The sequence below is a fragment of the Rhinopithecus roxellana genome, chromosome 13 (genome assembly GCF_007565055.1).
Source record: "Rhinopithecus roxellana isolate Shanxi Qingling chromosome 13, ASM756505v1, whole genome shotgun sequence".
NCBI lineage: Eukaryota > Metazoa > Chordata > Mammalia > Primates > Cercopithecidae > Rhinopithecus > Rhinopithecus roxellana.
This window is the reverse complement of record NC_044561.1, coordinates 131,891,460-132,171,096: the sequence shown is the minus strand read 5'-3', so window position 1 is coordinate 132,171,096 and position 279,637 is coordinate 131,891,460. Positions and strand designations below refer to the sequence as shown.

Sequence of the window (279,637 nt, the reverse complement as noted above, 5' to 3'; positions counted from 1 at the left end):
GGGGCACCTGAGCCCGAAGGGAGCAGCCAGGGGTCGGGAAGCCGATGTGTCTGCATGGGATATGCCTGCCACTGACCCAAGTCTGTTCCTGTGGGTTACCCATTTCCCATGTGGACTTCATCAGGATGGCAGCCTGGGCAACGCCCTTGTCTCTGTCCCCAGCCCACACTTGGAACTGATGGGCGATGCATCTGTAGTGAAAGGAGGAGAAAGAGAAGAGCCTCAGCAACTCTTGGAGGGCTGAGCCTGGGAGCCCAGGGAGGTGAAAGCAGATGGAGGCCCCAGCCCTGGGGAAGTGAAGGCAAGGGCAGAGGGGCCTTGATGGTCGGGGGACGTTGTAGAAACAGCAGCCAGGCCAGTGACTCTGGGGACCCTCCCTTTCAGGGAGGGGGAGGCCCCTGCTAAGGGCCAAGGCTGCCCTGCACCCAGCGAGCTGTGCAAACAGCCAGCAGAAGGCCAGCCGGCCCTCTGGGGACAGAACCGAACTCACCCTGGGCTCTGTAGCACCACCAGGGGCAGCCTGCTGCTGCAGGGCGGGCTCACACCTGGGGGAGCCATGGGCAAGCAGGCCCTACCTTGGGGGCTGGTACTGCTGTGGGTCCCCTGGCTTTCACAGACCGGCCACTCATGCCACTGATACCAAGTGGACCTGGGATCTACATGCCCTCGGCTCATCTGAGGGTGATACTGGTGGGCTATGTGAGGTCCCCAAATGCTTATGGGACCTCGACCCCAGCCAGCGTCAGGGCTCTTGACACCATCGCGAGAAGGAATTCAAGGACAACTTCGAAAATAGTGAAAGTACGGAGATTTATTGCAAAGCGTAAAGTCTCCACTCGAGGGGAGTTTGCGTGGACTCCCAGGACAGAGTTGCGCAGCAAGGTTTGGGGCTGCTACCTTCATGGGTTTCTTTAACCAAGGGGCAGAGTTCAAGAAGATTCCTGGAAAAAGGTGGAGATTTCTCAGAACTGTGGTCCCACCAGTTTTTACTCCGAACATGGGTGTTCCCAGAACTGTCCTGGCGCCCGTGTGTGGGATTTAGGATTTTTTTATTTTTTGAGACAGAGTCTTACTCTGTCGCCCAGGCTGGAATGCAGTGGTGCGATCTCAGCTCACTGCAACCTCTGTCTCCCGGGTTCAAGCAATTCTCCTGCCTCAGCCTCTCAAGTAGCTGAGATTACAGGCGCCACCACCACGCCCGGCTGATTTTTGTATTTTTGTAGAGACAGCATTCCACCATGTTGGCCAGGCTGGTCTTGAATTCATGACCTCGGGTGATCCACCCACCTCGGCCTCCCAAAGTGCTGGGATTACAGGAGTGAGCCACCACACCCGGCCCGGGATTTAGGATGTTAATGAGCGTATCATGAGGTCCTAGGTGAAACCCGGGTCAAATCCAGCACCAGGGTGGGTCCAGTTGGTCTTAGGCAGCTTGGCCCACACTCTGATTGTCAGGGTCTTATGGCTGACAACAGACAAAGAAATCTATTTCAGCAGTTCCCTTTTGCTGGTCATGGGAAACTGCTGCCTGGAATTTTCTATCCTCCTGCAACCACCCTGTATGATTCCTGTCTCAGGGGATCTGCACTTCTGTTCCCGGGGGAAGACAGCAGGAAGCCAATACACACACACTGTGGGCAGCAGAGAGAAACGAAGTGGCAGACGGGAGCGAGACGGGAGGGGCGGCCCTCACTGAGCAGGGCCTGGTTGGGGGAGGAGCCACTTGGGGCCCTGGGCAGAGACAGAAGGGGCAGCAGGTGCAAAGCTGGCATGTTCGGCCAGGGCCAGGGGAGCTGAGGGAGGTGCAGCGAGGAGCAGGGAGGCAGGAAACAGTGTGCCAGGTCCCTGGACCTTGAGAGGAGTTAGGGTTGAACTCTGAGTGTAACAAGAGGCCCAGGAAGATTCCAGAAAGGAGGCAGACAGGACCTAGTGTGACAACAAGGCTCCCATAGTGCCGTGCACCGGGCAGCATTATAAGGACTTTGCATCTATTAACTATTCTTATTTCACTGTATGGAAAAGGCTGAAGCCAGACGTGCAGGCAGCTGCCTCAGGTTGGGACTCCCCACTGGCAGCCCCCATGGGGGCTCTGGAAGCCCCTCCAGTACTGAGTGGAGATCCCTGGGATCTTCTTTGCTCATCTCAATCTTTGTCAATTCTTCCGACACCCCTCACAAATGTGAGTGGTTGGTCTAAGCTGGTCACAGTGGGAGAACCCGTGGCTTTGGGGATTGGTTCAGGGTGGTCCAATCAGCACAAAGCCCTGTTGCGGCCACAGCCACCCCAAGATGGGAGGGGCAGCGTGGGCAGAGGGTGGAAATGGTCCCCCATCTCGACCATCCCACAGCCCTGGATCAGCCATGCCTGAGGTCCCCCGTGCCCTGAGCTGCCCAGCTCTGGGAGCAGTGAAGGTTCTGGAAGCCAGTGAAGGTTTGGGGGGTGGGCAGTGTGAGAAGAGGCTCCTGTTAGTTGCACCTGGAGCATCCTGAAGGCAGCAGGAGGGTTGTAGAACCTGCCTTGTAGAACTGGCCACAAGGCAGGAGGACAGGAAAAGCAGGGTAGGGGAGGGACGGGGAGAGGGGGCCATGGAGGTGCTCAGGGGGCATCAGGAGCAGAATCCAGCACCTTGTCACCCCACAGCGCCCACCTCTGCAGACCTCCAAGGCTTGGGGAGCCCCTCACACTCACTGAATGAGCCCTGAGGACCCCTGACGGGGCCTCCAGACTCAGAGTCCTATTTGTAGGGCCACAGCCCAGCCTGCCCTTGCCAAGTAACTCTGAACTCAATTTAGACACTGGGGAAGGATTCTGAATTCAGTCCGGTGTGAATGCAGCCATGAGGCCAGGGTGAGGCGGCCCTCACAGTGGTGATCACCTAGAAGTTTCTGATGAAGCAGCACACACATAGTGTGACTGTCTATATGGGACTCAAACAGGCAGAGACACCCGTGGAGACAGAGGTTAGAGCCGCAGCCACAGGGCCAGATGGCGTGGACCGGTTTCTGGATCCGCCACTTTAAAGGGTGTGCTCGGTTCGTGAACACTTGCTGGGGGTCCACTTACGCTTTGTGAAGCTGGGCTGGGAGCCCCACCTTGCGGAAGCTGCTGGCAGCAGAACACAGCATCCCTATGAGGGGTCTGCAACTTTGGGGGACTGTGTCCCACAGCACAATGGGTAACTCATTTGTTTGAAAGTTCTAAGGCAAAACACATTTTTTTCTTTGCCTTTTTGTTGGTAGCTGCATAAACTCAGCTGTCTACTAGAAGTCAGCAAATAGCCATCCGTTTCCCTCCATGATGCCAAGAGGCCAGATGTTCGGGGAATTGCCCAGTGGACTTGCTTGTACCCCTCTGAGAGCCAGCCCAACCCAGCTCTGGCCTCGGTGGCTCCTGGTGGAAAAGTCCCTGCCCCCAAGCGTCCCCTTGGTCCAGGAGAAAGGTGGCAGCAGCCTGGACAGAGGCAGCTGCAGCCCAGCTGCTCATGCCAGCACAGCCTCCATCAAATTAAACATTCTATCCATTTACTTGATGGATGTTTGACCAGAGGAATCCAAAATTTAAATGTAAGCAGTGAGCCCGCTTTCACGTGAATGGCGCATTAGGAAACAAAGCATCCCATGAGATCAATACTTGGCTTCTGAGCTCTGCTTTTCTGAAGGGATCACTAAACGCCAGCAGGCAGGAGCAGCCAGGAGCTCCGAGACCTGGGAGGGGGCGTTGAGCAGGCACCTGCACCAGCTAGGTTTTGGGGTGACTGCACCCCTTGAGTTGTGTGGCTGGGTATCTTCTGGTGAGGGACAAGCATGCGTCTCACTGTGGGAGCTGTCACCATCGCACACGCCAGGCCCTGTTCAGACGTCAGGGCAGTCACAGGGAAGCTTCCTCAGGCTCAGAAGGAACAGATGGGCCCTGTCGGGGAGTTGGGGAGTCAGGGAGCCGAGGGCAGCCATGGAAGTCTTCCGCCAGGGAGGGTCCAGGTCTGGGGGAATCATGGCCCCGGGTGTGAGGACCTGGGCTGAACAGCAGCAGAGACAGGATGACCCAGGGGTGGTCTGCAGGTCCTGGCCCTCGTCCCCTGCTGGGAGGATGCCTGGTTAGGCCTGGAACAGTGCCAGGCCGTCCACCGCAGCCAGTGGGGGCTGCTGACGAGGATGCCTCCGATGTGTTTATCCATGGTGTCGCTTCCTTTTTATTATCAAAGGAATGTGTTCCTTTTGGGAACTTGAGAAAATGCAGATTGGCAAAATGAGGACAATGCAAATCGATCGTATTCCAGTCACATCGTATTCCAGTCACTCAGATACAATGACTGTTGGTGTTTATTCCACCGCACGACATTTCATCCGGACACGGGGCCTCGCTGTTGGTGTCTGTCACTGTGCAGACATTTCATCCGGACATGGGCCCACGATGTTGGTGTCCGTCACTGTTCAGACGTTTCATCCAGACATGGGGCCCCGCTGTTTGTGTCCGTCACTGTGCACCATCCTTGTGACCGGATGCTCCACATTCCCTGTGTGCACACACTACAAAATCCAGCTGCTTTGTAGACATTTGGTTATTTCCAGATTCTCACTATTGTGAATAACACAGTAATGAGTATTGTGGTGGCCTTAGGTCATTCATCTGCCTGATGTCTATTTGGGGACCCTCCCCCAACTCTTAGACCCTGTGGCTTGGTTGGGGCTGGTCCCACTCCCAGTTCCAGGTGCGGGTGAGTCAGGCTGGGCTAGTCAGAGCCTCTCACCCTCGCAATCACAGAGACAGGGTTGGGGATGGTTGCGTGGCCTGAGCCAAGCCAGTCAGAGCCCTCCCAGGGCTTCTGCTGAAACGCAGGGAAGGAGTCACCCTCTGTTATTGGAGCTTGCAGGCCCTGGAGGGGGTCACCTCTGACCCACCATGGGGGAGAGTCCAAGCTGGAAAGTAGCAGAGCTCTAAGGGACTTGAGTGGACAGGACTTGAGTGAACAGGACCTGAGTGGACAAGACTTGAGTTGACAGGACCTGAGTGGACAGGTCTTGAGTGGGCAGCTCTCCAGGGAGATGTGGAGATGGCCAGTCGGCACATGTAAAGATGCTCTAATCACCAGGGGAGTGCAGGGAAGAGTTATACCCATTAGGATGGCTACTATTAATAAAATGACAAGTGTGAGGATGTGGGGAGACTGAAACCCTTAGACTTTGCTGGCAGGTGTAAAATCGTGCAGCCATTATGGAAACCAGTATGGTGGTTCCTCAAAAAATTAAAAATAGAATTACCATAGGATCCAGCAACACCCTTGTGGGTCTATACCCAGAACTGGGGGTCTAGAAAAGATCTTTGTACCCCATGTTCACAGCAGCATTATTCACACTGGCTAAACGCAGGTGCAGCGGCGCCTCCAGGGAGGGTGAATGGGTGAACACGATGTGGTCCCCGCGACAGCAGGACCACTTCAGCTTTCGAAGGAAGGGAACTGGGGCACAGCTGCCAGGGGTGAGCGTCGGGCCACGATGGCCACTGGCCTGGGCCTCGCGTGGGGCCTTCCTTGGGAGAAGCGGCGAAGAGGCCACCCCCGCCCTCAGCCGTGGGTGCGCTTGGCCCAGGCGGGACCCTGCAGGACCCCAGCAGCCCCGGGAAGCGCCGGGACGACGGCACGGGGGCCCCAGGGCGCCACGAAGGAAGCCCCCCGAGGGCATCCGCGCTGGGCCGGGTGAGGCCAGGGGGCCGGGGCCGGAGGCCGTGGCGGGGGGCCCTGGAGCAGGAGCAGCCGCGGGAAATGAAGACACGCGCTTCTTCCTACTGGGGATGGCTGGGAAGGAAAACCAGCCAAGCCGCCAAGCCTGCTGCGAGGGGCTTCGCATGGCGGCCGCACCTGAGCCCGAGTGCGCCCTTGAGAGGCGGCGCCCACCGGGGCAGAGACCCACGGTCCACGCGCAGACCCGGAGAACCCGCGATGTCGCCGCGCGCAGCGTCGCTGTGCAGGACGGAGGCGGGTGGGGCCCTGGGACCGGGACAGGGAGCGGGCGGGGGCAGGGGGCGCGGGGTCGGGGTCGGGGCGGCGCGGGAAGCCCCGGGTTGGCCTTGGTGCTCTGTGATGCTCACGCTGGGTGCGAACGTTGCTTTGGCAAAAATAACAACGAAAGGAAAAGCCGGGCCAGCCCCACCCGCAGGGCCCCGGCCCCGGCCCCGCCCTTGGGCCCCCGCCACGGGGCGAGCGAGCCCGGCTTGTGCAGGGAGGGGCGGGGCGGGGCCCGGAGGGGCGAGGAGGGGCCGGGGCCTCCCGCGCGGGGTCCTGGCGGCCGCGGCGCGCGCTCCCTGCAGGCGACCCGGGGGCCCGTCTGTCCCAGGCCCGGGCAGGGCCCCCGCCCGCTGGTCGTCTGCGCGCTTGCCCCGGGCCCGCCGCCCCCGGCCGCTGTCGCGCGTTCCCAGACATTCTTTGGGCCCCAGGCTCCGGGCGTTCTGGCGGCGGCGCTGGGAAGAGGCCGGGCGCCGGCTCCCACACCCGGGCCCTGTCCCGCTGGGCGCGGGCGATACCATTCGTCACGCTCTGTTATTGTAGGCAGCGCACCCCGGGGCTGGGTTCCCACACTGCGCCTGAGGCTTGGAGCCTGAGCGTGGGCTGCACCCGCCAACCAGGGGGGCCCTGGAGGGAGCAGCTCGGAGGGGCCCCAGTGCCCGGGCAGGTGGAGCTGGGAAAGACGCCACCGTTCCTGCCACGTGGCACTGCTGGCTGCAGGGTCCTGAGGTGGGCAGTGGTCGGTGGTCTGTGTCAGCTGTCAGTGCCGGCTGCACGGAGTGGACAGGCCAAGGGACCCACCCCGACCTTATGATTAGAGTGTTGGGCCAAGGATGTCTGGTTAAAAACTTGAAGATCTGCCCATTCACAGCCATGGCCCAGCCAAGACCACACTGTGCATCACCCCCGGGCACACACCCCGTTCTCAGGACTCAACATATGAGAGCTAATGTGGCAGGCGCTATTTCCAGCCACCCTCGGGGTCGGAGTCCAGACTTGGTTTCCTCATCTGGGAGACCGCATGGTAGCACCTTCTCCAGAGGTGTCTGCATGGTGCTGGGAGAGGGGCCTGGCACCCGTGTCTATGGAAGCATGTTTAAATTCTCCCACCAACACACAGAATGCAGCTGCTTCTGCTGCCACAGTCGCATGACACAAACCGCAATTACAGGACCTGGACTCTGGAGAAACGCAGAGAACCCATGGGGTCTGGCCCTCCGCCCTAATCAGCTCCACAAGGACTCGGAGGTGACCTGTGTGAGCGAGAGTGTGCGGTCCCAGGGAGAAGCATCGGGACAAAGGGAGCCATGTGGTCCACTCTTGGGCTGGAAGACAGGAAAGTAGAACTGTTTTCCCCCAAAAGTGAGCAGTGCGGCCACCTGCCTGGCCACACGGGTTCCACACACTGGGAAAACTGAGGTCAATCAGACTACAGAAGCCACTGGACTTTGCGGCAGCTACCATCTCTGCAGACCCACAGGACTGACCTGAACACTAGGAACAGGCCTGCGCCCTGCTCCCCAGTGGAGGCGTCTGCTTGTGCCCGTGCACACGCAGGGTCAGTTGTCATGGGGGCCATCTGATCGCTGCTGCCCCTTAGCAGTCAGGACAAGCCCAGGGACGTTGCACACAGCCCAGCCCACTTCATGAAAGTCCTGGCCGGAAGTCCATGTGGCTCATGCAGAATTATGTCCCCGCCCCCACCCCTCCAGCCGCCTCCGCAGAGCCTGACCTGAGCTGTGGGCAGTCACTGAGGAGCAGTGACCAGAAGGCACATACCCAGTGAGACCCCAGCCACTGCCTTCCTTCTCTTTCCAGCGGGTCCTGGGACCACCTCCCAGATGACTTACACTCAAATCCTGGACTTGAGATCTAGTTCTGAAGAAACCAAACCAAGATGGGCAAAACGTCCACAAAAAGAGAAACACAAGTAGCCACAATGACATGAAAAATGTTTAGGAATCTGAGAGAGACAAATTCTAAGGGAAGATCGTATTTCAGCCTCCAGACTGGCGACCTTTAGTGGCATGGTAAGAAAGTCAGGCATGGTGAGGTCAGCAGCACAGGATGTCCGAGCCTGACCCTCCCACGAGCCTCGGGAGGTCTTCTGGGCAATATGAACTGAGGTCGTCAGAAACATGTGTTTCTGCATCTCAGCAACTTCACTGCGATGATGTGCCCCAAGGAACTAATTGGATAATCGTGCAAAGAGATTCAGGTGTGTACAAGATACTCAATGCTGGGCCAGGGCCAGGGATGGATCTATCAGTGATGGGGGAAGCGGGCCAGGCTGAGGGAACATCGGGAGGCCAGTGCCAGAGGAAACCCGTGTCCCTGTGCCTCACAGCCCCTCCCCAGGCCAGCCAGCCCGGGAATCTCCCAGTCCCTCTTGATCCGGGCCACACCCCCCTGGGAGTAGCAGGAAGGTGGCTGAAAAACAGAAAGCCACAGCCAACCCCGGCACCAGCTGAGGCCCAGTGACCTCGGGCACACAGGGCACTGAGAACGTGGGCTGGATGGACACGTGGCCAGCTAGGCCCAGGACAGCCTGGACACGCCACTCTCGGGTTTGATTCTTCTCCCTGGGACTTCAGGGTAAACAAGAAGCCAGAGGCCCTCTCTCCACTGGGATCACCCGGCAGCGGGGCCACGGCCCTGGGGCTGGCCGGGCCACAAGTGAGGCTGGCAGGGAGCCTGTAAAGTGAGCAGGAGGAGGAATCCTCTCCACAGAACGACAATGGGCGATGAGGATGCTAATGTGGCAAAAGCTCTCCATAAACAGTAAGCCCTGAGTGTGCAGAAATAGTTATTTTTATCATCGCGTGTCCTGCTGTGCTGATCACCTGACTGCACGCAGAGACTGTGCTTTTCCAATCTCTCAGGTAGGGCGACCCTGCCCGGATCACTAAACCATGGGCAGGGCAGGTGTGCAAGAGACCCCCTGCTCATTCCAGTCCCTGCTCAGAGAACCACGGCTCCAGCAGCGTGCACGTGCCCGCCCTTTGGTCTCGTTGTCTTGGCCGATGACACAAGGTTGTCGTTCCTCAGCACTGGGTTGCCCAGGGAACAGAGAGGCCAAGGCCAGGCGAACGTCCGTCCTGCCGAGTGGGATCCTTGCAGCGACCGGTGGAGCCTGTCGGAGACCTGGGGCCAGTCCACCCAAATGCTGTGAGGTGGGAACAATGACAGAAGTTCTGGCACAGCACTCACTAACAGACAATTGCAGTTCATACATTTATAAAGCAAAGCCGGCCTCACACTGTGCACATACCACGTGACGAGACGCTTTTTCGTTTTTGTCATGTAGCCATCATGCAGAGCGTTTCTCCCGGGGCCTCCGGATGGAGCATCGTGGATTTCACCAGAGCCCCCACACCCCGTGTCAGGGGGCAGAAGGCCATGTGTAAGCAGCCAGAGGCCTTTTCCCACCTCCACGTGCCACACCCCAGGTCCCAGTGGGGGCCCTCCCAGCACCAGGGGTCTCACACACACAGAGGACTTCTATTTTTAGCAGATCAGGGAACTTGGTTCCCTTCCTGTCACTCCCACTGGAAGCTGAAAGTGCTGAGTAAAACACAAACACACACAGTATTTTCTCAGACACACGAGTGAGCTGGCAGGTGAGAAATGAACTCAGACGCTGCAGCTGGGGCGTGGGCGGGAACCTGTAGGGCTGAGGGGAGCTCTGGGCTGGCTGGGCCTGGGAGGGCATTTACTGGATTACAAACGTGAACTTGAGCTTGGCCTGGAAGCCGGGTGGAAGAGGGCACAGCTCAGGGCCGACTGAAGGGCAGTCTGGTGGAAGACGCTGCCCGCATAAAGAACCACATGAAACCGGGCTAGAACAGCATTCTCTGGTCCCCGCCCCTGGGGCAGTATCCCTGATTTGGGCACTGAGTGGAGGAGAAACCCTCTCCCTAAAGATTTGTGACCACAAGCTGAGACTCATGAGGTCGGCCCCCAAAAGTCACACAAACCTTCTCCCTAAAGATTTGTGACCACAAGCTGGCACTCATGAGACTGGCCCCCAAAAGTCACACAACCTGGGGGTCCAAAGCCCAGGATTTAGTGTGAGTTGGTTTCAGACTGGTCGGGATTGCAGCAAACACAAGTCCTCCGTGGGAGAAACTAGGTCAACCCAGACCTCAAGGCATTGCCGCACACATGCGGACCCATCGCGGAAACTCACAAAGCACACCAGGACTCAAGGCACACCCGCGGCTGGAAGAACACAGGCAGCAGAGCATGGCTCACGGATCCTGCAGCTGTAGGATTTCCAGGGCAGAGGATATAACTTAGATGTGCTTAAGTAAGTAAAAAAGGGATTTAAAATAATGAATATAGAGCATGTGAATATAAAAAGATGATAAAGCCAAATTGAAAAAGGCCAAATAGAATTTCTAGAAATGAAAACTCAATAGGTCAGGCACAATGGCTCACAACTGTCATCCCAGCATTTTGGGAGACTGAGGTAGGAGGATCACTTGCGACCAGGAGTTCAAGAGCAGCCTGGCCAACATGGTGAAACCCCATCTCTACAAAGATACAAAAATAAGCTGGTCATGGTGGTACACACCTGTAGTCCCAGCTACTCAGGAGGCTGAGGTGGGAGGATTGATTGAGCCCAGGAGTTTGAGGCTGCAGTGAGCTGAGATGACACCAATGCACTCCAGCTTGGGTGACAGAGTGAGACACTGTCTCAAAATACATAAATAAAATAAAAAATAAAAGAAATGAAAACTAAGTGGATTAAAAATAGACAAATGAAATTGAAAAAAAATTCAGTAATAGTAACACTTTAAAAAACCCTTAATGGATAGATTTAACTGCAGTTAGATATAGTTAAAGAAAAAGCTAGTGAAATGGAAGATTAATCTGAAGAAATAATCTCTAATCCAACACAGAGAAACATGAAGAGCACATGGTTCATAGAAAAGAAAGTGGCAAATATGTACAGTGAAGCTGTATAAAGCAGACAATATAAAACAACACACAGACTGTCTAATGAAGCTAAGACAATAAAGCAATAAAGATAAAACAAAATACAACACACAAGAGCACATGGAGCAGGGGAGGCTGGCTTTAGACTGGAAGGGTCAGTAAGCAGTAAAATGACCAAGAAGACAGGAAGGGCAGGACACGTAACTTTCATACTCATTCAGGGGAAGGAAGGAGGGAAGTGTGATTTATTCAAAGAAAGCAAGAAAGGAGAGAAAAAAGGAAAAAAGAAGGTGAAATGAACATACAGTATAAAACAGACAGCTGGGCTCAGTGGCTCGTGCCTGTAATTCCAGCACTTTGGGAGGCCAAGGCGAGCAGATTACCTGAGATCGGGAGCTTGAGACCAGCCTGACCAACATGGAGAAACCCTGTCTCTACTAAAAATACAAAAAAAGTAGCCGGGCATAGTGGCTCACACCTGTAGTCCCAGCTACTTGGGAGGCTGAGGTAGGAGAATTGCTTGAACCTGGGAGGCAGAGGTTGCAGTGAGCCGAGATTGTACCACTGCCCTCCAGCCTGGGCAATAGAGCAAGACTCCATTTCAATAAATAAATAATAAATAAATAAATAAAAATAAAACCTGTATCATATGTCATATCTTAGTGGTAAAGTCTTGGAAGCATTCCCCCCTTTTTAATTCTCATTTGATTACTTTTCTTTTTTTTTCTTCAACTTTTATTTTAAGTTCCGGGGTACATTTGCAGGATGTACAGGTTTGTTACATAGGTAAATGTGTGCCATGGTGGTTTACTGCACCTGTCAATCCATCACCTAGATATGAAGCCCAGCATGCATCAGCTATTCTTCCTGATGCTCTTTCTCCCCTCATCCTGCCGCAACAGGACCCCGTGTGTGTTGTTCCCCTGATGTGTCCATGTGTCCTCATCATTCAGCTCCCACGTATAGATGAGAACATGTCGTGTTTGGCTTTCTGTTCCTGCATTAGTTTGCTGAGGATAATGGCTTCCAGCTCCATCCATGTGCCTGCAAAGGACATGATTTCTTTCCTTTTTACCGCTGCATAGTATTCCATGGTGTATATGGATGACATTTTCCTTATCCAGTCTCTCATGGATGGGCATTTAAGTTAATTCCATGTCTTTGCTATTGTGAATAGTGCTGGGTCTATTGGTATTTCTGCCTCTAGGTCTTCAAGGAATCACCACACTCGCTTCCACAATGGTTGAACTAATTGACACCCCAACAACAGTGTAAAAGCGTTCCTATTTCTCCACAATCTCATCAGCATCTGTTGTTTTTTGACTTTTCAGTAGTGACCATTCTGACTGGTGTGAGATGGTATCTCATTGTGGTTTTGATTTCTCTAATGATCAGTGATGTTGAGCTTTTTTTTTTTATGTTTGTCGGCCACATGAATGTCTTCTTTTGAGACGTGTCTGTTCATGTCCTTTGCCCACTTTTTAATGGGATTGTTTGTTTTTTTCTCATAAATTTGTGTAAGTTCCTTTTAGACTCTGGATATTAGACATTTGTCAGATGGATAGATTGCAAAGTTTTCTCCCCTTCTGTAGGTTGTCTTTTCACTCTGATGATAGTTTCTTTTGTTGTGCAGAAGCTCTTTAGTTTAGATCCCATTTGTCAATTTTTTAAAATTTTGTTGCAATTGCTTTAGGCATTTTCATCATGAAATCTTTGTCTGTGCCTATGTCCTGAATGGCATTGCCTAGATTTTCTTCTAGGGTTTTTATAGTTTTGGGTTTTACATGTAAGTCTTTAATCCATCTTAAGTTAATTTTTGTGTATGGTGTAAGGAAGGGATCCAGTTTCAATTTTCTGCTTATGGCTAGCCAGTTCTCCCAGCACCATTTGTTAAATAGGGACTCTTTTCCCCATTGGACGCATTCTCCTTAAGATCAGGAGCAAGGCAGGGTGCCCACTGTCATCATTCTAGTCCACACGGTACAAGGCCTAGGAAACAGTCACAGGAAAGATGAGAAAAAGAAATGAAAGAGGCTTAAAAAGATGGAATGTCCATTTCCTCTTGCAAACGTCAACACACCAGGGCTGGAATCAGGGGCTCCACCCTCTTTATCCTGCTGTGCAGTCGTCCTCAATATGTGGTTGCTAACTCCTAGTCTAGGATAGCTGCCCATGTGCCAGCCATCATGCCTGTCTTCTAGCCAACTGTAGAGAGGTAAATGAAAAGGAAGTATACCTCCTTCTCCCTGTTAGGACATTACTGGAGAGGCCTAGACCACTTTTACTTCCATCCCACTAGCCAGAGTATAATCATATTGTTGGACTTAGAATCCATCATTTCTGGATGGCCACAAGTCCTCAACAAATGAAGGATGGGACCGGGGACCATTAGCTCAGTCTGGGGACAAACACTCAGAACTGAGGGGAGAGACCAGGCAGGGGGCAGACTGGTGGCCAAGCCGAGACCTGAGGTCCTCCCTCCCTGTGGGGAGCTGTGCTGGGCCACCATTGTCTGCCACCATCCACAGCCTGCGCAGGCCTCCAGCCCCTCGGAGGCAAGTTAAGGAGGCTGGGGACAGCCTCGCTCCTTGATGGCACCTGGAGCAACATGAGGGGTGCATGAGCACTGGCCCGGATGTAGGACACTGAGTGAGTTTGTGCCCCAGCGTCACTGGGAGAGATGCTGGAGCATCCGTTTTGCCTCGCGGAGCTGTGTATTGGCAGGGAGGGCTTTTAGAAAATGTGCAGAGCACAGTTGGATTTTGTTATAAATTTCAGCAGGGATATTTTTAGCTCAAGGACTCAGGAGAAACCTGACTGTGCAGCCCCAAAGTCCCGAAGGTGCCGTCATAGCCTGGACACCAGCTGCACAGGCCCCACTCGGTCCAGGCAGCCTCTTTCGGGAGGGCCAAGCTCTAGGTCTTGAGGGGAGTTGAGGCCGCACAGCTCCTGTTAGGGGCTTCGTGCATCCTGGAAGGTTTTCCCTGCTGGGCACAGGGACCGCTGGGCCACAGCGAGGAACTGGCTCTGCATTTAAGCCATGAGGATGTTGGAGCTACGCCTGCTGCAGAGAGAAACAGACATGGCACAGGGGACTGGAGTCCGGCCTCACTGTGGCTGGGTGACAGAGCACAGGTCATCAGCACAGGGGACGGGGCACTGGATTCTGGCCTCGCTGTGACTGACCGGGTGACAGCGCACAGGTCATCAGGGTCTCAGCAGTGGATATGATTTTTCCTGCAGGGGACAGTACAGCGTGAGCCATGCCCACGGGAGGCACCCGTATTTCAGTGAACGCCTGTCAGACAGTCTCAGAGAGATGGAAGAGCAGACAGCTTCTTCCAGAGGGAGCGGGGAGGGGGTGGCCATCTGGCGGCCACACCGGGCCTGGCTTTCTTCCAGTTTCCGTAGAAGAATCCTCTGACTCCCCGACAGGTCCAGCCCAGGCAGGGCCTCTGTGGTGATGGAGCCAGGAGGCCATGGCCTTGCAAATTTCTCCTCAAGGTCATTTGTAAGGAGGGAGTGTCCAGAGGACTGGAGGATGTTTTGCCAAGATTGGGGCCTGCACAATAAATAGGCAGCTCTCAGAGGAAACGTCGGGTTTCGTCCACCAGACCATCCCAAGCCACTGCATCTAACGTCTGTCCTGCAACTGGGGGAGGGGTGGTGAACACTCATCCTGTCACAACGCAGGGACCAGGCAGTGAGTGGTGCTCCGGGTTGGGTGCCGAGAGAACGGGTCCTTTTGGAAGGGGCCGTGGACACAGCAGGGTGGTTGGGCATTCAGGTCAAAGTCAAACCAGACCAGATGTGCAGAGACTCTCAGGACAGATGAAAGGTCAGACAGACACAGGGGCAGGAGGACAGAGCTGGGCCCCCTCACCAGGCAGGGTCCCGGGCCGAGGGATCAGTCCCAGTGATGGAGCAGGTGGGGAGAGTGCCCCCTCCCTGCACACACGGGTCCTGAGTCCACAGGAACCACGAGATCCCCAGGCAGCGTGGCCCTGGCTTTCAGGACCCCGGGCCTCCCCAGGCATGTACACCAGAATCCCCTCGGCACCGCCAACAGGTCCTCCACCCCCAGGAGGGTGCGGATAAGGAGAGGGGCTCAGGCAGGGCCTTTGCTGAAACCCCCAGGGGTTAAGATTTGCTTGTAGATAAAAAATCCCTATTCTAGGAACTTACTGGGATCCCTATCCATTAAGATATGTGCCCCCAATACTGTGTCAACACCTCACCTCATTTCTGTGGAGGGTCCTTGCCCCCTGAGGAGAGGGGAAGAGTTGGGCTGGGTGGGCCAGAGCCCCCTGCACTCCTGGGTGCTCCCCAGCCTACACTCAGCTCTCGGTCCTGACCCTGTCTCCCTGGGCAGCCGGTTGCATCCCCTCTGTGCAGGATGTGAACCCCCAAGCAAGGCCCTGCTCCCCCTGGGCCCCAGAAGTCCCCCTGTGCTGGGGCTGTGCGTGTTCCAGGTTTAGGCTGACGTGAGTGGGGGCTTCCTGTGGCTGTTGCAACAGAGTGCCACAAGCCGGGTGGCCGGAAGGCAGATGTGCCCTTCCAGAGGCCTGGGGGCCACAGAGTCCTGAGGAGGAACCGTCTGTCTTGGGGTCACAGGGTCCTGCGGAGGGGTCGCCTGCCTCTTCTGGCTTCTGGAGGTGCCTGGGGCTCCTTGACTTGTGGCCACGCCATCCCCATTCCTGCCTCTTAGTCTCTCATAAGACTTGTCATTGGATCTAGGGCACCCTCATCCCAAGATCCTTAACAGGCTGGCATGGTGGCTCATGCCTGTAATCCCAGCACTTTGGGAGGCTGAGGCAGGTGGATCACCTGAGGTCAGGAGTTGGAGACCAGCCTGGCCAACATGGCGAAATCCCATCTCTACTAAAAATACAAAAATTAGCTGGGCGTGGTGGCGGGCGCCTGTGGTCCCAGCTACCCAGGAGGCTGAGGCAGGAGAATCGCTTGAACCCGGGAGGCAGAAGTTGCAGTGAGCCGAGATCACGCCACTGCACTCCAGCCTGGGCGACAAGAGTGAAACTCCATCTCAAAATACAAAAAGAAAAGATCCTTAACATAGTTGCATCTGCAAAGACCCTATTTCCAAATAAGCCACATTCACAGGTTCCAGGGTTCCAGTGTGGGCATCTTGAGGGGTCTCCATTCAACCCACTCCAGACGGGTCTGTTGAGCTGGGTCCTCTGCGGGACTGTGGCCTGTACCGGGTGGAGACAGTCCTGTGGTGATGGAGGCAGTGGGGACTTCCCTCAGGGCTGTACCTGGCTTCCCCCCAATCCCAACAGAAGTTCAACAAGCCTGGAGCTCCCTCAGGGGGCGCAGTGGCCCCTCAGACCTCCCATCTTCCTTTTCCCCCAGAGCTGGCCATGCCTGGGGACTCTGACCATGGGCCTCAGACAGCGCGGCTCCCCTTTGGCCGGTGACTGGGTGGCCAGGCCCAGGATCTGGAGGGAGAGAGCTGCTGGCCTTCTCCGAGATGCAGCCTGGAGCCTCCCTGCCCTTCAGCAGCTGTGCTCAGCTATGCTCCGGGGCTGCGCTGATTTCCAGTGTCAGTGACTAAAGCCAGCGTTCACGGCTGATCAGCACAGCACTTCTGCCTGCCGGGTTCAGACCAGGCTGGGTCTGGTCCCTGTCGGAGAATGCAGTTCTCATCCTTCAAGAACAAGCCTGCAGGCCGCCCCTTGTCACCCAGCATGACCCTGCCTCAAGGCCTCCTCCTCCCTCTCCTGAGGAGCGGAGCAGAGCTGGCCGTGGCCTCCCTGCCTCTGCTGAGCCCACCACCAGTGGGTTTTGTTCGGGTCTAATGAGGCGCTGGGGAAGGCGGAAGGTGCCGGCATGACAGCTCAGAAGATGGAACTAATGAGACCTTGTTGCTGGACAAAGGTGGCATTCAGGACGTCCTCTCGGCCTCGGCCCCCAACTCCCCCACGGGCCCCTCTGACCACAGTTGGTTCCCAGACCTGTCCCAGACAAGGGTCCTGAAGCCCCAGCTTCACTGTGCAGAGACCCCTCCCAACCTGGATTTAGCCAGGTGCCTCCTCGCCTGTCCCACCCCCCGCATCTGGTCACCTCACCCCCTCAGGCGCAGTTTTGACTGAGAAAACCAGACACTCCGGGAGCCCAGGCTGGCATCTTAAGTCCAAGGTTCCAGGGGCCACAGAGCCCCAGCCTGGCCTCACACAGGCACCTCCCTCACTGCACGTCGGCCTCTTGGGTCTTTGTCTTCCTCATAAATTGGCAATAGCTAATCAGTGGTGGATTTCTGTGGGTTTGGCAGCTGCTGCTCCATTTGAAACAGCTTAAATGAGCTAAGAGCCAACTCAGCGGGTAAAATTATAATCAGTGTACAAACAAATCGCACTTTCATTTAGTACATAAAGCATGGTAATGTTATGCGTGGATCAGAACTCACACGATTCAAGTTTATGTTCAGAAGCCAGCAAAGCCACGTTAGAATTACAAAGGGCAGCTCCCAAGAGGTCTTGCTGAAATCTCAGCCTCTTCCCAAATGTTCATTTCCCACTTCCAACAACTCTAGCATTTTGATGTGTGAATTGCAGAAACTTTTTAGGGCATTGCTTCTCCAGCGAGTGTGAGTCACTGAGTCCTGCGAAAGTGCAGAATCAGATTCTGGCCTGGGGGGGACCCTACGTTTCTGAGGGTCTCGCAGGGGTGCTGGTGCCGCCACACCATGCCCAGGGTAGGCGCTCTGATCCTGGAAACCCCTCGTGTCCTGGAAGCCCCTCCTGTTCGTTAAGCTTTGGAGAGAGGAGGAGGAAATCCTGTGTTGTGGGGTGGCGGGGGGAGCTGCAGATGAGGGGCAGCTGCGAGGGTCTTGGGGTGCAGAGCCATTCCCGGGGATGTGCAGACCTCACCGATGCGGCCTGGCCTGCAGGGAGGTCCCAGGGGAGGTGACTGTGCAGGGCCAGGAAACCGTCGTCTCCTTTAGGGAAACACAATCCACGCTCACGGCGGGAAACACGGGAAATCCATAAAGACACACAAGGAAGTCACGAACACTCTCATTTATTTAAAACTGGACGACTTACTTGAAATTGTCTATAAGGCAGACGTATCTGAGACGCCAGATGGGGGCTGAGTGTACCTGAGTGAAGAGGGGCTGATCCCAGACTTCTCATAGACAGAAAAATAGCTGTTCCCCTAAACCCCTGGGACCCAGGCCCTGACACACAGGCTCCTCAGTACCCTCTAAAGTTTGCCAGGAGCTCACTTGAGCACCAGGGGCAAGAACCCAAGAATCTGGGGCTCCTGGCACCTGAGACCCTGAAGGTTGGGGTGCGTGAGATCAGGCTTTTCCCATCTCAAACCAAACGGCATCAGAGGAGGAGGTCAGAGGCCGGGGGCCGGGGTCTCTGTGGAACCTGAATGAATGGAGACAGGGAAGGAGAGAAGCACCTGGGCCCTTCCCAGCAGTCAGGGCTCCAGCCCTGTGACCCACCCGTGCCCTCAGCTCCAGCCAGGGCGGGGACTCATCAGCCCCTCCCCGGAGCTCCCCGACAATTTACAGGGCACACAATTACCGTCCCCACCCAGCAGGAGCCAGAGCAGAGAAGCAGAAAACCTCTCTTTGTTAATCAGTTTCCATCAGAACTTTTTGGCTTGGAAAGTAGGCCACGGCCAGGCTGCAGGGGGTGGGGGGCCCTGGACCCCCATGTGGCCACTCCGAGCTCGGAAGGGTCAGCCGCCCGGTTGGAAGCATTTTATTTTCTGACTCAAATACGTATTTATAGCAGAAGAGAGATGCTCCAAGGACAGGCTCCCTCCCGCCAGGAGCTGGAGCAACCCGGCCACTGTGCACACAGCTCTGGGGGAACGTCGCGTCGCTGCCTGTCCTTGCCCCAGGCTCCTGCAATGACAGACGGGGGCTGGGTTTTCCCCGAGTGAAAGTTATCAGAACCAAAATGGAGACACTCGTGCTAAAACCCTGGCAACGGAGCCGGAGGTGGCCGTGAAGGGGTTTCTCACACACGCATGCCTGATAACAAGAACGGAAAGACTGTGAAATCCACAACCTCACACAGAAAGTGCTCTGGAGGACCTCGAGGTGCTTGGCACTGCTGTCCAATCACACCTGGAGCCTCCCTTGCTGCTGGTCCTGGGAAGGTGGGCTCCAGCCCGAAAGGAGGCAAAACTGCTGGGAAACCGGCCAGGCAGGCGGGATGGGGCCGGGCGGGTGAGGACAGGGTTCCTGTGCTCATGGCCCAGCGGGATGGCTGGTGTGGACCCCTAACTTTGGAACATATGGGGCCTGGCCGAGGGGGTCCCGCCACGTGTCCTGGGCAAAGCACGAGGTCTCAGCTCCTCCCCACCCTGGGTTCTGAGCCAGTTGCAGACAGAGAACAGAGCGGGTGCCTGTCTTGAGCCAGCCATTATCTTCCCCGTGTCTGAGCCCAAGACCCCAGACACAGACCTCACTGAGACTGGGGGTGGCTCTGGGCACCAATTTCGTGTGTGGGGACCCCCCACTGCCCACCCCCGCCCAATCTCCAGGCATTGTCTGGGGCACTTTGCCCTCCCCAAGGCCCCCCCATGCCCATTCCTCTTTGAACCTCGTGCCCGAGTGTGCTGGGCAGTCTCTGGGGGCCCTGTGGTGATGCAGCCACACCTCCCGGCCCTGCTGAGTCAGGGGTGCCCTTCAGGATGGGCTAGCCCCCGCCTCTGGACCCTGCCTCCTGGAGGGCCACCCCCCAACACGCTTCAGCACTGCTGCGCCCTACCCCAGGAGCAGCTTTCAGGACTGTTAGTCACCAAGGCCAGTGGTTGCAAAACAAGTGGGGCCTGAATGTATAGGAACTTAGAATTTCCCCAGGGCAGAAGGCTTACTAAATACAGGGAACGTCAGGGGCAGACGAGGGGAACCTCAGTGGCAGAGCTGATGTGGTTCCCTCCCTCCCTTCTGGTGGTAGACCCTTGCTTACAGAGAGGGGCCGGCCTGCCCACCCCTGGCTTCCAAAGGTCATCTCCGGTGACTTATTCTCGTCTGCGCAGCAGCCAATGCTGAGTTCAGGGCAGGAGCCCTGGATGGCCCCTCAGATCCCTACAGGCGTCCCTCTAGTCTGCCGGCCGGCCTTGTCTGCCAGAGCAGCTGGGCTTTGCTCTTAGCAGATAAAGCTCCTGGCGCCCATTCCACGCTTCTCGGGTTTGTTCTTTATTTTAAATCCTTTAAAGTAAAAATCTCTGTCTCTCTCCCTCCGTCTCTCTCTCTCTCTCATTATCAACTTTTCTGCTCTCAGAAGCCCTTTTGATCTGGAGCCTTGAGACGCTCTGTCACTTAGAGACAAGCCCCTCCCCACTGCTTCTCTTTTTCACTTTTCTTCTTCCCTGTCTGTCCTCTTCCATGTGGCCCCCTGTGGCCCCGCTAACCTGGCCCTGGCCCCGGCTTCCCAGTCTCTTGGCTGGTCTCCCACATTCACATTTACATTTTCCCATTTTGAGTCCCAGGAAGATTTATCACCTTCTCAAATTCCTGAGTTCACCACCAGAAACCAAAGTTTCCGTTTAGTTTCCAGGCTGTCGCCACGAAACCTGCAGGCTCCAGCACCCGCGAGGCCCACGGCCACTGGGAGGGACATTCGTGTTCCCAGGGTGTGAGGGGCACCTTGGCCGGCATGGCGCGGACGTGGGGTCATGCCCACCATGCTGGTTCTGCTGATGTCACGGGGCTCTGAGGACTCACTGCCCTGGTTGTGCTGGGCTCGGTGTGGGGAAGAGGAGAGTTTAGCACCAGCGATCGGGACAGCCAAGAGCCCGGCGTGCACAGCCCTGTACGGGAGCAGGGTCTGTTTTCCTCTCTAAGCAGTGCTTTGCAGTGGGATTTGCGGCCGCGAAAGTTCTTGGCTAAGATGCTTGTGTCTTAGGGAATGTTGGGTTGCACATTTATTTTTAGCTTTAGGAATGTGATGCTTGATATTATTTGGGTTTTTAAGAGGGCCAGTCCTGGAACACTCTTGCCTAAAAGCGAAGGTGATAGCTCCACACTGGAAGATGCAAGCTGTCCTGCTCTGTCCTGCTCTGTCCTGCCAGGGTGGGAGTCACAGTCGCACATCCTCTCACTCTCAGGGCCTGAGCGGCTGGGAGGCAGGGAAGGGGCCAGCGAGGAGGTGCTGCAGGGGTCCTGGCGAGGGGGCAGACGGTGAGGAGGATGTGTGTTCTGGGGTGTGGGGAAGGTGGAGGTGGGAGGACTTATTGGGGATTAGTGGAGGCACAAGATAAAGACGGGTCGGGAAGGGCTTCAGACCCCGGCCTGAGCCACTGGAGGCCGGGGAGCATCAGCTGAGCCCCGAGCCCATGGGAGACAGCCCTGACATATGGGTCAGGAGGCTCAAGGTGCCTCTAACAGTCCAACAGCACCACAGTGGCTCCAAGGAGGTGGGCATCTGAGTGGTTGCTCCACGCTGCTGGACAGCCCTGCTCCTCTTACCTCAGGGCCAGGCCTCCTCTGCCTTGATGTCCTCCCTAGAAACCCCAGGACCACATCCAAAGAGCAGAGCTTAGGGAAAGAGGAAAGAGAGCATGGAGGGGTCAACTCAACCCCAGGGTCCTCGGGGGCCCTCCTGGTCACGATCCTCATCCTGGGAGCAGCCCTGCCCCGCCCTCCACAGGCAGGTGACCCGGAGGGGTTTGCTGTTCCATGGAAGAGCCCTGGGCTCGTGCATCTGAAGTTCAAGGGTGAGCCTGGGCTGCAGGGGGATCTGTGGGCATCCATGCTGGGAGGGAGGCGTGGAGACAGGGGCCTTGGGACATCTTTCTGGACTTCAGAGGGAAAAGCCTCCCCAAGCTACTACTGCCGTTACTGTGGGAAGGAGAATTTACCTGTGTCCTGTGACCATCAGGGACTTCTTGTGAGGTCTGTGGAGTTGCTGGGCCACACCCTGGTCGTTGCAACCTTGGCACCCAAGGCAGCTCTTCCCTGGGAGGCCTCCTGAGCCCTTCAGCCCTGGCACATTTTGCACGTTCTTAAAACGCCTTATCTGTGGCATGTGGGTCCTACACTCCCCCAACCCTGTCGTCCATCTTTTTTTTTTTTTTTTTTTTTTTTTTTTTTGAGACGGAGTCTCGCTCTGTCGCCCAGGCTGGAGTGCAGTGGCCGGATCTCAGCTCACTGCAAGCTCCGCCTCCCAGATTTATGCCATTCTCCTGCCTCAGCCTCCCAAGTAGCTGGGACTACATTAGCTGGGACTACAGGCACCCGCCACCTCGCCTGGCTAGTTTTTGTTTCGTATTTTTTAGTAGAGATGGGGTTTCACCGTGTTAGCCAGGATGGTCTCAATCTCCTGACCTCGTGATCCGCCCGTCTCAGCCTCCCAAAGTGCTGGGATTACAGGCTTGAGCCACCGCGCCCGGCCCATCAGTCACACATCTACCCCTTTGATTGATGTCCTCAGCCCTGGGCCTTCCCCTCTGTGAGTTCAGCGTCTTCATGTCCCAGCAGCCAGCCCTGGGGCAGATGCATGAGAGGCCCTTGGTACATGCTTGTGTGGTTGAATTTTTAAAAATAAGTGTAGCCCCCTCAGAAGTTTATGGAATAAAACTAATATCTGGGGGTGGGGGCGATTTGTTTGAGGCTCTTTAGTGGCAGAGTCAGAATTTAAACCATGATTTTTCTACTAAACTATGCTAAATTGCCTCTCAGGCACTGTTGGGAATGGGGACTGGGTTCTTCTAGATACTTAAAACTTTAGAGCTGGAAGAATTTTCAAAAATTATAGTTAACTGAATTTTGAAGAGGTCCAAGGAGATATCAGATTTGTGTCACAAGAATGGGGTTTTCCAAAGAAAAGGAGCGACTGGAGAGCAAGAAAGAGTCTGAGATTTGAAATGTGATTTTCAAATTCAGTGGGAAGCCTGGAATTCAATGGGAACCCTGGAAGATAAAGGGGAAGAAATTTCCTAAAATGCAGAGAAAATAGACAAATACATGGGCATATGCAAGATAACTTAAGAAGTACAGTGGCTTAATCCAGGCACTCCAGACACCACCTAATACAAGTTCCAGAATGATAAAATAGAAAATTTGAGTGAGAAAGTACTAAAATAATTAGTAGAAGGCCAGGCACAGTGGCTCATGTCTGTAGTCCCACCACTTTGGGAGTCTAATGTGGGAGGTTCACTTGAGCCTGGGAGTTCGAGGTTGCAGTGAGCTATGATTGCATCACTGCACTCCAACCTGGGTGACAGACCCAGGCCCAGTCTCTAAACAACAACGACAACAACAACAACAACAACAACAACAACAGGAGAAAATACCCCAGGGTTGAAGAATTGCAGTCAGTCTGAAAGATCCAAAGTGTCCTAAACAGGATGAAAGACAGGGCACCACACCTGACACACCTGCTAAAATGTCAGAATATCAAGCACCAAGAGAAAATCCTGAAAGCCCAGCAGGAGAAAGAACGAGCTACTACAGAGGCATGAGGATCGCAGTGGTGTTTGGCTTCTTGTTGGTGTTGCTGATGTTGGAAGAACGAGCTACTACAGAGGCAAGAGAATCATATTGGCATTCGGCTTCTCATTGGTGTTGCTGACGTTAGGTGTCTATGAAAGGGGCCTGTAAGCTTCTGAAAAGCAATGATTTAGAGTTGAGAATTCTATACCCAGCTAAACAGTCCGTCAAAACTGACAGTGAAGTTGAAACAGATCCAGACGTGCAAGAACTCAGAACATGCACTTCCTGGGTTTAAAAAAAATTGTTTTGAGATAGGGTCTTGCCCTGTTTCCCAGGCTGGAATTTGGAAATTGGCTTGGATGTCGTTGCAGATGGGCCAGGGCTGCTTGAGTCAGCATTGCCCTTTTGTCTTTCTGGAAAGCACCCGCCAGCAGCATGGAAGAGAAACGCATATACAGACTCCTTTATCCAGAAACCGAGAAGCTGGGAATTGCCCAGGCCTCCAGGTGGTGGGGAGGAAGGGCAGGAGAGAGAGACTAAGAGAGAGAGAGGGTCCCGTAAGGGTGTTTCTCAAGGGTGGGGCCATTGAGGGGGAAGAGTAGGGAGGCTGCCAACAAGGACCCACATGCAGTGGCCATGGCTCTGAGTCAGGGAAGAAAGGTCAGAGGAGAAATGGACACACAGGAGTGGTCAGGATCGTTTTTTAAGGAGGTGCATTGGAAACACGTTATGAAGCCTCCATATGGTTGGGGCAACAGAGCAGATGGTACAGAGGCTGCCCAGATCCACAGAGGCCTGTCTGTGCTCCAGGGGGAATGAGTGCTGGGCTGGGCACCCGGAGAAAACCGTTGGTTGACTTTATCCATTGTCGTACAGCGAGGTGGATTCCAATGATTCACGCAGGTAATAGTTAAAAGATAGGCACATGGATGCAGCTGGAAACCATCATTCTCAGCAAACTATCACAAGAACAGAGAACCAGACACCACATGTTCTCACTCATAGGTGGGAATAGAACAATGAGATCACTTGGACACAGGGTGGGGAACATCACACACCGGGGCCCATTGTGGGGTGGGGGAGGAGGGAGGGATGGCATTAGGAGATATACCTAATGTAAATGACGAGTTAATGGGTGCACCACACCAACATGGCACATGTACACATATGTAACAAACCTGCATGTTGTGCACATGTATCCTAGAACTTAAAGTATAATAAAAAATTAAAAAAAAAAAAAAGATAACACCTCAAAGGCGTTTTCTAAGAATGGGAGTGTTCTTTAAAACTTTAGCTGGGAAAAAGTCTTTTCATTTTTTATTTTTTTAATTTTTAAATTTAAAATTAGAAATGGCAGGCCGGTGGCAGGGGAGTCTCATCATCTTGCCCAGGCTGGTCTTGAGCTCCTGGGCTCAAGCGATTCTCCCACCTCTAACTCCTAAAGTGCTGGGCTTACAGGCGTGAGCCACCGTGCCTGGCCAGAAAAGATCTTTTTAAACAATGATTTGAAATGCAGAAGCTCTGAGGCGCTAACACATTTGACTACAGAAAAATAAAACAGTTTCTGCAAAAGCTGTTGGTACTGTATTCAGGAGACAAACTGAGGTGTGCACCTCATCTCACAGGCAAGGGCCTGGCTCCCCTCATGTAGAAAGAGCTCCTGGAACTCAAGAAGGAAAAGCGACCCATGGGAAGAGGGAGAAGGACAATGACAGGGACACGTCTGCCCCGTGGAAGACACTGACATCCCCCAACACAGACGCCTGGAGCTTGAGCCTTCTAAGGGTTTTTGCTGCAGAGCCCACCAGATATGCCTGTGAGGCTGAGCTGGAAACCACCAAACGCCCAGGGCCAGCATCCAAGAAAACAGGGAAGAGACGCGTGCACACAGTTCCCCTGGGAAGACGGACAAAACCCCGAAACTATGATGGCCTGCAGCGTGTAGGTGCTGGTGGCGGGAGGGAGGGAAACCCCTAAACTTTTTGTTTGTGAACCTGTGTAAAGGTATTATCTACTTTAAAATTCATTTCTTAAAAAGAAATAGACTGGATGTGGTGGCTCACACCTATAATCCCAGCACTTTGGGAGGCCAAGGTGGGCAAATCACGAGGTCAGGAGATGGAGACCATCCTGGCTAGTATGGTGAAACCCCGTCTCCACTAAAAATACAAAAAAATTAGCTGGGCGTGGTGGCGGACACCTGTAGTCCCAGCTACTCGGGAGGCTGAGGCAGGAGAATGGTGTGAACCCGGGAGGCAGAGCTTGCAGTGAGCTAAGATCTGGCCACTGCACTCCAGCCTGGGTGACAGAGTGAGACGTTGCCTCAAAAAAAAAAAAAAAAAAAAAAAAAAGAAAGAAAGAAAGAGAGGTCTAAAGCGCTCATTTAGAGGGAGTCCTGGGCACCGCCCGGGAAGTGGAACTGAGGTGGATGGGACACAAGATGAGGACTGCTTTCAATTTTCTGTAATTTAAAAAAGTAAATGGGGTAGAACTAAATGAAGTGGAAATAAAGTTGCATTCGAGAACAGAGACTTAAGATTAGGGTCGGGGGCTGGGCATGGTGGCTCACACCGGTAATCCCAGCACTCTGAGCACTCTGGGAGAGCCAGGCGGGAGGATTAACTGAGGTCAGGAGTTTGAGACCACCCTGGCCAACATGGTGAAACCCGTCTCTACTAAAAGTTCAAAAATTAGCTGGGCATGGTGGCGGGCGCCTGTAATCCCAGCTACTCAGGAGGCTGAGACCGGAGAACACCTTGAGCCTGGCAGGCAGAGGTTGCAGTGAGCCAAGATTGTGCCTCCAGTTTGGGGGACAGAGTGAGACCCTGTCTCAAAAAAAGAAAAAGAATAGGGGCCAGGCGCGGTGGTTCACGCCTGTAATCCCACCTCTTTGGGAGGCTGAGATGGGAGGCTTGCTTGAATCAGGAGGCTGAGGCTGCAGTGAGCTGTGATTACACCACTGCACTCCAGCCTGGGCAGCAGAGCAAGACCTTGTCTCAAAAAAAGAAAACCAGAAAAAAAGAATAGTATCTGAAGTACATTTTTGATTAATAGAGGAACTGAATTTAAGGGCTGACATTTAAAAACTCCTGAGACTGAGGAGGGGAAGGAGGAGTGAGTGGTGTAAAAATGCCAACATTTTATCATTCACAGTGGAGAGGCCAAAGTGAGGGGGAAAGCATTTACAATTTACCAAAAGGAAAAAAAGAAAGAAAATGAATACCTGCTTATTTTTAAATTATTGCTACTGTTTAAACTCAGAGGCAATTTTTTTAAAAAAATTTAAAAAAGAATAAAATAAAAAAGGGAGACCAGGCCCATGTGGGGGCCTCCCAGGCAGGCTCTTCCCAGCAACACAACTCGTGCCCTGCACTGCAGCCATCTGGGGCGCCTGGCAAGCTTCGGGGCATCCCTAGGGCTGGTGGGCGGGCAGAGGGTCCGTTGTCAGGGGCTGGGGAAGCCCCCATGGGATGCCTGTGCCCCTGAAGGGTTCACGGGGCCTTGGTGACTGGGAAGGGACCTTCCGTGCCCCAGGATGGCCCACCTCACGCAGGAGCCCTGCAGCCCTGGGTGTGCTGGGGGCAGTGTCCTGGGGACCTGGGGGGTCCCTGGGCGATGCTGGGCTCCACACAGGGAAGGCCACGAGTGGGAGATGCTCTTGGAGGATGATGGGAGGAAACTCTGCAGGGTTCTCTTGAGGGAGGTGCTCCCAGGGAGGCTCCTGGAGGCATCTGGAGGTTGCTCCCCCTGGGAGTTCCTGGGGCACCGTTGAGGGTCCCCCTAGGCCGGGGTCAGGCACAGGCATGGGGCGATGGCTACAGGCAGGAGCGAGGGTGGTGGTGGGGCCACCGGTCCTCTGTGGAGCCTTCAGTACCAGCCATGCTGTTGCTGCTGCTGCTGCTGCTGTGAGGTGAGGCCTGCCAGGTTGGCAGCAGAGCAGTGAGTCCCCTCCAGGCAATGCACATCCTGACCTTCAGCTCACTGCTCTGTTTGCCGGGCAGGTCACCTGTCGACCTCTCTGGCTGCAGGCCCGCCTATCCCTGGGCACTGTCCCCTCTGTGTGGAGTTCCCCTAGCCCCCTGTCCTGGGCTCATGGCCCCTACCTGGTGCCTGTGAGGGCACTTGATAGGCCGGGGCCCAGGGACTTCTCCCCTCCACCCCCACAGCATCAGGACTGGGAGCCTTCTGTCCTTCCCAGAAGGAGCCCAAGGTCCATGTGCTGCTGGGGACAGGCCTCCCGGGGGCCCTTCAATGTGGTGGGGGAGGCTGGCTTGGAGGACCCACCCCAGCAGCTCCAGTTTTACCAGATTTACATGTTGGGGTAAGATTTTGTTTGAAAAAAAAAAAAAGAGTTTCTGTGGCTGAATGTTAAAAGGGTGAACATGCCGAAGCCGGAGGGGTGGAGAGCAGGACACGGGCTGGCCTCGGGGTGGGAGGCCGGTGCTTCCAGGAACCGCCTGAACTATGGGGGCGCACAGGCAGGCTGAGGGCCGGGTGAGCCATCTGGGCACCAGTGGCCAGGCCTGGGTGCTGAGGAGTCCCCTGCTTCTGCTTCACAGGGCGCTTGAAAGTGCATCTGAGGCCGGCATCCCACCCCAGCACAGGGGTCTCTCTCCTCCTGGATGTCTGCGTGGTGATGAAGCTAGAAACAGCCCCCACGGCAGTTCCTGTTATTTTAAGGCTCTACACATGTTCATTTGCAGCCTGAGGTTTTCTGTCTAAATTCCCATTTTGCAGTTTCACTGAATTACTTTCATTCATTTTTAAATTTACATACGGCGGTGATCTCCACGCCTGCCACTTTCAAGGCCTCTCCAAGGGCTTTGTTATTTTGCTTACAGAGAAATCAAAAACAGCAGAGACACAAATGTTGAAAATTTTCATTTTCTGGTCTTCTCTGAGTACCGCCCCCACCCCTGCCACCGACCCCCCAGTGTTTCTGGGAAGAAGAAGAAAAAAATGACAAAATTATTCGTGATTAGGAAATCACTTGGCTGCGGCGGGTGTGGAAGCTCCCCAGTGTCTGGAGTCCCTGTGTGGAAAGTTTTGTGGTGTGTGTGCCATGTTCTTTCTGGAGAGTTACACAACCCGGGATGGACGCGGTGGGGGCACGGCGGGAGTGGCACTCCCTCCCCAAACGCTCGGAAGACAGAAGACAGGAGCCAGTGCAGCCCAGGCTCCCCGCCCTGCCGAGACCTGACCGTGCCTGGCCAGCCCCTGCCCTAGCCCTGAGGGACTCTCACGAGGAGCCCTGCAGTGCCCCTGTGGAGGGGCCTGAGGCTGGAGGAGGCCTGGAGATCCTGGCTTTGCCCCACCATTCCGATGTTTTGTTCAATGTGGATGTTTTGCATTCACTTTGATTCTGCAAAATGTTGCATTAAAATATTACTTATCTTGATTCCTGAATTTTTTCATGCCTTTTGTGCCTGAGGGGACTGTCACACTAACCTAAGCCCGATCCAGGCCCTAGTGGGTCCGAAGGTGGGAGTACAGTATCTGTGTGTGTGTATATGTGTAGTGTGTGGTGTGCTTGTGTGTGTTTATGTGGCAAGTTGTGTATATGTGTGGTGTGCATGTGTCTGTGGGTGTGTGTGTGTCACATGGGTGTGTACGTGGTATGTGTGTGTGTGTGCTGTGAGGATGTATGGTATGTGTGTGATACGTGTGGTTTATATCTGTATGATTTACATATGTGTGTATGTGTGGAGTGTTTGGTTTATATGTGTGTGTATGATGTGTGTAGTTTATACATGTGAGTATGTGTGTGATGTGTGTGGTTTATATATGTGTGTATATGTGTGATGTGTGTGATTTATATATGTGTGTATGTGTAAGGTGTATGCACTGGCATGTTTGCATGTGTTTGTGTATGTGCCATGCATGTTTGTGTATATGTAATGTGTGTGTGGCATGTTTGTGGTGTGTGTGTGGGGTGGGATGTGCATGTGGTGTGTGTGGCATGTGTGTTTGTGTATGTAATGTGTGTGTTGTGTGTGCATATGTGAGTGTGTATGTGCATGTGCGTGTGTGGTGTGTGTGTGTAGTGTGTGTGGTGTGTGGTGTGTGTGTAGTGTGCGTAGTGTGTGTGGTGTGTGTGTGGTGTGTGTGTGTGGTGTGCATGTGATGTGTGTGTAGTGAATGTGTGTGTTGTGTGTGTTGTGTGTGTTGTGTGTGTAGTATGTGTGGTGTATGTGGTATGTGTGTGGTGTGTAGTGTATGTGGTGTGTATGTGTGTGGTGTGTGTGGGGTGTGTATGTAGTGTGTGTGTGTGATGTGTGTGTAGTGTGTGTGTGATGTGTGTGTAGTGTGTGCATGTGTGGGGTATGTATAGTGTGTGTGGTGTGTGTGTGGTGTGCACGTGGTGTGTGTGCATGTGTGGCATGTGTAGTGTGTGTGGTGTGTGTGTGGTGTGTGTGGAGTGTGGAGTGTGGTATCTGGTGTGTGTGTGGTATATGTGTGTAGTGTGTGTGTGTAGTGTGTGTGGTATGTATATGTAGTGTGTGTGAGATGTGTGTGTAGTGTGTGTGCATGTGTGGTGTGTGGTGTGTATGTGTGGTGTGTGGTGTGTGGTATATGTGTGGTGTGTGTGGTGTGTATGTGTGGAATGTGTGTATGGTGTGTGTGATGTGTGTATGTAGTGTGTGTGAGATGTATGTGTAGTGTGTGTGTGGGGTGTGTGTAGTGTGTGTGTGGTGTGTGGAGTGTGTGTGGAGTGTGGTGTGTGTGGTGTGTATGTGTGTAGCGTGTGTGGTGTGTGTGGTGTGTGTGTGGAGTGTGGTGTGTGTGGTGTGTATGTGTGTAGTGTGTGTGTGGTGTGTGTGTGTGGTGTGTGTGGGGGTGTGTGGTGTGTGTGTGGTGTGTGTGTGGTATATGTGTGGTGTGTGTGTGGTGTGTGTATGTAGTGTGTGTGAGATGTGTATGTAGTGTGTGTGAGGTGTGTAGTGTGTGTGTAGTGTGTGTGTGGGTGTATGTGTAGTGTGTGTGGGTGGTGTGTGTGTGTATGGAGTGTGGTGTGTGGTGTGTGTGTGATGTGTATGTGTGTAGTGTGTGTGTGGTGTGTGTGTGGTGTGTGTGTGTAGTGTGTGTGAGATGTATGTGTAGTGTGTGTGTGGGGGGGTGTGTGGTGTGTGTGTGTGGGGTGTGTGTGGTGTGTGTGTGTGGAGTGTGGTGTGTGGTGTGTGTGTGGTATATGTGTGGTGTGTGTGGTGTGTGTGTGGGTGTGTGTGGTGTGTTTGTGTGTGGAGTGTGGTGTGTGGTGTGTGTGTGGTATGTGTGTAGTGTGTGTATGTAGTGTGTGTGAGATGTGTGTGTAGTGTGTGTAGTGTGTGTGTGTGGGGGTGTGTGGTGTGTGTGTGGGGTGTGTGTGGTGTGTGTGTGGAGTGTGGTGTGTGGTGTGTGTGTGGTATGTGTGTGGTGTGTGTTGGTGTGTGTGGTGTGTGTATGTAGTGTGTGTGAGATGTGTATGTAGTGTGTGAGATGTGTGTGGTGTGCGTGTATGGTGTGTGTGTGGGGGGGGGGCGGGTGACTGCAGCCTGGCTGAAGGCTGAAGTGTGAGAGGGCAGTGTACGAGAAGCCATGTGAATTCTGCCTGCTTTTGCGTTGCCCTCAGCGCAGGGCCCTGGCCTTGGGAATCCCAGCACAGTTCCCCTGGTGTGGAGACAAACGGTGGGCTTGCTCGGCCCCAGGCACCTGCCAGCCCTCCCCATTCCACCCCCCAGGGCTACGGAGTGGGGACAACCTGTGGGTGCTCCCTGAGGCTGCCTTCATCCGGGTCACACAGAGGGCAGCCTGGAGGAGGGGAAGGTCCTGCTCCAGGTGGCCTCGAACGCAGGTCTGAGGCTCTTGCACAACCCCCACAGCACACACAGGTAACACACGCACAGCACGCACGAGTCACACACACACGGCCACAGTGGTGGGCACTGCAGGGTGGGGGATGCCGATGGGGCTGCACTGGGTGGGTGTGAAGCGTCAGGCCTGGGCGGGCAGCTGCGGCTGTGCTGTGGGACGTTGCTTTATTGGGGGACGCACATCGAGAGTGTGAGAGGGAGTGTCCTGATGTCTGCACCTTACTTTAAGTGGCTTGACAAAAAACCCAAAAGCGCATGTGTGTGTGTATTTGTAGACAGACAGCAAAATATGCAAAGGCGTTTAAAATGGGTGAATCTGGATGCAGGGCACGCAGCTGTTCATTGTACTATTCGCTCAACTTTCCTGTGAGCTTGAAATTTTTCAAAATAGAAAATTTAGTTTTAAGAAATCCATAAATTAGGCTATATTTTTATTTATGTGATTCTAATACCCTAATTTTAAAAAAGAAAAGAAAGTTTCCATTCCTGACTGAAAAATACCTGTGGATGAAGAGGCACGAAGACACCCCCTTCTTCCAGGGCCCGACGTGAGTGGAGCGGGCAGGATGTCCTCTCCCTCCAAGGCCTGGGGGCCCAGCCCCACCGCTTCCTAGCTGCGCTTTCTGTCTGGGACCCAGGCAACTTTGTGTTTCCTCCAAAAGAGCACTTTGGACTGGCAAGGAGTCTGGGAGGCCGGTCTCCAACAGCGGGGACAACATGGACTTCAGCAAAGTCCAGCAGCCCCCAGGCGGCATCAATACCCAACCCCCCACACCCAAGCACATCCGTCAATGCTCGAAAAACCAAAAGACAAGCAGAAACCAGGAGGGCCGCCTGAAGAACAGGGTGCCCTGGGCCACCACGCAAATAACCAGCTACAAGGAACGGAGGCCCAGAGATGGTGCAAAACATCTCGAAGAGACTGCAAGAACAAAAACAACCTGCCATCCCATAATTCTATGCCTATCCTTCCAGAAATAAAGCTATTTTCAGATCAAAGAAAATTGACAGAATTTGTTCACAGCAGAGCTTCACAACATAAAATGCTAGGGAGACCGCAGGCTGAAAGGAGAAGATGCGGAACAGGAGATGGGCCTTCTGGGAGGATGGAAGAGCAGTGAAAGCACCAAGGGGTTGGGGAGGTTAGTATAAAAGACAATTTTCCTCCTCTTCCCAAGCCTTTTGAAAATAAAAATGATAACATTGCACTGAAGTGCTGTTTACACGGGTCGATACAGTACGCACAGCTCAGTAGGTGGAGGGGTGAATTGGCTTAGAGGCAGGTCAAGGTGTCACGTTTTCCAAAAGTGGCACGATATTGGCTCTGTGTAGACCGTGGGGTGAAGTGTGCGTGCAGCGAAACCTGGAGTGACCCTGACCGCTGACACAAGCAATGGCATGGAGGCCGCTCGCAGACAGGCTGAGCACCCAAGAGTGCATTTGGGGTGATTCCATTTATATGATGGTTCAAACAAGAAACGTTCATCTAAGGTGAAATATTCAGAACAGTGGTTTCTTCTGGGCATGGGATTGACTGGGGAGTGATGTGAGGGAACTTTCTAGGGAGATAAAAATGTCCCATGTCATGAAAGGTTTGTGAGTTCTAGTATGTGTCCATTTGTCAAAATGGTACAGCTAATTGAGAAGAATGGACTTGAAGACTGACACTCCCCGGCTTCAAGGCTGACTATAAAGCTACAGTAATCAAGACAGTGTGGTACCGGAGGAAGAAGAGACACACGGGTGAACGGAACAGAACAGAGAGCCCAGAAATAGACTCGCATATGTGTAGCCGACTGATGTTTGCTGAAGGAGCAAAGGCAACACAATGGGGCAAAGACAGAGGGTGCTGGAACACCTGGACATCCACAGGCAGAAAAGTGAGTGCAGACACACACCCTGCACCTTCACAAAAATTAACCCAAAATGGATCACAGACCCACACATAAAATGCAAAACTGTAAAACTCCTATAAGGTAACACAGGAAAAAAATCAAGATCACCCAGGATTTGGTGGTGATTTGTAAAAATACAACACCAAAGGCTGGCCCACGAAATAAATCATAGATCAACAGGACATTAAAGTTAAAAACTTTTGTTCTCTGAAGACACTGTTGAGAGAAAGAGAAGACAAGCCACAGACTAGGACCAGATAACCACAAAAGGGATATCTGTTAAAGGACTGTTATCCAAAACACACAAAGAACTCTCCAAACCCTGCAGTAAGAAAACGAACAATGCAGTTACAGAAACAGGCAAAAGACCTGAAAGATGCCTCACCAAAGATACACAGATGGCAAATAAGCCATGAAAGATGCTCATCCTTATACATCATTAGGGAAATGCAAATTAAACAACAATAGATACCACTACACACCTATTAGAATGGCCAAAACGCAGACTCAACACCACCAAATGCTGGCCAGGGTGTGGAGCAACAGGAACGCTTCTCATTGCTGCTGGAAATGGTGCAGCCACTTTGAAAGACAGTTTGGCAGCTTCTTAGGAAACTAAACACTCTCTTACCATAGGATCCAGCAATCACACTCCTTGGCATTTACCCAGATGAGCTGAACACATATGTCCACACTAACATTTATAGCAGCTTTATTAATAGCTGCTAAAACTTGGAAGCAAGCAAGATGTTCTTCAGTGGGTGACTGGGCAAACTGGGGCACATCCAGACTACGGAACATTATTCAGCACTAAAAAGAAATGAGCTCTCAAGCCATGCGTCTTATTCTGTTCAGGCTGCTATAACAAAACAAAATAAACCACATAGCTTATAAACACCCAAACTCTACTTCTCACAGTTCCAGGGGCTGGGAAGTCCAAGACCAAGGTCCTGGCAGATTCGGTGTCTGTCAAGGGCCCATCTCTTGGTTGGCAGACAGGACCTTCTTGCTGTGTCCTAACATAGTGGGAGAAGCAAGGGAGCTCTCTGGGGTGGCTTTTATAAGCACACTGCTCTCATGCATGAGGGTGTAGTCCTCATGATCTCATCATGTCTCCAAAGACTCCACCTCCTAATACTACCACCTTAGGGGTTAAGATTTCAACATATGGATTTTGGGGGTACACAAACTTTCAGTCTCTAGCACCGTGAAAAGACAGAAAAACCTGAAATGCATATTAATAAGTAAAAGAAGCCAATCAGAAAAGGCTTCATATCATGTGATTCCAACTATATGACATTCTGGAAAAGGCAAAATGATGGAAACGGTAGAAAGATCAGTGGTTTCCAGGGGCTGAGGGGAGGGAGGGATGAACCGGCAGAGCAGAGCGTCTTTAGGGCTGTGAAACTCTTCCGTGCGATACTATCATTGTGGGCCCATGCCACCGCACATCTGTCAACACGTATGAAATATGCAACACAAAGAGTGAACTGCGAACCCTCATGTAAACTGTGCCGTCTGGGTGATAGTGACATGTCAATATAGGCTCATCAATTGCAACAAATGTCCCCTTCTGCGGGGGGTGTTGATAGTGGGGAAGGCTATGTGTGTGGGGTCAGGGAATGCATGGGAACTCTGTACCTTCTGCTCAATTTTGCTGCAAAACTAAAATTGCTCTAAAAAATACAGTATATTTTCAAAATTGTACTGCTAAGATTTGTGAATGTCAATGTATATAAATTTGCAAAAAAGATTAAAGTAATATTTGAGTGAGGGGTGAGGAGTAAGTGGAGGCATAGATTTTGCAACAGTGCCTGGGCAAGGTGGCTCACACTTGTAATCCCAGCACTTTGCGGGGCTGAGACGGACAGATTGCCTGAGGTCAGGAGTTCAAGACCAGCCTGGCCAACATGGTGAAACCCTATCTCTACCAAAAATACAAAAATTAGCCAGGCGTGGTGACATGCGCCAGTAATCCCAGCTACTCGGGAGGCTGAGGCAGCAGAATTGCTTGAACCCGGGAGGCGGAGGTTGTGGTGAGCCAAGATCCTGCCACTGCACTCCAGGCTGGGCGACACAGGACACTCCGTCTCAAAAAACAACAACAACAACAACAACAACAACAACAAAACAAAAAAAAACAAAAAAAAATAGCAAGAGTGGAGGAATGTGACTAAGCATAGTGGCTGGGTGGTGGATACATGCAAGTGTCATGTGTATTTCTGTGCACTTGTATATTTTGATATCTTTCATAATAAAAACCTTTCTTTACAAAAGCAATTGAAGAGAAAATGCTCAAAAGGGAAGACCATCAAAAGAGATTAAACATGTGCATGACTGAATATCATGTCAGTTGTAAAGAGAAAAGCCAGTCTGGCTCAGACTTCTTTACAATGTCAATGGTACTAGAGGGTCGTGGAGAATCCTAGGAGATCCTTAGCAAAATTTTGACAGTGTGAGTACCAGTATTATAACCAGCTAAACTGTCATAGACATAGAAGGAAACTGACAAACATTTCAGACATGCAAAATTCGGCAACATTATTCCTATGGGATGGAGGATAAACAGCCAACTAAGAAATGAATTTTAAAACATTATTGGAAGCACCAGCAGTAAGTTTTGAATCTAACTATAGGACTAAAGCTAGAATAAATGTGTCTGGAAGAAATTTATAAGAATGTAAAGTGATAAATTTCTGAGCATAGAGAAATCATAAAGCTAACTATGGTTTGGAGTGAAAGACAGAAAGTAGGTGGGGAGAGGCTGGGCACAGTGCCACATGACTGTAATCCCAGCACTTCAGGAGGCTGAGGCGAGCAGATTACCTGAGGTCAGGAGTTCAAGACCAGCCTGGCCAACACGGCAAAACCATGGCTCTACTAAAAAGTACAAAAATTAGCTGGGCATGGTGATGGGCACCTGTTATCCCAGCTACTCGGGAGGCTGAGGCAGGAGAATCTCTTGAACCTAGGAGGCAGAGGATGCGGTGAGCCAAGACAGTGCCACTGCGCTCCAGCCTGGGGAACAAGAGCAAAACTGTCTCAAAAAGAAAGAAAGCAGGTGGGGAGTAGGTGGGGAGGAAAACTGTGCTAACTTCCTCATCTTTACAGCCAGGGTTAAGAGATATTATTCAAAATTGGTGAAGCAGGTGACTTCACAGTGACAGGTAAGAACTAAGAAGGGTGAGGTTGACTGAGGAGCGGCGGAGGCTGTGTTCCAGTATCACTCCCCCAGCCCCGCTCATGGTGGGGCTCAGTAAATAGGAGAATAAAACAGCCTCAAACTCAGAGAAAGATCGTTTAAATTTTATAACCAAAATAAACATATCCAAAGTTGTTCTCAAAATAGTAGGTATTTGTTTTACACAAAACGTGATGACAGTAAGAAATATTGCCAGTGTAGACATCATCCCTTCCAGGCTGGTCTTTTCAGTTTTGTGTCCAAAAGCTACAGTGGTGAGACAGGGTAGCCAGAAACCACAGCAAAAAGCCACTTCCATTTAGTGATTGCATAATCATATTCTCAGAAAAGCACAGTAAAACAGAATTTTAGAGTTGCTTTTATGCCTTCACTCAAAATGTTTCTTAGGCCAATGTGAGGTTGAGTGGTTAACTTTTAAGATTTTTCTGTGGAATACATTTCAACATTTTTAAGTCCTAAGTCTGAGAAACTGGCTGTCTGCTACACTAAAACCAAGATGCAATGTTCTCAGATCTGGTTGTGGTCTCCAGGCACTCCACTATCTAAAGAAAGTAACCCCCTAAAATAGAGTCCCATCTCTAGGCCATATATTCATTTGCTGAGAAGTCATTTGCAAGGGAAATTCCATATTCAATAGCCGCAGTTTAAAAACTTATTGTGGGTTTTCCATACTAAACATATATTGGGTGAAAAGTATTATCAACTAATAAAGTAATTATTATGCTTGCAAGCTAAATTTACCACCTTCTGATGAGGATTTCCCATCTAACGTCCTTCAACTTGAAAGCAATGCAGATAAGAGGGATGCTTTCTTCTTCCTTCGAATCCTCTCCAGTTCTAGATGTTAAGGACCATGAGGCAGATGGTCACCCTACCTCGCCCCCACCCAGTCCATTTCTAGGAAGTATCATGAACAACCGGGTAGGACTTGGACGCGTTCTGCAGAGAATGCCAGACACCAGCCCATCTGGTGAACATTAGTCTACAGGCTTCTTGGTCAAGGTAATGTTCACATTGTTTGGGTACAAAATGAAAACACAGTGTTTGATTCCACAAGAATTTAGAAAAATAAGTGTGGTCGGAGCAAGTTGTACGAGGATCAAAAAATTTTAAAAATAGAAAAAACACATTGGAAGAAAAAGAGGAAATTTTGTTTAAAAAATTAAAAGCCATCCAAAGATACACAATGTCTGCTACAAAAGTTCTTTTTGGAAAATAAATCTTTAAATCAATTTTTTTGTTATTTATATTAATTTTGGTTGAAAAGAACCACGTAGATCAATACTTTCCAGTCATTTGTGAGTCTAAAGTTGTTATGTTTCTCTATGCTCATAAAATAATTGTACTATCTACATTTATCAATGAAAGAAAAAATCGTTGACAAATGCCAGATTTGTGGGTCTCGGAATCTCCTTGTTTCCAGATTTCCAAGGCAGTTAAAGTGAGCTGCTGTGTTTATAGGAGAGTACCTCTCATGAATGTATGTCTTACGTCTTTGCCAAATTCAACCTTTTCTTACTCATTTTTATTCTAGAAAACATTCTCAAGTGTCAAAATAGTCAGCTGTTAACTATGAATGAAGGCCAATGCTGCTCTCCACTTTGAACACTTGTCCCTCCTCTTGTTCCTGGGCACACCTTGATCCATCCAGGCTCCCCTGCAGCCGGGTGGGCCCTGGCTGGGCTCCAGCCAGTGGACCGTGAGCAGGAGGGATGCTCCCCCCGCTTTCAGAGAGGCTCACAGCCTGTCCCGGCTGGGCCAGGGATCAGCCCCAGTGACCTCAAAGTCACCTGTGAAGCAAGATGACGAAGCCTTCCTCAGCCTGGGCCCGTGGGCGCCACATGGGGAAAGACTTCCTCAGCCTGGGCCCGTGGGCGCCACATGGGGAAAGACTTCCTCAGCCTGGGCCCGTGGGCGCCACATGGGGAAAGACTTCCTCAGCCTGGGCCCGTGGGCGCCACATGGGGAAAGACTTCCTCAGCCTGGGCCCGTGGGCGCCACATGGGGAAAGACTTCCTCAGCCTGGGCCCGTGGGCGCCACATGGGGAAAGACTTCCTCAGCCTGGGCCCGTGGGCGCCACATGGGGAAAGACTTCCTCAGCCTGGGCCCGTGGGCGCCACATGGGGAAAGACTTCCTCAGCCTGGGCCCGTGGGCGCCACATGGGGAAAGACTTCCTCAGCCTGGGCCCGTGGGCGCCACATGGGGAAAGACTTCCTCAGCCTGGGCCCGTGGGCGCCACATGGGGAAAGACTTCCTCAGCCTGGGCCCGTGGGCGCCACATGGGGAAAGACTTCCTCAGCCTGGGCCCGTGGGTGCCACATGGGGAAAGACTTCCCCACCCAACCCTCCCATGTCCCCAAGCTCCGCTCCACCGCTCAGGTCCTGCTTGTCCTGCTCTCACCAGGAATGAACACGCTTCTCTTACACTTGGGCCGTGACACACGTTCATGTCTATCTGTCATAACGGTGACCTCCCTAAAGCACTCGGTAAGTTACAGGACTTCCTTTCATTCCTGCATCCTGAAATTTCACTAACATTTCTGCCTTTTCTGTTCACCTCACGATACTCGCTTCTGTTCTGTAACCAGAACTGCTTTAGAAATGCCCTTCCCAGACGCGGAATTCTTGTATGGTTTTTGTTCCCAACACCATGTCATTCGAGTTGTTTTCGCAGCAGCGATGGATTTATGCGGCTTTGCTAAGCCTCAGCTCATACTTGCCATGTTTTGTATCCATCTTGGGATCTGGACAAGAATCCGGAGAGGGGGCGTCTGTGCCAGAGTTCCTGTCTGACCTACTGCTGCGGTTCCAGAACATTCCGTCCCAGGATGTGCCGGCCCATGGCAGGTGCTCAGCGGGGGCTTGTGTGACCAGCTCAGACTCTAGTTCGATGTGCTCGGAGGCTCCTCCAGGGCAGGAGCTGGCGAGGCCCCTTCCTCAGGGACATTCTGCTTTGCCCTGCAGCAGAGCTCGGCAGGGGACAGGGCGGGAGCCAGGCTGCAGATCTAGCTCCCAGAGGGCAAGGGTCTAGGAAATGGCACAGACTCTGCTCACACTGTTTTACACTTTGCTATATGTTATTCATATTCATTGTAGAAAAATATAAACAAGAAAAATAAGCAAAAAGAAGAAAAAGCCACTCGTAGCCCCATCACATAGGTGATGACTCATGCCTGTACCTACGTGGACAGACCAAACTACGCATGCATGTCGTGCTGTGCACGTCTGACCCCGTGACACGTGAGGCACTGTGCATGTTTTTTCATGTAACAGTTATATCATTAGCAGTTCTTAAGGTCAATAAATGAAGAGCTGGATCATTTTAATACTGCATAGAATGCGATGGTTTGAATAAACACATCACTGAGTAATACTGTAGTGTTCGCCATTTAGGTGGCCCAGATCTTAGCTATTATAAAAAGGCTGTGAAGCTATCTGGGGGCATACCCCTTATTGTCTCCACAGGATAAATTTTAAGACGTTGCACACGTTTTTAAGATTTCTGACAGGCATTGTCAGGGCATCCTGCAGGAATGAGTGACCGGCCCACGTCCTCCAGCATCCCCCACCCCAGGCATAGCTTTCTTTTTAGTATTTGCTAATCCAATAATGAAACACAGCATCTTGTTATCTTTTTTAATTTGCAGTTTTATTCGTGACATTAATCTCTGGCTCTTGAACCAGTCAAGGCATTAACCCTTTGTGTGCTGCATATGCCTTTGGTTCGTAGCTTGCTTGTTGTTACTGTTTCATTTCTGTTGGTTTTTCTCCTTGTTCTGATTCCTGCCTGTACCCTCAGGAATGGCGTGAGAGTACATGGAACTCTGACTGTGACATGCTTTCCACACTCATCTCTTTAAATGTTGGGTCCTTACTCTGGGCATTGTGTGAGATGAAGCCCCCATGGTAGGGCCAGAGGGAGCACGAGAGCGTTCGTCAGAAGCCAAGCCGACTTTGGGGAGACCAGCTACCTTCTGCATGTGAGGGGCAGCGGGCCTGTGGCTCGACAGTGCCTGCTGGTGTGGCAGGGACAGGCTGGAACCTGCGTGGCCCCTGACCGCTGCGTGGCCGTGGGAGAGGCTCCACCTCTTGGCACACAGACCTGCTCACCCATGAGTGCAGCTGTGACCATGCCAGCTTCCTGGGGTTGCTGAGGATCAAATGAGAACATACAGGTAGGGTGCTTACAGCGGCGCCCGGCATGCAGCGAGCCCGATTCAAATGCTTCTGTGGTAGAATTTGATCTGAATTTTATAAAGCCCCCTCTGGTTGTTTCATTACCTACAATCACAGGTTAATAATTTATAAGCGCTTCTCAAAATTTTCCAAGTCGTGGGGTCCACGTGACTTGACACTAGACACAGCTGGCACCTGAGAGCGTCACTGGGGTTTACGTTCTGAGAAGCCGCTGCTCCTGGGTGAGGCTTGCACTGGGGATTGTGAGTAGAGCGGGAGCCGGGCATTCACAGAGGCCCTGCGGACTTGGCCGCCACTAGCCGTGGCAGGAAACAGTTGGCAAGGACAGTGTCCTGAGAAAGGAAAACCTAGAAGGAAAATTGGACCCTCTAGAGACTGCCCATTCAATGGAGAAATGTCCTTCAGACGCCAGCTTGGCCCCGCAGCCAGCACAGGAACAGACCGAAGCCTGAAGGAGCCGCCATGTAACCAGATAGGGCTGTCTCCAGGAACTCCAGCACAACCACAGCCCTTGGAAGAGGTAAGCACAGGCATCTTTAGAAGTCATTAGGTTGCACTGGGCACAGTGGCTCACATCTGTAATCCCAGTACTTTGGGAGGCCGAGGTGGGAGGATCACTTGAGCCTGGGAGTTTGAGATCAGCCTGGGCAACATATCGAGGTCTCATCTCTACAAAAAAAAAAAAAAAAGCTGGGCGTGGTAGCATGTGCCTGTAGTCCTAGCTACTCAGGAGGCTGAGGTGCGAGGATCATTTGAGCCCAGGAGGTGGAGGCTGCAGTGAGCCATGATGGCACCATTGCACTCCAGCCTGGGTTACAGAGCGAGACCCTGTCTCTTAAAAATAAACATGAGCTCCTCTCACACAGAGCTGGCAGGAATTAGTTCCACTGTCATCAGGGTCCTCAGGGGACCCTCAGTTGAATTCAGGTCCTCAACTGGATGTGGCCCACCACAATAGGGAGGGTCATCTTGCTTTCCTCAGTCTGCCAATTTGAATGCTAATCGCTTCCAAAAACACCCTCACAGAAATACTCAAAGTGATGTTTGACCAAATATCTGGGCACCCTCTGGCCCTGTCCAGTTGATACATGAAAAGTAACTATCATGACATCCAGCTGCCTACAGGACTCCTCCACCTCGCTGGCGAATGAGCACCCAAATGTAGTCAGAAACAGACGTCTGCTCTCCCTCCCAAGCTCATCAGAGGACAGGACAGACCTGACATCACACAGGCAGGTCCTTGGACCATCTGTGGGCCTTTCTCCCATGCCCCCATGCCAGTCTAGCATTATGTTTTGCTGGTTCTACCTGCGTGAACGTGCTATGTGCTGAAAAATTCAAGGTGAGGATCAGTGGGTATCAACTTGTTACCACTTTCCAAAAATAGAAGGTTGTGCACAGCTGCAGTTTTGCACGCAGGTTTACATGAGAAAGTAACCAGGGAGGAGGGGCCTGGTGGAGGGACGCTGGACACTGTATGTCTCTTTATACTTTTTGATGTTTGAGCCAACTATAACCTATTCAGAATTTCTAAAAAGATGAGCCCGCAATCCAAATGTTTGGAGTAGGCATTTCCTAAGAAATGCCCCCCATTCTCTAAGGAGTTTCTGCACTGAAAACTGCCAGCGGGCACCCTGGGGCCTGAGGGAGGTGCTGAGAAGGTATCCATGGGGACATAGGGAGGCCAAGGAGAGCCCCTATCCTCAGTTTTTGGAAATTGCTGGGTCTGAGAAGATTGTTCACAATAGAGAATAAGGAACTAAGACAATCTGAACAGGAGACTGGCTTCCAGCCGAGGTGGAGTAACAGGAACCATGTTTACCTTCTGCTTGAAAAACCAAACAAATCAAGAGAGAAAAACCACATGAAACAAGAGACGTCAAGATGCCAGCATCAGACAGCGAGGGACAGCCCTCCCTGAGCCACAGGAGACAGACGAGGCACCCTGAGATGCCCCGGTCGACCGTCTAGAGTGGCGAAGGCTGCGGAGCACGGAGGGAAAACCCTGGACCCCCGTGCACAGGCCAACCTCGAGTTCCTCAGAAACGATCTTCTGGAATACAGGGCCGCACACCCGCTGGGAGGGAAACAGCCATGGCCCCAGGATTTTGCCCCCACTACGTTGCCTTTTATGAGCAGAACATCACACGCTCTAGGAATGACCGTGTGCGCCTCCCGCACACACCGGCTGGCACAGCGCCCGCAGGCTGAGTGCTTGGCAGAAACTTGGCCCTGGGGTGCCGGAGCTCGGGGTGGCCCTCCAGGAGGCTCTGAGACCTCCTGCAACGTGGCCAGGGGAGAGCCGGAGCCCACCTTCCCGCGGAGCAAAGACTGTGCCAGCCCACAGTGGGGCACCGCGAGCCTGGGGGCTGGAGCGGAGCGAGCCTGGACGCCGCGCCCACAGCGTGCGGGTTCCACTGAGTGCAGTTCACGCAGGAGGCTTCGGGAAGGACAATTCCAAGAACAGACTTGCCAGGGAGTCCGGCAGGGAAGCACCAGCCTCCAACGGCCACCACCGGCCTCCCTTTCACACCCACGCAGTCAGCTGGCGCCGGGGAGGGCACGGAAGGACCACGCTGGCAAGGAAAGCGCAGCTCTGAGCCCCCGCGTCTTCAGGCCCGCCGGGGAACTCTCAGAAACTCTCAGGTCTGCTCCTGAGAATGCCCCTCCCGGCCACAGCAGGTGACTGTCATGGGCGTCCCAGGAGGAGGCGTGGTGTGGAGGGACCGGAAAAGGCAGCTGCCGCAGAGTTGAAGAGCTCATCTTAAGAAGAGTCCCAGAGCAGAGAAGCCTGACTTCTGGTTACAAGCACAGGGATGGGGCCAGAGACTGCCACGCTCCCCAGGCGCAGCCAGCAACCAGTGCTGTGGCTGCAGTGGTCACCACGCGGCAGCCGTTCAGGTCCCTCCCTCCCTTAACCAGATGCTGTCAGCCTGTGGCTTCTATTGGTTTTATTGAACAAGAGCCACGGTGGGAGGGAAGAGGAGTTTGTTTAGCCTCCACTTTCTGCCGAGCGACTCGAAGTCTGAGTACATCAGGGTAGCCAGGCGTGATGAGCTTGCATGGTACACGGTCATGTTGGTCTGTGCTCCCACAAACTGAGAGGTCTTTTAAGGAAATCCCTCCCCAATCCGGAGTTGAGTCATCTGGCTTCCATCTCTGGGCTCTTTAAATAACCAGAATCTCAAATTAGCCATGAGAAAGAAACACACAAAAACACCTCTTTATGATAAAAAGGGAGACAACCGCAAAGCTGCCACGTGGGACAGAGACTGCTCTGTTCATCACCGTTCCTCTCTCTTCCCGCATCTTCCAGCCTCCTGTATTCATGGAAGGCGAGAATGAGCTGGAACAGAAGCAGGAGATGTAGGCCATTCGCCGGCAGTGCCGCCACCACTCCAGAGATCCCGAAATAAAGACGGTTTTTCCGCAAAACATTTGCTCGTAGGAGATGCAAATGAGAGATATTTTTAGGAAATATTAATGCACTGAGCTCTAATTTGTAGACTGCGATTTATTTCGTCCCCTCCCCCACCTGGAGCCATCTGAGCGCTTGGCTCCTTCCTGGAAAAATTCTGCTCTGGAATAATGACTTGGTTTCCTCACAGGAAGAATGCATGCATATTGTCAAGAGGCAAACAATACCGAAAGTTACAAAAAAAGAAAGCAACAACAAACCACAAATGTCACTGCCAGACCCCTTGCCCAGAAACGCCCCTCATTCATGTCAGATGAGGCCAGGCCCTGTGCAAGACGTGGACAGAACACGCAAGCTGATTGTTGAGTAGATGGGAAAGTTAAGGATTTTCCTTGAATTTAATAGAAGAAAAAGAAATGGAGTAAAACTGAAGGACTGCTGAACTTCACATAAATGAATCTTATCCCAAGAAATACTTATCCCTCAAAGACAGCCAGGAACCCCTGAAAAAGAAAGTCTAGTTCCGCCACCTGCACCCCTTCCCTGACAGCCTCAGCCCTGCTGACAGCACAGCGTCCTCCAGCGGGTTGTGCTGGACAGACAGACACAGGGTGGACGAGAAGCCCTGAAGGAGGCCCATGCACCTGGGAGGTCAGCATGAGATAAAGGGGGTGCCTCAAACCTCTGGAGCACAAGTGGACTCTGAATAACAGGGTAGGGGTGCACACCAGATAGGCTTGGAGAAAAGATGAGAGGTCTGCCTCACCCCACACACAAAAATACACTTCAGCGGCTCGGGAACCCACGTACGAAACGGGAGCTCAGACAAGTCCTGGAAGAGGACATGAGTGCCTTCTTCCGTCACCTGGGTGCAGGGGTAGACTATGACTCAAAGAAAAGAAAAGATTGCTAAATATGGGTATAAAAAAGGAAAAATATTTTGCACAGCCAAAAGAAAACACCATAAACAAAGACCACTGAAGAACTAGGAGAAAATATTTGCAACGTAAGCCACAGATGAAGGACCAAAGTCCTTTTTTCTTTCTTTTTTTTGGAGACAAAGTCTCACTCCATCACCCAGGCCGGAGGGCAGTGGCGCCATCTCAGCTCACTACAACCTCCACCTCCCAGGTTCAAGCAATTCTCCTGCCTCAGCCTCCTGAGTAGGCGGGATTACAGGTGTGCGCCACCACGTCTGGCTAATTGTTTTGTATTTTTAGTAGAGACGGAGTTTCACCATGTTGGTCAGGCTGGTCTCGAACTCCTGACCTCAAGCGATCCGCCTATCTCGGCCTCCCAAAGTGCTGAGATTACAGGCATGAGCCACCGTGCCCAGCCCCAACATCCTTAATAAATGAAGAACTCGTACAAATTGATGACAAAGGACCAGAAATCAGACAGACAAACAGGAAAAGGACATAAAGAGACAGTTCCCCAAAAAGATTAAAATGAGCCTTAAACGCTTTAAACCTGTCCACTCACTCATCCTTAGAGAATGCAAACTTCAACCACAGCCAGGTGCTGCCTCTCATCCACGAAACCCGGCATCCGTCTGCCGGGCTGTGGGAAGCAGGTCCCAGTCCCGGACTGGGGAGATTCTCCCTCAGGGTGGACAGCATCATCCAGTTATTGGGGGCCTAGAGAGAACAGAGACAGAGAAAAGGTGAATGTGTGGAGCTCCCGGCTGGAGCTGGGATGCACTGGTCCTCTCCTGCCCTTGGACAATGCCAGCCTCTCCAGCCTTTGGCTCCAGGGCTTTCATCCTCTGCCTCTGGGTTCCCAGGCCTTTGACCTTGAACTGAGACTTCTACCATCAGCTTGCCTGGCTCTGGGGCTTTTGACTTGGACCGAGTCACACTCCCAGCACCCTAGGGTCTCTAGCTTTCAGACGGCCTGCAGTGGGACTCCTCAGACCCCACAATCATATGAATCAATTCCCCTAATAAATCCCCTCTCAACTATCTATCTACCTGTCTGCCTGTCTGTCTCTCTCTCTCCCTCTCTCCATCTACCCATCTATCCACCCATACTACTGGTTCTGTTTCTCTGGAGAAACCTAACAGAGATGTGCAGGACCTTTACCCTGAAAACTGCAAAACACAGCTGGTAGAATTTAAAGACAATGTAAACACATTGTGAGTGTTATGGTCTAAATATTTCTGTCCCCCTAAAACTCATATGTTGAAATTCTGACCCCCAAGGTGACGGTTCTTTGAGGTGAGGCCTTTTGGAAGGTGGTTTGGTCATAAGGGTGGAGTCGTTGTGATGGGATTAGTTTCCTTATAAAAGACACTGTCAAGGCCAGGCGCAGTGGCTCACACCTATCAGCCTAGCACTTTGGGAGGCCGAGGCAGGCAGATCATGAGGTCAGGAGTTTGAGACCAACCTGGCCAACATAGTGAAACCCTGTCTCTACTAAAAATACAAAAAATTAGCTGGGTGTGTTGGTGGGCACCTGTAATCCCAGCTACTTGGGAAGCTGAGGCAAGAGAATGGCTTGAACCTTGGAGGCAGAGGTTGCAGTGAGCCGAGGTTGCACCACTGCACTCCAGCCCAGGTAACAGAGCGAGACTCCGTCTTGGAAAAAAAAAAAAGGCACTGCAGAGGGCTATCTAGTACCTTCTGTTACGTGAGGCCATAGCAAGAAGGCACTGTCAATTGTGGAGCCTGAGGAGTCCCACTACAAGTCATCCACAAGCTGGAGAGCCAGGGATGCTGGCTGTGTTGCTCAGTCCAAGTCCAAAAGCCCCAGAACCAGGGAAGCTGATGGTAAAACCCTCAGTCCAAACCAAAGGCCTGAGAACACCAGGCAAAGGGTATAAGTTCTGGAGCCAGAGGCTGGGGAGCCTGAGCCTTCACCAGACACCTTGATCTTGAACTTCTCAACCTCCAGAACTGCCAGAAATAGATTTCTGTTGTTTGTAAGCCATCCAGTCAAAGATGCTTTGTTATAGCTGCCGGAATGTACTGAGACAGAGGGATATACCATGATCATGGATTGGAAGATTCAGTATTATAAAGCTGTCCATCCTTCCTGAAAGATCAATATTATTTTAGTAAAAATTCCAGCAGGCTTTATTGTAGAAATTGACCAGCTGATCCTAAAAGTTTAATGGAAAGGCAAAGAACTTGGAACAGGGCAAACAATCCTGCACAGAGTCTGCAAGAATGACACCAGTGTCTTTTTCTTAAGCTATAGGATTCAAGACAATGTGGTGTCTGTGGGAAGCAAAACAAACAGATCAATGGAACAGAATAAAGAGTCAAGAAATAGACCCACTAAGCCCTGGTGCAGTGGCCCACACCTGTAATCCCAATACCTTGGGAGGCCAAGATGGGAGGATCACTTAAACCCAGGAGTTTGACACCAACCTGGGCAATATAAGGAGACCTTGTCTCTACAAAAAATAAAAATGAAAAAATTAGCTGGGTGTGGTGGTGTGCACCTGTGGTCTCAAGCTACTGCAGAGACTGGGGTGGGAGGATTGGTTGAGTGGGCAGGTGGAGGCTCCAGTGAGCCATGGTTGTGCCACTGCACTCCAGCCTGGGCAACGGAGTGAAACCCTGTTGCAAAATACCAAAAGAATTAGTGGTTGTAATGGAGGCTAATATGCTGGTGGGGGTGAGCTCAGGTAGGTGTATTCCTTCCATAGTCACCATGTGTCCACCGCACACATCCTCAAGGCAGTGGAAGGGGTGGAAGTGCCCCTCCCCTTCCTCCTACCCTCCCACCCGTCTTCTTCCTCTCCCTCACCCTCCTCCTCTTCTATTTTAGAGATACATGAGGGGTGGGGCCTGGGACCTAAGCACTGGAATCCTCATGGAGAGGCTTCTCTACAGTCCTTAGCTGCAGAGTGGTGGGCACATCTGATGCCCTTATTCAGATCTACCCACTAGGATATGTGTGAAGTGCTGAAGCTTTAATAAATAAAATGCAGGAGAGCTTGAGAAAGGATCTGTGTGTGGTGCACACAGCCAGCTCGTGCTCAGGGGATCGGGAAGGGGCTTCACTGAGCACCCATGCAGACCGAATGCATTTATTTAATGAGCAACAAAGATATTACCAGACAGTCAAGGAAAAATATGTGTTTTTCCACTTTGGGAAATAGTCAAAGCTTTCATATTCCACCAAAAATAGAAGTGGAATTCTAGAAAGCAAAAATAGGTGGGCTTATATTGTATGCCATTCAAGCAAACCCGCATAGACTATGACTGCTCTCATCTCTCTGGAATGTGTGCTGTGTTCCCAGGAGGTCTGGGAAGGAGCTGGGACAAGAGGGAGCCTGGGACCTGTTCCTGGGCCTGAACTCCTGCTGCCACCAGGGCCCCTCCTGGTTCTCGTGGGGCCATCTGGGGTTGTACCCCTCCAGATGTGCCCTCCCTCCCCTCCGTCCCCTGAGGCATTGATGACAGTCGGGAGACCCTTCCCCCTGAAAAGAGACTGGCCGAAGAACTGATGAGTAGCTCCATCACAAGTCCCCGTGGTGGTCAGCATAGGATGACAGAGAGACTTTTCCCCTTGAAGACCTTAGGCTGCTGGCAAACACTGAGCGCCGCACCCCACAGTGGATGGTGCTGGGGAAGGGCGAGTCTCTGAACCTCAGTGCAGGCGGGAACGGTGCCTCACATTTCTGTGGCTGATGGGATATTTAATGTTTAGTTTATACTTTCTTTTTACACAGTTTGCCTGAGGGACATTTTGTTGACTCATGACTTTACAGTAGCCTCTCTGATGAGGAGACTGAAGCCCAAGGAAGGGACCCATGTCCAGTAAGTGACCTGGTCTCACATCAACCAGAGCTGTCTCCATGCACTCAACAGAAAATGAGGCCTGGAGCCTCTCATCTGCTAGGCAGGGCCAGGCCACAGCAGCCCCCCACGGCCAGGATGCAGCTGGGGAGGGGGACCAGGCCACAGTAGTCAGCAATGGCCCCGTACCCAGGCCACAGACTCCCCACCACCTAGGCCACAGCAGCCCCTCACCACCCCCAGCCAAGTCACAAAAGTCCCCCCTGCCACATGCCTTAGGCCACAGCATGGCCAGGTGGAGCCCTGAGACCTGGCCTTCTTCACCATTTTCCTTATTTCTTCCACTCCTTGTCCTTGAAGCAAGGTGGGTGGGCAAGCAGAGAGGGGGATTTGCTAGAAGGATCCTGGGGTATCTCCTCGGCTCTTTCCAAGTTGGGCTTTTTCCAGAAATGCAATTTGGTATAACATTTAAACTTTAATCAACTTAATTCACTGTATTAACATAATGAAGCAGAAAAATCATACTATCATCTCAATAAATGCAGAAGAAAGAATGTGATACAACTCAGCATGCATTCAGGAAAAGAAACTCTTAGTAAAGAAGAGATAGAAGGGAGCTTCCTTGATCTCATTGCGGGGATCTATATTTAAAAATCCTACCACAGATCTCACACTTACTGGTGAAATATTGAAAGTGTCCCCCCTGAGGTCAGGAAAAAAATAAGGATGCTCACCACTAACACTTCTTTTCAGCAGCAACCGGTGAGGTAAGCCAAGAAGAAAGCAATAAAGGATAAAATGACTGGAAAGGAAAAAATGAAAAAGTGATTATTCACAAACAAAATGATATGTATGTAAGAAACCCAATATAATCTACAGATAACTATTGAAATTATTAAGTGAATCTCGAAAGACTACTGGTACAAGGTCAATATACAAAGATCAATTGCATTCTAAATAAACCAGAAACCAGTGGTTACAAAATACAAATAGGGAACATTTTAAATTGATCATCCAATGCACCAAAAGTCTGGGAATAAATCTAATGGACTAAGTGTGTAATATCTACACAGAAGACTAGAATATAATGAGAACAATTGGAGAATATTTAAATCAATGTATGGCTAAACATGAATTGGAGCACTCAATATTGTGAGAATATCTATTCTCACCAAATGATCTATAGCTTCAATGCAAGTCTAATAAAAATTCTAGCAGAATATTTTGAGGAAACTGATAAGCTAATTGAAAGATTTAAATGAAAACGCGAAATACCAAGTATAACCAAGAAAATTTTGAAAAACAAAAAAACTGCATAGAACTGTGATTCTATGGTGTCAAAAGAAGACTCTTAAGAAAGTTTCAGTAATTAGGACAGGAAATAGCAGTTCAAGGCCAGTCCTCAGCACCTAACAAAATAGTTCAGAAAAAAACAACAACCCATGCCTATATGGATGCTTAATTTACAACAAAGCTACTGCAGCAGAGCAGCAGGGAGAAGGGAAATCATGTCAGTAAACGGTGCTAGGTCAACTGGACATCAAACACAGACAACACTGATGGACTGACTCTGAACCCCTACCTCACACTGCACAGAAAAACAATTCTTGGTGAATTGTCCTTTAAATTTGAAAATTGAAACAATAAACCTTCCAAAAGATAACAAGCATTCCTTCATGACCATGGAGTAGCTGAGTTTTCTAAACTGGACACAAAAAAACCCTAACCATAGAAAAAAGGTAGATAAATTGGATCACATTGAAATTAAGAACTCCTGTATAACAAAAGACTCCATTGTGATTATGGAAATGCAAGACACAGAGTGAGAGAAGGTATTTGCAACACATATATCTGCCAAGAGTTTGGGTCTGGAATATATAAATAACTTCTACAAATAAATAATAAAGAAAACTTGTGGCTTCTTCACCAGAAAGGATGTGTATGTGGAAAAATAAGAACATATAAAGATGCTCAACCTCACTGGTCATTAGTGAACTACAGATTAAAGCCACCGTGAGAAACCACCACCACCCTCCAGGGTGGCCAAAGTGTCAACATCAACTGTTGATGTGGACAGGAAGCAGCTGGAAAGCTCCTCGCTTGCTGGTAGGAGTATAAAGTGGCTCAACACTTTGGTAAATCAGTGTGCCCTCTAGAGTGGGACCTATGTGTCTCCTGTGACCTGGTACACAACCCAACAGAAACATATACACACGTGCACTGAGAGAGGAGTATGAGAAGGTTCACAGAGGCACAGGTTGATGGAACTCATGAACATACCATCAAGTGAAAGAATCAAGACACAAAAGAATACATGCTGTGTGATGTCACTTATGCGAAGCAAAAACAGGCGTAACCAATCTGCGGAGGTAGGAGTCAGGGTAGAGGTTATCTTCAAGGCCCAGAGGCAGCTGTGGCTGCGGAGGGGCATGCCGGACACTCCGAGGTGGTCACGTTCCGCTGCTTGCCCTGGTGGAGGTTTCACAGCTGTGTCCACGTTGGGCTAACGTGTTGAGATGTACACTTACGACACGGATACTTTTCGGTGTATGCATTATACTTTAAAAAAGCTTGAAAATACGCAGTGATGGTCACTTTTCACACCACCGCTCACAGCTGCTGTATCCCTGAGCGACTTGTATAGGTAACAGTCAACCCGAGTCCCTGAGATTCCAGTTTAAAACTATCAACTGCAAGATCTTGAATATATGGTAGTTGAAAGTTCCCTAGAGAGACGGCTTTAAATAACCACATGAGCCATCTAATTTGTCACTAACCCAACTGCACTTAGGCTCAGCCTCCAGCCTCCATCCCCACCAGAACAGCTCCTGGAGATACAGCAGAGAGCACAGCCTGCCCACGCCCTCCCTCCTCCGCCTCTTGCCTGGCTTCAGTTGCTAATTACCTTTTAGCTTCTCAGGAAAGACTGCTAACATAATAAATAAGACATAACTCAGCAAAATAGAAAAAAAAATCTCCTTTTCCTAGCTCTAGTTCATTATTTTAGAGTAATATGTTACCAGGAGCCATACTGTTTTTGCATCTGATTTATTTTAAAAATCTGGTATCATTCAAAAGAAGTTGGTGAAGCTGCTAATTTTGTTTGATTTATGTATTTATACTCATCCCACAAAGAATTTGAGGTGTTTGGTGTGTCTATATTTGCCCGCTCTTTTAGTAATTTTTAAATATGAATTTCTCCTTAAGGATCATGTACTTCTTTTTGATTTATTTTTAGTTCATACTTTTGTTACTGTTGTAAACAGCATCATCTTCCAAATTACATGTTGTTTGCTGCTGATATATAGAAATCATTTTGGGGGTGTGTGCATGTGTGTCAATTTTATACTCAGTAATCTTGCTGAATTTTAATTAGATCTAAGACTTCGGCTGTATGTAACCATATTTATGTCTCCCTTTCCACTCTTTATCCATGATTAAGTGAAAGAATCGAGACATAAAAGAATACAAGCTGTGTGAGGTATTAGCTCACTGAAGCCTCCAACTCCTGGCCTCAAGCAGTCTCCCTGCCTCGGCCTCCAGAGAAACACGCTTCTGCCTTTTCTCTCCTGCCTCGCTGGACCTTCCTGCCTCCCACGCTCCCTTCTCTTTCTATGCTCACCTCTAATGCCAGGCTGAGGCTCTTCAGGTCTGGTGCCAGGTTCCCTTCTTTCCTTTCTCCACCCTCTCTTTAGGGGATCGGTGACATCTTCTATTTTCAAGGGTTTCAAGTGTCCATCTCCAGCACGGCTCTCCTCTCCGGACATCAGTCTTTCGTACGTAGCTGTCTTCCTAACACAGCCACTCAGACATCCTGTAGGCACTGCAAACTTAAGGCACCCAAAAGGAATGCCTGGTTTCTTCTCCCCATCCCCCGTGTCATCCCAGAGCACCATCACCCACTGATATGTGCAAGCCAGGATCCTGGGTAAGCCCTGATGCTTCCCCTCCCCAGACCCCTCTAGTGACTCCATCACTAAGTCCTGTTGAGTCTAATTCCAAAAGCCTCTTAACTCGTTCCAATTCCACTGTCAACACCTGATGGAAGTCTTCTGCACGGAAGCTACAAGCATGCCTGAGCTCTAGGCAGACACCACCGGGTACGTCAGAGCCCCCATCCCTTCACCCGCGGTGCTGATTGGGTTGTGTTTCTCCCACTCCCAGACAGTCTATGCACTTCAATGGCAGCTGCTCTAACTCCCAGTTCCAGAGCTAGGCCCTCTTTGGCTAAACCAGGGATTGCCTTTCTCTGTAAAGGGCCAGATGGCAAAGATCTACAGCTCTGCCGGCCACAGAAGCCCACTGCATGTATTCTTCATAACCCCCCACCCACCCCAACACTTTACATGTTTAATATTCATTCTTAGCTGCTGACCGGACACCATTGGGCCCAGGCTTAGCCTGCCCACCTCTGATTTAACCACGCAGCACATTCCCTTTGCCTGTTCTCTACAGAGTGCAAAGTGGCCCAATCAGGAGGACTCTTCTGACCAAGGGTGGCAGAAACCTCCTCTCTTCTCCAACTTCACGTGTCATGGAAGTGCTTTTTCCTCTGCCACGGGCACTCCTGCCACCAGTGCCTTCTCATCCTCCAAGGCTCAGTGCAGCTTCCTGCAGCTTGCTCCGACACACCTGAGCAGTACAGCTGCAGCGCCCTGGACTCCTGCAACCGTTCACATGCCTCTCCATTAGGAGCCTGCATTTGTCCATCACCACTGGAGCCTTTCCACCCATCGTCTCCCTCTTCTGGATGTAGAACAGGCTCAGACAGGCCAAACAACTTGGCCGGTGCTGCATGGCACAGCCAGGTCCGCACTGACTGTCACACCTCTCTTCCTGCCCTGGATGGTGTCCCAATTAACACATTGCGCTGCTCCCTGATGCCATCTCCCCACTAGAACGTGAATGCCCCTGAAGCAAAGACATCTTCCTGGCCACATGTTGACCCATGCACAGGAGACTGCCTGTGGCGCTGAAAGGCCATCAGATTGTCCTGTCTCGCCTGCCCCTGTGTGTCTAACCGTTTTCTCTCTTTAGGCTGGCAAGTGACGGAGACCATCCTAACTGTGCTGGATTTAAACCTTTCAGGCCTAGGCACAAAGAGAGACTCACAATTGTCTCAATGACAGCTCTAAGTGCTCAGGGCCATCCTGGGAGTCAGAATTCCACTTGAGGTCCTGGAGTCCGGGGGTGGGGTGGGGGGGCTGTGTGCCTGTCACAGACAGACCGCTCCTGCTGCATCACTGTGGAAGATGGGAGTTGTCCCAGAGACGGTGGTACATTGTGAGCTGGTCGGGCCTCACACACGGTTTCCACCACCATGGCAGCTGTTGACCGAACGGTTTGGCACCATCTGGTTTTTGCTCCTCCAGTCTCATGTCTTTTTATTTTATTTTTAAAATATAGGGCAAAATTAATATGTCTGAAATCATGGTATCACCAAATATTGGTCACCTCTTATTAGCAGTTTTATGCTCCTCCTGATGTTTGAGAAACAAGGAAATCAATAATCCACTTTAGGCTACAATCTAAAAAGTACCTGTGAGTGTCCTTTCTCAAATAGATTGGACAGAATTAAATAAAACAAAGCAAGATTGTTCAAAGCTACATTTTTAGTTGTACACAAGGACTATAGTCAAATGGGCTTCAAAAGCACAAAGGCTGTGGTCAGTCATCAGCCCTAGGACACCAGGACCAAGACCAGGCCAATCTCAACACAGCAGGTTGGCAGCACGCTCTGTAATTGGGGAGACAGAAATCCACACGGATTGCCCTGTGTGGCTGGAAAGGGAAAGGGAGGCTGTCCTGGCCACCAAGGCCCAGGGAGGCCAGCACACCCGTGCGCAGGTCACGTGACCCACCCCTCTGGTCCCACCCTTCTAGCCACAGTCTGCCAGTCCCTGGGCATGACAGGAAGGGGGTTCACAGATCAGTGGTATTTACATGTGTAAGCTTTGAACACTCTCTTCAACTGAAAGCCCAGTGTGTGAAGAGGCTGGGCAGCTGGGCCACTGTGAGGCTGGCGCCTTCCCCTCCTTTTGGAAAGCCCAGTGTGTGAACAGGCTGGGCAGCTGGGCCACTCGGCACCTTCCCCTCCTTTCTGGCAGTTCCCAGAAGGCTTGAGATCACAGTTTGAAATCCACTTAATCTGTCGAGTCAGTCTGGGTCTATATCCTAAGATCATGGAAATCCTTTTGTGCCACTGTGTCCTGTAGGCTTTGGCAGGGCCGGTGTAACTTTTAATTCTTCTCGTGGGGGCAGTCACAAGGTCATGCCATTTAACTGCACTGAAGGGAAAATGTGGTGAAATGGATTTTTTGATGCTGTGTAGACCACATTTCATAGTGGTTGATGTCTCACATGCTTCTGCAAAGCCTAACTCCTGGGGCAGACAGAGGGAGCCCAGCGGGATTCCTACACTCAAGCCCTCCAGCATCAGGTTTATTTTCCAGGACACCAAAATGATCGTTTATTCCATAATTCCCACAAAGGAGACGGTAAACAACAGAACAGAGGTGGGGCGGGCACGGAAGGCCGGGAAGTAGATGGTTGCCAGCAGTTCTGTGGAGACCCAGGGTCCCCCTCCAGAAACCTTGGTGTTCGACCTCCACAGTGAACAGGGGATGGATGGCTGAGATGTCCTCGAAATTTCTTTGGGCCTCCTCAGTCGACCACAGGATTCCTTCTCAAAGAGCCTGATCTCAACAGCCACCCAAATGGGCATCCTGGTGCTTCATGCTCCACAACAGCTGGGAATGCCGTGTCCTGGCCCCCGGCGACTGGAAACTGCTTTCGTCCCTGACATCAGCACCAAGAGGAGTGTTCGGAGTGCCATTCCTCCAAGTCAGGGAGAGTGTCACGACAGAAACTGTCTCTGTGGAAAGGATGGCATCTGAGGCCGTGGAATAGGAAGGGAGAATCAGAGGCTGCTGGCTGGTCCTGCAGAGCCGCCTGAGAGGCCCGTGGGAGCAGCAGAGGGTCCCGGCCTTGGCCGCCATCTGCTCTCCGCTGCTCTGGAGGGAGAAAAAGAACAAGCTGAAACTTGCATAAGCAGCCTCCATTCTGGGGAGTTCCCCTGTGTTCCCTATACCAATCCGCACCTCAGCGAAGGCCTGTGGAAGACTGTTGGAGTGCCCGTCCTGATGAACCATGCTTCCTGTGCCCGTCTCCTACACAGTCCCTCACATCCACTCAGGCCCTGGCCATCTCACCTGCTTCTCCTGGGGAGATGGAGGGAAGCACCATGGGGATTTGCTTTCTCTTGCTGCCGATGGAGCCCAGCCACCATGGGAGGGAGGCCCGACCAGCCTGCGGTGGGTGGGTGACACGTGGCCCGGATCTGCCAGAGGGCCCCTGCCCATAAGTGGGTCCAGCAGACACCCCATGGAGCCGAGGCAAGCTGTCCCAGTTGAACTGGTTCAAGCTGCAGGCCCACAGGGTCATGAGCAGTGAAGAGAGGTTTTCGCCCTCTGAGGTTTGGGGTGGCCTGTTACACAGAAATACACACAACGTCCTCATCCACGTATCTCTTTACTAAGAATGTGTCCTCAGAAGGCGTCCCAGGAGTCTTGATTTTTATTTAGTCGCCCATGGTTGCCCCTTTGGGTGCTTTGCCTTCAGATGGGGTGAAGGGCTCACTTGTTAGCTGGTGGGCCCCAAAGACAGGCTTGTTTTCCACCAGGCAGTGATGGAAGCCGGCAGCCTGTCGCAGACTGCAGGCCTCCCCCTGACCTGTCCTGGACTGAAGGCTGGCGGCTGACACCTGTGGAGTGCTTACTACATACCAGGCTCCCATATTTCATCTGTGTTCATCTTTTAAGTTTTGTTGTTTTTCAGAGCCAGGGTCTCAGTGTTGCCCAGGCCGGAGTGCAGTGGCCATTTACAGGTGCGGGCCTTGCACACCACAGCTCCAGCTCTGAGACACAAGTGACCCCTCCACTCCCCGACCCAGCCTCCAGAGTGGCTGAGATCACAGTTTGTGCCACCCCATCCCTGGCTTGTGATGGTCTCTTACTCCCCACTTTACAAGAGAGGAAACAGGCGAGGGCAGAGTGGGCCGCCTGAGGTCTGGAGGCCAGGGCTAGCACAACCTCAACTTGACCCTGGAGCCTGCTGCTTTCCCCACCCAGGTGCAGGACCCACCCGCTTGTCCACACCCGGCTCTGCCCATCGCCCCCGGCTGCTCCTCTGGGCTCAGGTCACCGCAGTCAGGAGTCTGCCCAACAAACTTTATCTTTGTGTAGAGAACTGCAGCCTGGAGCTGGTTATTCTGGTCTGTGAAAACGTTGCATCTCTACATATGCTTATCATCATCTGTGTAAACATTTCTTGGTATAACTGTGGCACAGTCAGTAAATATAGACAAATCGAGGAGTAAGTCTATTGCATATGCCGTAAAAAAAAAAAAAAAAAAAAAAAAAAAAAGCTTTAAATGCTTTTACTATCAACCTAAAACAAACAAAAAAAATCAAACAAAACCACCATCACCTAAACATTGGTAATTGGGAGCAGCTGCTGGTGTCAGTACGGAGGGAGCCGTGTCCGGGGTCCTGGGCCGCGCACGACCCGGTTCTCCCCGAGTCTACAGTGAGGATGACGGGCGGGGAGAGGGAGCCAGCGGGACAGACGCGACCCCCGCCGGCCCCCAGCCCTGATCCAATGCGGGGCGGGCCCCGCGCGTCCCAGACAACTCCGGGAGCGGGGGAAGCAGGGGCGGCTCGGCGGGGGCCTGGCGGGGCGGCGCCCGCTGCAGGGAGGAGCGCGTGGGCCCGGGAGCCGGGAGCCTGGGCAACACCGCGAGACGCCACCTCCGCAAAACGCAAACGCCAATCGCCTGGCGCGGGGCGCCTGCGGTCCCAGCTAGCAGGGAGGCTGAGGCGGCAGGATCGCGTGAGCTCGGGAGGCCGAGGCTGCAGTGAGCCAAGATCGGGCCACCGCGCTCCAGCCTGGGCGACAGTGAGACCCCGTCCCCAAAACGCAGCAGCCGCGCACCCAGAGGAGGACACGAAGGCGGGCAGGGTCTCCTCAGCCGTGCTCGGGCGGGCGGCGCCGCGACGCCAGGCCAGTCCCGCTCCCCCGCCCCACGCTCCGGTGCCGCCTAGCTGCGGTCTCTCAGCTCCGGCCGCGCTCCAGCCTCACCGGCCAGCGCCCGTCCGCCGCAGGTGGTCGCGAGGGCAGACGCCACAGCCGCGACTGCCTACCACAGACAGGGACGCGCGAGCGCGCGCACGTCCGGCGTCGCTGCGCCGGCCCCGCCCCTCGGCGTGCGCGCGCCCTGGCGGGCGGGCGGGGGCGGGGAGGGGGCGGAGCCGCCGGCGGCCGGGCTGAGGCGCTGAGGCGGCCGTGGCGGCGGCGGCATCGGCTGCCAAGCGGCCAGGTCGGCGGCCGGGGCTCCGGACCGCGCGAGGCTACGGCGACGCCGCGCCGCTGCGCACAGCCGACGAGGCAGAACGCCGCCCGGCGCGGGACTGCGGCCGGAGCCTGGGGCGCGCGTGCGGAGGACCAAGCGCGGCGCGGCTGCGGCTGAGGTGAGGGCGGCGCGGGGCCGCGGCGGCTCGGGCGGGCGCGGGCTCCGGACCCCGCGGCGGCGGCGTTTATGTAAGCGCCGGGCAGGGGCTGGCGGCGGGGACGGGGCTGCGGGCCGTCCCGGGAGCGGAGGGCGCCTGTGGGGAGGCGAGGCTGCCCCGGCACCGCCTCGCATCCACCCTCCCGGGGCGCCCGTCTGCTCCGGCGCTCGGCCCCCAGAGGAGGCTGCGCCCCGGGCGGCCCCGCGTCCCCTCCCGAGGGCGCCGAGTCCGCGTGGGATGCGCCGCGCCGCGGGGAGGGCAGGTGCGTCCGGACGAGGCTGCGCCCTGGGGACCGAGGCTGCGTTTTGGGGAGGGGACGGTGTGCCCCGGAGATCGGAGGCTGCGCTGGGGACGAGGCTGCGCCCGGGGACGGGAGGCTGCCCCGGGTACAAGGCTGCGCTGGGGGCGGGAGGCGATTTCCCTGGGGAGACGTTGCGCCCGGCATGGGACGCTGCGCGGGGGGGCGGCAGGCTGCCCCCGGGATGAGGCTGGGCCCGGGCCGTGGAGGCTGCCTTGTGAGGAGGGGACGCTGTGCCCCGGGAGTGGAGACTGCGTTGGGGACGAGGCTGCGCCCTGGACGGTCCTGCGTCTCCTCCCGAGGGCGCAGTGTCCGCGCGGGATGCTCTGAGCCGCGGGCGGCCCGGGGCGGGGAAGTTCCTGCGGGTGCCGGGCGTCTGCAGCGACCGGGAGCAATCTAGGGCAGTTGGGGGCCCGAGGTGACTTTTGACATGTTCACATGAGGAGAAGGAAAATTACTGCGTGGTGGATGGGTGCGAGGGAAGGTGTCATATTGGACTGTGGACGCTGAAACGTGTTGGAGTCCCAATTTACACGCTGGAGAACCTAACCTGAAGTGTGTTCCTGTCCAGATTTCTGTGTCGGAGATATGCACCATGGTGTTTAGTTCGCACTTAATATTTTTGGGCAGCAGGTTTGGGCTGTTACTTCTGATATAGGCGTTTTATTTCCTTCTTACACTAACCGTTATTGCATTCCATTCTCGAAGTGTAACGAAAAGTGGCGTGATATCAAACTTGTTTCTTTACGTTTAGTTCCGTGATTAAGATGATAGAACCGTAGTTTTTTTTATTGAGAATACAAATATGTATTTAATCCTCTTTGTTGCCTCTTAAATTTAGCCGTATGTTTTATTGCTTCGAAAGGTGACACCCAGAGCTGCATTTTCCAAAACACTACGCTGTCTTAAGAGCAGTTGTTCCTAGGAGATAGAAAAACTAATTGTCTTTTGATGACCATCTTTTCCTTGGGATTGAGATGCTGTATCCTTTTTGCCTGCTGAGGGTTTCCCAGAGGGGAAAGGGAGAAGGAAGAAAGGATAAAAGATTGGCTGATACAGTTCGTTCTTGGATAAGAGAATTAACTGTCTCTCATTGCGCGGTTCCTCCAGAGGGCAGGGTCCACTATGCATGGACAGCCGCAACAGGGGCTTGATAAATATTTGATGAGACAGGCTGAGCTGGGTGCCTATATCTTGCCTGTGGTGGAGAGGATGAACTCACACAAGCTTTGAAAGGAGTGCATTGTCTGTGAGTGATGCCCTGTTAGATGTCTGAGGGTTCCTAAGACTGGGTATATCCCACTACATCTACGTCAAATTTGAAGCTATAGTTGAAAAGGAAAAAAGGAGGCCTTCCTGTAGGGGCAGGGGCTTAAAGAGAATCCATCCAGCTCTGAGAAATTGATGACACGTGTCTCTGGTGTGACGTGTTCATGCAGGGAGGCCAAGGGGGAAGGATTAGCTATGAAGTGATAACATCATCCACAAAAAACATCGTGGCTCAGAGGCTAATTTCACTTCTTTGTGAATTTATGTGTTGTAAAGTATTTGAATTCTTTTAGATTTTTGGAATAAGAATTTTTTTTAACTTCTATTTGTCCAGTGAATGCATAAAACAAACTTAATTCATTTGACAAATACTTGTCTGTGGCTTGTTATGTGCTAGGCCCTCCCTGTTTTTAGGCCCTAGGAGATGCAGTACTTAACAAGATAGGTAGAGATAAAAAATGCTTCTGGCATAAAGCAGTAGATTTGTATTGATAGGTTTAAAAAGATCAGCATGCACGCAATACCTACAGAAAGGTAAAACCTCATTCCACTCCATCCCTGGGCACTTGGTTCAAAGGCTGCACCCAGTTGTGTATTGTCCCAGCAGGAGTCAAAGTATGTACGCAGTTGTATATGTTTTAACATATGACAAACATTGCTACAGTGGATATTCTTACACGTGGGTACGAGCAAAGCCTACTAATTATTTATTATCAAAATTTATTAGCTGTACGTTTTACTTAAGAACTGGGTTTTATTCCTTTGAATGCTGTGATTAGCTCTGTGATCAAGTAATATAATTTAAATAGATAGGAGGTAGTTAACTTTGGAGAGTAATAGATGAAGTTAAACACATTTACCAGCCTATAAAAAAGTTAAGCAAAGTTATCAAGCTTAGTTTGAAACCAAAAAGCTCAGAGAGGTCTAATTTTATTAGAAAACTCAATGGTTTTCTGTGTCAACTTTCTAAAATAGGAATTTCCAAATCTGTAGTTTGTTGTGCTGGAAATGGTAGTGTAAAAAAACCCATATTATATTGTATGTTCATAATATGCGAGGTAGGAAAAGCAAATAGGAAAATTAAAAATTGTCTGGTGAAATCATTAAGATTTCTTCCTTATTCCTTGAGTGACTTGTCTTTCCAAGGTGACAACTTTTTATCTCGGGTGTGGACAGGGACAGCGCGGTAGCCCACAGAGATCTTCGTGGCAGGGTCTTACTGTACCTTCCATTTGCAGAGTTTTGCTTCATCCATAGCTTGACAGCTGTTGGGCTAGGACCATTAATATCAAATTATCACTTTTTTTTTTTTTTTGTGGTTTGATTAGTACTGCTTGCTGCACTTCTCCACCTGTATACCTATAAGATGTCCTAGGCATATGCAAAGAAAAGTGACTTTGGTTTTAGGTTTAACGTCTTTGTGATGGAACAGGAAGGGGAGTGAAAGTAACTCTGAGATACCTTGTATTTTTATTGGAAGTACAGTGAAATGGAAGCTGTACTTGCTTCTAGTTTGGTGATTTTGAACCTGGTTCTATTTCATTTGCTTATTGATCCAACAGGCATTCACCCATGCATCCTGGCCCAGGTACTATTCTAGGTATTGGAGATTCAGATGAGGAGAGTTCCTGCCCTCGAGCAGTTTATTTTCTTGGGAAGGAGGAGAGCAGTAAACAAGCATCTGGTGTCCTGACTGCTTGGAAGGGCAAATGAGGCAGGGTAGGTGAGAGAAGGTCAAATAGGTGACGAGGATGGAGCGAGCTGGGCTGAGGTCGCGGCAGCAGCAGCCTCTCAGGCACAGGGACCTCTTAGGTGAAAGCCTTGGTTCCTGAGCCTCCTTGTAGTATGCTGGTCACCTCAGGGAGGCCATTGCTGCCAGATAGCTGGGCGAGTGGCAGGAAATGAGACGTGAGTGGAGGAGAGCTGCCTCTTGGAGCACACAGGCTGTGGTAAGGAATTTAGATTTTAAGTGTGATGGGAAGCCTTAAGAGACCCTTTCTTCCTTCCTTGGGAATGACATGATCTGATTTATCTTTAAAAAGTACCACTCTGGCTGTTGGGCTTATGATATGCCAGGCTGTTTTAAGAGCTTTACATATATTAATTCACTTATTCTCATGATAGTCCAAAAAGTAGGCATTATTATCATTATTCCCATGTTATAGGGGAGAATACCTAGGCACAGAGTGGTTAAGTGATTTACCCAAGGTCACACAGGAAGTGGCAATGGCAGGATGTACCCTTACCTCCTTACTGCAGCTTGCTTTTTTCACCTCCACTACCGCAGACTGGAGGAGAATATCAGCAAGGAGATCATTTAGACTTTTGTGAAAGCTGGGTGACTGTACCGGCACCTCAGACCAGGGCGGAAGTGGTGAGATCAGATTCAGCTTACTGAATTTCAGCATTTGTAAGATGCCATAATTTTTAAGTTGCATTATCATTTTTTATGCTGCTAACAAAGGGAAAATGTAGCCAGCTAGATTGTGACACAATGCTTTCTTGTTACCCAGCATTCATTTATACTCATCGAAAGAGCTTAGACTAAGCATTGACTTTTAAAATCATATCATTCATGCACTTTCACAAAAAAGGAAAATACAAGTGAAATAAAGTAATTCTGAAATTTCTTCACATCTAGAATCTGATTCTTCCAACTCAGCTTTTGACTTGGCGTTGGTGCCAGGTATGAGATAGGGAAGTCTGGGAAGAGCCAGTGTTAGGATTTGAACATGTGGAGCTTGTGACTCTGGAAGGCAGCCCAACTCAGCAGCTCTACTCAAGGGCCAGATCTGGAGGACGAGGGTTGGGTCATTGTGCAGCTATTTCCTAGATGATCTTGAGCAAGCAGTCTAATCTTTCTGTGCTTCAGTTTTCTCATCTATAAATTAGGAAGAATAAAAGCAACTTGTCAGAGTTGTTGAGTTGCTAATGTAAAGTGCCTAAAATAGTACCTGACTGACAGTATTTAACGAGGCTTACTTTGCTTATTATTTTTATGATTAGTCATCTGAGTAGAGAAAGGTGAATATGGATGGAAATTCAAGGTCAGGTTCAAGAAGAGGTTGGGGCCAAGTATGTAAATTTGGGAGTCATTTGCATATTGCTGATCTTTGAGGCATACAGTATGGACACGGAAGAGCAGGAGATGAGGAATGACCTGGGAGCTTTTGGCAAGTCATTCACATTGGGAGGGAGGGTCTAGCAATGCCATTGAAAAGGGCTCTGTTTGAAGAAAGAAGAATCTAGTGAGAGTCTAGTGGCCTGGAAACCAAGATACCAAGGGGTTCTTCTTCTTCGTTGGCTGGAGAGTTTCCTGCTGGCTTTGATAAGAGGTGGTTGTCAGTGACCTGGATAGGTTTGGAGTGGTGGGGAGAGGAAACAGAGAGAGTAGAAGTGGGAACATCAGTGTAGACGACTATCTAGAGGAGTTCTGTTAAAAGGAAAGAGTCATGGGATGGTGGCTGGAGGGGACATGGGCACAGGAAGTTTTTATTGTATTTTTAAATGAGAGGAATGATAGCATGTTTATGAGCTAATAGGAATGATCCAGTAGAGGGAAACATTTACAATATGCCAGGAAAGAGGATAATATTGGAGCCAAGTCCTTGAGAAGGTGAGAGGGAGGCAGGAAGAGCAGGGATGCTCAGCTCCAGAAGGGAGGCAGGACTTTAGGAGGGAGGTAGGACTTCTGCATGTGGTAGCCTGGACTAAGAAATATTCCTCAAGACATGCTGCCCTTTTGAAAGGAGGATAGAGAATAAATCATGGTGTTGTCCTGAGTCCTGAGAAGTTGGGAATCTCACTCTAGGACTCAGGATCCAGATTCTTACCAGCTTGTGCTGAACATGCCGTGGGGCGTACTTACAGAAAGATACATGTGGAAATGGAGTTTTTTATTTATTTAAAAAATTCACTTTTCTCTAAAAGTATTGTTACCTGGAGGTTGTCACCTTTATTCCCCAAATTCAGTACTCAGAGGACTAGAAGACTTGGTGCCTGATTTGTTCTTGATTTGCCTAGCTGGGAATTTCAGTTTTGCATTTAAGATGACTCCCTCACCAATCCTACCCCCAGAGGAAAGCAGGTATTGTTGCTTTGGGCCTGTTGCATGTATATGTTTATGTTCCACTGGGTCAGCAGCATTCAGTGAAATAAAGTTGCCTGTTAACTTGGTAAAATACCTTAACTACATGAGTTTTGATTTGTTTTTGTGATTATTTGATTTTTTCAGGTTTGGAGTTTCAGAACACCCATCTTCTTAGTAGTTCAGCCAATGCGATGAAAGGCAGAGAAGCCTTTCCCAGCTTCCTTGCATTCTCTCCGTCATCTGTGCAGTGGAGAGTAGTTCCCATTGCTGTGGAAACATTTTCCCTTCGCTCTCTTCTCTCAGGGGCAGGCTTTCCTGAGTGCCTGCTCTGTGTGAGTCATCGTGGGAGGATGCGGTGGAGAAGGACAGAGAGGAGGTCTGTGCCTCTTTGAGCTGACGTTCTGGTGGGGAAACTAAACAGATCACAGAGGCAGACACCGTGTCTCACAACTACACACAGACCTGGCTTATCATGGTTCCAGTAATAATTTTTGACTTGACCGTGGTACCCATACAGTCATTCTGTTTTTCACTTTCAGCATAGCATTCAATAAATTGTCTGTGATATTAAGTACCTTATTATAAAATAGGCTTTGTATTAGATGATTTTGTCCAACTGTAGGCTAATGTGAGTGTTCTGAGCACCTTTTAGGTAGGCTAGGCTAAGCTTTGATGTTTGGTAGGGTAGGTGTATTGAATGCTTTTTCAGGTTAGGATGTTTTCAACTTGTAATGAGTTCATGGGATTGGAACTCCACCATCAGTCAAGGAGCCCCTGTGCTATCTTTATCATCATGACCGAGGAGATGTGGCTGAGATAGATGGCATCAGAGGGTGGCTCCTGGTGGAGGCATGATGTTCTGGGAAGGCCTCTCTGAGTGCGATGTGGTATGCTGAGGCCCAGAAGGTGAGAATGAGCTCATGTCAGGAGTGGGGACGGCAGCCTTCTGGGTAGAAGGATAGCCTGCCAGAAGGCTTGCTTATTAGAGTGGCCAGGATAGGACCAGAACCATTGTCCAGTCAGAGGCTGGGAGGTGAGGCTGGAGAGACACATGGGCTAGGTGCTGCAGACTCAGAGTGCTTTCAGCCAGGGGGTGAAGAAGTGCAAGAGAAAGAATGGAGGCCTGGGTTGGCGCTTTTGCCATGATTTCATGGGGCAGAGGTGGCAGAGCTGGAGAAAAGAGAGCAGTTGTGAATTCTTGGTTGTGGGCAATAGATTGGGTCTTAGAGACAAGGGAAGTGGAGGGACCAAGAAGTGCTCTTAGAACTCTTTGGATGGTAATGATGAGATGCTGCCGCGTTCCAGAGGATCTCAGGTGAGGAGTCTTCAACTATAGACCTCATTTTGTATTGGGTTCTGTTTGATTCTGCAAAGCAGTTGTCGCCTCATATGTGACTTGCAGAATATTTGTTTGTGTAGATATTCCTCAACTTACGATGAGGTTCATAACTTGAATATATTGTAAGGTGAAAATACATTTAATACACCTAATGTTCAAAATTCAGTGTACACTTTCTAGTAAATGTGTATCACTTTCACACCATCATAAAGTAAAAAAAAATGTAAGTCAGACTGTTGTAAGCCAGGGTCTGTCTGTACCTTCCCACGGCCTACAAAATTTGTAATACATTGTTTGTAAAACACAGACACATGCATTTAAACTTTTATTAGGTAGAACTGGCTCTTCTTCAGGGTCCTTGTAATTAAGTTATTCCTCACGACAGTCTTGTAGGAGGTCTCATTACCCCTATTTATCAGATCAGGAAACTGATGCTAAGAGGCTCAGTGACGTCTAGGAAAGCTGGATAATATTTAACATTTATTAAGCTCTTACTATGTGTCAGACATGGTAAAGTGGGTTTAATCTAGTTTAATCCTCATGATGATCTTAGGATGTTGCTATTAAGGGTCACTGTCATCATCCCTTTTTACTGATAACACTGGCCTGGCTTACCTTAGTAGCCTCCTAACAGATCTCTTCTTCCACTCCTGGTCTCCTTCAGTCTGTTCTTGACCAGCAGTCAGATCTGAGTCTGTACAAGGAAGACATCGTGTCATTCTCCTGCTCAGAGTCCCCCTGCAGCCTTCTTTCCTGCTGTCCCTTCCTGCCACTCAGAGCCATGGCTCCAGCTGTCTTGGGGCCTATAACTAGCCCTCACTTCAGTGTTCATGCACCGTTGTGTGCTGTGTGCCCTGCTCACCATTCTGTTTATTTCTGCCATCTGTACCCACCACTCCCTTCCTCCCTACACAGCCTGCCTGGCCAGAATGGAAGCCTCAGGAAGGCAGGGCTATTGCTCTGAATCTATCCTGAGGGCTCAGAGCAATGCCTGGCAGACAGACACTTGTAAGCCTTTGCTGAAGGAGAGAATAACTTTAACTTACTTTTTCTGTAGGTAGTAAGTAGTAGAACCAGCATTAAGTTTATCTGCTTCTGAAAACATATGCTTTTGCTGCCTTCCTACACTGCCCCCCATCCTATTGTACTTGGTGAATCAGTCATATATTTATGCCCCATATGTCTGTGTTATCTCCAGATTTCCACGCTTTTTATGTAGAATATAAACATTTCCAAAACATTCAAAATTATTATAAAACCATAAAATATGACATAGTAAATTATCTGTTGAAAACAGGGAGGCCACATCCTGAAAAAGTAGCTCTCTCCTGCCAGCATCATTTTAACCCCTTTTGGACAAGATACAGTTGAAATGCATTCTCTGAAGTAATAGTTATAACTACATCTTGACAGAAACAAGAATATTTCGAATAATTCTGGGAGGATTCAGGAAAAAGCAACCAAATAAAATGAAAAAATACGTTTGATTCAACTGTGGAGGCTTAAAGGAATTACATATCTTTTTTGTATTTTTGTGACAGCGTCTTGCTTTGTTGCTCAGGCTAGAGTACAGTGGTACAATCATAGCTTACTGTAGCCACAACCTCCCGGGTTCAAGCGATCCTCCTGCCTCAGTCTCAGCCTCCCAGGTAGCTGGGTCTACAGGTGGATGCCACCACACCCAGCTAATTTTTGTATTTTTTGTAGAGACAGGGTTTTACCGTGTTGCTTAGGCTGGTCTCGAGCCCCTGGACTCAAGGGATCCAATTGCCTTGGCCTCGCAAATTGCTGGGATTACAGGCGGAGCCATTGTACCTGGCCAAGAAAGCATCTCTTATAAGCTGTTTTTGGTCAAGGAGCAAATAGGAAAGCGTCCCAGAATTTGGGAGACCAGGAATATAATCCCAGCCCTGCTTCTGAACAGGATGGTGCATTCTCTTCATGGCTGTGCCACAGGCTCCTTGGATGTGGAATGAGGGCAGTTGAATTGCTTGTTGCCGAGGTTCTCTCCATTTCTAAAAGACTATTGTAAGTCAGAGTCAAATAATCATTCATTCAGTTATCTGACCAATATTCATCGTAGAACCTATGTGTAGTCCTGTCTAATGTAGGTGGTGCTACGCCACTTCCTGCCATGGCTGCCGAGGCTCACGCGAGGCTGGCACTTGGCACAGAGTCATGTCCCTTCTCTTGACTCAGTAACTCTGTGGAGAAAGGTGAGGTATAGGAAGGGAGGGCATAGGCCTTAGGGGTTAAGCAGGCTTAGGAGGTAGGATCTAGAGGGTTGGAATGATGGATTCAGAGTCCAATAGAAAACATGAAACTCAAGGGGATTAGAATTGATCCCTGTCTCTGTTTCCTCAGTCTTGGGGGGACTAGACTGTGTTAGTTGTCTTGAATTAAATAGAGCAAGGATTTTTTTCACTTCTGTAAGTCCAGAGCTTATCATAAGCAACCAGAGGTAATTCAATAGTAGTTAATATTTCATTAACCCTCACTTCTAAAATTATAAAGCTAGAAGTGGAGGTCTTTAACATATATATCCGTCAGGCTGGAGAGTAAGTTGGAAAGCTGCATTTTATTCCTGTGTGTTTACGTATGGCGGTGCACATAAACCCAGTTTTGTTTCTTTTTCTTTGATTAGTAACAATTGGGCACAACGTGTCCAACCCACCCGGTGTCAAGTCACTTAGAGTGAGTTGATTTCCTTGAAAAAAGGAATCTTTTCAAGGATGTCAGGTGGCTTCTCATGGTCTTCCTGAGGCTCTGGAGTCAGACACAATATCTGGTTACCCTGGGACCATGTGCAGTGAGCCTGGGCTGCCGGATGCTGCTGGCGGGCCCTCTGCCCGCTGCTGCATCCCCAAGCCCTCTCTTGTCTCATTGTTTTCCCTTTTCAGGAATAGATGCCACTAGGGACCTGCTCCCTCAAATTTCTGTCATTTGAGGTGAAGTTTTGTGTGGGTTCATCTGACTGGCTGAGTGCACCCTGGCTGTGAGAACAGGAAATAGAATTCTGGCTTTTGTCTTAGGGATGTCCCCAGGTAGAGAGAGGGGATTCAAAAGATGCTGGGGAGCTACAGACGTGACCTCTGACCTTTACATGAAGAATGGTGGGAAACAGTGTTAATCTACACATTTCACTTGGTTTAGACCTAAGCGTAAATAGCATGAAGTCAATCTAAACAGAGGTTAGAGTTTCCAGAGACTTCAGCACCCCGGCTGCAGTTAAACAGCAATTATTTGACTCTTTACGTCCCCTCTATTCTAGATATGAATGAAAGTAGTCACATCAAATGCATATTTATTAGTCTTGGTCATTTTGAATTTGAATCCTTTCATACTATGTATTTATGTACCCAGGAGCAGAGCAGGTTAAAAGTGACATCTTCTGACTTCTACTCTGGAATTTTTTCCCTCCGCACTTTTTGGTGTCACGTAGTAGATGTTTTCACCCACATGCAGGTGAATGAGTGACATATTTATCTCGTTCACAGTGAAGCTTTCTATTCTTTAATTTTATCCCTCTAATGAAACTGTGAGGAATTGATTGTATTTACACAGAAAGGGCTGGTGTCACATGAACCTACAGGAAGTCATTGAGCACATGCCTGTCCCGCAGGACTGACATATAGCATCCTGTGCAGCTCACCTTGAATTCTCCATGCACGAATTAGCCATAGGCATGTGTTATGTGTGGCACAGGCAAGAAGTGCCTGATAGATTTTAGTTCTGTTTATCGCTGGAAGCACTTGCTGTAGGAAGAGTAAGGTTTTTTCCCTTTATTTGACAATGATTTTGAGCTATGCTGTAGACTGGAAAAGGCAGGCTTTGATTCGCCGGACACTGCTTGCTATGTGTGAAGCCGGGATAGGGCGATGCTGTTGGACAGAAGACCTACCTGCCCTGTGTGCCTTTTCACACTGCATCGAGAATTTATCTAGATAATTTCCTGGGCTTATTGATTGTTGAAGGAAACAATGCAAATTGCAAGTTGTGATCAAATAATGCTTTGAGTGTTCACCTTTTTAGAATGCTCTGGGAAAATATGGGCGGAAAATAAACCGTAGGAAAGGCATTCTAAGGCGGTTTTGTTTTGTTTTAAACAGCTACCATGAAATGCACCCTCTGTAAGAGGACAATTCAGTGATTTTCTGAATGTCTGAGTTGTGCGGACATCGCCACTGTCTAGTTCTTGAACACTCCCATTACCCCAAATGTTCCCTGTGCTTGTCTACAGTTGATTCGCGCTCCCAGCCCAGCCACAGGCAACCACTCAGGCAGCCCGCCTGCTCTTTCCACATGTGCCTTGCAGACGTTTCACAGGAAGCAACTCATGTCCTGTGTAGTTGTTTGCATCAGGCTTTCACTTAACATGTTTTTCAGGTACATCTGTGTTGTAGCACGTGTCAGTCGTTTGTTCCTTTTACTAGTATTGGCATAACATGTTCGTTTATTCCGCTCCAGTGATGGACTTTGGGTTGTTTCCGTGTTTTGGCCATTATGAACCATGTGACTTTGAACATTAGCAAGCACGTCTGCGTGTGGATGTGTATTTTCATTTCTCATAGGTAGATTCCTAGGCGTTCATAGGAGCTTCGAAATGGAGTTTAAGACAGAAGTCTTTGTTTGATATTGATAATGCTAGCAAGGGCCATTTATTTGGTTTCAGATGGCTCGCTCTTCAAGTCTGTCTCTGTGATGTGCACTGTGCTTCTTGAATTGTATGAACCTATTTCTTCTAGGATGAAATATGGTTATAATGTCGAGCAGAGGCTATTAGCATTTCTTAAGATGACCACCCTTTGTTGGTGCACACTATTAGGTTCTCAACGGATGAGTTCTTCCCTGGTGTTTGATGTTTTCCCCCAACTTACCAGAAGAGGAAGTCAATGAAGTACTGTTGGGCGTATTAAAACCACATTCAACCTACAACACCACATAAACACTTACCCTTTGACCCAGCAATTCTACTTCTAGGAATCCTTCCAGAAGATAGACCTCCAACAATATGAAAATACATTTGGAATAACCTAAATATCCATATGCAGGAGAAGGTTGAGTAAACTCTGGTATAGCCACACAACCACATCCACTGTTGAGGATGACCTCTGTGAATTGGTTTGAGGTGGTTTTCAGGGCACGCGGATGTGAACGAGGCAAATGCCAAAGAACATCTAAATGCTGTCCTTGACGTGAGAAGAAGGGGATGCAGGAAAACACATGCTCCCTGCACACTTGTGCAGAGGAGATACGGGAGGGCAGAGCCGGAAACAAAAGAGATGGCGGCTGGAGAGGGCGAGGGGACGGTGGAGGAGTGGGTGCCGGGTCGTAGGTGGGGTGCAGGGGGCGAGGGGGTGGGAAAGTGGAGTGGGTGCTGGGTCGTAGGTGGGGGGCAGTGCTGCTCTCAGTACACCTTTCAGTGTGGCCCAGCTCTTGAAACCGCAGCAGTACTTCATGCACTCCAAAGTAAAATAGATGGTTAGTATCAGCAAGGATGTGGGGGACCCAAAATGAAATATAAGCTGAAAACACACATCTCACTGTAGTATAAAGCAGCAGAGCCACAGCGAAAGGGGTGGAAAGGCAAGTGTTAACCTTATTTGGGAAAATGATATGTTGACTGGATTCTGTGAGGCTGAAGAGAACTGTACAAAATAGAAGTAAATTTTTTTCTCAGTGTTAATGTTGAGCAGTGTGAAACGACTTCATGTGTATGTGGGGATTGAACAAGTAAGCAGACTCATAGTAGATAATGAAAGCCAGGTTTCTCACTATCCCAGGAAGAAGTTACAAATAAGGAAAGGAAGATGGCAGAGGGAGCCCATGCTGTTGGATTGGATTCAGGTGTCAGTGTGACCCTGTGGTCTTTAATATGTGCACGTACCACACAGAAGTAAATATAGGTGTACACGTTACATGCATGGGTTGGTGATATATCTACACATGCATCTCCTAGCTTTTTCCGTTGGGAAGACCTAGAAGCGATGACCTCTGGCCACAGGTAGCACACCTAAGTATCGGTTGCTGATAAAAATAAGCAGGGCTCCTTGCAGAAGATGAGTCTGGAACCTCTGATGATACTGGAAATAAGGAAGTGCCCAAAAAGGATGTGGTGTGTCAGAGGCACATAAGCAACGTGGAGGAGCCCCATGGCCAAAGTGGGGTCAGTTTGAGCAAGGAAATGTGTAATGATGGTATAGGTGTATAATCTATAGAACAAAGTCAGTATCACTACCTATTGATAGAAGACATTGAAAAAATAAGGGAGAAGGGACATCTCTTCCTGACAGAAACATTCCAATTAATTGGTGTAGGAGCAGTGAGAAAGTAGAAAATCGCCTTCAGGCAGCCAGCACTACAGAAATAGTTAACTTCAGGCGAGTTCCACGGGAGAATGCTGATTAGTGGGCCAGAGTTTGGAGAGAAACAGGATATTTGCCTAGTCTCGAAGTATCTCTTCCTCAAGTTGTTTATTTATTAAAAAGGGAAAAATAGTAACTTTAGAATGGAGGAAGCCAGCAGACACCACATCACCCAGGCGATCAAGATCAGCATCACCTGACGAGACAAGTTGCCGTCATATGCGGCCCCACGCCACAAGGCGTGTGCTCTCTCAGGGACTCCTGCCACAAATGCACAATCACAGTCTAGTCATGGGGGAGTATCAGACGGTCCCGTAGAGGGACATCCTGCAAAATACCTCATCAGTGTTCTTCAGAAGTGTCCAGGTCATGAACACTGGAAACACTGAGGATTGGTCTCAGCTTAGAGACCCGATGACTAACTGTGGCCTGTGATTCTGGGCAGAATCCTGGAACAGAAGCTGGTATTGGTGGAGAAACCACCGAAATTCAGATGAGGTCTGTGGTGTAGCCAATCGTATTGTGCCAGTGTTTATTTTCTGATTTCGGTATGTCCTTCTCTCAGCTCACAACGTATGGATCTGTGATTGATACATACTTCTCCACATACTCACAACTTATAAATCTAAGATTTTAGAGGAAGCTGGGAGAAGGACATAGGGGAACTCTCTGTACTATTTTTCAGCCTTCCCATAAGCCTAAAATTTCAACATAAAACATTGAAAAAGAAAGCACATAGCCGAATATGATGGGAGAATGGCAGAAATAGCACGACCAGCCACTACCTCGGTTTCTTCCCATGTGAAAGTGTTTACCTGGTTTATCTTGGTCTTTGGATTTGGTCGATTTTTTTTTTCTAAAAGAAATTTTAAATATAGTCAAATTTATCAGTTTTTTTCCTTTATTGCTTTTCTGTTTTGAATCCTAAGAATACTTTCCCTACTTCAATAATCATATTTTTCTTTAATTTGTTCTAATAGGTTTATATTTTGTTTTTCACATTTAGCATGTTGATCTATATGAAATTTGTTTTTGTGCAGTTTGAAGTTGGGATATTTTTTCAATTGGCTAATCATTTGCCTTAGTCATTGAGTAGTCTGCCCTTTGCCCAATTATCAGAAATATCACCTTTATCCCTACTAAATGTTTTCTTTCAATGACATTTCAAATGGCTTATGATTCTTGTGTGGAAAAATGATTGGTTTTTGTATGTTGTGTCCACAGCTCGTCATTTGTGTCTCACGTTTTCTAGATAGAGGATCCTTTTGGGAACATGCATCTTCCTAAGCTTTGTACTTCCCCTGTATTAACTGGCTAGGACTTCTGGTACTGTGCTGAGTGTAGTGTTTGGATCATAGTGATGGCTAGCAGGCTGCCTCTCGCTCTTGTCTTTGATGTGGATCCTTCTAGTATTTCATCCTTAAGTGTGATATGACTCTAGTTGTTTTGTATATACCCTTTATCTTGTTTAGCATGTTACCTTCTCTTCCTGGTTTGCCTGAGAGTTCTTTTAAAAATAATCTTTATCATGAGTGGCAGTAGAATTTTACCATATGTGCATCTGTTGAGATGATCACATGGTTTTCCCTCCAGTCTGTTAATAGAGCAAATTTCATTAATAGATTTCCAGATATTATACATTCCTGCATTCTGGGGAAAATCCTGCTTTTAACACAGCGCAAAATTAAAATTGCTATTCATTTTAATACCTTCAATTTTTTTGAAATGAGTCTCTCCCCAGCCCTACCCCTAGCCTTTTCATTTTTTTATGTGGTTTACATATTGTAGTAGCTACATAGTGGTATAAGTGCTTCACACCTGGCTTTTGGTGGCAAGGAGGGGTGGGAATGTGTGGAAAGCCCTGATTTGTAGCATTTGCCAATGTCCAAGGTATAAATGTCCCTACCATGCCCTATTTGAAGCTACCAATGAGCTGTCAACTGGTTTACAAAATGCCTGAAAATGTGACAGTCTTCTCTCATGAATGGGTGTAAGCACACCAGTGGGGCCTGAGTGTGCAGCCTGGTGACTTCTCGTGTCTGTGAGCACTCGTGCAGCCATCCCTGGGATCAACCTGGAGGCTTCCTGGCACCTGTGCCGTTCAGCCTCCTACCCTCCCCAGGAGGACCCCGGTTCTGACCTTTCTCCACCTTTGTTCTCACTTGGGGATTTAATACCTTGTTTATTTTCACGTCATCCTGGTTTTCTCTTCTGTGCACATACAGCTCTTCGGTTTCCCGCCAAGAACTGCCTTGGCCACCTCATTTATAGATAGCAAAATACAGGGTTTGTAATGATTTTTATTGAAAAATTGAGCATCTGATTATTATTGTGGCACTGGCTTTATTAAACAATGTAGGTTCTGTGATAACTTTTTTTAAATGTGGGGCATTGCTGCCATCTTATATTCATGAAGTTCATCAACTTCGTTCATCTAAACTGACGTTTTTCATTCATGTGTTTATGCAATCATTGAATAAATATTTTTTGAGCACTTTGGATACCAAAGGTATAGCAGTGAATGAAATAACTCAGTCCCTTTCTTCACAGAGCATATGTTCTGCTATGTCTTTAAGTCACGTGTTTTTTCTATTTGACCGTCCTTGCCAATTTTCCCCTAACTCAGACATCCACTTGCCTTTGCTCCTGGTATTATCTTAAATCAACTCTAAATCAATCCGATTTCTTCCACTGCTTCAGTACTAGTTGACATTTGGCTTAACTACTTCTATAATTATTTCTGCTTTTATTGAATTCTTACGAAGAAAAGACAAGAGACTTGAATCTGGTGATTTTTGCTTTAGAAAGGTTGATGAGGAAAGGGTTGTAATAGCACAGTTTGGTGAAATGGCACTCTTGTGTTGCGTGAACTGTCATCACTTAGTGAGGAGCAGGAGACCAGCTTACAGTTTTCTACTATAGTTCTGGACATCATGAGACCTTATTCCCCACCAGCATGATCTCTGTCTGTGGCTCAGAGGGAGAGCAGTAGGGATATGGGGTGCTATTCACAGCCTTGCCTGGGTGACTGTGTATCTGGCAGCTTAGTGGCTCCCAGAGGCAGGATCCTGGTCACCAGCATCCTACAGCATTGCCACACGTTTGCTGATGTTCTGGTGTCCTGTGGAGTAGAGCTCCTTGTTCTCCTGTGGGCCACAGTCCAGGGAGAGCAGGGGTTTCCCTGTAGGAGGAGGAGCTGGAAAACTCCAGATCGAGTTTAACCGTGGGCGAGGCTGGGAAATTTGGATGCAGGCCAGTGGACCTCAGAAATCCATCTGTTCATCTTTCTGCTAAACTGATTTGGATTTCTGCTTTTTAAATCCTTTGCACAATTAATTTGTCTTTAGTATGAAAATCAGTGTTTTAGTTTTAGTAAGGGAAAATAATTCTATTTTATTTATTTGGAACAATTTAAAAGACCCTAGAGATCAATATCCTTCCTCTTTCATTTCCTAGAGGAGGGTGTAGAGGAGCAGAGTGTGTGACAGGCACAGTGGGACTGACCTTTGCTTCTGGGCCTGGATCACCATGTCTGGAGAGTGATGCTTTGGAGGAAGTGTGGGTCACTTTGCTCCTGGGCCGTCGGTTCAGAAGGTGCAACCTTGCCCGGAGCTGAGCTCCAGTGCTAGCAGCACACACTCTGTCCTTGCCCTGAGCCTGCATGGCAGCCTTCTTCATCAACTGGAATCTCTGTTGAGGATGGAGAAAAATCTGTGGTCCTTTTGTTTACTGGGTGACTTTCTGACCTCTCTCTTTCCTCATTCTCTCTACTGCATTACAACTGGTTGATGAGAGAGATTTAAAAAAATGAACATAAACAATTTTTATGGAAATATCAGTTATCTGTTATTTTTTGATATAGTTATACCCTTGGAATTTACTCTTACCTTCGGGTAACAGTTGTGAGGACCAAATCTTAATCCTAGTAGGTGACCTTTAAATCTTAGAATCAGGAATTCAGCTTTAGTCAAAAGTTAACTTTTTCCCTATTATTGTGCTCCTGTTGGATTTTTAAAAATGGATACATTCTATTTATTGGTATTTACAAGTCATTTGACTAGACTTATACTAATAGTATGACACAGGAAAAACAAAAACATCTTTCTGTAAAGATTGAAGTAATGAACAATATTAGCGATTATTCCAAAACAGAGAAGACAACGCAGAGGAAAATCAGTCAAGCTCTTTATAGCTTAAATCTAACTCTTTACCTGAATAATAATTTAAAAAACTGTTTTATAAATCAAGCCTCCCATTCCTGTAAAATAGGAGTAATTCATTATCACACATTTGTACTTTAAATTTTTTTTTTCTTGATGGAGCCCAAGTCTTAAAGATGTCAAAACTAGTTTCATGTTCCATTTTCTAAAGTCGAGGCTATCTCAGTCCCATTTCTGTAGCCAACAGGGTAATCTGTTACTGGGCCCTGAAACCCTTCTGATGAGTCTCAGCTTGTACCCCACCCCACCCCCTGAATATTCACACAATAGGCACAGTGAAAACCAGGAAATTCGTCTCTGAAATAAGCAGCCTCCAGAGGAAGGAAGCAGCTCGGCTGCTGCCCATACTGCGCCTGGACCTCGGCCCCCGGCACTTGGCTTCAGGAACCACCTACCAAGGAAGGAAGCAGCTCGGCCGCTGCCCATACTGCGCCTGGACCTCACCCCCCGGTACTTGCTTCAGGAACCTGGACGGATCTCAGGCAGTTTGGGGTGTGCTTTGGCTTTCCTCACCAGTTCTCAGGGCAGCCTCGAGTCTCGGGGAGGAGAATGTTGCAGGCCCTAGATCTGGGGCTACAGGGACTTTTCTCACAACTCCAGGCGAGGGCGCACCGGGCTTAGCTCTTCTAGGTCTGGCCATTGCTCCTGTTGGCAGGTGTCCACAGGCATCTGCCTGATGTCCTTGACAAGAGGAAGAGAGGAGCTGGCTTTCTGTGGGTGCCGAGCCCTCTGGGCCACACAGCTGCTGTTCTCAGACTTGTGGGGTTTTCTGCCGCCTCTCGTGTTTCATGCCGTGACTCTGAAACTAGGTCTTAACCTGCTTGGAGCAAAGGTTTGGGGTGTTGGGAAGTTCTGTCCTCTTCTTTCAGGAAGAGGCCCTTTGACTGCGTGCCCAGAGGAGGCATGAGTGCGTCTTTTCTCCAGGGGTCTCAGGGGTATGGGGTGACTGTGCTGCAGCCCCAGGAATGTCAGGGTGAAGAGGCCCTGGAGGCTGATGCTTCCGGTCAAGGGCTTCTCCTGGATTTTCAAATAAAGTCCCAGAACAGAATTACTTTGTGTTTTAATTTCGGGCAAATGTCTCTCATCTGCCCTTTTAAGTACATTAGAATTGGGTTTTTTGACCCTGTACAGCACAAGGGGGCTCCTCAGAAAAGTGTCTGATAAGATAAAATTAAATAACTCGCTTTTTAGCACTTGGTTTTGACTGGTGATTTGTTAGTCATTGATTGAGGCGATTGTGACTGATCAAATTATTTGTCTGCCTATCCTGATTGTTACTTTATTTACAGAATTTTAAAAGGTAGTTTCTTGATCTTAATGTTATATTTAATGTTCTCTTTCATAAGATGGTTTTTTGGTGATTTTGTGTTTAAAAAGTGAGGGTCTTTTGAGAAATAGAATATATCAAATTATTTGTTCAGAAACATTCCAAAGCATTTTTTCTAACTCTGCAAGCAGTTTTCTGTTAAAGCAGTTAGCGTGTACCTGATTAGAGCTCTGTTCAAGATCCCTCACTGGTAACCTCTGTGAGGCTGTTGGTCCGTGTCTTTATCGAGCAGTGGTGTGGCTTCCCAGGTACTGTCAGCTCATTTTAGACCCAATACTAGTTTATTGCCTGAAATTACCTTTAAACTGGAAAATCTTCAAGTAAAATTTTTGAGAGTTTTTGATTTATTCCCTGGGATACTTTTGAATGGCAGGTTTCGGGGAGATATATTTGGTTGTTTTGGCACCACTACCATCAGCCACATTCATGTGCTTCCAGGTGTCCCGCCAGATCAGGGAGCATCCTCTGTACACGGAAGCAGCCCCAAGCACTATGTCTGCTTGTGTTTCTGTTCTCAAGGTTTCTGCAGCCCTGCGTGTGGGCCCTGCTGAGGCCCCAGACATGCATGGACTCACTTCTTCCTCACAGAGCTGACCTGGTGGGCTTCCTGTCCACACAGCTCCCCTTCCTGTCCTCCCATCCAGCCCCTCACATCATGTTGAGAGCAGAGAGAGGGGCAAATGAGACATGGTCCTTGCTTTCATGGAAATGTCTAGTGATGCAGATCTCTGTGTATCAAGTAATCACACAAACAGATGTAAAGTGGTAGCTGTGATGAAGGAAGACAAATTGAAGACCTCCATCAGCGGAGGGGCCTGGACGCTCACTGAGAGGCGAGGTTTGCACTTGGTCTCCTTACTGAAAGCTGGCAGCCTCATTCTGCTGCCCATGTGCTAGGCACCTTCTCCACTATCACGACTTCCTCGACATTTCTCCTCAGTCTGTTCTGTTCAAGTTTTGGCCTTCTATCCCTCTGAAATGGCTCTTGCTAGTCACTAATGATCTGTCTCTTGTTAAGGTCAGTGGCCTGTATTTTGTCCTGGTCTTAATCAGTGTCTCAGCAAGACTGTACAGAACTGACTAACTGCTTGGATTCTGTGGGCTGTGTCAGCCTGACATCCTTCTGGCTCAGTCTTCTGTGCAGGTTCCCCTGTCACCAGGAGCCCTGCAGGTGCAGCCTACCTGCCCCCAGCCCAGGCTGCGCTCCCTGCCTGCTATGCGTGTGATGCCCCAGCCTTTGCCCTGAGCTCTGACACAGTGCAACACAGACTTGCTTGAGCTCTGGATCCCTTCCCTGGGCTCCTGTCCATCATGCCCCCTTTCAGTTTCGCACAGTGACCATTGACTCGGACCCAACCCACAGGTTTTTCTCTGCCCCCTTTTTCTGTTAGCTCTTCCTCAGTGGCATGGGGCTGGGACAGGGGTCTCACACTGCCATCCGCATTTCCTGAGGCTTCTGTCTCTCCATCCTGCTGTTTCAGAGTGCACGTTTCCTTCTCGTGCTTGGCTCCTTGGGTCATGTCTCCAGCCTGATGTTCCAGCTGAGAGGTGGTGAGGCAGGAAGGGATGGTCTCTGCATCAGGAAAGCGATAAGGAGGTCAGGAAACTCGGTGTCTCTCATTGGCTGGAAGAGTATTACACGACTACCTCTGGTTGCCCGGATGCCTGGGGCAGGGTCTGTACTCAAGAACATCAGGCTCTGTGAGTTAGGGTCTCCTACGGCCAGATCAACAAGGAGCTCTAGGCTGTAAGTCCTGGTTCCTGACTGAGGGAGGCTTAAAAAGTGGGGTTGTTGGGGCTTTATATTTGCACCCATTTTTTACCCCTTCAAGTTCCGGACCAGTTGAGAGAGCCGCACACACTGTAGATAGGCAAGTGGAGATCAGATACAGGCTCTGTTTTAGATAAAATCAACTAGAGAAAGTGGCTGACTGGCCAAGTGGGTTTGCCAATCCTTTATCTCAAATTAGACAAACTTCCCACCTAGTAACGAGCGTGGCTGGGGGCAAGCCCCTTGCACGTGGCAGGAGAAGAAACCCTAGCACTTTGGTGTGGGTGCGCCTAGCCCAAGAGGAGAAGAGGACTGGCTGGGCTAAGCAACCCATTTCCTCCTTCTAGATGCCTCCTTCTGCAGGAAAGAGTGGTGAGCTGGATTCTGTCCACAGGGAACAGAAGGGAAAGGGACAAGTGCCCCCTCTGCTCTGAGGAAGAGTTTTGTATATCTCCTGTTGGAAGTCTGGAAGCTGGGCAGTCTCAACCCCTGCACCAGCTATGCCAGCCCTGCCTGTCTTCCTGCAGGTCTGGGCTGGCTGCTGTGGGCCTGTGTCCTCACACTGCCCTGCCCTGAGGCTGTTGGAGGGGCAGCCCCAATTCTTCCCCTCATCATCTACTCTCCTTTCCCTTTAGGGACAGTGGTTTCTGTCTCTGAAACTGCTTCTGGTGAGCCACCCCTCCAGAAAGAACTGCTATTGTCCCCACGAACTTCCTTGAGGCCTCCCTGGTCGCTCCTGGGGTGATCATACTATAGAAAGACCCCATCATTATCACCCAGAAGAGCTCCTGAGAGATGAGGGAACCTCTGGGGAAGCCAGCTTGGGCTTTGGGAGGAATTTTCTCCTCTTTTTAAATGTTCCCAAGTAGCTTCCTCTTCAAGTCTGGTTTCTTTTTCCTGTTTTCTGCTGGGAACTAGATGTAATTCCCCTCCTTCCTCAGCATCACCCTTTAGGTACGAGGCGGGTGGGGTTGGCCCTTTCCATTCTTTAAGGAGAGTGTTTTCCACGGTGAGATGGTCACATACCTTCCCTTTGGTAACAGGACAAAAGAGCAAATGCTGAAAAAACTAAGCTTATGAGCTTTGGGGAAGCCTGATGTGTAAATGAGGGAGGCCCACATGATTTTCGGGCTGATGGATTGGTGCCCCCTCCCAATTTGAAAACTGGTCAGGAGATATCGAGTCCCTGTGTGATGTGGTACAAAGTATAAGGCATTGGCCATGGTAGAGAGTTGTGATTTTTTTTTTCTTTCTGGAGGTGGGAAGCCACTGTGTTGGGGGCATGAACTCAGAGTTGTGCCATGGGAGGGTCCCTGTGGCAGGAGAACACGTGGAGCGCAGATGCCGAGGGGCCGCTGTACAGGCAAGGGTGATGGAGCATGGCTGATGGGGATTTCAGACACATGTGCGAGGTTCTGAGGATGCCTGGGTGCTGACCATGTGGCAAGATGGAAGGCAGTGCCTACGACTGGACAGCTGGGAGGGAGCCCACTGTGGAGGGTGGGGAGGGTAGACTAGCAAGTCTGTTTGGGTGCCTGACTTGGGGGCACTCAAGGGGAGCTGTCAGGGAGGCCACTGGGTGGAAGTAATTCCAGAGACAAACCACTGCTCCCTAAAGGAAAAGGAGAGTGCCTTTGCCTTTCGGCCTAAGCTCCGTGTGGTCCTCTGCCCCAGCCCTCTAGGCAGCCTCCCCTGCTCCCCACTGATGTCACACAGGTGTCACAAAATGAGCATCTGAAACCAGAACTTCATTTTCCTAAATTTCCTAGCCTTTCTCCTTACAGTGAACGTCAACAACACCCACCCAGCTGCTGGAAACCTGGCAGTCGTCCTAGCCACCTCGCTTTCCCTCACCGTCACACCCAGTCCCCTCGAACATTTGTGCCTGCTGTCCCTGCGTTCACTCCCTACCTAGGTGCCTGCCTTTCCATGTCTCCCTGCTGTCCAGCAGCTGGCAGGTCATTCCTGCCCTGTACTTCCAGCCCTACAGACCCACCAGGGCATCTGGAATACAACTGTGACTTCCTCCTCACCCCAAGGCTGTGCTTGACCCGGCTCCCATCTGTCTCTAGACCCCCTTGGAGCACTCTCCCAGGCCTGCTGCAGGCCCATGGCCTCCTCCTTTGGACCACTTGCCCCATCTCTGTCCGGGGCTGCTCACAGCTTTCTGGAAGTTTCTTGCCTGGGCTTTGCTTATTCCCAGCTAGTGGCTTTCCATGTGTGCTCTTCCTCTGCTGACGGCCCCTCCTGCCCCAGCTGATCGTACGACCGTTGTCTCCCATCCCGTCCTGACCTGCCTGTTTATGGAGGCATCTTCTAGGTTTTCAGTGGAGAGGCAGCCAAGGAGTGGTTGGGTGCCTGGCCCCTGGAACCAAACTGTTGAGTCTGAATCATCCCCACCCTGCCTCTTCCTAGTTGCGTGATCTTGGCATGTGGTCTAACCTGCTGGGCCTCAGTTTCCCCATGTGCAAAATGGGGACACTCAAACCTGCCTCATTCTCATAAGGATTACATGATTAGGTAAAGTGTGGCAGTGTGGGGGATGGCGAGTGCTAGGTGGGAGCTGGAGGCTGTTCTCATTGGGCGGTTTGCACACATATGCTCTTAGCCTCCTTTCGAGCACTTACCTTGGCCTTCAATCTTGTGTATATTTGTTTGTGTTTCTCTTTTAGGGCAGAAACTTCTCTGGCATTTAGTGGACAACTGTCAGAGCTTATCCTTGACCTGAGCTCACTGCCTCTGCCTCGGAATTGGAGGTCAGGTTATTCGTAGTATTCTAGGTTTGTAAGGTCAGACAGAGTCCTTCTTCCCTGCAGAGCAGAGGTGACCCCTAACATAGGAGCGTATTGTTTTCCCTCAGGGAAACAAATGCGTCAGTAGTAGTGTTACCAGCAGATAGGTGGCACTTTAGAGGTGACATGTAGATGCTTGGGACTGAAATTTAGCCGTGGATCATAGCCTGATTGGGATTTTCACACATCTTCCCTCTCAGGATTTCTCTTAAGGGTTGTTGATTCCACATTTGTCCTTGAGGAGGGGGTGGTAGGGCTGGTGACCGGGGAACTGTAATTTCCTGTGGGAGAGCAGCAATTTCATTATTCCTTTAATAAAGCTATCGTTGATCATCCTTCAGTGCCTAGTGTACAGCCTGTTAAATTAGGGTCTTCAGATAGTTACGCGAGCCTTTTTTAAAAAATAATTTATAGGCTGGGTGTGGTGGGTGGCTCACACCTGTAATCCCAGCACTTTGGGAGGCCGAGGTGGGTGGATCACTTGAGATCAGGAGTTTGAGACCAGCCTGGCCAACATGGTAAAACCCTATCTCTACTAAAAATACAAAAAAATTAGCTGAGTGTGGTGGCACAAACCTGTAATCCCAGCGAGCAGGAGGCTGAGACATGAGAATCACTTGAACCTTGCGGGGGGACCACTCCAGCCTGGGTGACAGAGCGAGACTCTGTCTCAAAAAAAAAAAAAAATACCATTTATGTTAAAATATATCATTTTAAGCTATGTAAATCCAGGCATAATTACTGAACACAAGGCACAATCCAAAACATGCGCAGTAGGCCCGTGTGAAGTGTGAAGTGTTCACATGCTGTTCTGAGGCCGGCTGGATCTGGAGTTCCTGGGAATGTTCTCTCGGGCTGGCACGTCTCGGGCTGTGGAGGCCCTGAAGCCCTCCTGGATGCTGGACGTTGGTGTGTGTGCACCTTGATGGTGGTATTGGGGTTATTTTCCAGAAGCTACTCAAGGCTTAGTCTTAGGTTCTATCTAAAAATGTTTATATAGGAAGTATTCCAAATGTGGATTTATAAAGATAACACATGTATAGAAATAGTGTAAAATTTGTGTGAACTGAAGCAGGCAAGCTTCTAGTCTTCCCTTTCCAAAAACTTTCCTTTTCCTTCCCCTCATGTTAAAGATTTAAAAATATATGTTTAAAAAGGTCACTTTTAACTTATAAAAATTATTCAACAAATACAGAAATTTAAAAAGCAGCATTGCAGATTATATGAGATTATATGTCTGCTCTTTGGAACTAGGTTGAAATGATAGTTACAAGGTTCTTTGGATGAATGGGGATGTGTGGGGGACAGTGGAGTAGACAGGCTGGGCTTACTAACTAGGTTTGCACTGGATCCCATCAGTCACTGTTCCTAAGTCAAATGCTGGGTTGCAGTGAACACCAGAGCAACAGTGCATTTCCTAGAGAACTCTAAAAGGCTGCAGGTGACAGACTTAGGGAGCGCTTGCCAGCCCCGCCCTTCCCAGCTCTACCCAGAACAAGGAGGCCTTGCACACTACCTGGTCGTATTTTGACTTTATACATTTAATGAACCAAACTAAAGGTAAAGATTTTCTTTTGATTCCCAAGGCAGAGTTGTGGGTACCCAAGTTCCTCAGCCCAACTTTAACTCAGTAGGATGTGGCATCTCCATTGAGGCTCTTCATGGAATCCCAAGAGGTGAAACCTTGGTCTCCGGATGCTCCAAACCAGTCCTGGTGGGATTCTGTTTTCTGGACCCATTTCTGAGTGAAGTCAAGGAATGGAGGCGGGCAGCTCTCAGGTGTCTCTGTTGCTGGATGGGGCAGGCCTAGACGTGGCTAGCTGGGCGCCCCTATAGGAGGATGGGCCACAGGGCCAGCGGGGCCAGCAGGATGAGCAGGCCTGGCTTGGGGTACGGGCTGCAGGCGTGGAGCTCGATGCTGGGTAGGAACCTGCTCACTGACGAGTTGCCACCCGGGGTTGGGGTGGGGGTGGGCGCGGTGGCTTCGGGCTCTGAGCGGCTCTGCACCGGCAGAAGCAGGACCGGCAGCAGCAGCAGCAGCGCCAGCGCGGATCGGGCCGCCATGACCGAGCGCTCCGCTCGACTCGTCCCCTAGCTAGTGCCGCGGCTGCGGTCGCTGCTGGGAGTGTCTGTTCCGCGGGGTCCTCTCCGGTCCTGTCCAGTGAGATCCTGACAGCTGTAACCTGGCCTAACCCCTGCCCACAACTGTTAACGGTCATCCACGGGGAGCAGGTGTGCCGCCACGCGCGCCCTAGCGCTCCGGAGCTGTCTCTGAGCTCACGTGCTCCCTGTGCCCTGCGCGCGGGTGGCGGTGTCTCCGCAGCCCCGCACCTGACGCTGCCGAGCTGCCCAGCGGACTTTAGCAGGTGCGGAAACGCCCGCTGCCAGTCGCCGAGTGCTGGGTGCAGAGGATCTCTGCAGACACCCATGCTCCGTTCTTTCGCGGCACATGGGAAAAACTCCTGAAGTGCGTGCACAGAGTTTTTATTTTAGAGGCTTTGACATTGTGATTAAGTATACCTGTGATGTAACGAAAACCTTTTTTAATGCTTCTCAAAAGTTTTGCTAGTGTGTAACATTTACCTCCTGTACTGGAGTTTAAAGGAAGCATTACTTCCTAAGTAATCAGTGATCCTTTGTAATGAACATCACCGTCTGTAGAGCTTTGACATTTCTTTCCCCAAGCAGAAATTTTCTGGATAGTGTGTACTTGCTACGCAAGCTTTTGGAGTTTCTGAATGCTGGGTACGCTAGCACACCAGTCTTGCTGACTGTTACGTGAGAGATGAGTGGTGCTTCAAATTGTGTAAGGGATCAGTAGTAACAGTGGTGGACATACTTTTGCCAGGCATGGTTTATTTTAAAGTGAACATATTTTGTGCTTATTTATGTATTTGGGACAGGGTCTCACTCTGTTACTCAGGCTGGAGTGCAGTGATCATCATGGCTCACTGCAGCCTCAACTTCCAGACTCAAGTGATCCTCCCACCTCAGCCTCCTGAGTAGCTGGGACTATGGGGCTGTGCGCCCACTACCGCACCCAGCTAACTTTTTTTATTTTTTGTAGAGACAGAGTCTCGCTATGTTGCCCAGGCTAGTCTTGAACTCCTGGGGTCAAGCAATCCTCCCTCTTTGGCCTCCCAAGGTGCTGGGATTACAGGTGTGAGCCACCATGCCTGGCCAGTGTACTTATTTTAATTCTAAATCAGAATTTCTATAATTAACTTCCTTACCTTGGTGTCTGTCTGTTATCAGCACAAGAGTTTAAAATAATTTTTGATTTCTTGGAAGTAATTCTGCAGGCAGTTCAATGGGAGAAGACAGTTTCCTCAGCACATTTGGGTTGCTGTTATCAGAAAGAAGGGGATGGATTCAAGGCAGCAAAACCAGCTGGTACCAAAACTATATTTTTTAAACATGTAACTGCATGTTCCATAAAAGAGCATATAAAAAATAGAGTGAGGATTCTTTATTGGAGAAATAACTGATTCTAGGACTGTGCAGGAAATACACAAGTGCCAGAAATTCTAAGGAAATGGCAAGGAAATGCTGAGAAACATGACCACACCCGCATCAATGGGTGGTGTCAAAGGGACCCAGGAGCCTACTGAAATAGCTCCCAGTGGCCAAAGCTGGAACAGTTTCTACAACAAAACAAAGTAGTATTGGATTATAGCCCAGAGATAAATAAATATCCATGAGTCCAGACTGACATAAATAAATGACTGATAAATGGGGAGAAGAGGCCGGGCGCGGTGGCTCAAGCCTGTAATCCCAGCGCTTTGGGAGGCCGAGACGGGCGGATCACGAGGTCAGGAGATCGAGACCATCCTGGCTAACACCGTGAAACCCCGTCTCTACTAAAAATACAAAAAACTAGCCGGGCGAGGTGGCGGGCGCCTGTAGTCCCAGCTACTCGGGAGGCTGAGGCAGGAGAATGGCGTAAACCCGGGAGGCGGAGCTTGCAGTGAGCTGAGATCCGGCCACTGCACTCCAGTCCGGGCGACAGAGCGAGACTCCGTCTCAAAAAAAAAAAAAAAAAAAAAAATCGGGAGAAGAGACAAAGCTCCTTTCCAGCAGAATTCCAAATCATCTCTGTGTCTGCTGTACCTGCTGTATCTGCTGTGTCTGCTGTGTCTGCTGTGTCTGCTGTATCTGCTGTATCTGCTGTGTCTGCTGTGTCTGCTGTGTCTGCTGTATCTGCTGTGTCTGCTGTATCTGCTGTGTCTGCTGTATCTGCTGTGTCTGCTGTACCTGCTGTATCTGCTGTGTCTGCTGTGTCTGCTGTGTCTGCTGTATCTGCTGTATCTGCTGTGTCTGCTGTGTCTGCTGTGTCTGCTGTGTCTGCTGTGTCTGCTGTGTCTGCTGTATCTGCTGTGTCTGCTGTACCTGCTGTATCTGCTGTACCTGCTGTGTCTGCTGTGTCTGCTGTACCTGCTGTGTCTGCTGTATCTGCTGTGTCTGCTGTGTCTGCTGTGTCTGCTGTGTCTGCTGTATCTGCTGTGTCTGCTGTATCTGCTGTATCTGCTGTACCTGCTGTGTCTGCTGTATCTGCTGTATCTGCTGTATCTGCTGTGTCTGCTGTGTCTGCTGTGTCTGCTGTATCTGCTGTGTCTGCTGTATCTGCTGTGTCTGCTGTGTCTGCTGTGTCTGCTGTATCTGCTGTGTCTGCTGTATCTGCTGTGTCTGCTGTGTCTGCTGTGTCTGCTGTATCTGCTGTATCTGCTGTGTCTGCTGTGTCTGCTGTGTCTGCTGTGTCTGCTGTGTCTGCTGTATCTGCTGTATCTGCTGTATCTGCTGTGTCTGCTGTATCTGCTGTGTCTGCTGTGTCTGCTGTGTCTGCTGTGTCTGCTGTATCTGCTGTGTCTGCTGTGTCTGCTGTATCTGCTGTATCTGCTGTGTCTGCTGTATCTGCTGTATCTGCTGTGTCTGCTGTATCTGCTGTGTCTGCTGTGTCTGCTGTATCTGCTGTATCTGCTGTATCTGCTGTGTCTGCTGTGTCTGCTGTGTCTGCTGTATCTGCTGTGTCTGCTGTGTCTGCTGTGTCTGCTGTGTCTGCTGTGTCTGCTGTATCTGCTGTATCTGCTGTGTCTGCTGTGTCTGCTGTGTCTGCTGTGTCTGCTGTATCTGCTGTATCTGCTGTGTCTGCTGTGTCTGCTGTATCTGCTGTGTCTGCTGTGTCTGCTGTATCTGCTGTATCTGCTGTGTCTGCTGTGTCTGCTGTGTCTGCTGTGTCTGCTGTATCTGCTGTATCTGCTGTATCTGCTGTGTCTGCTGTGTCTGCTGTATCTGCTGTGTCTGCTGTGTCTGCTGTGTCTGCTGTGTCTGCTGTGTCTGCTGTGTCTGCTGTGTCTGCTGTGTCTGCTGTGTCTGCTGTATCTGCTGTGTCTGCTGTATCTGCTGTATCTGCTGTATCTGCTGTGTCTGCTGTGTCTGCTGTGTCTGCTGTGTCTGCTGTGTCTGCTGTATCTGCTGTATCTGCTGTGTCTGCTGTGTCTGCTGTATCTGCTGTGTCTGCTGTGTCTGCTGTATCTGCTGTGTCTGCTGTGTCTGCTGTGTCTGCTGTATCTGCTGTGTCTGCTGTGTCTGCTGTATCTGCTGTATCTGCTGTGTCTGCTGTGTCTGCTGTATCTGCTGTGTCTGCTGTGTCTGCTGTGTCTGCTGTACCTGCTGTATCTGCTGTGTCTGCTGTGTCTGCTGTACCTGCTGTGTCTGCTGTGTCTGCTGTATCTGCTGTGTCTGCTGTGTCTGCTGTGTCTGCTGTGTCTGCTGTGTCTGCTGTATCTGCTGTGTCTGCTGTGTCTGCTGTGTCTGCTGTGTCTGCTGTGTCTGCTGTACCTGCTGTACCTGCTGTATCTGCTGTGTCTGCTGTGTCTGCTGTGTCTGCTGTATCTGCTGTGTCTGCTGTGTCTGCTGTGTCTGCTGTGTCTGCTGTGTCTGCTGTATCTGCTGTGTCTGCTGTGTCTGCTGTGTCTGCTGTGTCTGCTGTACCTGCTGTATCTGCTGTATCTGCTGTGTCTGCTGTGTCTGCTGTGTCTGCTGTATCTGCTGTGTCTGCTGTGTCTGCTGTGTCTGCTGTGTCTGCTGTATCTGCTGTGTCTGCTGTATCTGCTGTGTCTGCTGTGTCTGCTGTGTCTGCTGTGTCTGCTGTGTCTGCTGTGTCTGCTGTGTCTGCTGTGTCTGCTGTGTCTGCTGTGTCTGCTGTGTCTGCTGTGTCTGCTCTGTCTTCCAGGAGGTGGAGCACAACCCCCACCCCAAGCCAGGGCTGCAGAGTGACTTCCTTCCAAAGGGGACAGCATGGAGGGGGGGCCTCAACCCAGCAGGGGTCAGCTCAGCCTCACAGTGGTCAGTCACGGTGACAGGGTGTGCCCGATACAGTGGAGTGACAGTGGGCCTCCACCCCCACACTCATCCCTTCCTGTACCATGAGAGAAACATCAGACAGATCCCAGCTGAGGGACAACTTCCTCAGAACAGTCAAGGTCGCCAAAACCAAGAAGAGTCTGAGAAACTCACAGCCAAGAGGGGCCTAGGAGCCGTGACGTCTGGCTGTCACCTGGGACGACTGAATCTGACTAAAGTGTGGATTTCAGTTAATAACAATGTGTTAATTAATACTGGTCCATTACACCAGCAGTCCCCAACCTTTTTGGCACCAGGGACTGGTGACAATTTTTCCATGGACTAAGGTGGGGGCTGCGAGAATGGTTTGGGGGTGATTCAAACACATTACATTTATTGTGCACTTTGTTTCCATTATTACATTGTAATATATAATGAAATAATTATACAACTCACCATCGTGTCCAATCAGTGGGAGCCTGAGCTTGTTTTCCTGCAATTAGATAGTCCCATCAAGGGGTGAGGGGAGACAGTGGCAGATCATCAGACATTAGATTCTCATAAGGAATGTGCAACCTAGACCCCTCACATGCACAGTTCACAATTGGGTTCCAGTCCTATGAGAATCTAATGCTGCCGCTGATCTGACAGAATCAGTGCAGGAGCTGATTCTGTGCAACCCAGTTCCTAACAGGTCACAGACTGTTACTTGTCCATGGCCCAGGGTTTGGGGACTCCTGTATTAAACCATACTAATGTAAGAGGTTAATGATAGAAAATGGGTGTGGGGTTTGTGGGAACTTTCTGTCGCATCTACTCAATTTTTCTTCAAATCTAAAATTGTTCTAAAAATAATTTTTACTTTAAAAATAAGTGTTTTTTAAAAAACACTTTTTTGTGTCCTTACCTTCTGCTCCAAATAAATAATTATCCTGACTTTTGTGTAAGTGGTTTCACTAGTTTTCTTTGATTTCTTAACTCTGTCTGTTACCCTTAAACAGTATATCCTTTGGTTTCGAAAATTGAGTAGTCAGGGCACACTTGTTGAACCAGGCCCCACGGGTCAGTAATGGTTGATCTCCAAGGAGTTCACTTGTCAGCGGTGGGGGGTCCCTCCTGGAGCAGTGCATGTTCAGCTATCTCGTGTACTTTCTCACAAGTGCGTTCTGTTCCCTTCAGCGAGGTACACCTGCCGCCCTCTCCTTCTACTGGGGCTTCCCCTTTCTTGTCTGTCTTCTTGTGCTTGGCAGCCTTGGGTATCTGTGATATGGCTGTTGTTTGTTTTGGTGCAGTGGGATATATTTATGTGCTACAGTCACTTCTGTGAAGAGTTAGATGCTGTCCGGGTGCTGTCAGCTTGGAGTCTGGAGTTGTCTTGTGCAGTGGAACCTGTAAAGGAGCATTGTCAGGGGAGAGAGGCTGTTGCTACTGTACCCATTTGGGGACTCCTGGGATAGAGTGAGTTCCAAGAAAGCAGGGAAGAATTGGGTCAGTGGAGACACAGTGGGAGTCAGGGCAGGGACAGGCCTTCCTGCAGCTTGGAGATACAAGGAATGAGGGATGGACCCAGAACTGGAGGTGTTTCTCAAGAAGAAAATCTTCAAAGGTTGAGATGAAACTCCCATCATACTTACTAGCAATAACCTCTAGCAAAGTTGAGATGGTCTGTTTTGGCTAAATAAAACGGACATGGCATTGCAGGGCCCCCTGTGAAGAGCTGGAAGCAGGGAGATGTCAGCAGTGGCAAGCATGTGTTCTGGGGAGTAGGGACTTTGCCTGGCGCTGGTAGGCAGCCCATGCTGCCGTAGATGCCTCCTACTGTCCTGGGTGGCCTCACACAGAGGAGCTCCACACCTGCTCTTTGAAGTTTTTTTGGGGTGCCTGCTGGCTACAAGGGGTCTATGACATTGATATAAAGTCTCTATGTTTCCCTTGGAGAAGTGCTCCCAAATATGAAGCACCCAGGTTCTGATAATAGAGTTGGATAATAAGGTTGAGTTGGAGAAACTTACCTAATAGGATTGAAGTGGAGACAAGGATGGCATGTGAAGCTTTGACTTTACTTCCCAGGTGATTTTTTTTTGTTATGCTTTAGATGGATCATTGCTTCGTTTTTGTTTTGTTTTGTTTTTTGAGATGGAGTCTGGCACTGTCAACCAAACTAGAGAGCAGTGGCACGATCTTGGCTCACCACAACCTCCACCTTCTGGGGTCAAGCAATTCTCCTGCCTCAGCCTCCCAAGTAGTTAGGATTACAGGTGTCTGCCACCACACCTGGCTAATTTTTGTATTTTCAGTAGAGGTGGGGTTTCGCCTTGTTGGCTAGGCTGGTCTCAAACTCCTGACCCTCAAGTGGTGTGCCTGCCTTGGCCTCCCGAAGTGCTGAGATTATAGGCATGAGCCACTGCACCCAGCCTGCTTCTTTGTATTTTAATATTTGTGTAATTTACGATTTTCTAGAGGAGCTTTGGTTTCATTTTGGCCTAAGTATGATACAAGAGGTGGAAGGCCTGGTTTCTCTGTTTCCTTCAGCTGTTCCTGACTGGTCCTCTTCTGTTCCTTCTCAGATCACAGTTAATTGAATATATTTTAAAAGAGAAAACTCATAGGAGCCCTGAGGAAATAAGGAATGATTTTGAACACTAAAGCTAAAAGCATTCTCACATTGTGTTACTTTTATGTTCTTTACTAAATTTGCTTCATGCGCACACACACACGTGAGTATATTTCTCAGTATGCAGATGATTTCAAGGACTGGCTTCCTTCGTGAAAACGTATTGTTGGTTGCAAGAAGATAGGGGGCTGGAAACATGATTCATCTGTCTGTGGAGGTGAAGTTTCAAGAAACTCACCACCGTCCAGTCTTTATGATTATGAACTTGTTGAGTGAGTTCTCTTTTTATAGTATACCCATGTCTAGGAATTTTGGCGGAAATCAGCCTCTTTGCTTTTTTAGACTTTTGGCTAGTGATAGTTGTCTTTGTTCTGTAAAACGACTGTAAAGGAATCCCGAGGTTCTAGTGGAGACATTCTTTTGTAAGAACAAGCTGCCCTGATGTCATGTCATGTTTTTGGATTGTTTGCTCCTCAACCTGATGAAGTTGTTCTTAGCTGTTTGCTTTCTTTTCTCATCTACAGTGGTATTCCTTTCTTTGCCTTTATTGCAATTGTATCTTGTAGCAGGCTTGTTAAATCCCATGGGAGGCGGTTTTTTTTTGTTTGTTTGTTTTTTTATTGTTGTTGTTTTTTGTTTTAATAGGTCCTTTCTCTATTTGGCTATGTTGCCTGCTGAGTTTAAAGCCTTTTTATGATATTTAACAAAGCCCTCTGTATTCAGCGTGGTCATGGTTGTGTTTAATGTTGCAATCTAGACTCGTGTATTAAGTACAGCTATCATCTGTCGCTTAACTTAGCCTTGCTCTCAGTGTGTTTATCATCATGTCTCTAAGGCCATCCTGAGGACGTGACCTGGAGACAGAGGGGGTGCCTAGGCAAAGTACTGGGATGCCTGCACTCCGTTTCTCAGCTGTGAGTGTGCACTTGGAAACCCACGAGAACTCTGGGGAGCCACAGGCCTTGGGGTTTTTGCTGTCCCCCTTTTCCCTTATTCTCTGGATAATGAGTGACTTGGGAACTTACAAACAACTTAAAATATTTAGCTCACTTTACTTTTACAAACCATTTTTAATGCTATCAATGATAGGGTCCTTCCAGTGGGAGGTACACAAATATAATTAATTTTAGTTAAACAAGAGCCAAGAAAGGTAAAGAAGGTATTGTTGAGAATAAATACGGCCGGATACGCTTTTGGGATGCAAATTTGTCTCTTCTCTGTGTCAGTTGTATCTCCCCAAAGCAAGGAATAGGTGCTGGAGTTGAGTGCGTTGGGGCAGGGCTTGTGGCAAGGCAGGAAGAGGCTGCACAAAGCACAGATGTGCAGTTTCATTTAGTCAATATGAAGGAATCCTAATGTACCCACCGGCTAGGTTGAGTAAAGCAAAGAAAAAACAGGCATAAAATGTGGAAAAGAAGAAATAAAACTACCTCTTTTGGGAGTACCTGGAAAACCCTAGAGCAGTCCTGTCCGGTAGAAATATAAAATTAATATGCAAACATCAATGTTACTCATATATACAAAAATAATCAGAAGATATTATGGAAAACACAAGCCCATTAACAATAGTGACAACAGGCCGGGCGCGGTGGCTCACGCCTGGAATCCCAGCACTTTGGGAGGCCGAGGCGGGCAGATCATGAGGTCAGGAGATCGAGACCACTGTGAAACCCCGTCTCTACTAAAAATACAAAAAATTAGCCTGGTGAGGTGGCGGGCACCTGTAGTCCCAGCTACTCGGGAGGCTGAGGCAGGAGAATGGCGGGAACCCGGGAGGCGGAGCTTGCAGTGAGCCGAGATCGCGCCACTGCACTCCAGCCTGGGCGACAGAGCGAGACTCCGTCTCAAAAAAAACAAAAACAGCAACAACAACAACAACAACAAAAAATAGCAACAATAATGAGAAAGTACTTAGGAATAAATGTAATGAGAACTGTTCAAAAGCTAAGTGAAGAAAACAGTAAGTTGAGAAAGACAAATAAGTCGCTTTGAGTAGGTGAAAAGACACCTTGTTCTTGGTTACAATGGCTTGGCTCATTAAGATGTCGGTTGTAAGTTAATTTACAAATTTAATGTGATGCTAATAAATACATGAAAGCAAAAAGACTCAGTTTTTTTTTTTTCCCTTGGACTGGACATGTCGATTCTAAAATTGAAAAAGCATTAATACCTAGAAAACTTAGAAAAGAAAGAGCCAAGAAAAGGAGAATAGCTCTACTAGATATTAAAACATACTACAAAGACTCTATATGGAATATAGTGTGGCAGGGTTGCATGAAGAGCCAGACAGACCCATGGAGGAAATAAGCCCATATGTAGATGGACATCTAGTATATGATAAGGGTAGTATCTCAGATTGTTGGGTCAAAGATAGATTGTTAGAGTAAATGTTCTTGGGACAATTGGACTCCATTTTGTAAAATACATCATTAGGATTTATACCTTACACCACATACAAAAATAGGCTGCAAGTGGGTCAGAGAACTCAGTGTGAAAAAGGCAGCTGTTCCAGTGTTAGACACAAACATGGGTGAATATTACCTATGTGTTGGGAAACGCTTTTTTAAAGGTGTAACTCAAAATTCATCTTCAACAAAAGAAAAGATGGATGAATTTGACTACATTCCAAAATACTGCGACCAGCCTGGGCAACATGGCAAAACCTATTTCTAGAAAAAATACAAAAATTGTTTGGGCGTGGTGGCACACACCTGTAGTCCCAGCTACTTGGGAGGCTGAGGTGGGAGGATCACTTGAAACCAGGAGGTTGAGGCTGCAGTGAGCCATGATGGTGCCACTCCAGCCTCAGTGACAGAGCGAGACCCTGACTCAAAAAGAAAAGTAACAACTTTTGGCTGGGCGCAGTGGCTCACGCCTGTAATCCCAGCACTTTGGGAAGCCAAGGCGGGCAGATCACAAGGTCAGGAGATCAAGACCATCCTGGCTAACATGGTGAAATCCCATCTGTACTAAAAATACAAAAAAAATTAACCGGGCGCAGTGGCGGGCAGCTGTAGTCCCAGCTACTCGGGAGGCTGAGGCAGGAGAATGGTGTGAACCCGGGAGGTAGAGCTTGCAGTGAGCCGAGATAGCGCCACTGCAGTCCTGCCTGGACGACAAAGTAAGACTCCGTCTCAAAAAAAAAAAAAAAAAGAAAAGAAAAGTAACAACCTTTGCCTGACCAAAAACAAAACAGAAAAATACAGTAAGGTCGAAAGACAAAAATACCAATTGTGAGAAAGCCTTCGTAGCATATCATAAATATTTTAAAAGTTGAGGGGGAAGAAACCCGAAATCCTAGGAAAATGGGAAAAAGTATGAACAGACATATATGCACATATACACGTGCATAAAAATGGTCTGCAAACTTTACTAAGATACCGTTTCTTACAGATTTGCAAATAATCAAAAGTCTCACTTGATAGCTATTTGTAATCATGGTGCAATGTCTCATGTACATACTTAATTGGAAATGATGTATTAAATAAAGGTGAAGAGCCAGTTGTCTTTTCAGCTTAAAAGAGCATTAAAGTTCATGATTGTTCACTTCTAAATTTATTCTCAGTGTGCTCTGAAATAGACTTTGTAACAAAAGCAGCAGTAACTTTCCCTAGATTTCCTAGGAAGCAGGTATTGAATTCTCACGCACCTGCATGCACAGGCTGCCAGGATACCCCCGCTCTACTGTGGATTACTCTGGGCTGTTTCTCCTTCCCTCCAACCACCACACCCACGTCCCCAAACCTAGGGGTTGTTAAATTTAGGTAGTTTCCACACTTCTACCTTTTTTCTTAGGATGGCTCTGCATTCATTATGGATTTCATAAGACACATGGCTGGAAGGTACCTGATACAGATTAAATACAGAGTTTAGTTAGAAGGATAGTATTCCGTCTTTGAAGGCTGTGTGATTGCAGCCCAGGCCAAACCAGCCAGAAGTTGGGTCACTTGAGCAGGGCCCTGCAAACACACCTGAAGGAGGTGGCATTGCTAGGACTCTACTTTTGGGGCTGAATCAACAGAGGCAAAAAAGGACTTGGTACAAGTCCTTGCGAGGATGGCGCAGCTCTCAGCTGCAGAGCTAGGACCAGACCAGGCTCTGGGGTTCATGCGGGAATCACCAGTCTGCGCTGCTGCCTCCTCCTGTACGTGTGTGTGTGCACGCGTGTGTGCGTGTGTCTGCGCGTGTGTGCACGTGTGTGTATGCGCGTGTGTGCGTGTGTGTGCGCGCGCGCGCGTGCCCGCGAGTCCTGTGGCACCACCGCATTGTCATGAATGCTTTCATTTCACGAGTCAGGAGCAGTTTCCCATTTTGTAGGCTGTTTCTCTGTGACCTGGATTTTAATGGCGTGGTCAAAAGCTGGAAAAGTATCCACCTTTCCCTCTCAGCTTGGAGGCTGGTTTGTTTTTCTGCGCCGCGTGCGTCACCACCTCCTGATGCTGCAGGGTCAGCTTGTGCACTCTGCGCCCCCAGGAGTGGAGGCTCCGTGTAGGCGGAGACTTTTGTTTTGTCCCATCCTCCTGGCATGTAGAAGGCACTCAAATACTTGTTGAAGGATAAATGGATGGGCTATGGTATTTTTAACCTAGCAATGCACCTTTTGGTTGTTTCCAGGTTTACTATTAAAACAAACGTCTTGATGTCCCTCTTTTTGGATGCTTTTGGTGATAGAGAAGCCAAAGCATGCTGGTTTTAAGCAAAAATCATTTATTTGCTCCTGAAATTTTCCTTTGAAAACTTTCTGTATGAGGTTATACGTCAGTATGTAGTTTTCATCCATGTTGTGAGGAGTTCTCTCTCTCTTTTTGTCGTTATAGACATTAGTGGAAAGCCACAAGTAGCGTGGGGGCTACCTCTAGTCACGCTTCAGCTGGAAGTGCGGTGTGAGCATCTATTTTTACCTCACAGTCCTCGCTCTGAAAAATTCTGACCACTTTTATTTTTAATGTTCTGCTCTATTAGCTGGGTGCAGGGAGGAAAGAAGCTCAAATTAGTCAGTTTGCTTTGTATTTATTTTTACTTGACCTTTTCACTTACATATTTTGAGAAGAAAATGTGAGAGTCTTTCCTCTGCATAATTTTCTTCCTTGATGAGAAACTGTTTTCAGTCATATACTCGGAAAGTGGTGGAATTAACCTCAGGGTAGCATGTTTAGTGTTTTCCATTCTTGAAACAAACCTTCAAATGTTCATCTGTTTATTCTATGAAATAATTATTTTCTTATTTCCAGCTGATTTGAAAACCAGTACATTTCTGTGCCAAGTAATAGCTGTGTTTTCTGGACCCTCCAGCAAGTCTCTGCATGGCTGTGGTGCCTTGGGGACCGAGTTGTGGAAGAGCCGGCGAGGCAGGGTGTGGAGAACCTGTTTACCCTTTGTTTTTCACTTACCTTTTTCTTCAGGAGTTGAACTAAACAATTGTTACTGACAATAATGGATTTTAATTCCTAGGAGATTAAACTCCTCACCTGTAACAGTTTGATTAATAAACCTAATATATTTAAGCATGTATCAGTCCTTTTGGAAATTGTAATATTCAAGGAGTTGTTAGCATTTGTGGCTTTTTAAATATTTCTAGTTATAGTTGCTGTCAGGATTCATTCATTTCGATTAGGTAATTTACCATTATTTTAAAAAGTAATAAACATTTACATTTCATGGACAGGAAGCCAAGATTTTTGTGCTGCTTCCTAAATGCAGTGGGTACATCTCTGTCAGTTTTTACCTTCTGGAAGGTACTCCTGAGTGCCGTGCTGAGCTCTGCCCCTCTGTCCATCCTCTTTGGACACTCATCCCTTTCCCCTACTCTGCTCTGTGAGGGGATGGTGCTAGTGAGAGCTCAGGTCGAGAGGGCTGGGGCACTCCTGCGTCTCTCAGCTCATCAGCAGTTACTTGTAAGACAATCAGGGTTTACCTGTGTTGTTGAGAAGCATTACGCAGGCAAGAAAGCACACGAGAGGAAGGCGCAGCTGAGTGAAGCATCACAGAGCCCGCTGGGCTGTGCCTTCCACCCGGGCCAGCACACAGAGTGCTGCAGTCCCTGAAGGCTTCCTCAGGCTCCTCCTGTTAGTATGGGCGCCTGCCACTGACCTCTGTGGGTGACAGGTTTGTCACTTGAGCTTGTATCCTGCAACCTGTTTGTTTAGGTGTGCCTATTTGTTTTTAACTGTTTAATAGACTTTATTTTTTAGAGCAGTTTTATATTTACAGCAAAATTGAGGGACAGGTACAAAGATTTCCCATATGCCCCCTGCCCCCACACAGGCACAGCCTCCCCCATTATCAACATCCATATCCAGAGCCATGTATTTGTTGCAGTTGATGACGCCACATTGACACCTCATTACCCAGAGTTCATAGTTTCATGAAGGTGCACTCTTGGTGTTGGATGTTCTGTGGGTTTGTACACATTTATGACGATATGGATCCATCCTTCCAGTATGCAGAATTATTTCATTGCCCTAAAAGTCCTATGCTTCGCTTATTTATTAACTATATAAATGCAATCAAAAGATGCGTTTTTGTGTGTTTTCTTTTGTTCAGTATTACATGTGTGAGACTTGCCTGTGTTGTTGCTTGTTCATTTTTATTGCTGTACATAGTAGTCTGCTGTTTGACCATATCATATATTCATTCTGCTGATGATGGATAGTTAGACGGTTTCCAGTTTGGGGCAATTATAAGCATAACTGCTTTGACCATACTGATACATGTGTTTTGGTAAAGAAACACAGGTGTTGCTGGGGTGGATGGGCTGGCTGTGAGCACACACACTTCAGCGTGAGCGGGTGATGCTGGCATGGTGCCTGGTTGGGCACTCAACTGCCTGCTCTCACCACACTCCTCACGTGGCATCGACTGCTTTGGAAGTTTCTGTCTTCTTAATTTTTACCATTCTGGCAGGTGTGTGTGGTACTTTTTTGTAGTTTTGATTCTCATGGACCTGCATGCTAGTGAGATTGAGCTTTTGTTAAATTTCATGGTCATCTGGACTCTTTGAGGTGCCTCCCAAAGTGCCCAGCTACAGCTTCTGTCATCAAAGAAGGAGTAGGTATGGGAATGGTGTCTCTGCACACCTCATGTCATGCCTACATCCCTTCTTCAAGAAAATACTGGTGTTCCCTCTGAAAATGATAGAAATTGGCTCATCATTTTTGAGTCTAGCTCAGGTGTCTTTTCTAGAATTGCCTTTTTAATTCAGTGTAAAGAGGCACAGGGACTTCATATCTGCCGAGATGAGTGCAGGTTGCCTAGACATGCACACAAGGCCCTTAGTGGACTTCCCCCATCCCTGGGGCTCCTCATAACCCTTCATTCTTCTTTTCCCTGGCCTTTCTGGGCTGGAGCCAGGTCTTGGGGTTGGGGGCGAGCCTTTCTCTCGGTGTGTATCTCTGTATAGAGTTGCGTGGTGAGATTCGGATTCTGTTCTAAATGCAGTTGGGTGGAAATAAAGGGGGATAGTCCTGAGTCACCCACATTCCTTTGGTCAGTCTGCCCTGGTGTGAGGAGCCAGCAACCTCTGCAGACCTTTGGTTCCACCTCCAGTTTGGGGGATGCGGGCTTGTGTTGTAAATAGGTGACCATGTGATTTACTGCTTGAACAGGGACGCTTTGAGAGTGAAAGGGCCTGCGATTATTAATGACCCCAAGATGACATGTGAGAACCAGGAAGTCCTGGGGAGATCAGGTCATGATCCCCACAGTTATGATCTCAAAGATGGAGCGCGTCACAGGGAGGATGCCCTCTGAGTTGTGAGGGGCCACGTGTGTCCTTTGTACACAGGCCCTAAGGGGCGCTGGGGCCATGTGGGTAGCCATAGGAAGATGGCTGGAGTTGGAGGCAGAATGTATAAGTATTTCACTCATTGACTAAACTCAGTTGAGTTTTATTTGTCTGTGGAAAGGGAAATCTACTTGCCTTACTTGCATGCCTTTCCTAGGGATATTTTGGGGACTAAAATATGATAGTGAATTCTAAAATATTGGTTGAAATGGCGGGACGTGGTGGCTCACGCCTGTAATCCCAGCACTTTGGGAAGTCGAGGCGGGGGATTACGAGGTCAGGAGTTCGAGACCAGTCTGGCCAACATGGCGAAACCCCATCTCTACTAATAATACAAAAGTTAGCCGGGCGTGGTGGTGCATGCCTGTAGTCCCAGCTACTCGGGAGACTGATGCGGGAGAATCGCTTGAACCTGGGAGGTGGAGGTAGCAGTGAGCTGAGATTGGGCCATTGCACTCCAGCCTGGGTGACAGAGCAAGACTCTGTCTCAAAAAAAAAAAAAAAAAAAAAAAAAAAAAAAAAAAAAAACTTGTTGAGGTTGTCATTGTCACCTTAACATTGTCATCGTCACCTCCAGTAATAGCTAACATTTATTGAGTTCTTCCTCCATGCAGGAACTGTGCTGAGTTCTTTGCCTGCATTATTTTATTCAGCCTTTGCTGCGGCCATCTGCACCTGCTCCTGCCAGAGGGAATGCTTGAGACACTGCAGGGTGATAGTAGCCTCAGAGTCGGGGGCTGCATTGCTGGATCTTCAAGCAGGCACGCTTCCAACTCTGTGCTCATAGTCCTGGTCATGGGGTTGCACTGACCTGTGGAGAGCTGGACATGGGGAATGGGTTGGAGAGCTTTTATTTGAAACAATAGCAAAGTGGCATGATCTTTTGGGAAGTACGCTTCTTCAAGTCATGCATCCACTCACAGACAGGCTTTATGAGCCTCTTGCTTTGTAAGGGCCCAGGGAAGATTTAAGGCGACCAAACTTCCAGTGACAAACAATATTTGAAAGTAGTCTGTTCCTTTACCCCAGAAATGCAGAAGTACATGGTTTTGGATATTTGACCTCCTTGATTGGTGGGCACGAGGAGGTGGTCTGCTGTGGTGCCAGTGACCGTCTGTGAGTCACAGAGTGAGTGAATGCTGGGCCTGCTGTGATAGGAGAGCTCTCTGCTGAATTGGTTCCGCAGCGCACCAGCTTCCTCACGGGGCACTAGCCGGTCAGGGTGATGTCTCTGGATCACTCAACTTGTCCCTGACAGAGCAAGAAATAAGAAACCCAGTTAGAACGTCTGTATCATCAGATGCCATTTACATCCCAGTCAAATTAGCAATCAAATCACTGACTTCTTATAGGTATACATCTTCTGACTTCAGCATATTCTCTTCCGCTTCTTCTGCATCCTTGGGTTTTGAAGGATGTTTGCTATGTAAATGTTTAACATGTTTACATGTTTACTATTTAAACTTAATAGATGAGATAGCTTTTAAAATTTGTGTCCATTAAACCCAAGGACTCTTGCAGAAGTCGTATGCTTTTTCTTCTTTCGTCTATAATGCATGTAAGGAATTATTCACTTGCTCTAAAGTTCAAATATGTGAGTTTCTGGTGCTGTTACATAAGATGTGGTATTGTGGGTCAAGGGGATTTAGTGTCTCACCTAAAATCTGGGGCCGGGATGTCACCACTTTAAGTAATAGGGATGTTTGCTTGTCTTTTTTTTCCTGCTGCAAAGCAAAATGCTGAAGAGATACTTATTTGTTAATTAACTGATTTCACCCTTGTCATCCATCCCCTTTCCATAAGGAACTGTGTGTTGCATTCTTGCTGAGTGGAGACTAAGTCCTTTGTGCAAGGTTGGGGCACCCTGGGGTGAAAAGGTAAGTGCTTTCCGGGATGCTGATTAAGATGGTATCTACTATGATCTCTCAGTGTCCCCAGGGTGAAATTCCTCAGGTTACAGTGGCAGGAACAGCTGCTTGAGCTCATTTTGTCTTCTGAACAGGATCAGTCTTAGAACTGGCCTTCTCTCCATCTTCAGCCCCAGGGTGGGCTGGCCTGAACAGGGCCTGTGCTTGCTACACAGCACCCTTGCCTGCCTTCCCTTGCCTTGGCTGCTAAGTCTTTGGAGAAAACTCTGCGTTTCTGAGCTTCTTCTGAAAGATTTAATTTTTTATTTAGAAACAAAATATGCTTATTACGGACTGTACATACTTTGCAGAAATGCAAAATTAGGAAGAGACGTGATTAGTCCCATTGCGTAGAAGCAACTTTTGTTATCATTTTGTATATTTCTTTTGTGTCTGTATTAGTCTGTTCTCATGCTGCTAATAAAGGCATACCAAAGACTGGGTAATTTATAAAGGAAAAAGGTTGAATGGACTCACAGTTCAGCATGAGTGAGAAGGCCTCAGGAAACTTGCAATCATGGCAGAAGGGGAAGCAAACACATCATTCTTCACGTGGCAGCAGCAAGGAGAAATGCCCAGCAAGATGGGGAAAAGCCCCTTACAAAACTATCGGATCCTGTGAGAACTCCCTCACTGTCATGAGAACAGCATGAGGGTAACTGCCCCCATGATACAATTACCTCCCACCGGGTCCCTGCCACAACACGTGGAGATTATGGGAACTACAATTGAAGATGAGATTTGGGTGGGGACACAGCCAAACAATATCTGTGTCTTTTTATGTGTATGTATTTTTTTCTTTTCTAAGCACAGTGGATAAACTGTGGTTACTCTACCTATTTGTGTAGGCCTCTCAGATCATCGAAACAAGATGTGCAAATTAGCAGATGACACTGGCACATGGAGTAATGGTTTCTATTTTAATTTTCACTGTGTAACATTTTAGTAAAGCTTTTACTGGAAATGTTTTCTACCCATATTCTCAGGAAACCACGTGAAGTGGACAGCCTTGCATTTCGTGGCTTGCTCCCTTGAAGGATGAAGGGAGCAGTGCTGTCGGATGCTCTTCCCAGCCTCCCTCTCCAGGGAGACTTAACCACTGCCGTTTTGAGTTTCCTGGGAGGACATCCCCCAAGGACTCTCTGGCTTGTCCTTGTGAAGTTGGTTTGCTTTTTGTGCCAGCTTTTTAGGCTTACAAAATGTTGTGTGTGTGTACATAGGGAAATTATGGAAGGGTATAACTACTAGTTTGTGTCAGCACTGGATTCTGGTATATATGATAAATGAGGAGTTTCTGTTACGTATATGGGATTGCTGAGATACACAGCGGTTTTCTGCGCACATCACTCTGTAACGCAGCTATCCCGTCACATCCTGCATGTCAGTACAGGTAGTGCCATTCTCTTCATAGGACTATGACACTATCTTTTTTCTTTCACAGTTAAAAAAAAGGGTTTTTAAAAATTCTAACTTTATGTAAGTAATGCAATGCTCATGCTACCTCAATTGTTAGAAGAACATATTATTCCGTCCTGTAGATGTACTGCAGTTATTTAATGGATCGGCTATTGATAAGGGGCCCTGTTAATGTGACTGTTTTAAAAAATGGAAGTGATACCAGCACATGGTAAAAAACACATTGTAACTCATGAATGGGTATAAATTAAGTTGGAGGTTTCCTTTTTTCTCTTTCTCCCTCCCCGCCCCCCGCCCTGTTTCCAGAGGTAAACAAAGTACAGTTTATGTTTTCTTCTCTTGTTTTAAGTTCTTCTTGTAGTCACCATTATAGCTTTAACTTTTCTGTTTGTGAGTTCATGTGGGAATCAGCGGACAGTGCCTTCACACCCTGAGTTTTGATGAGATTTGTATTGACAAGGCTTAAAACATTTGTAGTGTTTCCCATCTATCATTAGGCTCCCTGTGCTTTTCCTGCAAGTGTAGTCTAAACATTTTAATATAAGAAAAGCAACATTTATAGTATTATGATAGTATATTTTGCCATAGAACCAAGTGGTGTGAAATGTAATTCTGCCTCGCCAAACCTTTGCCAATAAAAGGAGAATATTCAGATGGAACTCCCAGTTTCTCTTTGGATGTCTGCTGTTTCTAGCTGCCTCAGTTGCCATAATTTCTCCTATCCCATAGTGTTCATTTCTTGGATTCTATTTTTGTTTTGCTAGAGCACCTCCTTAATCCACTTCCTTACAGAATGGATGGCTGACAGACTTCTTGGGTATTTGCACATAAAGTTCAAACATGCAATTACTTTGTTCTCATACTTATTGATAATTTGGTGGTGTCTGGAATTCTAGGATCGTATAATTTTCCTTTTGAAATCAGAAAATATTCTCTATTGTTTTCCAGAGTCTAGTATTGTTAATGAGGAGTTGGATATCCGTTTGATCCTTGTTCTATTGCAGGTAAACGTCTTCTACTCTCTCCTTCTCTCCCTCCCTGGGCCTCATGTCCTGACGGTTTGATTTTTCGTTACCCTAAACCCTGATCTGATTCTCTTCCAGTCTGCGTGCCCATATTGGGATCACCCCTTAGAAAACCTCAGGCTTTCTTTGGAGAGTGATTCTCAGGTCTTAGCCCAGGAATAAAAGCATTCTCTGTGGCTCCTCCTTCTGGGGAAGACCCCTCACCTCTGTTGTCTTGCGCTGCAGTTTCCTCTGCTCGTTCGCATCAACCTGCTTTTGTCTGCCTTATGCCCTAAAAGCCCTGGCAGGCTTTCTTGTATTCTGCTAAATCCCTCTGTAAATTTTTAGCACCATGCACTACTATTCACCGTATTATTTTGGTGGTTCTTTCACCACCAAAAAGTACCTTTTCTGACATTTCAACAGAGTTCTGGGAAGAATGGAGAGAAGGTACAGTGTACTTTATCACCGTTTTTAATTAAAAGCCCTTTTAATTAATTAATTTGGAGGCAGGGTCTTGCTCTGTTGCCCAGGATGGAGTGCAGTAGTGTGATCATGGCTCACTGCAGCCTCCACCTTCTGGGCACAAGCCATACTCCTGTATCAGCTTCCTGAGTAGCTTGGACCACAGTCATGTGCCACGTTGACTGACTAATTTTTAAATTTTTTGTAGAGATGGGGTCTTGCCGTGTTGCCGAGACTGGTTTCAAACTCCTAGGCTCAAGGCAGCCTCCCACCTTGGCTTCCCAAAGTGCTGAGCACACCATTGTGCCTAGCCTAAAAGCCTTTTTAGATCACTCTCAGTGCCAAAATTAGTGCCTTGGTCACCTTTACCAATGGCTGTTCTTGCTCTCCAGTGGAAATATCACTCAACATTATCAAAGAATTGGGATGAAATTAAATGAACCAGTTTAGGTACTTTTGATACATAAGTTCTTATGAGACATGTTGTTCTGTATTTTTTAAGAGTGTGGCCATAGACTTAAAAATAGCTGGGTAACTTTGTTACACTTGCCTTGATGGTGTGTTGCAAGTTAGTTAAATTTCATATACTCTTAATCAGCACATCACCAATAAATAAAATGTTACTACTGCCTCAAAATTTAGGGGAGGTTCTATACATCTGTTTTGAAATGAAGATGGAGATGACTTAGGATAATTATAAGTTGTAGAAAAATGATGGCTCCTAAAACTATGAATTTTCATCATTGTATACCCAAATAACCCACATTAAACTGGTGTGAAAATGAGAAAAAACTGACATTGAAATTATAAAAGCAGGAATATTGGCAATTGAAATCCATTATAAATAAAACTGTCATTGATAATGAACGAAATGCTGTTTCTGAGGATGAGGACTTTGTGGCCCTCACGCGGGCACGTTACTGAGCTTTGCAGCTTTGCACCGGAGCCCCATTTCTTGGTACTGAATTAGACCTCTATACAGTCTAGTAACACCCCAGGTTTAGGTTATAAATTATAAATCTTAGTGCCCCGTAATAATTCACTGCGTAGGTTACCATGGACTAGCCCTTAGTTGTACTGAGAAAAGAAAGGCTATGAAATTTTGTTGGTTAAGTGCCAAAGAAAGGATTGGGTTTTGGGTCATCTTATAGCCCATGGTGAGGACTGTCTTTGGCCTCTACCGCACAGATAAGTTTGCATGTCAGATGTTGGCACTCTTGTGGGGTATTGGGTTCTTTTGAGTATCTGATTAAATCCATTTACGTTTTTGCTGGAGAAATGCATCTGTGCATGTGAACGTACCATTTCGTATATGATTTCACACTTCTCATGGGCTTCCTGAAGCCCATTCGTGAACCCTCGATTAAGAATGCCTGCTCTAGAGAGGAGCGTGAAGCGGCACTTCTTCCGTCTCCTCCTGGCATTCACTCAGGATCCTCACAGGTGTGGAAAACACACTAAGGAGGCCTGTGAAGGCCAGATGTCTCCCTTTTGCCTTCTTTGGTTCTGTCCATGATGGCCTTATCATGGACGCATTAGGACCCTCTGAGGACACCACTCCTACGACCACATTGCTCTGGGGCAACTCCCAAGCTTATTGTCCTCCCCCAGCAAGGGCAGGAACGTGGAGAAGCTGTGTGCTGGGCCTTTACTTTCATTATTGGTAACAATGTTTTCATTTTATTAGCTTTATCCTCTAATTTTTTATCTTCCACAGGTCGTGTATGTTTTGAGAACAGTGTGAGGTTTATTCTGCTAATGGAAATTTACAGAAGTACCAGTTTGAATGATTGAGAAATCTAAGTTAAAGAACTCTTGAATAGAAATGTCGCTGTTCAGCACATTGATCGATTCTCACATCTGAAGCCAGCTGTGTATTCTTGGTGTGTGTGTATTCAACTCAGGTGTGACCTACTGTCTTTTATATGTCCCTGGATTTAAATGTGCTAATTTTGTTATGATTTTTGTGTCTACGTTTATTAAAGCCACTAATAGTTCATTTCTGGCACATCCTTGACAGATCTTACTACCAAGATTATACTGGTCTCATAAAACTAGTGGGGAATGTTCCCTGTTTTTTGTTCGCTGGAACGCTGTGTGTAAGATTTGTGCTTTTCCTTTATTCAGCCAGTGCTTTCACATGCTGCTTCCTTTTATAGCCACTCTTTTTTGCTACATATTCTTTCTCTACAAGAGCACAGTTCTTCTGGAATGTGTCCCTTAGGATTAACTGTCTCAGGTATGATTTGTGTGAAAACGTCTTTATTCTTATTGTGGAAAGACTGTTGTTAGGTGGGGAGTTTGTTTTCCTGTCTGCACGTTGAAGATCTTGTCCTGCTCCACTACCTGGTTTCTTCCCTGGACCCTGAGCATCTGCTCTCAGCCTGACTTTCCCCCTGTGCTCCCACGTCATTTCTCTGTGCTATGTCTGGGTTCATGCTTATTTGTATTTAGTCTGCTGCAGGTTAGTCGGCCGAATCTGTTTCTGTGAGAGCTCCCATGCTTTTGGTATTTTCTGTCTCTTGTGTATCTCTGCGCTGCTTGCTGGGTTATTGCTTCAGTTCTGCTGCCCAGTTTGGCCATTTTCTCTTTAGCTGTGTCTAATATGCTGCTAAAACCTGTCCACTGAGCTTTTAACGTTAGTCATTATAGCTATTATTTCTGGAGCGTCTCTCTGCTTCCCTGCCCTGCCAAGTCCAGTTGGTCATTCTTAGTTTACCTGTTTCCCAACTGTTTGTATCTCCTTAAGCAGTTGTTTGCTGTTCGTAAATGGTGTGTTTGACTTTTCCAGCATGCTCGAGGCTGTTTTCCGAGCTGTATCCCCTTCTCTCAGGCCATCGGCTTTTCATCCCCCCTTGTTCCTACTAATTCTTAGGACTAATAAAGCACTTCAAATGGCAGCTACTGGCAAAAATTAGGAAGAAGGCTTCTTTGCTGTAGCACCCTCCAGTTGATCACTTTCTCCTGACCTGTACTTTACTTGCCGTGAGCATATCATGCCTCTGTACTTCCTGAAATAATTACTGTCTCGAAACAGTGAAATCTCATCAGTTGACCATAGTTGTAACTGCACACCTATGTAATAGTATTGGCTTTATGCCCCTGCAAGGTAGAGAAGGAGAGTACTTAGTTTTTGGCAGAGCAGAGCCCCAATTTCCAGTCTAATTAAATTATAATGATAAATATCACTTTAAAAGGAAACACAATTGCTTCATTTAATCAATATGATTATTACTGGCAAAGCAAATCCATCAAGTACTGTGAATGATAAATGTGTTTTAATACAACTTGCAGTGTACTTGCTGTTGGTACAAGGCGTGTTAAATCCTCAGTGGTCCCTCTTTTCATAGCATTGCTGTGGCACTGGAATTTCCCTTTGTTGGGAGATGGTGAGATATAAACCCATTGTGGAAACCCCTTCAGCTTGACGAATTTGGAGTCATGCTGTTTTCAGAAGAGGATTTCTTGCAACTAGAAGCAGTCACCCAGAGAAAGCTCTGGAAAGGTGGTGGTGCTGGGGTTGAAGCTGAGCTGCCAGCCCCTGGCATGTCAGTGGGCGGAGGTGGGAGACGTGCAGAGCTGCCTCTCCCACAGTACTTCCCTTTCCCCATCCACCCTTTCGGGTGGCTCATTCCCGACCAGTTTCACAGGATGGCTCAAGGCAAATGGAGAAAATGGCGCAGGTTGGAACTCTTGGCCCTAGCTTGTGCGCTTGCTTCTTAGCACATTCCAACCACGATCTCCTTGAACATAGTCTCCTCGGTCTCTCTTTTTTTGTGTGAGGAATATAAAGTTTCTAGTTGCCTTTTTGCATAATCTCGTAACTCTTCTGCACCTGTGGTTCCTTAGCTCTTATCTGAGACCGTGGCAGACAGTTAGCTGGTTGCAATGGTTGGTTAGTTGTTTCATGTGGTTGATCATACGGCAGCTACTTGGTCCCATTGTTATTGATAGTGCTGTGTAAATCAGTTGTCATTGCTGGCATTTTTTTGTTTGTTTGTTTCATTGTCTAATTGTTTTCTAACACATTTGTATTATGAGATAACTTTCATAAAGATGGACACATATATAAGAGAATAATTTTAATTGTATGCCCTTGTAACTCTCACCCAGGTTAAATAGACATTGTGTACCTCACAGTTTCCTTCATGCTCCTCCCTGATGATAACTCCCCCTCCTCCATATGACACATCTAATATATACTATGTGTGTGTATATATATATAATAATTATTATTATGAGACAGTATTTTGCTCTGTGGCCCAGGCTGGAATGCAGTGGTGTGATCACAGCTCTCTGCAGCCTCAACTTCCCAGGCATAGGTGATCCTCCCACCACAGCTTTCAGAGCAGTTGGGATTACAGACATAAGCCACCACTCCTGGCTAATTTTTTTTACTTTTTGTAGAGATAATGTCTCCCTGTGTTGCCCAGGCTGTTCTTGAACTCCTGGGCTCAAGCGATCCTCCCACCTCTGTCTCCCAAAGTGCTGGCTGGGCTTACAGGTGTGAGCCATCGTGCTGGCCTTTTTGTTTGTTTTTGAGACAGGGTCTCACTCTGTCACTCAGGCTGGAGTGCAGTGGCAGGATTGTGGCTTACTGCAGCCTTGAACTCCCAGGCTCAAGCAGTCCTTACGCCTTAGCCTGCTGAGTAGCTGGGACCACAGGCACACACCACCATGCCTCGTTAATTTTTTATTTTTTGTAGAGATGGGGTCTCCATGTGTTGCCTAGGCTGATCTTGAACTCCTGGCCTCAAGTGATCCTCCTGCCTTGGTCTCCCAGAGTGCTGGGATTGTAAGTGTGAGCCACTGTGTTTGGTGATATCCTATATTTTGAAATAATACTGTCCTTTTCTTTTTAATTTTACCGTGTAAGAATACATCCCCAATCAATGTAGTTCAGTTTTGCCTGTGATGGAACTTTATCCAAGGGGAGTCATCAATATATTCTTTTGTGTTTCTCTTGATTTATTAATGAGGTAGATTACCTAAATTGATTTTCATACATTAAATCATGTTTGCATTCCCATAATAAATTCAATTTAATCATGATTGATCACTTTAAAAAATATTATTGGATTGAGTGTGATCACATTTTGTATAGGATGTTTACATCTGTATTTGTAAGATTGACTTACCGCTTCCTTCTCATCTTCCTCACGGAAGTATCTTGTTGAATGTTGGATTCACTTTCTAGAGAAGCCATCTAGGCGTGGAGTGTTCTTTCTAGGATGATTTTTGTTTACTGACTATAATCCATCCCTCCCTCCCTCGCTTCCTTCCTTCCTTCCCTCCCTCTTCTTCTCTTTTCTTTTTCTTGAGACAGGGTCTCACTCTGTCTCCCAGGCTGTAGAGTGTGATGGTGCAATTTCGGCTCACTGCAGCCTCTGCCTCCTGGGCTCAAATGATCCTCCTGCCTCAGCCTTCTGAGTAGCTGTGACTACAGGTGCGTGCCACCACACCTGGCTAATTTTCTTTATTTTTTTGTGGAGACAGGTGTCACTATGTTGCCAGGACTGATCTTGAATTTCTGGGCTCAAGCAGTCTGCCTGCCTCGGCCTCCCAAAGTGCTAGGATTCCACGCATGAGCCACTGCACCTGGCTTCTAATTCTTTAATGTTTGTGGTTTTGTCAGATTTTCTATTTCCTCCTCAGTCCGTGTTAATAAGTTGTATTTCTTTTCTTTTTAAATGGTGATTTTTGTGTGTGTGACAGGATCTCACTCTGGTTGCCCAGGCTGGAGTGCAGTGGTGCAATCTCAGCTCACTGAAGCCTCGACCACTCAGGCTCAGGTGATTTCTCACACCTCAGCCTCTGAAGTAGCTGGGACGACAGGTGCGTGTTACCACGCCTGGCTTATCTTTGTATTTTTAGGACAGATGGTTTTGCTATGTAGCTCAGGCTTGTCTTGAGCTCCTGGGCTCAAGTGATCCACCTGCCTCAGCCTCCCAGAGTGCTGGGATTACAGGCGTGAGCCACCGCACCCAGCCTAATAAGTTGTATTTCTCTTGGAGTTTCTTTATTTAACCTAAGCTTACGAGCTTTTTGGAATAAAATTTATAAAGCCTCTTATTACATTTTTAGTGTTGTCAGAGTTTAAGTGATAATTCCATTTTGGTTTCTCTTGCCGCCTGATGACTCACTCCCAACTTAGTGGCGTGAAACAACAATCACTTTATAATGCGCAGCCAGGTAGCCTGAGTGTCTAGAGCTCTGGTTCTGGCTGTTGGCTGGCTTTCTTGGTTCTTCTCAATGTCCTGTCTGAGAAGGCTTCTTCAGTGTCCTCACTGACTAGACATCTTTCTCTGACTAGACATCTTTCTCTGCCTGTGGCCCCTGTGATCTCTTCAGAGCCTGACTAGACATCTTTCTCTGCCTGTGGCCCCTGTGATCTCTTCAGAGCATCTGAGCTGGCTCCCCAGAGACAGTATTCCAAGAAACAGGAAGTGGAAGCAGACATTCTCTTCAGGTGCAGGTCTGGACCTGGCAGTACCACATCCACTGCATTCGATGGGCCAGAGCAGTCACCCGCTTGCTCGGACTCACTGGGGGCAAGTGAGGTCTTCCCACACAAGGACAAGAGAGTCACAGCATTGTGGCCATCAGGCCTTCCCGCCCTCTGATTCAATTCCAAGGCTGGTTAATTTGGGGCTTTTCCTCTGTGTTCCCTCTCTGTGTTTCCACGAGTCTTGCCAGACGATCACTGGTTCACTGCATTGTCTTTTCAAAGAACCAATGTTTATCTTTGTGTACCTGCCATTATATGTAATTAATACAGGTTGAATTTCTTACTAGTTCCCTTTTTTTCTTTTCTTTGAGCTTACTTTGTTCTTCTTTCCCTGACTTGTTCAGGTAGGCACTCTTTAATTTTTTTTACTTCTATTCTAGTTTGAGCACCGAGCTATAAGTGTCCCTCTGATGTACTGCTTTATCTGTGTGCCACACAGTTCCGTACATAATCTTTTCTAGTTTTAAGTTCTAAATATTTTCTGTTTTCTGCTGTGATTATTTTCTTTCGTAGAAGTGTATTGCTTAACTCTCAAACATATGGGGACTTTCTAGTTATACTTGGGTTATTAATTTCTAGGCTCATTGTATTATGATCAGAGGATGAGCTCTGTCTGATTTCAGCCACTTGAAATATGTTGAGATTTTCTTTATGACTGGGATATGGTCTATTTTTAGAAGTGGCTCATGTGTCCTTGAGGAACTGATGTATGATGCACGTTAGGAGCAATGTCTTGCTTGTGACCGCCATGCAGCTTGTTAATTGTGTTGTGCAGATCTTCCGTCTCTCCTCTGTTTTGTTTTTTCAGCTGCTGTCTCTGTCACCTGCTCCTCTCCACTCCCTCCATGACGAAGAGACCCCGGTGTTTTTGACCATCTTTTGTTGCGCCCCTACTGTGATCTTAGTCACGGGGCCAAGCACTCTACATCTGTTCCTCCATTTAATCCTTATGGCACCATCTGCGGTGGGTGTTCCTTGTGTCCTCATCCTGTCCTCATAGGAGCAAGCCTGGAAGGGGCTGAGTCACTGTTCAAGTCACACGGCTGCAAGGCTGCGGTCTAGGGTGGTGGCCTGGACCCCTCTTTCCTGGAAGCCATGCTTTTCCTGAAACCCCTTGCAATACCCCTGGCAAGTATGGCAGTTTTACCTCAGTTGGTATGAGTATGCTCAAATTAGAGGCAACCATTCTCGCAGTTGACGTTTATACTTTGCAGCTTCCAGAACCTGCCCTGCATATCACCTGCTCCCTCCCCAGAGTGGTTGGGCTTCCCATGCAGTTTCGCATCCTGCAGATGGCCCAGGGAGGTCAGATTTCTTGGCCAGGCTTGCAGAGTTGGTGGGACGTGATGTGGGCACTAGAAGAACCCAGTTCTGTAAATCTTGGTTTCATGTCCTTTCTGCTGTGTTTTTCTTTCTCTGTTTAGGCGGTGGACTTTTTGGTGTGTAAAGCTTCTGGAATGGATTTTACTTCTTTGTGGCTCTTTGGATTGAGAGAGGGGCTAGGTGCCATCTCCAGAGAAGCTTGCTTGGCTCATGATCACTGGGGGGCCTTGTTCTCTGCCCACTGGGGAGGGGCTGTGGTGGAGCTTGATTTGGATTGAGTGGAGGCAGCACTAAAGGTCAGAGGCCAACGTCCTTGAGCTTCTTGACACTCTCCACGCAGGCATGCTGATTGGGACCACTGTGGAGGGTGATTTGGGAGCTGGAATCTGGTGTGGTGATGATGGGGGCCATTGACAGTGGGGACAGTTCGGGACATGTGGTCCTCATTCTCTGTGCTGGACAAGATGACTCTGCGACCTATAATTCCAGGCTGACAGAGCATTTTCAGTGACAGCCCATTTGCCTTCGTGGTGCTAGTGCAGGACGCAGGTGAGCCTGTCTCTGTGTCTTAGGTCTGTCCCAGCAGACGAGCTGACGTGTGTTCTAGATGAACATCAGCTGGCCACCGCTGGGAGGTTTGGAAGGTAGCCTCCAATCTCCTCTGAGGACTGCAGCAGCCACCGGGGCAACAGGAACGCATTGTGATGGCCTGGCCAAGTCTGCATAGCGAGAGCCGAGCCACTTTCACGTGCACCTCATCCTCCACACGTCACCTCCTTCCTCCAGGTTCCCACTCAGAATCCCACTCACCCCTGGACACAGCTCCCAGAAACTTCTCTTTGGAATTTCTGCAGTGGAGAAACCCATTGCAGACTTCCCCTTCTTTTGGATATCAGTTTGCTTTTCAAGAAGAAAATTTTAATACTCCATAGTGAGGTTTTGTAAGTATATTAGCATGTTGAGATATTTTCTCTAATGGCTTACTGGTTGAAAACGCTTTCACACAGAGCAGAAATGAGATGGAGATACTGTTTCACAGCCTCTGCTTCAGAAGCAGACGGTGGCCTGTAGCTTCCAAACCTGGGCAGAGCAAGTGCGGGGATGGTGCGTCTCTGTACCTGGACTCACATTCACATGCGTGCATTGTAGGGGTGTTTGCATATTTAATTGTAAAAAAGGATGAGTACATGTGAGATTCTGCCTGAGGCTCCACTCCTCAGTGTGTGGCCTGGTGCCACCTGATGCCGAGATGTTGGACCAGCAATGATCTGGCTCCGTCTGTCGTGTGTGCCTCTCCCTGCTGCAGGCAGATGGAAGGAGACGTGATGGATTGCGCGTATCCCCTTTACAGATTCAGAAGAATACATTTAAAATAACTTTAATTTGTATTTAGGAGACTTTTAATGGAGAGTATTTATTGTTATAGAGTTCACTTCTGAAATGGTGACAAAGCTTTTGATACTGAATCAAACAAGTGTGAAGTAATTGAATCTCTCTGTTATGCAGAGTGGAGTCTTTCAAGCTATCATGGAGAGCTTAAGGGGCGACTGAAGGAGATTGATGCTGGCCAAGTGCAGAGTTCTAGTTACTTCAGTCCTGCTGAGATAGCCTCTCAGTCCACTCGCACTGAAGGAAGCTGCCTTGGGATCAGAGCAGACATAAAGCTAGACAAATTTCAAGGTGGGTAAAAACCTGTAAAGATCTGATCAAATCTGACTGGTAGAAATGCCTTTTTCTTGATATAAACTGCTTAATTAAGCCTTTTGGCTTGCCTTTGAAAGATGCCTTATCGAGTACTTCCCAGCACAGATGATCCGTTACTGTTGGTTCATTTCTAATTTTACTGCAGCCTTAGCTCACCCATAAGTTGCTCCTGCTGTCTGGGGTGTCGCCTGCTGCCCTCCGGTGGCGTGTGCAGCACCTGCTGCCCTCTTCAGGATCAGTTCACCATTTATTGAGTCAGTGCTTCATGCCAGGCACTAGACTTGGTGAAAGCCTTTTACCATCAATTATTATTTTCTTAGGAGCAATTAAAAGAAAATTTTCCTGTAATCCCAGCACGTTGGGAGACTGAGGCAGGCAGATTACTTGAGGCCAGGAGTTCGAGACCAGCCTGGCCAACATGATAAAACCCTGTCTCTACCAAAAATACAAAAATTAGCCGGGTGTGATGGTGCACGCCTGTAGTCCCAACCTCGGGAGACTGAGGCAGGAGAATTGCTTGAACCCGGGAGGTGGAGGCTGCAGTGAGCTGAGATCACGCCATTGCATTCCAGCCTGGGTGACAGAGCAAGACTCTTTCTCAAAAATAAAATAAAAGCAAAAAAGAAAATTTCTTTAGTACTTGTTTTTGGTGACTATCCCATGATTCAGCATTTGCTTTTGAGAGAAGCTGTGACAAATACTAAAATCCCAGTAAAATTAGTATGGTGTCAGATTAATTTATTTATGAGCAGTTGAGTGACTAACTCAGGAAGTCCAGTTGTACATTTCCAAGGAAGCTTGTTCACGGATTCAGATGCGATGAGGGGAAGGAGAAAGTGTCAGAGGGCTGCTGCTGGCTTGAAGAACGCAGGTGTGCTCCTGTGTTCATTTGCTCTGTGGATATTGACGAGCGCCCACTGGGCCTCAGGTGCCCTCTGGGCATGGCAGGGACCAGGAGCTCGCTTGGCAGCTCTCATGTGAGCCACTCACTAGACATGGAGGGAGGGGACAGACGTGTTCCCACCTGGGAGTTCTGGACGGCATGCAGAGCTGTGGGGAGGGAGCGGTCACCGGGGCGTGAGTGTGGACAGATGGGAGTGACTGGGAGCCTACAGGGGACACTCTCTTTGGGGAGTAGAGACATGCTCATGTCTGACTACTGGGTTTTGAGTTTGTGCCAGCAAAGATCCTGCTTGCCATTTCTGTCTGTAAGTGTCAGGAATTTCAGGTAACTGGTTCCCTAGTGAGACCTCTAAAGGAGGTTTTATCTTCAACCGATGCTTTTTTTGGGGGGTACACAGGCAGTCCAAGTATGGGAAGGTCAAAATCAGGTCACCTTTGTTGTGGCTTGTGCCAGTGGGATGGAATTTCATTTCCAGCCGTAGCGCTTCTTGTAGCTTAATTAGTGATAGGAAATCAGCTTCTCTGTAACCAGAGGTTATGGAAAGAATGAGGATTCCGGAGTTGGAATGAGTCTGAAAGAGACATTGTGGTTTAATATTGCTAAGTTAAGTGTTGATTTGTGATTACCTATTTTTAACATGCCACAGAAGTAAAGCATTGCATTAATTATGCCATATATGTGAAATAGCAAGTATTTTTATATAATGTAACTGTGATTGGAGAAATGAATTATTTATAATCCTTTGCACCAATAAATTGTTCTTAAAAGCATAGAAAAAATAATCAGGCCAGAAGGAGATATCTAAAGCATGTGCTGAGAAAGCAAAACTGCAGAGCTGGAATTTATAAAATATTACGACATGATGAGTCACATCTCCTCCTCCTGATTCTGTGTTACTAAATGTTAGCTGCGAATAGAAATCGTGTATTTCCTTTTTTTCATAAAATAAGAGCTAATTTCGGCAGCAAACAGTTTGATGTGTTATTCTTTTCCCTTTTCAGGGTGGTTTAAATAAAAATAAATAAACATGAAAGATTTTGGCTGGAAAATCTTTGGAAGCACGGCCATCCTCAGCCTCACTGCACTGTCTGGTTTCCCTCTGCTCCTCCCTCCCTGGTCCTGCCTTAGTGCTGTCTGTGCAGTGTAGCCACAGGTCGCACTGTAGGTAGGTGTGGGGTGTTATTTTTAGTTTCAGGCAAACTCACTGTTTTTGCCTTTCTTTTTGCTTGGAAAGACTGAAGTTATTTCTTGTGTTTTTATACATGAGATTATCTTCTGAGGCTGGAACACCTTGGGGGGATACACTAGGTAGAATTTGTGTATCTACCTTGACTTCAGGAAACCTTGACTCTTGTTTAAACTTGGAAAGCTTTCTTAGTCTCTTTCTCATTGCCACCACACGCCACATCATCTTTTTCTAACAAATATTTATTAACTCATCTTTTTATTTTAAAATGAAGTTCATAGAAGATATTACCTTATATAATTATAGCCATATAATGTTAAAAAGCCATGTCATGCCCAAATGTAATATAAAGATAAATTGAAGATACATAATAAAATACTTTTCTATGCCACTGAGTGAACATTTAGGCACTGCTGCTTTCCCTTGGACCACTGAGTGGAGTGGGCCTGTCAGTGCAGGCAGATACGGGGTACCGAGCTGGTGACCTGAAAACCATAAGCAATAGAGCTGAGTGGCGTTACTTTCTGAAATGGTGAACCCTGAAGGAAGCAGTGTTCGGCCTTTCCTGTCTCTAGATAGTCTCTGTGTTTCTGGAACATTGAGTATATGTTAAAAGTGTAGAAAAACACATTGTGTGAATGCAAAACTCAGCTGGGCCTGGGTTTAGAGAATTATGAACAGCCTTTCCACCTGCATGGAAGTCCTTTTGTGCAGGACCATTCTTTGTTTCCGGGATGGCCCTGCTCCCTCCTGGAGGTTTAGGAGTGCCCATATCACTGTGATGCCTAAGCCACTTCTCGTGTTGCTACCTGTTGCTACCACCGGGCATCGCTGCTGCCTCCTGCTCTGTGCACAGTGTGGTGTGGCCGCCTGACCGACTGGTCAGGAACTAGAGTTCTCTTGAAGCCTTGACTGAAAGGAGAAGTGAGGAGGGGCATGGAGCCCAGTGCCAAGAGGCAGCTGCATCTTTAGGGGCTGGCGCTTTTCACGGGGGCTCTTGGGGCCAGAAGGAGGGAGCCGTCATTCAAGGCTTACACAGTGTGGAGGTGCCCTCCCTGGGGTGTCCTGTGTGCTGACTTCTGTCCTGGTGCCTGGCGGCGTCTTGGTGCAGAGCTCCGTGAGCCTCTGCAGGGCTCTTCTCTGCGTGGAGGTTCTGGAGATGGGCAGTCCGGGTGGATGGTCAGGCCAATAAGGGCCTTTGAATGAAGCACATTATTGTGAGGACACTAATTCTGGGTCCTCAGATATTGTGACAAAAACTTGACATTTTTCTTCCTTCAAAGTAATTTCTTGACTGAAACAACCAACTGAGCAAAGGTGATGTTTTAGTATCTAAATATTTCAAAAGATTACTGACATAGAGTAAAAATTTGGCTGAGAACGAGAAGTCTCTCTGAATGTGCTTTTCTGGTGTGACCCCTGTCACCAGGAAGCTGTCTGTGTGGTGTTGGGCCTGATTGATTTGCATCCGCTCAGAGGCACTCAGGCACGTGGCGTCCTATTGGAAGGTCAGCAGAGGGGCAGGGGGAGAGCAGCTGGCCAGGTCAGAGGATTCATTTCTGTCTGAAGCTTTGTGAGGAACTAAGATGGCTTTTCCAGTAGCCTCTGTTATTCCAGAGAGTTTTAAGATTGCTTTTATTTGTTCTTCTACCCTGGAACTAGGAAGCCAGACCCAAGAAATGTATGCACACCAGGTTTTGCCCATAGTCTTTAAAAATGTTGAACTTCTTTAACTTGAGGCCCTCACAATTTTCTGGGCCCCCATGAAGTGTAGAACAGGGACCAGGCCTGCTCCCTTGTGGGGCTGGGTGGGCATTGGCTCCACAGGGCACAGATGCTTCCTGTGGATGAGCTTAGGGGATGTGAAGTTCACTTTCAGATGTGACACTCCAAATGTGGGATTGGTGGCACTTTTTTTTTGTCCAGTTACATCCAGTTATAAAGGAGGACACATTCTTACTGAACCTATGCAATAAACTCCATTGTCAGGAAGAGTAAAGTGTCTTAGCATGAGTATTCCTGAATTCTGAAAGTTCAGGAGAGTAAGATGTCGCCTAAACAGTGTTTTATTTCAGCTTTGAAAGCAGAGAGCAGAGTCTACTGGATTTAGGGCTAGAGATAGACGAAGAAGAAAGAAAAGGGGCTTCCTTGTGCGCACATTAGAAAATACACCGTTAAAGAGAGTACTAACAATATTCCAAAGCCACATTCAGCGTTTCCGTGCCAGCTCCTCCAGTCCTACTTCCTGTCTGCTGGTTGGTGGCTCATCTGTCAAGTTTTCATAGTCATGTGCTTCTGGGTGCAAAGCCATGGTGAGCCCAGCTCATTTCCCTGGTGGAATCAGACAGTTGTCGAAGGGGTGTCAGCCTCTGTTCAGAAGCCTGAGCCCCTGATTCTGTTCCTTGAAGTGTCAGTAGTTAAGGTGCCTGTATTGAGCAGGGTCTGCCGTTGCATCTGACTGAGGGTGCTCTTCAAGCCCACTGGCTCTTGGCAGAGCTCAGTTCCTCATGGCCATAGGCCTGTGGCGCTTGGCTCCTGGAGACTGCTCATAGCCCCTGCCCGGTGGCCCTCTTCCCAGCATGGCAGTTTGCCTCCCAAGGCGTCTACGCAAGGGTCTCCCCTCTTCCTTTCCTTTCTGACTTCTCCCATCCTTCAGGGGATTACCTGATCAGGCCAGGCCCACCCAGGAAAATCTCCCTTTTGATGAACTCAGTCAGCTGATGAGATGCCTTAATCGCATCTGTAAAATCACTTCACCTTTGCCTTATGCAACACTATATCCCATCATGTTCACAGTTCCTCCCACCTGCAAGGCAAGGGAGTGTACAAGGTGTGTACCCCAGGGGCAGGATGCTAACACTACACTGACTGAGAAAAGAATTTGTCATACCTGTGCCTGACAGGTGTGTACCTGAAAGAGGTGTGTGCCCAACGGTGTGTGCGCCTGATGGGTGTATGCCTGACAGTGGTGTATGCGCCTGACAGGAGTGAGTGTGTCTGACATGGGTGTGTGAGCGCCCGGCAGGGGTGTGTGCACTCGGGGTGTGTGCGCCTGGCATGGGTGTGTGCACCTGGCAGAGGTATGTGTGCCCAGCAGAGGCATATGCCTGACAGAGGCCTGGCTTAGTGTTCAGGGTCCACAGTACATGAAGAATCCTACAGATCCCCATGGACAAGGCAGTACAGTGGAATTTGGGGCAAAAGACTTGCACAGATATATATATATATATATATATATTTTTTTTTTTTTTTTTTTTTACAAAAGATGAAGTTGAAATGGCCAGTGAGCACACGCTCATTCATCCAGCGAGCATTGAGGACCCCCTAGAGGCCAGGCCCATGAGTGGTGAAGATCCCAAGGATGAAGACGCCTTGCCATCTAGGTCAGTGGGTGACGGCAGTTGTGGTCAGGCGCAGCCAGCACCACATCCCTGGCTGCTGCTGACAGCTGGGTGAGTCCTGCCAGTCAGCAGGACCACCGTGTGACACCCGCCTGTCAGCAGGACCACCGTGTGACGCCCACCTGTCAGTGCACACAGATGCAGGGTCCTGAGTGGGTGACCTCAAAACCGTAAGCGGTAGATGGACAGAGTAGCCCCTAATGAAGCGGAAAGACTGGAAGAGACAGGACCTAATTTAGGTCGAAAAGCAAAGTGAGGCCTCAGAAGATGAAGGCAGAGTGCGAGAAAGCCTTTCCAGAACTGACAAGCCTGCTATCCACATTTCAAAATGTATTAGAGAAATTGGAAAAAAACATGCCGAGTGTGGAATGTCAGCAGAAAGGTGTGGCCACAGTCAGGAGGGCCCTCCGTGCGTCCTGTGGTCCTGGACTGCAGGTGGGCCCGGTGGAGACTTGCTGTCCCTCCCCCTCCCTGGTGGGTCCTCTGTGATGGGGTGGGTGAAGCTGAATGTTGTCCTGAAAATCTGACCCTGCACAGCCCCTTCCAAAGACCCTTCTAATTTTGGAGGCCACCAGCAGCCACGGGACTAGGCAGCATCAGAGCAGGGACACAGTGCGAGTCATACGCGCCTGTGTTCATCCTGTGATGGCCCCGGGCCCATGGGAGTAGGAGGGATCAGAGGGATCAGAGGGAGGGGAGTAAAACCAGGGGAAGGAGTGGAGGACCATGCACTCCCTCCCCTGCTTGGTGGCTGGCTGCCATGAGGACTCGCTCTCTTAGGACAAGTCCACTGGTCTCTGAGCTCTGGTTCTGGCCTCCTGTCAGGTGCCCTGCTTTCCAGTCTTCCAGCAAGCTCTACATAGTGGGCAGGGAGACCTTGCTCTTAAAAACAGGGGGGCCCTTAGCACTCTTCCTCAGACCTGGGGCCTCAGCCTAAGCTGAGATGACAGGGAAAAACTACAGATACACCAGATTTAGGGAAAATAACATGAAGTGGTGCAATTAAGTGGAACTGCTGCTTGTGAAGTGAGCTGTGGAGTCATGGTGTTTGCTATACCCGGCATCACGTTTCAGAACCTGTAGCAGTGCTCAAGAGACAGTCATTCCTTTAACAACAGACATGTACTGAGCCCCTGTGGGGAGGCACTGACCAAGGCCTGGGGACAAATGTGGGGACAGACCAGTCCTGTGGTGACAGCTAGTAGGGGGTAGAAAACAGTAGAGCTGCCCCGCCAGCCAGCAACTGCTGGGAGAGCAGGAGTGTTCCTGAACCCAGAGGAGGTACCCGGCTGCTCTCCCCCAGGTCGCTTGGTGGGTGCACTGCAGGGAGAAGCCCGCCCCAGCTGGTGTCCACAGGGCCCAGGGACACTGGTAGGTGTGGAACAAGGGAGTTTGTGACTGGGATTGTTTTCCACTTAAAACATAAGAAATAATCTGTGTAAAGCTTGGTTTAAACAGCATCCAGTTAAATAAATTCCTAAGAAGTGGTTGGATTCCCAGTTTATATGTGACTTTTAAGGTTCTGAAGAAGTACACAATTAACCACAGAAGTATGACTTGAATAGATAAGAATTTAACAAAATATACACTGTTGAGTGTAAAATCACAAAGATCTGAAGTTCTTAGAAATTGGTAATTTTCTTTTAGCTTTGTTGTGCTCTGAGCATGACTGAACTAAAAGTAATGAATCCAGATACCTTGAAGACTGGTGTGTGTGAGAGGAAAGAAGTGAGAAGATTCATGTGTACATCCAGTACAATCTGAATTTACTTCTGTTCAGTGTTTCCCAAAGGCTTTTTCTACGTGGAGGGACTCGGAGTGACACAGCAGCTCCCTCTTGTGGACAGATTCCCCCGTGTAAGGCGCTGGAGGCCGAGGTTCCAGCCTGCAGCCCCTTGTGATCCTGGTATGTGGAGAGTTCTGAAAGACTGATGACTCCTCCTAACCCCCTTCTTAACTTATGCCTACCCATGCTGGTGGTGGGGGTGGGGCTCTTGGCCATTCCTGCCCCCTGGCTGCCCTTCCTTGGTCTGAGGGTACATGAGTGGCACTTTGGGTGTGGCAGGAGCTTTATGCTTTAGTGACCCTAATGAGTGAAGGCCCATCAATCCAATTTAAAATAAAACATTTGAAGTCTCCGCAGAGGGTGGCGTGAGGATGTCTGCGTTCAGTGACAGAGGTCGGCTTCTGCCTTGCCTCTGATTGAGGCACTGAGGGTTCAGATGCAGTCTCTGCCTGCTGCGTGTGAACGGCCTGGTGGGTGTGCAGGGGAGGAATCCTGTGATGATGGTGGCACTGTGAGGAAAGTGGGGATGGAAGGAGGTGTGCCCAGGAGGCAGGGCAGGAGAGTTCATGGATGTAGGGTTGCAGCAAGTCTGGAAACCCAGGTGTGTTTTCCAGGCAGATGGCATGGGAGGTGGGCGCCCTACGCGGGAGGGGCTCAGGATATGACTCCAGAAGCCTGGTGAGCCGGAGAGTGGGGAGAGGCTGGGCCTGCTGGTGCCAGGGAAAGAGCAGACCTGTGCTTAATTTCAATTTCTATGGAAGTGATCTCCTCAAACTTCGAAGGGCTTTTGGTGAGAAGCAATAGAGTATAGCTCTTGCCCTCCTCAGAGGCATCACTGATTTTTTAAAATGCATTTTAGATATTTGTATTTCTGTATTAATTAGTATTAGGATTGGCTGTAAGTGACAGAGATGCACCATAGTAGGAGCTTAACCAAGAGAAAGGGCTGCATCCTGCACTTGCTATGGTTTGATTTATGAACTTGAGACATTATCTGTGCACTGCTAGTTCACGTGGAGGAGGATTTAGCTCCCTGACATTTCTCCAACCTTCTTTTCCTGTATCATTTAGATTGATTCTGGGTGAAAGTCACAGCATGACTCACAGTATCTTACACACCTTGGACGTATACACACACTTACTATGTCATTGGTAATCCAGAGGGAGGAGTTTGCTAGAGCTAGTTCCAAGTTCAGCCGTGTTAGGGCTCTGGGTCAGTATCATTGCAGTACAGCAGCAGCAGCTTTAGACATCACATCTATGTTTAAGGCAGGAACAGCTGAGAAGGAGCAGGCAGTGGAGCTCTTGTCTGTTCGTTTTGTCAGAGGCATTGCCCCCAGCATATTTTCACTTGGCCAGAACTGTGTCTTTCTCCTTGGCCAGAATTGTTTTGTAGCCAGCTTTAGTCACAAAAGAGACTGAGAAAATGAGCCTTTCATTCTTGTGGCACCCTTGGTAGAAGGGCATGGGAAAAGGGCTCGAGGATGAGCGTTGGGTCAGTTTACCAAGCTTGAAGCTGTGCCCCTCTGCTGGTCATCCTAGAGACTGAGTGACCCATGTGCTTGTGGCCTGTGGGCGCTGGGCGGCCTCTCAGTTTCCTGCGTGGAAGGCAGCAGAAGCACTTATCCGGCCCTCACCTCCTCGGTGGTGTCAGTTTGTCTGAGCTTTGTCCGTTGTCTTCTTTTTTTTCTCTCTTTTTTTAAAGACAGAATCTCGCTCTGTTGCCAGGCTGGAGTGCAGTGGCACAATCTCAGCTCACTGCAACCTCCACCTCTCGGGTTCAAGCAATTCTCCTGTCTCAGCCTCCTGAGTAGCTGAGACTACAGGCGTCCACCACCACGCCTGGCTAATTTTTGTAGTTTTTGTAGAGACGGGATTTTGCTGTGTTGCTCGGGCTGATCTTGAACTCCTGGGCTCAGGTGATCCTCCCACCTCAGCCTCCCACTGTGCTGGGATTACAGGCGTGAGTCACTGTGCCCAGTCTTGTTTGTTTTCTGTGTTACCAAAGTAGAAAACTTTTTCTGTTCTGTAACCTTGGTTCAATCAAAGTTCCAAATTCATACGTGGCACTGACATTATTATGACGATTGCTGAAAGTCATGCCACAGTTTAATTTGCTTTATACTTGGATTTGGTGTACTTGATTTTTTGGTTCCGTTTTCTCTTTTCCCATATTCTTGCCTGGCATGGAGTGGTAGAGCGGAGTGGGGAATGGAGTTGAGTTTGGATCGAGCAAGTGCCTCGATCCCCGCTCCACTTCCTCCTCTGTCGTGTGGGGCAGGGAAGGTGCCCGTCGGGCGCGGCGAGCGCGGTGAGTGATAGTGTGGGGCCCTATGCGCCTGTGGGCCCTGAGCATCAGCACTTCTGCCTCTCCGTGTCTTCTTGTTGAGAGGGACCACTGCCTTTCTTATGCTGTCTCCAGCCTTTTCCAGCTTATTCATTCTGTTTCTTGGAACCCATTTAATTCATTCTTCTTGAAATACATGTATTTTCTTTTATTTCAAATTGAGACTTACCTTTCTTACAGAATTTGTTTTCTTCTGGAATTTCTGATTTTTTTTAAAACTGTGTTTACTGAGGTAAAATGTACAGACAATAAAAGTCTTTTTTTTTTTTTTTTTTTTCTTCACAGAGTTTCACCCTTGATGCCCAGGCTGGATTGCAATGGTATGATCTCTGCTCATTGCAGCCTCTGCCTTTTGGGCTCAAGCGATTCTCCTGCCTCAACCTCCTGAGTAGCTGGGATTACAGGCACCTGCCACCACCACGCCCAGCTAGTTTTTGTATTTTTAGTAGAGACAGGGTGTCACCATGTTGGCAAGGCTGGTCTCGAACTCCTGACCTCAGGTGATCCACCCGCCTCGACCCAGCCAAAAGTCATTCTTCTAAAGTGTGCACTCTGATATATTCTGACAAATGTATGCCAGTGCCACACCACCAAGCAGTCGGGGTAGAGAACATTCTTCTTACCCCAAAAAGTTTCCTCTCACCCCATGCAGGTGTCCTACCCATCAGGGCCCAGGGCGGCCTTTTCTGATGTTGCTGTCCTGTCAGATGGTTTGTATTCAGCAGAGCACCCGGACCAAGCTGTGAGGTACAGGTCGGCCCCTGGCAGCCCATGCCTGGTAGCTTCCGGGTGGCTCCTGGCTTGGTTGCTCTGGCATGGAGCGTTGAGTGGCCTCTGCAAAACAGCAGATGGCGCTGTAGGGCCGCTTCTAAGACTCAGTGGCGGAGGCTCAGTGGCATTCTGAGTGGTGTTCTGAGCGGTGGCCACTAGGACAAACCTCCTGTCTTTACACCGTCTGTGCATGCGTGCGCGCGTGTGTGTGTGTGTTTGCTTGCATTCCCAATGTGCGTCCAGAAGCCCGTTTCCTTCAGAGAACTTTCTGGTCCCTGTTTATTTTCACCATTTAGAGGATCCATGAGGCAGTGAGATGGAATACTTACAGCTGGTTTAATTCAGTGAGTGATCTGAATTGTAAATAAAATTTTATCAAGTAATTTATAAATTTGATAAATTAAGTCTGTGGAAGGGGCTTATTGTGTTATGGAATGAGAAGCTTTGCACGTCTTTTGCAGTTCAGAAAACTGTGGCCGGCTGTGGTGGCTCAAGCCTACAATCCCAGAACTTTGGGAGGCTGAGACAGGAGGATTGCTGAAGCCCAGGAGTTTGAGACCAGCCTGGGTAACATGGTGAAACCCTGTCTGTACAAACAATAAAAGTAAAAATAAATTTTTTTATTTATTTTTAAAATATGTAAATTTTTACATATTTTACACCACTATAGGTGTGGTGGCGCATGCCTATAGTCCCAGCTACTCGGGAGGCTGAGGTGGGAGAATTGCCTGATCCCAGGAGACGGGTGGCAATGAGCCGAGATTACGCCACTGCACTCCAGCCTGGGCGGCAGAGTGAGACCCTGTCTCAAAAAAAAAAAAAAAAAAAAAGAAAAAAAGTTGTTACTTTGCTTGTGTAGTATTTGTGTAACATAATTTTATGATTCTATTGTTTTAAGTTTAATATTCCAAATAGGTAATAATTATGTTAAAATCCAAAAAATTAGCCTATACTCTCTTGATCTAAATATGTAGTAACAGTTTTACAGAATATATTTCAAAGGATTGGCATTCTGTTTTATTTTTAATAGCCAATTATAGAAAACATTGTTTTTAAATAATGCCTAAGAATCTTTAAAGAAATACCTGTCAATGTATATCCTAAGCCACCCTGGGCCACCTTGGCCACTCCGGGTCACCTTACCTACCCCTGGGTTACCTGAGCCACCCTTGGTCACTGTCTGTGGCTGCTTGCTTGCTTTAAGCCACGTTGTGCTACCGCAGCTAATTAAGGTCCCTCAAGTCAAGTGTCTCCTTTTTTTGGCTCCTGCCTTTTTGTTGTTTTTCAAATCGAACACCTGCTATACTAATTTGAGAAGTGTAGACTTTGATTTTTAACCCTAAGTTGCCTGGTAAAGTCACCTTTAAAGCCAATGGAAAAAGCTTAATTGAATTCATTTGTGTGAAGAAGTGGAGGAATGTTGCAAGGAGACTGCAAGTTGTACTTAGTCTGTTCTGTTTGAAACCATCCTCTTTCAGAAAACAGAAATGTGTTATTGTGAAGAAATACGTGTATGTTATTTGACTTAATTAATATTGTAAGGAATCTTGATAAAATAAACTCAAGTCGTTTTGTTTTTTCTTTTTTGTTTCTGAGATGGAGTCTCGCTCTGTCGCCCAGGCTGGAGTGCAGCGGTGCTATCTCGGCTCACTGCAAGCTCCGCCTCCCGGGTTCACCCCATTCTCCTGCCTCAGCCTCCCGAGTAGCTGGGACTACGGGCACCCGCCACCACGCCCAAATAATTTTCTGTATTTTTTTTTCAGTAGAGACGGGGTTTCACCGTGTTAACCAGGATGGTCTCGATCTCCTGACCCCGTGATCTGCCTGCCTCGGCCTTCCAGAGTGCTGGGATTACAGGCGTGAGCCACCGCTCCCGGCTGTGTTTTTTTCTTTAATTAGGCAGCATTGTAGCAGGGTGGAGTGTGGGTCCCCAGGTTGGAGAGCTCTGGGTTTGGAGTGGGTCCTAGTACATGGCTAGCATGTGACCTTGGTCAGCGACTCAGCCCAGCTGGCTGCCAGGCTCCTCCCCATGAGGTGGTGGGAGCCATGTGGGATCTGCCTACTGGGGGTGCAGCGTCCTCACTTGGTACCCCATGAACTCAGGGGTGTGTCCTGGCTCTGTCATGTGTTTTGCAGAGGGAGCATCTGAGGAGCCCAGAAGGTAAGAAATTGCCTAAGGCCCTTGGCTAGTAGAAGAGGGAGCAGGGCTTTGACCAGGGGGACCAGCTCGTGACTCTGTGCTGGTTACTGCTTTGTCGAAACCATGGCCATGCTGCACAGCTGTGCAGGCTCCACCCACAAAAGCCAAAGCTCAAATGGCATCTATGATGCTTGTAAAACAGATAGCAGCCATGTCCAGGCCACTGCTCTGAAACCTCAGTCTCCTTTACTGAGATTTGATGACGTTTAAATGAGCAAATGCATGTGTAGTGATTGGCAGGTGGCCATCACTCAACCGACTTTTCCTGTGCCCTCTGCTTTGGCAGGTGCCCTTCCTGGCTCCCTGCTTCTTCCTCTCCTAACCTCCTGGCACTATGCTCCTCACTCAGGAATTGCACCCAGCCTCACCTCTATGGGTGAGTCCCACACCTGTGTCTCCGGCCCACACCTTCCCCCTGCTTTCCAGACTCAGACCCCAAGGCCAGCAGCATCTTCTGTCAGGCGTCTGTAGACCTCCACAACTTAAGACATCCAAATTCTCATTCCCTTACTCTTGCCATAATCTTCCCATCTCAGCAGCTCTTTCCTTCCAGGCGCTCAGGCTGAAGGCAGCCTATCCGTTCTCTTCTATTCCACATGGCCGCCAGGAGGCCTGTGGGCAGTGCCTTCAGAACATGCCTCCTGTGCCCCTGTCCCCAACTCTGGCTTGAGTGTTCCTTTTAAAACTAGGTCAGAGCTAGATTAAAGCCCTTGTTCAAGATGCTGCCACAGTCTCTTGCCACCATGTGACTGCCCTGTCCTCACTGTGGCCCAGGAGGTCCCATGTGGAGAGTGGCCTCCATCTCCTCTCAAACTCTCTCGTAACTGTGCTGCTGTCAGTCTGGCTGCCTGGCTGTTCCTGGGCGGTTTCAGGTGCTGCAGCTACCTAGAACCTTCCATCTTCCCTTCCAGAACACTCTTGCCAGCTGTCTTATGGCCACCTTCCTCACCACCTTGAAGTTTGTTGTGGTCTTTTCCAAAATGGCATAGCCACTACTGCCTTCCCACATCCAGCCATCTTCCTAGAATAACAGTCACTGTTGTCCATTGACACTTGATGGCATTTAATCTTTTATGACACCCATTGTCAGTTGTCTTTTTTTTCCTTATTAGAACATAAGCTCCAGGAAAGCAGATGTTAACGTCTTTTTGTTCGCTGATGTATCTCAGGCATTTAGGATAGTACTGGCACATAGCAGATGCTCAGTAAATAGGTAGATGAGTGAATATTTGCTACTTTTCTTATTAACATACATTTCTGAGGTACTTTAATATTACGTTAAGTCATGTTACAATTTCCCATGTGTTGATTTTATGTAAATAATGAATAAATTGCTCTCAAAGAGATTTTAGAATTCTAATAAACTCATTTTTTTCCCTTCTTGTAAAAGTAGAAAAATGCTTTTAAGAGTTTTCCTAAATTAATATTCTGGGAACATTAAATTTGAGAACTTTACTCTGAGGACATAGATAAAAATAACATTAATTAGATACCAGGAATGTCAGATGCTAAATGGTGTATGGCTATTTGTGACATTCTCCTAGAATTAAACAGTTATTAACTTGCAAAGACATGGCAGCTGAAGTCAGAAGTTGATGAACTTTTAAAGTTGGGAAAAAAGAGCTTTAAGGTATCTTATTAAAATTGTAAGCTGTCAGTTTAATCATCATAGAAACCATACGTGATACAGTGAATCATTGCTATTCTGCTGTGAGTTTCTGGATTCTCATGAATCGGACATTCTATTTTTATGTTTCTCTTAAATAATCCTAAAGGTAGAAAAAAGAAATGGGAAGAAAAAGGAAGAGAACCATAGATACGTTGTGAGGACATTACTTCAACTCTCATAACTTCATGTGAAGTGACTGCAAGATGAATTAATAAGCAGTAAGAGAGCCAGTGCCCCACTAGGGCACCTTTCCACTTGCTGGCACACAGATTTACCACAGTTAGGGCACGGCTTGTCTTGTGCCGGGAGAGTCTAAATTACTCTGACTTTCAAGAAACCAAAAAATATGCATTTTTGATGGTAGGAAGATTTACTCTGCATTGGGCTGTGTCATTTGATGAAGAAAAAGCCAAATGATCTCTTTATGAAAATGAAGGCAAAATATATGTAAATACCATTTTAATCTAACTTTTTATATGAATGCAGAACAAATATCAAATAGGATTATGCAGTGTGATAGTCAGAAACTAGCATGCTTTTGTGTTTCATAGACGAGTCTAAAAGGATGTATTGTTAAACCAAGAAGGTCTTGAGAACTGTTCTGTCTCCTTTGTGCCCACAGAATTGTAGCATGTGGAGGTGACCAAGGAACCAGAACTCAAGAGGCCTCTGCCACTGAAAGGAGACTTTTATTACTTGCGTTTCCTAGAGGAGGGGCACTCGCTCCAAGCAGGCCCATGGACACAGTGTTGTCAGTCAAGGGGCAGAAAGGAGCCACAGGAAAGCCCAGGACAGAGCCTGAGTGGGGTTTCTGTGGGAAAGGCAGGGCAGGGCACCGGTGTAGGGCTGGCTAGTGTGAACAGTTCCAGTGGGCCTTAGGCTGTAGGAAAGATCACTAGCTGCCCGCTACCAGGCCCTTGGGTGATTTAGGGCAGGCAGGAAGTTAGCTAAGGGAGGTGGGTAGAGCCGACCACCCTCCTGGAACCCTGTGCTGCTCTAAGCCCTGGGAGGGCCAGTCTCTCCCTGTGTCTGTAAGGCCCACAAATGCCAGAGCATTAGGAATAAGAAAACGTACTTAATAGAATTGGTCCTGTGAGGACTGAATGCCTAACTGACAAATACAGAATCTGAGAAAGCACAGAACAACTGCCTTCATTGACAAGGTGGCGCGCAGAGCCCAAGATGGGCGCACAGCGGGAGGATGCCGGCAGGATCTCTCAACAAGCTTACCATGGTATCTTTCACAATGTTAACTGTAATCCCAGATTAATTTTTAATGACAGCATATCTCTTGAGATTGTGCTTTTAGCATATTTTCACTTAAAGTCATATCTCATTTAGTAGACCTGCCAGATTCCTGAAAAGTTACACACAAACCAGGTGACAGGACTTTTGCCAGGCATGTTCACCACATTCTCACTGAGCCGTGGACTCCTCACTAGGAGCCTTTACCTATGGCCAGATAGCTGTTGTCACTGCCCGTGATGGGATTATGGTTTCAGACTTACCTGATCCATTCTGCTGGGATTTTAAAGTATGGGTGTTGAGGTATACTTTGCAAGTTGTTTCTTGAATATACTTTTCTGAATTGTGGCTTACCGTAAGTTTTGGTCTTTTAAGGTAAGGGTTACAATGGAGATGGGGAAATTACACTTTTCCCATTTCAAGGAAAACAATAATCACGCGTTATGTATCAGTTGGGAAACGGGATGATAGGAAGTTGCAAGGCAACCTGGTTTCCTCTGGACTGGGACTCTCCCAGGGCTGTGTCCTAGTAGAGCCGGCAGGACACAGAATACCACCAGCCTCCGTGGGAGTGGCCTGGCCTCTTGGCCACCTATGTCCATGAATGTGGTTGGTGTCGGGGTAAACTAGAGAGACTAAAGCCCGCTATTGAGCTCAGCTTCCTGTAGAAACCAAATCAGATGAAAACCCTGACCCAGAGGGAGAAGGCAGAGAGTTGGACTTTTGAAAACGTGAGTGTGTCCAGCAACCAGGCAGCAACAGTCCTTGTTTTTACCCAACTTCTATAAGCACTTTATTTCTCCAGAATAATTTCATCATAAAGAATCCAGAGTTCAGACAGCTCTTTACCATCTGTCTTTTCCTTTTTTCTTACCCTATGATTGGCTTGATCTGGACTGCCTAAAACCATGACAATATTAAGTGCTTTCTCCTGGATAAAAATTCTGGCTTCTTCTCTAGAAGTTCTGGCTCTTCTCAAATTGTTTCTTCTTTGGTTCTGTCCCTGTTAGGAGACCCCTGGGGCCTCGGCTGGAGACACAATGCAGCTAGTCCAAGCAGCCACTGTGCTTGGGCCTGGCCAGCCCCTCCTCAGGGGCCATGGCACTGCTCACCTGGTGACTAGGTCTTCTTAGCCAGGTCTGTTCATGGCTCTGGTGTTTTTGAGCTTCTGGCTAGTCCTCAGTTTCTCAGACCTGGCTAATCACAGTGTGGAGTCATTTTTCATGACTGTGCACCTCACTCGTTTGATGCATGGCAAGGGAATAATTAAATTAATAAACCTACAGAAACTCCCCCTTACAGTTTTCAAATACAGTAAGTGAATTTCTACTATAAAATAGGTCAAAAGAGGTTTCATTGTTTCTTATTTGAAATAATTAAAGAACATTTATGTTTCCCTTTTGTGGTTTCTTGGTTCTAATCCTGTGGGTTGCTTTTGACTTCCTCTGTTGGAGATACACTGTGCATCCGTATTTAACAGAAGATCCCGAACTCCCAGCAGGGAGCTAAGCACAGATGTGTGCACAGATGCGTGCTTAGGTAAGGATTTTGTGCAAGGCGACTTATAATGTGAAACTGTGAAACGTGCTACCTTAGACTGCAGAGGGAAGGGGATGATTTGATGTTTTCCACACGCCTCTTTTACCAAAATGGGTCGTCTTATCTGTCTCAGACCAGGCCTCCTAGGGGCACAGAACAACACAGCTGCAGTGAAGGAGGGGCTCCTGCAGCTGGACTGGCCCTAGAGCTATGAGTCGTGCCCTGCGTGTTGCTCAGCGCGTTCTGCAGTTGCCCTGGCCTTAGTCCCCCATCTCACTGTGATAGCCATGCAGGTCAGCAACTGTGAACCTTCCTGGCTCCCACGCTGCCCCCGGCACCTGTCTCTGTTTCTGCTCCCAGCATCCTCTCAGCTTCTCTTCTGAGCCCCACGCAGCGGTTCCTGCTCTACCATCACCACTTCTCCTCTGTCACCAAGAGAGGGCAAGAGTCTGTAGAGCCTGTGCCAACTGTCTGGTGAGGCTTCCTCAAGTGATGGGCAGGGCCTTGCGGTACAGCCCTCCTGAACTCACCACAACAGAGGCCTATCGGCGTCACTGTCAGAAATAAATGTCCTCCCCTCCCAGCCCCTGTCACAAGCTAAGCGTCTGTGAGAACGGAGGCTCTGCTTCCCGGAAGAGCCTGCCCCAGACGTGGGGGCAGCCTTTGCAGACAGCTTCTGTCCCACCCACCTCCTCCTTGGTTTTCACTCCTTTATGCCCTCAGGGACCTGCCTGTCGTTTCCTAAGCCCTCAGGACCATGACAGCCTCTGTGAGGGTACGAGCTGGGTAAAAGGAATTAAGGTGGAGTCACAGCTACCAGTGGCTGATTGCCGGTGGGTATCAGGCCGACCCTAAGTGCCCCACTGTAGTTCATTGTCCCATGACAGCCCCAGTATTGTAAGCATTGAAGGAAAGAATCCGGACAGGCGGGGGAGGCTCCCACCTGATGACACCAAGGCTTCTGCCTTAGCACCAGGGCCTGGACTCCCCTTTGCTGTAATGCCATAAAGTATGTCAGGAAGGTTTGCCCATGACCTGATGGAGAGAGGAGAGGTGTGACAAAGTGACTCTGGCCTGTGTGTCCTGCTCACAGGGGAAGGTTGGAGGAATCGGTTTGTGAAAAATCAGGGCTCTGAGAGCACTGGAGCTGGTGCTGAGTTCTGCGGCAGTCGAGAAGTAGAGCAGATCTGAGCTCCCGGCTCCTCATGGGCATCACAGATGCATTCGCCAGCAGCTGGGCTCGGCTTTGCTCTAACATCCATCCGTCCTCTGGAAGCGTTGTTTGTCTCTCCCTGGCTGTCCAGCCCAGCTCCCTGGCCTGGTGAGATCTCTGCATCATGTCTCCTCCCCAGCTTCTCTCTCCACCCATGCCACCATGGGAGAGTTTAGGCCGTCTCATCCCTTACTGGCCTGAGGTAGGGCTGTGACTGTCCCCTGTTCCCTCTCTCCTATCTTCCTCACCTGTCCCCACATAATCAGTCCACCTTCCTTACTGCTGGATGCAAACCTGCAGACTCTCCATGGCTTTCCGGATGGAGTTCAAAGACATCACCTCAGCTTGAAAGGCCCTTTCAGGTCTGGCCCTGCACAACTCAGACACCCGCATGTTCCTGGGTGCAACAGCATGGGCCCCCGGGCAGCTTGCCATGATGCGTCGGCCTCTGCTGGCTCCTGATGTGGCCTCTGTTCCTGTCTTAGGCCCCTGTTCCTCTCGGCAGGCTCCCCACTTGCCTTACTCTATCTCAGAAGCTCATCCTGACACTAGCTCTGTCCTTTGGAGCAGAAATCCATCGCAGCTGCACCATGCATGCTGATGAGTTGCTGGCCGTCTCCTTGTACGCAGCATCTGGGGGCACTCGGGTGGCCCTGCTGTCCCTGGGCCTGTCCCTGACACTGGCAGTGGTTAGGGCACCAGAGTTCAAATGGGGGCCACATATCATGTCTAAATCTTTCAGAGTTTTAAGTCAAGCCAGCGCACTATTGATACAATACGTTGTGTCGTCTTCGGCAAATACATCTTCAAGATGGAAAAAATATGTGGAGAGCTATGGTTTTTATATGAATTAATGTTGGCAAAATATCAAAGACCACTGAATTTAACTGTTACTGTGCATATCTGGGTGTTCTGTTCAGATGCCACTCATGTTTGAATGAGTAACAGATCAAGACATGATTGATGAATAGGTGCATATGTCTCCCATAATATTGATTGTTTTGTTTTTATTTCTGCAAATCACTAATTATGTTTTGTATTAAGCATATATATCAGATAATGCTTGTTGTATTAGTGTTCATGGCTTAATGCAGGGCCAGCACACGGCAGCCTACAGCCTGTTTTTGTGCAGCATTTACATTTTTTAAAGAGTTGTTAAAAAATAAAATAGTGCAACAGAGACATGTGGCCATGAAGTCTAAAGTACCTACTCTCTGGCCCTTTACAGAATATGTTTGCCACCACTTGATCTAAAGGATTAAAAAATAAAGCATGTCATTGGGCCAGGTGTGGTGACTCACGCCTGTAATCCCAGCACTTTGGGAGGCCAAGGAGGGCGGATTACCTGAGGTCGGGAGTTCGAGACCAGCCTGACCAACATGGTGAAACCCCGTCTCTGCTAAAAATACAAAATAAATTAGCTAGACATGGTGGCGCACACTACTTGGGAGGCCAAGGCAGAAGAATCGCTTGAATCCAGGAGGTGGAGGCTGCAGTGAGCTGAGATCCCAGCACTGCACTCCAGCCTGGGCAACAGAGCAAAACTCTGTCTCAAACAAGCAAAAAACCAAAAATATCATTGAATTTGAAGTATACAAAATTTGAATATGTTTCTATCAAAAATTTGAATTTAAGTAAATAACAAACAAAAATTATAATTTTTTGTTTTCAGAATATTATTTTTTCTAAATTACTAAAAGTTATATAAAGTAGTTAATGTGAAATGTTTAAATCAAAATTGTTTAAAGCTGTTTTAAATTTAAAAATTTGAAAATTTAGTTAAATCATATTAATAATTTTTTAAGAAATGAAACTATTGATAATTCTGATGTCTGACATCTCTCTGATTGCTGACGTGGAGCCTGAGTTTTACGGTGTTTTGAGGGCCTCCAGCTAAATTGGGCTTCCAGTGCCAGAGTGGCTGGCAGCCCCGCCCTAGTGATGAGTGAAGGGGCTGGGCGTGCTGTTTCCAGTGCTTTCATGAGATGCTGCTTTGCCTGGCGGACGGCCTGATGTCTCGTTTTTCCACCTGTGACCAGGGGGTCCCTCTTGAAATGTGTGTGTACTGACAGATGCCCTGGTGGCTCTTGTCTGATCCATGTCCAGGTTATTCCTGCCTGATTGTCACTGGTGCCAGGAGCCCAACACAAATTCAGGCACAAATCCAGCACACCACACAATGGGAAGCGTGTTCAAAGATTTTTACTTACAGGTCTTGAGCAGGGAGGGTGCCATGAGTCACGAGGGCAGTCCTCTGTCCCTGGGTCATGTAAGGCAGGAACAAAGAGTCAGGCAGAGAGAGAGAGCACTGCAGCCAACCAGCAGAACAAATAAGGGAGTAGAGTGGGGTCACTTGAAGTGTGTGGGCAGGTGCCTGAGTGAAAGATGCCTCTCAGTTCTCATCTCTGGTACTGGCTTGAGCCACTTGGGTGTGGTGTAGAACTAGAAAGTGTCAAGGTTGGCTGAGCTCTGCTGCTAGCAGGAGAAAGTGCAGCTCATATTCCAGATAGATGCTGAGACAATAGAAAATGAAAAGAATTCACTATGCTTAAGCAGAGTATGTCTGGACACACACAAGTTTAAAAGTAATTTTAAAGAATTGCTTAATATGGCATAATTTCCTCAGGTGCCATGTGCAGTTGTCACAAACATTGCACTAATTCATGTGTACCTTTGGAATAATGAATTAGAAAGTGGATGCCGGTCATTATTGGGAAAAGGTACTTTGTTACACGAGACAGTAATTGCATTGTGCCAAGAGAAAGAATCTGACTAGTTAATTAATTTGTCTTTTTTTTTATTTTGCCTGTGAGTGCTTCTTCTGCTTGCCTCCTCCCCATAATCGGACTCCTCCCAAGACAGCCTAATCTTCAGGGCATTTGGATGCAGCTGCCTTTTGTTCCAGAGACACAGGCCATCTCAGGGGAAGCATCTCCCTGGGGCCTGAACAGCATTTTTCTGGACAAGAAGGGGCTGAAGGCTGTGGGTTCTGCTGTGCCAGCCCTAAATGCTGGCTCCCGAGCGGCAGAGGCACCAAGTGCTGTATGATGTGTGTGTGTGATGCGTGTGCACGTACGTGTGTGTGACGTGTGTCCCTGCTCGCCCCAGGCTGGTTATGGTGCTGTGCTAGTCACAGGCTGGCAGTGCTGATCAAACCAGGCACAGCAGAAAATGGGAAGCTGTTGGTGTTGGCCCCTCTCTTGGCTGTGCGTCATTCACCTGGGCCATGAGCCGTGCCCCTGCTCTGCAGTAGTGAACAAGGCAGGTCAGTGTTGGTGGGAGACAAAGTTAAGAGAGGAGAAAGAGCGCTCTCTGGGGGCAGGGGGATCCGTTTGTGAGTGGCCTGCAGTTTCCTGTCCCAGGGATTTCACTGGTGACATCCTGACCACTCAGCTGCACTTTCTGTGGAGCTGTTTTCATCAGCTGGCGTCTGCTGAGCCCCTGCATTGCGTTGTGTGGTAGCCTGTTACTTTTTGCAGTTTTATTTTCTACACTGTACTCTCTCTTTATTGATAGATTTTTTGTATTAGGATTTCCATTTAAACAGGACTTTGGTGTGTTTGCTGTGGGAGATTCATGCTATCATTCTCTCCCCTCTGCTCGTGGTGTTTTGTCCGTGACTGCACTAAAGGGTTAACTGTCACATGTCATCCTCTGGGTGGTGTGCTCTGAAGTCATTATGGTGTTTGGGCCCCTTCAGCCTAGTTCTGCCTAACTGCAGCGTGATGAATGGGCCCGAGGCAGAGGAGGAGGCTCCCTGGTCGGCAGGGGCTGCTGTTGTCGCAGCTGCCAGCACACTTAATTGAGTCGCTGTGCTGCTGCCCCGAGTGACTGAGGGACAGAATGAGGCTGGGGCTGGCTTGCGCTGGCATTGGCGTGTCTGCATGGCATCGTCCACCACTGGGCCTTTGCACATGGGGACCTTTTTCAGCGTCATGGGGCGTCGGTATAAAAGGAGGCGCAAGAAGCGCTCTGAGAGGAAAGGTAATTCATTTAGTTTTTATTCTTCAATGTGAAGCATTAGTCTTTAATGCAGTACAGAAGTGTTTTCTGGGATAGATGACTTTGTGAATTAATCTTGCTGATGCCAGTTACTTTCTATTTTCCCTTTTTAAGTGCCTTTTTTGTTGTTGGCATTTTATAGAATTTTAGATAGGGGCACTTAAAAAGGAAGATTCAAAAACATGTCTGTAAACATGAATAGAAATCATTTAGCTTCAGAGTCTGGAGTATGTCTTTGGAAAGATATTTATAAAACCCTAAAGTTTGTAGCTTTGAGCCATAGAAAAGGTTTTTCTCCCAGAGATAGATGCTTATATGAGATTTCCTTTGCCGCACTCTTCATTAATGACTTTTCTACATTAAAACTGTTCTTCATGCTGCAGAAAGCAAGGCTGTAGCAACCATTGTGAAAATATTTCCCCTTTAAAAGAACGGAGAACAAATTCCTTACATTCTGCACTCCAGGTTAATACCAGTTTTTAATTCAACTTAATGTTTTAAGTTGTTAAAATCTAGATTATTTTTTCTCAAAACCAGATTCAAAAGTTGTCCATGACTATACACATCACAAGCTACTGGTTTTTGGACGTGAACTGCTGCTTTAAAAGCTGTTGGTTTTTTTTCTCTTTGTATAATATGAAATAATTAATAGAAAATGCCTTAGTGAAAAGATGTATCTAGCCTGGAGAACAGCTGAAGACAGGTGTGATCAGTGCCTCTGCCTCTGTGTCTTCTGGGCACCCCCTTAGCGTCCCCTTCCTGACAGGACTGGAGCACAGCATTTCACCACCACAGGGCCTTCGGGACATTCTGTGGCAGGAGATGCCTCTCTCTTCAGGAAATAAAATTAACCTCAGTTTTTTGGTGTGGCTTCCTAAAAAGAAGAGGAACAGATGCATCTCAAAGTCAGCAGTCGTGTAACAGTGCCTTGCTAATATAAAAAGGACGACAGCACCTAATGGAAGTCTGTGTCTGGAGTGGGTAACCCCTGACCCTGGGCCCTCTGGGCACCGTGCTGCCAGCTGCTTGTGTCCAGGGCTGGGGATACCACACCCTCGATGCTTTCCCGGACTGACGGGCGGTCTCAGTACAACCAATCTGTGCGGCCCCCTCTGCCCTCACCTCAAGAAGTCACAGCATTGGCCTGTTTTTGTTTCCTCAGTTAAGCTTTAGAAATTGAGATGTCACTAAGATAGGGAACGGGGGTAAAACAAATGCACAGGCAAAAACTAAAGGACATTTTTACCAAATACCCTCAATTTAGCATTACCACCACTTTTCCCATGGACACTCATCACTAATCATTTAAGTTGGGAAAAATATTGAGAAGGACAAGAATAAGTCTGTCGTCATTCTTTTGGAATTTACTGTGATTCAAGCTTAAAATGTCTTTTTCATGCGTTCCATAATCTCATTCTGCAGTGGGAGAACCACTCTCAAGTATGTTACATTTTCAGACCAAGGTTATAAGAAATTGAAAGGGTTATAAGATGTGACAATGAAGCCCACATATTAAATGACTTGTATTCCTCGGTCATTCCTATGAGTAAGTTCATTGTGAGTGTTATTAAACAGTATCACATTGTGTGTTAGTTCTTGCTGTTGATATTTTATAATATGCATTATCTTTGAAACTAATAAAAATACCTTTGAAAATTACGGATATTATTAAGATTGGCCGTCACATTTATACCAAACTGGCAAAGTTTTATAAGATGTAAAATACAGTCTTTTATACTGTATATTTTTAAGGTATGGTAAATCATGTGTATTACATGTTTTTTGTTTTGTTTTGTTTTGTTTTTTTCTAAGACTGGTATAATGTACACCTTTTAAAATGTAATTCTTTGGTGAAAACAATGTAGTAGCAAGTTACTGGTCTTAGTTGGCTTCAGCGGCAATATAATTTCAGTGATTTTTTTCATCACTCCTGAATTATCCATGCAGTTACTCCCTTCCACAGGGCAAATAATTGACTGTTGACTGTGTGTGAGCCTCAGATGGATTAGCTTAATCATCAGGAAAATAGGACTAAAGAATAATGTGCCATTTAAATAGCAGCCAGAGCCCCCATCAAGCAGACACTGCCACCCTGGCAGATGCTGCCAGCACGAGACCTGGGAGAGGTCTGGGAGTCACAGGGCAGGATTCTGGGGAGCAGTTAGTGCCCATATATGAGGCGCTTCCTGCACCCAGCCAGTGCCCAGTGACTGCTGCTATAGCCTCATTCACTCACAGCACTGCTGCTAAGTTGATGACCAGTGGGAGGGGAGAGAGGTGGGAACACAGAGACAGTCCTTCACTCCCCACCCGCCTGCTGTCTGAATAGCATCCTATATTTCCAGATGTATTTCTTACTGAGTGTTTTGTTTGTCTCCCATGTGATAACATCCTTATCTGTGCTTAGTCATGTGTGCACATGTGAAGACCACTGTCCTCTTGCAGCAGTTCTGAACTGTGTTTTAGTCTGAAGCTGGGCTCCCCCATGTTTCTAGAATAGAGGTGAACAGGGTGTGGGGACCTCTGTGGAGATGGAGGTCCCAACCTAGAGAGGCCTGCTCTCCCTGAGTACTTCTGGAGGAGAAGCCCTGGGACTCCTGACCTTCACCCTTCACAGAGTGAGGAGAGCCGACTGGCCATGGGGAGGAAGCAGGCAGCTGTCATGCCAGCCTCCTTCTCTGGTGGCAGCCATAACTCTTACCTTGCAAAGAGAGCAATTCTTTGTGAGATGCAGAGCATGGTAGCACCTGGAGGTATAGGATGGGATGGCATTTATCCACCCATCCATATACCAGTCCATCCATCATCCATCTACTCACTTTAGTCCATCCATCTATCCATCAACCTATCATCCATCTATTCACTCATTTACCCATCTACCCACCCATCCATCATCCATCTGCTCACTCATCCATCCACCCATCTACCCACCCATCCAACATCCATCTGTCCATCTAGTCATCCATCTATCTGAGCATCTACCCATCACCCATCTATTCATCAGTCCACCCACCCACCCATCATCACCCATCATTACCCATCATCCATCATCCATTCATCCATCCATCCACCCACCCTGCCATCATCACCCATCATCCATCCAGCCATCCATCCACCCACCCACCCTCATCACCCATTACCCATTATCAATCATCCATCCATCCACCCACCCACCCACCCATCATCCATCCATCCATCCACCCACCCACCCATCATCACCCATTAACCATTATCAATCATCCATCCATCCACCCACCCACCCACCCACCCATCATCACCCATTAACCATTATCAGTCATCCATCCATCCACCCACCCACCCACCCATCATCACCTGTCACCCATCATCACCCATCACCCATCATCCATTATCCATTCACCCATCCATCCATCCATCCACCCACCCACCCACCCATCATCCATCCATCCATCCACCCACCCACCCACCCATCATTACCTGTCACCCATCATCACCCATCACCCATCATCCATCATCCATTCATCCATCCATCCACCCACCCTGCCATCATCACCCATCATCCATCCAGCCATCCATCCATCCACCCACCCACCCACCCTCATCACCCATTACCCATTATCAATCATCCGTCCATCCACCCACCCACCCACCCATCATCCATCCATCCATCCACCCACCCACCCATCATCACCCATTAACCATTATCAATCATCCATCCATCCACCCACCCACCCACCCATCATCACCCATTAACCATTATCAATCATCCATCCATCCACCCACCCACCCACCCATCATCACCTGTCACCCATCATCACCCATCACCCATCATCCATTATCCATTCACCCATCCATCCATCCATCCACCCACCCACCCACCCATCATCCATCCATCCATCCACCCACCCACCCACCCATCATCACCCATTAACCATTATCAATCATCCATCCATCCATCCACCCACCCACCCACCCATCATTACCTGTCACCCATCATCACCCATCACCCATCATCCATCATCCATTCATCCATCCATCCACCCACCCTGCCATCATCACCCATCATCCATCCAGCCATCCATCCATCCACCCACCCACCCACCCTCATCACCCATTACCCATTATCAATCATCCATCCATCCACCCACCCACCCACCCATCATCCATCCATCCATCCACCCACCCACCCATCATCACCCATTAACCATTATCAATCATCCATCCATCCACCCACCCACCCACCCATCATCACCCATTAACCATTATCAATCATCCATCCATCCACCCACCCACCCACCCATCATCACCTGTCACCCATCATCACCCATCATCCATTATCCATTCACCCATCCATCCATCCATCCACCCACCCACCCACCCACCCATCATCCATCCATCCATCCATCCACCCACCCACCCACCCATCATCACCCATTAACCATTATCAATCATCCATCCATCCACCCACCCACCCACCCATCATTACCTGTCACCCATCATCACCCATCACCCATCATCCATTATCCATTCACCCATCCATCCATCCACCCACCCACCCATCATCACCCATTACCCATCATCCATCATCCATCCACTCACCCATCCACCCATCATCACCCATCATCCGTCATCCATCATCCACCCACCATCACCCATCATCCATCCATCCATCCACCCACCTACCCATCATCATCCATTACCCATCATCCATCATCCACCCACCCACCCACCCATCATCACCCATCACCCATCATCCATCCATCCATCCATCCGTCTATGCATCCACCTGTCATCACCCATTACCCATCATCCATCATCCACCCACCCACCCACCCATCATCCCCCATCATCCATCATCCATTCATCCATCTATCCATCTGCCCACCTACCCATCATCATCCATCATCCATCGTCCATCATCCATCCACCCACCCACCCATCATCACTCATTACCCATCATGCATCACCCACACACCCACCCATCATCACCCATCATCCATCATCCATCATCCAGTCATCCATCCATTCATCCATCCATCCATCTGCCCACCCACCCATCATCACCCATCATCCATCACCCATCATCCATCCATCCATCCACCCACCCACCCATCATCACCCATCATATGTCATCCATTCACCCACCCACCCACCCATCATCACCCATCATCCATCATCCATCCATTCACCCACCCACCTGTCATCACCCATCACCCATTCATCCGTCCATGCATCCAGCCACCCACCCATCATCAGCCATCATCTATCATCCATTCATCCATCTACCCACCCATCATTACCCATCATCTATCATCTATCCATCTATCCATCCATCCACCCATCCACCCACCCATAATCACCCATCATCTGTCATCCATCCATCTACCCACCCATCATCATCCATCACCCATTATCTGTCATCCATCCATCTACCCATCCACCCATAATCACCCATCATCTATCAACCATCCATCCACCCATCCGTCATCACCCATTACCCATCATCCATCCATCCAGCCATCACCCATCAGCCATCATCTGTCATCCACTCATCCATCCACCCTTCCACCCACTCCTCCATCAATCCATTGTTCTGTTCATCCAACAAGTACCCATTACACCCTTCTGCATGCTGGCACCAGGGGTTTGGACATGCTTAGGGGGTAACGGGATGGCAGTAGCAGGGGGCAGCCACAGCGTTCAGGCTTGAGGTTTGTTCTGGAATGGGCCACCTGAAATCCCACTAGGTGCATGAAGAGGGTGGATTTACGTGATTTGTCACTGCTGCACTATATGTGTAGTAGTGGGAAGGGATATTCCCCAGTATCTGGTGAGAATGGAAGACACCATTCTCTAGCAGTGTCTGCCAGGAGAGGGGCCCCAATAAGGAAGGTTGAACCCCCAGTGGACAGCAGCATTATGGATAGAGGGCCCAGATCTCCTAGAACCTGTTGTAATGGCTATGTGTGTACCTTTCACTGCATTTGTGCTGATGGACCTCGCAGCACAAGAGAGACTCTGCTGCCTGGGCAGGAGCTCCTCTCATCTACAGGGTGCAGTTTAAGCACAGGCACATACACTCTAGGTTAACAGTTGAAATTCTGAAGCAAGTGTATAGAAGTAGATTTGTGAAATTGCACTTGAAATACTATGGAAATTGGATCCAAAGCAAATCGTAACAGTGCCAATTCTTAGTGTAATTATGTGTTAATATGGAAAATAAAGTTTACATTGTTGTCTTTTTTTCCCTTTGATTCCAGAAAATTAGCTACAATTTTCAAATAAGCAGGAACTTACTTAGGTTGTGTCAAGTAGAGCAAAGTGGACAGTCTTTCAAATGCATTGCTGCTGCTTGTGCACTGTGAAGGACAGAGCACCTTCACGAAGTCAGGGCCCTCTGAAGTTTGTGCTCTCACGCGCTGGCTCTGAGCTGTGATTTTGTTGCTGAGTGTCTGCCTCAGCAGTTCATGTAGCTTTCTAAAGCTTGCCGTTGGTTAGGCATGCTGGACTGAGGCGGGAAACGAGTGTGTGGATCAGTGTGGCTCTGTATGTGTGAATGCGTATGGACATACGTGCATAGGGTTGGGGGAACGGGGGACAGGGACAAGAAGGGCCAGGGCCTGTGACCACATCAGAAGCAAGGGTGATGCTCTGTGGCACAGCTGGCCCTCAAAGTCACTCAGTGACCTAGGCTTCTTTCATCCTGGAAGAAGCTCTGTTCTCTAACAGAAGGTTCTGGAGTCACTTTGGCAGTTGCTTCTAGTCCAGCAATAGATAGGTGAGAAAGAATACAGGGAAGCACGCAGGAAGCTGTGTGAGTTGGCCTAGATGCAGTGGCGCCCGCCACAAATTGCACAGAACCCCACGGGAAGTGAGCCTGGGTCCTTGCCCATCACCTCTTTCCAGCTGGTGTCCAGACCTCGGGGTGATCCCTGAGTGTTGCTTCATTGGTCTGGCTATGGCTTGTCATGGGCCGGCAGCCTGGGAGCCACGCAGCGGCAGCAGAACCGCAATAAAATACACTTATTCAGGAGAGGAGGTGGCTTGCCAGCTTCCTGCACCCTGCACAGCAGGGAGTGTCCTCATTCTGCAGACCCTGATTCTTCTCGGTGGGGGGGAAGGTCGGGGTGGGGGGAACTCCTTTGTCCGTCGTTCTCTCAGCCACTGGCTTCATCCTTTGGGGGTTCTTTCTGATCATTGCCTTCAGAGCCCCATCTGAAGAGGGTGTCAGTGTAGAACACAGTGAGTCAGAATGTGGAAGCAAATGGAACCATCTGGAAATTTTGCTCTAGGCCTTATAAAACACATAATTTGTTAGGTGTGAAATATATAGTAGTGTAGTAGTGATAATAGGATGGAATAAATGCTTTAGATTTGCAAAATTATGTCAGAGAGTTTAGGGATCTTTGGTCTTGTACCAGTGACATCATTTTGTGGCTCTTGGGGATTTGGGGAGGGACCTCCCTGAAGCCACTGTGCAGCAGCCTCGTGCTCAGGGCTCAAAGGTCCCATATGTATTTCCCCCACTTCCTTCACCAAAGCTGAGCTGTCCTACCTTCCTCACATCCCCACACCCAGCGAGTGTCCCTCTGCTTAGCAGCTATTTATTCTGCCTGTATTTGGGCCAATTGCACAGGCTGTCTGAGACCTGACAGTATGCTAGAATGTACAGGGCCTACAATATTTTGTGTAATATCATGGAAAAGCATGCAGTTCTTTCGGTTGATGGTGGTTACAGATAAGACTGCAGAGACAGCTCGTGGTGGGTTGGAGTGTGGCTCAGTCTCCCTTGGGTCTGCTCCCCTTCCAGACTGCATGTGGAATTCTGTATAGAGTAAAGCATATTTGTGTATGTAGGAGGAAGGCTTAGAATAAAATTTAACTTTTTTTCTTATGGAAGCAGTACATGTTCATTGTAAGAATTAGGAAACATAGATACAAAATAAACTTTATGAAAAACTTTATGAAAAAGGTGATCATCTGCATTAGTCTGTTTTTGCACTGCTAATAAAGACTGAGTAATTTATAAAGGTAAGAGGTTTAATTGATTCACAGTTCCACATGGCTGCAGAGGCCTCACAATCATGATGGAAGATGAAGGAGGGACAAAGGGACGTCTTACATGGCAGCCAGCAAAGAGAGAAATGAGAACCAAGCGAAAGGGGGAAACTCCTTTTATAAACGTCAGATCTCATGGGCCTTTCTCACTACCACGAGAACAGTATGGGGGAAATTGCACCTGTGACTCAATTATCTCCCACTGGGTCCCTCCCGCACATGTGGGAACCGTGAGAGCTACAATTCAAGATGAGATTTGGGTGGGGACACAGCCAAACCATATTATCATCCTTGAAGCTAAATCTTTGAATGGGAGCAAAGCCATAATAATTTTCTTCCAATTCCTAGTACCAGAATTAGATTTAGAAGTGTTTAAGGCTTTGTATTTTTGTGTTATTATGACCAGGAGCTCAGTAATGCCTAACTTCTGCCTTGAAGGATGATGTGAGCGTACAAGAGGGGTGGCCGCATCCCTCCAGCTTCATTCCTGGTGTCCAACGGGAGGCAAATAGGCCCCTTTGCACCTCTTAACCACCGTAGTCCTCTCCCATTGCCAGCCCCTTCTGACTTTTGGGGTTGTTTTACCCTCTGGACAGCAGTGTGAACAAGGTATGTCAGGCCAAGGGGGCTGCTCCCTGTGGGAGGCCTGGCCGTGTTGGCTTCCAGGAGGCCAGATGGGTGCTGCTCACCATAGAAAGTGACCCTTTTCCCTGGTCCTGAGCCAACCTGTCACTTCCATGCTGTATCACTTTGACAACTATCTTTGCTTTCTACAGAATGAAAGGAAACTTTCAAAAGTCAACGTATTAAAGCCTGTTTGCATTTATTCTTTTATGAATTTTGCTCACATTTTGTCTACCGCTTTTTAAATTGGTTGTCTTTATATTATCGATCATAGTAGGCTGCTGGAAGGTTGACCACAGAAACCTGGTTCTAACTTTCAGGGAGGTCACCATGTCTGCCTCCATTCAGGCCCAGCAGGAAGGGGGTGTCTTCTGTCAAGGCACATGCTCCAGGTCCCTTAGGTGGAAGGAAAACACATGGTCTTTATCCAGTGGACTTAGGGTGCAGGTAACTGGACAAATTAACCTTCATCATTTTCACAGATCCCTGTAGAGCTGGACCGAAGGAGGTGGGAGATCCCTGCCGGGAGCCGCTGCAGTGGGAGGGCTTATAGACGTTCGCATAGCCTCTTTCTATTTGGTTGTTTAACTCCCATTAAAAGGAGTGGCTTTCAGCCTTCTCCTTGCTTACTGTCTTGCAACGTATGTGTGTTCACATGTTCCATGCACATTTGTAACTCTCACCATGCTCTCTGATTCAGCTTTGTTCCCTTAGAGTTGCCCCATCAGTGCTTTGCCAATGATGATTGTGTTTTTTAAAATACCAGTTGCTTACTTCTGTTTAGTTATCTCAGTGCTAAATATTGTTAATCAATTAAATATAAGCAGCATGTTCTAGATTTTATATCTTCCTGGATATAAATCTTCCTGGATGTGACTTCCACTCATAACATTATGGATTTTTATTGTAAACAAGGTAGAATTTTATTTGCCACCTAATCATTTCATCATGGTGAGTGTCCTCCTTACAGAGCGTATACTGAATTTGGGTTTTACTCCTGTTTTGTTCATTTCCACAATTTGAACTCTGTGTTATTATCCCATTTTCTGTTAGGGTCATTGTGTTGTTAAGTAATCAACTTGCACAGAAGGTGTGCACTTAGAAGGTTAACAGAAAACAAGTTAAAACATGACTGAAAATGTATTTCTGTAAGAATTACTGTAGTTCTCCTGAGAGTATAAATAGCCAGGGTTTTAAAGATCTGCTTTATAGGATTTATACTGCAAATAACTTGGCAGGATTAATTGGCCTGCATTTGCTTGCTATAGTCAGTACCATCTAGTGTTTTAGTCAATATCAGTTTTTGTAGTGTGGGTGAAGCTGGTGATGGCAGCTGCAGCCTGTCTGGAGTTGCTGCTGCCATGTGCCAGCTGCAGCAGGGGAGGCTGGGGCTCTGTGCTCCATGGAGCTGGTGGGAGCCGGGAACAGGTGGAAGCCCCACCCCCCTGCAAGTTGGAGGAGCAGGAGCCCCGCCATCCTGGGCACAGCTGCAGCCACCCATTAGCAGCTGTGGACCCAGGCATCCCTGCACTCACCAGGGCCCAGGAAGCCCCCCTGCCCCGACAGGCTCAGAAGTGCCTGATCCCACTGCCTGGTCTCTCCCTGCTCCCAGCACCTGCTCCAATTTCAGAGCAAAGTTGTGGCCGAGCTGGGGCACTATCACAACCTGGCTGGGTGTGTGTTCACTCAGGGCAGTGCTGACATGCCAGCACCCTGCTGCCTCGGCCCCCTCCAGACTTTGGGCACTGAGGAGCATGAGAGGGAGGCCAATGTGGGACTGAGGGCAGCACAGCGCAGGCCTTGCAGGTGCCCCTCAGCAGGAACAGCCTGGGTGCCATGCGCACTGTGGACGGCAGGATAATGGTGGCAGGAGGCAGACAAACTCCTGGGAAGAAAGGGGAGGGTCCCTGGTGAAACTCCACCTTCAGCTTACAAAGGACTTGAGGCCTGGGGACCAGGCTGCCAGTTCCGCAGACCGGAGTGAGAACTTATGGTGCTTTTCCCGGGCCCACCCATGGCTGCCCATGGACCAGTCAGCACACACTTTCTCTCCTCTGAAGCCTATAAAAACCCCCGGACTCAGCCAGACTCGGGCAGAAGAAGGGACGACCTGCTTGTGGAGAAGAGCTACCCACTGCGGGTCTCTCTGAGCTGTTCTGTCACTCAATGAAGCACCTCTTTGCATTGCTCACCTTCCACTTGTCCATGCCCCTCTTTCTTCCTGGACACGGGAGAAGAACTTGAGACCTGCTGAATGGCAGGGCTGAAAGAGCTGTAACAGAAACAGGGCTGAAACACACCCTTTGCTTGCCATGTTGCAAGCAACGAGGAGAGGAGAGAAGAACTGCAGCCCTTCAGGGAGCCGAGACTAGGAGCTCCCTGAGCCAGGGTGGTGACGCCCTCGTTGGGGCCCTGCAGTTCCTGGTGTTTCCAGGCTTCTGGGCACCACCATGTTCCCGGTTTCAGCCATGGAAGCTATGTGTGGTATGCCTGGTTCAGCTGCAGCCTTGCAGGGAGCCAGTGCCCATGCCAGTGCCTGGAGCTGCCCAGCCTGCCACAGCCAGTGTGCCTGGCTGTACACAATGGCTGGACCCCATGTCCACTCACTCACACATCCCTTCCCGCTCCATGCCTGGCTCACCCTTGGCAGGCATGGGATCCAAGCCAGAAGTGTGAACTGAGCTCAGCCTGCCATGCTGTGTGGGCAGAATGAGCCCAGCAGGCCCAAGCAAAACTCGGGTAAAGGTGCCACCAGTGACAGAGGTTTCTGGCCAGAAAAATGATACCCTGAGGATCCCGTGACACTGGGCTCTGATTTACCAAAAAGAGCCATACCTGACTAGGGACGTGGGGAAGCAGGGGCATGCAGGTCTGTCCACGAAAGCCCCACTCCTTGCTTTAGGGACGGTAGCTGATGCCCATGAGTGCTCCTTTATGCAGATGCTGTGCTGGTGCTGAATCACCAGGGCTTGCCCCGCCTGTAGAACCACCACCAAGAAGGTGTGAGAGAGTCTCAGCTCACAGCACCAGACACTTCAGACCCAGGTTGGAGAGCTCGAGGGCCTGAAACAGGCTCCAGGAAGATGTGAGTCTCAACTCACAGCACCAGCGATTCAGACCCAGATGTGAGTCTTAACTCACAGCACCAGACACTTCAGACCCAGGTCGGAGAGCTCGAGGGCCTGAAACAGGCTCAGTCCCAGACTCTCGCCCAGTGCTCCCTTGCCCGCTCGTCCGGCTGTCGTTCTGCAGACCGCAGGCTGGTCAGAGGCTTCCCGTCCAGAGTGACCCAGCAAGGTGTTTCTGTTTCTTAGAAGAGGACAATCGTAGCTGCATGGGAAAACAGTTGTTACTGAGGATTGTACTAAGTAGATCCCTTTCACATCAATAGTAACCAATTTAAAGCCCTTTCATTTACAAATGTTTCTGCTTTAAGGACTTAGAGGTTAGTTCCTATGCAATCAAGTTTAGATGTGTTTTGGAGAAAGTGGATACAGCCCACGTGGTCCCAAAAGGCAACAGGGCACAGGTAATGTTCCCTGGCTGTGATTAGTTAGTTGAGGACACCACAATTGGAAGCATCCACGATCTTCCTCACAGGAAGCACCCGACTGAGAGCTGTGGACGCTGAGGATGAGGCTTAAGTCTGCCCTAGCAGAGCTCAGGGCCTGGTGGGAAAAGCAGGGTGGTCAGGCCATGGGGGGAGTGAGCAGAGAGGGGTAACCAACTCTGCACAAGAAGCCAGGAATCCCCCCGCTCAACCAGGAGCACTGACTCTGGGCCCTCAAGGCCCCCCACCGGGGGCGCTGACTCTGGGCCCTCAAGACCCCCCACCGGGGGCACTGACTCTGGGCCCTCAAGGCCTGTGGCGCCCACAGCTCCATCCACAGCAGCGAGGCTTGCGCAGTTTCACCACAATGGTAGCACACATGCAACCTTCTGGGCGCTGCTGGGGCCTATGGGAGTCAGGGGTGTGGACAATGTGCTCCCTGGGCCTGCTCAGGATGATGCTGAGTACCAGGCAGCAGTGAGTGGGGTGACTGAAGGGAAACTCGGGGGACATCTGGCCCTCTGTGTTCTGCCACACTTGTCCCCATGCTTGCTGTGTTTGGTTTGGGGCCGTTGGCCCTGCTCCTGTAGACTCAGAGTAGCTGTCTGTCCCACGTTTCCATAGCCAAGTTCGCTCACACAGTCAACTTGGGCTGTGTGCTTTTTTTGCTGATCCCTAAATTGGTGACAACTAGTGTACATTTGAACAGTTGCCACCAGTTGGTACCTTTTAATAAAAATTACAGATTAATAATAAATGGTAGAAGTTCATGCTTCTTCCTTCTGGTGAAGACCAACACATGGCCCTATTTTAAAGAGCAGAAAGCTGCAGAGCCACTGCCACATTGCAGGCACCATCTAGGATGTGTAGGCATCTCAGGGATGTTTTGGCACTCAGAGGATTGTATGGTTTATTTTTAGGAAACAACTGTAGCAGCCAAGTGAAGACACTGGACAGGGGAGGACAGCTGTTGCATGTGTCCACGGGGCCTGAAGTAGGCCACGAAAGCCCCAAGTGTGCCCCTGTGTTGGCACAAGTACAGGGGCTGCCAAGGAAAAGCTGGGGGTGGAGGAACTCAGTGCACAGTGTTCCTGTGGGGCAGGCATGGCGCCCAGGGTGGAGGGGTAGAGAAGACTGAGCCTGCCCCAGCCATGTGGGCTTCACAGCCTGCTGGGAGAGGCGGGCCACAAACAGGGAGACAAATTGTGGATTGCACTGTGTGGAGGGAGAGGGAGGGGGAGCACTGGGGTGGGTTGGTGTTGTGTGAGCTGGGACTTGAGCAGTAGGAGGTGGGGTCTGATGAAGCCTTGCACGAGGACATGGCAAGGAGGGAACAGGGAAGCACCCCAGGAAGTTGGAGAGGCTCTGGTGGGCATGGCAAAGGGCTGACGATGTTCCCAGTGGCCGTGACACATGGGCATGTGTTAGAGCACGTTTTTTATTTATAAAGACATAGCCCTGGTTGCTGCGAGGAGAGGGGCCCTCAGGGTCAAGAGAAGGCAGAGAGGCTCCTGCATAAGCTGAATGGTAACAGCAGGGCAGAGGCGGACGGGCTGATGTGTTTAGCCCAACTTTGGGAGAAGAGCTGCTGACATGGGGTGTGGCGTAAGAGGGGAGAGAGAACCAGGTAGTCTCCAGGTGTCTGGCCTGAGCGCCTGCTGCGTGCAGTGCAGGGACAGATGGGTGCAGCGAGGCAACAAGATTTACTCGTGTGCATTGGTATATCTGCTGCCCGGGGTGGCTAGGTGAACAAGGAGCTGGCATTTGTCAAAGCTGAAAACACCTTACTTGAGGCCCCTTGGAGCACCCAGGCCTCACCAGGCCCACCCCCGCCCAGCCGCCCTTGACCTGCCTTGCTAGGCCAGTCTACTACTGTCTGTGCTATTGGCATGTGCTTCTCCCATGATGCATCCCTTTTAATGAGGGAAGAACTAGAGCCACAGTTTGATGAAGTTGCTGACTGGGCAACTGAGGTGTTAGTGCCCTGTGCAAGGTGCCCTGACTGACACCTCTACATGTTACTTTCTGTCATTTGTCGTTGATAGAATTTACTCTTCTGTTTCAGTAGATTCCTATTCTCATCAATATTTCCCACTTAATATGATGAATATTGTACATTATTATACTTGTTTTAATTATCTCCTTTTGCATTGCGCTAGAAAAAAATGCGTTTGCTGAAAATTAGGCACAAATCTTGCTTGCTCTGTGTACAAGATCTGTATCTTGCTCAATGTGTACAAAATCTCTATGAAGATTCACTTAGCAGCAGATTGCAGGGAGGGTTTCCTAGAAGGTAAAATATTTCACTGAAAATATTATCAATTGAATATTTTGGAACACTTTAGTGATATTGTTTGGTTTAGATAATACTGAAAGCAAAATATAAATTATGAGGTGAAGTGTATCCCTAAACATGCAGGATTCGCTTGTTGAGTTTCAGATTGTTTTCGTTCAAATGATGTAAGAGGTTTATACTTCAATTGCTTTTGTTAAATGAGCAAATCATCATTCTTTTTTTTTGCTACAAAGTGAATCTAGCTTTGGAATGCTGCTTGATGTATAGTAAAGAATCAACACGAATAATCTCCACTTCAGTAACGTTTCTCTTTTTTTTAGTTTGCAGTTCAAAGCTATTGAATATGGAACCCATAGCAGTCATAAAGAATATGTAAAAGTTTTCTCAAAGCTATCCATTGTGAGGGGAAAATGGATTTAATCCAGTAATATATGTTAGTAATTTTAATCCCATTCACCAGTTGTCTTAAACAGTTTTTAATCTGTAAACTTTTAGTGGACTCCTCCTAAAGATGGCATTTTTTACCAGCACAATGGAGACTATTCAAGTTCTGATGCATCTTTGGTGTAAATAAGTCATGTTTTTAATATTTTATTCCAGGGTATGGTTTTTCATTAAGGGAAGGGGAGAAAAAGGGTAGGTACGCTCATTGTCCAAAGTTGATAAGAACATTATATTTATATATATTGTTTATACTTGTGGTTGCAATGTAAGTATCTATAAAAAGGTATAAAGAATAGTGTAACGATCATTTACCTACCCCCAGTATAAAACATATAACATTGCCAATTTGATCATGTTAGCTGAAATCAAAAGCGAGCTCATGAAGAAATGGTCAGGACACGGTGAGGGAATGGCCTTGTTTGATCCAGCTTGATCTTCTTCCATGTGGGCACCCAGTGTCTGGTCCTGTTTATTAAAAATAAAAAGCACATTCATATGTCCCTGATTTAAGATGCCACCTTTACCAAATATTCTGTGTCTGATTCTGGACTTTTTTTTTTTCCATCACATTGACCCTCTTTGTCCGTGAGCCATGCTGTGTTGCTTTAGGCACTGAGGCTCTTTATTTCTAACAGGAAGGACTAAGCCACCTGCTCCTTTGGTTCAGAGTTTTCCTGAGTATTTGAGTCTGTTTATCCTTTTCATGTAAACATTAGAATCAGCTTGTCTAGTTCCATTAAAAAAAAAAGTTGGGTTTGTACCTGGAACCAAGTGAAACAGAAGTCTCAGGTCTTCTGCAGCCAAGTTCAGTGTTCTTCCACACTCACCACCTCCCAGCTCTGTTCTCCTTCTTACTGCATTAGGAGGCATTCTGAGGAATGAAGAGGTTCTGAATATTGCTATCAAATAAGGCTTTTTAAAATGGACCATTGTTGGAATTTTGTTCCATAGGGGATATTTGATAGGGCTTTAATTCTTACTTGTTTGTAGTTCAGGTCATAAGAGGTTCTTTTAAAAAGGAAAGAAAAAATAGCTCTGTGAAATGTGCTCAAGTGTTTGCATTTGCTATTTTGCTTTGTTTTATAACCTTTGGTACAAGAGTTGGCATTTGTCAAAGCTGAAAATGTTGGCTTCTGCTCTGCAAGAGATTTGTAGCTCCCATTCTTAATGTGGGCGGTACCTGCAGGTACTCACCTGCCACCACGCTCGGCATGACCGTTTTCTACTGTGAGACATTTTCCTTGTCCTTTTAAAAGAATTTTAATACGTAAGCGCAGGAAACAAGGTGAACTACATGAATTAGATGAACTACATGAGCTGGGCTCACTCCTGTGCCTCAGCACTTTTATTGTTGTTGTAAAGTTTGTTTTTCCTGATTCCAGGTATCTGAGAGAAGTCAGCCTTCTCAAGCAAACCAATTATTGATTAATTATATATAAGAATTAAATTAGCCTTTTGTGTGTCTTCTGCCTATTATTAATAAACTTTTTATTTTGAAGGCTGGGTGCAGTGACTCATGCCTGTAATCCCAGCACTTTGGAGGCCAAGGAGGGTGGATCACCTGAGGTCAGGGGTTCGAGACCAGCCTAGTCAACATGGTGAAACCCCGTCTCTACTAAAAATACAAAAATTAGCCGGGCATGGTGGCGTGTCCCTGTAATTCCAGCTACTCGGGAGGCTGGGGCAGGCAGCTTGAACCTGAGAGGTAGAGGTTGCAGTGAGCCGAGATAGTGCCACTGCACTCCAGCCTGGGCAACCCAGACTCTCAAAAAAAAAAAATAAATAATAAAAAAACTTTTTGTTTTGAAATAATATGGATTCACATGTAGTTGTAAGAAATAATACTTACATGAACATAAGCCTTCATTTCTCTGGGATAAATGCCCAGAAGTACAATTGCTGAGTCATGTGGTAGTTGCATGTTTTATTTTCAGGAAACTGCCAAACTACTTTCTGGAGTAGCTATCCCATTTCACATGTCTGCCAGCAGTGTACAAGAGATCCGTCTTCTCCACAGCCTCGTTTGGGGCTGTCACTGTTTTTAAAGCGACACTATGCTTAATAGCCCTTCTCGGAGGTGTGCAGCGGAGTTATCTCACTGTAGTTCTCAGTTGCATTTCCCTGGTGACTCATGATCCTGAGCATTTTTTCATGAGTTTATTTTCCATCTGTACATCCTCTTCATGTCTTTTACCCATTTTCTAATTGGACTGTTTGTTTATTTTACTGTTGAGCTTTGAGAATTTCTTATATATTCTGTTTGTTGGATATGTGTTTTTCAAATATTCTCTTCCAGTCTGTAGCTTGTTTTTTCATCTTTTTAACAGGGACGTTTGCAGAGAAAAAGTTTTCAACTTCCAGTTTGTCAGTTGTTTCTTTTGTGGATTGTGCTTTTGCTGTGAAGTCTAAAAACTCTTTGCCTAGCCCTAGATCCTGAGGATTTTCTCCTATGACTTTCTAAAAGTTTCATAGTTTTATGTTTTGCATGTAAGCCCATAATCTATTTTGAGTTAAGTTTTGACTAAGGTAGGAGACCTGAATTGAGGTTAATTTTTTTGGATCTCTAGTTGCCCCAATAAGGCCGTGCCTCCTTCATGGAATTGCTTTTGCAACCTTGTCCAAAATCAGTTCGACATATTTGTGTGGTCTGTTGGGGGTTCTCTGTGCTATCCTCTTGTGATCTGCTCGTCTGCCTCTTGCCAACACTGTACTGTCTTGATGACTGTAGCTTTGTAGTAAATGCCGAGATCAGCTAGACTGATTGCTCCCACTTTATTCTTTTTGATGGTGGCTACTTTAAAGTCTTTCTAAGAGAATTCTAACATCTGTGTCATCTCCCTGTTGGCATCTGTTGATTGTCTTTTTTCATTTAGTTTGATATCTTGTTTCTCGGTGTGACAAGTGATTTTTTATTGGAACCTGTTTATATGATACTATGAGACTCTAAATCTTACTCAAGCCTTCTGTTTTGGCTGACTTTCTCATACGCCATGGTGTCAGAGGAAGCAGGGATGCTGTCTCATTACTGCTGGATGGGGGATAAGTCCAAGTTCTCCACTGGGGCTCCCGGATACTTCCCCGTTGTGAGAGGGCCTCATCACTGCTCCATCTGGAGCCTGCACTGACAGCACAGGCTAGCGTTGTTTCCACCAGCTGGGAAGAGAGTCCAGGTTCCCCACACAGTCTTCCATGACTCTGCATTGTGGTGTGGGAAGGGAAGGGGTTGTTAGAGCCTGGTGGGAATGAAAATTGTGGCTTGTCACTCAGCCTTGTCAGACACCGCCCAACAAGGGGACTCTGGATTGTCCGTACAGCCTGGCACGGGGGTGGTGTGGTTGAGGTTTTCTCTGTGGTGTTTGCCTGGAATCAAGCAATTCTTGTCTAAAAAGTTTTCTGTCTTGCTGGGCTACCTCTTTCCTGGTCCTTTGGCCAGAGAGAGCCGCTTTTGTTACAGCTTTTTATGTGTTTTGTTTTTGCCAATGCCTGCTGATGTTTCTGGGTTCTAGTTTCTTCAGCTCTATGTTGAGAAAATGAAGCAAAAGTAAAATGCAGGGTCGCTTTTCAGGTCCTGAGGCCCTCCTGGCTTGTCAGCTTTCTCTGCATCTCTCAGTCTTTTTATGTGTGTTTTATGTATAATATCCAGGATTCTTAGTTGTATTTAATGAGAGGAAAAAGGAGAACTTCGCCTTCCCACTGAGGACATTCCCTTGCCTATTTAAAATGAGTTTCAGCCAATAAGAACAGAGCTATTTGGACAGGCTTATTTGTTGTTCCTCCAGTTTATAGTCTGGGCTTCTGAGAAGCGCCTTACCATCACTTTGCCTACATAACCTCAGTGCCTTCACACACGCCACCTGTTTTCCCATCTTCCTGATGTGCTCAGCCAGACCTCTCGTCTGAAGCTAGTTTAACGAGGATGTCCCCAGTTTTCTGGCCTGATCCCTCCAGCCAGGAGGCTCCTGGGAGCACCCACAGCCTACTGAGGGCATCTGCCCTGCCTGCAAGACAGGGGCCTTGCCCTCTGTGTCTACATCTCACCTCCCATTCTAGACCTTAACCCAATCACTTTTCATCAGTCCTTCCGTAATGAAAATATTAAAACATACACAAATACACAGTTGTATCAGGAACTCTGCATGCCCGTCAGCCACATCAGTAATTACCAACCAGGGCCCTTTGGCTGGTTTTGTCTACACCTCATCTATGTTTTTCTCACCCCACTGAGTTATTTTGAAGTAAATCCTAGATTTGGCCTTTTATTTGTAAATACTTCAGTATATGTCACTAAAAGAGAATTACCATTTCTACACCTAAAATAATGTATCATAATTCCTTAATATAATCAGCTATTCAGGCAATATTTACATTTAAGTTTCTCAGAATCTGATTTAGATTCTTGTGTCTAGCACAAGTGCTTTGCACGTAATTGATTCTCAGAAAATATATCTTGAAATAATTAATGACTATAAAATAATAATGCTTTTAAAACTATCTGGCAAACTTTCTTGAATAAAGAATTCTAAAGAGAAACTCATTTAACTTTTAGCAACACATTTGCCTGAAATATAGTGAGATTGAAAGTTATTAACAAATGATTTCATGAAAAACTATATATCTAAAATATATATTTTTAGATATTTGATATAGATATATAAGATATATGCATGTTTTAGTACATTTTAGTCACCATTTTCTAAGAGCAATGAGTTTGCCTTTTAGTGATTTGTAAGTTTTATTTGTATACAAAGTAATGTGATTATAAAATTTGCGAATCCTCTTTTTCCTCAATTGCAATTTGATGATATTCTTTATTATAGATCATGTATTAATACAGTCTAACAAAGTGTATCTAAAATATTTAAGAAGAGGAAATTCCTAAATTTGTTAACCAGAAATTGTGATACTTGTTCTTTGAGGATTTCCTGTGTTTTCTCCTGCCAACAAAATAGTACTTTTGTGTAGCTAAGAAATTAGATTGGGCCGGGCGCGGTGGCTCAAGCCTGTAATCCCAGCACTTTGGGAGGCCGAGACGGGCGGATCACGAGGTCAGGAGATCGAGACCATCCTGGCTAACATGGTGAAACCCCGTCTCTACTAAAAAAAATACACAAAAAACTAGCCGGGCGAGGTGGCGGGTGCCTGTAGTCCCAGCTACTCGGGAGGCTGAGGCAGGAGAATGGCGTAAACCCGGGAGGCGGAGCTTGCAGTGAGCTGAGATCCGGCCACTGCACTCCAGCCCGGGTGACAGAGCGAGACTCCGTCTCAAAAAAAAAAAAAAAAGAAATTAGATTGAATTTTAACAGTCATATGCACTTTAGTTTTGTCTGCATGAGGAGCTATTCAAGGCGAGAGAGAAGTAGCTAAGAGAGAAGCTGTGGGTGCTGGTTCTGCGGTGTGGCTTTAGTTTACAGCTGGAAGCCAAAAGTCTATCCAGAGTAAAGATAGATGGCAAGTATGTGAGCGCCCTTCTGAGGTCTGTCACCATCTGTCGTGACGTATTGTGTCCTTAGTCCATCCCACAGCAGATGTTTTTCCAGGGTGCAGATTGTCCCTAGTTCAGCACTCTTCACGGCACTCCATTGCCTGGAATCAAACCCACCCTCCTCAGAGTGGTGAGGTCCCTGTGCACTGGCTCTGAAGTTCCCTTGCTGGGACCTGGTCCCACCCTCATCATCCCTCCATGTGGGAGAATCCACGTGAGAAGTCCTTTGCTGGACTGGAATCCACGCGAGAAGTCCTTTGCTGGACTGGAATGTGCCAAGGAGGAGTATTTTGTACCAGATGGCAGATCTGACTTCTCTAACAAGACCTAGTTCTTATTTTATGATTTTTTTCCTTTAATTTGTAATAATGTTGTAATTATTTCCTTAGGGTAGACTTACTTCACATTACTCATATCATAGGCACACTAAATGCTATTTTCTTACTGTCTTTCAGACAGAAACAGTCTCCGCCAGTCAAGAAACCCTCAAAAGTATTTTGCCATGGATATAGAAGATGAAGAAAACATGAGTAAGATCTAGGCCTATCACGTAGTGTCAGATAGCTAATTTTATGTTAACATTTTGGTGTTTTTGCAAATATATGTCATGAGACCAATGTGGGGAATTGTGTTTTTCCCGTAACGTGTTCTACTGACAGTGGCATGTTTTTAATTTTTGGTGTGTTCTCTGCAACAGGTGTCAGAATTTGCTGTAGACGTTTTCCCTGCAGCGGTATGTCTAGGTTTTTCCTTCCTCGTTATCGTCATGGGGCATCGCTGTGCGCCCTGGAATGGGCTTCTGGGCACATCTCATGAAGCCCCACTGTTTCGTGTGGAGTCCTGTCACGGCACGCCTCTTAGAATAATGCTCTGAGTATTCATGCATGCAAATCGAAGATGAATGTCTGAGATTGATTTAAATACCCAGTCCTTTGCAATAATAGTACAGAAATCCCTGCATTTTGAAGGAAGGAGGTTCACACGTGTCTGTTGCTCTGAAGTTCGCAAAGGTGCTAATGAAAGCTGGGACTGGGGTGGGCCTCCTCCTTCTGTGCTGTTCTCTCTGGGGCGGGTGGGTGGAAAGCCGCTGGGGTACGTCAGTGTTTCCTCTCTGTGTTTTCTTCTGTAAAAAGCTCGTTGAAGGTACTTATCTCTTCTAGTTCATCTTCAGTCCCAGAAAACAGATTTAAATGCTTTCACAGAAGTTGGGAGAGTTTAGTAGAGAAATTACAACAAAGGCATCATTGCTCTAACTAATATAAATATCCATATTTACCTTCTTTCTTGTCTCAAGGAATAACATGCAGCTGTCAATGATGAGTGACATGTCACTGGGAGTGATTACTGAGCATTAGAACTTGGCTCAGCACTTTCCCTTTGACTTCACGCAAAACTGATGATCTGGGGTCTTGGAATCGCTCTTGTGTACCGTATAGAACCCAAACTGTGACCCAGTGAAACATTTCTGCGTGGTATTGCTGCCCCGTGGGTGTGCTATGGATGCTGTGAGGGGGCTGGGCCTCTGCTCTATGGACTGTACGCTAAGTGTTGGCTTTGGTTGAAGTTAGCCGTCTGGGGTGTGAGGGTGAGAACGCTTCCTGCAGCGCTACCCGGCAACCACGGGACCAGTGTGCCCACCTCCCTTCTGCTGATGTGTGCGCAGCCCATGGCTGCTGGTGATTGTTTTTTCAGGTTTTTTTCCTCATCCTTCCTGCTCTTGAGATCTTTTAAAAACCCAGCTTTATGTTTTTACTGGGCAATTCTACTCACTGTTTCCAATTTTGCCACAAGCTTTAAGAGAGGGGTTACGTCCATACTCCTCATTTGAGAAAATGTGACCTGTGCTTGGCCCGTGCAGTAGCCCACCAATGGAGCGTGTGCAGGGGTCCCCAGGGCCTCTGTGTCAGGACTGTGGCCTACAGCCTGCAGCTGCAGTCACCTCGCATAGACAGAGGCTTCATGATCGTGTAGGTTCTGGAACTATCCCCAAACTGATCCTGTGATAACTTGACATGATAAACAATCCTCCTGAATAATTTTTCTGTAAAGATAAGCTGATGTTCTAGTGCAACACAAAGCCCTATCATGATCAGTATGTACATTTATGAAATGTAGTAGCATGATACAGAGAGGGAAGGCATCTGTTTAAGAAAAGCTGTGAAAGTGGCATCTTTTTCTAGTTTTAGTGTTTTCCTTTATTATAGTAGCATTTTCAATGATAATGAGAGTAGTATTTTAGTGTGCTCCTGAAGTGAATAAGAGTTTAGAATGTATGTAATCTGTGTTACAGAAGTATGTTCTTCTCAAAATTATTTGTCAATCCAATAGTAATTATTTTTATTTCTGACAGGAAAGTATTTGGTTATTTCAGAGGTTATAAATATTTGGTTAAATGCCTGTCCAAATACATTTATAATGATTTGATTTTTGATATTGATAATTGTTTAGCAACAAAATCAAAATGTAAGCAGCAATCTAGTATGTCATGTTCTTGCTCAGTTTATTAATCTCTGACTTCCATCTTGGCTCTACTTTTTTTTAACCTTTTGTTCCCTTTGAGCACCGAAAGGAGTAACCTATCGAGCTTTTGCTGGAGGATGTTATAAATGAAAATTTAATGTCCATTCCATCAGCTTTGTCAACTGGGAGAAGTGGTGTGTGTGTGAGGATTATTTTGGAGAAATGATGTCTGTAGAGAAAGTTTTAAATTTCTTAGCCTCTGCCACAATGTGGCATCAGTTTTCCCACGGGTTGTGTCTAAACCAGGTTTATGCTCTGCTGTCTTGGCTGAATGATGCCAGCCCTGGAATTAGAGGTCTTTAACCTCAGAGATTGGCAGCCAAGGGCAAGGACTTGGTCCCTTTCAGCCTTCCCATGGATGAAGCTGAAGAACATTTTCACAACTTTTCAGTTTGCTTAACATAATGAGAATCTACCTTTACACATGTGGTAGAAACAGACCCTAAAGCCACCATATGGGGCACTTGTAAATTGGTTTACAATTTTAGCAATATTTTGGTTACTTAATATAGATTTTTGAAATCTGGTGGTAGATGTCTTTAACTTTCATTCACATTACAACCTTGCAGGGCACTGTAGCCCTCACCCCTGGGCTCTGTGTGACAGCTGCCTAGCCATGATGGAAAGGAATTATTTCTTCTTCTATGTTTTAAAAAGCTCAATGAACACTTTTTACTCTAATTTTAAAATAAAAAATTAGGGCCAAGCACGCTGGCTCATGCCTGTAATCCCAACACTTTGGGAGGCCAAGGCGGGTGGATCACCTGAGGTTAGGAGTTCAAGACCAGCCTGGCCAACATGATGAAACCCCATCTCTACTAAAAATACAAAAATCAGCCGGGCATGGCGGTGCACACTTGTAGTCCCAGCTACTCAGGAGGCTGAGGCAGGAGAATCACTTGAACCTGGGAGGTGGAGGTTGCAGTGAGCTGAGATCACGCCACTGCACTCCAGCCTCGCCAATAGACTGAGTCTGTCTCAAAAATAAACAAACAAATAAATAAATAAAATTTTAAAATTATGTTTATTTTGCCATGTAATTTTAGAATTCTAAAATGATCTGTATTAATTTGAAATCTAAAATACCTTTAAAAGTTAGGATAAACAAATTTTTCTGGAAATTCATCAAATAATTGTTTTAAAAAAGACAAAATCACCAGAAAGTGTATTTATGAAGTTAGGAAGTTGTAGCCTGCCTACAGCTTCAGTTTTGTGTCTTGTTCTTACACACTTTCTATCATGGAGTGGTATTAAGGATTCAGACTTAATCAGCCCCCATATATAATGTTCTCATTTTAAAATAGATACTAGAAATAAAACCATACCCTCCAAACACAACAACTAAAAAGCCATAATACTTTACACAATTACATAAGCAGCTTTTAAAGATTGGTTCATAAACTAAATCAAATAATTGCATTTATTGATTGAATATTTTAAATCTGAAAAACTAATTATCTGTGGATGCAAGTTTTTAAAATAGTTTTCTGAGAGACACTGCAATTTAAATCCCATAGATAGCATGAGGGTAAACAATAGTGAAAGGAAAATGCTAAAATAAATATACATTTATCCATATATTGATATTAAATTGTCATTTCATTATAAAGACCTTATTAATATGTAAGGTCTTTCTGGATTAATGTATCCCACATTTTGATAAGGTTGAAAAAGTCCAGATACTTCAGAATATTCTCAGAAAAAAAAATTACTTAAAGATTTTAAAGCAAAAGCAGTTGGTGACACTGAATAGAAATGGTATTAGTCACTGAGCAAAGTGTCAAATTACTTGTTTAGTTGAGGCTGATAGTTCTTTAACTAAATGTCTAACTCTTCATGTATACATCAAGGAATAAAATTTATAAGCACACATCACTTAACCAGTTACAAAGAGAGCTAAAGGAATCTATAAATTTTGCATTTACAAGATCCTGCAACGAAGGCATTGTAAGTTACTCTTTCTGGGCACCACAGGTTCCAGCAGCACTGATGTGAAGGAAAACCGCAATCTGGACAACGTGTCCCCCAAGGATGGCAGCACACCTGGGCCTTGCGAGGGCTCTCAGCTCTCCAATGGGGGTGGTGGTGGCCCCGGCAGAAAGCGGTCCCTGGAGGAGGGCAGCAATGGCCACTCCAAGTACCGCCTGAAGAAAAGGAGGAAAACACCAGGGCCCGTCCTACCCAAGAACGCCCTGATGCAGCTGAATGAGATCAAGCCTGGTTTGCAGTACACGCTCCTGTCCCAGACTGGGCCCGTGCATGCGCCTTTGTTTGTCATGTCTGTGGAGGTGAATGGCCAGGTTTTTGAGGGCTCTGGTCCCACAAAGAAAAAGGCCAAACTCCATGCTGCTGAGAAGGCCTTGAGATCTTTCGTTCAGTTTCCTAATGCCTCTGAGGCCCACCTGGCCATGGGGAGGACCCTCTCTGTCAACACGGACTTCACATCTGACCAGGCTGACTTCCCTGACACGCTCTTCAATGGTTTTGAAACTCCTGACAAGGCGGAGCCTCCCTTTTACGTGGGTTCCAACGGGGATGACTCCTTCAGTTCCAGCGGAGACCTCAGCTTGTCGGCCTCCCCAGTGCCTGCCAGCCTAGCCCAGCCTCCTCTCCCTGTCTTACCACCATTCCCACCCCCGAGTGGGAAGAATCCCGTGATGATCTTGAACGAACTGCGCCCAGGACTCAAGTATGACTTCCTCTCTGAGAGTGGGGAGAGTCATGCCAAGAGCTTCGTCATGTCTGTGGTCGTGGATGGTCAGTTCTTTGAAGGCTCGGGGAGAAACAAGAAGCTTGCCAAGGCCCGGGCTGCACAGTCTGCCCTGGCCACCATTTTTAACTTGCACTTGGATCAGACGCCATCTCGCCAGCCTATTCCCAGTGAGGGTCTTCAGCTGCATTTACCGCAGGTGAGGAACGGTGCTGCTGCTTTAAAACACAGGGTCATTGCTCTTGGTAATGCTTCTAGACAACATTTTAGTTTCAGGATTACTATTGACTTTCCCCCTTGACATCACTCTGTCCCCATCAGGAGGAGTTACTGGTAAGTCTGGCTGCTGGGGCAGCCTTTCCTTGATTTCCATGGCCATGTGGCCACTGAGAAGCCGTCTGCATCCTAGTGCATGCTGGGTCTGTCGCAGTGCAAGGCAGGGACACCTGAGGCCCCGTCCACCAGGGCAGCGTTTACAACACTATCCATAACTCCCTTCCCATTAGGCAACCCACCCCGCCCCAACCGATGACCCTCATCCCACAGCAAGCCTTTAGTAGGAGAGAGGGAAGAAGAGCCCAGTCTTTGAAACCTTGCCCCCAGTTCAGCACCATTTTCCTTCAAAGGTCTCATCCAGGAATCTCACATTCAAGATAAGTAACACCAGCCCGTCAGCAGCTGAAAACCCAAGTCTGAATCAGGATGGCAGCCTCTGGGCTCCCACATGACTGGCTGGTGGCTGTTCGCTGTCCCTCAGCCAAGGAGCCACTCGAAGCAGAGAATGAGGCAGCACAGCAGTGAGCACCTATCAGAGGGCAGGGAGAGAGGGGCCTCCAACAACTGTTCTAGGGCCTGCCAGTTGCCTGGGAGTCTCTACTTTGAATTTCCTACATAGGCTTTATGAGGACTTCCCCGCTTGCCCAGGCTGGAGGTGGGCAGCCATCTTCCATTTGACCTTCCCCTCCCTCCCCCAGCCTAGTGAAATCAGGATGAAGGAAGGGGAAGTTCCAGGGTGGGCTCAGATTGGCTTACATGAAAGAGAAAAAGTAAAGGAGAAAATCGCCTTTAGTTCTCATCTCTAAATCCTAAAACTCTGATTATGTGTTGCTTCTTTTCTTGGAAATCCAAAATTCTTCTGGTCTATTGCAAAAATTATTCTTTTGACCCTCTATTCATTTATTCCTTTGTATCAGAGTCGACTTCACTTCGAAGATAGCATGTATACTGCCCTTGACCAGAAGACTTGAAGGTGACTTGTATTCCCCTGGAAGAATCCAAGTGTCTTATAGTTTCCTTTTTGCTGTTGTCTACAATTAGAATAACCTCTGTGCAGTTGTAGTCTGAGATGACCAGGAGTTCTGTTTTAAAGGAAGGAAATGTATTTTATTTTGCCTAAAGGAACCAAATACGACATCAGTATAAAATAATATATTCAAGGTATTTCACTGATTTTTTTAACAAACCAAATACTTGCTTCCCTTATTAACTTCTCATCAACATTGTTCATAAGGATTATTAGTCCATTTGTACTTTAACAAATCAGTGGTGCTAGATCCCATGTGATTTTTTATTTTTCAGAGTTACTCTTTGCTAAAATATTAAAGCCTAAGTTCAAAATATTGTCTGATGTGACTTGTCTTCCCTTAATATTGACAGAGTGACATATAAAACCATTGAAATGACATCAAATGCCGTGGATCCCAGATGTCTGAGCCTTTAGTATGTAGGCTGGGAGCACCTTAGGCGGACGCAAATAGAAGCCCCAGTATAGACGTCAGCCCTGCCTCCCTGGCTTGGCGGTGTGCCTTCAGTGACTTCTGTGTGGAGCAGGACCAGAGCCCCTGGCATGGGAAGGCTGGAGGGGCATCTGTTGGTCTCCAGCCTGGGGAGGGGTGGAGGTGGGCAGGGCCATCTCAGCCCCCTGATGCCATGTTCCTCTGGGCTCTGTAGGTACTGAACACCAGGCTCTAGGCCTCATGTCCAGAACCACTAGGGCATGAGGGGATGGAGCTCCACTTCTAGTCTCTGCCAGAGGACCCTGCCACCTTGTGTCTTCAGAGCCCCCAGGGTAGCCCAGGAATGTGACATGTGTTCCTTGTAGGACCCAGGTGGCCCTCTCAGAACCCATCCTTTGGGCTTTGTTGCTGGGTTCTATTGTCTTCTGACAGGAAATTTCAAAATGTGCATTCTAGGGTGGGTAGAAAACCCTCGCTCTTTTTCTAGAGTAATCCTTGAAGGACGTAGGTCAGACATCCCTGCGTGTCATTGCAGGTAAATGGTGCTGCCTGGGACTGTGTGGCATGGGTTTAACTCTTAAGAGCATGTTTCTTTTGTTCTTATATCTGTCTTCCAAATTAAGAGGGAAGTCCTTCATTAACCATGCAGGGTGAGACCAGTCATCCCCTCAAGGGGAGGGGCTGAGCCCTGGCCATGCGCCTCGGATGCTCACCAGCATCAGCCCCAGCACCAGACCTTCCTCTCAAGGCTCTCGGAGCTCACTCTGAAGTTAGATTTCTTCGCCTCTCTTTGAAAATTTGGAGATTTGCCTATTCTTATATGAGATGGAAACTTTTATTTCCTCTGGCTTATCCCTAATCTTCTTACGACTTTTTCTCTCTCTCAATTCGAGTGAATCACCCTTTCCCTCTGGCGCCCTGGCCAATTCGAATGTGTTACCCCTTCCCTCTGGCACCCTGGCCTCGTCCTGTGTTTCTGTCACAGACTCAGTTCCCTGCATCCGCTCACCCCTGCATTGCGGATGCCGCTGCCTGCGGGTGCATGGATCCCTGCCACCAAAGCCATTCTCCACATGACTTGTCTTGAACACTGTCCTATGGGGCTCACTGATATTTGCTGGTGCAATGATAAGAGGAAAACATCCTGACAACTATCTTTTCTATTCATTTCGGAAATATTTTATTAAGGACCAACCTGGGGATGCTGGGTTTTCCTAGTGGTCATTTGATTTTCCAGACAAGTGTGAAATTGGTGGGACAAGAGTTGAAACTGGCTCTTAACACCGACTTCCCAGCAGACATCATTTCCCAAAATGCCATGGGCTCATTATATCCCAGATAAATCATAAACCATAAGACCACGTCCAAAATGCAACAAATATATCTGTTCTCAGAAGCACCTTAAAACAGGTGTCTGTCTTGACCTGAACATATACCTGTTCAGGTGTTCCGGACATCTAAGCGCTTTCCCTCCCTGTGCTGTCCTCTGGTACATGATTCTGTCGCGCCATCTGGGCGAGTGAGCGCAGACAGAGCACGTTTGTGTGGAGAGGCTGGAGTGACTGAGAACCTCTCGGTGGCGCCTTTGAGGGAGGTGCTGTGCACAGCCTGTGGCTTCTTTCCCTGGACCGCATCTCCAAGCTGCTCCTTTCTCTTGCCTGTGATTTTGCACATAACCCTGGGCTCTGCTCCCGGCTGTGTGTGACCTGGAGCTGACTGAGCCACACCGTGTGTGCACGTGAGAGAGGGCAAAGGGGGTGGAAGGGCCATACTAGGTGGGTGTAGGTGTGGGCAGGTGGCCCTAGGCAGGCAGTTTTCCTCTGTTTGCCTCGGTTTCCTCCTGAGGGCTGGGCTGGCCTGCGGTGAGGATTGGAGGGATGCTCGTGTGTGGTGCCCACACTCCACACTGGCCCCATGCGGGTGGCGAAGGACTCAGCCAGAGCCTGGCAGGATCCTGGGGTGTCTATTTCCAAGGAATGTTCTGGAAGAAACATACACACATACTTGTTTGTCAGATTTACCTGTGTGGTTTTCCAGATGAGAAGCAGCCTGTATCACTCCATAAGGGAGAGTGCATACAGCATTCAGAGAGTGAGCCCTGCTCCCAGCTGCACTTGGCCCCTAACCTGCATCTGTGCTTCCCACACAGGTTTTAGCTGACGCTGTCTCACGCCTGGTCCTGGGTAAGTTCGGTGACCTGACCGACAACTTCTCCTCCCCTCACGCTCGCAGAAAAGTGCTGGCTGGAGTCGTCATGACAACAGGTAACCATCTTGGTGTTGTGTGTAACCCTGCCTGTTTTCATGTCTGACAAGTGTGAAATGTTCTCAGTTGACAGAAACCACTGTGTCATACCAGCGGGAGATGGTTGCTTCCTTTCTTCTTCAAAATGTCTGCCATATGCAAGTTTAGGAACTGCACTTACAAGCTTTTCCCCCCAAATGTTCATCTTTTTAACCTAAGTTTGTTGTATTTGAAGAAAGCATACTATTTGATTCCTGTCATCTTCGTCCTGTGAATGGCCTCAATCTGCTCTGGAAGATGGCAGGGGGCTTACTAATTCTGGTTTTATTTGAAAGTAGGGCCTATCTGTTGTATCAGTTAATGTTAACGATGCCAGACAAGTTTCTGTGTGACTTCTTTTGAGGAGGGAGAAAGCTCTAGCAAGAGTAGAAAATCTGTGGGGGAAAAAAAATGGTAGAATGGTAGAAGAAACCCTGTTAAATTAGTCTAGAAGTTTCCAGTAGCAAAAGGAACCCCCGAATCCTCTTCCCACATCCCGGGAGTAAGAACACGCGGCAGTATGTCTCTGTGGGTAGCTCAAAGGAAGCTACATCCTTGACCAGGGCCTGGCTCCCCAGGGTGGAGCAAGACTCAGGGAGAGGACCCCCGTCATGTGGGGCCACCTCTGTGCCCAGCATCTGCTCAGCCCAGCCTAGACAGCCAGATGCAGGAAGCAGGCCCTAGAGGTAAGGGAGGAAGCTGGGGACGTTTTCTCTGTCTACATCTATCAGCCCAGGAGAAACACCCCAGTTCTTGGTATGTGCCTTTCTTGTCCTTTCCCCCTGAGGGGTCACCTCTATCAGACTCTGCAGCCCTCTTCACTGACCCACCTCTTGCTGCCCTAGGAAACCTGGCTGTTCTGCTCATGACTTGTTTCCTTGCTGTGCCGTGTCTGGGGAGGAGGAAGTACTCAAACAGCAGCTTCTTTCTAATGTTTTGTACCTGTATTTTCTCCCCCTTTACCTCTCTCCTTACTGCTATCTTTTACATTAATCAAAGGTGAACACCACAACTACTGAATAGAGTAGTTCCCTAGGTAAGACTCCCTGCCTCTTCCAGCAGCCTGGGTGAGTGAGCTGGTCGTGTTCTTTCATCGTTTTTGTTGTTGTTGTTGTTGTTGTTGTTTTTTAACCACCTTAGAAGAGGCTGATCACCTTCTGAGAGCATTTTACGTCTTAGTGTGTATTTCACCGAGACCACTTGCTCAGAGCCATAGATGCTGGAGCACTTGGCACCCCAGACAGCTGGTTCAGGGGCTCCTGCTGGTTGAGTGGCCTTGGGCAGGTTAGGAGGCCTCTGTGCCTCAGTTCCCTCATCTATACAGTGGAGATGTTAAGTAGCATGAGCCTCAGAGGACATCGTGGGAATGCAGTGAGGACAATTTACCTAAAAGACCTGGTGCATACCTGCCACATGGTGTGCACACTGTTGGTTCAGCTGTAGTGAATGCGAGTCTCCCAGCAGGTAACTTCCAGGGTTCCGGCATCACACCTCTGGTCAGCGGTTTATCTCACAAAGTTGAGACAGAGTGATATGTTTATGGGAGATCACCACTGCTTGTGATTTCACTCCCAGTATGGTTACATGGTGACAGTTTACTAATGAAAACATCGCAAGTTAATTCTGTTTTCCTTCTTATTCCTCTGGGTGCTGTTGACCCCTCCTTCCTATCCTCTTTAGTACTTGGATATTTGATGTCAAGATTAATTACCAGACCAGTGAGTCTACCTTTCCATAGTGTTGCCCAGCTGTGTTCTAGTTGTGGGCATTCAAGAAAAGATGCTATTGCATACCAGAGGAAATTACTTCCTTGAGTTCAGTGTCTATGCACTAAGCAGTGAGGATGGCTGGCTTTCCAGAAATGTCACAAAGTGAGTCCTCAATAGGAAGTTGTTTGCAGTATATACATTTGCCCACTTAAAAAAATAGGTGATAAGAATATGCATGAAGATGAGCTTGAAAAGTCTGTTGGCCACTGAAAAGTTAAGTCACTGAGAATAAGGGTCAGACTTTAGGAGCACAGTTAGGCAAACATTACTGTGAATTACAGAAAATAGTATCTCTCTTTTTTTTTTTTTTCAGGCACAGATGTTAAAGATGCCAAGGTGATAAGTGTTTCTACAGGAACAAAATGTATTAATGGTGAATACATGAGTGATCGCGGCCTTGCATTAAATGACTGCCATGCAGAAATAATATCTCGGAGATCCTTGCTCAGATTTCTTTATACACAACTTGAGCTTTACTTAAAGTAAGTTTAGTAAACAAATAAGGACAGGAAGCTATTAAAATATTCTTCTATTAGAAAACTATTGCAAAACTTTTCATTGTTTCTGTAATCATGGAAAATCTCTCAAAATAATAACTTTAGTAACAATAAGGCTGGATCCCATTCTCCCACAATGCTCAACAAACATATGCACACATACATACAATAACATGACATGGTCATAAATTTCAAGTCTGTGTTTAAGACCATGTGATTTTGTTGTATGCAGTATAAATAGAAGTTCCCAAAATGCCAGGTAAAGATGGTAAGTTTTATTCTAGTCACTATTTCTAGAAAGAGCTAGTCTTGTGTCCAAACTCCTTTTCTTTACAATGCCATTTTTTGTATGTGCTCTTTCTGTTCTGAAGTCATAAACTGGAAGAAGGAAAAGTTACTCACATTCTGATGACATATCCATTATTGAGTGGACAAGAACTGTATTAATTACCCTAAACATGTAAAATAAATATTCCAGTTCAAACTTATCTTTCCCCTGTTGAAAATACTAGCCTCTGAAAATTATTTTAAACTATGATAGACTAAAATTTAACTATATATAGCTTTAAATGTTACTTTTGCAACTTTTTTCCTTTCAGTAACAAAGATGATCAAAAAAGATCCATCTTTCAGAAATCAGAGCGAGGAGGGTTTAGGCTGAAGGATAATGTCCAGTTTCATCTGTACATCAGCACCTCTCCCTGTGGAGATGCCAGAATCTTCTCACCACATGAACCAATCCTGGAAGGTATGAGACGAGATTCTTCAATAAGCCAGTTTCTCAAGAAAATGTATCTGTGTGAAGTAACAGATAAAAGAACTAACCTATTTTAAATCCCTTTTCCTTTTTTCTCTTTTTAATTTTAGACTTGGATGTGGATCTGATGAGTCTCTATAAAAGCATGGACTTTTTTTCTTTCCAATTAATAACTTAATTAGAAAACTTTAATGAATGAAAAATGCTGATTGTAATTAACCAAGTAATTAGAATGAAGCGAGAGTATTGGATTAAAATTGTATCTGTATTTAGATTTGGGTAATAAATATCTCTATATCAGAGGTATATGTGATCCTCCATATTTCTGAGGAATTCTAATTTGCTAAATGTGTAATTAAAGTATTTATTTGCCTGATATTTCAGCAGCAGATAGACACTAATGAAAAGTGAAACCGCTATTGTGATCATATTTTTTTCCATCCTTCTTTATATTTGGGGTTAGCACTTTTGTTTTTTAGTGTTTCATATCCACATCCCTTCTCCCAAGCTCTTAGGCATTGTTTATTCCAAATGGAACGTTTTATTACATTACTTTCCTTGATTATAAAAGCAACAGGCATACTCACTGTGGAATATTGCTAAATATTTTTAAAATATAAGAAGGAACGTTAAAATCACCCATATTCCTGTAACCCAGAAATACTCACTATGGGTGTTTTGCCATACTTTCCATGGGTTTATTTCTGCATCTGTCTAGATTTATGTTGGAAATTTTAAAAATATAGAGGAAAAAAACATAGCAAACACCCAAGTATCCATCACCCAGAATTAGCAAATGTTAGTATTTTGTCCTATAGAAATAAATCATTTCAGTTAAAGTGAAAACCCCATTTCCCCAACTCCCTTGGAGACCACTTTTGTGAATTTTGTTTGTGTTATGTCTTTCCTACTCAATTTCATGTAATTGTTTGTTTTTTTTTTTGAGACAGGGTCTCGCTCTGTCACCCAGGCTGGAGTGCAGTGGTGCAATCATGGCTCACTGCAGCCTCGACCTCCTGGGCTCTTAAGCGATCCTTCCACCTCAACCTTCCAAGGAGCTGGGATCACAGGCATGTACCACTATACCTGGCTAATTTTTGTATTTTTTGTAGAGATGGGGTTTCACCGTGTTGCCCAGGCTGGTCTTAAACTCCTGGGCTCAAGCGATCCACCTGCCTCAGCCTCCCAAAGTGCTGAGATTACAGGTGTGAGCCATCATACTCAGCGTCTTAGTTTCACATACTTATTTGGTATGTGTATTTTGTATGTATGGCATAAACGTGCATTTATATGCACAAACTATATTTTAAATTTATAAGCTATTGTTAGATGTGCTTTTCAGTAAATCAAATAGATGGTTTACTACCTGTGGAGTTTTAACTCTTTTTTCTCTCTTAGAACCAGCAGATAGACACCCAAATCGTAAAGCAAGAGGACAGCTACGGACCAAAATAGAGTCTGGTGAGGGGACGATTCCAGTGCGCTCCAATGCGAGCATCCAAACGTGGGACGGGGTGCTGCAAGGAGAGCGGCTGCTCACCATGTCCTGCAGTGACAAGATTGCACGGTAAGGGGCAAGGGCTCCCTGTGGCCACCTCCCTGCACACAACAGGCTGTCTGTGCAGAGAAGCAGCCCGCCATACACTATCCACAAAGCACATGCCAGGCCAGTTAAGGACCTCAGTACGCAGAGCAGTGCCTGGCAGTGTTTCTGGTCTCAAGCAGGGTTCTTCAATAAGGCACAGAAAACCCAAATTATAAAGAAAAGTGAATAAATTTGACTAAGCTAAAATTTCAAGACTTATTTACTATAACCCACATATTTGGAAAAGAAAAGCCACATATTGGGAAGAGATTTCTGATGTCTCATGTGACCAACAAAGGATTTGACTTGGTTACAAGCTGATTCCTGCACCTGCAAAGCACAAAGCCGTGCATTTGGAGGATCCTTGCTGGGGTGTGGGGATGTCACACACATAAATGTAGAAGTCGGGGCTCATGGACCTGAACCCTTAAGATCCAAGCCTTTTATTATATAGTAACTAGACTTTACCTCAAGGAAGAAACAAGCACAAGCTGATAGAACCTAGGACAAGGGATATTCTTAGAAGAGACGGCATGGGGGGCCAAGAAATAGCAAATGGCCAGAAAAGTTGCCCAGAAAGAGCCCTGGTGGGCCAGTTGGCTGCAGCTGTGTCCCTGCTCTGGGAGAGTGGAGAGTGGGGAGCAGCCACCTTGGAGGGCTAGGTGGATGGGGCTGGGTGAGGCTGACCTGTTTCCCTTATGGAGGGCCCAGGGCCACGGTAGGCTGGGGGTGGGGTGGGAGCCATGGCACTGCCACTGGAGGTCACCAGGGTGTCCGTCCCACTGGCAGGCAGTTTGGCGGTGAACGCAGCCCCAGAGAGTTGTCCGCAGGACCATGGGGTGAGAGGCTCCCATGGGGTTGGCCACCCCTCGGTGATTATGTTGGCACGGGAGCCATGGGAAGGAACGAGAGTCTTGGTTCAGATGACCTCGGCCTGTGTCCTCAGCTGCACAGAGCTGTGGGAACAAACAAGATCATCCAAAGGAGGACCAGCAGCCTGTCTGTTCAGAGTCGGCTACGGCAAGGGGGCCGGACCACTGTGATGGGCAGACTCAAAGGCAGGCACAGGAAGGGGGATGGCTTTATTGTAGGGAAAAAGGGAGGCTTTGGGTATGTTCTGATAGAGGTAGAGGAAGCCAAGATGGGCTCTGCAGAAGGTGGCCTCCCGTGCAGCTGTTTGAGGAACCCAGGGGCATCTCTGGCTGGTCCTGGGTTGGAAGCAGGAAGGGGTGGGTGTGGGGCAACCACTAGGAAGCTGTAGTCCTTCCCTCAAAGCCTGGCTGCGGAGGCTGTGGTTTGGGTCAGAGTAGTTCTCCTGCCCTGTGTGGTCTGGCCGACGCCTGTCTGCAGCTCAGCCTCTCAGGTCAGGCCCTTTGCTGGATCAGGGGACAGATCAGATGATAGCACTCTGGACTCTTTTCCTAAAGAAATGGCACAAGAGGCCGGGCGCGGTGGCTCAAGCCTGTAATCCCAGCACTTTGGGAGGCCGAGACGGGCGGATCACGAGGTCAGGAGATCGAGACCATCCTGGCTAACACGGTGAAACCCCGTCTCTACTAAAAATGCAGAGAACTAGCCGGGCGAGGTGGTGGGCGCCTGTGGTCCCAGCTGCTCCGGAGGCTGAGGCAGGAGAATGGCGTGAACCCGGGAGGCGGAGCTTGCAGTGAGCTGAGATCGTGCCACTGCACTCCAGCTCGGGCGACAGAGCAAGACTCCATCTCAAAAAAAAAAAAGAAATGGCACAAGGAAAATGAAAGATGAGTAAGGCCAGGCACAGATGCCTAGACCCAGGTGCAGTGAGCCTGAGGCCATGCTATGAGAGTGGGGACACCTGTAGGTTCCTCGGGTGTCAGCCAGACACTTCACGGCACGCTGTGAGTGGACACCTCCCGTGGGGTCCGCAGGACAGGTGGCTGTGGACGTGTAGTGGGTATCTCTAGGAGATGTCCTGCCCGCAGTCTTTGCAGAGCTTTACTTGTTTTACTTGCATGGACGCTGACTGTGCCTGACACCCTCTCACTGGCGCTAGGCGATTTCATCCTGATGACGTGTGTCCCAGCTGTCCTTTGTGAGGTGCATTGGTGGGAGCTGGTGCCACACCATTTCCCACCCAGGGCCTCTGCAGAGCTGTAGACACACTCCTGGAATTCTCTTACAAAGCATGTGTTCAGAATTAAGGACTCCTAACAAATGTAGGTTTCTGCAGGATCACTGCTTTCAAGTTTGTCCCGAAGACTGAATTCAGCTTAAACATGCTCTAAGTGCGTAGAGGCTTCTAATCTAGAGAAGAAATAGGCTTGTGTTTCTTAGAGGCATTGAATCACTTCATGCTTTTTCTGTAAGTTCGGGAAACCTGCATTTTCATTTCCGTTTTGGAAGGTGGAAAGAACGTGTCATAGGAATTGGAGGATATGTCCATTCGACACATTTATTGATCTTGTGTGTGTGCCAGGTACATATTGTGAGTGCTGGGATAGGTCAGTAAAGAAAGCCGACAGAAACCTCTTCCTGTGCTGAGGTAGGATGAGGCGGATAGCCCGACATGGACCTGTAAATTACATGGAGGTCAGAATGGGGGTGGAAGCCTTGGGTGGCAGGGAAGGGAGGCCTCAGGCAGCAGGTAAGCAAAAGGCTTGAGTGGCTGGGAAGGGAGGCCTCCCTCAGAAGGGCTTTTGTACAGGGACCTAAAGTGGGGGCAGATATGGCCGCCTCTGGGATCGGTGTTCCAGCTGATGGACCTGTGGACAGAAGCTTTGGGCAAGCAGCAAGGAGGTCCCTGAGGGTGGCCAGAAGCTTGGGGACAGGTACAGGGTGAGAGGTGACAGGGCTGGGGGATCTGGCTGGAAGGACTGCCGGCATTTTCTTGGGAGCCAGTAGACTGTTTTGTGCCAAGGAATGGCCTGCGCTGGCCCACGTGTTCACAGGGGTCAAGAGGAGAGGGCTTGGGGCAGGCGTCAGGTTCCCCTTAGGAGAGGGTGCCGTGACACAGACAGGGTGGCGTGACTTGACCCAGCCTAGCAGTAGCAGTGGCCGAAAGTCAGGTCCTAGATCTCTTCTAAAAGTGGATCCCAGGAGATCTGCTGACGACTGTTATGACAGGGATGAGCAGGGCGAGGGTGACCCCAGAGTGGGGACTGAGCAGCTGGAGTTCGGCGCTGGAGCAGATCCAGAATGAGGCTTAGACAGGTGAGGTTGGCGGCTGTTTGTCCTGTGCTGCCTCGCCCACTTGTCAGCTCTGCCCCGCTAGGCTCTTGAGGGGGCGTGCAGTGGCCCTGAGACTTCAGGCCTCCAAATACAACTGTGGGCATTGTCAGGCAGAGACTGTGCCGTGGAGTGAGTGAGGACGGGGGGATATATGAAGGCTGGTTCCAGCCTGGGCATCAGCCTCCTCCAATCTCAAGTCCTGCCACATCCACAGATCTAAGCCCGAATGTTTCTCGTCTGTCCAGGCCTCCCTGTCTGCACACTGCCCAGTCGACCCTCATTTCCGACCTGTACTGCTGAGCATCTTCCCCCGCAGCAGCGTGTGCCACACTGCCAACACCACTTCGTGAAATGCACATTCGCCAGCCCCTCCCCCGAGACACTTCTATGAAATTAGATTGAGCCACTGCCTTTCCAGAAGTCCTCCAGAGGCCTCTTGCTGCCATCTGAATACCGCCCCATCCCTCATCAGGCTCCTAGCTGCTCAGGGGCCCCTGCCCTGCCCCTCTGTCCTGGCTGCCCTTACTGCTGTCCTGCGTCCCCTGCCCCCTAGGTTGGGACATGCCTTCCTCCCTCGGCCTCACAGCGCCCTCCTTTGGGGCTGAGCTTCAGGGTCACCCCAGGAGCATCCCTTGAAGTCAATACACCCCTTTTTCTTTTCACAGAGCCCTGCCTTTCTCCCAAATTGATTTTACCTCAATTCACGGTTCTTTGTCTTTTCATTGCATTATTGTTTAGCTCCTAGGCTGTGTCTCCCCCCAGTGCCTCACACCATGTGTATATAGCGCCCAGCAAAGGATGCTCTGGACACAGCAACTCCCAGGCTGAGCAGAGCATGCTGTTTGCGGGGCTCAGAAAGAGAGAACAGGCATATTGTGAAGGCACGTGTGTGCTGGAGCTGATAACGAATACCTAAGTTGCTATTGGCATGCATAGTTGGTGTCATGCATGTCAGCCGCACACATGCAGCTGCTGTAAACCCCACACCCTCTCTCCCTGTGCATTCAGTGCCATTGTCACTTGCAGAGAACAGGAAATAAGCAGTTGAATGTTTTGAAGGGCTCCTTGAAGAGCTATCATTTTTATAAGAGGTATAGTGGTCCCCACTTCTCCGCAGATGTGTCTCAAGACCCCCAGTAGACTCCTGAAACTGTAGACAGGACTGAACCCTGTACGTGCTGGTATTTTTCCTGTAAGTACATTCCTATGTAAAGTTTAACTTTTAATTAGACACAGTAAGAGATTAACAACAGTCACTAATAATAAAATAAGAGCGACTTGAGTGCAAGCACTGTGATGCTGCGACCATCTATCTGGTCACCAAGGCAACTGCTAACGGGCCAGCGGCATCTGCAGCGTGGATGGTTCACACCCCGGGCTGGACGGCGCACGATTTCATCACACTCCTCAGAACAGCATCCAATTTAAAGTCTGGAAGTGTTTATTTCTGGAATTTTTCATTTAGTATCTTCAGATCATGCTTAACAGTGGGTAACTGAAACCTCTGAAAGTGAAACCTCAGATAAGGGGACCTGCTATAATGAAATAAATATGTAATTTCCTTTCTGATATTTCCCACAGCTTTCTCACAAGAAACACACATGGCTTATTGATTATGGGAAGCGTAATGGTAAAGAAAATCGCAGCATAAAATAACTTTTAAGTAGATTTTTGTCTTTGTGATCATAAGCTGCTAAATCAGTCTATTACTTTTGTTGCGCTCCTTCGTCAGTTGGTTGGGATCCTGCAGAATTGTCAGTGCATCCCTGTAACCGCTCAGGCTTGGGCTGGGCCGCGTCGGCACTGAGTCCGAGCTCCCTGAAGACTGCTTTCTTCTCCCTCCAGCTGGAACGTGGTGGGCATCCAGGGATCTTTGCTCAGCATTTTCGTGGAGCCCATTTATTTCTCGAGCATCATCCTGGGCAGCCTCTACCATGGGGACCACCTTTCCAGGGCCATGTACCAGCGGATCTCCAACATAGAGGACCTGCCACCTCTCTACACCCTCAACAAGCCTTTGCTCAGTGGCAAGTATCTCTGGAGTGTGCTGCTTTAATCTCTGTCTTGATTTTGTAATGTTTTCATCCTCACGAATGAAAAAACACCACCTGAGCTGCGCTGTGGCTATCAGAAGAACATGAGAGTCCTTCTAAAGGGACCCAAGGTGATGTTTCTGGGTCTCTCCGGGCCTTGTCTCTAGGGCCTTTCAAGTGAGTCCCTCTGCGAGATTAATCTCCTTTACCGATCACAAACCTAGCCGTTCATAGAGGAATTGATGGGCTCACACCTGTCATCCCAACACTTTGGGAGGCCAAGGCTAGTGGATTGCTTGAGCCCAGAATTTCAAGACCAGCCTGGGAAACATGGCAAAAGCCTATCTCTACAAAAATACAAAAAAATCAGCCAGATGAGGTGGGGCACGCCTATGGTCCCAGCTACTTGGGAGGCTGAGGTGGGAGGATCACCTGAGCCCAGGAGGTCAAGGTTGCAGTGAGCCAAGATTGTACCACTGCACTCCAGCCTGGGCAACGGAGTGAGATCCTGTCTTAGAAAAAAAAAAGAAAGAAAGAAATGAAAAATGAAAAGAATGAAATTATGACTGGACTGGGCAGCTGTCTCTTTTCCTCTCAGTCAGGCAGTGTGTTCATTCCTGTCTCAGCAGTAGAGACTTACAGACACTGAAAATTATGTCAGCATTGGCTTTCCCAGACTAACCCTGAGCCAGGTCTCCTGGACGTTTACGCTGTCTTGGAGCCACCAGGGTGTCCACAGTGATGAGCTGCCTAGAGCCTGCCCTGGGCTCCCTGGAGAGGCCCTGCTGGCTCCGAGAGGTGGTGACAGGAGTAACCAGGGGCGCCAATGGCAGGCAGAGGTTGTCTCCCTGGTGTCTGCACTACCCTCGATGCCCTTCATTGCTGGTTTTCTTTTTTCTTTTTTTAGAATTTCAGTGGCTAACAGTAAAGTGAACAGGAACTTTTGAATTCAAAGGTCCTAACTTCTAAGCTCACCTTTATTTAAAAGGACACAGTTAAGGTATTTTTATCTTTTTAAATGTATAATTTTACTACTTTTTTAAAAGCTCAAAACTAAAACCATAATCCTAACCTGAAACACATTTATTTTGCGGGGTGTGTGTGTGTGTGTGACGTTTATTTTGGGGGGTGTGTGCGTGTGTGTGTGCTGCCTTGTTTTCTAGTGCTTGGCTACTAGCACGCCTTTTATTTGAGAAAAAGCAGTGTGGAATTTTATTTGAAAGCATGCCTGTCAGAGCACATGAAGGAGGCAGGGATGGGGAAAAACAGTTGTCTTGAATTAAATTTACAGCTCCCTAACTTAACCATTGTGTTTTAAGAAAAACGAAATAGACAGATCAAACCTGATGGTAGGTAAGTTGAAATTGTAGCACCAATCAATGTCTTTTGAAGTATTTTGTTGTGTGTTGGTGTGTGAATTTCTCATGATTCCAGAAATTTCCCTCTTGGTTCTCTATCTTCTGTAGTTGAGGGAAGAGTGCTTTAATTTTAGCTGTCCCTCATCTTTTATATGCATAGATACTTAAAACATTGCATGTGGAATATGGGAGCCATAGGTGATACTCAAAAATAGTTGTTAATTAGGGCCTCGTTGAATAGTGCTGTCTAAGCAATATCTCATCCATAACTAAAATCTGCAAAGGCAGAATCATTTTGCTAAAGAAATTTTCTAAGATATTGAAAGTGGAGCTCATTTATAAAAGCCAGTGTATTTTTATCGTATTTCACTTATGTGAAAAGCATTTATATCTGTTAAAAGACCTTGAAAAATAGTGTCTGCAAGATAGAGACTTCGGAGTTACTGATGCTACTGTTTATCCTTTCCTCCTCAATATCTTCTCTAATTTTTTTTTTTTTTTTTTTTTTGAGACAGAGTCTTGCTCTATTGCCCAGGCTAGCGTGCAGTGGCACGATCTTGGCTCACTGCAACCTCTGCTTCCCAGGTTCAAGCAGTTCTCCTGCCTCAGCCTCCCAAGTAGCTGGGATTACAGGCACGTGCCACCAGGCCCAGCTAATTTTTGTATTTTTAGTAGAGACAGGTTTCACCATGTTGACCAGGCTGGTCTTGAATTCCTGACCTCAGGTGATCTGCCCACCTCAGGGTCCCAAAGTGTTAGGATTACAGGGTGAGCCACCGTGCCTGGCCTCCATCATCTCTAATCTTAATAGCCTAAAGCACATAACCAGACCTCTCCCCTGGTCCCTGCTGCAGGGGGCTGTGCCGGCTGATTCAGCAGCAGCAGAGAGAGCCTGGGTCGGAGCCGTGAGGCTGCCCCTGCGTCAGCTCTGTCTCCTTGGCAGCTTCTGTGTCTTGGGTTCTTCATACGCCCAGCGGCAGGGTGCCCCTTGCAATCCTTCTGGACAAATGTGCCACTGTCCTATGAAAATAAAAGGACACCACACAAGCTGCAGGAGGCAGAACGTTACTCAAATGCTGAGCCAATGAACAATGTCACTCTCGCACCAACGTCTATTTCAAAACGCAAACTAGTTGAAATCTCTTATTTCTGGTAAACGCTTTATTTTGGAAATGGGTTTTTGTTGTTGTTTCCCTGAAGAGAGTTCAGATGAGCAAAGCAAGTAGCTTTGAGAAGACACCTTTAGACCAGGACTCCTGTGAATCAGCAGGACCGCGTAGCAGGAAATTAGGTGAGCCGGGGGATGGAGCAGGATGGGAGGGCAGATGCTGCTGCTTCAGAATTGAAGTCGAAAGCAAGTAATGCCGTGGGTGTTACTGGAGACAAAAGGAACCAAATGAGAAAAATCTGGAGAGGCAAATGGTGATGTCGTAATAGATTTGGGAGGTCACACTCTTTAAAATGGGTCCCAAAGCAAAGCCCTCAAAACTTTATTAAAAGGAAAGTCTTACATTTAACAAGTGACCTGGAAAGAGGAGCTACCAGGACATTGGCCCCCTTGCTGTGCATCTGCACTGTGCATCACAGCTCATGTTGTGTTGGTTATACTTTGTCACCTCACATTTTATTATAAGGGTCATTCCCGTGTTAAAAAGAGAGTGAGGTATGATGGTGCCTAGTGAATTGTAGCGTCTTTAGGGAGGAGCAAAAATGGATATAAATGAATACAAAGAAAAGATTACCTGAAACCAGGAGCAAATCAAAGTAAAAATGTAGGGATAGGGTGTTTCTTTCTCTTAAAAAAATAATGCTGTCGGGATTGAAGTGAGAAGAATTTAATTTTCATTTCAGCCTGAACACTAGTTTTACTTTCAGAAAGGTTCTTGGTGCCACGCTGTGAAACTTTTGCCTTTGTGGGTATGCACACTTGGTACCCTTGCTTAGCACTGTGGAAATGGAAGTCTCTTGAGCTTTCTTCCGTTTTCTTTCGAATGAGTTTCACATCCAGCACTTGCAAGCTGGACAGTTCCAGCTTCTAATTTATGTCCATTGATCCCCTGAGTGTGAGCTCCTCAGCTGGCCCAGTTTTTTGTCCAAGGCTCACTAAGAGAACCTAAGAAGAAGGAGCAGGGTGCCCAAATGCCCCATGTGATGGCTCTGGGGATCTTGTTGACAGCCTGCTCTGGGGTCATCCGACAAGGCTCCCTATCCTACCGGTTTTCGTGTTGAACGTTGGCACAAAACGTTAAACAAGGCTGCTTGATGGGGGTAGGGTCCTCGTGAACAGCTTGCATTTCAGTATCTCTGGGAGGACAGCACAGGTACCCGAGGGGGCTGGCAGCAGGCCCAGGTGTGTGGCGGGAAGGAGGCAGGTGCCTGCGGAGCTGCTGTCCATCCAAGACCATTCAGCATCATGGGCAGGAAGAGCAAGGCAAGCTGGTTTAATGAGGCCCTGGCTGAAGTGAGAGAGAAGGAACATCACTGTGAGAGTGTGTGAGAGCATGTGTGTGCATAAGTGCATGTGTGTTTGTGTGTGCGTGTATGTGCTTGTGAATGCGTGAGTGTGTATGTGTGCGTGTGTGTGTGAGTGGGTGTGAGTGTGTGTGGGGGTGTGTGTGAGTGTGTGTGTGTTTGCATATTCTCCAGGTAAGAGTGGTCATCGGGGTTGTGGGAAAGAGGTATCGGTAATGTCAGTTTCCTCCTTGCCCTGGTTTCTAGGAGGAGTGAACGTGCCATGAGTCACTGTAAAAGAGAACGACCACCAAGCTTGGCTCCAAGTACAGAATCATTCTTTTCAGCTGACAATTTTTCTTTCCATTTTACTTTCTCTTTTCCTCCCCTTTACTTTTGCTGGACTGATTAAATTGTCTTTCCCCTTTCTTCCCACTGGTGATTTGGAAGTTCTAAACCTTATTTCTATTCTGACCAGTGGTTACCCCAATTTTTTAAAATAAATATGTTTAAATCACTTTGAAAAAATGTTGGCATCAAGAATTAATATTTGTAAAGATCCAAACTTGGGAAAAGGTGAAATATTGGGCTCATTTTTATTCCACACTCTTCCCATCCTCGTCTTCCTAGATTCTGATGACATCATCTTGAGTTTTGGAAAGTCATTTACTACTGTGCTTTTTCTTTAAAAGCCTTTCTTAATGAGTCACACAGCCACATGGTCAACAATTGTTCAGATGAAAATGTAAGGGCTCCTGGTTTCTCTCCTAACCAGTTTTCTGTAGCCGTTGCCCCTGCCCTTAACTCCACATCCAGATTTATTTTTCACTTTGCTGGAATACATCCGTAATTGGGGTGACAGGGTGATTTCTTGGTTGGCTATTTTTGTTTGATTTTTGGAGAAAAGGCCTGTGTGCTGCCCTAGATCTTGACTTTATCTGGCCCTCGTCTGTGCGCCAGGTGGACTGGGGACTGTGGATGTCTGGGCTTGGTGCTTCTCCCAAGGACACGTCAAGACCTCCATGGTCACCCTTTGTCACAGAGCCAGTGTGAGTTTCTTTCCTTTCTAGAAGGTACCCCCTTGTTTTCTCTCTGTTAGCATTAAACTTATCTATTTTCCTTAAAATTCAGAAATTTCAACAGATTAAGCCTAGGTGTGTGGCTAGTTTGTTGGGGTTTCTTTCCTACTTACTACCCTGAACCCTCTGATCTCGATTGTTGACTCTTCACTTCCGAGAAATGTCCTTCCATCGTGTCACTTCTGCTAGAAGCATCTTCTCTGCCCTCTCTGTTGTCCCTGAAAGTGCTGCTGAGCAGAAGTCATAGTCCTGCAACCGGTGTCTCTTCTCTCATCTGATGTGCTTTTTTGACTGCACTGCATTCTAAGAGAATGCCTGACTTCTCTGTCACCATCTCAAGAGTGAACTGTTTTCCCTGCAGAGCAGGCTCCCCAGGAGCTCATGCCTGGCCCACTTCCCTGCACCACGGCTGCCACATGGCTCCCTCTCTTGCTCTAGTTCTCCTTTCTGGGAGAGTGACTCCATTTGGGGCTCCTCATCTCTGTTGGGTTTTCAGTGGCTGCATTTGGGGTTCCTCATATCCGTTGGGTGTTCAGTTCTCCTTTTGCATACTGCGAGAACAACTTTCTAGTGATTGGAACTGTCTAGAAAAGAGTTTCCTAAAAGTAATTAAGCTCCCCTGACTGAAAGTGTTCAGGTTGGAATTGGATGGAGATTGTTGTTATGGACATGGTGACGGGATCTGGCTGAAAGGATTAACCCACATGACCTCCAAGTGTCTTCTAAACTCGAGATCCTACGGAGTGCAGTTTGCTTGTTTTTAAATTCTCTGTGTGGATGATTGTAATGGTACAGTACAGTTAACCTATTGTATCAATCACACCTTTGAAGGTTTTTAAAAATAATGATTGTTATACTTCACTGACTGCCATCCTTCGGCCATTTCCCAGGCGTGCATGTGCTCAAGTCGGGAGCCAGATTCTTGCATACGTCCCTGAGTCCACGCCGCAGCCCTGTGGGCCGGGCCCGCCGTCACCCTTCACAGTGGAAGCAGCCGCAGCTGGCAAACACCACAGGACTTGCAGCTCACAGCTGTGTTCCACCGTCCATAGGACAAGTACTGCTTGAACCCACATCCGATCTTTCACCACCCCAAGGCTTGCCTCCTATGGAGGACAGAGAGGGCATGAGAGTGCCTTGGGGCTCCCCCAGGAGCTGCTTCAGGAAAAGGAGGAGCTGGCAGGATCTCTGTGAGCCTCTCAGCCCCACTCCACCTGCTGCTCACCTTCATCCACATCCAGTTAGCATCTCCTGCCCATGCAACTCTCTGGACATGAGCCCACCTCACTCAGGACCACAGCTCTGGGGCTCCTTCCACTGCGGGTGTTTTAAAACCCTGTGGTCTCCTTTGAGAAAGGAGTGTTATTTGGCCAGAGGTCCTCTGTGTAAAGCCCTTGGCACCTGGCTGGGGTTAGTGGACAACCAAGACAAGGCATGTCCGAGCTGGCAGAGGAAGCCTGAGAGCAGCGCTGGGGAATGGGCTGGAAGGGCCAGAAGAACCCAGCCATCTTGCTCTGTATGGATTCTCATGGATTGTGTTCATTTCTCTGTCAGCTCAAAGGACTGCCCTTCTTAAGACAATCACAGTGAAAGGCTCAAAGGTGCTCTGCTCTCAGCTTAAATGGCAGGTTGGTTTTGGACCTAGAGGGGCTCAGAGGCTCCCCGCTGTGTTGCGTGGCCTGTATCATCCTCACTGGGGGGAGGTGCTGTGCAGAGTTTTCCTTACACTTTAACTCATGCCCAGGTCTTGACTATTTCTTATTTGCAGAATAGAGGCCGCTTTCAGTCAAGATTGTAAGTACACATTTTCCTTGACCCACTAATAAATGTCTAATAGTTTCTATAACATGAACCCATAATAACCCTAAAATATCTATTGTTAATCATTATGTATATCATTCATCTTTGATTACCCTACCATGTGAGGAACCTATTGGAAAATACCTTTAGGGTAGAAATAAGAAAAAACATCAATGCTAGCTCTTCTGAGTTTTTTAATTATAGCAGTTATTAGACCAATTCACAGTTTCTCTGTATTTTTGCTTTAAAAGCTCTGATTCAGCACACTTAATTTACAACAACAGAGGGATTCTCATTACCAGCCAAGTTGTTCTTGCTTTTATTGGTTTCTGCACCACGGCCTGGGATTAACTCATTACCCTAGTTCCCTCTTTGCAGCCCGGAAAGATAAGCATCTCACTGGTATCAGCCCTCACACTGCATTGGCCTCAGGGACTCGTAGAAGGATACGCTTATGACCATTTAGGGGCTTTCTGCCCCAGAAAAAGCATATGATTAGTATTGGAAGCGTGGGCTATTTTCTTTTTGCCTTATTTCCTCCATTTTTGTTTCAAGGTGGGACTTGATTTAACTTAAAATATAAAAAATGTTTTGTACTATTAGGATCTTACACTTTTTGTTAATTAATCATTTAGTGAAAAATATTGTCATTCTAAGGTTTAAGTATCATTCAACAGTAATCCTTTATTTTGATGAGAAGTAATGGAATTGCCAAGGAAGATAATATAAGCATTATCCATTTGTTTATGGAAGATTCAATTCCATTATGGTCAGAGATTCCCCAACAGTTTAACTGGATACCTACTCTTCTAGCCATTCCCCCGCAAAAGAAATCCTTCCTGATTCTGTCTGATTGAAGCGTGTGGCCTTGAACATGCTCCTGGGGCTGCTGCCTCTACAGACAGCACAGGGCCCTGCAGGAGCTCAGAACATGCAGGCAGATGCTGGAAGTAGGGCGGGTGTGCTGGTAACAGCCACCAAAGACCTCAGTTCCACTGGCACAACTGTGCCACAGGAGAAACCTGAGCGTGTGCTAAAAACCACCCCAGCAGCAATCAGTAAATGCAGGAACAGTGACCTCAGGAAGACATGAGGCTTCTACCAGTGCCTGTGGTGAGGCCAGCCCAGCCCTGTGTGTGGTTAGGGCACACCTGACTGACCACCCCGACAAGCAGGGAAGGACGGTGCTGGAACTCAGAGTTCTTGGGATGAGGACATGGTCTTGGCTGATTGTTTTCCTTCAGACCTTCTGCAGAATTGAATGCACATCAAAGAAACAAGCAGAAGAAACCATGCCAGCTGCTTGTATTAAATACAAATATTTTACTTACAAACTTGGATTATCAAACTTATGAGGAAAATAAACAACACAAAAGAGAAAGATCTATATTAGAACATAGAACAACTGAGAGAAAGCAGAACCAATTTAGAAAACAGAAGAGAAATAAGTAATGATAAACCTTATTTGTATGTTATTTAGTAAGTGCTGAAATCTAATATTAATTTGAAGGTCTAGAAAATATTCCATTTTTTTCAGTGTGCATTGGGCGTGGTTCTAGGTGTTGGGATTTTGCAGTAAACAGGACAAACAAAACCTCTTCCTTATGGAGCTTTTGCTTTGATGAGGGTAGGGGGACGGTGAGGTCAAATAAATCTCAGGTAACTTGGAACAGAAAGGCAGAATTATGAGAAAAACCTTCAGAGATGTGGAAAGTTATTCAGAAGGCCCAATGTTTGTTTAATAGTGTTTCAAAAATAGGAAGTAGGGAGGAGGAAATAGCAGAAGAAAATTCCTCAGTACAGAGGAAAACACAAGTATTGGAATTAAGTGGACACACTGAATCCTGAGTGGGATTAACGAGAAAAGTCCATGCCCAGTATATCCCGTTGGAGTTTGAGAACACCAAGGACAAAGAGAAGATCCTAAAAGCTTCTAAGTTAGCTGCGATACGTTAGAGATTTATATTACTCTTACCAGGACACCGGAAGTAGAACAGAGTGATGAGATGACTTTCTGGTTCTAAAGAGAAAATATTTTTATTGTGGAATTGCCTACCCAATCAAGCATTGGGACAAAGTGGTAATTTTTAGATAGTCAAGGAAGAGAAAACTTGAATTTAAGAAAGAATACCTTATAAATCCAAAGTACAATTGAAAAGGATAATTCAGCAGCAAGCCTGAAAAGTAACTTCCAAATTAAAAGGGAGACTCATATTAAACAACACTAAAAATAATGTTTTTAGAAGAAGATGAATTTATTTTTAATGAATAGCCTAACTGAGAAGCTGAATGCTCTGAATGGTAGGGTGAAAGCAAGCACTTCTTTCGTGGACAAAAAAAAAAGGAAAGGAGAGTGGAAACTCCAGGGAACATAAAAAAGCTATTCAGGAAAGGAATGGCTCAGACATGAAGCAAACAAAACTAAGGCATGATTTTGAACGATTCTTGAGAGACAGAACAAAGAGACCCCAGTATAAGTTTGTGCTTGGAGGGGTGTACTGAGGGGCACAGGCTTGGTGGTGGTGTTCCTGTTTCTCCTGCAAAGTCTGTCACTTTTAAAATGTGAAAATAGAAAAGCAAGAATGTTTCTAATGATTAGATCAGACGAGGAACCAGAACTTAAACTACTGACTGCTTAGAGTACACATATCAAAAGTGGTGAATTGGAGCCCCACTTACCTTTAGGAGATCATGGCCTTGAATGAATAGAAAAATATAAGTGAATTAAGCCTTTCTTTTCCAAAATTGGGAGGGAAAGCAACAACAAAGCTAAAGAGGAAATAAAGGAAGAAGGAAGGAAATAGAAGTGAGAAAGAGAGAGGGGAGGAGGAAGGAAATGAATAATACAGGAAAGAGGAAAAAAGATTAAAATTAGTAAAACTGGCCAGGCATGGTGGCTCACACCTGTAATCCCAGCACTTTGCGGGGCTGAGGGAGGCAGATAACCCGAGGTCAGAATTTCGAGACCAGCCTGGCCAATATGGTGAAACCCCATCTCTACTAAAAATACAAAAAAATTAGCTGGGCATGGTGGTGGGTGCCTGTAATCCCAGCTACTCAGGAGACTGAGGCAGGAGAATTGCTTGAACCCAGGAGACGGAGGTTGCAGTGAGCCAAGATCATGCCACTGCACTTCAGCCTGAGTGACAGAGCAAGATTCCATCTTTAAAAAAAAAAAAAAATAGTAAAACTAAGAGGCATTGACTTCAAAGAACAATCAAACAGATCTACCACTGCCAGGGCTATCTAATTAATATCAGATAAAACAAAAGTAACCAAGTGGAAATTGAGGGCTACCCGCAGATGGGGAGGAGGGTACAGTCCCACTCCTTATTGCAGTTTCCCTCTCCAGGAGGTCAACCAAGGCTGGAAAATACTATAGTACTTACAGCACATTCACATGACTTTTACTACAGTATATTCTTATAATTGTTCTATTTTATTATTAGTTATTGTTATCAATCTCTTATTCCTATTTATAAATTAAACTGTATCATAGGTATGTATGTAGAGAAAGAAAACATAGTTATATAGAATTTGGTCCTATCTGTGGTTTTAGGCATTCAGTGGGGGTCCTGGAATGTATCAAGATTTCAAAAGAATTCTTTGTTCATCTCTGATACTTATAAATTTGAAACTGTCAACAACAACAAAGAAAGAATAAGAAAATGTAAATTATCGAAGTTAACCCAAAAAGAAATACAATATATAGCAAAGGAAATTTCCAGGGAAGACATTGTAAAGGTTGTCCACAAATTACCTTCCAGCAAATTCCCAGATGGTTTAATCTATCAAAGAACATGTAATTCTACCTCTGTATAAACTTTCCAGGCCGTGAAAAAGAGCAATTGACCTAATCCAAATACCAAAACTGGACAAAATGCAAATAAAAACCACAGAATTACCTATGACTATAGATGCAAGACTCCTAAATGAAATACTATAAAATCAAATTTAGCAATATGCCCAGGAACCTAAGTATAGTTTCATTTTATACCTGTTAGTATAGTTTATCCATGAGAAGGTTATCAGAAAGGATCCATAACATCTCAGTGCTTTACAGAAGTCAGCATGTGTTCATTAATATGTATGCTCACCATGCATATGTGTGTATACACTGAAGGAGTATGCATTAAAATGGCAAAGCTCATCTAGGAAGGAAGGATTGTTTTGGGAGGGTTTAAGATTCTTTAGAGTCTTTAAGAATTACTCAGCCAGGCATGGTGGCTCATGCCTATAATTCTAGTGCTCTTCTGAGGCTGAGATGGGAGGATCACTTGAGGCCAGGAGACCATCCTGGGCAACATAGCAAGACCCCATCTGTAAAAAAAAAAAAAAAAAAAAAAAAAAAAAAAAAAAAAAACTAGCTGGGTGTGGTGGCATGAGCCTGTAGAGGTGGGAGGATTGCTTGAGCCCAGGAGTTCAAGATTGTAGTAAGCTATGATTGTGCCACTGCTTACCAGCCTGGATGACAGAGCAAGACCCTTTTTCTTAAAAAAAAAAAAAAAAAAAGTGGAAAGACTCATGAAGGATTTTTTGCTGCTTTTTTTTTTTTTTTTTTTTAAGACAGTGGCCAGGGTCCTACCCAAAACCTACCCAATCAGAATCTCAGAGGTGGGATTCAGTGTGCTTATTGTTTAAAGCTTCATATCTGATTCTACTGAACATACCTGCTTAAGAACCACAAAATTACAGTGGCTGTCTCTGGGTTTTATAGCGTTAATTTTCTTTTCTAAGGTTTGTGTAAATTTTTGGAACCGTCTGCAGTGAGCAAATGTTATTTTTTTAATGAGGACAATTTTTTTTTGTTTGTTTTTAGGACAATTTTTTTTACTTTCAAATTATCTTTCATGTCTTTTCACAACTTTGTTGAGGTATAATTGGCATATGATAAACTGCATATTTAAAGTATACAATTTGATACATTTTGGCCTATGTTTAGGTCTGTGCAATCATCACCACAATAAAGATAATGAATATACTTACCACTTCAAAATTGTCTTAGCACTCCTTAGTAATCCCTCCCTCTCCCCTATCCCCTCCCCATCCCCAAGATGTACCATCTGTCTATACAGATGAGTTTACATTCTCTGGGATTTTACATAAACGGCATCATAAGGTTTGCACCATTTGTGTCCAGCTTCTTTCACTCAGCTTAATCATTCTGAGATTGATCTATGTTGTTGGGTTTGTCCATAGTTCATTCCTTTTCATTGCTAAGTAGCATTGCACTGTGTGAATAAACCACAATTTGTTTATCCCTTGAAATATTGATGGACATTTAGGTTGTCTCCAGTCTTTTAATATTACAAAGCTGCTGAGAACATTTCTGTGTAAATCTTTGGGCGCTTACTTCCATTTCTCTTTAGTAGATACCTAGGAGTAGAATGGCTGAATCATAAGATAGGTGTATGTGGAACTTTTTAGAAAACTATTAACCTGTTTTCCAAAATGGTTGTACTATTTTTACATTACCACCACTAGTGTACACGAGTTGTAGTTCTGTCACTGATATGCCAGAATGTAGTACGAGCGGTCGTTTTAGACATATTATCAGGTGTTTAGTGATACTCCCTCATGGTTTTAATTTGCATTGCTCTGATGACTAATGAAGTTGAATGCCTTTTCACATGCTGATTTGCCATCCCTGTGCCTTCCTCAATAAACTGTTCAAAACTTTGCACATTTTTACTGAGTTGTTTAACATCTTATTACTGAGTTTTGAGAGTTATTTCTATTTTCTAGCTACAGATCCTTTGTCAGATACATGATTTGAAAAAATATTTTCTCCCAGTCAGTGGCTTGTCTTTTAATTTTCTTCATAGTGTCTTACACAAACCACATAATTTTAATTTTGACAAAATCTAATTTATAAAAAATTTCTTTGATGGATCATGCTTTTGATATTATATCTAAGAAATATTTTCTTAAGTCAGTGCTACAAAGTATCTTCTTATATTGTATTCTTAGAAATTTTACAGTTGCAGTTTTTACATTTAAGACTATGTTTCACCTGAGTTCATGTTTGTGTAGGGTATGAAGTATGAACTGAAGTTCTTTTTTTTGGCATGTAAGATACCCAGTTGATTTAGCACCATTTAGCAAAAAGTTCCTCGTTTCTTCATGGTATTGCCTTTGCGCCCTTGTCAAAAATCGGCTGGCACGTGTATATACATGTGGGTCTATTTCTGGACTCTGTTGTTTGCCTTTAATCTATTTGTCTAAAGGCCAGTGTTACATTGTCATGATTACTATAGTTTTATTGTAAGTTTTGAGGTCAGGTAGAGTTAGTCTTCCAACTTGGTAGTTTTTCAAAGTTGTTTTGGCTGCTTAGGTCCTTTTTGTATTTCCGTAAAAATTTTATAATCCACTCATCAGTTCTACATCCTTATTGCACTGGGTAGGACCTCCAGTACAATGTTGAGTAGAAGTAATGAGAACAGACATCCTTCTCTTACATGTCATCTTCAGGGAACACATTCAGTCTTTCACCATTAGGTATGATGTTGGCTGTAGGGTTTTTTATTGTTGTTTTTTGTTTTAGAGACAAGGTCTCAGTCTTTCACCCAGGCTGGATTGCAGTAACGTGATCATAGCTCATTGTAACCTGAAACCCCTGGGCTCAAGTGATCCTCCTGTCTCAGCCTCCTGAGTAGCTGGGACTACAGGTGCATGCCACCATGCCTGGTTCATTTTAAATTTTTTATAGAGACAGTGTCTTCCTATGTTGCCCAGATTGGTCTTGAACTTCTGGCCTCAAGCAACCTGCCTGCCTTGGCCTCCCAGAGGGCTGGGACTATAGGAATGACCCACCATATCTGGCTGCTGTAGGTTTTTTACAGATGCCTTTATCAGCTTAAGGACATTTTTTTTTTCTATTTATAGCTTACTAAGCATTTTTAATCAAGAATGTATGTTGGATTTTGTCAGATTTTTTTTTCTGCTCTTAGATGACTATTTTCATTGCAGTGACTTGGGCCTATAGTCCCAGCTACTTGGGAACTAAGGCAGGAGAATCACTTGAGCCCAGGAGTTTGAGGCCATCCTGGGCAATGTAGTGAGACTCCATCTGAAACAACAACAAAAAATGAGATGAGCATTTAGTTCATTTTTCAGTTTGCTAATGGTGACATTTAAAAAAAATTAAACCAACCTTGCATCCTGGGATAACCATTATATGGTTATTATGTGCTATTCTTTTTATATATTGTTGGATTCAGTTTGCTAAAATTTCATTTAGAATTTTTGTATTTATATTTGTAGGGATATTGGTCTGTCATTTTAGTTTAATGTCTTTGTTAGGTATAAAATGAGTTGGGGTACATTTTTTTCTCTTCAGTTTTCTGGAAGAGTTCGTTTGGATTTGGTATTATTTCCTTAAATATATAGTAAAATTCACCAGTGAAGCCATTGGGCCTGAAGTTTGCTTTGTGAGAAAATATCTAACTACAATTTATTTTTCTATAATAGATTTAGGGCTATTCATGTTATCTGTTTTTATCTTTTTTCTTGAGTAAGCTTCAGTAATTTGTGTTTCAGGGAATTTGTCCATTTCATCTAATTTGTCTAATATATTGGCATTAAAGTATTCAGAATATTCCTTTTAATATTTGTGATATCTCTAATGATATCATCTTATCCCTTATATTGATGATTTGTATCTTCTCTTGTTTTTTTCAGATCAGTCTAGCTAGAAATTTATCAATTCTGTTTATCATCTCTCAGTGCCAACTTTTAGGTTCAGTGATTTTTTTTCTTTTGTTTTATATTTCAATAATTTTTACTCTGATTTTAATTATTTCTTTTTTTTTCTGCTTACATGGTGTTTCAATTGCCCATCTTTTTATAGTTTTTTAAGGGGCTAGCTGAAGTCATTGTTTTAAGACCCTTTTTACTGCTTTTGTAGCATTTAAAAATTATGATATGTTATGTTTTCATTTTCACTTATATTAAAATACTTTGTCCCTTGGGTTATTTAGAAGTCTGCTATTTAGTTTCAAAATACTAGGGATTTTACAGAGATCTTTCTGTTGTTGGTTTTTTAGTTTCATTTAATGACTTCAGTACTTCAAAATTTGTTTAGACTTGGTTTTACGGACCAGAATATGATCTATCTTTGTAAGTATTCCACGAAACTTGAAAGAATGTGAATCTGCCACTTTGAGGTAGAGTGATCTATAAATGTTAATTAGGCTAAGTTGTTTGTTTATATTATTTATTTTCTTTTATATTCTTACCAATGTTCAACTTGGTCTATCAGTTATTGAGGGGCAGGATTGAAAATCTCTTAGTTATAATTATACATTGTTTTTTTTTTTTTTTTTTTTTTTTTGAGGCGGAGTCTCGCTCTGTCGCCCGGACTGGAGTGCAGTGGCCAGATCTCAGCTCACTGCAAGCTCCGCCTCCCGAGTTTACGCCATTCTCCTGCCTCAGCCTCCCGAGTAGCTGGGACTACAGGCGCCCGCCACTTCGCCCGGCTAGTTTTTGTATTTTTAGTAGAGACGGGGTTTCACCGTGTTAGCCAGGATGGTCTCGATCTCCTGACCTGGTGATCCGCCCGTCTCGGCCTCCCAAAGTGCTGGGATTACAGGCTTGAGCCACCGCGCCCGGCCATACATTGTTTATTTCTTCCCCTTTTCTAGAGTTTTTACTTCCTGTATTTTGTAGCTCTGTGATGAGATGCATGAAAGTTTAGGATTGTTGGTTTCTCTTAATAAACTGACCTCCTTTACTATTGTACGATGACCCTTTTTATTTCCGGTAACAGTATTTGTTCTGAAATCTGCTTTGAGATTAATATAACCTCTTCAACTTTCTTTTGATCAGTGTTAGCACAGTGTATCTTCTATCCCTTTAAAGTACTTTATATTAAAATGTTTCTTATAGGCATATAATTATATATATTTATATATTTGGATCTTGCTTCTCTCTCCCACCATGGACAATCTCTGCCTTTTCACTGAGGTACTTAAAGTATTTACATTTATTGTGATTATTTATATTATTAGGTTTAAATTTCATCTTGCTACTGATTTTCTGTGTGTTTCCTATGTTCTTTGTTCACTTTTTCCTCGTTTTCTTACTGCTTTTGCCTTAATTGGGTATGTTTGATGATTCCATTTTGACTCCTTCTTGACTTTTGAGCTGTGACTTTTGTTAATTTGGTGGTTGTTTTAGGGTTTATAGTATGCATTCTTAACTGACCACAGTCTACCTTCAAGTGATATTATACTACTTCACAGAGTAAAAGAACCTTACAACAGGATACTTCCGTTTTTCCATTCCCAACCTTTGTGGTATTGTTTTCAGGCACTTTTGCATATGTTTAAAAAAATCCACATTACATTATTATTATTTTCATCTTAATAATTATCTTTTAAAGGAATTTAAATAACAAGAAAAAAACCCCTTGTATATTTATCCACATAGCTATCATTTCCAGGGCTCTTCATTCCTTTGTATAGATCTGGATTTCCATTTTAGTATCATTTTTTCTTCTGGCTGGAGGACTTCCTTTTACATTCCTCGTAGCACAAGTCTTCTGATGATGAATTACTTCAGCTTTGGTATGTCTGGGAAAGTATTTTGCTTTCATTTTGAAGTATATTTTGCTGTACAAATATATTTCTGCTGGAATGGCAGGGTCCTTTTTCTCCTCTAAGTACTTTAAAGACATTGCTTCCCTAACTTCTTGTTTGCATTGTTTCCAGTAAGAAATGTGTTGTTATCTTTATTCCTCTGTGTGTGTTTTTCTCTGAGTTTGCTTAAGATTTTCTCTTAATACTGGTGTTGAACAATTTGTTCTGTTGTGCTTTGGTATAGTTTTATTCATGTTTCTTGTGCTTGGGATTCATTTAAATTCTTTAATCCATGGGTTTGTTGGTTTCATGAAATTTGGAAGTTTTTATTCATCTTTCTTCAGATATATTTTCTGTTCCCCCTTCTCCCTCCTCACCTTCATGAAATCTAATTATGCATATTTCACCCTACCTAAACCTGTCCCATATCACTGATTTTCTCTTCTTTTTTTCTCTCTTTTCTCTCTTTAGAAGTTTGGCTTAGGCTTTTTTATATCTTTATGTCTGTATCTTCTGTATATGAATGTCAGGCACTTTTTCCTCTGATTCTCTCAGGAGGCTGTTTACCAGCCTTGAGTAACATGCATACTCTGATCAGAGATCCACAAGATACTCAAGGACACCCTCTGCGTATTTCCAGGGCTCACTCTCTCTCTGCTTGTCTCTTCCTTCTGGTACTCTGTCTTATGAAATCTGGCTGACTTGGTTTCCCTTGACTCTCAATTCAGGGGATCTGCTACACTCTGCCAGTTCCTTACTCTGAACAGTAAACCGTTCTGGCAGTAAACTGTCATCTGGATTTTAATGTCTCTCCAAGGGAGGGATAAATGGTCATTGAAAGCAAGTGAGCATGGTGATGGGGTGGAGGTGGCCTCCACAGGGCATGAAGTGAGTTGTACTGAGTCATCTGAGAGTGCAGTGTGCTGCTTCTGGCCAGTGGGCTTGACAGTTCGGTGTCTGGGTTCAGAATATGAGTCCGCCCATGTTCTAAGCATGTTCTAAAGATTCATATCCTAAACTAGTTTTGATTTTGGTGGCCTATGACATCCATGTGATATGAATTATCAAGCTCAATATACAAATGGAGATACATGTATTCAATTCCCAGTTATACAAGTATCTTTTTAAAACCTTTCAACCCTGCAAAATTAGCCTGTGATTAGTTAAGATGAGACGGTTTAAACACAGCAAGAAAACAAGTACAAGCGTACTTCAAAAAGTTCATAAAGTTAAAAGATAAATATTTTTAAAAAGATATAAACTTTATTTCTCAACATAAGCTCTATCAAATTCAAGACATTTTTGTAAGCGCTGATCCTAACCATTTAGATTGTCCCTAAAGAACTGAATGGTGGCTGGGCACGGTGGCTCATGCCTGTAATCCCAACACTTTGGGACGCCGAGGTGGGAGGATCATGAGGTCAGGAGCATCCTGGCCAACATGGTGAAACCCCATCTCTTTTTGTTGTGTATCTAAAAATACAAAAACTAGCTGGGTGCGGTGGCGTGTGCCTATAGTCCCAGCTACTCGGGAGATAGAGGCAGGAGAATCTCTTGAACCCAGGAGGCGAGTGAGCTGAGATTGCATCACTGCACTCCAGCCTGGTGACAAGAGTGACACTCAAAAAGAAAAAAAGAACTGAATGTCTTGAGGATTTAACCATGTGAATGCAGACTTTCTTACATTATTAACTGAAGAAAAATTCCTTAAGGGATACCCTAAAGGGTGCCCTACATTCCTTAATTCCTTGATTCCTGAAATTAAGGAAGTTTTGAGTTTAGGAAACAAAAAGAAGTCAGAAGGAGCCAAATGAGGTGGATTTGCAACCACCACAAGGTGGGTGGCTCGTGACTTCCTGTCGAAACCCCCACACAGTCGCCCTCGCTTGATGAGAGGAATGGACAGGCGCTTTGTCATGATGAAGGTCTCTGGCGAAGCCTCCCCAGGGGTTTTTCTGCTAAAGCTTTGGCTCACTTTCTCGAAACACTGTCATCATAAGCAGATGTCGTTGTCCTTTGGCCTCCATGTGAACCCAACGAGCAAAACGCCTTGAGCGTCCCAAAAATGCTGCCATGGCCTGTGCTTTGGCCAGTCAGCCTGTGCTTTGACTGGGCCCCTTCCACCTCTTGGTAGCCTTTTTTGTGGGGGGATTATGCATTTTCTTCAGGATTGTCTTTGTAAAAGCTATTTTTATCTCCTGTTTGATGTTTGTTCTTGCTTCAATTTTAGCAGAAGTCACGTAACTCTGATGGGAGCTCTTTTCAAACAGATGTCTTCATCTTCTTAGTGCCTCAAACTAGATCCTATTCAGACATGTTTCAGCAAGTTAGTACAAGTTTGTTTTGGTGCCAATTTTGAAATCCATGAAGTTTTTTCATAATACGCATTTTCTATGAACTTTTTCAAGACTCTTGTGAACCATTTCAAGACACTTGTTAAGAATTAGGGTTTCCTATTGCATCATGGATGTCACACATGTAAAGCCACGTGACCTGAACATGCCTGGCCTCTCAGTGGCAGGGGAGCATGTGCAGGCATGAGTGCCAGAGGTGGGTGACACAGGAGCAGCCCCCACCTGCACGACCTCGTAGGACCCGGCATTAGTCTCAGAAGTGGCTCCATCCATCCACTCTCAGGCAGCACCAGAGTGAGAAAAGACACACTTGTCAGGAAGTCTCATGATTCCAGGTTTCTGTCAACCTTCTGCCCACCTGTCCTGTCAGACAAGTGCATACCCGTGGGTCAGTTCGGCTTTCTCAGCACTGCTCCTGTTCTGGTGGCAGTGGCAGAGTGTGAGGCCACTGCCACGGCAGATGCGCACTCAAGTCTGCGTATGTTCCTCAGCAGGCAGAATTCCTCCACCACGCACTTCTGTGGCCATGTCTGAGCACAGTGTGTCGCCCCCGGCTGCTCCCTCCCTGGGGGTGAATGCGGGCTTCACACCGCCTTCCTGTGCCTTCCGTTTCAGGCATCAGCAATGCAGAAGCACGGCAGCCAGGGAAGGCCCCCAACTTCAGCGTCAACTGGACGGTAGGCGACTCCGCTATTGAGGTTATCAACGCCACGACAGGGAAGGATGAGCTGGGCCGCGCGTCCCGCCTGTGTAAGCACGCGTTGTACTGTCGCTGGATGCGTGTGCACGGCAAGGTACTGAGGCGCCCTCACCGTGATGCGCCGGCTCCACCTCCCCAATAGCTTGTATGTCCTCACACCTACTGTTCCCTAAATTGTTTCACCATGTCATCACGCACAGCTTCCTAAATCTATCATTTGGAAACCTTTTGTTCCTTCAGATTGTTTTAGCTTAGAAGTGTGGCCATGTCCCTGAAACCTTAATGCCATCTCAAAGGCAGCTCTTTCCCTCCCTGCTGCAGAGTAACACCCACTGCCAGGCCACTGTGTGTGGTGGAAACATCTCTTACTCTCAGATATTGAAAGTCATTATGCCAGTCTCCCTGCTGTCCCCTCCTCAGCAACACAAAAATTGCTTGGATTCTGATAACCCTCCATGAGAGTTTTTAAACCTTTTGAATTAGCTGTGGGGCCCTTTTTTCCCCAGAATAAAACCTTATATAGTAAGTCAGGATATTACTAGTTTGTATTTATTCTTCAATCAAGTAGATAGCATCTATTTATTCTGAGACCAGCATTGTGCACTGGCATGGGAGGTATAGCCAGAAGGGACAGTGCCCAGGAAGGTCCTGTTCACACAGGGGCAGCACCCAGGCCAGCTGCCGCAAGGCCACAGTCCACACAGAAAGGAGCTACCAGTCACACGAGGGAAGGCGTCCGAGGTCATCAGGGTGATAACATACACGTAACATCAGTGGTGCTTCTTTTTTTTTTTTTTTTTTTTTTTTTTTTTTTTTTTTTTTGAGATAGAGTCTCGCTCTGCCACCCGGGCTGGAGTGCAGTGGCCGGATCTCAGCTCACTTCAGCTCACTGCAAGCTCCGCCTCCCGGGTTCACGCCATTCTCCTGCCTCAGCCTCCCGAGTAGCTGGGACTACAGGCGCCCGCCACCACGCCCGGCTAGATTTTGTATTTTTTAGTAGAGACGGGGTTTCACCGTGTTAGCCAGGATAGTCTCGATCTCCTGACCTCGTGATCCACCCGTCTCGGACTCCCAAAGTGCTGGGATTACAGGCTTGAGCCACCGCGCCCGGCCTATGCTTCTTAAGTTAAAAACGAAACTTGAATCAACTATTGGTGGCTTCCCAGAAGCACGTCTTCAGAACTCGGGGGTCTGTAGCTGCCTGTTTGACTAGCAAGACTGGAACTGGGCGATAACTCAGGCCTCAGGAGGTGCGGCACCTTGTTCTGTGTGAAGTCGTGCCCTGGCGATAACTCAGGCCTCAGGAGACGCGGCAGCTTGTTCTCTGTGAAGCCGCACCCTTGGCAGAAGGCGCCTTCCTCTGGGTTGCTTCCCCCCAGAAGCCAATGCAGTTCTAAAGGCCGTGTTTTGGCATCTTATTAGGTGTTATTTTCATCTGTTACAGCGTCAACAGTTGCATTTGTTTTTTATCCCTTCACAGGTTCCCTCCCACTTACTACGCTCCAAGATTACCAAGCCCAACATGTACCATGAGTCCAAGCTGGCGGCAAAGGAGTACCAGGCCGCCAAGGCGCGTCTGTTCACAGCCTTCATCAAGGCGGGGCTGGGGGCCTGGGTGGAGAAGCCCACTGAGCAGGACCAGTTCTCACTCACGCCCTGACCCGGGCAGACATGATGGGGGGTGCAGGGGGCTGTGGGCATCCAGCGTCGTCCTCCAGAACCTCACATCTGAACTGGGGGCAGGTGCATACCTTGGGGAAGGAGTTGGGGGACACAGGGGACCACCAGGTGTCCACGGTTGTCCCCAGCATCTCACATCAGACCTGGGGCAGGTGCGCAGTGTGGGGAGGGGATGGGGTGTGTTGGGGCCCAGCATCGCCGCCTGGCATCTCTCTGCCGCAGCATTTCCCCTTCTGAACCGTCCAGTGACTGCTTTCAATCTCGGTTTACATTTAGAAATTGAGTTCTACTGAGTAGGGCTTCCTTAAGTTTAGGAAAATAGAAATTACTTTGTGTGACATTCTTGAATAAATAATTTATTCAGAGCTAGGAATGTGGTTTATAAAATAAGTAATTATGTCAGGTCACTTTTATGCCACATTATTTTAATTGCAAAAAAAGCATCTATATATGGAGGAGGGTGGGAAAATAGAGGTAGGAAGTAGTAGTCTAAAGGAAATCGCCACACGTCTGTCTAAACTTAGGTCTCTTTTCTCCATAGGTACTTCCCTGGGTAGTTTGACACACTAGGTTTTAACAGTCTCCCTGAGGAGCAGACTCCCAGCATGAGGTAGTGTGGCCCTGTCATGCACACGGGGCCCCGCAGTGGTGACTGTGTGTCCTGCAGAGTCGTGACCCAGGTCCCTGTAGCCCTCAGCCTCCTCTAGAAGCTTCTGTGCTCCTTGTAGGATCAGATCATGGAAAACTTTTCTCAGTTACTTCTAAGTAATCACAGATAAAACATGGCCAGTAACCCCGGGCTGGCCATTCATTCAGGTTTTTTAAAGGATATTTAACTTTTATGGACTAGAAGGAATCAGGAGGGCTACTGCACAATACATGGCCCAAGTTCCCTCTGTTCCTTCCTCTGAATTGAATGGATGTGGATGACTGCCCAAAGGCCTTCACAGAATGGAAGTAGAATGATTTCAGTAGATAATCATTCTTGGAAAATGCCATAGCAGGCATGTTTTTAAATTATTGTTTCCAGCTTTATCAAAGACATGTTTGAAAAATAAAAAGCATTCAAGTGAGAGCTGGTGAGACCACGTGCTGCTGGCATAGTGTAGACCAGACATTGACGGTCCCGACAGGGGAGCTCAGGGCTGCCCAGCACCGAGAGTGCACGGGACAGCCCCACTATAGAGGGAGCCAGCCCAGGAGGTCAGGAGCGTGGCGGGCGAGGGCCCTGTGTGGACCACCTCCACCGAGCTCAGAGATTTGCACCCGGTGCCTTGTTGCCTCCGCTCAGGATGAAAGAGGAGCCGAGAGAAGTGCTCTGTTCGCCAGTGCAGTGCCCAGCTCCAAGGCCCTGGACGGTGCTCAGGTGGGTCTCCTGGGGCCATGGGCAGAGATTGGTGCAGACTTTACCCTACAGCATACACCTGCCACAGTGAAATCCAGGGTGTTGGCACCTGTATGTCTGTGATGGGCCTAGGAAACCAGAAGAGGGGCAGAAGGGCATCATGCTCCCACCGGACACTGGGAGCTCAGACCCAAAACCTGAAGCACGGTGGCTTTGGTGGGAGGTGTGCCTCCTGATGTCGGGAGCCCTATCCACGTGTGTCCACACAGATCTCGTCCCAGTGTGACAGGAAGGGGTGCTGCTTAGGGCTCATTGTTGGGCACATGACCAGGTTCAGAGGCTAGAACATCTGCCCCACACCAGCCTTCTCCTCTACCGAAGAGGGCAGTTGTCTCCCTGAAGCAGTCAGAGTGGGTGTCTCAGCCGCTCCGTCACCACAGTGGGGTCTTGTTTGGGCAGACTGTGCTGGGGCTCTGCACCTGCAGAAGGAGAGGTATCTGTTGTCGCTGGCCTTCCCCCAAGTAGGCTCTTGCACACTAGAAAAAACACCTTGTAAGTCTGTGCATTTTTATTCTTGTCTTGATAAATTGTATTTTTTTCTAATGGGGATTGGGAGATGGACTTAGTTTTTAAAAATGTGGATTTTGGTTACCAAGTTTAGTGTTAATATATTCCATATACATACAAAACTACCCGGTATGTCTGGCTTTTCCCTTCTGTCAGGTAATAGCTAAAGTAAGCATGATTGCTCCCTGTACCACCCCAAGTAAGTGAGTGCCTCACCTTGTGGGGCCTGCTGCCTTGAAACCATGTGAGGTGGCTCCTTTCCAGGGTGGACTCCTGCAGCCTTGAGGGCAGGCACACGGCGTCCCACCCCAAGCCGTCCAGGCAGGAGGAAGGCAGCCAAGGCAACTGGGTTCAGGGAGCCCTGGGCGGGGTGGCTGCGGGGAAGAGTTGGGTTCGGGGAGCCCTGGGCGGGGGGTGGGGGGCGGCTGTGGGGAGGAACTGGGTTCGGGGAGCCCTGGGCGGGGGGTGGGGGGCGGCTGTGGGGAGGAACTGAGTTCGGGGAGCCCTGGGCGGGGTGGGGGGGCAGCTGTGGGGAGGTGTTGGGTTCGGGGAGCCCTGGGCCGGGCGGCTATGGGGAGGAACTGGGTTGGGGAGGAGTTGGGTTCAGGGAGCCCTGGGTGGGGAGGAACTGGGTTCGGGGAGCCCTGGGCGGGGCGGCTGTGGGGAGGAGTTGGGTTCGGGGAGCCCTGGGCGGGGGAGCTTTGGGGAGGAGTTGGGTTCGGGGAGCCCTGGGCGGGGGCGGTTTGGGGAGGAGTTGGGTTCGGGGAGCCCTGGGCGGGGGGGGTTTGGGGAGGAGTTGGGTTCGGGGAGCCCTGGGCGGGGGGGGTTTGGGGAGGAGTTGGGTTCGGGGAGTCCTGGGCGGGGGGGCTTTGGGGAGGAGTTGGGTTCGGGGAGCCCTGGGCGGGGCGGCTGTGGGGAGGAGTTGGGTTCGGGGAGCCCTGGGCGGGGCGGCTGTGGGGAGGAGTTGGGTTCGGGGAGCCCTGGGCGGGGGGGGTTTGGGGAGGAGTTGGGTTCGGGGAGCCCTGGGCGGGGGGGGTTTGGGGAGGAGTTGGGTTCGGGGAGCCCTGGGCGGGGGGGCTTTGGGGAGGAGTTGGGTTCGGGGAGCCCTGGGCGGGGCGGCTGTGGGGAGGAGTTGGGTTCGGGGAGTCCTGGGTGGGGAGGAACTGGGTTCAGGGAGCCCTGGGCGGGGCGGCTGCGGGGAGGAAGATGATGTGCAGGGACCAGAGGCTCTGCACTGCTCCTATGACAGCTCATCTGTCATCAGAAAAAAATAATAATAATAATACAGAATGCTGACTCCTTGAGACAGATCAGAGAACTTAGCACTTTAATCCCTCCCTTCTGAGCGCTCGGTGTGCATTAGACTATAGCTGTTTCATTGGCGTGTCATTTTGCATCCAGTGTCCTGATGTGGGTTTTAGAGACTTAGCAGAAAATTCGACACAAGCAAGAACTTGATTTTTTAAGGAAAATCTTACATTTTGGGACATTTTGACAAGTAGGGGAAGAGAGGGCTTCTGTTTTGTTTGGTTTTGTTAGCTAAACCTGAAGTATTAATTCCACGAAGACACTGCCCCTCAGGACCACTCAGGTACAGCTCTGCCAGGGACAGAGTCCTGCTAGTGGGAGGTCTCAGGTGGGGCAGTGTGTTCTGTGCCATGAGCCAGCGACAGGTCCAGATGGATGTCGTCACCACCTTCCTCAGCTCTCATCACCTGGTCACAGGCCAGGCCCATCTCTTCCCAGCAAGGGACGCCAAAGAACTGCAGTTTTGATTCTGAGTCTTAATTTAAACTTTTCATCATCTTTTCCTATTTTTGAGAAATTTTTGTAATTAAAAGCAATTATTTTAAAATGTGCAAGCCAGTATCTCACAAGGCGTGGATTTCTGCGGAATTTATTTTTATTCAAATAACTATTTATCTCCGGGCTGTGGAATCGCCACTTTCTTCGTGAAGACAGTGCCTCTCCTTGTAATCTCAACAGGTACACTGAGGAGGGGACGGCTCTGTCTTCACATTGTGCGGAGATCTGAGGATGGGATTAGCAAAGCTGTGGAGAGGGCACATCCGGATCTGCCCGTGTCTCAAAACACACACGTGCACAGTGGCTCTTTTTCCTTCTCAAATACTTTACTCCAGAAGCAGGTGGTCTGCCCCAGGTGTAAAGAAGGAAAATTGGCCATCTTTCCCACCTCTAAATTCTGTAAAATTATAGAGTCACTCAAAAGATTCCTTTTTATCAGCCCCACACTGTGTAAGTGGAGAGGGCATTGTGTTCGTGTATGTCCAGTTTACAGCGTCTCTGCCCCTTAGCGTGTTTTGTGACAATCTCCCTGGGTGAGGAGTGGGTGCACCCAGCCTCAAGGCCAGTGGGTTGCTCGGGGCCTTCCATGTGAATTCGAGTGTTCAGCTGATGCCAGGGAATAGAATTAGAGAAACCTCTGACCCACCGGGTGCCGGGGACCGGTGGAGGTGGATGGCAGGTCCGACTCGACCATGACTTGTAGTTGTAAGGGTGTGTTGGCTTTTTCAGTCTCGTGTGAAAATCCTCCTGTCTCGGGCAGCACCGTCTGCACTTTCTTGTTCACTGTCTGAAGGGACGAGTACCAAGCCTCAAGAACACTTCTTTTGGCCACAGCATAAGCTAATGGTGTGTAAGGAACCGATGGGCCATTAAACATGAACTGAACGCTTAAAAGCACAGTCTATGGAACGCTAATGGAGTCAGCCCCTAAAGCTGTTTGCTTTTTCAGGCTTTGGGTTATATGCTTTTAATTTGATTTTAGAATCTGGACACTTTCTATGAATGTAATTCGGCCAAGAAACGTGTTGCTAAGATGCAGTCCTCAGTGTTCTCTATGTAAATCTGTGTATACACCACACGTTACAACTGCATGAGCTTCCTCTCGCACCGAGACCAGCCGGAACTGAGCATGAGACGCTGTCAAATACAGACAAAGGATTTGAGATGTTCTCAATAAAAAGAAAATGTTTCACTCCTCTGGTGTTGCTGAGACTTTCTTTTCCTTTCAAATTATGTCTGCCCTCAGCTCGACTAGCAGGCCTGGGGATGGATGCCCATGTGCATAGCCTGAAAAGGTGGCTGAGTCCCACCCAACAGCTGCAGCACTGACTCCACCTCGTCTTGCACCTGCTGTGCTTGCACCAGTGCTACTTGCATTTCCCCAACTTGGGACAGTCTCCCCTCAGTCCCCACCCCTGTTAGATGCTTGACTTCTTCACTGTCTTCCTGGAGAGCATGTTGGCACCTCTCCTATATGTAAGGTGGTGTAGAAGAAAAGTATGCAGCTGCCCTGCTCTCATCCTGCATATAAAATGGATGATGACACATGCCCATGTTACTTGTTACCCTCACGTTACTTGTGGATAGAACACAGGAAGAACCTACACACTCAACAAGAGGCAACGGTGACACGGTTGCTGGGGTGCAGTGAAAAAAAAACAGGTGCTAAGTGCCACCGTAGAACTATGGTATTTCTAGTTACCACACTGGAAGGACAGCCACAATAAATTAAGTGGAAAGTTGGCAGCTAAGTGGCATTTCTGTGTCGTGGCTGTGACAGTGTATATATGCTTCATGTACTGTACAAGCACAGGTGGGCCAGGCTGGCTAAGGAGGGAGCCTAGCCGTAGTCTGTGAACATGGGATTTGGGATGGTTTTGATTTTGTGTTCCTTTTTAAAAAGCATATCCATTTGTCTCATGTTTCTACAATTAAATGAAAAATTTAGGAAAATATTTTGAAAAGTCAAAACCACCATACAAATAATAAAAATAGCACTATTACAGACAACTTGATTTTCTCATTTGCATCAATTTTGAAACTATTTCATTTTCCCACAATAAAAACGTTAAAATATGTTGCAGCAAAAACAAGCTTCAGAGAAAAGAATGAAGGGAACCCTCTCCCTGACGAGTAAATGCTTTGAACAGCGATTCTTCAGGAGCTGCCTCGGGGCCACACCGGATGGAACACTCGGAGTCACTATTCTGTCATGGAATTGGGGAAATGTCCCAAATTTGACCAAGTAAGATGAAAGTTTTGCTTTTTACGAGATACTGTATAGTGAATCTCGTAGAGCCTGACTGTAAATGTTGAGGTTCTTGAGCTTTTATTCAGTACATGCGTAATGAAGGCCAACCCGGAATGCACTGTTCCAGGTGCTTGGAACAGGTTGGTGAACACAACACAGACTCCCCCAAATAGCTGCTGCTCTACCGGAAAACAACACACCAGATGCCAGTGTCAGGGAATGGTGCCCGGGAAGAAAAAAAAAGCAGGTGAGGGTAGTGCAGTGGGGCAGGCTGCAATGGTAAGTACTGGGATCAGGGTGGCCTCACGGAGAAGGCTTGCAAAGCAGATGGTCAGCCAGAGGGGCCTGGCGAGCCCAGAGCACTGGACCAGGTGTTGGCGTGCCACTGCCAGAGGCTGCAGTGCCAGGAACCTGGCCTGCCAGTAGGTGAACACAGCTGTTATTTAAAGTTACATTTTATAAACTTAAAATTATATTAAAAACAAAGGTAACGAATACTCGAAACTCGTCACTTGCTACTTTTTGCTGCATTTTACTACAATCTGTATTCTTACTGTGCACATACTCTACAATGGTGAGCACACCCCTCCTAGGCTGCGTTTGGGGACTCACATCAGTAGCTTGGAGTCAGTTGTGGTGGGAGCTTTCACACCACTGATACCCACAGACACCATGACTCGGTTTGATTCACTGTTGTGATTGTCTCTAGACCTAGAAAGTGATGGAGGAAGATGCAGATCAAACTGAAAATGTAGCTGTTACATTGTGAATGGCACAGAAAATTGAAGAAACTGTCTCACAGCTTCTGGAAACTGTTACCTACTTAGGCAAAGAAGTGACTCAGTCACTGAATGAGTGAAGCTCTGACATCCGTCCTGCTGCTTCACCTTCGTCTGACTCATCAGTGAAAACTCCCCAGCATTCTTGTCAGAACCACACTCATTCATCGGCTGCAACGCTGTGTTGGCTTCAGATGTAGGGCTCAGCAAGACTCAGTGAAATCATTCTATAAAAACTGGCCCTGTGGGATTTACAACAGTACTGTATATTTTATGCGTGTTTTTAAGTTGCATTCTGCTCCTTTTCTATCTGTAACATGTACAGTAAGCTTATGTACACATACATGTGCATACACTGGAGCAGGGTAGCCTGTTCAGCAGGTACTAGCACACCACTGGGTCCCAGATGTCCCTGGGAACAGATCAAGGCAGTGCAAAGGCCCTGTGCTGGTGAGGGACTGAGAGCTGGTGGGAACTAATCAGCCTCTGGCAGGTGCCTCCCCCATCCCACCCTCCAGGACTGGTGAGATTGGTCTGTCTGGTACAGCTGCAAGAGAAAAAACTGTGAGGCCAGACCTGAGGGATGAGGAGTGAGTGCGGGTTTCTACTGGCCCACCTCCCACTATGCCCTCATCCCGCCTTCGGGCCAAGCAGCCAGTGCCTCCAGGGGAAAAGGACCTCATAGGGAGAAATGAGAAATCGGAAGAGCACAACCACATAAAGCTCAAAATGGTGATACTGCATGGAGATTCTATTACAAGAGATTCTAGCATTTTAGAACACAGTCCAGGAATTAAACAGCCTAAAAGAGATCAGAAAACAGAACCAAGCAGAATTTGAAGGAGTAAACACAACAGATGAGCTAAATAATGGAATGAACTTACCACTGGAAGACCACATGGAAAAGGAGAGGGTCACAAAAAAGAAAATATAGAAATACTAATATATTTGGCTTATAGAAGTGCTAACATCTGGCTAATATGATGTTCGTGGACTTTGTCACACCCACAAACTGAAGGCATCACAGAGGAAAGGATGTGTCTGAGATGGCCTTAAAACAGCCACAGAGGCCAGGCAAGGTGCCTCACACCTGTAATCCCAGCACTTTGGGAGGCCAAGGCGGGCAGATCATGAGGTCAGGCATTCAAGACCAGCCTGGCCAATACGGTGAAACCCTGTCTCTACTGAAAATACAAAAATTAGCTGGGTGTGGTGGCGTGCGCCTGTAGTCCCAGCTACTCGGGAGGCTGAGGCAGGAGGAATCACTTGAACCCAGGAGGCGGAGGTTGGAGTCAGTCGAGACCACGCCACTGTAGTCCAGTCTGGGCGACTGAGCGAGCCTCCGTCTCAACAAACAACAACAACAAAAAAAAAAAAACATAGGGACAGGGAGCTCCATTAATGGAGAAGACAAGAAGATTCGGATGAAACAATACCGGCCAAGTGTTGGTAATTGTATGTTTGCAAATGTCCATAAGAAGATTTTAAAAGTGCTACCAGACTTTTTAAAATGCCATTTATTTGGTACTCTTAAGTACTCATGGGATTTTTTTCACACAAAAGCAACAACTTTTAGTGCCGTCAAATGTAAATTGTCCAAATTAAAGAAAATAAGAAAAATATCAGGAAGGTTTTAAAATTGCAATCATTTACTTCCTTAGTCTTTTTAAATGCATTTTTTGTGGAAACAAGTACTTTATACATCAGCTGAATCTTATGTTGTTCTCCCTGGTTGATTTTCCTTCCTAGCACTGATTAACGATATTTGCATTTGTTTATTTGTCCCCCTATGAAATGCAGACATCAGGGGGTGAGAGGCATTGGTTTGTTCCTGGCTATTCACTTGGTACAAGCCTGCTATGCTGCAGACGTCAAATAAATATATTCTAAATTAATTTAAAAAGTTCCCAGACATACCATGTCTCAGAGCTTTGCCACCTGGGAAGCAGGCTTGCATGAGATGCTTAAATTGAGAAACAAAATTTAGGAAATCTTACAAGAGGTTTACAACGTAAAAATCAGTACTTTGGTAAGTTTGTGGTGGTTCTTAAAAAGCTAAAGTCAGGCCAGACGTGGTGGCTCACACCTATAATCCTAGCACTTCAAGAGGCCAAGGTGGGTGGATCGCCTGAGCTCAGGTGTTTGAGACCAGCCTGGCCAACGTGGTGAAACCCTGTCTCTATTAAAAATACAAAACATTAGCCAGGCATGGTGGCAGGCACCTGTAATCCCAGCTACTCAGGAGGTTGAGGCACGAGAATCTCTTGAACCTGGGAGGCAGAGGTTGCACTGTGAGCCAAGATTGCACCACTGCACTCCAGCCTGGGGGACAGAGGGAGACTCCGTCTCAAAATAAAAAAAGAAAGCTAAAGTGAAAGAAAGACAACACACATCTTTAATAACCCAGAATTTAGTCTGGGTAATATCAACGTGATAAGGCCAGGGCGACATGGAGACCCGAGTATATGAGAGTATGTCTAAGTTGCTGTCTTACTGGGGCAGAGATAGGAATCTCCATTATTTTTCTAATGAATAAAGGTCAAAGATTTTATGTTAACCTTTATGAAATCTGTTAATCAGGGAAGTGGTAAGATGTTAAAATTGACTCCCTTGAGAATTTGACTAACTCTAATAGATTAAATGAATTAGGGCCTTTATCTGCTTGTCCCAGGCAGAAAACAGTAGAGCCAAAATAGAAGTCAATAACCGGTGGATAATTTTGTCTGACCTCATGAATATTGAACGCTTCATGAATACTGAATGCCTCATGAATACTGAATGCTTCATGAATACTGAATACCTCTGATGCTCCCATTTCCTCTCCACAGTCTACTGGCTCATGTGTCTCACAGGCTACTGGCCTGTCTGCTCATTTCTCTTATTTTCTATGGATAAGTTGAATACTCTTAGATACTCATAATACTGCAGACACACCTTACACTTTGTCAGCTATGGGACTTGTTAGTTTTCCTCATTGCATTGCTGCTTTCCTTCTAGAACCTAGAGTGAACACACATTGGACCTTTCATACTATCTACCACTTGGGTCAGTTACGAAGCTTTATCTGTCAATTCCAAATCCAATGTTTATGTTCTGCTTTGTAATATTGGGGCTGGGACCCTGCAAATATGATTTTCCCATTCTCTATTGGCTTTATATTCTGCCAAAGGTAGCACAAGAGGGACCATCGCAGACAGGATGAGGGAGAAGGTGATTTCCTGCCATTTGCTTGCTGTTGCTGCTCAGCCACAGTGGTTGTACAACCGCAAAGCTGCTATTGGTTCTCATCAGCAGGTTGCTTTGGAGTCTCGCTGCCTGCCTTCACAGGTGCCAGTAGCCGGGCAGCAGCACTCCACCTCAGAGGCTGAGGTCCAGCTCTGCACAGCCCCTCCTGAACTTCTGTAATGCATAGCAGAAGTAATGGGGGAGGATTCACAAATGAGTTTTATATTTGATTTTTTAAATAAGAGATGGAGTCTCTGTCACCCAGGCTGGAGTGCAGTAGCACAACCATAGCCCACTGCAGTCTCAAATTCCTGGGCTCCTCCCACCCCAGCCTCTTGAGTAGCTGGGACTACAGGTGCATGCTACCACGCCCAGCTAATTTTTTAATTTTTGGTAGGGAAGAGTCTTGCCATCTTGCTCATACTAGTTTTGAACTCGTGGGCTCAAGTGATCCTCCTACCTTGGCCTCCCAAACAGTTAGGATTACAGGTGTGAGCCACTGCACCTGGCCTGTAGTTGATTCTTATTTAGTGTTTTGCTCCTGACAGTAATGTTCAATAAACAAATACACACAAGTCCTTACTTAGAACATGACCTGAACATTTACCCACAGGCTTCATTAAAGTGCTACAAATTAAGTAAGAAAAGTGATATATAGATGTATTTTCTTGTAATGGCATATCATAAAGTGGGTCAATTAATTATATTAGCTCTACACATCTTAAATCATAACTTTATTGCCTTCAGTAATTTAATAAGATGTCCTCTATAATTTATTTCTCAGTGGTTTTCTTTTTTTAATATCCTTGAAAAAGCATGCTAACACTTTTATTTCAATTGAAAAAGTAGGTCAGACTTTTCCTGATGAAAATTTTCTAATTTGGTTCACTGATTTGAGGAGGATTAGGGTATATGGAGGACATTTGCCATAAATAGAATGAACTACATCTGCAACTCCAAGGATTCAATGAAAACACATTTAAAATAATAGTATAATAAAAGCATTTTATCAAAAATATTAAATTGGCCCCCAAAAACGATGAAATTAACAACATTTTAATGTTCCCAACCCCCTCAAACGGTATTAGATTAAATAAGGTGACAGAGAATCAAGGATAAATGACAGTCCCTTGATAAATTGAGACGAGGACAGCCTCTTGGTAAATGTTCCAGAAATGGAGACTGACTGGATGACATATCATTTTGCAAGTCAAGTAGTTTCTAATCCTTTGCTTTCAAAACACTTGAATGAAAAACTGAGTTGATAGCTGATAAAGCATTAAAATAATTTTTACAATTTTAAAATTTCAGATCATCATCTGATGTGGGAACTATTACTCAGAAGAGTTCAGAACACAATTGAGGGCCATTGCTATACTATACCTCCTTATCTACATATTCATGCAAACAAAGTTTCCTGACATGGTCTATAAAAATGATGAGAGAAATATACTTGAGACTGAAGCCTGCCTCACTGTAGCTGAGTCCTCTTGTTCCTTGGGTGTGGGAACCAATTGGCTGGAAAAACAGCCCCACTCTTCTCATTAACAAGGCAGTTTCAATCAAATGTCTTCATGTGTTAATAGTTGTCTATCAGTTTGTAACATATGTTTTCTGAAAAACTGAAATGTTCTTGTGAAAAGAACGCAGGAGAGAGATGTTAAAAGCTTTTGGTCACAAAATAAATTTTAAGTTTTTGACCCCATTTAAACCTTTTTGTTGTAGAGAATCGGGCGAGGTAAGCATAAAAGACTTTCAAGAGGCAAAGTAGATGGCACTAGGGTCAAATTTTGTGACAGAAGCCGAATCAAGTCCAGGAACGACCAAAACTTCCCAAGGGGCAAAAGCTCATCCTTTTGCCGAGGCGGAGGCGGAAGCAGCGGAGCGGAAGTCGGAAGCGGAAGGCGTCCCTCTTTACCGTGTTCAGATCCGGGTGAGTCCGGCAATGTCCCCGCCATGTAAGGTGTGGGTTCTCCTTTGGGAGTGACCTCTGTTTCCTAGAGCTTTTCCTAAACTGGAGACGGATCCTGCCTTGGGGGTCTCAGTCACCGCAGGGACTCGAGGGTAACTGCCAGAGGGCTCAGGTGGCCTGAGGTGATGCCAGGCGCAGGGAGGGGCTGGGGCAGAGAGAGGGCTGGGGGTAGGGGGCGTGTTGGGGATGAGTGGTGAGGGGTGCCCAGATGGTGGAGGCAGAAGTTGGTGTGGCCACAGTGGAAGGAGCCACAAACGTGGACATGTAAAGGAGGACCAAAAGGTTTTTTTTTTTTTTTGTAAAGATCAATATTTAGGACAGAAATCACAACCTTTGTATAAAACAAAACAACTCTATGATTTAAAAATTGAATCGTGAGCTAAACGCATATGAGGAGTTACAGGTTTTCAAAATGTAGAGATTAGGAGCAAAACCAAAAACGTGTAGCCCGCTTGCCTGTGAGCCTCTTCTCCAGCCCACGCAGGCTGCAGGACTCTGGGGCTGCCTTGAGGAGGGGGTGCTCTTTCTCAGGTTTCATCTGCAAAGGGGGTAAGTCACCCCAAGCCAGAGCATGCAGTGGTGGACTTACAGCCAGTCCTGAGCTTCTCAAGACACTGGAGTGCACCCCAGGCTGCTTGCCCCCGAGGCCTGGCACCAGCCAGTGTGGCAAACCAGCAGGCAGGTCACTGAATATCATTTGAGCTGCAGGGCCCTTCCTGGGACTGGGGGGCCAGGCCAGGGCCTCTGTGCCCTGTGCGTGTCCTTACTGTCCACGCCCAAGCCTCATTTATATGGAGAACACATTTCTTCTCAGAAAAGCAAATCTCAAGCAGCTGAACTGGAGAATGAGGACAGAAGGGCTTATGCAGAGCCCGGATATTTTTACGCAAAATCAGAGGAGGGCGACCTTCAAACTATTATTTGTTTTTCTCCTTTTGCCCGGAACTAATCAGCTTAGCATGGATGCCTGGGTGTCCCGGTGAGATAGCAAACCCATCTCATTTGGGTGTTTACCTTTTATAAAAGAAAAAAAAAAATCAATTTCTTACGAGTACATTGTTATTTATTCTAGAACTTCCCTCATAAACAGTCAGTTCATGCTAAGTAATCCTATAAAGTAATTTATTTTAAAAAATAATTGAAAGGATAAGCAGAAGATCGCCTCTTCCTGGCATGTGTCAAATTGCTTTATATGTAGCTATTCTAGAGCAAAAATGCTGACTATCTGTTGAATATTGTCACTTGCCAAGCAGAGAGCTCCCCACCCCTGTCACTTCCGCCTTTCACCCATCTGTGGGTCAATATGCAGTGTATTTGGGGATATGACACAGTTTCTTATCGCCTCCCATCACCTGTCCTGTGTGAATTGAGGTGGAAGTAATCTCTTGAGGATTACCTGTCTGTGTTTAAGTTGAAGACACACATTGCCATGGACAAATCTGATTTGATCTTTGAAGGGACAAGCCTCCGTCTTAGAATTCATTGTTGTCACTCAATTTTGCTGTGATTGCCTCCTTGGTGCCTCCTCTTTCTACGACAAAACTGAGGGAAAAAATAGGCGAGGGGAACTGTGCTGCAGGCACTTTTAAGTGGATTAAATTTACCTCTGTTTAAGTAGTAGAGAAATATGTTTGTGCCCTGGAGAGCAAAATGCCCTGGATAACTTGCTCATAAACCAGGCACATGCCTGGAGTGACCAGTGAGTGTGGCAGCAGCCAGGAGGGGCCACCCTGTTGTCCCTGTCTCAGGGCAGGCTCTCCCACCCCAGCTCCTTGGTTCAGGTGAGCTTGTGCATCCCTCATGTCAAGCCCTTGCCTAGGCAAGAAGGGGTGGTGCTGAAGCCCTGGGATTCACACAGGACACACCGTGCACCATGAGGTCAGTGACATCAGAACAGAAGCCTGGATTCTCAGTCCCATCCGGCCCCAGGAATCCTGAAAGTGGACAGAGCTTCAGGGCACTGGGACAATTTGGAGGGCAGGGAGGGGCTATCTCAAGGGACCCTGCACTGCATGTACCTCTCAGGGAGAAACGGGTGACAGTAGAAGGGCTCTGGTCTGGGGATCAAGGTACCTGGTCTCAAAGCTTTGTTCCCATATACCTCAGTCAGCCTCCTCCTCTGCAAAACAAAGACAGTGAAGCCTGGCCAGCCACCCCTTGGTTGGTCGTCAGGGAGTCAAGGTGGAACTCACACCTTGAGTCTTGACTGGGGTGGAGTTTTGGCTGGATAAAGAAAGCACAGTGAAAGTAGAAGTGGCAGTCAGATCGATGTGCAGCTGGGTCTGCTGGGCAGTGAGAAGCAAATGCTGAATGATTGCGGCCCAGAGGAACATGGCTGTGTGGGGCTGTCCGGCACTGTGACCCAGCCCCTCTCCACCCTGGATATAAACTGCTGAGAATCAAGGAGTGGGGCTCCCAGGAAAGAGGCCTTGGCAGATGAGGAGGTCTGGAGTGTCTAGCCTAACACAAGCTGTTTGTTTCCCAAATAGCACAATGGAGCAGAATAGAGAGCCCAGAAGTAGACTCACATACATATAGTCAACTGATATTTGCCAAAAGTACAAAGGCAATAAAATGGACAAAAGATAGTATTTTCAACAAATGGCGCTTGATGTTCATGTAAAAAAACAAACCAAAAAAAAAAAAAAAATAAGCGTCTAAACACAAATCATAAACCCTTCACAAAAGTTAGCTCTAAATAGATGGTAGACCTAAATGTAAAATACAGAACTAAAAAACTTGTAGAAAATGACATTAGAGAAAACCTAGATGGCTTGGGTTTGGTGATGACTTTTTAGGTACAACACCAAAGGCAACATCTATGAAGGAAATAATAGGCTGGATTTCATTAAAATTAAAAACTGCTCTGCAAAAGATAAAGCCAAGAGGCTGAAAAGACACGTCGTAGACTGGGAGAATATGTTTGCAAAAGACACATCTGATGAAGGATCATTATCTAAAATTAACAGAAGACTTAAAGCTCAACAATAAGAAAATGATGTGATTTTTAAAATGGGCAAAATAATTTAACAGACTCCTCACCCAAGAAGATATACAGATGGCAAATAAGCATATGAAAAGATGCTCCAAACCTTATGAGGAAAGTGCAAATTAAAGCAAGAATGAGATACCACTACGCATCTTATTAGAATGACCAAAATCCAGGACACTCATGACACTAATTGCTGGTGAGGATGTGGAGCCACAGGAATGCTCATTCTTTGCTGGTAGAAATGTGAATGGTACAACCACTTTGGAGGATGGTTTGACAGTTTCTTACAAAACTAAATATAATCTTACCATGCGGTCCAGCAATTGCATTCCAAAGGAGCTGAAAACTTAGGTCCACACAAAACCTTCTCATGGATGTTTATAGCAGCTTTATTTATTATTGCCTAACTTGGAAGCAACCAAGATGTCCTTCCCTCAGTAGGTCAATATGGCACATCTGGGCGATGGAATATCAATCAGTGCTATAAAGAAATTAGCTATCAAGTAATGAAAAGACATAGAGGAACCTTAAATGCATGTTACTAAGTGAAATAAGTCTATCTGAAAAGGCTATATATTGTATGATTCCAACTATATGACATTTTGAAAAAAACCAAAACTGTGGAAACAGTAAAAAGACTAGCAGGAGTGAGGCATTTGAGAGCAGGGGGAGTGAACAGGCATAGCAGAGAGGATTTTTAGGGCAGTAAAAATACTCTGTATGACACTATAGCGGTGGATATATGTCATTATACATTTGTCCAAAATCTATAGAATGTACAACAACAAGAGTGAACCCTGCTGTAAAATGTGGGCTTTGGGTGATGATGACACATTTATGTAGCTTAATCAGTTGTAACAAATGTACCACTGTGCTGGGGGATGTTGATAATGGGAGAGGCTGTGCATGTGTCGGGGGAAGGGATATATGGGAAATCTCTGTATCTTCCTCTCAGTTTTGCTGTGAACTTGAGATAGCCCTTAAAAAAAAAAAAAAAAAAAAAAGCCTAAAAAGTAAGCAAAGAAGCCAGTAATAATTATAGTGACATCTAAATAACCATTGGTGTATCATGTGATTAACAATCGGGAGTTACAAATAGGAAGTGTGGACAGCGGGACAGAGGGAGTCAACGGGACTGCCGTGTTCCTGATTCCTCAGAGTGAAGGTTTGAATACTGATAAATTCTCGATATTGGTGGAAAACAACAGTTAAATATGCACTTCAACAATTTTAAGGTAATTATTAGTGAAATAGCAGTTGAATCTGTGACTTTGAAATCCAGAAAAAACATGAATTTTAAAACCCAAGCATTTTACTTCTGACAAGAGTGCACAAGGATAACCAGAAGACCTTCCTGCTATAACATCCTAGATGCTGGATAAAGTAGAACAAGCACCTTTTGAAAGTTTTACTAGGCCGGGCGCGGTGGCTCAAGCCTGTAATCCCAGTACTTTGGGAGGCCGAGGCGGGTGGATCACGAGGTCAGAAGATCGAGACCATCCTGGCTAACACGGTGAAACCCCGTCTCTACTAAAAAATACAAAAAACTAGCCGGGCGAGCTGGCGGGCGCCTGTAGTCCCAGCTACTCGGGAGGCTGAGGCAGGAGAATGGCGTGAACCCGGGAGGCGGAGCTTGCAGTGAGCTGAGATCCGGCCACTGCACTCCAGCCTGGGCGACAGAGCGAGACTCCGTCGCAAAAAAAAAAAAAAAAAAAGAAAGTTTTACTGATAGTTTCAGCTCAGGGATGGACAACTGGGAAGAAAGTCACTTCCATCCTTGCAGCAGCAACAACAACCAAATCAAGCCAAATTGCACATCTGTGAACCTTCTTGAGCCGCTCGTAGAGCTGAAACCGTAAGACAACCACCAGCCCAGCTCTAAGGAGAAGTAGATGCCTGTTGGGACCTAAGGGATAACAGCACATGCTTAGCCGGGGCAGATGCAGTCAGGCATAGAAGAAAGTTAAGATACATTTGATGGAGGCCAAGTGAGAACTAGCAAGAGAATGTGGGGGCCCCTAAGCTATGGGTATGAGGGAAGCATACATGGGTCTTTTCTCCCTAGAGTCTCCTTCAAGAGAGTTCAGAGGCAGCTTGGAGGAAAGGAATAGCACCCACTGAGAGGACGTTCCAGGACAAGGCAGGATCCTTTCCCCCTTTAATCTACAGGAGAAAGACAGTAAATACTGTCACCCTCAGGACACTGGTGAAAACTGTTGCAGCTGGGTGAAAGGAACAAAAATTACCCTCTATCCCTGGAGAAGAAACAGGAGTACATGCCTCGTACAGGCCATTAGAGAGCCCCTATTCTTTGGGGGAGGGGTAGATCACTGAGAAGACCCCACCCCAGACCCAGGGACGCCCTACCTACCTAGGAGTACAGAGTTTTGTTCTGGTTATTTATTTACTTTTTGGTAGTAAACTGTATCTCAGCAAAATTAATTAAAATAAAATGCTTGGCAGCAAGATGGCCAAATGGAAGCCTTGAGCCATCATACCCCCTGCAAGAATACTAAATTGAACAACTGTCCACATGAAAAAAGCACATTCTTAAGAACCAAAAGTCAGGTGAGTGATCAAAGTATCTGATTTTAGATTAAGAAAGAGGCATTAAAGGAGGTAGGAAAGACAGTCTTCGATCACCTACACCACCTCTCCCCCATCTTTGCCAGTGGCTACATGGTGTGGAGAGAGAAGTCGTGTTCCTGGGGAGGGAGAGTGTAATGATTATGGGAGTTTGTGTTGGAACTCATTGCCGCCCTGTCACAGTGGAAAGCAACACGGGGTAGAACTCACCCAGTGCCCATGGAGAGAGCATTAGACCAGCCCTAGCCAGAGGAGAATCATCCATCCTGGTGGTTGGAACCTTGAGTTCCAGCAAGCTCTGGCACCATGGGTTAAAGTGTTCTGGGGTCCTCAATAAACTTGCAAGGCAGTCTAGCCCACCAGGACTGCAATTTCTGGGAAAGTCCTGGTGCTGTGCTGAGCTTGGAGCCAGTGGATTTGAGGTGCACGAGACCCATTGAGACATTCTCTGGGGCAGCCGAGGGAGTGCTTGTGTCACCCCTCCCCAACCCCAGACAGTGCAGTTCGTAGCTCCGGGTGAGACTCCCTTCTTCTGCTTGAGGACAGAATAAAGAAGACTTTGTCTTGCAACTTGGATACCAGCTCAGCCATAGTAGAATAGGTCAGCAAGCAGAGTCCTAAAGCCCCTAGTCCAGGTCCTTGGTCCCTGTTGACATTTTTAGACACACTGCGCCAGAAGGGAACTGATGCCCTGAAAGGAAGGGCCCTTGTCCTGGTAGGATTCATCCCTTGCTGACTAAAGAGCCCTGGGGCCCTGAATAACCAGTGGTAGCCAAGCAGTACTTGCCAAGAGCAGTGTGACCTTCTGGTGTGGCCATTAAGAGGGTGTGGGAAGTCAGACGGGGGAGAAAAATGGGGAAAGCAGCACCCCCTCAGCCCCCCAACCCAATGACCCTTAACAGCCACCAGCACCCACAGGAGCAGGTGTTTTAGGACAGCCAGTTGAGAGGGCGAGGTAAACGTCCTCTGTGTCTAGCCTGGTGACAAGTTTGAGCTTATGGGACATTAACTCACAAAGCAAAGTAAATGCAGCATGCTGTGAACCCTCCCTGAATTAATGGCAGGGGAATCTGCTTCAAACAGAAATGGGTTATTTACAGAAACTTTGGATGTGCAGTTGAGTCCGAATCCTCCCCGTTAATGGTGAGGGTAATGGGGTGGAGAGGACAGCCTCAGCTGGCCCCAGCTGACTTCTCTCCGCCCTGAAAGTTAATTCTGTGATGCCATGGGGCTTGACAGCATTTTGTTTTGTTTTGTTTTTGTTTGTTTTGTTTTTTGCCTTCCTGCTTTTTTTAAGGCAGACATTGCCAGTTCACCTTTCTGGAGCTGTCTTCTGTTCCATGTGGAGAGAATAGGGTTGAGGGACCTGCTGGGAGCATGGGGGAGGCACCTTGTGCCCACACACATCTGCGGATGAACCTTGGGGTCATGCGCAGCGAGTCCTAACTGTGTATGGCTTTAGAGGGGGTCTCCAGCCCAACCGCTCAGTGCTCAGGACAGTCTTATCTCATGGATACATCACGACAGATGCCAATGGCAATGTAATCATCAGAAAGTACTCTTTAAATTTCTTGAAACAAGCAACCAGAAATAGTAAAGATAAGCCTAAATATAAGGCAGGCCTCCATAGCCCACCCACATGACACTGGTGAAGGTTTGCACACGCCTTGCATTCCATGGAGTCATCAAATGGTTATCAAAGTGTTATTTGTGGCCGGGCGCAGTGGTTCACGCCTGTATTCCCAGCGCTTTGGAAGGCCGAGGCGGGCGGATCACCTGAGGTCGGGAGTTCAAGACCAGCCTGACCAACATGGAGAAACCCCGTCTCTACTAAAAATACAAAATTAGCTGGGCGTGGTGGCGCATGCCTGTAATCCCAGCTACTCGGGAGGCTGAGGCAAGAGAATCACTTGAACCCAGGGGGCGGAGGTTGCAGTGAGCTGAGATTGCACCATTGCACTCCAGCCTGGGCAACAAGAGCAAAACTCAGTCTCAAAAAAAAAAAAAAGAAAGTGTTACTTGTGTTATTTTAATATTCTCCCTTTCACTTCAAGTCAGATACCTTTCTACATGCCTCCTAACTTTATTGTACTTTTCAATATTGCCTAGTTGTGTATTTAGGAGAGGTACAGTAATTTACTAAAATATCTCCATTATTGCACATTTAGTCAAATACTTGTTTTTTCGTTTAAGGGATCCCATAGTGAACATCTTCGTGGTGGTTTTGTTTCAGGTGAGATTCTTGTTCTTAAGCTGCATCCCCAGGAGTAGGATTACTGGATCACAGCACAGACTCTGTGTTACCAAAACTCACAAGAATGTTTAAAGGATTGTTTGCAAAAGGGTTGTGTTTAAGGGGGTTCAAGAGCATCGGGAGTTTCAGGCTGTCCAGAAGTTTGTAAACTAAAACCACACCCCTAATGCAAACAAGTTATGGATCTTATAAAAGAAAGAAAGAAAATCTGTATGACGCCGAGCAGAAAACATCACTCATCAGCCCGATGCTTATTTTTACCATAGTTGACTTATTTAAAAAGCTGTAATTTCAGCAGATGTGTTATTTTTAATAATAATACTCAGTAGCTGACATCTATTGAACTCTTTCTTAATGTTCCTGGCTCCATAGTAGCATTTAACATGAATTTTCACACATAATCTGTGTGACAGCCCACGCAATAGCCCTGTTTTATTTTACAGCTTTAGAAACTGGGGTTAGAGAAGCAAATGGCTCCAAATCACACAGGGGCTAGGGCTGAGCATGAATTCACATCCGTGGGGCTGAAGCCAGACCTGGTGCTCACTCTGATGCTGTCCTGCCAAATCCAATTGTGTTAGGATTCTGTGCTACTGATCAATGAGCTATTGATGAATATCAGAAAATCGATTGATTAAGGACACCTGACAGTGAGGTCTTAGGAGGCACTTTTCCTCTTGGTACAGATGGGCACCTGCAACAGAGAGAAGGACAAAACTGTCCTCCAGTGCGGGGCACACCTGTGCCACCGCCTGCAGCCTTTGCTTCCTGACTCAACCTAACTCCCAATGTCACAATAAATGCAGGAGAGGGCAGTTTGGTGATAAAAGAAGAGGAACTATACTTGGAAACGATATTTTTCTGCATATTTAGAACCAAAAACCCCATTGGTTCATTGATCTCTGTGAGTAAAGGGTTAATAAAGCTCCCTTTCTGGAATTAAATCTGACCTCTGCTCAGGTCTCCAGCTCTGTCCCTCAGGAAACCTGAGAGGGAGGGCCAGCAGCTCTGTTCCTAGGTGTGGGCGGCAGAATTCCAGCCTTGGTGAACGCCATCCCAGAAGTGAGATCGCCCGTGACGATGCCGCATTGCTTGGCAAGAGGGACCTGTGCCAATGTCATTAAGACTCCTAATCAGCTGATCTTAAAGTAGAGGAGCCTGGATCTTCCCGGCGGTGTGAGTCCCTGACAGCAGGAGAGAGGGGCAGGAGGGGAAGGCGGGGACTTGAAGCATGAAGGGAGACCGGCTGCTGCTGCTGGCGTAGAAGGAGCTGGCTTCTGCCAACAACCTTAGGGAACCTGGTTGCTGCTGCCTCCCCAGCACCCTCAGGCAAGACCCCAGCCTGGGCATCGCCTTGCCATTGGCCTGGTGAGGCTCCAAGCAGAGAACCCAGTCATCACCCTCAGACACTGTTGTTTCAGTCCTTTCGGTTTGTAACAATCCAAGCACCGCCCCCGGAGTTATGTGATAACTTTCATTGTCTCCTTCACTGTGGAGGCCATGAGGAGCCCCTGCCTGAAAAATCCTCAAGTCTCCATGCTGAGTTGAACCACACAGTCCGCAGTAGAGCAGGACCTGCCCACCTGTTCATCACCCCTGGCAGTGGCTGTGCGGTGAGCCTCCCATAAGCAGCACATAACTCAGCTTCCAAAAATCCAATCTCATAATTGTGCCTTTTATCAGAAGTTGTATCTATTCAGATTTATTGTGATTTCTGATATATTTGGATTGTTTATACCTCACTATTTTGTGTTTTCTAATTTATCCTTTTGTTGTTTTTCTCTCCTTTCTTACCCTTTCTCTTGGTTGATTGATTCTTTCTGCTTATCCCACTTTCACTCCTTCACTCTACTTTGAGAATTATACTCTCTTCCTATTGTTTTGGTGGGGAATCTGAAAACTTTAAGAGTCTGAAGTCGCAGGAGCAATGCCTCACACTTGTAATCCCAGCACTTTGGGCGACTGAGGTGAGGGGATCACTTGAAGCCAGGAATTCGAGACCAGCTTGGGCAACATAGTGAGACCCTGTCTCTACAAAATATGGAGGGGGAAAGAAAAACCTAGCTGAGTGTGGTGGCATGCACCTGTAGTCCTAGCTACTCAGGAGGCTGAGGTGGCAGGATTGCTTGGGCCCAGGTATTCCAGGCTATGGTGAGATATGATCGTGCCACTGCACTGCAGCCTGGGCAACAGAGTGAGACCCCATCTCTTAAAAAAAAAAAGTCTAAAGCTGTTCAGTATCTTCAGTCTTTTTTCATTCTTCTTAAACATCCAGAGTTTCTGAAACTCAGGTAGTTTGCTCTCAGACTACTCAAGGTAGTTTGCTGTACCTTGTTTTTCTCATCCCAGCAAGCAGGGATATTGCTGTTAGTTGTGTTATGATTATTAATTAACACAGTGAGTTTAACTGTATTCATGTTTATGTTCCCTCGCTTCAGTATCTCTTTTTGTGTCTTAAACTTTCCTTCTGGGATTATTTTTCATCTTCAAAGGTCCTTTACTGAGATGTGTTTATGGTAAACTGTGTTGGTTTTTCTTTGTCTGGAAGTAATCTGTATTTTCCTCTTATTTTTGAAAGATAGTTTTGCGGATAACGTAAGTCTAGATTGACAGTATTCTCCCCAAGTGCTCTGAGATATTGTGGTGCCTCCCGGCACCCGGTGTTGTAAGGAGTTGGCTCTCAGCCTTGTTGCTGCTCTTTTATGTGTCATCTGCCTTTTCTCTCCTGGGACTCAGCATCCTCTGTCTTTGTTTTTCTGCAGGTTCACCATCACTCTCCAAATGTGGGTTTCTTTTGATTTAGCCTGTTGGGATTCATTGGGCCTTCTGAATGTGAGGATTTATGTCTGGAAAATCCTCACCTGACATCTCCTTGAACGTGACCTGTCCTGCACTCTTTATTGTCTCTTTCTAGAATATTCTTTACATAAAGGTGAAGCCTGTACATTCTCTCTTCTGTGTCCTTTCATATTTCTTTGATTTTCTATCTCTTTAACTTTCTTGGCTGCATTCTGTGTAACATCAGATTTATCATTCAGTTCATGAATTATCTTTTTTTTTTTTTTTTTTTTTTTTTTTTTTGAGATGGAGTCTCGCTCTGTCGCCCAGGCTGGAGTGCAGTGGCCGGATCTCAGCTCACTGCAAGCTCTGCCTCCCAGGTTTACGCCATTCTCCTGCCTCAGCCTCCGGAGTAGCTAGGACTACAGGCACCCGCCACCTCGCCTGGCTAGATTTTTGTATTTTTTTGGTAGAGACGGGGTTTCACCGTGTTCGCCAGGATGGTCTCGATCTCCTGACCTCATGATCCGCCCGTCTCGGCCTCCCAAAGTGCTGGGATTACAGGCTTGAGCCACCGCGCCCGGCCCATGAATTATCTTCTAAGTGTGTCGAATTTGCTATTCATGTTTCTAATTTCAATGATCATATTTTAATTTCTAATAGTATTTCATTTTTGATAACATCTTGTTCCTTTGTCACACTTCAATGCCCTCTTTTATTTCTGTAAACATATTAGCCATCATTACTGTATACTCTGCCTTGGATTATTCCGCTATTTGCAATGTTATGAATCTGATTATACGTTTAGTTGTTTCTGCTGACTCTTGCCCATGGTGGCTGGCTTCCTGGTGCGTATGGTGCCTCTGTGTTGTGAAATCACATTCGCATGGGTGGACTCTCAGGCGTCCAAGGGTGGATCCCTGTGGAGGCTTTGTGCTTGCCTTTGCCAGGACCCGAGCAGCCCACTTGGAAGTACATTTTGTGGGTGTGGCTGCTTTGAACCTTGAACCCAGTTGAGGATGGCCAGTGGTAGAGCTTCTTGAGACTTTTTCTCTTATTTAATCCTCTTTTCAGAGGCTCATGCAGCAAGCCTCCCTGCCACTTCCCCGTGACTGGCGGGTTTCCCTGGCTAACTCTTGAGGGCCCCTCTTCTGAGATCCTGGCTTCCTGCAGGGCTTCTGCTCTGAGTTCTTGCTCATGCAGGCCTGGCTCACTCTTGAGGGCCCCTCTTCTGAGATCCTGGCTTCCTGCAGGGCTTCTGCTCTGAGTTCTTGCTCATGCAGGCCCCGGGCTTCGTCTCCTGTGCTTGCCTGGGGCTTGTTAACACTCAGGATCCTGGCCAGCAGGGATCAACAGGACCTGTACAGATGGTGCTATACCCAGCTGGACTCATGCTTCTCCATGGCCTCAGGCCTTTTGGGATTCCAGTTACCTTCTCCCCAGAAAGATTTTCAAATGTGATGTTATTGGGCATTTTCGGGTTTTAGAGGCTTTCTGTTGGGAGGGCCTCCTCCCCCATCTCTTCTGCTGTGTTCTGGAAGGGGTGTTCCTGGCCCACCTCCTCAGGATTAGAGAACTGCATTGCGGCCGGCATTTGAAGGACTCAACATAGTGGCCCGGCCTTCCTGTTTAGCTTCTCTCTCTGCTCTCCAGCCTCCGCTGGGCCTGTACACCCACTCCCTGCATGCAGAATGTCACTTGTTCTACAGCTTTCCTTGATGTGGTCTCACTGTCCCTGTTCCTGTGATCACTTAATGTGCCTGTTTATTCATCCTCCATGTTCCCTGAGGAGATGGGTCTGGGAGGGCAGCGGCAGGCCCCACTCACGCAGACCCCAAGGCTGGGCCCGCTGCTGGCCATGTGCTGGCTCAGGAGACTGGCATCTGCCTCCTGGCGCAGGTGGCGTGTGCCCGTTCTCCTGAGGGGCATTCTCTGCAGACCAGCTCATGTGCTGTAGCATTGTGGCCTTTCACAGGAGTCAGCCACCATGCATGTTTGTGCAAACCTTTCTAGAAAGTGATGGGTGGGGACGGGGCTGATGGCCTTGCAGCCTTCTGCGGGCCCAGGGCTGTCCATTCTCCATACCACTCACATGGCCACCCTGAGGGCAGCGAGCCCGGGGCCGGGAAGCAGTTCTAGTGTGTCCTGAAAAGGCCTTTCCATAGGGGCGAGAGGCCCCGTGTGTGACAGGCCGATTCCCGCAGCACCCGGCCTTTGTGGGGGAGCTGATGTGGCTGTGATGGCTGATGGGTCTGGAACGGATGGTCCCGCAGAGAGGCGCGGCTCCATGGCGCCCCCAAAATGTGCACCCCTCCATTCACTCCTGTCGTTCCCACTTGTCAGGGCCGGGTCACTGAATTCCCTGCCCCACCCCTCCCTGAAGACTCTGTCGCAGAAGGCTGGAGTGCGGGGAGGAGATGGCCCCGGCAGTGGGGGGGTCTGGAAACATCTCCCTTTGTCACCTTTGGGGTCCCCTCTGGACCTGCCATGGCCTCCCTCACACTCCTCCGTGCGGGTCCAGGCTCTGCCTCACACGTGCCTTGCTTGCCACACCGGGGGCTGGGAGGCCGGGTAGGGTGGGGGTCTGCCCTCCGCCTTGAAGAGCAGGACAGCGAATCCGCCCTAAACGGACTCAGCCCTGCCCCAGCCTCTTCTTGAGATGGAAGCTGTGTGTGCAGTGGGAGGGGTGTCGGGGCTGAACTGTGTTCCCCAAAATTCGTATGTTGAAGCTCTAACCCCTAGAACTTCAGAATGTGACTTAGGTCTTAAAAGGAAATAGGGGCTTAAGATAGGTGATTGAGTTAAACGGAGGCCGTAAGTCATCAAATTGTACACCTTGGATACCTAAGTCGTCAAATTGTACACCTTTGATACGTAAGTCGTCAAATTGTACACCTTCAATACGTAAGTCGTCAAGTTGTACACCTTCGATTCGTAACCTTGCAGTGCCCCAAATACCTTAATAGATGAATGTTTAAGGCAAAGGAGGTCAGCAGGGTGGCCACAACCCAGTCCGCCTGGTATCCCTGTAAGAGGAGGGGTGAGGACACAGACACACTCAGAGGGATGGCCCCGTGAGGACACACGGAGGAGACAGTGTCTGTGAGTCCAAGAGCATCTCAGGAAGCAGCCCTGCCCCGCCTTGACCTCAGACCCAGCCTCCAGGAGAATCCCTCTGAGTCTGTGCTGAAGCCCCAGGCTGTGGTGTTTTCTCATAGCCGCCCTGAGTGACTCACAGCAGAGTTTGTCCTCCCGGAGTCGCTGATGACTCTGTGCTCTCCTGGGGCCATGTCTTGCTTCTGTGGCTGAGCACCCCTGTTCCCTGCCCTTCCAGGCTCCTGCTCTGACAGCCGGGTGCCTGTGCTGATCTCCTGGCTGGGGCCGGAGACACACAGGAAGGAAGTGGGTGTTCCTGCCAGGAGCAGGGCGGGCACTTCTGAAAACAGGAGGGTGATCGGTGCATGGGGAGCCTGGCTTCATGTGCCCCTGGAAGTGGATCTGGGGATGAGTGACTCGGCTGGAATCCCGCAGGAGGTGCTGGGTGCCGAGGTCCTGAGCAGTTCCTGCTTCTCATTTTTATAACCTGGGGTGTCCCAGTTAGCTGCTGCTTTGGAACAAATCACTCGCAAACTTAATGGCGTAAACGACTCCTCATTCAATTTTCTTCCACAGCTCCTCTGGGTCAAGGTTCCAGGCACGCTGGGCTCAGGGTTCGACTTGCAAAATGCACTTTATGGGCCCAGCTTCTCCCTGCCGTGGTGGGGGCCCAAGAAGCATCCCAGGCTGTGGAGAACGTTGGGGTGAGTGCTGGAGGCGCTGCTTGCCACTGCTGGGCCCCACGGTGCCCACCTGGCCCCCCAGGACCCCAGCCCCACACAGCCCTTTGTCTAGCCTCCCCACCCCATGCACCTTCCTCCCTCCCCAGAATATCTGGTGAAGATTTCTTGTACCCTCCTGGGCCCACAGTCCTTGGGGCTGCTGTAGCCCGAGTGTCGGTGTCCCCCAGAATTCACGTGTTGAAATCTTACACCCCAGTGGGCTGGCGTTAGGAGGCAGGGCCTTTAGGTGAGTGACGAGGCACGAGGCTGGAGCCCCATGAATGCGATTCTCAGGCATGAATGTGATTTCTCGTGCCTGAGAAAGCAGACGCAGCCGGGGAGTTGAGACGCAGCACCAGCACAATGTGAGCAGGAGCAAAGAGATGAAGTTTAGTTTCATTCAATGTCTTTCTCTTCGGCCGCATTGCGGGAAGAATTTCTGCTGCTCACAAGCAGAAACACAAAACAGACAGAAGAAGTCGACGGCCGAGGGAACTCAGGGAAGGGTGAACGGAGGCAGGCAGGTAGGAAGGCCAGGGAGGAGCCTGGTGGCCCGGAGCTGGGGGTAGGCAGGGCCACCCTGTGAAAGCAGAGGGAGCCCCGGGGGCTTGGGTGGGTCCCAGGCAGGGCTCAGGTGTGTTGGCCCTTTCTTGTGCTGCCTGTGTTCTTCCCTGAGTGCAGGAGAGAGAGGGAGAAAGAAAGGGAGAGATGGGGGAGAAACACAGAGACAGGGAGAGACAGAGGGAGAGACAGGGAGAGACAGAGAGAGAGAGACAGAGAAACATGGGGAGAGAGAGGCAGAGAAGGAGTGATGGGGAGAGAGAGAAAGATGGGGATAGAGAAGGAGTGATGGGGAGAGAGGGAGAGAGAGAGACTCAAAGAGGCAGTGACTGAGGGGAGAGGCACAGAGACAAACAGAGCAGAAGGGGGACAGACATAGATGAAACAGAGACAGAGACACGGAAGAGTTTCCTGGACAGGGCCAGGAGCTCTGGTTTTGGGGACAATAGGACCTAGTTCCCGAGGGGATCTGCTTGGCGTTTGGGTGGATGGGGGGCGGGTGAGAATGGGGGAGGCTATTTCCTCAATTTGGAGGCTCCATTGACTGTAGGAGATGCAGTAGCAGAGAGAGTGAAATGAAAACTAAATCAGGCCAGGCGCGGTGGCTTACGCCTGTAATCCCAGCACTTTGGGAGGCTGAGGCGGGCGGATCATGAGGTCAGGAGATCAAGACCATCCTGGCTAACACGGTGAAACCCCCGCTCTACTAAAAATACAAAAAATTAGCCGGGGGAGGTGGCAGGCACCTGTAGTCCCAGCTACTCGGGAGGCTGAGGCAGGAGAATGGTGTGAACCCAGCAGGCAGAGCTTGCAGTGAGCCGAGATCACACCACTGCACTCCAGCCAGGGTGACAGAGGAGACTTTGTCTCACACACACACACACAAAAACACAACTAAATTGATCTCGGAAGGAGACAGGGTGGAAGACGTGGCTTTTGTCCCAGAGTTTCCAAAATTGCACGTACTGCACAAGTGTACTTGGGGCAGGGCATGAACGGCTTCCGGGATCCCCCCACCTGGTGGAGCTGAAGGCGCAATGCTCACCTGCTTCAGGAGAGCAGGTGCGACCACAGCCGGCCAGGGCCCCGCCTCCCAGCCCAGCTCTCCTGCCTGCTCGGGTGGTAACTCCACCCACAGGTGGCAGCCGTGGCCACACGTCCCTGGGCCACGTGATTGTGTGGGGTCAGGCGTGACTCCTGCTGGGCTCTTCCACCTGCCAGGCTTGGGGGTGGGAGTGGGAGGACGTGGCTGTTGCTGTGGGGACATCCCTCTTGTCACCATGGCAGAGGAGCCTGGAGTGGATCCCAGCAGTGCCGCCCACACACACCCAGAGCAGATCCCAGCAGTGCTGCCCATGCCCCTGGATCCAGCTGTGCCTGAGGCCACCTCACCCACTGCCTTTTGAGCGGTGGGAGTTGTCTGTGCTATTGAACTTCAAAGCCAGCTTGGGTCAGGCTTTAGTTCTCTTGTGACTGAAAACGTGCTGGGGTGGGTGAGTGACAGGTGCCTTGGGAGGTGACACAGCTTCGTGGGCAGGACCCAGAGGTGCTGACCCAGGAGGCCTCCTGGTGCCAGGGGGAGCCATGTGGAGGGGTCCGGCACGGATGGTGGGAAGCACCAAGTCACCCTGACCCCAAAAGAATGGCAGAGTCCAGGGCTGCAGGGAGGAAGGGCTCAGTGCTGCCTGTGGCAGCTGGGGCAGTTCTGGTGCCTCACGGGAGGGGCAGCCGTGGAAGCTCCCATGAGCTTCCAGAGCTCCTCGGTACGAGGCCCTCCCTCAGCACGAAGGACGAATCTCACGTGGTCCCTGCTGCCTGGATGGAGGGGAGTGACTAAAGATGGCAGGGACAGAGGCGTGGCAGGTCCTGTCTGCAGGGCGCTGCCCCGAGGTGGAGCAGGGGGCCTGGCAGTCCTACCGGGCTCAGAGCCTCCCCTCACCCTGTGCTTGGCTGGGGGCATCAGAGCCTGTGGTGGGGGCACCTGTAATTCTTGATGGGGGCTCTGCTGGGTCGGGGGCTGCTTAGGCCTGGACGCCCTGGTTGTGCCCGTCCCCCTCTCCCTGCACGCTGTCCCCTGCTCTCGAGAGGCTCCCTGCAGCCCTGACTCTGGCCGGGGAGGAGTCTGGTCGGTGGCGCACAGCAGGTGTTCAGCTGCTGCCCAGAGCTGCCCCCGGGCTCAGGAACTGAGGGAAGGGCTGTGGAGCCTGAAGCCTGGGCCTGTCCTGTGCTGTAGCCGCACCACTGGGTGATGCAGGAGCCACTTCACCTCCCTGGCACCCCAGCCTCATTTGGCAGCCTGGGAGCGTGGGCCTCGGGCAGCCAGAGCGCAGGCGGCCTCCTGTCCCTCCAGGGAGGCCCTGACCGTGTCCTCATGGGGCCCCCTCCAGGTCCTGGCTCCAGGTCGGGACAGTGGCTCCTCCACCACCAAATAGGAGAAACCCTGGAGCATGAGTCCTTGTCCCTCATCGTCCCGGGGACAGGCGGACCCCCAAACGCTGCATGGTCGGGCTGACAGGCCAACTTGGCAGAAGCTCTAGCTTTACAGGAAGCCAGTGACCGTTTAGTCTGGAGCTGTAATGAAGCCTCAAAGCTGTAGTTTTCTTTCCCCTTTAGCTCCAGGAAAGGTTATCTGCCCTGCACAGCTCTCTGGGGGCCTGGCTGGGCTCTGAGAGCATCAGACTGATTATCATAAGAAAATAATTTCTGCAGACACATTCCTCGCTAGAAGCAGGGGACAAAGCCCAGCTTCAAAGACAATTCCACACATGCCCTCCCTGCCCTGCACAGCTGCCTGCCGGGTGGGAGCAGAGCCTGTGCAGCCAGGCTCAGGGGCCTGGGCAGGGACAGCGTGTGCCAGGGGTGCAGCTCGGACGGGAGCCTCAAAGCGACAGCACCGCAACGTGAAGCTACAGTTGGGGAGACACAGCTGCCGCCATTCCCAGGCCTCATCTCCACCGTGAGACATTGGACTCTCTCCCTGACCCCCGTCTCTTAGAACCTCCCCTCCATCCGGGGCAGTTCGGCAGCCCCCGAGCAGCCATGGGAAGCCTGCCGAATGCCTCTGGGCCGCCACAGACAGCAGAGCCCGCAGGAGCCTCGCTCACAGAGCCTCATGTCCGCTGTGGTCTTGGTGGGCAGGGGAGCCGGGGGTCTTGGCCCTGGACCACCATCCGGGGACCATGTTTTCACACCTGCAAAGCTCCCTGCCCCACCCCCACGTGCCAGCTGGTGTTGACACCTTTGTAGAGTGGGAACCTGCCTCCAAGCCCCAACCTGCAGCCAGAGGGCAGTTTATAGACCAGGTGAGAGGGCGCCATGCCCAGAACCAAGGAGCGCAAGTCCACAGTGCCCATGAGACCCTCATGCTGGCCGGCGCAGGGGCCATCCTCTGCCTCTGCAGGTCTTCATGGGAAACCGCGGGGGCAGGTGGGGCAGCTGCAGGATCCGCGAAGCTGGCTGTTTGCAGAGGGCACAGCTCCACCAGTAACAGCCGAGGCTGCCCACATGCTTCCCGCAGTATCAGAGCAGCCTCCAGGGCCGTTGTCTCAGGCAGCACGGGACGCCTTTCTTAAATGCGTTTCAATAGCTGTGGGAAAGCCTTAATCGGTCCCGAAAGAACCCAGATGTGCAACAATGACAAGACCTCCTCTGAGACTCTAGAACCTTCTGCCATCACAGATGGAAGGGAGCCGTGGAGCAGGTGGGAGATTTGCAGTCAGCAAAGGCTGGGCAGGTGGGGCAGCCGCACGCTGGGGGCCCTCTCCACGGTCCTCCCGGGCCCACCCCTCCTGCGGTCCCGGGTCATCCACCTGCTGGCCCCGCCCTGCCCGCACGGCCAGGTCTGACAAGAACCTGGGCTCAGCAGACCAAAGCTGGCCCAACCCCACCTCCAAGAAGAATGAAACAATTTTTTATTTACCTCTTGCAGAAAAGTAAAAGATCATTTATTAATTCTGTTGCTGCATAGCAAAACGAAGTGTCAAAAGCACCTTCCGCACACAAGGCCGGTGGTCCTGTTCCCGCGAGGTCGGGCTGTGTTGGAGGACGTGGGTCCTCCGGGTAATGAGGAGCTGCTGGAGGGCCCTGAGCTGCCTGGACTAATGATTAACGCCCGTCCGTGCTGGCCGGTTTCTCGAATACCTCGTGACGATTGCGCACAGCCGGACATCATTTGTACTGAGAAAGAAAAGGAAGTCACTGAGGCTTTCTGAGGTGAGCGGGGTGGCTGCGGGGGGATGGGACTCACACCTGCTAATGACCAGTACACAGGACCTGCCCAGAGACTCGGACACACAGCTGAAGTCACATCCCACGGGGGCACCCTCACCAGAAACAGTCAGAACGCATCCCACGGGGGCACCCTCACCAAAAACAATCAGAATGAGTTTGCAGTTAAGGATTTCTGTCCAGCCAATGAACAGTCTCCAAAAACGTTTTGCAGATCCCCCTATAAAAACCTTGCCAGCACTTGCTTCCAGGACAGTGCTCAGGACTGCCCGACTCTGTATCCAAATTGCAATCTTTGTTTCCCAAATGCTCGTTCCTTCCACCTCCATGTCAATCTTTTCTTCGTGAACACAGCTGACGTCAGGAGCAGGGCCCAGCGAGATCTCTCCTTTGAGCGGCTTTCTCTGGAATTGGGTGAGGTTCCCACAACAGAGGCCCCCGTGCGCACCCCTTCCTCGGGGCTGGCACCTCCTTTCAACTGAGGCTGATACCTTTCTTTGGGAATCTGGGGACTGTTGCTGCCTCTGTGCCAGCAAAGGCTTTCAGCTTGGAGGACGTTTTGCCGCTTACTGGGAGTTTTCCTAATGGTGAGTATTACTATCTTAAGTATGGGACTCTGTGAGTCTAAACCTCCTAACAGCTGTGCTGCCTCTGGACTCCAGCCCCGTTTATCTGGAGCCGCGGACCTTTTGACTTTGGCCAAACTGGGGTTCCTTTGCTACACCACCCTAAGTTTCCTCCGAACTAACTAGAAGAACTGGTTCCAAAACAAGGGTCTTACCCTATGGGAAGTCCACAGAGCCCTAGGAAGGGAGCGTGCTCACGGGAACATGCTGAGCGTGAGGAGAGTTGGGTGCAGCTTCTCCACAAGTGAGAGAACGGCCTGTGGCTATGTATTACAATATGCACGTCCGGATGGGCGCATGTTTTAATTGGCATTCGGAGGCATCTAGATGCTATCAGAACTCTAACATTGCCTCTCTCCAAAACAGTGTCTGAACTTACAGAGTCTGATAAAGCACTGAAAGATGGAGTCCTGGGCCCAGGTCTCCTCCTGCCCCTCATTTGGGTTGTTGATGAGTTTGGAAACAGACTTTTTCTTTTTTTTTCGAGTTGGAGTCTTGCTCTGTCACCCAGGCTGGAGTGCAGTGGCACGATCTCGGCTCACTGCAAGCTCCGCCTCCCGGGTTCACGCCATTCTCCTGCCTCAGCCTCCCGAGTAGCTGGGACTCCAGGAGCCGCCACCTCGCCCGGCTAGTTTTTTGTGTTTTTATTAGAGACGGGGTTTCACCATGTTAGCCAGGATGGTCTCCATCTCTTGACCTCGTGATCCGCCTGCCTCGGCCTCCCAAAGTGCTGGGAATACAGGCATGAGCCACCGCACCCGGCGCCGGAAACAAACTTTTTAACCTCCAGGGGGAACCAAGTTAAAAATGATACTTTCATCAACAGTTCATTAAATTCAATTTGGCTTCCCTCTGCTTTGGCCACAGTCACAATTTCTGGGTATTCAAAATTGAAGTCTGATGAGGCTAAAGAAAAAAACGTGGTTGATTCTACAGCAAAAGCCGCTGCCTTGAGTTTTACTAAGACTAAAAACCTTACAGCTGAGATAATTTTCCAAAGAAGGACGTAAGTCATGTTATTAAAGATGCCCTGTTGCAAGCACCCATGAGTCGGTGTTACCAGAATCTATGGAAACATCAGACGACTCATTGGGCAACTAATGAACTTACACGTTTAGAAAACAGTATTGGGGGGGGGGAACATTTCAAGGGCGGCCAAAGAGGCACAACTGCCTTGTGCTGTTTGCCCAAAATTCAACCCAGCGAAGACACTTCCGACAGTCCCAGGCCGTTCTGACCTGCCCAGCAGGCCCTCTGAGGCCTGGCCAATGGACTTCATCCAGCCACTGCCTCCCGAGACTATAAATATGTCGTGATGATTTGCATGTTCTCCTCCTGGGTGGAAGTGTTCCCTTCCTGATGTGCCACTGCCGCAGATGCTGCAAACTCTACTAGAACAGACTCTCCCTAAGTGACGGGCACATCTTCACACGCAGCGGCAAGGAACTCCACTGGCCAGGTCGTAAAACCAATCTGTGAAGTCCGGTCCACATTACGGTGCTGTCATTGTGCCTACCATCCCAGTCTGGCAGACGGGCAGAAAGCACAGATGACATCACCACGATTCAACTGGCAAATTTTCAGGAAGCACTGAAATTGCCCTGGCCAAAGGCACTTCCTGTGGTCCTTCTGAATCTAAGGTCTGCACCTTTCGGAAACTGCAAGTTGTCACCTTTTGAAATGATCACGGCAGGGTCGATGCGCAGAGTCCCTTCTGTCTGAACAGTCCATGTATTAAAGGAGACATGCTTCAATGCTGTAAAGGAATAATGAAGGCAGTTCACACAAGTCATACCCTGGTCAGACAGTCTTTACATAGTGTGTTCCCAGGAGATAAAGGCACCAGACATCATGACCTTCAGCCTGATCATTTTCTCTACTGGGAAAGACATTTACAGAAAGATTTCCTTCAATCTCAGCGAAGAGTCCACGTCAGGTACTCCTTACAATCCCTGTGCTGTCAAACTAAAAGGTGTCGGCCCTTGGATTCAGGCTTTTCATTTAAAGAAACCTCTACCCCCTGCTGGAATTCAGACAATCCCCTGAAATGAAAACGGACCCGAAGGTGAAGCAGGTGACACTAGAGCTTGACTGAGGCCACGTCCCCAATGAGGGACACGGCTCCCTGGGACAAGTGCCTCCCAGCAACGAGGGACAACATCACATTCACCAACTGATCTGTGACTTTCTGGAGGAAGAACTTGATCAAAAGGGGGAAATGTGAAAGAAAATGAAGTCACCAATGCTAAGGCTTTCTAAGTGGAACTGGGTGGCCGCGGGAGGCCTGCATTCACACGGCTGACGGCCAGGTCACAGGACGCCCGTAGACTTGGACCAGCAGCTGAAGTCAGCCCGACGGCCTTCACATCTCCCAGCTGGGAGGGCCCTGAAGAACTAACCCACCAGAAAAGGCTTCATTTAGGATTTCTCCCCAGCAATGAACTGCCTCCAAAAACCCTTTGTGGAAATCCCCTATACACATCTCTCCAGGCCGGGAGAGGTGGCTCATACCTGTAATCCCAGCACTTTGGGAGGCTGAGGTGGGTGGATCACCTGAGGTCAGAAGTTTGAGACCCAGCCTGGCCAACACAGTGAAACCTCACCTCTACTAAAAATACAAAAATTAGTTGGGTGTGGTGGTGGCGCGCACCTGTAGTCCCAGCTACTCAGGAGGCTGAGGCAGGAGAATCCCCTGAACCCGGGAGGTGGAGGTTGCAGTGAGCTGAGATCGCGCCACTGCACTCCAGCCTGGTCAACATAGTCTGACTCCATCTCAAACAAAGAGAAAAACCAAAACTCTCCAGTGTTTGCCTTCCAGGACACTGCTCAGGGTCACCCTGACTCAGTTTACCCAAATCACAATCCTTTGTTTCCCAAATAAACGCTTTAGTTAAAAGTATTAAAAGTGAACAATGAAAAAGCAGATTCAAAATGTATTCAAATGGTTCTAACTCGATGTGTTAGTAGAGTCACAGCTGCTTACTGAAAACAAACATTGAAACTTGGTCTACTCCAGGAAGATGTGTGGAAAAAGGGTGAAGGGTGAGCCATTGGGCCCAGCCCACCACAGAACGGCCCCCTGTGCTTGTGTGTGCCCCAACTCACAGTGACAACACCCTGGCCAGGCCTCTGCATGTTGGCTTGGTGTCATCTGCTTTGCACTGGAGTGAAACAGGGTCAGGCCGCCACCATTCACACAAATTTTAAAAAGGAAACCTTTATCAAGGGAGTATCTTTGGACTGTTTTAAAAGTCTTTGGAACCATAACTTGGAGCTGGCAGAATAGGCCGTGGCTGTGGACTTGAGCACAACCAACAGCACTGAAAACACTATGCTTTACATCCATTCCAAGTTGCAAGTCCATCTTTTCTCCCTGCAACAAAAAGACCATTTGCTTAAAAAAGGGAGAGGGTTCCATCATCCTTGCAGCAGCCAAGACAACCCCTTAGGGTCCGCCTGGGCTCTCAGACCCAGTACCTCCTTCCAGGGATGTGCCCACACCGGGTCCTTTTGTTAAATTACATCTGGCCTAAAGCTGGCCATTCTTTGAATTCCTACCTAGTGAACTGCAACCTAACGAAGCATGTAAACAAACTCAACCTAGTAAGTCTATTCTTGTAACAAGTAGCTGAGTCTGTCATAAGCTGCCAGTGGATCAGACCACACCCAAATGTGGCAGAGGCCCAGCCGTAGCCAATCAGGCTGTTTTCCTGCCTCACTTTCGTGTTCTGTCTTTAAGTGCTGCTTGCCCATGCTGCTGGGTAGAGCTCGCTGAGCCTCTCCTGGTTCTGAGTGCAATTCATGAACTGTTCTTTGTTCAAATAAATTCTAAAGTTTTTCTTTTTTTGAGCCAGAGTCTTACTCTGTCACCCCAGCCTGGAGTGCAGTGGCACAATCTCAGCTCATGGCAACTTCCGCCTCCCAGGTTTAAGTGATTCTCCTGCCTCAGCCTCCCGAGTAGCTGGGATTACAGACATGCACCACCACGCCCGCTAGGCTAATTTTTTCTTTTTCTTTTTTTTTTTAAGTAGAGACGGGATTTCACCATGTTGGCTGGGCTGGTCTCAAACTCCTGACCTAAAGCACTCCAACCGCCTTGACCTCCCAAAGTGCTGGGATTACAGGCGTGAGCCACCGCGTCCAGCCTCAAGTTTTCAACACTCTTGACCATTGTGTCTCACCAGGACTAAGCAAGAGCCTCCTCACCAGCCTCCGGCTTCTAGGCTATTCTCTACACAGTCACATCACACCCTGCTCTGCTCAGGCTCCACAGAGGCCTCCTACCCACACATCCTCCCGATGCATCACTGGCCTGGTTGCTCCATCTGGGACACCAGCATCTCTCCACCTTGGCCTTATGTGCCCTGGGGCCTCTACTTATTGTTCCTGGCCACTGCCTCTTACAGCCCCACTAGCCTTCCTGGGCCCCTCCCAACCTCCCACCTCCTCCAGGCTGCGTTCTCCACTGAGTTCTGCAGCATTTACCAGCACCTGGCACACAATCTTCTCACTGGCTGGTCTCTTCCCACCACAGTGAAACTCACAAAGGCCATACTGCCATCTCCTATGTGCCTAAAAACCTGGCAGTTTTCAAACTTTTACAGCTGTGGAATTCTTTCCCCAAAGAGGCCTCCCAGCAGTCTAACGAACAGAGGGCTGGCTGCTGTTGATGATGACGAGGGCTTGCAGGGCCCCTTGAGCAGACCCAGGAAACACTGGGGACCCCAGGGGCTCTGGCAGAACTGGTGCCCTGATGTAGATGCCACAGCACTCACAGGCCAGCAGGGGCGGCCTTACCCTGTTCCACCACCTGGTCACTATCTGCTTTCTGGGAGATGTGAAAGGGTTCTTCCACCTTCCGCTGGGTAGCAGGAAATGAGTCTAATGAGTCTACGCTCCACAGCTAACTACCATAAAGCAGTTTATTTTTCTTAAAAAGGAAGGTACATGGTCACAGTCCAAAATGTTTTATACAGCTCTCAACCTGGAAAATGCAATTGATGAAAAAGGCACTGTTTCTAGAACAAATGGGAAAAGAATAAATATGTCACCATTTACCTTGCACAGCTTTGAGTAACACCATAGGACCCTGTCACACGTTCAGGGTCAATTTTAAAAGCTTGAGAAGGAGAAGACACAGCAAGGTGATGTCCTAGATTAGCCAGGCTCCGAAGGGAAGAGCTGTCTGTCCCTCCTCACTAACCCTCCTCTCTGTCACACAAGTGTCCGTGTCACTGTTCCTCTAGCAGATGTGGAAAGTGGGTGCTCAGTGAGGATTCAGCCCCCACCAGCCTGAGGGTCACACGACACCATGGTGGGAAGTCACAAAGGGTAATGGGCCAAGAGGGAGAGGGGGGCTTCCTGACCCTGAGGACCCCTGAGGCACTGCTGCACCTTCCACAGATTCTGCGTCCAGCGCTGCCCTCTTTGCAGATGCCCCTCGTGGTGGTGGCACAAAGACCTAAAAATGATTTCTGTAAAATGGGTACAAGGAGCTCCCTGATAAAGCAGCTCATCCTAGACAGCCTTTTGGAGTTGGTGTGACTATCCTTCCTCATTTCCAGCTCTCAATAGTGAATGGTGGACCCGGAGGCCCCACGTGCACCTGCCAGCCAGGGCGAGGGCAGGGCAGCCAGCTGGGCCTGGTGTGAGGAGCGGAGTTGCAAGTTTCCTACAGACAATCCACCAAGTGTCCCAGACGCCACTGAAAAACTTCCCAGCACTCTGATGTGCTGACGGTAGGGCCTGAACTGTCATCCCTCCACGGGGCTCCCTGAGGCCTCAGGCCCTTCCCTTTGCAGCACCAGGTCTGCCCTGCACACATCCCAGGAGGAAACAAACAGGCGGCCTCCTGCTGCACGGAGGGCAACAGAGGGATTCGGGAGGCGCCTGGTCACTGCAGACATTTAAAATGACTCTTCTCCTTGCACCAGCTCCCAGGGAAATGTCAGCCCGTGTCCACCTGATGGAGGGCAGCTCACCCGCCTGTATCTATCCTCAATGCGCTTAAAATATGAAGACATGAAAAGTGGCTGGTAAGGCCAGAGCTGGAGCCTGACAGACACTCCTGCTTCTGGGTCACCACGCAGGCCCTGCTGGCCACCGAGCTGTGGGTTCACAGACACTGCCTGAAAACACAACTGCCCCCGAGGGCAGCAGAGCCTCTTCGTCAGCCGTGGCGGCTGGAAACGCCAAGGACAGAGCACAACTCGAGACGCGCTGCACCTCTAGAGGCGTGGGGCCTCTTCTGGGCCTGGGACCCTGTGAGGGACAGTCCTGTCCACCGAGCTCCTGGCTGGCAGCAGACGGTGACTCCGCGGCAACAGAGCCTGCGTCCACCCACGTCAGTCGGGTCCGGGAGCAGCCCCGGAGGAGCCTTCTCAGTAGGTGATCTTCCAGTGCGTGGGCTGCTCACACGCCTTCTCTTGGTCTCCGCAGAACCTGTTGTACGTCGTCTTGGGGTCCAACCCCAGGATTTCTCTTTCCTCATGAATCCGAAAAGAAAATGTTGAGACTGAGGTGCCGATAAAAAACCTGCAAAGGACCACAGAGGTTTCAGAGTTAGGGAGAACTGAGAGGAGCAGGTGAGTGAAATGAGTTCCAGAGTTACATGGAACCGACACAGCCGCCTCCCTGCTGGAACCCCTCGCTCAGGTGCCCTTGACATCTGCGCCCTGAGGGGCTCTGCCTGGTGCTGCAGCCCCATCCCCACCCCACGGTCAGCAGCCACCACACTCCTGTCCCACCACATGCACCCCCCAGGAGCTCTCGTCTCCGTCACCAAATCCCAGACCAGGCACGCCGGTGCAGGTCGAATACCTCCTGGACCAGGCCTGCCGGTGCAGGTCAAATACCTCCTGTGGGTCACATGGTGAACAATGAGAGATTCCTACTAATCACAACACTGTCTAGCCAAGGCATGGGGGGTCCTTATCCTGAGGCACAAAAGAAATCACAGAGGTCAAGGCCCCCTCCACACACACACTGTACGGGCTGGTGGGGACACCCTTCTCCAGGGATTTCTTCACACCTCGGGTCAGCGGCCTGCCCATTCCTCTGGCTCCTGCGCAGTTGGTCTCTGGCTCTCCAGCAGCACTTCATGAACTTCATGAACAAGCAAACCCCAGAGATGTTTCCAGAGCAAACGTGACGTGCCCAGCGCTGTACACGGAAACATAGGGCCAGCAGGCTGCACAGGCCTGTGTGCTGCTGGGTGGGGGCGGCGTTGGTGGGGAGACCCTCACCACCCCACACACAGCGGCCTGTCAGAGCAGGCTGCACCAGCCTGGAGGCAGAGCAGCTTCAGTGAGCTGGGCCAAGTGCTTCACGCAGCTGGGGGCAGGAGACCAAGAGCTCAGTGTCAGGCCTCCCCTCAGTGTCAGGCCTCCCCTCAGTGTCAGGCCTCCTGGGCTGGGGAGACAGCACTGCCAAGCTCGCAGTCAAATCTCAAGGCCACACCTGAGAAGCAGGGGTGAGCTTGTGACTGGGCTCCCACACACCTCCACCTTGACCTAAGAAGTCAGCGCTGCCTCCTGTCTGCTTAACAGGTAAAGGGATCCACGCCCTGCAGACAGCATCACCGGGAGCCTCTGTGGGTCTTACGCACTGCCCAGAACACCACAGGAAACAGCAGATGTGTGAAGAGGCACCGGCTCAGGGCGCTCAGCATTCCTCGGGCAGGAGGGAGACAGACTAACCCACAGAGACCCACACACGTGCACAGTGCTGACCACGGGAAGACCATTCCCTCTACTTGCCTTTTTTATTGAACTCAAACTGTTTCACCCTAACCCCAACCTTAGTCTCCTATGCAGACGGGCAGACAGGTCTTTGGAGGAACAGAGGCCCAGGCCTACCTCCTACAGCAGCCCCACGAGAATGACGGCACGCAGGGCCCAGGATCCCAGCCTTGCGGACGCTCGTGGCAACCCCACAAGAAAGATCGCACACAGGACCCAGACTCCCGGCCTCAGGGACACTCACGACAACCCCACGAGAACGACCGCACCAGAGCCCAGGCTCCCGGCCTCGGCGATGCTCATGATGCTCTTCAACAACACACACAGCACCAAGGACGTGCCCAACTCGAGGGCACGGGCAACTCTCAGGGCAGGGGCCAGACGGGGCAGAAACTGGGAATGACGGGAAAATGAGACACAAGAAGAGGTTCTGAGATGAGGCCAGCTATGCCAACAGCCTGCTATGGAGGAAGTCTGGGCGTGAGAATTGCAAGGGCAAGATACACAATTAACTTCAGCCTAGGGAAACACTGAACCAGATGCTACAGGAGACTCAGATGAGGAGGTAAACAGTGTGGAAATGACCACTGTGAACACAGGTGACCATCTGCTCTGACACCGAGTACCTGGGATGGAAGAACCTTTGAAAGTCCCCCAACCCGCTCTCGGCCGACGGTGAAGGGGGCAGGCACCTGGCATGTGAGCAGATCCACTGGTCAATAATCGCAACACCTCCATCCTTGTAGAGCTCCAGCTCCTCCCACGTGGGTTCAAACCTCACCATCTCGGGTAACAGCTTTTTTAGCTCTTCATATTCTGCGAAGTAGAAGGAGAGACCCTTTGAACCGGATCCTCCGGTAGGAACAGATACGCATCTCTTTAGCAGAAAGGCATGCATACTTGGCTTCTGGTTAATTCATTAGGAACTGGCTCAAAAGATGCAGACACACAGTTCAGCTTTACCCTCCCAGGAATTACAGTTGAAGATCATGCAGGCCTAGGTCTACCCAGAACAGAACCAGGGATCAAGACGAAAAGAAAGAAATGAAAGGCACTGAAGCTCCATACCCTTTCTGACGGCATCTGTGGCCACAAACACCTTGTCCAGCCGGTGGATCTTCATGAGGCTGCGGATCTTCCTCACGGCCCCTTCCAGGCTGGGCACATCCTCTCTGTGACCCCAGATAAAATCTTTTCTTCTCAGATGGACTCCCAGGTAGGGGCCCCCTAGTGCCGAGCCCAGCTTGACCTAGCAAAGAACCACAAGGAAATGCAGAAACTGACAGGCGGGCTCGGGGCTCACCCTGGGCACTGGGTGGACTTGAGACGCAGAGGGACGACCATTTCCATGTGGCCTCCTCCACGGGGTGGCCTCCAGGGCTAAGGGATTCAGGTGGAATCTCGGGGGCGACCAGATGTCTTTCTAAGAAGATAGTGAAGCAGTATTAATTACCACACATCATTTTACTGAATTAAAGAAAAGTATTTAAAAAGAGAACAGCATTGGAGACTCACGCTGCAAACTTTTGCTCTGAGAACCACCGCAGGGACGTGCCAGCTCCTGTGGACGAAGCAGCTCACAGCTGCAAACTCCCCAAGAGCCAGAATGCTCTGCTGCCCTCTTGACAGCACCACCTCCTGGCTGGAGGCCACCAATGCAAATGGTTACAGCAAATTCTAACAGAACCCTGCTCTAAAGAAGGAGAAAGCAACAGCTAATTCCACCACTTGCAACATCCTGGCTGACTACAGGTCCAGAGTCTGTCCACATGACAACTTCACTGCAGCATAACCAGCATTCAAGAAAGCCAGTGCACTCAGCAAAACGACAACCAAGGACCCTGCCAGAGTCCCCTTCACTCCCCTGCCACCTCCACAGAGCAGGTGCTGGTACCCACGGCTGGGAGACCTGAAGACAGATCACATCACAGGACTCTCTGCAGTCATTCCCCAGCACCCTCCCAGGGCCTGGAAGCCCCACTGGGTGGCTAGACCCAGAAGAGCAATCTCAGTCACTGCAGCCCAGCTCTCAGGAAGCCCCATCCCTAGGGGAAGGGAAGAGCACCACAGAGCACCCCGTGGGATGAAAGAATCCGAACAGCAGCCCGTGAGTTCCAGATCTTTCCATTGAAATAGTCTGCCCAAATGAGGAGGCAGAAAACCAACTGTGATAATATGACAAAACAAGGTTCTATAGCACCCCCAAAAGATCACAGTAGCTCCCCAGCAATGGATCCAAACCAAGAAGAAATCTCTGAATTGCCAGATAAAGAATTCCGAAGGTTGATTATTAAGCTGCTCAAGGACATACCAGACAAAGGTGAAAACCAACTTTTCACTTTCTTTGTTGGCTTTGTCTTGATGACCTGTCTAGTGCTGAAAAAGGTGAAAGGTGAAAAAAGTACAGAATATGGATGAAAAATGCTCCAGATAAATAGGTATCATAAAGAAAAATCAATTCCAACTTCTGGAAATGAAAGACACGCTTAAAGAAACGAAATGCACTGGGAAGTTTCAATAATAGACTAGAACAGGAGAAGAAAGAGCTTCAGAGCTTAAAGAAAAGGTTTTCAAATTAGCCCAATTCAACAAACACAAAGATAAAAGAATAGTAAAAAAAAAAAAAAAAGAACAAAGCCTCCAAGATATTTGGGATTATGTTAAACAACCAAACCTAAGGATAATTGGTGTTCCTGAGGAAGAAGAGAAATCGAAAAGTTTGGAAAATGTATTTGAGGGAAGAATTGAGGAAAACTTCCTGGTCTTGCTAGAGATCTAGACATCCAAATACAGGAAACTCAAAGAATACCTGGGCAATTCATCACAAAAAGATCATCGCCTAGGCACATCGTCATCAGGTTATCTAAAGTCAGGACGAAGGAAAGAATCTTAAGAGCTGTGAGGCAAAAGCACCAGGTAACCTATAAAGGAAAACCTATCAGATTCACAGCAGATTTCTCAGCAGAAACCCTACAAGCTACAAGGGACTGGGGTCCTATCTTCAGCCTCCACAAACAAAATAATGATCAGCCAAGAATTTTGTATTTAGCAAAACTAAGCTTCATAAATGAAGGAGAGATCATCTTCTTCAGACAAACAAATGCTGAGAGAATTCACCACTACCAAGCCAGTACTACAAGAAATGCCAAAAGAAATTCTAAATCTTGAAACAAAACCTCAAAATACACCAAACTAGAACCTCCTTAAAGCATAAATCTCACAGGGCCTATAAAACAACACAATTAAAAGAAAGAAAGAAAGAAAGAAAACAGGGTATTCAAACAGCAACTAGCATGATGAATAGAATATAGTACCTCACACCTCAATACCAAAGTCGAATGTAAATGGCTTCAATGCTCCACTTAAAAGAAACAGAATAGCAAAATGGATAAAAATCCGCCTAAAAGCTGTGAGGCAAAAGTCTTCAAGAGACTCACCTAACACATAAGGACTCACATAAACTTAAGGTAAAGCGGTGGAAAAAGATATTCCATGCAAATAGACACCAAAAGTGAGCAGGGTAGCTATTCTTATATCAGACAAAACAGACTTTAAAGCAACAACAGTTAAAAAAGATGGAGGGACATTATATAATGATAAAAGGATCAGTCCAACAGGAGAATGTCACAATCCTAAATATACATGCACCCAACACTGGAGCTACCAAACTTATAAAACAATTACTACTAGACCTAAAAAGTGAGATAGACAGCAACACAATACAAGTGGGGGCTTCAATACTCCACTGACATCACTAGACAGGTCATCAAGACAGAAAGCCAGCAAAGAAACAATGGACTCAAACTATATCCTGGCACAAGTGGACTAAGATATTTACAGAACATTCTACCCAACAGCTGCAGAATAGACTTCCTGTTCATCAGCACACCGAACGTTATCCAAGACACTTCCTGTTCATCAGCACACAGAACGTTACCGTTACCCGAGGCACTTCCCGTTCATCAGCATACGGATCGTTACCGGAGGCACTTTCTGTTCATCAGCACATGGAGCGTTATCCAAGACAGACCATATGACTGGCCAGAAAACAAGCCTCAATAAATTTAAGAAAATCAAAATTATGTCAAATACCCTCTCAGACCACAATGGAATAAAACTGGAAATTAAATCCAAAAGGAACCCTCAAAACTCTACAAATACATAGAAATTAAATAATCTGCTCCCAGTCTTTGGGTCAAGAATGAAATTAAGATGGAAATTTAAAAATTATTTGAACTGAATAACAGTGACACAACTTATCAAAACCCCTGGGACACAGCAAAAGTGGTGCCAAGAGGAAAATTCACAGCATTAAACGCTTACATCAAAAAATCTGAAAGCGCACAAATAATCTAAGGTCGTACCTCAAGGAATGAGAGAAAAAAGAACAAACCAAACCCAAATCCAGCAGAAAAAAAGAACTAAGATGAAAGCAGAACTAAATGAAATTGAAACGAACAAACGAAAAAATACAAAAGTTAAATGAAACAATAAGCTGGTTCTTTGAAAAGATAAACAACATTGATAGACCATTAGTCAGATTAATGAAGAAGAGAGAAGATCCAAATAAGCTCAATTAGAAACAGAACGGGAGATACCACAGTCGATACCATAGAAACACAAATGATCATTCAAGGCTACTATGAACACTTTTATGTGCACAAACTGGAAAACCAAGAGGATGAATTCCTGGAAATACACAACCCTTCTAGATATAAACCAGGAAGAAATATAAACTCTGAACAGACCAATAACAAGTAGTGAGATTGAAACAGTAATTTAAAAATTGCCAACAGAAAAAGTTCAGGACCCAATGGGTTCACAGCTGAAATCACTCAAAGAAGAATTGGTACCAATTCTACTGAAACTATTCCAAAAGACAGAGAAAGAGGGAATCCTCCCTAAATCAACAGACTAATATCCCTGATGAACATAGATGCAAAAAGCCTCAAAAAAAATACTAGCTAACTGAATCCAACAACATATCAAAAAGGTAACACCATGATCAAATGGATTTCATATCTGGGATGCAGGGATGGTTTAACATATGGAAGTCAACAAATGTGACACACCGCCTAAACAGCACTAAAAACAAAAATCATATGATCATTTTAACCGCCTAAACAGCACTATAAACAAAAATCATATGATCATTTTAATAGATGCAGAAGAAGCATTCGACAAATCCAGCATCGCTTTATGATTAAAACCCTCAGCAAAGGTAGCATAGAAGGGACGTACCTCAAGGTAATAAAAGTCATCTATGATAAATCCAAAGTCAACATTATACTGAACGGGGAAAAGTTGAAAGCATTCCCCCTGAGAACTGGAGCAAGACAAGGATGCCCACACTCACCAATTCTATTCAACATGGTCCTGGAAGTCCTAGTCAGAGCAATCAGACAAGAGAAAGAAAGAAAAGGCATCCAAATCAGTAAAGAGTAAGTCAAACTGTCACTGTTCACTGATGATATAATCGTATACCTAGGAAACCCTAAAGACTCATCCAAAAAACTCCCAGATTTGACAAATGAATTCCATGAAGTTTCAGGATACAAAATCAATGCACACAAGTCAGCAGCACTGCTATACACCAATAACAACCAAGCTGAGAATCGAACCAAGAACTCAACTCCTTTTACAACAGCTGCAAAAAAAAAAAAAAAAATGAATGAAACAAAAAACAACAACCACCAAAAAACCCCACAAAACTTGATCTCTACAAGGAAAATTACAAAACACTGCTGAAAGAGATCACAGACAACACAAACTATTGGAAACACATCCCATGCTCATGGATGGGGAGAATAAATATTGTGAAATGACCATACTACAAAAGCAATCTATCAATTCCCATCAAAATGCCATCATCATTCTTCACAGAACTAGAAAAAACAAAATCCTAAAGTTCATATGGAACCGAAACAGAGCCTACACAGCCAAAGCAAGACTAAGCAAAAAGTACAAATCTGGAGGTACACATTACTCAACTTCAAACTATCCTACAAGACTACAGTTACCAAAACAGCACGATACTGCTATAAAAATAGGCACCTAGACCAGTGGAGCAGAATAGAGAACCCAGAAATAAAGTGAAATATTTACAGATCTTCGACAAAGCAAACAAAAACACAAAGTGGGGAAAGGACATCCTATTCAAAAATGGTGCAGGATTAATTGGCAACCCACATGTAGAAGAATGAAACTGGATCCGCGTCTCTCATCTTCTACAAAAATCAACTCAAGGTGGATCAAAGACTTAAATCTAAGACCTGAAACCATAAAAATTCTAGACGATAACATCAGAAAAACTCTTCTAGACATTGGCTTAGGCAAAGAGTTCCTGACCAAGAACCCAAAAGCAAAAGCAACAAAAACAAACATTAATAGTTAGGACATAATTAAACTAAAAGCTTCTGCACAGCAAAAGAAACCATCAGCAAACAGCCCCCAGAGTGGGAGAAAATACTCGCAAACTTTGCATCCGACCAAGGACTAATATCCACAATCTACAAGGAACCGAAACAAATCAGCATGAAAAAAAACCAAATAATCCCATCAAAACGTAGGCTAAGGACATGGATAGACAGTTCTCAAAAGAAGATACACAGATGGTCAACACACATACGAAAAAATGCTCCACATCACTAATGATCAGGGAAACGCAGTAAGAACCACAACAGGATACTACCTTATCCCGCAAGAACAGCCATAATCAAAAACCAAAAAATCATGGATGTCGGCGTGGATGTGGTGAAGGGGAACACCGTGACACTGCTGGTGGGAATGCAAACTAGTACAACCACCACGGAAAGCAGTGTGGAGATTCTTAAGGAACTAAAAGTAGACCTACCATTGATCCAGCAATCCCACTGCCGGGTATCTACCCAGAGGAAAAGAAGTCACTGTATGAAAAATACACTTACACACGCATGTTTATAGCAGCACAATCCACAGCTGTGAGAACATGGAACCGGCCTGAGTGCCCATTGGCCAGTGAGTGGATAAAGAAAATGTGGTGTATCAGCCATAAAAAGGAAGGAAATGAATGCTTTGCAGCAACCTGGATGGAGCTGGAGACCATTATTCTAAATGAAGTAACTCAGGAACAGAAAACCAAATATCGCCATGTTCTCACTCATAAGTGGGAACTAAGCTATGGGGATGCAAAGGCATGAGAATGACACAATGGACTTTGGGGACTCGAGGGGAAGAGTGGAGGGGGTGAGGGATAAAGACTACACACTGGGTACAGTGTATACTGCTCGGGTGACAGGTGCACCAAAATCTCAGAAATTACCATTTTATCCATGTAACCAAACATCACCTGTTCCCCAAAAACAATTGAAGTTTAAAAAAAAAAAAAAGATAAAATAAGCCAGGCACAGTGGCTCATGTCTGTAATCCCAGCACTTTGGGAGGCCGAGGCAGCTGGATTACTTGAGGTCAGGAGTTTAAGACCAGCCTGGCCAACATGAGAAAATCCTGTTTGTACTCAAAATACAAAATACAAAAATTAGCCGGGCGTTGTGGTACACACCTGTAGACCCAGCTACTCAGGAGAGTGAGACTCTGTCTCTAAACAAAACCAAAAACAAAAGAAGTTAATTAAATAAAATTTAAAAGAATAAAAAATAAAAAACACTGAAAAGAAATACAAGTGGGATAAAATGAAAAAATCTTCTATATTATTTTCCGAGTAAAAACTGTCCAAGTAACTTAATTATTGCTGGAACACTTAGTGCTATTCCACTTGGAAACAGCTCAAATACCCCATAAAGAACAAACAAGTAAAATGGCACTTCTATGAAAGTTTTGTTTAAAAAACACAAAAAACAGACACTGCAAACGCTTAACAACAACCTCAAGTTGAAAAAGCAACATGTTGGTTGTAATTACACCACAGAAAAACCCAAACTTTCAGAAAACACTTAAAAATATATACATAGAATAAAAAAAGGATGACTCTAGACCAAAATGGCACTGACGGTGCTTCTGGGCGAGTCTGGGTGAACGCTGCTTTTCTCTATCAATCAGGTCATGAGAGAGAAAGGCCGAACGTGCCTCCGATCACCTCGAGCTCCTGCTTCCGCGCTCCTGGCCTCGCTGCACTCTGAGAACACCTTTGAGGCTGCTGGGCCTGCCATGACTCCCCGTGTTACTAAAGCGAAAGCCAGGTGGAGTGACTCCCCGAGTCTGCACCGCGACGAGGGCCCCAGGGTCCTGGTGCCTCCCGAGAGCGGGTAATGACCGTGACTCACATTCCAGGGAGGCATCCATGCCGACAGACCCGCCAACCCTGCTGTGACTGTGAACTGAAGGCATGAGTTTTTGGGCATCTCAAGAGAGGATTTACCTGCTCTCCAATTAACAAGGGAGAGGGGCTACCTTCATCTTCGTCCAGTCCTCCTGGAAGGGGATCCTGTCCGCGTCATCCGTGGAGTTGAGGTGTCTGCTCCTGAACTCGTCTCCCACCTCCCGCAGGTGCCTGGCAAACACCATGCTGCGACGGGTCTGTGGAAACGGCGACGGCTCGGCTGAGAACACACCCGCCCGCCATGCTGCCCTTCCGGAGCAGGTTCTCCCATAGCTGCCGCCACCCACCCCTGCAGCTGGAACAAGACCCTCGGAGACATTCCTCATCGACAGTCGCCCGAGAAACAGTGCCGCCCACGGTGGAGGCTCTCGGAGGGTCTACTGCAGGAAGCCAATGCAGGGCAAGCCGCCCACCCCTGCCAGCTCTGCCAGGCTCCCCCACGGGAAGCTGTGCCACACACTGGGCTCAGCTGGCCATTGCCCCGGCTGGCACAACTGTGTGCAGCTCCTTCCCCTCCGTGTCTCCCCAACTCGACTTCTAGCTTACTCGGTTAGCCGTCCTGCTTTTGCCAAATGGGGCGGGACTGACCTGCACAAAGCCCCATGTGAGCAGGGACTGTGTGTCCTGCAGGCAGGTTCTGGCTTTACAAGCTGCTGCCCTGGTGAACAAGTCAGCAGGCCTGCTGTGCCCACGGGAGGGGGCAGCCGCTTCCCGCCCTATACTCCCACTCACTCACGGAACTAGGGCAGCTATGGAAAGTCACCCCATCAACACAGAAATCAACGCCAACGGGAAAGACCCGCTGCTGAAAACAGTCCCACCTTTCAAAGCTAAAGAGAGGAGAAAGGAGGGATCTACGTTCCAGCCACTGATGGAGTCACTGACTCGGGGGCTGACTCCAGGGCGCCACCACTGCATTCAGGGCCTGTGGCATCAGAGGGGAGAGCCGGGTGGCCCTGCGGGCTCCTGAGGACCTGGCTCTGCGGCCACGTGTGACTCGGGGGCGGCGCAGTCACTGCAGGTACCCATATCCAGGGCTTCAATTATGATTTTAATCAGCAAGGTTCAAAAGAACTGTCAACTGTTTTAAATTTTCAAAAACTAAATAATAGGCAACATACACTAATTTAGAAAGATGCTCCCGAGGAAACACTCACATCCCAGTATTCTTTCCCTCCGTAGTGGTCATGAAGTAGGTTCTCGGCTCTGTCTAACATCACGGACCTATTTTTAAACAATATGACAACAGTTATAAGAGTTAAGGATGACGACATTCACACTCTCAGAGCACAAACTGGGAGAACCCAGGGCTGGGGAAGCGGAGACCAAGTCTTCAAGGGACACCAACCAGGGCGCGTCGGGAGGTTATGGCTGAGACACAGGCAGGCTGCCGTCTGGCCTCCACACCACAGTTCTGAGAGGGCTTTGATGCCCACTGTCAACTCAGAGAATGACATCAGAGAGAAGTATCTCCTGATTTGAGGAGTGTATTTGGGAGTGGGCAGAAGGCTTGGAATCCAGGATCCACTGATGGCTATGGCAAGCTGCAGGTGAGCCTGAAGAGGGGCGGCTGTGGGAAGCTTTTCTTTGGCAAAAAGGAGAGGTTCACATAAGCTGCCTGGAAACAAATTCACTGACTCGGTCTCAAAGCTGGAGCTGCATCTGTTCCGTGGTAGAGACGCCATTCCTGGGCAGGCATTCTCACGACAGCATCTCGTCTGAGTTACTGCAGCCCTTGTCCATTGGCAAACCTGGTCCCAGGAATACGTGCACATGTGTGAAGCGGTAGCTGTGAAGGTGTGAGGTGCGTGAAATGTGTGACAAACGTCCTGGGGTTATTTCAGAGAGCCCTCCAGCCAGCCTTTATCTCAGACTCGCAGGCAGGCACCTCTTCCTCAGCGCCTGCCTTGCTCCAGTTTGGGTCAGGCAAGTCATCCTGGTGCCTGTGACTGTCATGCTAAACGCTACCTAATTCCACGTGGGAAGTGCCTCTCCTATTCCAGCCATTGAACCAACCCTCTCACCACACTCCCTACGGCTCTTGATGCAAAATAAAAATGAAACACACAAAACGGATCGTGAGAAAACAGACCCGAATACTGGGGTGGTAAAGGTTGGAATACAAAAACCCAGCAATTTTTAAGGAAAAGACTGATGAATTTGACTACATAAAAATTTTAATTTTGGTCTGGTGCAGTGGCTCACACCTGTAATCCCAGCATTTTGGGAGGCCAAGGTGGGTGGATCACGAGGTCAGGCAATCGAGACCAATCGTCGTCTTCTGGGTGGCATCCTACAGTTTTATGCCCTCATGGTTCACACACAGACGCTTCTACACAAACCTGGAAACAAGCAAAGGCCACATTTTCTTCCATCTGTACACAGACAGCTGCAAAAGAACGAGGTGATGTCCATGTGTCGTAATACCCAGGTGTGCGGCTGGGTGGGAAGAAAAGGGCAAACTGAAAACTGCATGGACAGCGTGTGTGGTGATTCCAGGTGTTTAAAAAGACGGCCGCATGCACAGGCGGCGATGTGAGGTGATTTCTGGAGAGAGGGGCATAGCGGGATTCAGTGGGTGCCTCTGGCCCTGCTTCCAACGCCGTTTAAGGCTTTTTGTGAAATGCAATACCGCACTTCGAGACGCACATTCCGCACGGGCGCAGGTAGAGGACATTCCGCACAGGTGCGGGTAGGCAAACTGCTCCAAAATGAACACGGTGCAGCCCCTACCCGGGTGGAGGAACAAGGAGGAACAAAGCCCTTTACACACTTGCTCTGCCCCGTCCTCAGGGGCCTCCCCGGCATCCTCCTATCTCTACCTCCGATGCACAGGACTGTCTATGACCTTCATGCACATGGAACATGACCACATTTACCTTTTTCTCTCTCTTTTTTTTTTTACTGGGCATTCTATCTTGATTTCTCTTTGTTGAAAACGGCAGCAGTCTGCCCGTCGTCAGCTGTGGATCTATCACGCTCTACCCCGTGCATGGCTGAGGGGTGCACGGGTTTTCCTGGTTCCGGGGAGGCCGTGAACGTTCCTGGGCAGGGGTCTGTGGGTGCATGTCCTGCATTCGGGGTGCACCGGACTCCCAGGGTTTTACCAGATTCTCGCTCCAGGAGCAGCCTTCGAGCCCCTGTGGACCTGTCCTCCTGACGGTGGTTGGTTTCTTGAGTATGACAGCACTGGGGCACCTGCTCGCGTTAACAGCAGCCGTTCTTACTCCTGAATCACACGGATCCCGTCTTGGACTCACCTCACCCTAGGCTGCCCGTCCCTCACTCACTGGGTTTCATCTCCTGTATCCCGGAAAGTCCTTAGTTCATGAAATGTGCTGCAGGACCTTCTTCTCTGAGGCCTGTCTCCATTCTTCTAATGGACAAAAGTTGTTGATTTTAAAGTAACTGGCTTTACCAATCTTTCTTTTTTGGTGCATGCTTTTCCCATCTTGTTGAAGAAAGCTTCCTGTCCCAAGGTGGTAAGGCTCCTCTCTTAACGGCTTTATAGCTTTGGGCTTTAACCCCCATTAGAGACTTTCCCTGGGTGCTGGGGGCAGACGGCCTCGCCCCCACCATCAGCCTCCTTCCCCTGCGCCCCGGCAGAGGCGTTTCTCCTCAATCAGGACCATCTGGCTGGAAGCCCCCTCTGGGCTCAGCTCCGTTCTAACCTGCAAATGTGAATCAAAAAAACGGACTGGCACGACCGCTCCACGGGCCCACACGTAGGCAGACTGGCTTCCAAAACCCGGATATTTTCATGAAATGAACCCAGTCCCAGGACGTGAAAGCTGCATCTCAACAACCAAAACAATTCAGCCTAGTTCCCTCCACAACCTCTTGAGTTTTGCTTTTCCGCAACAGTCGGGCTGGCTGAGCAGCAGACACGCGGGCCTGTGCTGGAGCCACCTGCCTTCACAAAGGCCCAGAGCAGCTGAGACCATGTGGTCCTGGCCCACTGGGGCCAGCGGCAGCTGTTACTGACCAGGGTGATACCGAGCCAGCTGTGATGTCCAATAGGATCGCGACTGCCATGGCCTCTAGAGGTGCACACAGGGCACGACAGCAGACAAGGCAGCCTCAACCTCAACGTGGGCAAGCGCGAGGGGCACCCATGCCCTGCTGTGCCGTCTGTGGGAGACTGTGGGTGGCAAGCCACCCAGGTGCCGAGGCAAGAGACCGAGGGCACGACCTCTTCCAGTCTAATGAAATATGTAAAATAACAATAGTTATACTAGATATAGATAACAGGTATGATTATGTACGAATATCATTAATCATTAGTTTGTAGTAATTACTCTTTATTCCCATATTACAATAATCCTCGCTCTACAATTATAACTTAGGAAAAACCAGGCCATACAGAGATAGGAGATGAGGGGACATAGTGAGACGTGACCAGAAGACAAGAGTGTCAGCCTTCTGTGATGCCCGGGCAGGGCCACCAGAGGGCTCCTTGGTCTAGCGGTAACGCCAGCGTCTGGGAAGACGCCCGTTGCCAAGTGGACCATGGTCTAGCGGTAGCGTCAGTGCCAAGGAAAACACCCGCTACTCAGCAGACAGGGAAAAGGAGTCTCCCTTTCCCCGGGGGAGTTTAGAGAAGACCCTACTCCTCCACCTCTTGTGAAGGGCCTGACTGATGTCAGACACACCCGCAGTTCTCCGGAGGCCTAACCATCTCCCTGTGATGCTGTGCTTCAGCGGTCACGCTCCTCGTCCGCCTTCATGTTCCATCCTGTACATCTGGCTCTGCCTTTTAGGTAACAGTAGCAAATTAGTGAAAGTACTAAAAGTCTCTGATACGCAGAAATAATGGCGTAAGCTGTCTCTCTCTCTCTCCCTCCTCTTTCTCTCTGCCTTGGCTGCCAGGCAGGGCAGGGCCCCCTGTCCAGTGGACACGTGACCCACGTGACTTTACCTATCAATGGAGATGGCTCACATTCCTTACCCTGCCCCTTTTGTATCCAATAAATATCAGCACAGCCTGGCATTCGGGGCCACTACTGGTCTCCGCGTCTTGGTGGTAGTGGTCCCCCAGGCCTAGCAGCTTTTCCTTTTATCTCTTTGTCTTGTGTCTTTATTCCTACAATCTCTCGTCTCCGCACACGGGGAGAAAAACCCACCGACCCTGTGGGGCTGGACCCTACAGGAGACACTCACAGCACCTGCTGGGGGACTCAGAAGAAGATCCAAGGGAGGTGACGGAGAGGGTCCCAGTCTGCAGCAAGTTCTAAGAACGTGGTCATCAACAGTTTCCTCCAGAGTTTACGACATCATCAGGTACTGACTTGTCTGCAACCCCAGCTGCCTGGGTGGACCCTCGTGGCCCGGCTCACCAGGCCGGCGGCCACTTGCGGCAGACGCATGGCCAAAGGTGGCTGCACGATCCTCTCCAGACCCGCGAGGCAGCAAACAGATCAAACGGTGGGTGTTGGGTGCGGGAAGGGGGCAGGTATTGGTAAAAGTTGCCCAAGTGGTACAAATGGAGAACAGTCTCATGGTAAGCCCCCGCTGCCCCCAGCCCAGCCCAGCCCCTCCCCGCGCACTCGGCCGTGCTGAGCCCTCACCTCTGTGCCCCTCGCCCGCTGTCCACGTCACCCACTACGCTGTTTTGCAGAGACACATGCAACCACTTCCCTAACCGACACCCCCATGGCCCCCAGGGTCCGCTGTCTGTGAGGTGGGTGGGCCAGGGATGCAGGAGTGCAGACAGAGAGCCCCTAGCCCAGCACACGCGGAGCAGGCGCCGCGGCCTCCAGGCTGCTCCTGAGGGGAGCAGGGCACTCACCGGGCTGGTGTGTTTCTCAGAAGCAGAGGCGCCACGATGGAGGCTGAGCCCTGGACGGACAGACAGGAGACGTTCAGACCCCTGGTCTCCTCATAACCCCAAAACCATCCTCTGGAAAACAAAACCCACGGCAGCTCTATCAGTTTATTTTGCTTTCACAAGAAAAACAAATCAAGTCTAGACACGCACACACCGTGGCTCGCTCTTGATGAAATGCGGCTGCTTTAGGAAAACCTACCGATCACGACTGAGGATCGTGACATTCTCGTGAAATTGTAAAAGAAGCCCACAAGCGCCTCTCAGGCTGATGAACCACTGAGCCCTTCCCCATGACAGGGGCTGGCGGGAGGCAGAGGGAGCAGGACAGAGGCAGCCCTGTGCACCTTCAGGGCCAGCCTGGCTGTGACCATCACCCAAGTCAACCGCGCCCTTCCCAAGAGCTCACTTGCCATGCTTTAGAGCAGCTGCCCTGGCACTGGACACATGGAGGCTGTGAACTGACAGCTTTTCCACAGTAGGCCTGGCAGTGTCAGAGCCTTTAATGGCAATCAACACTTGGGACTGACAAGACCCCCATTCCTGTGGCAACATCCAAATGCATGAAAAGACACAGGGAAAAAGGCACGGGGTCTCAGCCGGGTGTTCGCCACGGCCCATTCTCGAGGCCTCAGCACAAAGGGGACTCGCCTGTCAAGGACGAGAACTGTGTGGGCAGCCACAAGCACTACCACCACGAGGGGCACCGAAGCACTGTCAGGATGCGGGGGGAGGGGAACGCCCAGAACCCGGCATCAGCACCCAGCGTGGGCACCGAGGGCGCTGTGTGTGTGTGTGGTGGGGGTGCTGTGGCGTGGGGGGGAGCCTGCAGCAGGGAGAGGAGGTGGAGGGCACTGCTCTCGGGGGTGGGGAGTGCCTGAGGGGGCGCCTGTGGCGGGGGGAGAGGGGCGTGCATGTGGCAGGGGGAGACGGCGGGGGCTGAGGGTACTGCGGGGGTGTGGGGCCTGGAGTGCCTGCGGGAGGCGCCTGCCGCAGGGTAGAGGAAGGCACCTGCAGCAGGGGGAGGAGGCGGGGAGCAGCCGCAGTAGGCACCTGTAGTACTCGTGCTTGTCCTGGGAGTACAGGAGCTGATCGATACATGGCCGCTCATCCACCTTCTCTTCCCAGGTCCCTTCTTTCCATCCCTCTGCATAACTTTGTAGGACGTAAACCTGGTCAATAAAGGGCCCACCAGACTCTGAAAAACACCAAGAGAAGCCGGGCAGCGCGACAGCGATTGGAAGCTCACTACGGGCACGCATCAGCCACAGCAGGTGACTCTTACTACTGTACACCACCCTGTTCCCAAAGAGACTGCAGGAGGCTCACAAAGGCCAAGACAGGTCAGAGCACAGGCCATGATGGCACAGGGCCGAGAGCGTGCGATAGCAGCCAGTGGGGAGGAGCTGGTCCCCGATTCCCCAGCCCCACCCCATCCTCAGCCCCATGCAGCAGGCCCCACCCTCACAGGGGCCCGTGTGAGCCCGTCCAGCCTTCACGCCCCTGGTCCAGTCCCCGGGGGCTCGCTCTCTGGCCCTCTGTGAGGCCACTGACCCCTACCCCCTTGGTTTCCCACAGTGCTCCTCACTACCTGGGCCACCATCTACTGCACTGGTGTCCTGCCTCCCCCAGGGACAGGAGCTCAGGCGAGCAGGAATCGTGCCTCTTACCCACGGCCCAACCCACACGGAGAAGGTGACACTGTGTCGCCCAAGAGGTCAGCAATCAAGATCTGCTCAAAGGGGGCAGGAACACAGCGGGGAAGAGGCACCACACAGGTGAAGTTCTGGGGAAGGAGCACTGCAGGGAAGGAGCGCGTGAGCAGGTGAAGTCCTGGGGCAGGAACACAGCAGGGAGGGAGCACCGTGCAGGTGAAGTCCTGGGGCAAGAACATAGTGGGGAGGGAGCACCCTGCAGGTGAAGTCCTGGGGCAAGAACATAGTGGGGAGGGAACACCCTGCAGGTGAAGTTCTGGGGCAGGAACAAAGCAGGGAAGTAGCACCGCACAGGTGAATTTCTGGTGTCCTTTTTGCTCACTCATGACTGGGGGCTAAGGGCTGCGTGGCCTACGGGCCCGAGGCCGGAGCTGCGGGGGCTCCTTCTATGCTAGTGGGAGGTGGTGAAGATCCCACATGCTGGGTGCTATGTTAGCCACATCAGGAGCTCACTGTGTGCGGTCTCCTGGCAGCCTGGCCCCAGGACAGGCACCCAGTTCCTTCCCCACCTTACAGGCAAGGAAACAGCTCAAAGCCCCAGCCTGGTAGATGGCAGGGAAGCATGAGACCAGCATATCTGCCTCAGAAGCTCGTCACACGGGGTCTGTCTTCCCAGACCTTCCCAAGCACTTGGATGCCCAATGCCCAGACCTGCCCGCTTCCCTGTCAAGAAACCCACTGGTCCCAAAGGGAGGTAAGGATAACGTCTCCGAGTTCCTGTAACCTAATGTTCAGACCAAGGGCTGGCTGCTAGTTATACCAAATACCCAACCACAGCTTTCATCTTCCAGGACTCATGAGCAAATTGTGAAGTCAACTCAGGATGCACTCTAGGAATGCTTTTTACAAGCGGCAGACTTTGTGACTTGGTATCAACCAGGATGTCAGAGGTTACTCCCTGTTGTTGCATGCCCCTGACACTCACGAGACTGACCCCGACAGAGAAAACATTTCAGAGTGACAAGATCTAGGGTGCAATGAGCACCATCCTTGAAAAATGACAACATGGGAGCCACACTCCTTGGCAGGGAGCAAAGGTCTCTAAGCCCCGAGAGTGGCTGTCCAGTAAGAACTCAACAGTTGCTGGAAAGCAGGAGCCTGACTCAAAACTAACTCATTCGTCTTCAAGGCTTCTCAAATGCAGCAGCAAAGCATCACTTACTTTTAAATTTATGTCTTCCAAATGACACAACACAAAAAGCTCTGAATACCTTCATTCTAAGAAGAGCTTTAATTCCTCTCTTCAAATTAAATGAAAAAATTAAGCAACACAAAGTTAAACAAGACAGACCTTTATCCCTGGTGCTGCACAGACACACCACAAAGGATACTCCGCACGCAGCACGTCATCCTTAACGTAAAACAGCCTTTCGCATAGGGAGCCAAGTCCTGTCAGTCCAACACCCAGGGGTGGCCGCTTTCTTAGGGTGTAAGGGCGGCTCTAACTGCATTCACCTACTCATCAGGCCACCGTGGTTTCCAGAAGTGAGGGGGCACAAAGCTCATCCACTTCAGGTCTATTTCCCGAGAAACATTTTGGGAAGCTCACTGCAGCATGGGAAAGGGACTGCGCTCCTGAGTGGAGGAGGTGCTGCCACAGGCCTCCGGCAGCAGCGCTGGGCACTGGAGGATGCTGGTGAGTTTGGACGCAGTCGCAAGCCCAACCTGATGTCTACCTTAGAAATGATTGCCCGGCCCCGGTTAAAAAACCACGACCTCCCAGCGTGCCGCTCGGCCTCACCTGCGATGAACTGCTCATACTCGATGACGGGGATGTTTTTATTGAGACTCGGAAGATCAAAAAACTCAGACCAGGGAATCCGGACCTGGTGGATGTCAGGACTCTGCCAGTGATAGAGGCGGCCCCACGGAGGCAGGACGAGCACCCACTCCTCCGTCTTGAGCAGAGTCTTCAGGAGAGAGGCGATTCGGATATAGACATCCCTGCGCAGGTTGAAGCCTTCCGGGGGGTTGACGTCATACAGAAGATACCTGAGCAGGCAGAACGAGGACCACAGGTCTCAAATGCTGGGGTTTCTGCACAGAAAACCTGACTACTCAGAAGTCTCAGCGTAAGGCCCAACTCTAGGTGCTTAAGATGGTTCCCAGCTTGTGAAGGCAGTGAGTGGCCTGTTTCTCTATGACCAGTTACTTACAAGCCTGTAAGCAGAAGCTGCAGACATGCTAATGTCCTTTTAACAACTAGCAATAGTTCAACACTAAGGCTAGAGGAATCCCAGTGACTAGAAACCAAGAATCAGTTCCCACATGGTTCTCAAACTGTTTGGTCTAAAGACTCCTGTACACTGGAAACGATTGATGGCTGGTTATGTGCACTATGTCTATGGATATGTCCTATATTAGACATTAAAGCTACAAGTATTTAATTCAGCTAAAAATAATAAGCCATTACATGTTAACAAAAATCACATAAACAAAAAATAAGCGTATTTTAAAAAATGAATTAGTGAGAAGAACTGTGACGATGTTCTTTTTATTTATTTATTTATTTTGAGATGGAGTCTCGCTCTGTCTCCCAGGCTGGAGTGCGGTGGCCCGATCTCGGCTCACTGCAAGCTCCACCTCCCGGGTTCAGGCCATTCTCCTGCCTCAGCCTCCCGAGTACCTGGGAATACAGGCACCCGCCGCCACGCCCGGCTAATTTTTTTTGTTTTTTAGTAGACACTGGGTTTCACCATGTTAGCCAGGATGTTCTCGATCTCCTGACCTCGTGATCCACCGGCCTTGGCCTCCCAAAGTGCTGGGATTACAGGCATGAGCTACCGCGCACGGCAGACGATGTTCTTAATTTTTGCAAATCTCTTTTGGGTCTGGTGACAGCGGGATTCCCATACTCGTTTCTGCATTCAATCTGTTGTGACATCACAGATCAAGTGGTTTCTAGGAAAACTCCACGGTGCACTCATGAGAGAAATGAAAAAGCCGTAGAATACCCTGGTACTATAAAACGGCTACAAAAGCTCAGAGATCCCGGACACACTTTAAGATCACTGCCCTAGCGGAAGGACACAAAGCACCCCAAGGCACAGACAGGTCCCCAAAGGCTACAGAAACCCTGGCACTCTCCTTCCCCTGCTCTGCGCTGGTTTTCCAAAGACTCCCACTGTCGCGGGTGAAACTGCGTGCAGCGCCCAGGCCTGCGAACGCCACGAGGGGCCGCGCACCTCTGCGTCCAGGTCCCTCTCGGGGTCCGCTTGGAGAACCCACAGCCATAGGGCGGCCGCGAAGCTCGTCTTGGCCCTGAGAATTCACTGCGGAGCACCCGCCCGGCACTGACTCCCAGCTTCGCACACCCAGGCTTCGACCCGCGACACTCAGGGGCCTCCTGAGCCCGCCCAGGCTCAGTCCGAGCAACCTGGTGCCCTTCCTGAGCTCCCAAGGCTGCGCCCCCGGCCTCGCAGACAACCCCGCCTGCAGACCCGGGCCGTAGTGACGGAGCCCAGACTACCTACCGCCAACCCACCGGCCCCATCCTGCCCCCAGCCCCTGCCCCATCCCATCCCCTAGGTCCTGGCCCCTGCCCCTACCGCATCTCCATCCCATCCTTCCTGGCCCCTGCCCCCGGCCCGTTCCCATCCCATCCCTCGGGCCCCCGCTCCTGCCTCCATTCCATCCTACCCCTCCAGGTCCCAGCCCGTGCCCCGCCCCCATCCCATCCCAACACCCAGGCCCCTGCCCCGCCCCCATCCCATCCCTCCTGGCCCCTGCCCCCTACCCCATACCATCACCCTGGCCCCTTACTCCGCCACATTCCGTGCCCCAGAACCCTGACCCCATCCCATTCCCCTGGACACTGCCCCCTGACCCCGCTCCATCCCATTCCCCTGGACCCTGCCCCAAGACTCCGCTCCATTCCATCCCCCTGGCCCCGGCCCACCCTCCATCCCGTGTGCCTGCCCCCGACCCCATCCCTTCTCCCTGGACCCTGACCCCGCCCCATCCCATCGCATCCCAGACCCACCCCGCCCCCATCCCATCCTCTGGCCCTGCCCGGCCCTAGAACCCCAGCATTGGCACCGTGGACGCGCGTTTACCGTCTGCGGGACGCCGCCCCCGACAGAATGTCGGCCGCCGACTGGCCGGGCCAGAACTCCTGGCCGGAGGCACAAGCCGGCGGCCAGGACGCTGCCCCCAACAGCAGGAAGACGAAGCTGAGTGCCGCCATGGCCCCTGGCGGCCACGCACTTCCGGCGGCCGCGCCCCGCCCCGGAAGCACGCCCCGCCCCGGTGAAACGCGTTCCCAGTAGCCACGGCAACGCCCAGAGCAGCCCTTCCCGCGCATGCGTTATGCGCCATCACCGGCAAGCCGGGGCGGGAGCGGGAACTGCCTGTGCGCGGATTCTCCGCCCTCCTGAGCGCAGTGGTCGGCGGTCCCATCGCAGACCTGGAGGCTGTGGCTGTGGTGCGTGCCGGTGCTGTCGCTGGCGACCTGGCGCAGCCCACGCAGGGACTCCTGAGGGTCTGCGAGGCCGGGAGGTCCGGGGGTCGGGAGGTCGGTGGACTCTGCAGGCCAGTGGGAGGGGCGCGAGACTGGTGGCCGGGAGGGCTAGACGGCGGGGGCGGGGCCGGGAGAGCTGAGGGCTGGCCGGCTCGGGGCGGGCCGGTGGGGAGGAGGCGCGGGACGGGTAGGGGCGGGAGGGCTGGACGGCGGGGGCGGGGAACGGGGGTCCGTATACTGGACCGGCGCGGGGTGCTCTGGCTCCCCCGAGCTGGGGACGGGGCGGGACCCTCGCATGAGAGCCTGGGTTTCCAGTCGGGGGGCGCCGTCGAGCTCCGCGCCTGCGGCCTCCTGGGTGCCCCCAACCCTGGACCCCCGCGGAGGGGGCACCCGAGCTGGAGCCTGGCCTTCTAAGGAGCCCTGGAGGGACTGCGCTACTGAGGCGCGGGGCTCGGTGGGGTGATCCAGTGACCGCGGGGATCCGGAGCGGCCGCCCCTGCGCTGCCAGCCTCCCACCCCGCCCCTTCTGCGAGGCGTTATTAAAGGTCTGGTTTCGGAAGCCAGGTGCCTGCCCGCCGCCACCACACACCGCCACCTCCAGGCAGCTCCCGCTGCTCCCCGAGGGCACCAGCACTGGCCGACAGACCTGGCCTGGGGTGCGGCGCTGGCAAGCCTGGCCTTCTGAGGGGACGCCACGCTGATTAGTGCAGGCAGCCCCCAAAACTGTATAACTGGACGAATTTACCAAAAAAGAAAATACTAATGCCCATTATCTGTTAAATTTGAGATTAATTTGTTATCATGTGTCCTCACACAGAAAATTCCAGGCCCAGAGAGCCAAGCTGGTAAATCGTGTTTAGAGAAGAAATAATAGGAGTCCAGCCGCTCCATGGACGAGGAGGGGCCGCTTCCCTGCTTGATGTATGAGGCCAGCATTGCCTTGATAGCAGAGTTGGACGTCACCAATCACAGACCAATGTCTTTCATGAACCAAGACACAGCATTTAAAAAAATTAGCAAATGGAATCTGTATCTGCCTATTGTTTACCAAAAAAGCCGAACTTTGTAAAATACTTGAAGAGATTTATTCTGAGCGAAACATGACCTCAGCCTCAGGAGGTCCTGAGAACTTGGCCCAAGGCAATTGTTGTACTGCTTGGTTTTAGACATTTCAGGGACACAAGATATCAGTCATGACGTACATGTGAGGTGTGCATCGGATTGATCCAGAATGTCAGGACGACTCCAAGCGGAAAGGCCTCCAGGTCATACGTGGATTCAAAGGTGTTTCTGATTGGCGATTGGTTGAAAGAATTAAGTTACTATCTGAAGGCCTGGAATCGATAGGAGTGTCTGGGTGAAGGTAAGGGCTGTGGAGACCAAGATCCTTATTATATGGATGGAATCTCATAGGTGTCTGTCCTTAGAGGCAATACATGGCAAATGTTTCCTATTCAGACCTTCACAAGGCACTTGATTCTCAGCCAGTCTCCTCAGGATCAGAAAAGGAGCTGGAAGGGGAAGGAGACTCTACAGAATATGAATTTCCCCACAAGACACGGCTTTGTGGGCCATTTCAAAATTTGTCAAAGTGATACATTTTGGGGTAAAATACATTGATGCTTTGAGGGCCTGCTGTCACGTGATGCTATACCAGCGTCAGATTGGAACTTGGTGCCTTGCTGGTATAGAGTCTGCTCTGTCAGTCTAATAGTCTGTTTTAATGTCAGTCTGGTCAGCTGCACCTGAACTCCAAAGGGAGGTGGGTATAATGAGGCATGTCCAATCCCCATCCGTTCGTGGCCTGAACTCATTTTTCAGCTTTCTTTGGAATCCCCCTGGTGGAGAGGAGGGGTCCATTCAGTGGGTTGAGAAAGCTTAGATTTTTATTTTTGGTTTACGCTCTGAAGCAAAAATTAAAATGTTTAACCCTGATAGGGTTATTTTAAAGCTGCAGGAATCAAGGCAGGTTGCCATGGGTAAGAGGATAGACAGGCAGGTCATGTAGCAGGACGAGCTGCAGACAGAACCCCTCAGATACCGGGTTAAGGAAGAATTTGGCTTCATTTGGCCGGCAGCTTCCGCAGACTTGCATCTCAAGAACTGAGCTCCCTGTTAAAGAGTTCCTGGCTCTTTTTAAGGGCTTACAACCCTAAGGGGTCCACGTGAAAGGGTCGTGATAGATTGAGAGCACATGTGGCTAGAGTGGGGGGGTTAATCTTTTAACCTCAGACCTGAGGCCATCAGTGGCACCGGCTGGTCTTGCCACGGACTTCATTCCTGTTGTTTTTCAACTTTTCCTTCTCTTCAGAGACAGGAGACAGTAAAAGAAATGGCCTCTCTCCTCAGTCAGAGCGGAGTCCTGAGTGATTTGTTTTTCTAAGACCACCAGAGCGAGCACAAAAAAACCAGCGAGTAGGCAAGGCTAGGAGCAAAACTGCAAATTTATTCTTTGGTCATCTAGCTTCAGGGAAGAAGGTATGGGGGTGAGGTCTGTCGGCCTCCGGCAAGGGAGGCCGAGAGAGTCGCCCGGCAGAGCTCTTGGGTGGAGTTCCTGATGCAGTCCCGACAAAGGTGGGGGCTGAGGAAGCCCACGCGGCGCGTTCGCCGGGAGCGGCTTTTCTAGGAGTGGAAAGGCAATAGGCGGGGCACGGGCGTGTGGGGGGGGGGCGTTCCGTAGGTGCGACCAGGTGAATCTTCGTCTCTTCGGATTGACGTCACCTGGCGCATACCTGGTTAGCCTGCACCTTCCTGGGTGCCGGCTGCGTTTTCGCGCATGCAGGAAAAGTTGGTGATGAAGAACCCGGAAGTGCGCCATCTTGCCTCCATTCATCCAAACAGTCCAACCTTTTATGAATAATAGTGATAAGGGGTGCCGTGGTTTGTCTAGCTACTTCCTGCTGTTAAGGGGCGTCGCTAAGGTCGGGGCCTATGGTTGGCATTTGGACGCACGGATGAAGAAGCACTTGGTTAAAGGTGACACGAGTGATTTCTTGAATCTTGGCACAGAGAAATTTAATCAAAATGGGGGCAAAACATAAAATAAGACACAGTATTAGTATAGGAATGAGGAATGGAAGCATTTGTTGGAATATGGGCAAAACCCAGAAGGATGATCCTGGCAAGGTTAGGGAGTATGAGATAATTAAGAAAATTTAGTAAATTTGAGGCGAGTGGGGGAAAGTTGAACTGATTTCCACTGATTGCTTTCGGTGGGGGCCCTTTTTAGCTGGGAAATATGAATCCAATGCATGTGTCCTAGGAGTTTTACTGCTGTATGTGTAGACAGGAGGACAGTGTATGGGCCTTTCCACCTGGGCTGTAAGTCTTTGGCTTGGATATCTTTTATGTATACTTGGTCTCCGGGACTGAGAGAGAGATATGGGTTGTAAACATCTGTTGGAGGAGGGTGTGCTAACTCAGCGTGTTGTCTTAGGAGTTGTCTGAGAAGAGTGAAATATGGGAGGTAGTTCGCCAAAGGGGCGGGCAGGGAAGGTATTTGCTGGAGGGTTAGGGGCCGTCCATAGACTAATTCGAACGGACTGAGGCCTGTTGGGCTTTGAGGTGCTGCCCGCAGCCAGATCAGGGCTAAGGGAAGGAGAGTTGCCCACGACTGCCGAGTTTCGATTGAGAGTTTGGTGAGCTGTTGTTTGATGAGTCCGTTAGCCTTTTCCACCTTACCAGAAGACTGAGGCCTATAAGGAATGTGGAGTTTCCAGGTAATGTGTAGGAGGGCTGCCACCTGTTGGACTACCTTGGAAATGAATGCTGGACCGTTGTGGGATTGAAGAGTGACCGGGAGACCAAACCTAGGGATGATATGTTCAGTGAGTATAGAGGCAACAATATTAGCGGTTTCTCCTGTGGTGGGATAGGCCTCTATCCACCCTGAAAAGGTGTCCACAAGGGTTAAGAGGTATTTGAATTTTTTATGTCTTGGCATATATGTGAAATCAATTTGCCAATCTTCACCTGGTTGGTGTCCTCTGAGTTGGTGGCTGGGATGGGGATTACGCAATGCGCCTTGAGGATTTGCCTTTAGGCAGGTAGAGCACTGCTGGTTGATTGTAAGTAAGTGTTTTTGTAGTGTTGGACAGTGGAGGAGGGGATTTAGGAAATCATATAAGGCTTTGGGTCCTGTATGTAAAGAATTATGTATGTCTGTTAGAATGGTATGGAGTTGTGTTTCAGGAATAACTAATTTGTTATTAATATATATCCAGTCATCTGTAGTTAATTTGGCTGTTGGATTTTGTAATAGCTTAGCCTTTTCTTCCTGAGTATAATTAGGGGCATACTGGGGAGAGAGAAAACAGACAGAAGGAGGCTTAGGGGTGGAAAATCCAGCGGCTGACTTGGCAGTGATGTCAGCGAAATTGTTGCCAGCTGCTACCGGGTTAGATGAAGTTTGGTGACCTTTACAATGTATAATGGCTACCTTGGAAGGTGCCAACAGTGCATCTAATAGTTTGAGTATTTGGGTTTTGTTAATAATAGGGGTACCGCAGGTGGTTAAAAACTCTCTCTCTTTCCAGATGACTGAATGAGTGTGTGCAATTAGGAAAGCATATTCAGAATCTGTGTATATGTTTACTGTTTTTCCTTTTGATAGGAGGAGTGCCTTGGTTAGTGCAGTAAGTTCTGCCTGCTGTGATGTGGTCCCTTGTGGTAGGGGTTTTGCCTCTAAAACTGTGGAGGAGGTAACTACTGCATATCCTGCCTGTCTGTTTCCTTGAGGGTTGATAAAGGAGCTGCCATCTACAAATAGGGTTAGTTGTGCATTCTGAAGGGGCCGATCATGCAAGTGTAGGTGGCTGGGGGGTTGAGCCTCCAGGACCTCAGGACAAGAATGTTTAGTATGGGATGGTTTAAGAGAGTCTGGTAGTAAAGTGGCTGGATTTAGAGAGGAGCAAACTTCTAAAGTAACAGTGGGGTCTTCTATGAATAAGAGATGAAAAAGTTGGAGCCGGGATGGAGTTAAGTGGCTAATACTTTTATGAGAGATGAGATCCTGAAGACGGTGTGTGGAGAGGACTGTTAGATTACTGCCTCTAATGAGCCTTTTTGCTAGCGCACGCAGACAGGGTTGCCAGCCTTGTACAGTTGGGTCTAGCTGTTTGGATAGATAGGCCACAGGACGGTGGGTGTTACCGACAGGCTGGGCTAAGAGACCAACTGCCACTTTCTGCCTTTCCTCTGTAAAGAGTTGGAAGGGACGCTGGAAATCAGGCAGTGAGAGAGTGGGTTGTGAAAGAAGGCAGGCTTTTAAGCGGGTGAAATGAGTCGAGATTAACTTGGGGTTGGACAAAGGCCCATGTGGGGTTTCTTTAATTGCGGCATATAAAGGTTTGGCTAAGATTCCAAAATTGGGGATCCAATGTCTGAAGAAACCTATTAGACCTAGGAAGGATTGAATTTCTCTTGCATTTGGAGGGGGAAGAAGGTTTCGTGTTAGGGCCATACGGTCGGTAGTTAGTGACCGGATTGTTGGGGTGATTTCAATTCCTAAGTATATGACGGTTTGGCAAGAAATTTGGGCCTTGTGTTTAGATACTGTATAACCTAATGAGCCTAAATGGTTGAGGAGAGTTGCAGTGTCTAGAAGAGAGTCTTGTTTGGTAGGGCTACAGATTAGGAGATCATCTACATACTGCAGAACTTTGCTATTAGTGAGAGGGCAGGAGGCAAGGTCTTTTGCTAAGGCCTGACCAAAGAAATGGGGGCTGTCCCGGAACCCTTGTGGGAGGACTGTCCACGTCAGTTGAGTGGAGGTATGTGTGTCTGGGTCTTCCCATGTGAAAGCAAAAAGGAACTGGCAGTCTGTGTGTAGGGGTATGGTAAAGAAGGCATCCTTAAGGTCTAGCACAGTAAAATAAGTAGAATTAGTGGGGATATGGGACAGAAGGGTGTAAGGGTTGGGAACTACAGGGTGCGTAGGACGGATAGCCTCATTGACTAGCCGAAGATCCTGTACTAACCTATATGTTCTGTCTGCCTTCTTAACTGGAAGTATTGGAGTATTACAGGGGGAATGTGTGCGGACAAGAATATGTTGGCTAAATAGTCGCGTGATAATTGGTTTTAAACCTTGCAGATGTGTCGGAGAGAGAGAGAATTGGGGGCGGTTTGGGAAACAAGTGGGATCTTTGAGCTTGACAAGAACTGGTGGGTGGTGGGCAGCTATGACCGGGGTGGAAGTGTCCCACACTTGAGGGGAATATGGGAATAGGGAAGATGGGGGGTGGAGGCAACATAGGAGAAGCACGTGCGCCTGCACAAAGCATGAGCAACAGGTCGTGAGAGGGTTGAAGGGGAGTGGATGGGCTGGTGGGAATGAATATGGAGGCCTTTAAGGTGCTTAAAATGTCTCGGCCTGATAAGGGGGTAGGGCATGAGGGTATAATGAGGAACGAGTGCGCAAAGTAGTTGTTAGCCAGGCAGCAATTAAGGAGTGGAGTTTTTCGTGGAGTGGATGGCTTTCCATCCACTCCTACTACAGAGATATTGGATAGAAGGCTAGGTCCAGAGAAGGATGGCAAAACAGAATAGGTAGCCCCGCTGTCTATTAAAAAATTGTCTTACTCGCTACCAGGAGAGTTACCCGCGGCTCGGCGAGGGTGATGGGGGTCCCTGAGTCTTGGCACCTTCCGTTGTCGTCGTCCAGATGTAGGAGCTGGAAGGAGCTCCCAGGATCCTGGGAAAGGGGGTCATGTTGAGACGCGGCACCTGTTCTCAGGGTGGGGCAATCAGACTTCCAGTGTCCTTCCTGTTGGCAAACAGGGCAGGGGGTTGCTGGTGGACGAGGGTTAGGACATTCACTGGCCCAATGTCCTGATGCCTTGCACTTATAGCAAGGCTGCGTTGGGGCTCGGGGACCCCGTGGACACCTGTTGGCATAGTGTCCCGCCTTGCCGCACCTATAGCAGGCTCCTTTTGTAACCTTGGAGTCTGCGGCGTGTGTACTCTCTGGTCTGGGGTTACGACTGGGCTGTAAAGCCGTTGCTAGGAGCTATACTTTCTGTTTGAGGCAAGCCTGCCGCTGAGCCTCAGCCGTCTCCTCTCTGGAGTTATAAACCTTAAAGGCTAATTTAACCAGGTCTTGTATTGGTGTCTGAGGACCATCCTCTACCTTTTGAAGTTTTTTACGAATGTCAGGAGCTGATTGAGAAATGAAATAAGACGCCAAAACGGTGGCCCCTGCAGGGGAGGCCGGATCTAACCGGGTATATTGGGTTAGAACCTCAGTCAGCCTATTTAAGAATGTGGCTGGATTTTCTTCTGGATTTTGAATAATTTCTTTTAATTTGTTAAAATTTACAGTTTTGTTGGAGGCTGTTTGCATACCAGCCAACAAACACTGAACCATTATGTCTCGCCTACGGCGCCCAGGCTGGTTTGCTTGATAGTTCCAGTCTGGGTCTGCCGAGGGGACTGCTTGCTCCCCTAGTGGGATGGTGGCGTCAGTTAAATGTAGTTGGTTGGCGTGCTGCCTGGCGGCCGCTAGGATGCGCTCTTGCTCCTCAGGGTTTAGGGTGGAGGTTAGGATCACCTGGAGGTCATGCCAAGTTAAGTCATAGGCCTGACAAAGGTATCTAAATTCCTTTATGTATATGATAGGATTAGCTGAGAAATCACCTAAACGCTTCTCAATTTTGGAAAGATCAGCCAGTGAAAAAGGAACATGTACTCTGACTACCCCCTCTGCCCCAGCTACCTCTCGCAAAGGTGCTAACACTGTAGGAGGGTGTGGGGCAGGAGTGGAGGCATCAGCAGAGCACTTAGAGCGGGTGTGGGCAGAGACAGGGGACTCAAGACAGCCAGTTGGGGGCCCCGGAGGAGGCACGGGACCAAGTGGATTACTAGTAGATAAGGAGGAGGAAGGAGGAGCCTGGACGGGAGAAGAAGGAGGAGTGTAGGGCGGGGGTGAGGGTGCGGAAACAGAAGGAAACCCTAGGTCCTCCGGCTGAACAAAAAGGAATGAAGACTCCTCTTTTTCGGGTTCCTGTGAGCCGGCGTCCTTGGCCAGCATAACCTGAACCAAAGAACACTGGCTACGCAAGTCGGGATGAGAGCGTAAGGCCCAAAAGCCTTGTATATAATTAATTTCGGACCACTTGCCTAGCTGCTGGCAGAAATTGCTGAGGTCAATCAGAACATTACGGTCTAAAGTGCCCTCTGGTGGCCACTGAGACTGATTGTCTAGTTTGTCTTGGGGCCACGCCACAGTGGAAAAGAAAATTAACTGCTTCCTCCTAAGGTCTTGTTTGAGCTGTAAGATTTTTAAATTGGCTAGGAGGCACCCTAAGGGGGTGCTCTTTGAAAATTTGGACTGGGGGTTTCCCATTTGTTTCCTCTTTACTTACACAATGGACACAATGGAAATGGAAGTAGATCTCTGCCTGGCTTCAAAGCGTCCTTTGGAACCACCAGAGACAGACTGGAGGCTCTTGGAGCCAAGGTGGAGATTACCTTCAGGCAGACGTCCTGAACGGGTCTCCCGGGCCACGTGGTGGCTCCCGAGCCACTTGGTGGCTCAAAAGTGGGCCTCGGACCTGCCGAGGGAGGTAAAGAGGAGACAAGGGCACTTACCCCAGAGAGGCCGTGAGAGTAAGGAAAGCGGGTCAGGTCCTTGTCCGTCTGCGGCATGGGAGCAGGAGGAGGTTCCTCAACCCTTAGGGGCCTGAGGAGGGGTCTCCTCCCGGGTTCAGCACCAACCGATTTGTTTTTCTAAGACCACCAGAGCGAGCACAAAAGAACCAGCGAGTAGGCAATGCTAGGAGCAAAACTGCAAATTTATTCTTTGGTCATCTAGCTTCAGGGAAGAAGGTATGGGGGTGAGGTCTGTCGGCCTCCAGCAAAGGAGGCTGAGAGAGTCGCCCGGTAGAGCTCTCAGGCGGAGTTCCTGATGCAGTCCCGACAAAGGTGGGGGCTGAGGAAGCCCACGCTGTGCGTTCGCCGGGAGCGGCTTTTCTAGGAGTGGAAAGGCAATAGGCGGGGCACGGGCGTGTCGGGGGGAGAGGGGGGCGTTCCGTAGGTGCGACCAGGTGAATCTTGGTCTCTTCGGATTGACATCACCTGGCGCATACCTGGTTGGTCTGCACCTTCCTGGGCGCCGGCTGCGTTTTCACGCGCGCGGGAAAAGTTGGTGATGAAGAACCTGGAAGTGCGCCATCTTGCCTCCGTTCGTCCAAACACTGAGCACCCAGAAATGCCAGGTGATGGACAAACGCTTGGGGAAAAGAAGACCTCAGTCAGACACAAAAGCATGAGCTTTAAAAGAAAAATAAGATATTGAACTTCACCAACAAGTAAGCATTTCTGGTCTTCAAAAGACTTAAAATGAAAAGGCAAGCCATCGACGAGGGAAATATTCAGAATAATGGATTTGATAGAGAGCTGTATCTAGAACATATAAAGATCTTTTGAAATCCAGGAGTCTGACATGAAGATGGTAGCCAGCCTGACACACAAAGGAACCTGAATGGCCGGCGGACAAGAAGGGAACCCGAGTGGCCGATGGGGACAGGAAGGGAAGTGAACATCAACATCTCAGTGGGGATACCGTTATCACCACTGGAATAGTCCAATTAAAAACATGGACACCAAGTATTGGTGGGTGAGTGGAGTGGCCGGAACCCTCATACACAGTCGATGGGAGCTGCACCCTTTGGAAATCATTTCACAGTTTGTGCTCCATCCTGGCCAAATCGACAGCTAGAGTCTTTCCAAAAGTGGTGACGGGAGTTTCCACCAGGGAGTGCCTCAGACCATCCTGAGATGGGGCTGGTTGGGATTCCAGGGAAAGAGGCGATCGTTGCCAGGGTGATCCGTCCAGAGCACTTACTAGGGGAACCTGGCATAAGGAGGGCTGCAGTGTGTCCTCAGGACAGATGGGACAGATGGCATATCTTTGCAACAGACAGCAAGACGGGTTCCACCCAGGTCTGTCTGCAGCGAGGGGGTGGGTGTGGAGTTCGTATGAGAGTTTAAGGAATTTGGACTGGGGCTGCTTTGTTTTGGGGTTTTGGGCAATGACCTAAACACCTGTATCAGTGCCTGGGAATGTTCACGGCCCAGCTGGAGTTCAGGCCTGCAGGGAAGACTTGCAACTGGCCAAGCTGCAGAGTGGTCAGGGCACAGAAAGAAAGCTGGAAGCTGGGGACACACCTGCCGTATGACCCAGCCGTTCACCTTTACCTGGGAGAAATGGCATCACCTGGCTGAACATACCTGCCTACATACCCATGAGTCCTCCTGGACAGGTGATGTGACCTCTTGTAGCCTTGGAGGACCCTGACACTCCTATGGACAGGCCAAGGGGTTTGCCTGGGCCCTGTGGGTACAGAGCCCCTTGAGTTGGGTTTCCCTATGCAGCCTTCACCCCCCGGGGACCCACAGCACTGCAGCAGCCCCCCCCACCGGGGACCCACAGCACTGCAGCCCTCACCCCCACCCTGGGGACCCACAGCACTGCAGTCCCCCCCACCCCCCCAGGGGCCCACAGCACTGCAGCCCTCCCCCACCCCGGAGACAGACAGCACTGCAGCCACACCCAGGCCACTGCCTCCGAAGACAGGGCTGCTGCTATGTCTGTGAACAGATACTCCTTTCAGATGTCAGTGGTTAATGGATGGGGAGGTGACCGCCCAAGCAGAAGCTGACCCTCTTTATGAAGGGGCAACAGATCACCCCGAAACAAAATCCACAGAACACCAAGGCCACATCGGAACTGAGTGGGCCACGCCCTTGCCTCTGCGCTGCTCGGGGCCAGGCCTCCCTGACCCCGCTGGCTCTATTGGGAGGACTCAGGGTGGAGCTCTGCTGGGCTCAGTGGCCTTCACAGCTGGGGTCCTACAGGCAGTTCTGTGCTCACAACCTGGAGGCCACGGTCCACACCCTGGCTCCAGCAGACCCAAGTCACTTGTCCATGGCAAAGGCCTGGCCTTGCTTCAGGCCCCAGGGACTCTCCCCCTGCCCGCTGTTTCTTCCCGAGTAACAGAGGCAGGAGAGGAGGTGAGCCACATGCCAGGCGCCGCAGCAGGGGGCACTCAAGCCTGGCGCCCCTCCGCCTCTCCGTGGTCTCTGACCTTTCTTCTCCCTGCCTGGGCAGCCTCCATCAGGTTGGGGAGCCTTCTCTTGACCCCTGGATTAAATTCCTAATCAGGAATGACCCGGAAGAGGTCTTATGAGTCCTTCCTCAAGAGATGAAAGTCTGTCCCTGAGTATCAGGAAGTGGCCCCGTTCCCTGCACGGCACAGTCTGTTCTGTGACCAGCAGCTCACACAACGGAGGAGCTGGCGACCCTCACAGGCCACTGCCCCGAGGCCACCACGAGAGGGCAGGAGAGCCCTTCCCGGGAGCTCTGTGCCGGGAAGCAGGAGAAACACAGCTCCACCAAGCACAGCATGGATGTGTCCAGCAGGGAATGAAGAGAGAGGCCCCAGCACAAGAGAGAAGTGCAGACTGGTCGGCCCCTGTCAGAGTCTCTCATGTCCCCAGCGACCCCTAAGAGCAGGCCCCAGGCCTCTGTAGCCCCTCCCGGAGCCACTCCTCAGCTGCTGACCTGCTCCCAGCTCCTCCGCGCCCCGCGCAGCTCCCTTCAGAACCTCACCTGAGGGGAAGGAGGCCCTGTTTGGGCTCAGACACAGCAGGTGCAGCTTGTGGTCCTGGGGCCACACCTGTTAGAGCCCATCCTTCCACCCCTGCTGGGCCCTGAGTATTGTCCATCCCCGCAGAACTCAGCAGGGTCAGCTCTGGGCACTCCAGGGCCCCAGCCCCCTGAGTGAGCCATGGGCCCGAGGTAGATTTGGGTCACAGGCCCCCTGGCCAGAACACCCACAGTAGGTGGATGTGTGGGGACTGGATGTGGGTCCTCTCCTAAGAGATGTGCAGATGGGGAGAGGCTGGGCAGGTCTCAGCATAGCTGGAGCATCTCCCCCTCACCGTCTTGTAGCCTCCTGACCCAATGAGGGTGGCCCTGGGAGCAGGATCAGCAGTGATGAGCAGAGTAAGGTAGTTGGGGATGTCACCATTGCCCCCCGAGACCAGCCTGCCATGGAGACGAGGGAGCTGTCCCTTGGCAGAGGGGGGCTGGCCAGTGGGAGGGACAGACAGTGGACTGACCGAGGACCGCTGAGAGAGCAAACGCCAGGGACCCCGTGCAGGACGGCTTCTCTGTCTGCGCAGTGAGTTACCAGGTTCATGTGTTTGGAGTTTCTGGACTCATCACAGGGTTCCACCCCTGCACGTCGCAATTCCCCAGTAATCAAATCCTGGCTTTTGTGCCTGGAAGTGCACAGGGAGGGGACACCTTTGTAAGTCAGTGGCAGGGCAGGGAGTTCCGGTTCTCCAGGGCCACAGGCTGTGCTCAGAAGGATTTCTTAGCAGGAGCTTTGGGGCCCCCAGTCAACACTTCCCCACAGACAGCCTGGTCAGCTCTGTGGACGGAGGAGGCGCCCAAGGGTCCCAGGCCACCAAGTGACCAAGACATGAAGGCACCCAGGATTTCCTGGGGGTGCGCTGATCCCAAGGAAGCCACGTGTGGTCAGATGGGGGGACCAGTGCTCCAGGGGCCTGCAGCACAGCAGGGCCTGCCCTCCTGGGTGAGACTGGTCGGCGTCTGTGGGGATCTGGGGGGCCACAGTGAGGACTCTGTGCTCCTGGGGGCCACACCAACCCACCTGCCCTGAAACAGAACCCAAGCCTTCTGCCTAGGGGAGCACCTGGGCACCTGCCTCCTGTCCTGCTCTGGACACATCCCAGCGGCTGCACATGGGGGAGGCACAGCCTGGGCTTGGGGCCAGGGGGACACTGTGGAGACACTAGACCTGGGGGTGACAATGCCTGCTCAGAACTTCCCCCCACATCGGGGCTTCTCCAGCTTGAGCTTTCCTGGGGAAGGCAGGGCCTGTCCTTCCTCAGCACCATGGGAGGGAGGCAAGGCCTGCGGTTGAAGTGCCCCCAGTATGGGGCTCCAGGAGAGAAAGTACATCTCAGGGAATGAAAACAGAGACTGGGCTGCCCAGATGCACTCAGTGGCTCAGAAGTCATTAGAAAATGTTCTGAGCCCCCGATTTTGGCTCTAAGAGGGACTGACCGGCTCGTGACCGCTCTCCTGCCTGTGCCTCGAGAGGGGGTGTTCAGCACTGGCGGCAGCTTTCCCTCCAGGAGGAGCTTCACAAACATCCGCTCTCTGCAGGGTCGCCGCTCCGTGGCCTGGGGCCACTGTCAGAGGCAGGCTCTCCAGCTGCCGTCATCTGGGAAACGTGGGGGGTGAGCGGGGGTCACGGATGGGGCTCACTGGGGACTGTGAGAATCTGTCCCGCAGGACTCTCTGAGATGGAAACGCTGGCAGAGGTGAAAAGTGCGTCATGTGCTTCACTGAACCCGGCTGCTTATTTATGTTTGGAGGGCTGGTTTCAAGGACTCCTCTTCTCCCTCTCCAATGATGGCGTCAGCGGAAATGCAGACAGGGACAGGGCTACTGGGGTTTCCTCCCTGGAATGAAGCACAGCCGGAGGATTTGCTGATTCACGAGCAGGCCCTGACCACCAAGTTCAGGGTAACAAATCCATATGGGTCCTGAGCCCCGTAGCTCCCTGAGCCTCAGCATAAACATCGTAAACCTCCTGGCCCTGGCAGTGTCTGTTTCATCCCCTCCAGAGCAAGTGCAAGTGTGAGATTTAGAGATTCTAAGAGAAGGGCCAGAGGTCTTGAAAATGACCTTCATTCGTTCATTCATTCGATAAATTGGGGGGGGACCTCCGTGTCCTGTGTTTAGTGAGGCCTGGGATGCAGACGTGAAGGGCGCTGCTCTCAGGAGCAGACGGAGGTGTAGACGAATCGCTACACACCCACCTCGGGCCCACAGAAGGGTATGCGGGGAGCTGCGGGTGTGGGGAGGAGACCCCTCCACATCACGCTGACGGTGTCAGCAGAGTGACCAGCTTCTGCAGGAGTGGAACCTGCGGGGTCTTCTGTGACCTGTGTAACTGAATCTTTTGCCCGGTCGTTAGTCTTTTCCTTTTGGGACACTTGGCTAGTTTGGAAATGGTTTCTTCGATCCGTTGCCTGCCTTTTAGCTTTGTCAATGGGGTCCTATTGTAAATTTTGGTACATGTTGAATGTGAACAATAGTTATGAGGTGAGTGCCATGAGTTCCTGTGTGCCTGTCACCCAGCCCGGCCATGCGAGGTGCTGGAGGGACTGTCCACATCCCCCTTTCTTAGGACGCCTGAGTCTCAGGTGTGACTTACAGGGTATTTCTTACGGCAAGACGGTTAAAACAAACCGGTGTCTCTTCTGTCCTTCTATGGCTCTGGCTTCTGATGTTCTAATGGCGTTCTCATCGGCCAGGGCTGAGAACAAAATGACATAGACTGCGGGGCTTAAACGGCAGAAACTTACTTCCCACGGTTCTGGAGGTTGCGAGTCTTGGATCACCGTGTCGCGTGGTCAGGTTCCTGGTGAGGGTCGGATTCCTGGCGAACGGAACCGCCTTCCCAAGGCTCCCTCTCCTGATACCATATCCCTGGGGGTGAGGCTTCAACATGGGAATTTGGGGGACGCATCAGCACTGACTCCATCTCAAATGGTTAGCTCTTTAATCCCCTGGAATGTTGTTTGGGGTTGTGTGAGAGACGGGTCTAACATTTTCTTTTTCAAATACATAGCCAGTTGTCACATCATTTATTGAAAAAGGAATCTTTTCTCCACTGACTGACATGAAATGCTACCGTCATCGTAAACCACGTTCCCGTAAATACTTAGTGCTGTCTCTGCTGTCTCAGTCCTGACTCACGAGGCTGACTTCTGTTTCTGCATCAACTATGACAACTTTACAGCAGGCTGCCTCCCCGAGGCCGTTCAGAAGCATTCCTCAGCGGGTCCTACACGTTTCCTCTCCCACGTCAAGTTTAGAAGCAGTGTCAAGACCCACAGCAGTCCTGCGGGAGTTTTAAGGGATGCACAGAATTTATGGGGACAGTGTGGAAAACTGACATTCATGTGACTTAGATTCCTACTACTTGGAAATGGATTCCAGCTCTCAACGAATTTAGAGCTTTGGCAGAGTTTTAAAGATTTCTTTGATGTCCGATGTGCTCATTTCTTGGTTTGTTCTTGAGTATTTTCTGAATTTTTATGAAATCCACCAAGTTTTTGTTATAATGAATGGGACACTTTCCCACAAACTGTTGTAATTCTGTCTTGCTGTTCTAATAAACACTGTTGATCGATGCATATTGATGTTACACTTGTGATTGTAATAGTTTGTCCGTTCATTATTTTGAACTTTTTAGGTAAACAGTCATATAATTATGCAAGTAATTATAGTTGTGTCTCTGCCTTTCTAATATTTATACTTTGTATATATTATCATGTTGGCCAGGACTCAAGTACAAAATCAAGCGTCTTTCTCTTGTTTCTGACTAATGTTGAATGATTCTAATGTGGGAGTTTCCAAACTGGTGGCCAGGGGGCCAAATCCAGCCTGTGGTCTCTTCTTGTAGGTGGTTTTATTAGAACACAGTTATTTCCATTCTTCTACGTATTGTCTGATGGCTACGTTCGGGCCACAGCAGTAGCATTAAATAGTCCAGACAGAGGCAATATTGCCCAAAAAACCTAGAATATTCACAATCTGAGCCTTTACAGAAAAGTTTGCTGATATCTGTTCTCATGTATTAAATACAATGTTTGTTACAGGTTAAGGAAGTTTCTGACTGTTTTTAGCTTTCTGAATATCTTGTGGTTGTGCGTGCTTTAAAATTAGGACTAAATATTAAACTGACCTGATGCTTGTTAGGGGCCTATCTTTTGAGATGCCCCAAAGTTCCCCTTTTTTAGTCTCTTCATGTAGTGAGTTGTACTAACAGATTCTCTAATGTTGAACCATCTTTGCTTTCCAGAGATTTTACTTGCTCCTGATGGATTGGATTCTGTTAATACTTTTATTTTTGGGTGATTACATCCCTATTATAAATAATATGTCAGCATCACTGTGTGTAGATGTGTGTGTGTTATTCTTGCCATTAGTTTCTCAGGTTTTTGGTTAACTATTGATGTGCTTTGGATCTGTGTCCCCACCCAAATCTCATGTTGAATTGTAATCCCCAATGTTGGAGGTGAGGCTTGGTGGAAGGTGGATGGATCATGGGAGTGAATTTCTCATAAATGGTTTAGTACTTTCTACTTGGTACTGTTCTCGCAATAGTGAGTTCTCATGAGATCTGGTCGTTTAAACGTGTGTAGCACCTCCCTGACCCTCCTGCTTTTGCTCTGGCCACGTAAGACGCACCGACTCCCTCTTCACCTTCCACCATGATTGAAGGTTTCCTGAGGCCGCCCCAAAGCTGAGCAGAAGCCGGCATTATGCTTCCCGTACAGCCTGCAGAACCATGAGCCAATTAAACCTCTTTCCTTAAAAATCACCCAGTCTCAGGTATTTCTCCATAGCAATGTGAGAATGGACTCATACAACTATATATTATAGAATGAATTGTGATACTTTTGTCGTTTTCTGTGCCTGGAAATAATAGTAATTCTTAGTAACAATTCACCTGTATCAAGTTATTCTTGTGCAGCAAACACACTTCTATATATTTTACATGAGTCAAGTCTTTAACCTGGAATCAACCCTGTGAACTAGGTATTGCTTTCATGTCCATCTGACAGATGAAGAGGCTGCGAGTTTAAGTAGTCTGCCTAAGGTCACCAGCCATGGGGGTGAAGATGGGATTTGAACTGAGCGGTTGGCCTTCAGAGGACAGGTTCCTAAACGGTCATTCTGTCTCCGTTGCAGAGGTCAGTCCCGCATATTCCCGTATAAAACTGCCTGAGCTTGGTGCTTTTTTAAAGGATATCATTTGACTACTTTTTTTTTTTTTTTTTTTTTTTCTGTTTCCTGCCCATGTCCCATAGGGCTAATCAGATTTTCTCTTTCTGCTTGAGTCAATGTTATACTTTAAATTTATACTTTAAATTTTCCTTTTTGTTGTTGTTTTTAGATTTTATTTTATTTTTTGAGACAGAGTCTCGCTCTGTTGCCTAGGCTGATCTCTGCTCATTGCAACCTCTGCCTCTCAGGCTCAAGCGATTCTCCTGCCTCAGCCTCCCAAGTAGCTGAGATTATAGGTGTGTGCCACCTCACCCGGCTAAGTTTTGTATTTTTAGTAGAGATGGGGTTTCACCATGTTGGCCAGGCTGGTCTTGAACTCCTGACCTCAAGTGATCCACCTGCCTTGACCTCCTGAAGTGCAGAGATTACAGGCGTGAGTCACTGCACCCAGCCATACTTTATATTTTCTAAGAAAATCATCTGTTTCACCTGGCTTTTAAAATGTATCCGTATAAGCCAGAACGTGGTAGTTTTATAATTGAAAAAACCTGCCCTGTTTGTTCTCTGTTCTTCTCTCCCTGTGACCCGGGGACTCTGTGTGTCCCAGGGGTCTGCCTGTGTCTTCCCTGAGGTCTTCTGGGTGGAGACTGGGGAGCAGGGGCCAGTCCACAAACACACCTCATGTTGCCGTTCCCTGTGGGAACCCTCAGCTCTGTGGCCGTCTCAGATTAACACCCACTCCTCCTGCAGAATTTGAAAGGAGAGTTGCTATCACCAAATCCCCTTCGGGTCTCAGCATTTACCCAAGTTAACCTTGATTCCAGAGATGGCTCTTAACTTGCCTTCTGTAAACCAGTAGAGAATGTGTCTGACGGCACAGAGGAAAACGCTGCCAACACAAAGTCCCTGAACATTTTAAAGAGATGACACAGATGTTTTTAAAGTAATCTAAACCACTGGAGATGCCCCTTTCTCCCTGTTTTGTCAGTGGATGGAAATGTGTTGAGGAAGGTTCTTACTGTAAGAGAAACACAACAGGGTTCAAGCTACTGATGCAGATCGGGGAGCGGCTGGGTGGGGCTCATGCCTGTAAGCCAAGCGCTTTGGGAGGCGAAGGCGGGAGGATTGCTCGAGCCCAAGAGTTCGAGACCAGCCTGGGCAGGATGGCGAGACCTTGTCTCTACAAAAAAAACATTTTTTTTAAAATTAGCCAGGGGTGGTGGCAGACAACTATGGTCCCAGCTACTCAGGAGGCTGAAGTGGGAGGTTGACTTGAGCCCAGGAGGTGAGAGCTGCACTTTTGATTTTGTTTGTTTGTTTGTTTGTTTGAGATAATGTCCAGCCTGGATGACAGAGCAAGGTCCTATCTCAAAAAAAAAAAAAAAAAAAAAAAATGGGGGAAGATCCAGAAAAGTAGGGGACATCAACAATCAACACACTATAAAACTATAATCTCAAACGCAGTGATGTGTGTGTGCAGCTCACGGGGGCTGAGTGTGTGTGACGCTGCGCAGGCTCACAGGCCCCGGCACGTTTCGGCATCTGTCGTCTGCAGATAAGGTGCTGCTGCCGGAGCCGCTGGAGCCGCGTGTGCGCTGGGAGGAAGCCCGTGGGGCTCTTATCATACCCTGCTCTGTGGGAACCTTCCAGACAAGACGGTCACTTCGGGGCAGATATTTCCTAGAGGGGCTTAGACTCAAAATCCCGGAAGGAGGACAGGGAATGCTGAGTGGTTTCACAATCAAAACAGAGTTTATGTCAAGTATTGAATATTAAACGACAGCAGCTAAAGCCAGCCTGGACTGAAGAGCTGCCAATGCTCAGCCTGGGGGGGGGGGGGGGGGGCTCAGGACAAGGGGTTCTTATGGAGCCCCTCGAGACCCCCAGGAGTTGGACGCTGCCCCCAGCTCTTGTTGGAGCCCTTGGGCTGCAACAGCAGGAACTGAACCCCAGGAGCTTTGGGTCTAACAAAAGAATGTCTGGACATTAGCGGCAAAAGCAGGCGGGTGGGGAAGCGAGCGCAAGCGGGGGTGCCCTTGATACTGGCTACCCCTCCACATCTCTGTCCGGGCCTGCCTCTGTCCTCTGCACATGGCACCAACTGCTCCGGGGGCGGCCGTGCCACGGTGAACGGAACACGGTTCGAGGAGGGTGGGCCGGGCATAGGGTGACCCATGGTTGCAGGTGCCAGAGCTTGCTGGAGCTGGCTGGGCTTTGGGGATCAATCACCTGCTTCTGCAGATACAGAAGTATGTCAAGTAATCAGCACTTTCACCAGGGCAAGACTCGGATCCAGGCTGGCAGCTGCCCAGCCCAGGGCTCCTTGTACCACCGTGTGGGCCATGCACTTTCCGAATAGAAGGTCCAGAAGGTGAAGTCTGCGCCCAGGACCTGCAGAGGTGAGAGGTGAGGGTCAAACATTCCATAGCCCGAGGTCCCTGAGGTGAGGGTCAAACATTCCATAGCCCGAGGTCCCTGGGGCCCCGCCCCTCTGCACAATGACAGTCCTCTGGGAGAGGTTTCCCACAGCTGGCCTTCCCTCCAGACCACTTGAGGCTCCCATCGATGGAATGTTCATCCTCTAACTGCAAGGTTTTTCGCAAACCACAACTTTCTATCTTAATCTCACGAAACTGGGAATCCTAGACCATGAGAAAGTCAGGAAATGGCTTTGAACACCGGCAGGCACTGCGCGGCGCTGGGGGTGGGGGCCAAGCCTGGGAACTGTCTCTGCTGAAGATCTCGGCCCCACGGAGCCCATCCCTCAGACCCGCGTGCGGTTCATCCCCTTCGGCGGCTCTTCTTCGGAGCCCCCCTACCCAGAACGTCCCGCCCCAAGGCATGAGGCGGATGCCCCTGCAGGATCTCAGGCAGCTCCTGACTTCCCGTGAGTCCTGAGCGCCACCTGCAAGAGGTGAAGACGCCAGGACCGTAGCTCGGGTCTCTCGGGTGGCTCTCGGGTCAGAGGGCTGCCCTGCACCCTCACCTGTCCCCGAAGCCCCCCACACCCGGAGCTGCCCACTCCCCTCCAGGGGCCTCAGCTCTTCTCTTGCTGCCTCCCCCAGGCCTTGCTCCTGCCTCATCCTCTGTCCTCCTTCGCCTTGGCATCCCATTAGCTCAAGACCACCCTTCAGCACTGCTCAGCCCCAGACAAAGCAGAGCAAAATCCAGAGTCGCCCTGAGACCCCCACCGTCTCCGGTTGGGCCTTGCTTCCTGGAGCGCCGCCCCTGCCTGCTGCCTGGTGTCACCTGCCTCGTGCCACCCCCGCGGCCCTGGCTGCCCCTGAGGCTCCCTGGGTGGGGGGTCTGCGGCCGCCTCCCCGTCTTCACTGTGGCCAATCCTGTGGCTTCATCCACCCCAAACTCACCTGCTCCTTGGCATCCACTTGATTTGTCTTGTGCGGGGCAGGTGCTCTCTTCCCCACACGGGGCCTCCCTTGAGGTCACCTGCAGGGGCCTCTGTGGATTTCCTTGAGAGGGGCCTGTGGGTCCTGCCCCCCATCCGACACCGAGCGTTGTAGGACGAGGACGAGGGACTCACATCGGGGAACCCCCGCCACATTCAGGCCTTACAGCAGTCCTGGGGGTGGATGGGTCCCCAGGGTTGGCCACAGCCCCCCAGTGCCTGCCTCCCCGTGAGCCATCCTGACCGCCAGAAGGCCCCCGGTGACACCAGCACAGTCTCCCTCTGGGTTCCCACACCGGCCACAGGGCACTCAGGGGCAGGCTTGGTCGGGAGTCTGGTCCAGGAATTGGTACCGACTTTTCCTGGCTTCTAGAAGGTTCAGCTCTGGCCAGGGGTCGGGCCCAGGAGACAGAGCAAAACCCAAACCCCCCCTGAGACCCCACCTTCTCTGGCAGGGCCCCAGGGACCTTGCGGTATGGAACACTTGACCTTCGCCTCTGCCTCTTTTGAGCTGCAGTCTGGGGCAGGTGTGCGCCTCCCCACTCAGCCCGACAGGAGGCTGATCTAAGCCCTGGCCCCACGCATGGCCACATCCCAGCAGCACGGACCAGACGCAGTCCCTATTGTGCCCGGCACCTCCCGTCTCACAGCTGAGGGTAACCAGGGTGGTGTGGGGCTTGTCCGGGCTGGCGGTTGCTGTGGAGAAGGGACACATGTGCTGACGGAAATGCAGGCCCAGCTCGACGGCGGGGTCAGGGTTAGGATTTCCACGTCATCGTCATGAAACCTTGAAGCGCTGCCTGTGCTTAGCAGCTAAAACATTTGCTTGGAGATGTTCAGTTTCACAGACAGCCATGAAAGGGTGGGGGTGGTGCGGAAGCATTGCTCCCCAGGGCACGCGGGAGGCGCCCAGCCCTCGGCCGGGACGCTCCCCCACCTCACCCTCACTGGGCTGTGGCCCTGGGGACGCAACCACTGGCCTCACACCCTGGAACGTGGATGGGCCACTCTGGCCTGTCTGCAGGGGAAACGGCTGTCACTTCCATCAGAGATGACAGATGCAGCAGGGCCTGTCTGTGCCAAAACCAGAGTCGAGGCGCGTCCCCAGCAGCCGGTGTGTGGGGAACCCATCAGTTTCTGTGTGGAGGGTCGGGGAGGCCGGATGGCTTTTCCTTCCGTTCCTGTAGGCCTGAAGCCTTCCCCGAATGCACTCGTGACTGGGGGCCTGGCCAGCAGGCGTCCAGGAGTCAGCGGCTGCTTGGGGAGCCAGGGCCTCAGGCACACGAGCAAAGGCAATGATGGCAGGCTGACTGCTAGCTGGGAGCGAAAGGCGTGGCAAGGACCCACCTAGTTGCTGCTGGAGCCCCAGGCTCGTGAGTCGCCTCTGTGTCCTGTCCCCTGCATTGGGCAGCGTCACCTGCTCAACCTGCCCGGCCTGGGTGTTTCTGCTTCTAAGCGCCCCCCTCACAGCGGTCTTGGGAGGCTGACGTGAGAGAACCCGGCTGACTGCAGTCTCCAGGGAAGCCGGCATTCGGGGCACACAGAGGTCCTGCCTTGGTGCCCAGCCCTGGGACACCCCACAGTGAATGCCTCCTCCGCATAGTCTCCGTGTCCTTGAGCTCCTGCTCAGGCCCCCAGAGCTGGCACTAAGGGTGGATGCAGCAGTTGCTGCACAGGACAGGGATGGCAGAGCCCATCTGAAGGGACACGCCACCTGAAAGCCGCCTGCACCGGCTCTGTCTGGTGTCTGCCATGGGAAGGACGTGCTGGAAGCCCAGGGGCGTGTGGGAGGCCCGGGCCTCGGGCTGCGCCCTGGTGCGTGTCGGGGGGACATGTTCTGTGAAGATGCTGCAGCCACCTCACCTCCTTTCCGTGGGTGAACAGCGTCTTTGCCGAGGGTGTTCCCGGCAGAGGGAGGAGAGCATCACCCTTGGGCCGACACCGCCAACAGCAGCGTCTGGACCACAGAGCTCAGCATCAGCAGCTGCTCTGCTGGACCCAGGGCGGCGAGGGGCTGCGGGCGGCACCTGTCCAGCAAATGTCAGCACCTAGTTATTAGTGATGTTTAATGACAGAAGTGTGGTCACAGCGAATTTGAGGCATGCTCTGCCCAGTGCAGTGTCAGGGCTGAGTGGGGCCCCCAAAATCCATATACTAGATCCCCAACTCCCAGGACCTCAGAGTGGGACTGGATTTGGAGATGGGGCTGTAAGGAGGTGATTACAGTAACGGAGTCACTGGGGTGGCCCTGTCCGGTCTGACTCCCAAGGAGGAGATGAGGACACAGAGAGCACAGAGGGGCCCTGGGAGGATGGGAGGAGCCGTTGACTGCCAGCCAAGGTGGTCCCGGAGGCCCTGGTCCCGCAGCATCTGGACACTGGCCCCAGCCTGCAGGACTGTGGGAGAATCGGTGTGGGACGCCAAGCCCCTGTGCATGGTCCTCTGTCCCAGCTGCTGAGCAGGCTAAACTGACCACCAGGTTTGGGCGACTCTGGGCTGGGCTTGTTATTGATCAGCCCTTGGGCACTGTGAATTCAGCCAGAACTCCCTCCCACATCAACCATCTCCCTGTAAACAGGGACTCTCGGACAGCCCTTTTGTGAGGCACTAATCCCACCCTTCAAGGTAGAGCCCTCAAGGGCGTTCCCACCTCAGCAGCTCCCCCAGCCATCACACCAAACACAGCCCAGACCAAAGCCAGAAGCTCTCTGAGCTCCAAGGACCGGCTTGCATCCCCGCCTTCGCCCCATGTTTACCTCTCCTACTGTCATCTGTTCAGTTCCAGCCAGACCACAGGGCTTCTCACCGTCCCTCCCACTGCGGCTGCCGTCCTCTGGCCTGGACTGTCTTACCATTCCACCCTCCTGGCTGAGCTCGCCCACCTCCTTGGAACGCTCTCACAAGCCCCGCTGCCAGAAGGCGCTCCTCTGGACCACCTGACCCCACGGGCCCCTCCCCTGCTCCCTTGGCCACACCTCTCCATGAGACTGTCCATCTGTGGCAGCTGTGATGTGGGTGAGTTTCATCCTGCTAACTCTCCTCCATACCTGCTCCATGCCTGGCAGTGGTGGTCCAGGGGCTGGGTGCCCAGGGTAAAGTGGGAAAGAAGGTGATAGGCACCCAGCCACATGCTCCGTGCCCACTGATCCCTGGGGCCAGCCAGGCTGCAGGTGCCCTCCCCCAGGTGAGAGTCCACTCAGTCTTGCGATTCCGACAGAACAGCCCTTCTCTCCTTCTTCTGTGTCTCTCCAGGGGCCAGGGAGGAGATGTTCTGGGCAGAGAGCCCAGGTGGGGTCTCAGCCTGGAAGTGATGGCACTGCCGTGGTTCCAATGTCTGTGTTCCTCCAAAAATCCATATTGAGACTTAATCCCCAGTGCAATAGGGTCCAGAGGTGAGGCCTTCGGGAGGGTTAGGCCATAAGGGTTCCACCTTCAAGGGTAGGATTAGAGCCTTATGAAAGGGCTGTCTGACTGGCCAGGACCCTTTTGCCCTTCCACCTTCTGCTATGAGAGGACACAGTAACAAGGGGCCGTCTTGGAAGCAGAGAGCAGTCCTTCCCAGACACCAAATCTGCTGGGGCCCTGGTCTTGGACTTCCCAGACTCCAGAGCTGTGAGCGGTACATTTCTGCTCTTTACGACTCGCCCAGTCACAGGTACCTTCTTACAGCAGCATGAAGTGGCCACAGCAGCCTGGGCCCTCCCAGCCCCACCATGCTGCTTCCTGGAGATGCGAGCAGCGGGGGACGCCAGCCACACAGGGTGCTTCTCGCTTTTAATTTTACTTGGTATTTCAAAACAATTTCAAATACACCAAAAAGTTGTAAGAACAGTACAAAAAGTACGTATTCTTCACCTAGAGACCTATTCGGGTTTTACCAACTGTCTCAATAATGCCTTTTTTTTTTTTTTTTTTTTTGAGAAGGAATCTCACTCTGTCCCCCAGGCTGGAATGCAGTGGTGCAATCTCGGCTCACTGCAACCTCCT

At 48.7% G+C, this 279,637-nt stretch overlaps 2 protein-coding genes, 1 long non-coding RNA gene and 1 pseudogene across 13 annotated transcripts; 1 reads left to right on the top strand and 3 right to left on the bottom strand.

Annotated features, from left to right (window-relative positions):
* Positions 1 to 54,273: 54,273 nt before the first annotated feature.
* On the bottom strand, positions 54,274 to 57,881 carry LOC104667614. 3 transcript variants are annotated; one of them, XR_004052930.1, is made up of 3 exons: positions 57,161 to 57,881; positions 55,774 to 55,893; positions 54,274 to 55,708 (listed from the first exon to the last, which is right to left on the bottom strand). It is a non-coding gene; the product is annotated as an uncharacterized LOC104667614 (long non-coding RNA). The 3 variants fall into 3 exon arrangements; XR_004052928.1 differs by lacking the exon at positions 57,161 to 57,881 and having other exon boundaries at positions 55,774 to 57,053; XR_004052929.1 differs by lacking the exon at positions 57,161 to 57,881 and having other exon boundaries at positions 54,274 to 55,686; positions 55,774 to 57,053.
* Positions 57,882 to 58,003: 122 nt separating this feature from the next.
* ADARB1 (adenosine deaminase RNA specific B1) lies at positions 58,004 to 197,566 on the top strand. Of its 8 annotated transcripts, XM_030915061.1 has the most exons (12): positions 58,004 to 58,200; positions 112,579 to 112,752; positions 155,928 to 156,002; positions 159,967 to 160,901; positions 164,588 to 164,702; positions 166,804 to 166,972; positions 167,587 to 167,735; positions 168,695 to 168,814; positions 169,143 to 169,311; positions 174,379 to 174,560; positions 193,802 to 193,980; positions 195,367 to 197,566. In XM_030915061.1, exons 3-12 carry the CDS (start codon positions 155,975 to 155,977, stop codon positions 195,544 to 195,546), a joined length of 2,226 nt encoding a protein of 741 aa, XP_030770921.1. In that variant the 5' UTR covers positions 58,004 to 58,200; positions 112,579 to 112,752; positions 155,928 to 155,974; the 3' UTR covers positions 195,547 to 197,566. The 8 variants fall into 8 exon arrangements, with proteins under 8 accessions (XP_030770921.1, XP_030770922.1, XP_030770914.1 ...); XM_030915062.1 differs by lacking the exon at positions 168,695 to 168,814; XM_030915054.1 differs by lacking the exons at positions 193,802 to 193,980; positions 195,367 to 197,566 and adding an exon at positions 180,345 to 181,808.
* Positions 197,567 to 232,258: 34,692 nt separating this feature from the next.
* On the bottom strand, positions 232,259 to 255,170 carry POFUT2 (protein O-fucosyltransferase 2). Of its 2 annotated transcripts, none has more exons than XM_010370122.2 (9): positions 255,004 to 255,170; positions 252,690 to 252,940; positions 250,287 to 250,431; positions 249,198 to 249,308; positions 244,567 to 244,633; positions 243,481 to 243,606; positions 236,161 to 236,341; positions 235,785 to 235,908; positions 232,259 to 233,887 (listed from the first exon to the last, which is right to left on the bottom strand). In XM_010370122.2, the coding sequence occupies exons 1-9, from the start codon at positions 255,132 to 255,134 to the stop codon at positions 233,734 to 233,736; spliced, it is 1,290 nt and encodes a 429-aa protein (XP_010368424.1). In that variant the 5' UTR covers positions 255,135 to 255,170; the 3' UTR covers positions 232,259 to 233,733. The 2 variants fall into 2 exon arrangements, 1 of the variants encoding a protein (XP_010368424.1); XR_004052729.1 differs by lacking the exon at positions 232,259 to 233,887 and adding an exon at positions 233,898 to 234,288 and having other exon boundaries at positions 234,384 to 235,908.
* Positions 255,171 to 277,276: 22,106 nt separating this feature from the next.
* Positions 277,277 to 278,645, bottom strand: LOC104667611 (annotated as a pseudogene).
* Between the last annotated feature and the right edge of the window lie 992 nt (positions 278,646 to 279,637).

Coding starts and splice junctions, on each gene's coding strand:
- ADARB1 (XM_030915054.1), top strand. CDS start 155,975: ATGGATATAGAAGATGAAGAAAACATGA. Junction 156,003..159,966: donor AGAAGATGAAGAAAACATGA/GTAAGATCTAGG, acceptor TGGGCACCACAG/GTTCCAGCAGCACTGATGTG. Junction 160,902..164,587: donor TTCAGCTGCATTTACCGCAG/GTGAGGAACGGT, acceptor CTTCCCACACAG/GTTTTAGCTGACGCTGTCTC.
- POFUT2 (XM_010370122.2), bottom strand. CDS start 255,134: ATGGCGGCACTCAGCTTCGTCTTCCTGCTGTTGGGGGCAGCGTCCTGG. Junction 252,941..255,003: donor GGGGCGGCGTCCCGCAGACG/GTAAACGCGCGT, acceptor CTGCCTGCTCAG/GTATCTTCTGTATGACGTCA. Junction 250,432..252,689: donor GTATGAGCAGTTCATCGCAG/GTGAGGCCGAGC, acceptor GGTGTTTTTCAG/AGTCTGGTGGGCCCTTTATT.